The sequence below is a fragment of the Asterias amurensis genome, chromosome 4 (assembly GCF_032118995.1).
Source record: "Asterias amurensis chromosome 4, ASM3211899v1".
NCBI lineage: Eukaryota > Metazoa > Echinodermata > Asteroidea > Forcipulatida > Asteriidae > Asterias > Asterias amurensis.
The window spans coordinates 19,471,422-19,715,214 of record NC_092651.1 but is presented as its reverse complement, the minus strand read 5'-3'; the positions used below and the strand labels follow the sequence as shown (position 1 = coordinate 19,715,214).

The window sequence follows — 243,793 nt, the reverse complement described above, 5'->3', positions numbered from 1 at the left end:
CCAAGTGGCTAAGCAGTTCTCCAATCGGCTTGTCCATGACCTCGTAAGACTCCAATACCTCTTGCAGTATATCGATGTACAGATAGTCTGGAGTCTGACCACCTAAGAAACTCTTCTGATGGTCTGAGGTCATCTCGAAGAAGCTGGCCACTCTTTCTCTCAGACGATTGTCAGCCTCGAGAGGCCGGTTAAGAGATTTCTTAGTTGCAATGTCATGCAGGGCGTTTCCGATTGTTTCTGCACAGTTGCTCTCCCTGTTTCCTGAAGCGCCGACTACACAATGATATGTTGAAAAAAATAAGTAAAACAAACAAAAAAAAGTAATTACCATATACCAGCCAAAGTTTGATTACAGTACACAGATTTTGAGTATCAGTTTTATCCCTAAACACGGATTGCAAACACACAGCTCACTTTGTGTAAAATCCTTTGCTCTAAACACTCAAGGAAAATCACATTCTTCACCCAAAAAAACCCAAGGAATAGAAAACAATGGGAACCCGAAACACCAGGGTGATTGCTACACTGTATATGCACCAAAAACACTAGGGTTTATTTGTTTGTTAGTTTAGATGACCCTCCGATCAAGGGAACTCAGCAAACTCCCAAAAGAGCAAAACCATGCTGGTAACAGCCCATCTCTCTAGTACAAACATTGGTTTAATGTCTATGATTATGAATTGCACAAACCAAGAAATTGTGATCCGTAACTAGACAACTTTATTCTAGTCATTGGGTAAACCCAGACTCCTCAATGATAAGTGTCATGGGTTCTTTTACTGTATGTGCACTTCTAATCCCGACATACAGGATCTATGGCTTAAAGCCATTATACAGTTTCGGTAAACAGTATTGTCCAAGTCCCAAATCCGTAATTCTCGCTATCGAGAATTGATATTGTTTTAATGTTTTCTAATTGATCCTTTAGGTTCAATATGGCGCCTTTGGCACCAAGATTTTAGATCTATATTGTGATTAAATATGCAGAAAAAACAAAATGTAGCACGGGTCCTAAATGTAATGGTTGCAGAGACCTATTTTAGATTTTCATTTCACCCCATTGACCGATTTCAAAACGCAATTATCTTGTCTGCCATTTTAGGAATCAGCCCAAACTCCAGATTGGAGTCAAATTGGTCGCAAAGATATTGACTCACAAAATGGCGAAAATGGTCGGCAAGCATTGTGCATACATGTAGGTGTGTGTTTCCCGTCGTGCAATGTGGCTTATTCTCATTGCTGATGGACTGAGAAATGGTCTCAAATATTGTAGAACATTGTTCATTTTTCTTGATAATACCGAAATCTCCATCTTGAAAATCAGGGGTGGATTTCAAAAAAAAAGTTAAGAATAGTCTAAGACTAGTATTATCTCCTAACTTAGGACTAGTCTTAATTTTTAACATCTCCCAGGACTAGTCCTAAGTTAGGAGTTCAACAACGCTTTGTGAAATCGACCCCTGGTCAAAGTTTAGGAATTTGCCAGACCCAGTCACAGTGCAATACACACTTAGTCCAGAAAACCTAGTCCAACTAAAATTGAAACAGATTTAAACTTGTACAAGTCCTCCCCCGTTAATTCAAGGCAACAAATCTGTGCAACATTTGATGTTGCACAAATAACAAGGCCTTAATCTTACCTACATGTAGTACAGGTCTGTACTGTTTAAACAATATCTCTTGCAACTCCATTGCATGCCGTATGAGTGGACACCGTCGTCCCACCATGAGTCTGGTGCCAAACCTGGGCACAACTTTGGCACGTCGAATGAAACTCGGCCAGTATCTCAACAAAGTCTTCAGTTTTGCCGCCGCTCTCTTTTCCCAAGTGGCTAAGCAGTTCTCCAATCGGCTTGTCCATGACCTCGTAAGACTCCAATACCTCTTGCAGTATATCGATGTACAGATAGTCTGGAGTCTGACCACCTAAGAAACTCTTCTGATGGTCTGAGGTCATCTCGAAGAAGCTGGCCACTCTTTCTCTCAGACGATTGTCAGCCTCGAGAGGCCGGTTAAGAGATTTCTTAGTTGCAATGTCATGCAGGGCGTTTCCGATTGTTTCTGCACAGTTGCTCTCCCTGTTTCCTGAAGCGCCGACTACACAATGATATGTTGAAAAAAATAAGTAAAACAAACAAAAAAAAGTAATTACCATATACCAGCCAAAGTTTGATTACAGTACACAGATTTTGAGTATCAGTTTTATCCCTAAACACGGATTGCAAACACACAGCTCACTTTGTGTAAAATCCTTTGCTCTAAACACTCAAGGAAAATCACATTCTTCACCCAAAAAAACCCAAGGAATAGAAAACAATGGGAACCCGAAACACCAGGGTGATTGCTACACTGTATATGCACCAAAAACACTAGGGTTTATTTGTTTGTTAGTTTAGATGACCCTCCGATCAAGGGAACTCAGCAAACTCCCAAAAGAGCAAAACCATGCTGGTAACAGCCCATCTCTCTAGTACAAACATTGGTTTAATGTCTATGATTATGAATTGCACAAACCAAGAAATTGTGATCCGTAACTAGACAACTTTATTCTAGTCATTGGGTAAACCCAGACTCCTCAATGATAAGTGTCATGGGTTCTTTTACTGTATGTGCACTTCTAATCCCGACATACAGGATCTATGGCTTAAAGCCATTATACAGTTTCGGTAAACAGTATTGTCCAAGTCCCAAATCCGTAATTCTCGCTATCGAGAATTGATATTGTTTTAATGTTTTCTCAAAAAGTAAAGCATTTCATGGAATAATATTTCAAGAGAAGTCTTTCACCATTTCCTTCTGTAAACCCTGTAAGTTATTTGTAAATCTGTGAACTTTTTTTCTTCTTTTTTGTACCGAAAGTGTATACATGTAATGGCTTTAATGTCCCATCTACAAGACAAATATGGCAAAGTATTTTCTCGAAGACCCAAGTGCCATGACCGGGACTCAAGCCCACACTCCGATGTGATCTGTAGCACCAGAGCCCAAGTCCTGTGCTCTTATTCTGCTCAGCCACGACAAGATTTTAGCCAACTCACTTCCGAAGATTGCCAACGTTTTTCCCAAAGTGATTTGTTTCATCACAAACCTGGAATGATACGCAGACCACCCAGAGGCCATGCCCTCCGTTGCCCCTGGTCTTAAATTGGACTTGGTGCCCCTTCAAAATGTTCCCATTGATTTCATTGCAAAATGAAAATGGCATTGCCCTTTCAAAGATGAAATTCCAGGGCTAACATCAAATAATAATATTTAATAATATTTATTCGGGCAATCACATTTACAAGCACATATACATACATTAAACATATTTAAGAAAACAAAGTAAAACAACAGTGGGGTGCCCAGGAGAGCATAAAAGTTAAAAAAATAACTGTCGCCAAAAGGCGTATGTCTCCTATAAATACAAATGACAGAAACTTACGTTCAACAGAGACTTCGCACTCGGCCACGGTACATTCACTGTCTGCGACATCCGATGACGTTCCCCTGTACTTGTAGATCTCAAAGTTGTACTTGAATCCTTCTCGTAGATTAGGAACTTTCACCTCCATCTCATCGTCCTCAGAGATTCTTGACGGAGCTTTCAGCAGGCACTTACAAGTCTTCAGGTAGCAAGGCTTCCACGATGGCTTGATTAATAGAAAGACTGTTTTACCCACCAGACGATAGCCTATTGCATCAGCTACATACAGAAAAGACAAACGAAATAAAACTATTGTTATAGCAATATTGGGACAATATTCATCCAAGATACATGTAGGCCTACTGATGTTTTACAAATTCTAACTGAGAGTGTACATAGACTAATTGTACAATGGCTTGATTGTCAAAGACTGTTGTACCCTATAGCAAAAGCATATAGACCTTTATCACGCTGTCACCATGCTGGTCATGTTCCCTGTTTACAATTACAGTAACGATTGCTAACATGCATTGCGCATGGCACCGGACTAGTATTTCGTCCTCATTTTGGTTGCAATGAGTTGGAATGGAGTAAAATCAACATGACCACACCTTAAAAAAGGCCTATTGCATCAGCTATATACAGAAAAGACGAACAAAATAAAACTATTGCTAAAGCAATATTGTGACAATATTCATCCTACATAGATACATGTACATGTAGGCCTACTGAGGTTTTAAACATTCTAACCGAGAGTGTACGTAGACTACTATGGCTTGATTATCAGAAAGACTATAGTATCCTCTGGATGGATAGTCTATTGCATCAGCTATATACAGAAAAGACAAATGAAACAAAACTAGCAATATTGGGACAATATTCATCATAGGTACATGTAGGCCTACTGATGTTTACAAATTCTAACTGAGAGTGTACATAGACTAATTGTACAATGGCTTGATTGTCAAAGACTGTTGTACCCTATAGCAAAAGCATATAGACCTTTATCACGCTGTCACCATGCTGGTCATGTTCCCTGTTTACAATTACAGTAACGATTGCTAACATGCATTGCGCATGGCACCGGACTAGTATTTCGTCCTCAGTTTGGTTGCAACGAGTTGGAATGGAGTAAAATCAACATGACCACACCTTGATAAAGGCCTATTGCATCAGCTATATACAGAAAAGACAAACAAAATAAAACTATTGCTAAAGCAATATTGTGACAATATTCATCCTACACGTAGATACATGTACATGTACATGTAGGCCTACTGAGGTTTTAAACATTCTAACCGAGAGTGTACAGAGACTACTATGGCTTAATTATCAGAAAGACTATAGTATCCTCTGGATGGATAGTCTATTGCATCAGCTATATACAGAAAAGACAAATGAAACAAAACTAGCAATATTGGGACAATATTCATCATAGGTACATGTAGGCCTGCTAAGGTTTCAAACATTCTAACTGAGAGTGTGTAAACTATTCTTCGTGACAATGAATACATGAATAAATTGAGAGCTAGAAATAGAAGAAGTAGTCATAATGGTACACAAAGCTAAACAAAACTTACCCCAACACTTTATGTTATACAAATTAAGGGAATAAACAATGGCATTTCATGTTATAATGTGAGGTAAGATACTTTGGATTGTAATATTTTTTTCCTTCTCATGAGGTCTCTTTCACTACATTTACTGTGTATTTACTAAACTGAATGTCAACTTAAAACACATTAAGTTAAAAACGAGTATTAAAGCTATGGTCTAAATAGAGATACAAATTTATGCATAGCTGGTAATTAGGAACACTGAATAAGATTTTAAAATTATATGTTTAAAATCTAATGGGTTGCTCCTTTTAGATTATGTATTCAAGAATACAGTACTATAAATTGTCAACAGAAGCACTTCATCTGATATAATGGAATGCATTTTTAAAGTTAAAAAGTATTATGGACATAAAGTTATGAATGTACAAATTCAAGATAAGCTTAAACAGTTATCTCTGTGTTAAAAAAAAACATGATTTGGAAAATTGATGAACTTTAAGCAGAATTTGAGCAGATTAGTTGAACAATCAGTTTTGCCAGTGTGCTCAGAGAGGAGTCAAAGTTTCGAAGTTGGACAAAGCATACTGTCAGAAACCTTGAGTCCTCCAGTTCGTCTCAGAACCACCATCACTCGCAAAAGAGATTAATCTACATTATAGTTTCACAGCAAAAACATTTCTCACAAGTAGTGGCTTGGCTGAATCTGTCAGTCACAATTAGTTCACAGAGAGATGCATTCAGTGTTAGCTCAATGAACAATGTAAGATTTGATATGAGAACATCCGGTGACTACATTAGCGGCTATGGCTTAACAATGAGAGTGCAACATTTGATAGGGCAGTCTTCGGATAGGGGCTTAATTGCATGATGACATGCATTTAAGCACAGCAGCCTTCTAACAACATCCAAAGCCGCACTTAAACTTGATTTGATTGGCAAAATTCTTTTTTTTAGTGTAGTTGCCGAAACTTAGACTTGCATAGTCTCTCCAGAGCCGTTTATTGCGAGAGTAACGCCAATTTGCGATTAGAAGCCAATTTGTTCCCCGAGAAACGCATGGGCGAACATGGGTGTCGTTGGGTTCTGCTGCATTTGGAGACAAAATTGCGTCCAGAAAGCATGTGACGAAAGAAAACTGGTCCCTCCATGTCCCAACACTCTATTAATACACAGCTCTGAGTCTCTCTGAGCTGTTGCGCCCTCTACAGGCGAATGAAACAAAAATAGCATCACCAATCAAGATTACACTGTACAGCGGCAGCTGCCAATTTCAACTAGTAAGAATTCAACACAAAAAATATCCATGGCTGTTTATAGTACATTAGAAATATCTCTTAAAGGTCATCGTGGAAAAACTGGTCACCTTCCACATTGATAACCTCATCAAACTGAGTGAAATTTGTAAAGCAATGACCTGCAATGTTGTGATTTTCTAATAGGGTTATCGAAACCTGCTAAGACTAATATAACAAACATGTACAACTTATTAAAATTAGTGTTACATGTACATGTACATTAGAAAAATGGAAGTTAAAGCAAACAAAACATCCAACAATTTGCAATGCAATGAAAACAACTTGAACATAATACAGTAGGAGTGTACGTACATGTACACCCATGTTGGTAAATTAAGGACATCTCTTTCTTCTCCTATTGCTTGGACTAAGGGCCTCATCGCGCGAGGCAATTTTTGCAGGCAACGTGGAGGCAACCAACTGCAGTGCAACTGATAGTATTCATAAGTAATTTCTCAATCAATGCCTTACAGTTACATTACAATCCCCAAGAAAAATATGAGAATGCCTTATCTCTTCGCGGATTGCCTGGAATTGGTTGCTTGTAATTGCCTCGTGTGACACGACCCTTAGTGTTTCTACCAAGTCCCACATTGGTTTTGCACATGAAAATGAAGCAATTAAATACTCGCTCTGTATGGAATGTCCTACAGCCGATTTCACAAAACGTTTCAGGATTAATCCTATCTCGGGTTAGGACGAGTAACTCATCCTAACTTAGGATTAATCTTAGGGTTTGCATGTTAGATTTATGTTAAGTTAGAAGGAGTTTGGTGAAATCGACGGCAGGCCTTTTAACCTTCCAGTATAATAGACCTTTATCACGGATGCGGCCATCATGAATTTCTCCCATTGATATCAATGTTACCAAACCAAGGCTGGAATAAAAAAATAGTCTGGTTCCAAATTGCAAAATGATTATTAACATTCATTATTGTTATTCGATACGAGGTACATGACCAAGATGGAGGCAGAGTGATGAAGGTCTATTGGTGTACCTGAAGCAGGTTTAACCCACCTCTAGTCGCTAGTCACTCCAGACTGTAAGGGGTCAATTAAGATCAATGACAGCAATGACAAATGCAAGAATGATGACAGTTAATAGGAAGTTTACAGTCACACTGTCGAATATAGGCGTACATGATCACACTCACTGTGCGTATCCTACAAGCATGTTAGTGAGCTCAATGGATTCTATGTGTATGTATGGGATCTCAAGACTCGTGTTCACAAATAATGTCTCTTTTTTTTAAACATTGAAAGAAACATGACTTTTCGTTTTGCTCGTGTAAAAAAGTAAAGCAAGGCAAGTTTACAATGTGATACACAGGGTGTATAAACTGAACTGTCTGAAAAAGAAGCAAGTAAACTAGCATTATCAGAAGAAACAATCAGATCTGCGCATTTAACTTTTGTCAGTGCTCCAACACCATATATCTCTATATTGAAAGTTCAAAACAGACCAATGGATCTATTTTAACAGTGCATGGTTACGCAAAACAATTATGACCACAACAAAGCACATGATCATGTATGATGTAGGTATGTACAGTTATTCACTCATCTACCTCTCTCGTGCTGCTGAGCGAGGGCGCTCTTCTAAAAACCACAACATGTGGGGTTGTCTTCAGGAAATCACATGTGCATACTGTTTAACATCATTTGCATACAAAGTCTGGCATCATTTGCATAATATCAAGCTTGACATCATTTGCAAAACCCGAGGTCTGACATCATTAGTTCTACATGAGGAACACAAATTAAACAAATATATTTGGGCATGCAAAATTAACGAGAACAATATCAACAAAAATCAAATCAAAGAGAAATAAAATGTATCCAGTACATACCTGTATGCAACTTTCTAAAAAAATCTGCGTAGTTTACAAATAAAACACAGTTTTGATTTTACAAACAGGCAAAACGAGCGTGGAGTGAGTGGAGGGTTGAGGGGAGGACTTGGGGTGGGGGGGGGGGGGATAAATCAATTGAACCAAATTGACAAAACTGACCACACATAAAGGGTATCTGTCAGGGCTTGGGCATTTTCCCGTTTGTAAAATCCCCCCCGACACCAAACTTCTTCGCATTCCATTTTGGGTTAGTTTTCGGGTCAGACAGCTACAAGTAAAAGGAACTTTAAAAAAAACTGCACTTTAAAATCATGATGCAAGACACGAGAGGAGTAGGGAGTGCAAGTATGAGAGGGCTGGGTATTCAACAAAAATTGTCACAAAACTCACAACTCAAGAATACAACCCAAATTTGTTCTCATGCTTACAGTAAGCCAAATTTCCATGCTTACAGTAAGCCACATCTCCATGCTTACAGTAAACCAAATCTCCATGCTTACAGTAAGCCAAATCTCCATGCTTTGGAATCAAAATAATATCTTCTGAGCTTTACTGCAGACGTGAGCAATGTGTTGTGTTACTTAGCTTCCAAAAACAGAAGTCTTGCATGAATCCAGGGCTCAAATAATTTTTAACAAATGCCCTTCAGCTTCGGCTTAGGCCAAAGCTGCCAACTTTTGCATTTTGCAGTCAGGGAGATTTTGTACAACAATCAGGGAAATAATTGGAATTACTTTCAACATAATAGGGAACAATTTTCCATGATCAGGGAGATTGTCAAATTTGTTGATCAGAACATGGAAAGATTCAGGCTTATTTTCAGGGAATTTTCTGAAGAATCAAGGAGAGTTTGCAGCTCTGTTACGTAGCTTTTTCCTGGCTGAGCGGTTATTAAAGGCAGTGGACACTATGGGTAATTACTCAAAATAATAATTAACATAAAACCTTTCTTGGTGACGAGTAATGGGGAGAGGTTGATGGTATAAAACATTGTGAGAAACGGCTCCCTCTGAAGTGCCATAGTTTTCGAGAAAGAATTAGGCTATGTCTTTGACAATTACCAATAGTGTTCACTGCCTTTAAGAGCAATGAATTCAAACTCTGGTGTTTTTGATCAGCAGAGTATGGGTTCGATTCCCCACCTGTGACACTTGTGTCCATAAGCAAGACACTTAACCATTCCTTTGTCCTTCAGATGGGACGTAAAGACGTTGGTCCGCATGTAAAAGAACCCAGTGCATGCACTTATTGAAAAAAGAAGGGTTTTTTTTCGCCCTGGTGTTCCTGGCTGTGGCTGCTGTATGCGCCCTAGCACCTTGTTAACCATTACATGGTATGCTAAGGAAAAGGTCTCACAATTTCCAAAATCTTTTTCCCACTCACCTTGCAGTAAAAATAATTGGTGCTTTGTATCCTTTGGAAAAGGCGTGTTATAAATACATTTATCATTATTATAATTATTATTATTAATGTTATTATTATTATTCAGATTAAGGGGGGTTAAGGGCAAACCCTGTGGATATATATATACATATATTCTTGTCAGTGTTTATGAAGTTTGCACTTACTTATAAGTGGTATTCCCGAATTACTGCTGCTACCGGGAATTCCTTCTGACTTGCTATAGATCCTCCATTTTTTGCAGAGGTAGACGGCGCTGATTAAAGTGAGAATCAGTATGATGAGACTCAGTATGGCAACAATTGTATAACTAAAAGAAAGGTTGTTTCCAGTCGATCCTGTAATGACAAGAGGCAATACATGTATTTAATTATTCAAGGTTTATCCTTAAAGACCTGCTTGAACGAAAATGTCAAGTTGTGAACTTTGCTGAATTCCACTTAAAATGTTTTCGATGAATAAGGAAATCGAGTCATATGATTATAAATAGGTTTCAATTGTGTATGCCCTTGTCCAGAGCTTTTCTGCGAGATTTGCGAAAAGCCCCGTTACGTAATCACTCTAAAAACGTCAAAGTAGATAAAGCCGCTTTGTTGCAGCGTGGATGTATAACAAAGCAAACTCCCACAAATGACGTCAGCGGCATTGTCCTTTGACGCCCGCTCTCAACGGCAGAAGTGTTTTTAGTTTTTCAAAAAACCTTTAGGTAGGGGCCTGATTTTTTAATCGATAATTACGAAAAGTTCAGAAGTGTACACATATCAAAATTACATTAAAATGGTGAACAAGTGCATTATAAACAAGTAAAAATACCATTTCTGTTGAAAACATTCCGCTCAGGTAGCTGTTTAAAGGAACACGTTGCCTTGGATCGGACGAGTTGGTCTTTGAAAAGCATTTGTAACTGTTTTTTATAAAATGCACATGGGTAGAAAGATGTTGTAAAAGTAGAACACAATGATCCACACAAACATGCCTCGAAATTGCACGGTTTTCCTTTTACCTCGTCGACTAACACGGGCGGCCATTTATGGGAGTCAAATTTTTGACCCCCATAAATGGCCGACCGTGTAAGTTCGCGCTGTAAAAGGAAAACCACGCAATTTCGAGACAAGCTTGTGTGGATAATTGTATTCTACTTTTAAAACATCTATCCAACCATATGCATTTTATAAAAAACGATTACAAACGCTCAGTTATCGACCAACTCGTCCGATTCAAGGCAACGTGTTCCTTTAAAGAAAGGGTAGAGCTTTGGTAATTACTAAAAAAATTGATCACCATAAAAAAAATTCCTAGGTAAGAAGTACTTCAGCTGTTGTAGTGTAACACATTTTGAGAAGCAATTCCCTTCAAGGGAATTGGATTTAAGAGAAAATGATTCAAAAACAGTTGAATCTGTGCTGCCTTTTTAAGCAAAGAGTGCCTTGTAATAACGTGGAGAACCCCCGTGCACAAGCATAAAATTCCAGAAAACCCAGGAATAAAAATGCTTGGAGTAAGTGCGGAATTCCCTGCTTCTGTAAGCGCCAATTCTTTGCCGACAGTAAGCAAAGCCATTGGGCCCTGGGCTAAAGATCATAAAGCCTGTAAGCATTAAAAAAGAATATTGCTTAACAGAAACTGATTACCAGCAAAAAATATCAACTAAGTTTGCATTGTTGAAACTGGTGCCCCATTCATATTTTGAAAAAAATTTGCTAAGCAGTGTTTTCTGTTAAACATCTTCATGAAAATAGGCCCTGTTCAAACCTCATTAACTTTTTGAGCCCATCAACCCCACCCCGCTATAAAACTTACTTGAAGTCCGTTGTGTACAATCAGGTCCTGCATATCCATCCTGACAATGGCACTCGAAGATCCCGACAGACTCTGACTCAATGCATGTACCATTAATGGAGCAGACTCTCTCACAGCGGTGAAGACTCGTTTCTATTAAGACAGGAAAACATGGGACAGAAACTTATCATGTAATGCTTGAAAAATAAATTCAAACTGCATTCACTATTGTTGTTTGTATTTAACACACCTGTTTTTATATTTTGAACAACTATGTAGATGAATACAAAGCAAGAACTCTCAAAAGAACACTATCTACATGTACCTGGCAAGTAGACAGAAAAACAGCCTGCCAAGACTTAAAAATTTTCACCCAGCACTCTGAGCAGAATACACTGTTCTGCCCAGCACATATTTTCCCCAGACTGCTCTTCAGCACTGTTGGGCTCAATCTAAAAAATAAGGGATCCGTTCGTGCGCGTATAGTCTTGGTGCAAGACGTTATCGTTTTCCTTTCACACACAGCGCGCCTAACTCACCGACAGCCGCTACGCCCCTAAGAAACGTGTTGCACCAAGACTAGTCTCCAAAAAAAATCGGTTATAAACAGAGCTCCAGCTGGTCATTATCAACCGTTTAAACACCCCCACGTGACGTGCTCTCCACCAATAGGAATAGCGAAACTGTCTGAGGTATTTATAAATGAAAAATTTGGTTGAACCGCTCGTCCTTTGTGGACTAAAATGGATTAAGAGCCCACCACTAAAATTGGTTTAGCTATATAACACTGACGTAGATCATCATCGATTATATCTTTTAACATGTTTAACAATAAAAATGAAAAAGACACACAGACTAGTCCAACACAAACACTCGAAAACTCGTTTATAAAACCTTCTAAACAATATGTGGATGACTCCTTATAGACAGTAACCTTGTCTGGTGCCCCATGTTCATTGGATACAAATGGGTACAAACAATTATTTTTAAAACAACTCTGTGAAGTTTCGAAACAAAATGTCCCAAGCATCCTATATTTCTAAATATAGGACTCTAATAATGAGTGTCACATGCATAGCTGCAGTAATCACATGTATGCACAGGCTAGGCCTGGAATTTCATCTTCGGAAGGGCAAGGCTGTTTTCATTTTGAAAAGGGCACTTCCAGTGGAAAATCTTTAAGTCAATGGGAAACTTTTGAAGGGGCACCAAGGCCAAGACCAGGGGCAACAGACGCCATGGCCTACGTGGCCTGCGTGTTATTCCAAGCATGTCTGAACAATGTATGATACGTGGTTCATTAATAAAACAACAAGGATCTTAGTGTCCGGTATTATTTATTGACTGACCATTTTCACAGATTGCTCCCGTGAATCCCTCTGAGCATATGCATGTATATCCTCCATTCCCGTCATTCTCACACCGTCCATCATTCAGGCAAGGCTGATTCAGATTACAATAGCTCACATCTGTCGACAGAAAAAAAGAGAAATTGCCAAATTTGGTCCATTTTTCATGCAAATGGTAAAAGCAGGGAGAGTTTTCTTTTGCTAAGTGGATTAAGGGGGACTTCTCGATATTAACATCACAGCCGCAGAGTGAGTTCTTAATTGGTCTCAGCATTTTGACTAGCCAGGGCCCAATTTCATGGCGCTGCTTAGTGCTGAACACTGCGCTTACTATCACCATTTCTGCACTAGCTGTGTAAAAAGCATACTAGTAATGTGGGGTACATCTTATGCGCTAAATCAAAAATTCACTTCACAGATTCTTTGCTTCTGGTAAGCAGAGCCATAAAACATGGTCTTGATCTAGTCATCACCAGGGCCCAATTTCATAAAGCCTGTAGGCAAAAGAGTAGTGCTAAGCACAGAATAGTATTGCTTAGCACGATCAGGACAGCAGCCAAAATCACTTCAACCATTTCAACTTTGCATTGTTGTGAATGGAATTCTCGCTCCAATTTTCGAGCAGTATTTTCTGCTTAACAGCTTTATGAAATTGGGCCCGCAGAAGACTAAAGAGTGGTTGCGATGCTGGTTCAGGGATATTACCTTGGTCGCAGTTATCGCCATCCCAGTCCTGATTACATATACACCTTTCTGTTTCATTGCATTGACCATGTTGGCAATCTAGATCCGGGATGCATTCATCACACAGCGCCCCTAACCAACCATCGTCACAACTGAAATTCACAAAAAGGTTAGCAAAAATAATTATAGTTTTGAAACCATGAATACTTAAAAAGCATTTGAAGTCATCCCAAGCCTGCATCTGAATTATATCACTAAGAAATTACACAATGTTTTTACAGTAGACAATAGCAGAATGTTTTGTGGATAGTTTCTGTGCCAATACTCACTTGCATCCACCATTCTCAACACAGCCGCCATGTTTACATCCAACCTTGCATGTCGGGGGCTCTGTAATAACAGATACATACAAAGACAAAAGTAAAGAACAGAGACACTATACTTGAGCTGCTTAAAGACACTGGGCACACACTATTGGTAATCACTCAAAATTATTGTCAGCAAAACTTACTTGGTAATGATTTATGGAGGAGAGCTGTTGATAGTATAAAACATTGTGTAGAAACGGCTCCCTCTGAAAGAACGCAGTGTCTGAGAAAAAAGTAATTCCTACTCAAATATTTGAATTGAATTTGAGACCTCAGCTGAGGTCTCAAATTCAAGCATCTGAAAGCACACAACTTGCTCGACAAGGGTGTTTTTGCTTCCATTACAATCTCTCCCAATTTGACAACCAATTCAAATTTCCACATGTTCAAATTTTCACATGTTTGTATTGTTAAATGCATGTTAAGATAAACTAAGTGAGAAGACTGGTCTTTGACTATTACCAAAGGTGTCCATCAGCGCCTAAAGCAGCAAATATTAAAAATTCAGCCGCAACAAACAATTTGAGTCAGTTGACTCGTACTCAACTCCTTTGAAACATTCACTGCGAAAATAGCCCAGCCCTGTGATGTCAAAATTTGTATCACATTAACATGAAGCATGAACCAAGCTTAAAGCCATTGAACTCTTTCGGTAAACAGTATTGTCCAAGGCCCACACTTCGTATATCACAACTTCTACATGTATATCAAATAACAAACCTGCGAAAATTTAGGCTCAATCGGTCATCGTAGTCGGGAGAAAATAAAGGGAAAACCCACCCTTGTATCCGCGCGTTTCGCCGTGTCATGACATGTGTTTAAAATAAATCCATAATTCTCGCTATCGAGAATTGATATTGTTTTACTGTTTTCTCGAAAAGTAAAGCATTTCATGGAATAATATTTCAAGAGAAGTCTTTCACCACTACCTTCTGTAAACCCTGTAAGTTATTTGTAAATCTGTGAACTTTTTTTTTTTTTTCTGTACCGAAAAGGTCTAATGGCTTTAAGGAGCTATGGACTTTATGCATTATGGCAAGTCATGTGGGAGTGGTTCAGTGCTCCAGTTCTGGTGGTTAAGTCATCAGGGTGGGGGTTCAAATCTCGTTCATGACACTTGTGTCCTCCAGCAAGATGCTTTACAATAACTGCGTCTCTTTACCCAGGGGTACAAATAAGTACCTGTGAGGGTAGCGGTTGATATTGCGGTTTAAAAAATATTCAAGAGAGCACCATTTTATTTTTATTTTATTTTTTTACCCATACACCGATGTGTGTTCTAAACACTGTATACTCGGTACTTTCCCCCGAGTCTTGTGAAAAAAAAGAATCTTTTGCTGGAACAAAAAGTTCTACAGCAGAAGGTTGGAAAAAAATTACATTGTTCTGCCTGGAACCCAATGAGGTTTTCTCTCTGATTCTCGCTACTTTTTGAGGCGAACCTCTAGTGCATACGTAGTGTTTTCTGTGCCTTGAACACCAAGCAGGGTGGATATGTTCACATAGCAAGTCTATTATTATTGTATTAGGAAGGTTTACATGTAGCTGCACGTTACCCGAGCACAAACGTGAACGTTCACGTAAGAAAATTGTGTTATTTCTAGGTGACTTCACCACTTTGGGCTCACGTATGATGTCTGCACGTACTTTCACGTACGCTTAAAACTTAATAATTTCACAACAAGTGACGTTCATGCTCACGTTTTTGCTCGTGTAGCATGCAGCCAAACCTCCCTATTATTATTATTATTACACATACCTGTGGGTGGAGGTGGTGTTGGGTCAACACACTCGTCCTGGCACATTGTTGCATTTCCCTTCGGCCAGGAAGGGTTGGCAATACAAGAGTTCGGACAGGATCCTTTGTCTATGCACTCCGCGACAATGAACAATTCAGTCTCCCCCTGCTCGGCCAGTGTGTAAGGGTCTGGACACGCTGAGCAGGTATTACAACGACCATTGTGACAATAACTCCTGGAGGACATGATAATAAATAGTTAACTGAAGGAGGATCTCTGTTTGCTTTTACAAAAATAATAGTAATAACAATTTAATAGCATAGAAAAAAGGCTTCTATAAGTGTAGCGCTCAAATAAGCCACTTAGTGATACTCATGGCGCTTCAGTAGATGGATGTCTCAAAATGCTCAGTGTTTTTCCTGCAAGTTGTGCGGAGCTATCCTTTTTGAGTCACAGACCCTTTTCTTTTTTTAAAGCACCATCTTACGGTTTAAAGACACTCAACACTATTGGTACGTGTCAAAGACCAGTCTTCTCACTTGGTATATCTCAACATATGCATAAAATACCAAACATGTGAACATTTGAGCTTGATTGGTTGTCGGAGTTGCGAGATAAAAAGAAAGAAAAAAATCCTTGTCACACGAAGTTGTGTGCTATCAGATGCTTGATTTCGAGACCTCAAATTCTAAATCTGAGGTCTCAAAATCAAATTCGTTGAAAATTACTTCCTTCTCGAAAACTTCATAATTTCAGAGGGAGCCGTTTCTCACAATGTTTTATACTATCAACCTTCCCCCATTTCTCATTACCAAGTAAGGTTTATGCTAATAATTATTTTGAGTAATTACCAATAGTGTCCACTGCCTTTAAGTGCTGCGATGCAATATGAAGAAAATCAAACTACATTAGGAATACGATAAGTGGTTCATTTTACTGCTTTTCAGTACACTTACATGTATCATAAAGAGAAGGGGTTTTCCCCGGTGTTTATGGAAGTGGGTGCTGAGAGCGCAGCAGCACATGGTTAACCGTTTAAAGGTACTACATGAAGTGGTCTTATATAAAAACCTCTTTGAGAAAGAGGTAATTTCTCACTAAAATGTTAAAAGACTTCTAGCTTCTGTTAAAAGTCTTTATTTCATATCTGAAAGCACACAAATTCATTCAAAAATGAGTGTTTTTTCTTTCATCATTTTCTCGCAACTTCGACGACCAATTGAGCCCAAATTTTCACAGGCTTGTTATTTTATGTTTATATTGAGATATACCAAAGGAGAAGACTGGTCTTTGACAATTACCAAACGTGTTCAGTGCCTTTAAGTCACCACAGCCCAAAATCTTGTCTCTGGCAGTCTGGCCCTAGGCTTCGTTTTATGCTGGAAACACCATGCAAAATGTACACTGCTCAAAAGTTTATGACAATGACCAAGCCGGATAAAAACAAAGGGACCAGTCTGAGTGTGAGCGTTTACTTACCCCGCTGGACATTCCGGGTAACAATCATAAGCCCCCGTTGGTGTCATTGTTCGTATAGGAATAGGAGGGCATTGAGCAAGTATTGCGTCCATCAGACATGCTGCCAACAGAACCAGCTTCAACAGGCACTCCTGGAGAGAAAAAAAAACAGAAAAAAAAGGTGAAACCAGACACTATTTACATGGCCACGTTAGTGAACGAAACATACACAGGTGTATCTGCTTCCATTTTGTACGAGGCCAAGTCCAACCTTTATAATAGTACTAGTAATTGGCACAGCAGTTTTTCCTTAAAACAGAATGTTTTATCGGATGGAGCTGAAATTTGAAATTTGAGTTTGTTGAGCCATGATTACCCCATACACCAAATTTGAGCAAATTTGAAGAGGGTAGGTTTAACCAATTGGGTGATTTGACACGGAATGACCCGTAAATGAAAATGTCTACTGGAACATTTTTAAGCAGTGACATGTGGCATTGTTTGGACAGTTGCTTCTGTTGCCAATGTGTTCAAAGTATTAGGCTAAGTTTGCTAATAATATGGGTACCACCTTCAATTTTAGGAATAAAATATTTAGGCCTCGCACTGGACTATGGTCTAGGCCTGGCACTGGATTAAACTTTTGTTATGAGTCAGGATAAATATTGAGAGAATGATCAGAGTTTTCCCCATGCACAGGCTCGTGTATCGGGCCAGTGTGCACAACTTGCAAGCCGATACACATTTCGGCTGATACGCAATCATTTTTAAAGTTTATTATTCACATCTGAAAATGGAGAAGTATGAGCATTACATGTAGGTTGGACAGTTTTTATTAGCCCACAGGTCAAGTTGAGTACATGTACCAGGTGTCTCAAAAAAACCTATACACTTTTGAAATGGCTGCCGAATAAGAAATAAGCGATTCTGGGGAAAAAGGTTTTTGTTTATGGATAGCTTATGGTCTCAACTTTCACATGACACCATAAAGTCTGAAAATAATTCATGGCTGGGTGAGCACTGCTCACTTTTGTGAAGTGTTTAAAATAAGGCTGCGCAGGAGTTAGCCTTCCAACTTGAGAGCTTACAAAATTGAGGGTGATGTAATAAATTAATGCTCAAATCGATCAGTTTTGGTTTGCTGAGTGAAGTTTATGGTTTATTAAAACATTTTTTTTATACATTCATAAGTGAACAGGAAATGCATTTTTGTTCTTGTAGCATTGTAACATTCCCTGGTAGACTCAGTGGTGTCTTCATGTGAGTCGCGATGGGGTGATGGTACATGTAGCAATTTCCATGTTACAAACTGTGTTTGTTATTTAACATCTGTGACTTTGAATAAAAACCTTCATCCCGCATTTCAGTTATTGTAAGATGAGTTGAACATTTCATTGGTTTTTCTTAATAATCAGATGGGGATTATGTACAAAGATTGTTCAATAATACGTTTTTTTGAAAACAGGAATGTCAAAGATGTTGGCTACTTATTCTTCAGGTTACCCATTGACCTGAAGTAGCCGAAATCTTGGATTGAATTGTGTAAGCTACAAAGGACTTACCTCTCACAAAGGGAAGGCTAATTCCTGCGCAGCCTTATTTTCAACCCTTCACAAAAGTGAGCATTGCTCACACAATCATGAATTATTTTCAGACTTTATGGTGTCATGTGAAAGTTGAGACCATAAGCTATCCATAAACAAAAACCTTCTTCCCCAGAATCGTTTATTTTTTATTCGGCAGCCATTTCAAAAGTGTATAATTTTTTTTGAGACACCCGGTAGTGTCCTTTACTAACACACAGCAGTTTTTACTAGACAATCTGACAATGTACGCCAAGCTAGTGCTAAGGCATTGTAAGGGTAAGCCCCAATATAGCACAGCAGTAAAACAAAGGGAGAGCACAGGCTTATAACATGATATGATAACACACAGGAAGTGGACTTAAAACAAAGACAACTATTACATTCTCACATCCTGGTTTAAAAAGCACTTGAATGAATGTATTTTTAACAGCAAAAACAAAGCCCATTGATGTATTATGCAAACAAATTGGTAAACAAGTTTAAAAACTATCTTAGTGGTTTTCCATGTTTCCAGGTACAATTCATGTTACATGTATGTAGTGGACTTTTGTAGTGAGGAGAGCAGCTCCACCTTTGGCCTCATTCACAAATTCGTCAATTTTCCTAAACGTGTTTCTCATTAAAAAATACATACACTAAGTGCAAAAACCAGGCACTTCTACCCAACTCAAAACAGAGTTTATAGCCAATGCTCAACAAACAGATGCAAAAGTAGCCTTCAAATGTCACTAGTTCAGTTTCACCATTTAAAACTGTAATTCATGCCAACAACTAAAGGTTCTTGATCGAGGTACATGTAAGGACACACTGGGTGTAAATATATCGGACATCTGGGAAAGTCTGTGATACACCCATCTTCTCTTTATAAGAGAGATGTACGCAACTGATCGAAATAAAAAATAGTGTAGCTACATTGTAACTCACTGCAACATTGTCAATTGACCCCTTGCACACGCGTCGACTGAGCCATGCTCACCATGTTGGTGGGCATTTAGGTTTACATGTATGTGTAAACGCCGCGTCGCCTAAAATGCGCACTTCACTGAATAACGCACAGCATAGAGTTATACATAAGAACGCACAGTGAAATTGCCCACCAGTATGGCGTATTCAAGATTTTTCTGATGATGACGTCAGGTGAATTGGGTCAACAAGGCAAATTTTAAAAAACAATTATGACTAAGGCCTGTTTGTACCTTTTTATCCTTCTGGTTTTTCTGAGACTGAACACTTCAACACACAAAATAGTTTGATGATGTTTCACTCTAGTTTTTCAGAAGAAGATCTGAAATCCTATTATCAACCCCCCCCCCCTCCCACCCCGAAATTTGGTACATATGTACATTCTTACAGGCAGATACTCTAAAGGCACTGGACACTATTGGTAATTACTCAAAACAATTGTTAGCATAAAACTTACTTGGTAACAAGCAATGGAGAGCTATTGATAAACATTGTGAGAAACGGCTCCCTCTGAAATAATAAGTTTTCGAGAAAGAAGTAATTTTCCACTAAAATATTCTAATTTGATTTTGAGACCTCAGAATTGGATTTTGAGGTCCCGACATCAAGCATCTCAAAGCTCACAACTTCAAGTGACAAGGGTGTCTTTTCTTCCAATTATTTCGCAACTTGACGACCATTTGAGTTCAAACTTTTGTATGTTGAGATGCAACCAAGTGAGAAGACTGATCTTTGAAAATGACTAAAGGTGTTCAATGTCTTTAAGACAATATCACATCACACCAATATCATAGTTTTGAGCAAGGACAGGTCACGCGTCACAATGTATTGCCTGTTTTACATGGGAACAGATTTTTAAAGGTAAACAACTTTCTGATGAAAGTTTTGGAGGAAGAAAACAATTGAAATGGGGAAAATGAATGGGTCATAGGAAGTACAACAGTGTACATGTAGTACAGTGTTCCTGGTGTCAAGTGCAAAACAAACTTCCTTTCTGTCATGTCTGTATTCAATGAAAACATGAAAGTGAAAGTAACTTACCTTCCAGCATGCATCGTGTGAAAAGTTCATTTTGCTGAAAAAGTTGACCCGCCAATACTTGAGGAACCAAGGGTGAATACAGAAAAATATTTTGAATAACACACATGAAACTCCAACAGCGCCAGATCTGGACAAAAACAATGACAAATTTTAACGTGAATGCTGTTGTTGTGTGCAGTTTGTTGCTGGAGTGGAATTTCACAATTTACAAGTATTTCATGAACTAACCCAAATTAACTTTAGGTCTCCAACCCATCAGGGCCCAATTTCATGGCTCTGCTTACCGTAAGCACAGAATCGGCGCTTACGGAAGCAGGGAATTCTGTGCTTACGGCAAAGAAAAAGGACAAAAACTTACCAGATCCCGGAGCGAATTCCCAGATTTATATTTTGAACTTGTCGCATCGCTTTGCAAACGCTTAATTTTGTTGTTGGGCTAAACCATTCTGTGAAAGGGGTGTTACAATGAGGCCACAATAGCATGTGCCAATTTTATGGTAAAAAAGTGGCCTTATCTGTCCTGGGGAAAAAAATTCGCTTCCAACACATGGAGTCTTGGCACAAGCATCAATGCTCAGTATACACTGTTCTACGCTTTGTGTTAAGCGGAAAAGTTTCCGTATGACGCCACCACTTTTTCATTCGATATGAAATAATATAGTATCTAATTTACCTCAGTGAGATATCCCTTTTGGTAAAAATGAGTGAAAAAGTGGTGGCGCCATACGGAAAGTTATCCTGATAGTGATAGATTAAGGACAGAGAACATGTTATGTATGAAAGTTGAAATATGAAAATCGTGAACGTCGTTTCTTACTTACTGCTTACTTCACCACTCCCTCATCAGAGCAGCCCATTCACTGCCGACCATCTACCTCATGGTCAGACAGTATAGTGACAGATGTTACGTCTGGCTGCTCTTTTGGTCCGCTTAACAATGTTTACAAAACAACAATTATAACACGCCTTAAAAATGTTATCAACCAACGCACACACTCTTCGCAGTGTGCTAGTGACGTGTGTGTAGTGTGGTGCATGCATAGTGTGTACTGTAGGGAGCATGCATCACGAGTACCATGTACACGAACACACCTTCAAGAGCACACGCATGCAGCGCAGATCAGCCTTGTTCCCAGTGGTGTGCGCCCTTGACGCACCACTACTTGCTTCACCCATAAGGCCGTGCTCGATCCCCTGGAAGTGAAAACTCGATCCCAAAGGTATGGTGGCCCCGAAGGGACATTGCATAACGCAAACGTGTGCGCACACGTATGCAATGTCGTGAAACAAATCGCGAATATATGCGCACACGTATACAATATCGTGAAACAATTCGCGAATATGTGCGCACACGTATGCAATGTCGTGAAACAATTCGCGAATATGTGCGCACACGTATGCAATGACGTGAAACAAATCGCGAATATGTGCGCACACGTATGCAATGTCGTGAACCAAATCGTGAATATGTGCGCACACGAGTGCGATTTGTTTTGCAATGTCGTGAATTTTATTGCATACCATGTTGCATACCATTAGGATGATGTCATAGTTGTGGATAATTTGTTACCGATCTAGGGAGTACTGTGGCGCTACAGCAGACTCCCTCTGTAAAGCATGTGTATACCCAGGAACTTGGCACAACCCCCCAGATCATTAGACATTTTATTCAAAGGTATGCAACATGGTATGCAATAAAATTCACGACATCGCAATCAATATTCGCAGACGTGTGCGCACATATTCGCGAATTGTTTCACGACATTGCATACGTGTGCGCACATATTCGCGAATTGTTTCACGACATTGCATACGTGTGCGCACATATTTGCGAATTGTTTCACGACATTGCATACGTGTGCGCACATATTCGCGAATTGTTTCACGACATTGCATTCGTGTGGGCACATATTTGCGAATTGTTTCACGACATTGCATACGTATGCGCACACGTTTGCGATATGCGATGTCCCTTCAGGGCCACCATACAAAGGTGTGTACGTTCAGGCCGCCATTACTTTTTCTGTTTCTACCACTACAAGACTCCCTTGCTCGAAAACAAATTCAAGTAGAAATTTGTTATTTTGGGGTTTTAGTAAAAAAAGATTCACTGTCTGACTCCCAAAATGCTCTAAAATAATTAATAATAATTACACAGCATTTGTTAAGGCGCTCTAAAATCATTCAGTTAGCCTTGTTATGCGCTTGCGTACATTTTATGGATGGGCGCAATATAAATGAATAAATTATTATTATTATTATTCAAGCATCTGCATATGTCCAGTAGGTTTTGTGCAGAGTTCGTGACAACGTTGTTTTTATATAAAAAAATTATAGGCTGCGTTTTTGGTTTCGTTGACTCCTGCCCGAAATTGAAACAAACATTCTCTGGCCGGAAATCGGCCACAGAAAGGCAAAGTAGGCATATTCATTTTTTTTTTACCTTTATTGTTTCAATCTTTGTAGGAATATACACCTAAAACTGTAGACATTTACAATATTCATTTTTTTTTACCTTTATTGTTTCAATCTTTGTAGGAATATACACCTAAAACTGTAGACATTTACAATACAAAAAAACAAAATCTTGATTTTTTTCGTTTTGAGATATCGCCAAATGTCTCCGCCGCTGTCTACTCAGTATCTTGGACAACCTGAGAAATGGAATTCTCAGATTAAAGGAACACGTTGCTTTGGATCGGTCGAGTTGGTCTTTGAAAAGCGTTTGTAACCGTTTGTTGTAAAATGCATATGATTGGAAAGATATTTTAAAAGTAGAATATAATGATCCACACAAGTATCACTCGAAATTGCGTGGTTTTCCTTTTACCTCGTCGACAAACACGCTCGGCCATTTGGGAGTCAAACTTTTTACTCCCATAAATGGCCGACCGCGTTAGTTCGCAAAGTAAAAGGAACACCACGCAATTCGAGGCAAATGTGTGTGGATCATTGTATTCTTACTACTTTTAAAACATCTTTCTAATCATATGCATTTTATAACAAACGGTTACAAACGCTTTTCAAAGACTAACTCGACCGATCCAAGGCAACGTGTTCCTTTAAAGTCACCTGGAAATAGAATTCTTTTTCTTTCAAACATAAGAGTATATGCTTACGAACAATAAAACAATTTTTTTAGTAATTGTTTGTCACGATTTATATGTTTAAAAAATATATAAAGTTGTTTTGGGGCTGACTCCGCCTACCCCTTTTGTGACGTCAATCGAGGCAGACTTTGCCTGCAATGCGTATAGTAAATACACGTGCAAAGTACATGTATGTCCAAGTCGTGAGTTGGTACATTTCAAAAAGTGTTTTTCTGCATTCAGCAGCAATACACCTGGTCAGCATTGCCGGAAAAAAACAAAAAACAATTTTTTTTTAAACGTACAAACTCACGACTTGGTCCGTACATGTACTTTGCAATTGTGTTTACTCTACGCATTACAGGCAAAGTCTGCCTCGATTGACGTCACGAACAGCGCCCTCTCGGGTCGGGGTATACTCTTAAATTAGTAAATAACATAATAACTGATTTTTTAAAACCTTAGTTATTTGTTTATTCACATTCCACTCATCAAAACACATATATTATTGACAAAAGCTTTATTTTGAAAAAATACCACTTCCAGGTGACTTTAAGATGATCTTGAATTTCTCTCTACAATCCATACTCCTTGGAAGGGAAATGTTTCTCAATGTGGATATATAATCAAAAGCTGCAGTTCTATAAATAGCCATTATAGTACTTTTGAGTAGGTGGCCTAACTCCTTTTGAACCGGAACTAAAAGCAAAATACTTCGATGTAAAATGTTTCTCAAAATGCTTTAAATATAATTTTTAAATGACTGCATAAAAACGATTTAGTTTTTAATCTCCATATCGTTTTAATGCAAACTAATAGGACGGATCTCCCACCATGACTATACATACACATGGTGGCGCGTGCCACACTTTCTTCTTTAAAATTGTTGTTCTTTTCTATATTAGCAGTTAGATAGGTAAAAAGGGTAATTATCCAAACGTTTTATAGTGTACCACTTTTCAATCATTGTTTCGGATATAATTTCAAAATCATTTTATTTTACAATAGGAGCCTGGAAACTGTAGACGTTATGAACATAATATGTGGACATACTGATGTTTAAACTAAAAAGGCTTTGTGGAGAACATTCATTATTATTAAAGCCCTTTTAATATCGATTCAGCTCGGGTCCCGGTCGGCCACAGACTCCTGTGTGGCAGGAGATCCCACGGAGATTCCCCCGGAGATTCCCCTCCCCCCCCCCCCCACCCAATATGGGGAAACTGTGTACAAACTTCTTCTGATAGCGCTCTCTTTTGAATCCTCCTCATATCCTAAGCCCATGTTAACCCATCGGAGAACCGAATCTCCGGCGGACAGAATTCCATGGTACTCCGGCTTACAGGCTCGGGGAGGGGGGGGGGGCACCCTCGATTTGCAAATACGAGTTTTATGGATAGTCGATGTTCCTCGTGGTCCTGTGGCGTTTCTTATTCACGATGGTTTATATTAGTTAAAGAGGACCAGTACCGAGCTTGGCCGCTACGTTAAGTGCCGCCACTAGCCCCCATCGAGGAGGTCTTGTCTGCATTGATACCATAGCTGGAACCTGTGGGAGAGGACATTAAAATGTCAGTTTCATCAAATTAATAAATACACAAAATAATGACGGAACAATGGAGATGCAGAAACGAGCACTCCCTGTCGACATCTCTGCAAGGACGCTCTTCTTACATACCGTCTTTTTATCAACTATAGTGCCGATTTGAAAATGTTGCAACTCTAACAGAACGGAAATTACGAGAAATAAATAAATATCGTTACTTTTGCGCAATCCAGCCTTTGTAGCCTTAAGCCGCGTTCGCATTGGACTTTTGGGTCTTGTAACTTTCCTCGGGCCTGCGGCGGTAAGTTAACCTTTTTAAGTGCAATGAAAACACGGCTTTAGCCGCCAATTTGGAAACGTTCAGTTTTTCTACACTAACCTCTGACGCTTTGCCAACCAAACACCCAGCATTGAGCAATCCCTGTTCCATAGCTCTTGTCTTCTCATGGCACACGCAACGCGTGGCGTCCTCGACTACCATAGTCCGGTACCCGAGACTTTGGGCATCCATCGCCGTGCTGCCTGCGCAGAGATCGTAAGCTAGACCACAGACGTAAACGTCAGTGATCGCTCTCTGCCTTAATTCGGCAACCAGTTCCTTATTGACTTGTTTTGTGTTATCCATAAGGACAGAGTAGCTTTCAATCTCGGGGTCCGTTCCCTTTGGAGCTATGATGTGGTTGTCGACAATCTGAAATGACAGTTTTTGAAAAAAAAATGAAAATACCTTGCAAACTATCCCGCTCCCGATCGTCAGGAGATTTCGGTAATGGCTATGGCGCTAAACGACAACGTTGAAAGATGATCTTTTAGTGTTATGGCAACCGATTGTATTCTTGTACATATGTATATTTTTTTTTTTTGCTAATTTTTACTTATTTATTTTTTTTTTGTATTCTTTTTACAAGAAATAAACTCCTTACTTTTAGATCTGGATGAAACTCCGCTCCGTAAGTGCCCTCTATGCAATGCACGGGCCACAAAGTCTGATCGACTAACGGCATTCTGTCAAACACGACGGTGTCCAACATGCGGGCGTCTTCAGCTTTTACCTTCGAATTGAAGAGACAGTTTTGAATAAATACGGGCAGACGCAATATTACAAAATAAATAAATACACACAATAAATTAAAAGAAAACTGATGTTGGAAAAATTACCCATCTAAAATGTTGTGATAAGCACATGCACACCCAACTTGCATGGTGCCGACATTGTCTTGTCGGTGCGGCCTGTCCGCTTCCAGGAGGACGATGGTATTCATCAATCCGTGTTGGTACGTCCATAACGAAGGACCGCAAGTCCATCATGCAAATGAACAATAATTAACAGGTGAGGTTTTCAGAAGCACCATGGCAGCTTCTACCGCAAACCCCAACTGATTATACTCAAACCACGCAAAGTTTCAAATCATTTTCCTCGTTATAAATTCAGGTATGTGCATAATATTATCATTACGTCATTTCAGCCGTCATTGCTATTGGTCATACCTTGCTGGATGGGTGGAGTCTCCTGAGATGCAGATTATCATAGAAGGACATGTGATTTGGAGGGTGGAGATCTTTCGTGTATACCACCACGTCAAACTGAACAAAATCCAGCAGCCTATGTTATTAAAATAATAACACTGAGATTATTATTAAATACAAGGTATCCAAAAGGGGGAACTAAAGGTACGGGTAACCTACCAGAAATCCATTGTGTTCTGCAATGTGCGTATGCTTATTAGAACTAAAGGGAAATTTACCTGGTAAGTCTGCTGCCACCTAGCGTTCCAAAGTATCCCATTGTTGCCTCTCTGGCCATTATGTCATGACTGTATAACGATGTCTCTCCACAGTTTTTTGGTAGTTTTGCCTAACAATATTGTTTATGTAAATACCTCGTCAGTTCAGTTTTAGCTAAGCTGCAAACATACTCGAAATCTCCATTGAACAAAATCAGGGTTCAATGTGCGAGACCCATTCCCAGTCAGTATGGTCCATTTTTCTTGCTAAAAATACCCAAGATCCTAATCGGGTTCAGTCTTCTTAAAGCTAAAAATTCGTGTCATTTTGATCCTCAGACGAGTCACGCAGTACCCAAAGTTGACCTGAACTCTATGTAAACCAGATCAAAGGTCAACTCTAACCGGGGTTATAATAGTTTATTAACTGGTTAATGATCGGTATAACTCATTGATATCTATTCAGACAACTCTATACGCCACTCGTAATATTTATGTACATGTATGAGGTAGGTCACAATGCTAACTCAAAACGAGGCGATGGGCGCAGCCACTGCAAGTGACGGGGGACGTGCGCCCATAGCCTCATTTTGGGTACGAATTATGACGTCATGCATAAGTATTAAGAGAGGCGTATGGAGACGTCCAGATCAAAGGTCAATTCTAACTAGGGTTGTTATAGTTTAACTGGTTAATGATCAGTACATCTCATTGATCTCTAGTATAGAGATCAGACAACTCATGGAAACCAGAAGGTCAATTCTAACTGGGGTTATAATAGTTTATTAACTGGTTAATGACCGGTACAACGTCGGCTCCCTCTTGACTGGCTGGGCAGTTCCGAAGTGCAAGTGTACCATCAATGAAGTCATTTTGGACGTCTACAACAATCAATGCGGCCTTCGGGGTCAAAATCTGAAAGGAAAATACAATCCCACAATGATAATCTTCTGTACAAAATTGTATTATGAAGAATCGGCTGGATTGACCGTCATTTTCCGTCGGGAATTCCTCGAAGGCTCTCATACACATTGAAATGTGTAAACACCTGCATTCATTGCACCTCTTCTGTTTGTTAAAGGCAGTGGATACTATTTGTAATTACTCAAAATATTTATCATCATAAAATCTTTCTTAAATACAAGTAATGGTGAGAGATAGATGGTATAAAACATTGTGAGAAACAGCTCCCTCTGAAGTGACGTAGTTTTCAAGAAAGAAGTAATTTTCCACGAATTTGATTTCGAGACCTCAAGTTTAGAATTTGAGGTCTCGAAATCAAGCATCAGAAAGCACACAACTTCGTGTGACAAGGCTGTTTTTTCTTTCATTATTATCTCGCAAATTCGACGACCGATTGAGCTCAAATTTCCACAGGTTTGTTTATGCATATGTTGAGATACACCAACTGTGAAGAATAGTCTTTGACAATTACCAATAGTGTCCACTGTCTTTAACAGCTCTTATTGGTTCCACAAGCTCACACCAATTGTGTTGCATAGTTCTTTGACACTTTAAACAAAAATGCTGAGAAATATTTTGAAGTGAATACGAATTTCTCCTGAAGACGAGCAGAGTATACTGCTCGAAACGTCAAGACCAAACCGGCTCTTCTCAGAGCCGACATTCACACAAAAGAGTTTGACACATGGTTGTACCCGCATATGTACGTCTATTTATTTATAGTTTCTTCGTATTTTAAAGTAACAAACACTATTTGTAATGACAATACAATGTACCTGATTAAACCAGAACCTCCAGCAATGGTCGAATCCTTCCCGGGTGATATGCCCATTAAACTGAAGTACAAATTAATAATAATATGCTTTAAAAGGACAAAATGCAAGATTAACGCCAGTAATAATAATTGGGATGTAGCGAGTCTTTTTATTTGTGCTGAAATGTCAATACCTACTTTTACTCATACTATTTCGTTCAATTTATTATAAAAGCCTTTTAAGACCAACACAAACAAAACTTACCTCTTTCCCGCCCAAAACTTTCATCATAGCCAATGATTCCGACTTAGACACCACGTGACCAGTCCCATCGATCGTGAAGAGATCGCAACAGAGGCTGTGAAATTCATCCTCGTTGAGGGAGCCATCCCTGGATTGAATTTTAATAAATGGAAGAAAATTATAATCCAAGGAATTTTGAGTTAAAAAAATCATAGAGGCGGAGATGTTTTCACTTGCGTATCTTGAGAGAAAGTTTGATTTTTTTGTTTTGAAAGTTTGATATCCGGTCACTTTATTAGGTCATTATGGGAAGGGTAAACTCTGCATTGGGATGGCAAAGCATTTTAACATTGTCATTCTGCCAACAATATTATAAACAGTAATTCCATGTTTTTGTCCTGAGCCCTTTTGATTGCATACGATCTCAGACAGGGACAACTATGAGTACGTTGTGTGCCTGGAAGGCTCAAGTCTGTGAAGGAAAAAAAATCGCGCGAAGACACGCGAGACTTGACCAGAGAGTCAGCATTAATTATAGACCTTTATCACGCTGTCACCATCTTGATCATGTTCCCTGTTTCCATAACAGTAATGAATGCTAACATTCATTGCGCAAACATGGCACCAGACTTTTATTTCGTCCAGCCTCAGTTTGGTTACAATGAGTTGGAATGGAGTAAATTCAAGATGGCCACCCACACCGTGATAAAGGTTCGAAGATAATGCAATGCCGACCATACCAAGGCACGGCAAGAGGAGATAGCAAACTCAAGTGGTGGTTCATTTTTAAAATATCAATAATATTACAATGATATTGTCCTTTGGACTTTGAGTGTACGTAACATTGACAAAAGCCCGCAATGCACACATAGGTGGGCCTTAGTGTGTGTTGTTTGTTGCAATCAAGATGAACAGCAGTTGGTTGTTTAAAAGCTGCAAACTCAAAAAAGTTTCATCTTGTTGTGGGGGAAATTGCAAAGGGCTTGGCGCTTTTGGCAATGAAAAAAGCCGGTTTTTACGTTATATATATAGTGAGTATGGCTGGAAACAAATATTGTAACGGTATATAAAATGTAATGATTCCCATAAACATTCATTGCAATTGTGTATTTTTTTAATAATAATTATTTCATGACACAAGATGTAAACGCCTTTTTTTTAGAAAAAATGTGTTTGACTCTACAAAATGGATGTTCGTGATATCACACCCTTCATTTGAACTTCCTCAACCTTGTTTCTATAAAACAGAGATGTTTTTGGACTTGCGAGGAAGTTGTTTGCCCCTCTGTCAATATTAATGGTACCCCGCTATATAATAATCATGGGTTTGCAACCGAGTGTTGTCAAACGCAATAATTAATACTTTACCTGTCCCCGTCGAAATGGTTGAAACACGCTTCTTTCAGTTCTGTATTTTGAGGGCTGTACCCTGCTACTGAACCAAAGCCTTTCCACGGTGCCATGTATGTTATTGGAGTCCAACAACTTGACGGAGTTTGCACCAAGATCAGCCCCTTTTAAAGTGGGTTTTAAGTTTCTGTCCCGTGCAAAGAGTACCGACACAATGGAGCAAGTTGGCTTTAATAGGGTTTAATGCGTAACGCAGTAAACCGATTTAACACCAGGAAATATGCATAATTATAGTCAGGTTGCACAGTCGGGGCTATAAGCGATTGGGATTGTCAGGTGGTAACCATAGTCTATCATAGACCCACTGCACGTTAATGACGATTTTGTGGTTTGTAAACATTGGCTTACCAACCGGTCGGGACGGGGGTAAAAGGTTAGAACACTAACCAGCAGGTAATTTTGTATTATCTCCGAATCCGGTATGGAGATTTTTTTTTTTTGCGAAATAAATTTAACATTTATTATGTTCCGTTTGGTAAGTGAGCAGGATACCAGTTACATGTGACTTGGTATTTTGGCTGGCAATCTTAATTTGGTAAGCATAAGTACTTGGTGATGTTGTTGTTGTTAGTTGCTGTTGTTGTGGTTGTTGTTGTTGTTGTTGTTGTGGTTGTTGTTGTTGTTGTTGTTGTTGTTGTTGTTGTTCTCAGCTGCTTTTTGTGCCCAAACGTAACGATCCGATTCGAAAATAAACGGCGTAGTTTCGAAAAGTGATTTATTTTATTAACACTAATGTTGTTCTCTCTTTGGCCAAACACGTACTTGTCACACCTAGTACTCTCTGGGCCTTTTGTGTTTTGTCTGGGGGTTTCTGGGACCCTCGACTCAACATCAACGCCATTGGTCGATGGAGCGAATCTAATGGCATGAAAATCAACATTGTCAAGTCAAAGGTCATGCACATGACACGCTCCAAAAAAACACTGACTCTACCTTACTACACACTGCATGGTTCAGAGCTTGCAGTCACATCAACCTACAAATATCTTGGAGCGATCATCAACAACACCCTCACCTGGACCGACCACGTTGATGCTGTTGTCAAAAAAGCAAACAAAACTCTTGGTTTTATATGGCATGTCGCAGGGGGATCATCCACAGAGGCACTACTATCACTTTACCGTTCCTTAGTTCTTCCAGTGCTAGAATATGGTCTGCCTGCCTGGTCCCCTTACACAGCAACTATGTCGTCCCAATTGGAAAGAGTGCAAAGGAGAGCTACCAGGATGTGTCTCAAGCAACAAAGAGGTGTCATGTCATATGATAATAGACTCAAATCACTGAACCTGCTAAGCTTAGATGCCCGGAGAAACAGACTAACTGTTCTATTTACCATGAAATGTTTATTTGGACAAGTCAAATGCTCCGCAGTTACTTCCCTCACCCAAATCAATACCCGTCACTTGGACACTCTGACCTTCAACCATCACTTTGCCAGAACTCATTGCCTGAAGAATTCTCTAATTCATTCTTTCCCTCGTATCTGGAGTAGCTTGCCAACCGCCGTTAAGAACTCGGTCATTCTTGACTCTTGGAGGGGTTTTAACAACCAACTGTCTAGTTATTTCAATAATGATGTTTAATGCTAATGGATTGTATTTGATTTGATCTGTTTTGACTTGATTTGATCTGTATTGATTTTTTTCCCAACTTAATGGTTATTTATTTATCTATTTTTGAAATTATCTTTTGTTTGTTTGATTGATTAATTTATTATTTTTTATTTTTTATTTATTTATCTGTTTGTTCATTTCGCTACTTATTAATTAATTTATTTATTCATTCGTTCGTTCGTTCTTTTGTTTATTATTCATCATTTATTTGTTTATTTATTTATTTATTTAATTATTCCTTTATTTATTTATTTATTGATTTACTCAATTACTTTTTCATTTATTTATTTATTTATTTATTTATTTACTTATTTCTTTCTTTCTTTAACTAATTCTTTCTTTCTCTCCCCCTCTCCCTCCCTCCCTCCTTCCTCCCTTCCTTTATTTCTTTCTTTATCTACCTATCTATCTATCTATTCATTCATTCATGTATTAATGTAAGATTTATTATTTATCTATTCTGTTTTTCTTTTTAAATAACTTGTTTAAATAGCTTCAATTGGTGTCGAGTTTGTTAGCACCTCTTAATCTATCAAATATCTATCTAGTGCTTCACATTTTTTAATAGTTTTACTCAAAGTATCTATTTATATTTGTTTATTTATAGTATCTAAGTGTTTATCATAGTGATTTTTGTATTTATACTCTATTCGAGGATTGGATAAGCAGGCTTTTGAGTCATAGTGTAGTAGTACGCTTTTGTTTATCCTGGCCGTCTTAGAATGGATTGTTGTCCCTTCCTCTTCCTTCCTCCACATCCCGTACCTGTCCTGTACCCTTTTGTTTAATCCCGCTCCTCTAGTTACCCTGTATTTAAGTTACCTTTTTTGATGTCTTATTATCCTTGTTTTACTTGTATGTATTTGTTTTTGACACTGGCCGAATAAATAATAATAATAATAATAATAATAATAATAATAATAATAATAATAATAATAATAATAATAATAATAATAATAATAATAATAATAATAATAATAATAATAATAATAATAATAATAATAATAATAATAATAATAATAATAATAATAATAATAATAATAATAATAATAATAATAATAATAATAATAATAATAATAATAATAATAATAATGATAATGATAATGATAATGATAATGATAATGATAATAATAATAATAATAATAATAATAATAATAATAATAATAATAATAATAATAATAATAATAATAATAATAATAATAATAATAATAATAATAATAATAATAATAATAATAATAATAATAATAATAATAATAATAATAATAATAATAATAATAATAATAATAATAATAATAATAATAATAATAATAATAATAATAATGTTGGGCGCAGATTTATACCAACATTTCGAAAAATGGTGTGAGTGCAGTGCCCCAGTAACTGTGTCTTAATGTTACGGTGTCCCCGTAAAATTCCCTAACTTATCAATACAAGAAGACCAAGTGTCACAGCGGACAAGACTGAGTTTCGTCCTCGATTGACACCCCCTTCTTCGAGGGGCGTAAAAAAAAACCATACAAAACAGGTGGCCAGTCTATAATTATAGGGGTTATCCGAAAATCAACAACAGAGGGCGGTTTACTCGGCTGTCGCAACAACAAGGAAACGGTCGTGGGAATTTCCCTTGAGCGTAAAACGTTGATTTTTCCGTAATTCCTGACTCAAAAAGTGTGGTTATTTTTCTTTTCCTTTTACATATCTCATCATGTGAACTGTTCTGGCCTTTCCTGATGTCCGCTGGCCCTTCATGGTCTCATATGTGGTAAGAAGAAAAAACACTGAAGTGAATATCATCTAGCCCACCTTGTGACCTTGCTCCGCTTTTCATGCTTTTATAAAACATCGGTCTCATCAGTGATGAGATGACATCACTGTAGTGGCGACAGTGATGAGACCGATAGTAAAAGCGGAGCCATTAACAGCTCAACAAGGTGGGCTAAATATCATCATAGTTTATCATTCCATTTCCATTTATGATTTAGGATGATTAGAGATAGACTTGGACTTTTTTAACGATCATTCACAATCACAGGACACAGTCGTCATTGCCTCACCGCATGCATGCACGCTTTATTCTTGGGCTAAAACTAAACCCAGCCAGTGTTCTGCCTCCACACCATGGTATCAGTAAGGTATCAGCATGGAGGTAGTAAATCAACTGGCCAGGGGTCGCTTTTCTTCAAGTTCAAGTTCTATATTAGACCCAGTAATTGGGGCGCTGTATTCCTTTTTCGAAATGTTGACATTTTCTGTCAGGTACGACCGATAATGTCAAAATTTAAAAAAATGAGTACAGTGCCCCAGTTACTGGGCAGCTGGGTCTAGTTCTATATGTAGTTGTGCACATGGCAATGTATGTTGAAATCTGCTGCCATACGATATCACATGTCAATTCCTTTTTATAAAAAAAAAGAGATTATCACCCCATAGAATGGGGCCTTCTTAAATCTTATTTTCGTAGTTTTCAGAAACCTTTTTGTTGACATTGTACGGTGTGTGTGTGGAGGTTGAGGAAGTTGACACTTTCATAATTGGGTTGGATATAAACAAATGCAGAACAGGAAATGGATGTCCAGTGTTCACTTTCTTTACCAGGACCCAGTTTCTTCGACCATCAAATACTGCTTTCGTGTGGAGACGATAGCAGAACGAACTGTATAGTTCTAGGAGTATCTGAGTTGAGTCAACCAACTATGCACAAGAAGTTAAAACTAAGCATTATGAAATCTGCATTGTTTAGCCTAACATACATGCCATGTTTATGTTTTAGGCTCATCCCAAAAAAATTATACTTTCGTTTTTTTTGTTTTTGTTGTCTTGACCTTATTTTAAAACCTGGTATTTGTTTGCCTTTTATTTTTGCAGCTTTCATTGTGTATTGCGCTCTCTTCCAAGTTCTAGTCATCAATCCAAGTGAAGCAGTTTGAAATCATGGATTTGCAGCTGCACACAAAGGTAATAATGTATTTTGCTACGAGATTTAGACATTGGAAAATGTAAATCACTGCATGTTTTCTAAGTTTTATGTAAATCTGTGAAAGGGAAGGTATTCGGTTGGTAATCACTCTAAACAATGACAAGAAAACTTACTTGAATAGAAAAACAGAAGCTTTCGATAGTAGGCCTGTTATGCAAGTTGAGAAACATTTCACTTCAAAGTAATAGGCCCTATATTTATGTAGAAAGATATTATGAGGTTTTATGCCGCCAAATTTTAATCTGAGAAACATTGCTGTCAACCACTTTTCTCAGCTTGTTATTTTTTATCCAATTACTGATTATTCACAAAAAACAGCTCTAGATTTATTTTAGATATATCTAAAAAAATTTACACCTTTTCAAACTGAACTTAGGGGGAGGGGGTTTGGGTTTATTGTGTTTAAAAAAATGTGTTTGATTCAGAATTTGATGGGACAGACATTGTAAAAGTATGCGTTCCTGGAAGAGAAGGTCCATGTTGAACAGCCTCGATGTTTTTCCACTAAGCACCCAACATATAGTGTTACATGTAGCCAGAGAGGGTGTCTTTTGGACACCTTTTTTTAAATGTGGACACCCTGTTTCATCCGTTTTCTCTTTGTAAATGAAATGTAAGTGATCAGTTTTAAACTAATTTGGACACCATGAGTTGAAATTGCCAGCAAATTTTGACGCCCTTTAACCAAACCCTGGCTTAAGCCTTGGCACCCAATCATGAGTAAGTGTGGAATTTCTGTTTTACTTTCACAGCTAATCGTGGTCCAAGGCTTCATATTGATAATGTTGGCTTCAGTGACTGAACAAAGAATACCAACTATAGTTGAAAGGGACCCCGAAGAGTGGAAATGTGATCCGCCGTGTGACAACAATTCAGGGTAAGTTCTGAATCTACTCTGGAGGAATGGAATCAATAGATCCACCAAGAAAATTACCATAAAGACATGTATTTGTGTGAAATCACAGTTAGCCTTTTACTTGTGCAATTTATAATCATAGATGTATGTTTGCTTGAGAGAGAATTTGCCGATCATCGGCTGTTTAAGTTCCCTTGCGGGGGAGTTTGCCGAGTTTCCTTTATGGGAAGATTATCTATACAAACACATATTTTAAACAGTTTTTGTATGCTTATTTTTTTTAACACAATGTAAATTTAAACAGTGTAAAACATTCATCTAAAAAAAGTGCATTGTTGATTAGTGTCGTGGCCGAGCGGTTAAGAGCACCGAATTCAAACTCTGATGTTTCTGATCAGCAGAGTGTGGGTTCGAATCCCCAGCTGTAAAACGCATGTCCTTAAGCAAGACAATTAACCATTGCTTCGTCCTTCGGATGGGACGCAAAGACGTTGGTCCCATGTGTTGTGTAAAAGAACCCATAGACTTATCGAAAAAGAGAAGGGGTTCGCCCTGGTGTTCCTGGCTGGATTGGCAGCATATTGCGCCACAGCATCTTGTAAACCATAACATGGTGCTAAGGATTAGGTCTCATAATTCAAACTTCGCCCCACTCCTTGCAGTCAAAATACCTGCCACTTTGTATCTTTTGGCAAAAGGCGCGTTATAAATACGGTTATTATTATTATTATTATTATTATTATTATCATTATTTTTATTATTATTATTAGTAGTATTATAGTGTATTTCTTTACACTTGTATTTTGTTTTTTCTTTGTCTCACCAGAAAATTTTGTCTACATGGTGATTGCATTCACTGTGCATTTTGCCCAGAAGATCCATTTGATCTTGACCAACATGGACACCTCAACATTTACAAACCATGCATTCAAAATGGGTTCTGCCCTAAAGTCTGCAGCTCGTACCTGAATTTAGGAAGTTATCCTCTAGCTAACGAAACATTTTGTGAAGAGATCAATGCGCCAAAAGGTATGCGTTTCATGGATATTGAAGGTGAAGTAAATGTAAAACACCGTCAATTTACTTGCGTAAAAGTACTGATAAGATGACCATCCGCTCTTCCAATGGTGAATCACAGCGATGGTCAAAACGTGCACGAATGTAGCGCACGTACTCCAAAGATTAAGAGTCAAACCGCACGAATTGCAACTTAGAATTGTTACGCTTTTCCACAGAAAAAGGTGCTGGAATCCCTCACAATACTTGGAGCGAAGATATGTAGTATACAGTGTTAGCAATGGCCAAATAGGGTTTTCCTGAATACCCTTTGAATGAAACTTAACTGAAGTTATAAAACCGAAGGTGGAGCAATAAAATGATGCATGTTCATCTGTTGACTTCATAAAACAAGATGGCGTTGCCCATGCAAAAAGCTGAAGCACATGGAAAAAGTCAACTGCTGTTGCATGTAGCAAATATATACAATGTACATGTTTTCTGTACCAAAATAAACGGCTGTTGCCTGACAAATACAAATAGCAATATAAGTCACTACATTAGCCCCCCTCCTAGATCGATGATGGTATCAGAGGTCGATGATGCTAAACAAAGAATATAAGGTGAAGTTCAGCCAAAATCTAAAAACTGGACATAGCGTGACGGCCAGTAAACATGTCTCCCAGAGCGAGTTGTGCGGGGCTGTGGTCGTTCATCCACTGTTGGTAGTGTTGCTGTAGGTTCAGGTGGTTGTAATGGTGTAGGTCGCGGAGGTGGGGCAATAAAATGATGCATGTTTATCTGTTGACTTCATAAAACAAGATGGCGTTGCCCATGCAAAAAGCTGAAGCACATGGAAAAAGTCAACTGCTGTTGCATGTAGCAAATATATACAATGTATATGTTTTCTGTACCAAAATAAACGGTTGTTGCCTGACAAATACAAATAGCAATATAAGTCACTACAAAGGGAATAAAATCTTTGGATTATTAAGAACAACAAACACCACCCTTTTTTAAGTTAAAGGGTTTCGATACCTTTTATAGGTCCAGGTTTTTGGCCATGACATGGATCCCCACTTACTGTAGAAGTTTCAGCTTCAATAGCCGTCAAGTTATTGAGAGAAAAAAAGTGAAAATCACAGAGCAAAGTTCACATCAGGAGAGTCAAGTAAATCTATTGTAAATGCTTAAAATAATTTTTGTTCTCACTGGGCCGACAGCATTTCTGTAATCTTTCTCGGCTCCCTGGGTAGTGGCACTTTGAATACTTTCTCAAACACAATATCAACCTCTACCCTCGCAATTGTAGTAAAAAAAAGCATCTTGCTGAAGGACACACGTGTCTTGACCAGGATTAGAAACCCACTGCCTAATGACTCAACAACTAGAACTTGAAACTGACGTTCTAAACCACTCTGCCATGATCAGGCCTGATACTTCACAAAGGCACTGAGGCGATTGCCTCCATGCCCCCGGTCATTGCCTGGCCCTTGAAATGCTCCAGCGGAAGTTTACAATTTCCTTATAGGGTGCCCTTTAACCAAGGAGAAAATGCCTTGGTGTCCTTGCCCTTTCAAAAACGAAGCAAACAGGCTTGCATGACAACCCTACAATAAATATTCTTAGCTGAGTATCATTTGGCCAGTAATGTAGTAAACTACCCCAAGCCATGTGTCCATTTAACTTGCACACATTTGAACCATAGTGCAATATTTGTAGTGGGGCTTGATGTTGATTTAAATGTAATATTTTGGATCTGTTATATTTCACAGTAACAACACCTCAACCCACGGCAGAGGAAGTTGTTATAACTACCACTGCAAAATCTACCACCGGTAAGTGATACTCTTCAATGGCTTTGCAAATTTGTTGAAATAGCCTTTTAAACTCGGGAGGGGTGTAGGCAAGAATAATTCTTGAGATATGGAATTTTATGTTTTTATATCATGATGAACAATGATACATGAATGAATGAATGAATGAATGAATGAATGAATGAATGAATGAATAAGATTCAAAGGTATCCAACCAGTAGAGGAAACAGAGAGAGAGTACAAAGTGTATGGGATTGGAAGGGTGCTAACATACTGAAAGAGAAGTTTGCAAACATTTTGAAGAACTGAAATAGGATTTGCAAACATTCAGAAGAACTGAAATAGGATTTGCAAACATTCAGAAGAACTGAAATAGGATTTGCAAACATTCTGAAGAACTGAAATAGGATTTGCTAACATTCAGAAGAACTGAAATAGGATTTGCAAACATTCATAAGAACTGAAATAGGATTTGCAAACATTCTGAAAAACTGAAATAGGATTTTCAAAAACTTAGAAAAACTGAAACTGGATTTTCAAAATCTTAGAAAAACTTAGAGGATGTGCAGAATATCTTTCCCAACCAAGAATGTGCCAAGAGGGAGTACAACAAGTCTCATGAATGTGAACTATTTTCTTTATTTATTTTTTGTCAGGTGTGACATCAACGAAACCTGAAGCAGGAGATACCATCGCGAAGAATCCAGTAGACATTAAAAACATTGACAAAAATGGTAATGAAAATTTTTTTTACTACTTTAACAGCAAAGGTTTTGGCCGGTAAGGGTAACTCGCAAAACTCCGCTTTGGAGCTTCAATCACTGGCTGCTCCCTGCTGGGCGTTTGGGTAGCCCGGTAGCCAGGGCTGTTTGGCCCGTCGGGGTCACTCGCAAAACTCTGTGGTGTAGCTTCCATCACTAGCTGCCCCCTGCTGGGCAATTGTGTAGCCTTGTAGCCAGGGCTGTTTGGCCCGTCGGGGTCACTCGCAAAACTCTGTGGTGTAGCTTCCATCACTAGCTGCCCCCTGCTGGGCAATTGGGTAGCCTTGTAGCCAGGGCTGTTTGGCCGGTCGGGGGCACTCGCAAAACTCTGTGGTGTAGCTTCCATCACTAGCTGCCCCCTGCTGGGCGATTGGGTAGCCTTGTAGCCAGGGCTGTTTGGCCGGTCGGGGGCACTCGCAAAACTCTGTGGTGTAGCTTCCATCACTAGCTGCCCCCTGCTGGGCGATTGGGTTGTCCGGTAGCCAGGGATGCCTCTCCTAGTAAGCTCGATGAATGTAAGAGTTGTTTTGTGTCAATTAAAAGCTCTCTTCATCAGACGCTCAGAAAACACAAATAATACATTGTAACAATCCTTGTCTCCTTGAAAAATGTACGAACCAGAAAAGCCAAGTCTACGCTACATTTACTACATGTGTGTCACCTTGTCTTAAGAGGTTTTCAGATTTTACGGTGAAAATCTTTTTAAAAACTTGCAATAATCTAGTTTTAGTGAGTTTTTATTTTATACATCTGTAACGTACTGCCAGGGTCCTTGTTTGCTCTGTAGCCAAACGCAGACAGAAAAACAAACAAACTCAAATTCCATTCGATATGAAACACACTGATTTATTTAACATTTGGTCTGTCTGCACAACTTAATCACACAATACATTGCAAGAAAGGGCGCCAAAACAACGCATCCGGTCAGCACACAATTATTATTTTGTTATACATTGTTATACATTATCAATAATTCGTCCAATCACGAAACAGTTCACCAAGATTTCAAGCCGTGGGAGCGTTGTCCTCAAAGATCCGGCAGGGCCACTCCAACGCACCGGCACGGCGCACAGTTTCAGTTCTTTACACATCTATATATTTTGTATTAGTTTTTTGCCAATGATCATACCACTCCCTTAACAAAACTGGAGATCTTTAATTTGGTTTGCTCACATTATCTTTATCTATCAGATTCTACAATGGCTACCTTCCTTGTTCTCGCCATTGTTTCTTTTGTATTGGTTATTGGTGTATTGGGATGTTTCTTAAAACCATGGAAATGCAAGCAATTTAAGAAGAAACCTCGCTCCTCGGGATGCTCCCCCACAGACACAGAGGATACTACTGATACTGATCAACTCGTATCTAGCTGTAAGTGTTTCAGACCTTTAAATTCATCTTTGAGAGTACATTGCCATCCGCCGCCATTTCTAATCTGCAATGGATATTTCCACTGACAAATCCCTAAGTCTATCCAGGCAAAAATTCTACCGTGGTTTGCTGAAATCTCGGATGCTCAGACTTACAATTTTTACCTCCATGGACTTCATAATAATAATAATAAAAAGATATTTATAAAGCGCCAAATTGCCAAATAAGACCTCAAAGCGCTAGATAAAAAGGTAAAAAACAATTTCCAAAATACAACATTACAATGCCTCCCATGAAGCCGAATTCGGTGACAAACAATTGTGGCAGCCTGTCTTTTCATGTAAGCCAAATGTGCAAATTACAGTACAAAGTTCTGGGAACAGGATTTTACGAGGCTTTGCGTTGGTTCTGCAATGAACCGACGATGTGTTTATCATCGTTTGAATCAGGAGGGTTATAGAGGTACATGTACCTGACACAATTAACCAAAGTATGTTTGTCTTTTCTAATAGATGAACCATTGGAGATTCAGTTAAGTGAGCAAAACAGAACAGCCACTGTGAAAGGTTTGCATAGGCTCAACTGCAATGCTCTGCAACTGTGTGCATGTCTTCACAACCCGGACCGTCCTAACCGAAACTGGATGCTCACTCAAGGAGTGGATGAGATTCAATTACCAGGCTTGATGATTCCACACCAGGTCTATACAGTGAAGGCTGGTAGAGTTACTGGAGAGGAGTTTGAATGCATTGCAAAGGGAGATTTCAACACTCAAGGTAAGGCATTATAGACAAAGAACAAGATTTGTGATTTTCAATCGCTCGTAAAATCAGTAGCAAATTGTGCCACAGCGTTACATGGTGCTATCAGAATTAGGTCTCATAATTTCAAACACAGTCCCTTATCTGTCAGGAAATACTGTATGTTACAGCACCAGGAGCGTCACTGGGTGACGGACATGTGCGCTATATAAGAAGCCACAATTATTATTATTATTAAAAAGTTTCATTGTGAGAGCTCAACAATAATAATAAATTCCATGGCTTGTCATGGCCTAGCGACTTAGAGCACCGGATTCAGCAGAGTGTGGGTTCAAGTCCTGTTCATGACACTAACAGTTGGGGATGTACTGCTCTACCAGCCAGGCTTCTGATGGGCGATTCCCAAGCCTACATCCATATTGACTGTACTCCTGTTTCAGCCCCTGGAGTAGGTGGCAACGGCCCATGGAAAAATAGTTGATTTGTAGCCCAAACCTTAAAGTGGCCTTCAGGCCATGTATGTCTGGTGACTTGCATTAAAAAAGGTGTATAAAAAAGCAACATTACTTAGGCAAATAAATTTGACTTCTGATTCCACATTTATAATTTTAGGTTTGCATGTAGAGCCTAACAAATAAACCAATAGTTAATTATTTCTCAAATGTTTTTCTTTTCTTTTCTCCTAGATTTCTCCAATGTTACCCTGTATGAGGAGTGTTCAACCACAGTTGGTGACATTTTCACAAATGTTGCACTAAGAAGGTCCCTTCAAGCTGAGCTATATCATCAAGACATGATTGATCTTATTGTTGCTGTATTTGAATTGCACGGAGATAGTTATTTAGACTTCGTCTATAATAAAGATCTTGAAAGACTCTACAGTGAAACACTGATAACACATGACGTTGTGGAAAGTAGTGTACATCTCCTGCTGGAGAAGCTTGCCAAGCATAGTGAGGCCAAAGACTTTGTCAGGAAGATTGCAAAGGCACAGAGAGACTCTGAGACACAGAGAGACTCTGGCTGGTACTGTAAGAAGTGTCTACAAATCCTGCATAGAATGTGCTTTAGGAATCCTGACGAAACATTTGTTGTTAACATTCCTCCCGAGTGTTGACAATTTGAAACCATCAAAATATTCATCACACTTTGCCTGTAGCTTTGTACGTAAGACAAACTATTAAGGTTAACCAATGAATGAAATTGAATAGGCTGCACAAAATAAATGCTTTAATTAACACCCTAACCTATGCTTCAACTTCAATGCATGCTTACAATGAATTTTGGAAGATCTTAAAATATAAATACGTCTAATAAAATTCTCTCCTAACCTCTCCTGTTAAAATGTAAGGCTTGAAGAAACCAAAAAAACATTACATAAACCTCTCGCTCTTACTCACAGCTGAATAATTCTCAAACTTTGCTGCTGGCCACAAATATAAACAAAATTCCCCTTGTTGGTAATTTTTTAATGTTTTAGTTAGTTTTGGTTTTCAATCATCTCAAAAAATGCTTTCAAAAAAAGATGTAATACACAAATTGTCCACCAAAAAGGCTTTTGCTTGGAGATATTTGCCTTCAGAAAGTATTTTCATAGAGTCCAAGACCATAATAATCTTTGCTATTTGGGTTTGGAAGTGTGAGTATTGCACACTTAATAGGCCCTACTCAATACACAAAAACTTTTACTCAACCTTGCACGGTCTATTAATCAGAAATTAGCAAGAATTTACAGAAAATTAAACATAGGGCAAACATTGAGTACTTTGAGTAGTAAAGGGGCAGACTTTTCCTTGACGAAGGACACTGCACGAGGAAATGTTTACTTTGTACTTGAACATTCCAAGAGGCATCAAGGCAATAACCAGGGACATGGAAGCTATTTGCTTGTGGTGCCTCCGTGAGGTATCAGGCCTGATTTTGTGTGCAGTGTAGATGGAATATACACAAATGCAGAATTTGAATGTGCTATGACCTAATTTTTCTGCGTGACTGAGGGGCCTTGATACTCGCATACGTGTAGTTTGGTATTTAAAGCATGTCATAGCCGAGCCCTGGCAGCTTCACACTTCCGTAGTATACTACAGTGACAGAGAAAGAGTCCTATATAGGGCTAGTTATAGCCGAGCTATCTAGTGCACTTGATTCAAGTTCGGTTTGTTAAGTCATCCGGGTATGGGTTCAAACCCTGGTCATGACGTTTGTGTCCTTTAAAAGCGTTGTAAGGAGTTGATCTACTAATGACTTAATTGACAGCATATTAATTTGTTAAAAGTTATTCTACCATTAATCATGCCTTAAGTTATTGCGTTTGTTTGTGTATGATTCAATCAATTAAAGAGACTATGGTGTAAACATATCAATAATTATTTCTTTTTATATTTGGGAGTTAGTACGCTGTTCTAGACACCAGAGCTAGAGGCAGAGAATAATAGTTCGTCTCAAATGAGTTTTAAAAAACATGCTTAATCATTTAAAAAATACACAGTACAACCACTATTTTTATGTGCAACAAACATGTAATCTTGGAGGTGGTAGGCAGGTATAGAGTTTCAATTTTGCTTTGTTTTGAAGTAATTTTTGCTGTTCAGTAGTGTAACGAATAATATTTGCAATTGGAGCCAAATTTGATTTATTAACATGTCTGTGAAACAGAAACATGTTTACAATTAAATTTTTAAGATTCTAAGGTTATGGCAATTATAACTAGAAATTAAATTGCACTGTTTTCAGGAGTTGGAAACGAGTAAATTCATGTACAAATGTATATAGCTTTAAAATTTTAATTTGCTTTTATTGATTGTTATTTATTGTTTAGTTTTTTTCATAGTCAGCTGTACTCATTGACTGTGCCAAGGGCTTGGAATTCACACTGGACCGCAGGCTGCAGAAGGCCAGCGCCAGGCCAGTAAACTCACAACTGGAAAAGCCAGTCAGTGTTTTTTTTAGGTTTTTTTTTAGGTTTTTTTTTACGGATTTGGGTACATTTTGTAACACAAAACACAATGTACACAGATTTACTTAAAACTTACACCATTTGAAGATGATGATTGTAGAAAGCGAGCATTAAAATATTAGTTGCTGAGGTGCTGCAGTTTTTGAGAAATTAGTAAAACAATGTCATGAAAATACGTTTTTACATGCTTAAATAATTTTTGGTCTCATGATTACGGAGACGAACATTATTTTCATGACATTGTTTTACTCATTTCTCAAAAACAACAGCACCTCAGCAAGTAATATTTTCAGGGTAGCTTTCTACTATAATTATTTTCAAACTGTGTAAGTTTAGTGTAAATCTGTGGACATTGTTTTTTTTTCCTACAAAAAGTACCTAGACACTTTAAAACTGAAATTAAAACAAACCTTCTCTTAGTATCTAAATTTCAAGCCCTTCTATATACGCCTAGGTTACAAGTGTTTATGTAATGTTTATATTATTAATTTTAATTTTATATTATATTATTGTTACCTGTTCATTTTTCAAAGAACATTTTTTTTGAATACTGAAATTTGTTTGTTCCCCCCTGCTGTAAAAACCGCTTAGCAGTAATATAAAATGTATAGCCAGGAACATTTTCATAGAGTTGTTGAACACAAACTAAATATTGCATTACACAGACAGGTTACCAGGTCAACAACACCATGTTATCAGTGTGTTGTTCTAGCCTGGGCCTCTACAAACTTTGCTAAGGAGATCTGAATGTTAACCCTTGCTAGCCCAATTTGTTCTAGGATTAAGAAAGATTGGGGTTTTAATGACACTCTAGTGGAGAAGGGTTTAGAATGGGCATAGTGGGTTTCTCTGTGGGTGGATTTGAAAGGAATCAGGGTCCAATTTCATAGAGCTGCTAAGCAAAAGAATTTGCTAAGCATGAAATTTCTTCCTTGATTAAAACAGGATTACCAACCAAATTTCCATTTTTTGCATAATGCTTGTTACTGGTATTCAGCTGTTGTTTGCAAATCCTGAAAATCACGTGAAAATTTTGTAATCCTGTTTTTATCAAGGCAAAAGTTTCATGCCGAGCAAATTGTTGTGCTTAGCAGCGCTATGAAATTGGGCCTAGGCCACTATTAAGGGAAAGCTCCATTAAAGAAAGAGAGGCTAGAATAAAACATCATTTGCATCCGACAGCTAACACCTGTTATCTCTATGTAATTCCTCTTCTAAACAGTGTACTCAATATTGGATCTAGAAAGCACAATTCAGTAGGGCTGCTGACTGAAGAATGTTTCAGCAACAGTCAGTTTACAGAGCAATATTTTGTTTTCTCGAATATAAGGCATAATGATAACCCAGTTACCCAGTTACCCAGATATGACATGCATGCATAATTTTGGCTAAGAATGTGATTTGTGAATCACCAGTTCATTGCAGTGATGTCGCTCATCATTTGCTGACAAAAAGGGTCTGAAAATAGTCGGATCACAATTTCAGTGGGTAGGGATTTGTCAACTCCATTTATGTGATACTACCTCTAGGGTTAACGACCTCAATGGTCTTCTTGGATCTCAAGAACTATAGAAGTTATCAAAATAATTACTTTACATCAAAAGAATATACACCTTTTTTTTACAATGTAGATACATAGTTTTTGTTTTTATTTAGACAAAAGTCTGAAGTTTGTCATCCCTGAAGTTAAATATTTAAAGCAATCTTATATTTGCTTCTGTTACATCTCAGTATCACATCACACAAGTTTCATGTCATATTTTGTTTTGGGGTTCATAAGATATTTAAATAAATGCATTTTTCGGGATGTTTACATTGGTGCACATTGTGTTCACTTTGTTTTAAAATTCTATCTTGTTCCTTTTTACATGTAGCTTTACCAGTACAGAGGAAACCTAGGCCCAATTTTATAGAGCTGCTAAGCACAAACATTTGCTTAGCATGAAATGTCTTCCTTGATAAAAACAGGGATTGCCAACCGAATTGCCATTTGTTGCATTTACTGGTATTCAGCTGTTTGCTTATCCCGAAAATCACGTGGAAATTTGATTGATAATCCTGATTTAATCAAGGAAAAAAATGTTATGCTTAGCGCATTTTTGTGCTTAGCAGCTCTATGAAATTGGGCCCCTTTGGTTATAATTTCTACATTTTTATATATTTATTATTGTAACACAAATTTAACAAAATCATTGGTAATCACTGGTCATTTTGGTGATTCCCATGCCAGTGACAGGCCTTGAAGCCAGGGGGTCACGGCCTCTGTTGCCCCTGGTCGTGGCATTGGTGCCACTTCAAAAACTCCCTCTATAGCCTTTCCAACGGAAGTACCTCACAAATATGACACTACAGCCCTGCTGTGTGATGAATTATTTGATGGGATGTGCAAGTATCATCTTGAACCAGATAGCCATTGAACCAAATTGAAAAAGAAAAGGTTCCTAAACAATGCCTTAAGGGTAGTGGACACTATTGGTAATTACTCAAAATAATTATCATCATAAAACCTTTCTTGATTACGAGTAATGGGGAGAGGTTGATAGTAAAAAACATTTTGAGAAACAGCTCCCTCTGAAGTGACGTAGTTTTTGAGAAATAACTAAGTTTCCATGAATTTGATTTCGAGACCTCAGATTTAGAATTTGAGGTCTCGAAATCTGAAAGAACACAACTTCGGATGACGAGGGTGTTTTTCTTTCTGTATTATCTCGCAACTTCGACGACCGATTGAGCTCAAATTTTCACAGGTTTGTTATTGTATGTATATGTTGAGATACACCAAGTGACAAGACTGGTGTTTGACAATTACCAATAGTGTCTATTGTCTTTAATATGGGCTTTGGATATGGGCTGTCTTTACTGTCTTTAATATGGGCTAAAAAAGGTCGCCGGATGCGGAAAATTTCACTTGTTGCATTACTTGTTTTTCTCTACGAGTTATATATTTGAGCAGCGAGTTATTTTCATTTTAAAGCGGAGAGTCCAAAAGGGCCCTCTGTTGCTATATTCGTATTGTACCATTTTCGCAGTGCCACAACAATTTTGACCCTCTGGTGTCAATTGTATACAAAATATAAATAATAAAAATTCAATGAATAGCAGCCTATAGAGCCGGTGTCGCATGCAATTATGTCCTCTATGCAATACTATCCGGAGGACATTATTGCATATGCAATAATGTTGGCCGGACGGTTTTGCATATGCAATCGTGTCCGCCCGGACGCTGCTGCATAATGCAATTGTGTCCGCCCGGACTCATTTGCATATGCAGTTGTGCCCGCCCCCGTGCAAAACCGTCGTTGCAGTAAATTAAACGCCCTTGGTCGGCGGAACATGTTCGCCATTTTTTTTACAAGCTATACATGTAAGTGCATGTCATGAATGACGTGGGAAATGTTCGGCTGTTGGGTATTCGCTGCAATCTTAAAAATACGTGAATATTCATGCTGCATATACGTAGGTTCAGTGCACGCGTGCATGCATGTGCAGTCATGTACATGTCCCATACGGTTCTTGCATAGCCCCGGACACGATTACATATATGCAAAAGTGTCCAGAGCGGACAGTATTGCATGGCGGACATAATTGCATCTGACACCGGCCCGGTGAGTTACTGGTTCTTGGCCAGCCATTTATTATGATTTATTTATGTTCACTCACCAACCGTTTTGTTGCGGATTGCCCGGCGGAGTCTTTTCCCATTCCACAATTTTGCACAGATACTGCTAGTCGGGTCTGACTTGAAGTTCTGTGCACCAGTTCAACTCAGTCATGACCTTCTGGTCATTTTCACAGCAGGGCATGTTCCTTTCTGATGTGTCTGTATACACTCCAGGTTCCAGAATGGTCTATTCAACAACTTCATTTGTCTATTAAATTCACCGTCTCCCAGCTGCCAATTGCTGAGTATTTTCCAGTTGTAAATAGTGGGTTTGTTCCGGTAAACATACCCTTCCGAATGTTACTTTCGTCAATTGTAGCATTCAAGATTCTCCACCACTTTTAATTCTGCCTTTTGAGCCTCATTTGAAAAGAGCGCTTGTTGATCTTTAGTTGGCGGGGACCACATGGTGAATGGCCTTCGGATAACTCTTGATGGCGCTATAACTCTTGATGGCGCTATAACTACTTTACAACTAGGCCGTGTCCGAAACGACGACTTCGGCTACAGCTACGTCTAGATCAGCGCGTCTACCAGTGTTGAAGAATAGGCAGACGCGCGCGATCTAGCCGTAGCTGTAGCCGAAGTCGCCATTTCGGACACGGCCCTACTTTGATGAATTTATACAACTGGGCCCAATTTCATATAGCTGTTTAGAAAAAGTTAGTGCTTGAAAAATTTTTTTGCTAAGCAAAATTTGAGTGAGACACCAATCACAACAATGTGAACTTGGCCGGTTACATGTTTGTGTTAAGCATTACTTTTCTGTGCTAATTACAGTCTTGATGAAATACAAAGCCAAGTGCATTTTTTGCTAAGCAAAATTTGAGTGAGACACCATTCACAACAATGTGAACTTGGCCGGTTACATGTTTGTGTTAATCATTACTTTTCTGTGCTAATTACAGTCTTGATGAAATACAAAGCCAAGTGCATTAGTCTGAATCTCACATGGCATAATAACGATCATCCGTCATTGGGTCTCGCTTAAATATTTCCACTATGGAATCGACTTTAGTATAGTATTTTTTCAAAGTAAAATGCTAGGGGCTATAAGACTTCCGTAAAAACAATTAGTAAGTATAATTGTTCACAAGTCGTTGTTTTAAGGGTGAAGATGTGACTTTGTGCTAAATTCCAGAAAGTGGCATATTGAAGAAGAAAATGCACCAAGAAAGTTTATCATTGTGACCAGGGCACAATTTAAAGAGCTGCTAAGCACAAAATTTGCTTAGCATGACATTTTTGATAAAAACAGGATTACCAACCTCTTCCACGTGATTTTCAGGATAAGCAAACAACAGCTGAATACCAGTAACAACCAATATGCAACACCTGGAAGTTTGGTTGGTAATCCTGTTTCAATTTATCAAGGAACAAATTTTATGCCAAGGAAATTTTTGTGCTAAGCAGCTCTTCGAATGGGCCCTTATGCACACAGGTCGGATCCAAGTAATCCGCTCTATGGGCATGTTGTTATATCCATGCGCTAAGCAAAACACATCAAATATTTTGTTATCCCAGGGATATAGAAAAGTATTACAGAAGAGTTTAAAACTGCTCGAATAATCCGTTTTATTTCAATATTTGTACTTAGTTTTTTAGACTACTTTTTTTCTTCTACATGTTAGAACGGAGCATCCAGCATGTGGTGCTTCAATAAATTGCAACTGATCATCAGTCATTTTCAGCAGATTAAATTTATTCCATTTTTTACACAAAATGATACACCAATCGGCCAGTTGTTATCAAATTATATTAAATATATTTTTACATCATAGCTTATGTACCTTTTTGGGTGTCTTATGAGCTTTATTTTATACCGACCATTCATTTGAAAGCCTAAAACTCTATGGTATTTTCGTTAAAAAAATACAATAAATTAAGCCCCACCCACTTCCCTCCATGCTTATACGCCACGCACGTGAGACTAGTGATCTTTTGTAATCGTGACTGTGATAGTGTAAACCTCTCTAGAACTATAAGGTCATTTAGTTCAGCGCAATCACCAGTTTTAATATGTACAAAAATAAAATGATTGTTGTTTATCAACAAAGAAAAACTCAAGGTTACTGAATATAAAATGTTTGTTTGTTTGTTTATGATTAATATTATTTTGTTTTCCTGCATTATCTCGTAAACTCACACGTAGCTGAGCAGACGACAACATGGATAGATATAGTACTGCTTTCTGACAATAAAGTGTTTTTTCCCCAAGAGAACATAGTTTTCACAGGAACTATAATGCCCGGAATGTAACAAAACTTGTCCTATCACATGATATTTTTACGGTTAAACAACTAAGAAGGTTGTGAACAAAAAACTCTTTATGCATATAAATTATTATGTAAAAACAAGTTGTAACCCCATAGCCTACACACCTATACTTTTGTGTCTAATCACACAAAAAAATGTTAAGAGCTGTGGCTCGAGAAGCCTAGGCACCAATAATTGAAGAGAAATATATATTAATAAAAACGCGCAGCTTTAAATGTTGATAACGTCTTAGCAAGGATTGTTTTAAGTATGTATAAAAAATAATAAAAAACAAAAAGTAAAAAAAGGAATATACACTTTCAGTCCATGTGAACTGTTAGTACATTCCTTTACAAGGAAGTGGACACTATTGGTAATTACTCAGAATAAATACTACATGTTGATAGTATAAAACATTCTGAGAAACGGCTCCCTCTGAAGTAACGCAGTTTTCGAGAATGAAGTAATTTTCCACGAATTTGATTCCGAAACCTCAAAATTAGTTTTTGAGGTCTCGAAATCAAGCATCTGAAAGCACACAACTTAGTGTGACAAGGGTGTTTTTTCTTTCATTATTATCTCGCAACTTCGATGACCAATAATTGAGCTCAAAATTTTAACACGGTTTGTTATTTTATGCATATGTTGAGACACACTAAGTGAGAAGACTGGTCTTTTGACAATTACCAAAGGTGTCCAGTGTCTTTAAGTACTGTGCCAAATCATAGATCAAATGCTTTTCATTTTGCTGTTAAGCGCTTTGAGGAATGCCAATTCATATTGCGCTATATAAATACTGTTTTTTTGTTGTTATTATTATTATTATTATCAAAGCAATATAAAAAAACGCGCTGCTTTAAGGGAGGTATTACGCAAGGTTTGTTTTAAAGAATGTGGGTACTTTTTAAAAATGTCCATAGATTTTCGTTAAACTTACAGGGTTTGAAGATAATGCTAGTGGAAAGCTTCCCTTCAAATATTACTTACTGAGAGGTGCTGTAGTTTTTGAGAAATGAGTAAAAAAATGTCATGAAAATACGTTTGTAAATGATTAAAATAATTTTCGTCTCATGAGACGAAAATTATTTTCATGACATTGTTTTACTCATTTCCCAAAAACTACAGCACCTCAGCACGTAATATTTTTAGGGAAGCTTTGTACTATCATTATCTTCAAGCTGTGTAAGTTTAGTGTAAATCTGTGGACATTGTGTTTTGTGTCCCACAAAAGTTACATAGATCCTTTAAATCTAAAACAGAAAAGAAACGTTAATTCCAGTTTTGGGGTTTTAATACATTGCTTTAGTACTTTGGCAATTAGAACACATTAAACTGAGCAGGTCCTACAGCTCAATGCTATCCTGCTCGAATCCAATGTCATCATAACAGAGCGATGTGCCGTTTTGGTTCCGATCCCTACATGGTATCTCCTTCTTCAACTTGACGGTATCGGGTTGCCCCTTTGTTAGCGTCCGTGCTTTGGCCACGCTACGCGCCGCTACCATACCCCATCGAGGGTGCCTCGTCCGCTTGGACAGCATGGCTGCGACCTGTTGGTGAAAATGAACAGACAGACTCAAACAAAAATCGAGCATAAACTGCGTCTTTCATTTCTCCTCAGATTTGCGATTTCACATAAAGGGGTCAATTATTTTGGTAGAATTACACTGGTTGAAGTTTTTTTTATACTTCTAATACTACAATAATGTATATTGATTTGTATTGTGCCCACTCCACTATGACAATGACTAGAATTGTAAAACGGCAAAAATCACAAAATAAACACCTTTGTTTAAAAGTTAGGAAATACCACAAGTATACCTCAAAGAAAAGTAGTATATAAAGCGAAATTTTACTGTTTAAAAAGGCACATAAAATTCCCTTATGTTATTTGTGCCGTATGGTTGATGGGATTAACTTTCTAGAAATTATAAATCATAAGTCAAATTTGTTCATACCTCTGATGTATCGCCAACTACACACCCAGCATCGAGCAATCCCTGTTTTGTATCTCCCATCTTCTTATGGCACACGCCCCTAGTGGCGTCCTCAATCACCATCGTCCGGTACCCGAAATTTTGGGCGTCCATTGCCGTAAGGCCCACGCAGAAGTCGTAAGCCAGACCACATATGTAAATGTCAGTGATCGCTCTTTGCCTCAGTTCGGCAATCAATGCCGTGTTGACTTTCTTTGCATTGTCCATGAATACGGAGTAACTTTCTCGGTCGGAATCTGTGCCTTTCGTGACGACAATGTGGTTTTCTGCTATCTGTGTAAGTTCAACACCAGTACAGGTTTTTTTAGCTGAAAGGTTTTGTGAAACCAGCAGCCGATTTCACGAAACGCTTATTCCTATCTCGAGTTAGGACAAGTAACTCATCTTAATTTAGGATGTGCTCAACGCGTCCTAACGTCTATGGATACGGAACTTAACTCGTCCTAAGTCCTAAGATTAATCCTAAGTTATGAAGAGTTTGGTGAAATCGACGGCTGACCACAGTAATATTATTGTTGTGTCAAACCAAACACAAGCTGGTTTAGGAGAGTTATGTAAGTCGAGCCAGAGTTTAAATTAAACCACGACGAGCCATTTACATACAATGTAACAAGTCACGTTTTGCTAAGGCTCTGGCTGTTAGCTACAACGACAACGTTGACAATTGACTTGTTTGAGCTCCAGCCACATCCACTGACGTATCCATTACTATGCGAACGTATTATTTGTTTTTAGGAACCGTTCACGATTGTTTTCATCCCATTGCAATGTAGTGGTACACATTACAAATTTACCACGGTAACGCTTCTTTGGCCTATACATGTTTATTCAAAATTTGGGTAATCAAAAGTGATATCTTTTGTCCATAGTTCTTCGAATGTTTTTCAAAATACATTATCCAAAGCTACTGTAGGCCTATTTCTTGCAAAGCAAGTTTTGACTGCCATTAATTTTCAGAGTCATATACAAACGTATACAGACCATTTCTTCTTCATTATTTGTTGTATACACTGCAAAAACTGGGGTGTTCAATTGATTCTTCCTGGTATCTATAAATTATGTGACAACACCAACATGGTGTTATTTATCCCTATTACTATATCGTTGTTGAAATAAACACCATGTCGGTGTTGTCACATATAGATTCCAAGCGAATCAATTTAACACCCAAGTTTTTGAAGTGTAAGCCATTCTTACTATTCAATGAAATGTTTACAAACTTATTCTAATCAACACACGCAATATTCCCTTACCTTTAGATCTGGATGAAGCTCTTCGCCGCGGGTACCCTGTACACAGTGAACCGGCCACAGAATCTGATCCACTAACGGTTTGCTGTCGAACACCACTGTGTCGAGCAACTTGGCATCTTTTGCTTTCACCTTGATTAAGACAGAAAATAGCGAATTAAAATAGTCCCTTCGTGGTTTGTTTGTGTCCTGTCTCTTTGAAATGGGACGTGGTGTGTGATAGAGGCTCCATTTCAACTAAATTCAATTCATTTCAATTCAAGCCAACACATAACACTCTTCTCAAGATATAAGGTATACAGAATATTACATAGATAGATAAGCAAAATAAAATATAAGCATAGAGGATGGAGGAAAATAGTTAATCTATGTAAACCAAAGTAAAGAGAGCAAAAGAGCTTCCCTTTGCCAACTTCTAGTTTGATCCGCATGACTGCAACTTTCTTTTTCTAGAAAAATTGACATGTTTTGTTTCGACAATTATTTTTACTTTTCAGGAAATAATATGTTCGTCTGAACTTTCATTAAGCTATAGTCAACTTTTGCATCATAGCCAAGGGCAACAAGTGTAGCAAACACATGCAATGAAATCATTAGACATTGCATGAAACATTCCTTTTATGAAACAACGTTCCAAATGTAAACGACTGTAGATTTTGTGAAGCGTCAAGTATAAAAGTTGTTCACATCCCTTTCTCTAGGAAACAGTAGTTGGTAAATTAAACCGCCGTTATTATTTATCGCTATCATACTTTGCTCGATGAATGGAGTTTTCTCAAATGTAAATTGTCATAAAATGACAGATGATCAGGCGGATGGAAGTCTTTGGTGTACACAACCAGATCAAATGTTAGATCCTCCAGGAGCCTGCGAAAGTAAGATGGAAATGATAAAACAAGACGACAGTTACATCTTTAATGAAAGTGACATCAAAGCAAAAACAGCTGCGGACCAAGTCATTATCACAAACATCTAAACACAAGTTTTAAGAGCAGATTGTACAAAATGTAGTCTGTACACTGTAAAAAATATATTCGTAAAAACAACGTAACTAGCCTTACAATACATCACTTTGATTGACTACAAGTCAAAATGATGTCATACAACCAACTTAAGTCTTTTGACTGATGTATTTCTACAGAGTAATAAACCAAGTGAGGTTTGTGACACTATGTGGGCCTATAGACGATGTGACCAATGTTTACATTCAAACCGCCCTCTGTTGACAAAACACTCTATACGTCATGTTTCGCCGGACACTGAGTTGCGCAGTCACAGTAAGATTGCGTACACTTTCTAGCTGGCTGCCAAAACACAAAGGTTTTGCCCGGCGGTATGCGCGCGAATCATGATATGGTTTTCGTGTGACGTCAGAGGTCACATCGTCTATACTTAAACCTCCTTTTGACTTGTGAGGTAAGAGGTGATTAGTGAGTTAGGTCTTTGAAATTCACAACACCAACCCCCTTGTTTTGAGTCACAACCATGGAAAATGGTTAAAACAAACGTTTTCATGTATTGTTTTCTTAGGTCTTTAGATTCATTTTAAATGTTTTCTTGTTCTTTTGCTCAAATTAAATTATCACGAGAGGGAACATGGCAGAAAACCGGAGACATTAGAGTGGTCACCTTTATCAAAGAAAAGTGTGATTAACTTACTTATTTATAACTGGTACGACGTCTGCACCGTCATGTTGGGCAGCGCAGTTCCTCAGAGATAAGGAGCCGTCTATGAAGTCATGCTGAACGTCCACAACAAAAAGAGCGGCTCTCGGAGTCAAAATCTATAGCGTGGAAAACCATTTAACAATCTTCTTCTCTATTTACAAATTGCCAAACTTATACATATATATATATATCATAATGTATTCATTTCATATTTAATTCGTTTCTTCATTTCATATTTTTTTGAGTAGAAGAGTTTTCCTTTTGTTTTTTTGACCAAATATTGCTCATGTAGGCCCTGCTTTGAATTTGTTTTTAAACTTAGGCGGTTGTTGGTTTCGACAGCGAATTTCTCCTAGTGTGATATTAATTGTTTAAATACTGGAACAGCCGACAGAACAGTGGCGTAACAACATAAGAGTGAAATTTGAACAAATCTGTTAGATGCTCGTACCTGTTTAAACCAATAACTCCAACAGTAATCAAAGTCTGCCTTATTGATACCAGCTTCCTGTAAGCAAACAAAACAGCAACAACATATTTTACGACCAAGTTCGAAATGTAAAGGATTTCATCTTGTCCAACACGCGACTTTTCGAACTTTTGATACAGATATTATTATCGTTATTTTGTGACGCAGTTCAAAATTAAATGAAACTCAATGGATAAACTTAGTATCATACATGTTATGGAGTTCCTGTATTGAAACGGCAGCTACAGCTCTGCTTCTAAGGCCAACATTAATTCACAGGATGAAATATAAAATAAACAGCCATTTGTTGGTGAGACGGATCCAACGCCCTTTTTCAAAGGGCAGTTTTTCAGGGCCTAAAACACCCAAAACACCACAAAACGGAGAGATAATATAGCAACTCCAAGATAATGGATGTCATTTAAATAAATATTAAAGACCCTCTAAACTCATATTAACGAGGCCCTTGACGTTAATTCAGTCAGTATTTACCGGGGCATGCAACCCTATAGATCACCTACCTCTTGCCCTTCCAAGAGTGACATCATGGCCGCTGAATCCGTCTTGGATACGACACGATCGTTCCCATCGATGGTGAAGAGATCGCAACAGAGGTTGTGAAACTCATCTTTGTTGAGGACGCCGTCACTAAAATAAAAATAAAATAAAAAAGGAAGAAGGAGGTAAACAAAATATTGGGCAGCTGTGTATATTTATATGGATATAGTCTGACAATTATATCAAGAGATTCTCCCCCTGCTTCGGATCAGTGCAGTGATTATTTTTAACATTGTACAAAATATTAACCCAAAACAATTATAATGTAATCCTTCTTGTGTTTTTCATTAAAAAAAATTCCCACATTGTAGCTCTCGTATCGTATAGAGAGACAGACAGACATACCAAAAGCGTGTTGTTCTTCTTCAAACAGTCGAATCATAGAACAACAATTTTGGAGTTGACAATTTCTAAACGCATTAAAGAAAGGTATTTTTCAGATATTATATCAAGTTTATTTAACAATTAAACACACAATGTTTCTGTATGCAGGGACGCCTATAAAATGTCAATGACACGCAATCATGCAGCGCAACAAACCGGTGATAGCATTTGAGTCTAACCGTACCGTATTTGATTGTGTTAAAAAATATCCTTTGATAAGATATAAACAAGGGATAAACATGCAAATTTTCACGGCCTTTTTTTTTATAGATGTCGTGGATCGGTTGTGATATGACCAGCTTTCCTGTTTGCATGGCACGCCTCAGTGGTCAGGAAGTGTGGCCGACCATGCATGTTGTTTTTATGAAGTTGTTTACCGTTCCCAGTTCAAGCTTTCATCAAAATATTGGGTCAACATAAATACGTTTGAATTTGAGAGAATTTTGGTAAATGAACCCCTCTTGGGTTCGTAAACCTTTCGTTTGGTAATAACTCAAAATAACTATTAGCATAAAACCTTACTTGGTAACAAGCATTGGAGAGCTGTTGATGGTTTAAAACATTGTGGGAAACGACTTCCTCTTAAGTAACGTAGTTTTTGAGAAAGAGGTAATTTCTCACCAAAATAATAAAAGACTTCTAGCTAGAAGTATTTTATTCTTTATCTAAAAGCACACAATTCCGTCCAACAAGGGTGTTTTTTCTTTCATCATTTTTTTGCAACTTCGATGACCAATTGAGCCCAAATTTTGACAGGCTTGTTATTTTATGGTTATGATGGGATACACCAAGTGAGAAGACTGGTCTTTGACAACAACCAAACGTGTACCTTCCCTTGAAACCTTATAAAAGGCAATCCAGAATCCTCCGAGCGATTGCAACGGTCCATCTTTCGACTTTTAGCGCGTCCAGTCGCCCCTAACCATTCCAGACGTCGAACTTTTCATGTACTTTAAGTCAGATATTGGTTCGGCGCGACTCTGGAGCGCCTGTCTGAAACAGGCGTAAAGACCCGGGGCCAATTTCATAGAGCTGCTTAAGCAAAAAGTTTGCTTAAGCACGAAAATACCTGGCTTATTTTACACATGTTACTGCCCAAAATTTCATGTCATGTACATTGCTTGTGACTTGTATTTAGCTGTTGTTTACTTAGCATAACAACTGAGTGGGGTCTTGGCCGATTATCTGGTTTTACTGAGCAAAGAAATTTTTGCTTAAGCAGTTTTTTTGTGCTTAAAGCCATTATACACTTTCGGTGAACAGTATTGTCCAAGTCCTACACTTCGTATATCACAACTTATATATGAAACAACAAACCTGTGAAAATTAAGGCTCAATCGGTCATCGGAGTCGGGAGAAAATAACGGGAAAACCCACTCTTGTTTCTGCGTGTTTCGCCGTGTCATGACGTGTGTTTAAAATAAATCTGTAATTCTCGCTAACGAGAATTTATATTGTTTTACTGTTTTCTCAAAAAGTAAAGCATTTCATGGACTAATATTTCAATAGAAGTCTTTCACCATAACCTTCTGTAAACCCTGTAAATTATTTGTAAATCTGTGAACTTTTATTTTTTTTCTGTACCGAAAGGGTCCAATGGCTTTAAGCAGCTCTATGAAATTGGGGCCCAGTCACACAGGCCCCGATAACGAGAACGAAAACGATAACGATAAAAATGCACGCCATCGATTGGTTGAATGAGCGTGGGCGTATTCTGCGTGGAGCAATTCAACCAATCGCGAGCGTGCATTTTTATCGTTCTCGTTTTCGTTCTCGTTTTCGTTCTCGTTATCGGGGCCTGTGTGACCGGGCCTTAAGAGGGATACGCCCCATTGATGTCTACACCCCCTTTAGTTTCAGTGGCTTTAAACTAAGCCAAGAGGGACACGTCCCACTGATGTCCTTATACCGCCCCCCAACATTACTGCCAGCAGATTATAGCCAAACAAAGTTTAACTGTGTGAAATTCTTGCGCCCAATGATACCATTATTTTAAGGGGTATATAATGTTCTTGCATGCACAAATTTTGCAGATAACTGAAAAGGAAGTATTCTCATGATAAATCTAGAGTTGATGTCCTCATAGCTATATCAAAACCATATTAATGGAAACATTAAACTATATGCAGTTATTCATACACTGTCAGGTCATGTCTTACCCATCTTCGTCAAAGTGTGAGAAACATACGCTTTTCAGTTCTGTATTTCCAGGATCGTAGTCGTCCCCGAAACCGGACCATCTTGCCGCCATCTCTCTGCAATCCGATAGAACACTTCAACAAACTATCAGCTGTATCTTGTGCTTTGCTGAATAAAATATTACAGATAACAAATTAGTTAGCATTGTTCACTATATACTCAACAACTCCTGCATTGATAATGGATGGAAATAGGGAAGTTTATTGGTTTCACACGGGATCTGTATTGTTAGAAGAAACATACATCGAGCAACCGAAACAATCTCAATGCGAGATCACGTCAAAATGTCATAAAGATTATTCACGGATATTGACATAAATCATTTACCATTAAGTTAACAATAGAAGTACAGAACATACATCATGACCGTGTGTGCCCACGTGTTGTTCGGGCGTTTGAATAACATGACGTCATAACGCAACAGTGTGTAAATATTATTGTATACGTATATAGGTTTATAAGAAGGTGGGCCTATATATAAGTGGCACCAAGATTGCATAAATATGTTGCTTTCTGATCTAGCTGTGTCAATTTGTAAATACATTCATTTGATATACGGCATAGCCTGCCGGCCGCCTTTGCCATAACTCAATTATATTAAATCAATACAATGATTTGCATTGTTGCTTCTTGCCATGAATAAATTATCTATAAAATGCACAACGTAATAACGAGTATAAATCACCATGGTGTAGATGCATCACAACACATAGCATGGTGAATATTTGAAGTCCTTGGTGGCCTCCATCTTGTTTATTCTAGTGCCTACTACAGATCGTTTCCTAGCTACTACAAACGCAGAATACATACCCACTGTTTTGAGCTAACATTAATAACTCTCCTTCGCCAGCAGGATCTGCATTTCATGCATTTAATAACTTCAGCTGATGTCAATTGCAACACACACACACACACGCACACTGCACATCGTGCGATGACAGTGGATTGTTTTGTTTACAGTCTGATTCCGGATTCATCTCGCTATTATTATTACCCTAGACTTGTCCAAGTATGCCGACAGTTCACCTGAAATCTCAATAACTTAAATTCGTCTTCTCGCGGTAGACGTGATCGAAAATTGTCTATTATAGATACACAAAATCGTTATTGAGTATTTCATGTTGATAACGTGACACAATTAATTTTAAAACGCAGCCACATCTGCAAAATATTATTGCGTCTAAAATCACGTTCAACTGATGCAAATTTAACTGAACAAGGTCACGGTTGTTTCCCTGCATTGTATCGTACCAACTGGTGGTGGTAGTACGACAAACTGAACTTTGTTTTATCTCTCTGACCACACTGTGTAGGCCTGTGTATGAATGGTAAACAATGGTGTTGCTACGCATCCATGCTCTGTGGTGACTAGCACTATACGCCTCTCTTAATACTTATGCATGACGTTATAATTCTTACCCAAAATGAGGCTATGGGTGCACGTCCCCGATCACTTGCAGTGGCTGCGCATGGCGCCTCGTTTTGAGTTAGCATTGTGACGTACCTCAAGCATAAATATTAAGAGAGGCGTATAGTTTCTGGGCAACACGTTTTTCCACGTTTACGTCATAATGCACGTCGAACAAAAAAATCAGTGCTCGCGCGAACAACGCGCGTCACGCGTCACGTGGGCACTAAAAGTTTACAATGAATGACACATGTTTACAAAAATTGCACACGCTCGTTTCTATTGTAGAGAACAAAACTTTCCAACATTATTTTAGACCTTGGTATAAGGTCAATATTCGTCTGTGAGTATTTGTGTCAATCGAGCGGATGATGTCACATGTTTTGGTGATCCAAAAGTCGAACCAAACTAAGCAATGACCAAACTTCTAAGTAGCTTGCTTAATACCGGGAAAAGGTACTGGATTAGCCAAAATACCATGTCACGCATACTATCTGTAATGGTATCCTGCCCTTTTTCGCTTAGATTTTAAACATTGTCAACGGTTTTTGTCCAAACAAAGTGGCCAAAAAGTATTATATAACTGACATACAGATCCTTGTCATTTGATTGGTGGAACTTACTTCACGTGGCATTCACTATTACTCCAATCCGCACCGGCGAGCAAAAAGACCTATTCGCCCATGGGGAATAGCATTTCCCATTCAACAGTTAGGATCATCCTTGTTCCTAATGTTTTTGAGCAGTACAGCGCCACCGCGCCGCTGCTAAAACAAAGGAGTACCTGTGCAAAAAGTTGTGATCCGATTTGTGCATTGTTGCCGCTGCGCGGCGCTATATGATTTTTGGTTGTCAGTAATTTGCGTGATTTTTCACGATGTTATACTTTTAAAATACATCGAATGACAAGGATCTATAATATGTCAGTTTGAGTGGCATTAATTCGTGGAATGGAAGGAATATTATCGCTCGGTAAAGTTTGAACTGTTCCATTTCACGAGGCGAAGCCGAGCCAGCTCAGCTCTGCAATGCTCGTTTTTTCTCGTCATTACCAAACAACTTCCCGTTAATGGCACCTACCAATAAGGTACTCAAACTTGAACAAGAATGGTTTATTACAGGCTTTTCGAAACTTGTCAATATTAAGCGACAGATATGTCTCACTAAAAAAGTACAATGTTCTGTGGCGAATTCAACAGCTGGTGTCAGAAGGGCAGTCATCTTCGTTTAGCGATAAATATCTTTGTAACTGTTTTTTTTTTTTACGTGCACTTGCACAACAAATGGGACACATAGCTTAATACGTCCCAAAAGGCAAGGCAAAAGTGGCTTGCTTATTATATAAGGACACAAGTGTCAAGATCGAGACTCGAACCCACCCCCTCTGCTGATCAGAAATATCAGAGAGCTTCCGTTTGCACTCCACTCGGTCACCACAACCTGGGACAACGAATGTTGAGACGAAATGTATGGAGTCATCTATGTTAAGTGTTTCGGTTAACTGCGACAAACTGACATATATTATCAAGGACCAACAATGACTTCAAAAACTTTGGAATAAACACATTGAGATTGCGTGACAAAACCTGCGAAAGGTTGCTTGCAAACCACTGGGAATATTTGGCATTGCAATTCATTTTACAGAGTACATGCAAGTCAGGACAAAACACGTCATGTTAACTCAACAGCCCGGTGATATGATTGTCAAACGGTTTATACCGAGTCCCTAGAACTTGAACGAACCATGAGCCAGCAAAGCCATGCGAACAATAGCAAACTACGTGTGGGACCTGCAGCAACGAATGCTCATGTTTATACTTTTCATATTTTGATCAAGTAACGTCAAGATGGCAGTAGCCGAACTGATAACTGAGAACACTGGCACCGTGTTACTCTTCGTGGTTACCCTGGTGGTGCTCTTACTGGTTCAGAACGCGAGGAGACCGGCTGGCTTCCCACCAGGGCCGCCTGCTCTTCCCATCATCGGAAACGTCTTGCGTAAGTACGGATAAAGGCCGGTTCATACTTGCTGCGTTTTCGGTGCGCACGCATGCAGCGCGCGGACCCGTTCTTTAAAGTCTGCAGTGCGTAAAAGGAAGCGCTGCGCAGTGCGTAATCGTTTTTCGCAAATGCGTATATGAATTTTTCAAAATGAAATTTAGGTCGTACACACTAATCGGATGCGTAGTCGGACGTATTGAAACATTCTAACATTTTGTCAGATGCGTAGACGCAATTTCAGTGAATAAAGTGGCAAGAACCTGATACGAAAAGATAAAAACTGTGCTTCTTTTTCCAAATCTGTGTAACACAAGCTTGAAAGAATACCGAAATGTAAAAAGGACTGTGATTTTAAGGAAGGAAATTGGGAAAATTCGCGATAAAGATTAGGACGGAAGGCATTTTATTTAATGGTGTCGCTTGCCGGACCGGAAACGGGGTGTGCGTTCCTTCACCTATACGACTTGCACCCGTACTTTATGAAGGTAAGCCTAGCCTGTATGCTAACAAGTAAAGGATGGTGATACGGTTTGACATGCAGGGAGACTCTGATTCATTTTGTCTCCCCAGGCAAATTGTTATCTTCTGATAGCGCCCTCTTTCGAATCAAACTTTTCCATTTCTAGCCCATGTTAATTTCACAATTGGGGACAGAATATCCAGAGATTGATTTCCCTAAGACACCGGTACCGAGCGTAATAAAATAGTATATTATTTATTTAATTCACTGATTTGTTATTTTTGTTTTTACAGAGTTCCGGTCGAGGGAGCGAATTCACCAAACTTTTCTGCGATTATCGCAAAAGTACGGCCGCTTATTTTCACTCAAGCTCGGTAGCTTCTGGGTGATCGTTCTGAACGACGCGGAAGACATCCGGCAGGCTGTAGTTAAACAACCGGTAGAGTTTGCTGGACGACCCAAATTCCACTCTGGTAAGGTTCTTCAGGTCTCGCTTATTGTTGATTCCCAGCTTTGTCGTACCCCTCCCCCCCGACTATCGCAGAAGTATGGCCGTATATTTTCACTCAAGCTCGGTAGCTTATGGGTGATCGTTCTGAACGACGCAGAAGACATCCGACAGGCTGTAGTTAAAGTCACCTGGAAGTGGTATTTTTTTTTAAATAAAGCTTTTGTCACTAAAATATGTGTTTTTATGAGAGGAATGTGAATAAAAAGTTAACTAAGGTTTAAAAATATTAGTTTTGATTGTATTTACAAATTTACGAGTAGGCCCCGACCCGAGAGGGCGCTGTTCGTGACGTACTTCAAGGCGCGATATTTGAAGAGAAAATTTGTAGTCAGGCCTCCGTACATTACGTATGGGAACATGGCACATCAAAACAAATTTAGACACGATTTTACACACATACGTACATTGAAACTTGAACATGTTGAACGCCTAGTGGTTTTTACAAAAGCTAATGCTGCTATTTCGTTTAACTATGCGACTTTTTAGTGACCAAAATGGGTTGTAAAATGTGGGTCTGCCTACGTATTATTATAGAAATACGGCCACGGAGCAGACTGCACGCACGCACAATGGCTGCTGTATAATGTGCGGACGGTCACTTAGGACCTGCACGCACGGTGAATCGCATGCGGTACCAACACAAAATCGTGTCACTTGGCAAAAGCTAAAAACATACCCTCAAAGTTCAAACTTACCCGAATTTTTTCACGTTTAGCAAATGCTCCTCTGGGTTCGTCACGTCTTTCAAATACCTTCTTCGACTTCCCACTAGCTAAACAAATTGTTGGGACGGCGTCGTGTTTAAGAATGGCTCTTCTCGTCATGTCAAATGAGTGGCGTATCCCGGATTCGAAGCACGACGGCTCGAAGTGTTCGCTGCATAGCGCTGAAAAAGACGTCGGACCGGACCACTTTGCTCTAGTTAATCTGACTTTCGCAGCCCACAACCGCCTATACTTGGGATCTGCAGAAAACAGATAAAGACTGACCCCATCTTTAGTTGTTTTGCTGCATCCAGCAGCAATACACCTGGTCGGCATTGCCAGAAAAAGGCCAGAAAAAAAACCTTTTTCGCAGCGTACAAACTCACGTCTTAGAATTACATGTACTTTTGCACGTGTGTTTATCTACGCATCGAGGGGGGGGGGGGGGGTCTATGTTTGATCGAGGCAAAGTCTTCCTTTTCCTACGTCACAAAAGGGGTAGGCGGAGTCAACCCCCAAGCACTTAATTAATTTTTTTAACATATAAATCGTGACAAACAATTACTCAACAAATTGTTTTATTGTTAATAAATATATACTCTTATGTTTAAAAGAAAAAAATCCTATTTCCAGGTGCCTTTAAACAACCGGTAGAGTTTGCAGGACGACCCAAATTCCACTCTGGTAAGGCTCTTCAGGTCCCGCTTTGATTCGTTGATTCCCAGCTTTGTCGTACGCCCCCCCCCCCCTCCCCAAAAAAGTCCGAGTTTTCTGGACGACCCGCACTCCACTCTGGTAGGCTCTTTTGGTCTCGCTTGTCGCTGATTCCCAGCTCTGTCGCCTTCCAACAACAAAACAACGCTATAACAAATTTTAAAAAACGCTATAAAATGCTATACCTAATTAGAAATGTATAATTTTCACTTGATTTCAAAGCATTAGGCCCATCTACATGTATAAATAACGATTAAAACAATCGAGTGGTTAAAAAAGCTTTGCCGTATACTTTGGAAGAATCCAGGAGGTTTTCATATCTTGTTCTTCAATTTAATTGTTCACAGTCAGCATTTTTACGGAAGGTTACAAAGACATCGCCTTCAGTGACTACAACCCTGAGTGGAGTATCCACCGTAAACTGGGACATTCTGCACTCAGGTAAAACTACGGTGTGTGGTGTCTTTACTCTTAAAGGCACTGGACACTACTGGTAATTACTCAAAATAATTGTAAGCATAAAAACTGACTCGGTAACGAGCATTGTGAGAAACGGCTCCCTCTGAAGTAACGTAGTTTTTGCGAAAGAGGTAAATTGTCACTATAAAACATATTTGAATTGAATACAAGACCTTTAGGGCCATGTCACACGAGGCAATTTACGGGCAACCAGTTCCAGGCAATCTCCAAGAAGAAAAGGCATTCCCATTTGAATGTTAAAATTTGTCTTTTGTGGATCGTTAGACGATGTTATAAAATTTACTCCTGTGCTACCAAAGTGATCGTGTAGCATGTGCTGCAGTTGGTTGCCTCGAAGTTGCCTGGAAAAGTTGCCTCGTGTGACAAGGCCCTTAGCTGAGATCTCGAATTCAAGGCATCTGAAAGCACACGACAAGTGTTTTTTTCTCTTTTTTGTAATATATTATTCTCTCGCAAATTCGACAATTGAGTCAAAACTTTCACAGGTTCGTTATTTTATGTTGAGATACACCAAGTGAGAATACCGATCTTTTACAATTACCAAAGGTGTCCAGTGTCTTAAAATTGTTTACTTTGGTCAGACGAGATATATTAAGTTCTGAGGGTGCATAAATCCTCTAATCAATTAAGAGTCAGTTCAGGTAAATAGTTGACATAGTTGCTCACGGTCAAAAAATGATTTTTTTTTATACTTTGTGGGTGGAAGGGCCTTGGGGTGCAAGTAAACAAAATTGCATTTTCAATTCTATATATAGCCCGTTGCCATGGTTACGGCTCATTTTGTTTTTTGGCCATTTTAGGCCGATTTTGGGGTCTGAAAAACTGGTTTTTAGCTCATATTTACAACTACACCCCACCAAAATGCAAAATTATTTCAAAAAACCTTTTATACCACTACAAAGTATCATCCTTGACCTTCCTTGAGAAAAAAAATTATTGCTTTAAATATCACCCTTGTGCTATTTTTGCATCATGCATTACAGTATGTTTTTGGAACTTGCAAAATCGACATTTTTACCCTATTTTTGGACCCCAAAATGTCAACTTGCCAGGGGTCTCAGAAAATTTTCCTTTCGGCTGTGATTAGGGCCAACATTGGTCTTTCCATATCTGGTGTCAAAAACTTGGGCAATTGTATCCTGTTGTGACAGTACCGCCTCAAAACTATACTTTTTTCCCCAAAATGTGAAAATGCCTTTTTAAGGGTCTTTTCACATAATATCGACATACGTGTCCATGGTAAAAAAAGGAATATTTTTCTGATACTTTGTGGATGGTAGGGACTTGGGGTCCAAATAAACAGCATTTACATTTCAAATCATAATATAACACGTTGCCATGGTAACAGTTTATTTGTGTTTAGGCCACTTTAGGCCGATTGTGGGGTCTGAAAAACTGTTTTTTTTTAGTTAATATTTACAACTCCACCCCACCAAAAAACACAAATATTTCAAAAAACCTTTTACATCACTATACAAAGTATCATCCTTGGCTTTACTTGAGACAAAAAAATATTGCTATAAATTTTACCCTTGTGCTATTTTTAGAACGTGCATTAGAATATGTGTTTTTGAACTTGCAAAATCAACATTTTTACCATATTTTTTGCCCTCAAAATTTCATTTTTTCAGGGGTCTCAGAATATTTTCCTTTCGGGTTTGATCACGGCCAAAATTTGTCTTTTTATTTCTGGTAAGAAAAACTTGGGCAAGTGTATCCTGATGTTAACAGTGCTGTCTCAAAAATAGACTTTTTTCCCCTAACAGAACAATGCATTTTGAATTGTTTTTTCTTCATATTGAATTTCTAACATTAAAAAGTAATAATTATATCAATCTTGCAGCTTTTCCTAAGCACTCTATAGGCTTAGTGGATTACCCAACATTGATCAGGAACTGTTGATGACCTTAGTTTGAGAGTTTGCCCGGCCCAGCCCCAATCATATTTCTTGACATTGCATAAAACAATGTTTTGTGAATAGCGCCTCTTTTTTTGAAAGTGTTCCCTTTCGGTTGTTATTGGTATTTTCATGTCTTCTGGGTAGAAACTCTGTGTTTATTGTATCTTGTTGTGACTGATCATGCCTTAAGTATAGTAATTTTTCCAAAAACAATGCATGCTTGTTAAAAATCTGGCACTGTTTCCATGCCCTTTGAGTAATGAATACAAAGTTTTTATTTAAACATAATGGTATCCAACCAAACCATAACCAATGCTTTGCCACTGAGAGTTCTTGATTTGGCTACTTTACCTATTGTACAGGTATGATTCCCATTGCAAGTAGAGTGCCATGAGCATTCTTTACAAGTTGTGTTTAATACAGGGCCTACTCTCCTTGGTCCCTGCCTGCTACCAAATGTAAAACTTTTCATAGAGATAGAGATCATAAACAATGTAGTTTCTGTGCTTGAGGCAGATGGTTTGGAGCATCCAATCATGTCCAACACAAATGTGGGAAATTAAAAAGCCCGCTTGAAAGTGTAGGAAAAGTTTGCCAAGATCTTATTAAAAACAATGATACTAACGATGTGCAAGATGAGCGTAAGAGATCATTTAAAGGGAACACGTTGCCTGGGATCGGTCAAGTTGGTCTTTGAAATGCGTTTGTAACCGCTTGTTATAAAATGCATGGTTAGAAAGATGTTTTTGAGTGATACTTGTGTGGATCATTATATTCTACTTTTAAAATATCTTTCTAATCATATGCATTTTGTAATAAACGTTTACAAACGCTTTTCAAAGACCAACTCGACCGATCCAAGGCAACGTGTTCCTTTAATGAAACAACATTGAAAGAAGTTGTAAATACTTGCACCTGCTCAACGTAAATAAGTAAGATGCATTTGCAGTGACAAAAGTTTATTCAGGCTAGTTTGATTATTTTTTCCATTCACTTTCTTACTAGTTCATAATTATTATATATGTCTCTGAGAACGATCAACAAAAAACATTGTCAAACATTACCTGCTGAATTGTTTATCACGTTAAATAAACCAACTCTTTTATTGTTTGCAACAGTACAATTGAAAGGAACCCCACCATGGATGGGGGAACTGTTTACAGAAGGCCAAAGCAGGTGAATAGTACTTGCTCACTTTTAGAGCCTCTTTGTTCTGATGGGGATGAAAATGTTTAGTTTGGTAGCGGGCAGGGGACCAAGAAGACTGTTATAAGGCCATGTATAGACAAGAATAGTAAAGAATGCTCATCGCACTACTTCTCTTCTTGCAATGTGAATCATACCTGTACAACTAGGTAAAGTAGTCATGACAAAACAAGAACTCTCAGTGGCAAATTCTAAGATTTAGGTCATCAACAAGTCCTGATCAATGTTTGGTAATGCACTAAGCCCACAGAGTGCTTATGAAAAGCTGCCAGATTGATGGAATTATTACTAACTTCTTAATGTTATAAATTCAAAATGAAGCAAATATTTCAAAATGCATTTCTCTATGTTTTCGGGGAAAAGGGTTTATTTTTGAGACAGTTCTGTTACATCAGGATACAATTGCCCGAGTTTTTCTTACCAGAAATAAAAAGACAAATTTTGGCCCTGATCAAACCCGAAAGGAAAATATTCTGAAATTTTGAGGGCAAAAAATATGGTAAAAATGTTGATTTTGCAAGTTCAAAAAAACATATTCTAATGCACGTTCTAAAAATAGCACAAGGGTTAAACTTATAGCAATATTTTTTTGTCTCAAGTAAAACCAAGGTTGATACTTTGTAGTGATGTAAAAGGTTTTATGAAATATTTTTGTTTTTTTGTGGGGTGGAGTTGTAAATATTAAGTAAAAAAACAGTTTTTCAGACCCCAAAATCGGCCTAAAGTGGCCTAAACACAAATGAACTGTTACCATGGCAACGTGTTATATTATGATTTGAAATGTAAATGTTGTTTATTTAGACCCCAAGTCCCTACCATCCACAAAGTATAAGAAAAATATTCCTTTTTTTTTTACCATGGACACGTATGTCGATATTATGTGAAAAGACCCTTAAAAAGGCATTTTTCACGTTTTTTGGAAAAAAGTATAGTTTTGAGGCAGTACTGTCACAACAGGATACAATTGCCCAAGTTTTTGACACCAGATATGGAAGGACCAATGGTGGCCCTAATCACAGCCGAAAGGAAAATTTTCTGAGACCCCTGGCAAATTGACATTTAGGGGTCCAAAAATAGGGTAAAAATGTCGATTTTGCAAGTTCTAAAAACATACTGTAATGCATGATGCAAAAATAGCACAAGGGTGGTATTTAAAGCAATAATTTTTTTTCTCAAGGAAGGCCAAGGATGATACTTTGTAGTGATATAAAAGGTTTTTTGAAATAATTTTGCATTTTGGTGGGGTGGAGTTGTAAATATGAGCTAAAAACCAGTTTTTCAGACCCCAAAATCGGCCTAAAATGGCCAAAAAACAAAATGAGCTGTAACCATGGCAACGGGCTATATATAGAATTGAAAATGCAATTTTGTTTACTTGCACCCCAAGGCCCTTCCACCCACAAAGTATAAAAAAAAATCATTTTTTGACCGTGAGCAACTATGTCAATTATTTACCTGAACTGACTCTTAAATGTTAATTTAACAGATTTTTTTGGACAAATCATACCTGTAACTTTTGAGGGGTTTAACTGATTCATCAAATGGTTTTCACAGTCACTCAAATCACAGAGAACGGTTCTCCAGGAGGCAAGCGACAGACCAGTTAACTCACGACTGGAAAAGTCTGTCAGTCTTTTGTTTTTTAAAACTGATTTAAAACAAACCTTTTCTTTAATAGTGCTTGTTCAAAGAAATACAAGCTTTTCTCATTGGTTCTGGTTTAGTAAAAACTAATCTGGTCTAGTAAAAGTGTTGAGTAATTGAGGTCTAAATTTTGAGCCCTGCATGCTATACGGCAGGTAAAAAATTGTTTATAAATTATAATCTGTTCATTTTAAATATGTTTGTTTAAAATGAAATTTGTTACTTTTCCCCTGCTGTAAACTGATTTTGAAATGGATTTTAATTTACCTGTACATGACACTTAGTGGCACCTACCAAGAAGTTACTCAAACTTGAACAAGAATTGTTTATAACAGGCTTTTTGACACTTGTCAAAAATTATGAGACAGATTTATGCATGACTTAAAAGTACAATTGTGCTATGGCACACTATTTAACAGCTGTTGTCAGATACACAAGAGCAATCATTTTCGTTTAGCGATAAATATTATCGTAACTGGGTTTTTTTGTACGTGCACTTGCACAACAAATGGGACATTATGGCTTTATACGTCCCAAAGGACAATGCAAAAGTGACTTGCTTAAAGACACAAAATGTCAAGACCGGGGCTCGAACCCTCACTGCTGATCCTAAATATAAGAGAGCTTGAGTTTGCGCTCCGCTCGGTCACCACAACCTGGGACAACGAATGTTGAGACGAAATGTATGGAGTCATCTATGTAAAGTGTTTCGGTTAAAGGCAGTGGACACTATTGGTAATTGTCAAAGACTAGCCTTCACAGTTGGTGTTTCTCAACATAAGCATTAATAACAAACCTGTGAAAGTTCGAGCTCAATCGGTCATCGAACTTGCGAGATAATAATGAAAGAAAAAACACCCTTGTCACACGAAGTTGTGTGCGTTTAGATGGTTGATTTCGAGACCTCAAGTTCTAAATCTGAGGTCTCGAAATCAAATTCGTGGAGAATTACGTCTTTCTCTAAAACTATGGCACTTCAGAGGGAGCCGTTTCTCACAATGTTTTATACCATCAACCTCTCCCATTACTCGTCACCAAGTAAGGTTTTATGCCAATAATGATTTTGAGTAATTACCGATAGTGTCCACTGCCTTTAACTGCGACAAACTGATGTAAATATCATCAAACCGGACCAACAATGACTTTAAAAACTTTGGAATAAACACAGTGAGATTGCGTGACAAAACTTGGGAAAGGTCGCTTGCCAAACACTGGGAATATCTGTCATTGCAAGTCACGGTACAGAGTACATGCACGTCAGGACAATACACTTTATGTAAACTCAATAGCCCAGTGTGATATGATTGTCAAACGATTACTGAGTCCCTAGAAATTGAACGAACCATGAGCCAGCAAGAGGCCGTGCGGACAATAGCAAACTATAGTTAAGTGGCCTTACGTCGTGTGGGACCTGCAGCGAACGAACATCCATGTTTATACTTGTCATATTTTGATCACGTAACGTCAAGATGGCAATAGCCGAGCTGATTTCTGAGAACACTGTTACAGTGTTACTCTTCCTGGTTACCCTGGTGGTGCTCCTGCTGGTTCAGAACGCGAGGAGACCATCTGGCTTCCCACCCGGGCCGCCTGCTCTTCCCATCATTGGAAATGTCCTGGGTAAGTACGGTCAGAAGTCGCCTTCCATGGCCATAGGTATGCACCACAAGGTAAACAAGTTTAGCAGTTGTATTTGTTACGTATAACAACACGGCTGATATACATAATCCGTCTATAACAGTTATCGATCTACCTATGGATGGTATAGTTTATAATACTTTGGAATATCAACCATTAGCCTATAGGCATTATTATTGAATAACCTTAATTAATATCTTTGAATTATACGTCTTCTCTGTATTAGAATCTGCTGGAAATCGAAAACTTAAAATTGGTATACTCGATATCGCTGAATCATCAAACGCCTTCATTGTTAAAGTCCAAACCAAACCAGGGAGCCCAATGTGCTTTATACTTGAGTGGAACTAGACTTGATTCAAGTCCCGTTCTCGTGTGAGAGGTCTCCAAGCATATCGCAACAAAACAAGCCGGACTTGAACCGTTTCGAAAATTGGCATTCACAAACAAATAATACGCACAACTGAATTTGAGAAAAGAGAGATGATTCCTATACGAAAGAGTGACCATTTTAAAAACCACTTGGCCCACCATGTAGGTCGGGTCACCTTGGAGGTTAACAAAAGAAGAAGTCACGCATCAAAACGCAGGAGGTCAACAAAAAGAAAAGTCACGCATCAAAACGCAGGACTACCGGTCGGCATTTTTCGTTTGCTAACATCATAATTTTTTTTTTTAGGATTGCAAATTCTATAGGCCTATACTACTGAGTTGAAGCAAACATTTCTACCGGTCTAGGCTTTGACCCTTATTATTTTATGCATGTTGAGATACACCAATGAGAAAACTGGTCTTTGACAATTACCAACCGTGTTCAGTGTCTTTAACAAAACATTACGATCTAGTGCATCCGAGGCTCATGTTAATTTTTTTGCAAACTGCCAGTTGTGACGTGCAGCCCTCCTGTTCTTTTTGACCCTCCACCCCTTACATCATTTATGCACCCGCGCTTGATGCCTACCTGGATGCGTAACAAGGAAAGGAGGGCTACACGGTGTGATGTGGCATGTAGGGAGATTCTTTTCCATGTTGTCTCCCCATGGCAAATACTGGGTGCGTTCGTTTAGCTTCCCTGGGTCTCCCCCGTGGTGCTCACTTGGGTGAGCCCCGGACAAGAGCTCAACGAACGACGACTCAACGCAGGGCACTGGGGGCTGACCTGGGTGAGCCCATGGAATGACGTCAAAAGCTATTCGAACGCACCGGGGCGCGCAGACTGGGGATGACGCAGGGAAGCTAAACGAACGCCCCCACTGTGTTCATTACATAGAGTTACTCTATGGTTCATTATTATCTTCTGAAAGCGCCATCTTTCGAATCGAACTCTTTCAGTTCCGCCCCATGTTGATTTCACAATGGGGGCAGAATCCCCGGAGACTGATTTCCCTATAGATAACGATCACCAGCACCGAGCGTAATAAAATAGTACACTTTATTTTATACACTGATTCGTTGTTGTTTTTTATTTACAGAGTTCCGGTCGAAGGAGCGAATTCACCAAACTTTTCTGCGATTATCGCAAAAGTACGGCCGTATATTTTCACTCAAGCTCGGTAGCTTCTGGGTGATCGTTCTGAACGACGCAGAAGACATCCGGCAGGCTGTAGTTAAACAACCGGTAGAGTTTGCTGGACGACCCCTACTCCACTCTGGTAAGGCTCTTCAGGTCTCGCTTATCGTTGATTTCCAGCTCTGTCGTACCCCCTCCCACAATAGTATACAGTACATTATTGTAAAAAAGCAACACTAAATAATTATAGACATCAGTTAAAAAAAAAACATATAACAAACATTATAACAAAACTAAACAAAACCACAAGGAGCACAACAAATACAGTGTCAAGTATTTTGAGATTGAATGCACTTCAAAGTAATGCTGTTCTGGAAAAAAAAAATACCTTTATTTCCTACATATCCGTAGCATTGAATGAGAAATGTTTAGTGTCAGTGCCAGACGTTCAGATTGTGTATTCCCACGGATTAGTCTGGACACAACTGCTCCGGTATTTCGGTGATATCTCAAAAACGCAACCACCTTATTATTAGAAATGTTAATTTCTCTTAATTTTAATGCATTAAGCCTGTCTAAATTATATATTTTATAAAAAATTGAGTGGTAAACAAAATTGTTTTGCCTCTTAGGAGAACCCAGGAGGCTTTCATATCTTTCTCTTTAATTTAATGTTCACAGCCAGCATTTTTACGGAAGGTTACAAAGACATCGCCTTCAGTGACTACAACCCTGAGTGGAGTATCCACCGTAAACTGGGACATTCTGCACTCAGGTAAAACTACGGTGTGTGGTGTCTTTACTCTTAAAGACACTGGACACTATTGGTAATTTACTCAAAATAATTGTAAGCATAAAAACTTAATCGGTAATGAGCAATTGAGAGCTGTTGATGGCATAAACCTTTGTGGAAAACGGCTCCCTCTGAAGTAACGTAGTTTTTGAGAAAGAGTGGTTGTCACTATAAAGATATTTGAATTGAATCAGAGACCTCACAGAAGACCTCAGCTGAGGTCTCGAATTCAAGGCACTTGAAAGCACGCGGCAAGGGTGATTTTTCTTCCATTATTCTCTCCCAACTTCGACGACTGTGCGGCACCAAAATGTAGCCCTAAATGTAGACCTAAATGTAGCCTTTACACTATGGTGCCGCACACAGGTTCGTTGTTTTATGTTGAGATACACCAAGTGAGAATACTGGTCTTTCACAATTACCAAGGTGTCCAGTGTCTTGAAAAAAAGGTGACTTTATAAATTAAGTTCTGAGTGTGCACACATCATACCTGGAACTTTTGAAGGGTTCAACTGATTCATCACATGTTATTCACAGTCACTCAAACCGCAGAGAACGGTTCTCTTTGCTCAAACTAAGAGTAGGCTCCATGACACCCATGTATCTTTTCTGAAATAAAATGCAGGGAACAATTTTATCCAGCAATTTTTAGTCGAAAAATATTCAGACAGAACTTATTTTGTGTGTATTAAAGGCAGTGGACACTTTTGGTAATAATCATTATTGGTAATAGGCATAAAACGAGCATTGGTAAAAATGAATGGGGGCTGTTGATGGTATAAAACACTACGAGAAAAGGCTCCCTCTGAAGTAACGTAGTTTTCGAGAAAAAAGTAATTATCAACGAATTTGATTTCGAGACCTCAGATTTAGAATTTGAGGTCTCGAAATCAAGCATCTAAACGCACACAACTTCGTGTGGCATGGGTGTTTTTTCTTTTATTATCTCACAACTTCGACGACCGATTGAGCTCAAATTTCCACAGGTTTATTATTTTATGTATATGTTGCGATACACCAAGTGAGAAGACTGGTCTTTGACAATTATCAATAGTGTCCAGTGTTTTTAACTTTCAGGCATTTTGCACAGGGTGTCAAAGTCGACAAGCTTACGCAAGGTATCCTGCCCAGTGTAGCTGAAGTACTGGATGGGTCTCTAGGCAAACCTTTCGACATTAAACCTGTCATTGATCGAAGCATCTTCATCATATTAGCGAGAATGTGCTACGGCAAAAGGTAAAAGCTTTAGCTATCAGTTGCGAAAACGCACAATAATAATAATAATAATAATAATAATAATAATAATAATAATAATAATAATAATAATAATAATAATAATAATAATAAAGAAAACTTGTATTCATCTTGACATTCGTATACACGGCACGGATGTGCTATGTTTCACTTAAAAGGAAACTAGACTAACTGAAGACGGACATGAAACTCATGTTGGGAAACCAAATTATTGTTTCAACTCACTTTAATAGAAAGGTTCTTACCTCAGTAAATCAATGAGCATACTAAATAAATACATTATGTGGTGCGATCAACGCCCTGAAGTCATCTGCGCCATTTCAATAGGCACAGGGTGTTTTATATCGGGACTAAACAATAAGGTCGTTCCCAAGCTACAGAAAGGGCTCTACATCAGATGATACAACATTGTCGACGACATACACTCTAAAAACCCTCAGGTCAGATTTGTCACGTTTCTCGCGTCGCATGTTGAAAGACCCGGGTCAGTTTGACCGGGAATCGGTCAAACTGACTCAAAATTAGTGAAACTGACGCAGAAGGAAATCAGAATATCAATGTTTTTATCAGTTTACGGCAGCTGACAAAAATTCTCAGTTGCAATATTCTTGGATCTCGAAGACGTTGTGTAGGCGCATCCTTCGCAGTTCAGCTTCCCAGTTGCGATGAATGATGGTTACCCACCAATTTATTCATTAATTCTTGAATGATAAAGAACAACCAATCAGACTTCAAACATCAGACGGAATATCATAATTATTTCAGGCTTGTATATAATATACACCCTAACTAATTCTGTTAAGAAAACTGGGTGGAATCTATCACGGCTGTTAAAAGTACAGCACTAAATATCCCTTAGCAAGACCAAAAACAAAGCTTCAGATCTACAGAAACATCCAAATGGCATTACTCCAAAGGCGACTGAGACTCAGTGGGCACTGCTGAAGGAGCAAAGCGATGGCTCAACTAGTTTTACTCAGGGAGCCTCAACATGGCAAAAGATCAAGAGGGTGTCCTGCAACAACTTTACGGACGCCCTGGAGCAGGACTCTTGCATAAACCGTCGTGACCTACCAGCAATCATGGAGCGAATAGACCAGTGGAGCGCCATTATCAGAAATGTCCGAGTTTGCTTGATATGTAATGATGAAACTGTATCATTGTGTTATTTCTCTCCACTTAGTTACAAATTCGATGACCAACAGCTGACCAAATGGTTCGACTTGAACAAGGAAATCCAAGTTGTCCTGGGCGGAGGTCTCCCTCGAGATTTCATCCACAGTCTCAAGTATCTCCCGCGTCTTCCCAAAGAGAAGGCATTCCGCAAGCTGACTGAAGAATCCTTGCGATTCACCTACGATGAGTTCGAAGGTCACCGTGAATCGTTTGATCCAGGTACAATTTCTTTCCAGTTTATGTGTTTCCACAGTAACATATCTTATACAGGCAATAATATGTAGGCCTACATGTTAAAAATAAAACAGTTTAGCCAGGTCGATATAATACACTTTTGGGATACTGCGTGGAGCTCACTGAGAACGCAGTTTAAGCCCCAAGCAGGTACACTCGTTGAGCCCTATACCAAACATCCGTTAAAATAGCACAAGTTCGGCCTCAATGGGTGTGTCCGTGTATTACATTACTACATATATTAAAGGCAGTGGACACTATTGGTAATTACTCAAAATAATTATTAGCATAAAACTTTACTTGGTAACGAGTTATGGGGAGCGGTTGATAGAATATAAAACTCTGTGAGAAACGGCTCCCTCTGAAGTAATGTAGTTTTCTAAAAAAGAAGAAGTACCGGTAATTTTCCATAAATTCGATTTTGAGACCTCGGAATTAGATTTTGAGGCCTCGAAGTCAAGCATCTGAAAGCACACAACTTTGTGTGACAATGGTGTTTTTTCTTTCACTATTATCTCGCAACTTCGACGACCAATTGAGCTCAAAATTTCACAGGTTATGTTATGCACAATGTTGAGACACACCTGGTGAGAATACTTGTCTGTGACAATTACCAATAGTGTACACTGTTTTAAACGTTAAAACAGTAGACATACGAACAAAACAGATCAAAGACGGATGAGATCAGCAGATCAAAATAAGTAAGGTCACCATCAAATCAATAAGTAACTTCACATATTTTTGTATACCCATTCTGTTTCTTACATAACAGATAACATTCGCGATCTATTCGATTCCCTGATCGCCGCCCAGAAGGAAGCGATTGCTGAGGGCGGATCGACGAAATTAACGGCTGAGTTTCTGACCGATGCGAGGATCACTCAGACGGTTGCTGACATGTTTGGAGGTATGTTGAAAAACAACTTTTGCACCTTATTCTAGAGATTTTATGGCTGTCTCTTAAAGTTATATTGCACTTGATCTCTACGATGTTTGGACAGCCAATCATTGAATCTGTCAGACTTCCCTAGTTGAGTAGCAAACTTCAAGCAAATGTCCGCTCTACGCTGTTGAAGGGTGCGAATATTTGTCACCACCAGGGCTTCTTGATACTTTGAGTATGCAGCCCCAAGTATAATTCTAAGTACGTTTCTGAACTCTTTCTAAGACATCAACCTGTTTTACAGTCAAAGAAGCGTTCCATACGTACTCTAACAAGGACCTCACATACCCCTTATAAATTGTCAAAAGGTCAGCTGTGGAGAGATTAAATTTCTTTAACATCTTTAACATGTACATTTTAGCGTTTGCTTTATTAACCAGTTCGGACACATGTTTATTCCAGTTCAGATCATGACTTACTTGAACACCTAATACTTTAATACAATCAACCATCTGCAACTGCTGTGAACATATCTTTCATTACTTTACATTTGTCTGGATTTGAGTTTCATGTTGTTGCATACAGACCAATCACTAAAATTATCCAGTGTAGATTGCAAATTGCCATCCTCATTAGCAAAGCCATTCTCAACTATTGACACATCATCTACATATTTCAAAATGGACCAACTGTGAAGACTAGTCTTTGACAATTACCAATAGTGTCCACTGCCATTAAACAACACTGTTGATGATTCTGCAGCCGATTTCACAAAACGCTAGGATTAATCCTACCTCGAGTTACGAAAGATTTCGAGTATAGCTCGTCCTAACGAGTAACTCGTTAGGATGTCGAATGCGTCCTAAGGATATGGAACTTAACTCGTCCTCAAGTTTGAAACGGTTGCGTAAATTTGCACAGGACAAATTATATTGCACCACCATTTTTAGGTCTCACGCATAATGCATCAACAAAAATTGAATTCAAGCACATTTATTTTTCTTCTCAAATTTAGCTGGTACGGGTACGACAATCCCTACTCTACTCTGGGCCGTAGCCATCATGATAGAGCATCCACACATCCTCCAACGCGTCTCCAAGGAGATAGACGAGGTCATAGGTCAAGATCGTCTTCCATGTATCTCAGACCGAGGCTCCATGCCTTACACCGAGGCTTTTCTTATCGAAGTTAATCGATTTGGTTCTGTTGGTCCGGTCGGCTTGCCCAAGTCGGTGACCAAGGATACCACTTTGTGTGAGTAAATACTGCTTTAGTTTTGTATCACATGCATTTCAAGACAAGCTCTGGCTTCCGTAAATGCCCCCATATTAGGGTTTTTCCGTATCCATTACATTAGATTATTTTCATTCATTATTTTTCTTGACCAGTTCTTGACTGTCTTTGACTCAAATAACTGCTGTATTGTTTGTTTATTGTTCTAATTTGTTCAACAATGGAAATAATAGTTGATTGAATTGAATTGAACTGAATTTAATTGAATTTAATTGAATTGAATTGAACCGAACCGAATTGATAATCTATAATAAAGGATCATAAATAACACACATCCGGCTGGTTCTGTAATCTGTTTGGCTCGGTGAAACAATGTGCACACGCTGCATTGCAGACGATCAAAAGTACAAGCTGACAAACTACATCACCTGTGACCAATCAGAACACAGATACGAAGGCTTACGTCAATGCACGTTTATCCAATGAAATCATTGTATTCAAATGAATCATTGGTCATATTTGACCAATGCCTGTCTTTATCCTTTGGGGACTAGGGGAGTGGGTACCAGTCTACCTTTCATAATTGGATTGTTGTAGTTCGACGTACTCCAATGTCGCAGCATGTTTTGACATCACACTATTATTCTGTCGTAGATATTTGACTTTTAGACAGAGAAGAATTTAATTCCCCCCATACAAGAGTACTTTTGTTCAACAATTTATTGTCCTATTCGATTGCGGGTGCTCTGAGTCTAAACAATAATAATAACCCGTATTATATAGCGCTTTTTCACACCTGGAGGGCGTCCCAAAGCGCTTCACATTAGTCTAGATACAAATCGTGTAATGTTATCTAATGAACTGTACTTATAGGAACAAACTGTTAAATGTTATTTTTCTTCGGTTGGATCATTTTGAGAATGGTGTATTTAAATTAACCCTTTATTTGTCTTCCTATTTTCGGGACTTAATTCATCAGTTGGCTACAAGCTTCCTAAAGACACCATGGTGATGCTCAATATGTGGGCGGCCCATTATGACCCCAAATACTGGGACGAACCTACCAAGTTCAACCCAGGTAAGAATACGGATAAAGACGGGTATACAAAATAAAACATAAAAAATTAAAAAAAAGAGGGCGCCCTATAGCCCCACCGCGACAGGCAGTAACAAGAATCTACAAGGCTTCAAATCTTTCAAGGGGAAGCCATTGTTCATGAAATATCACTTTGATTGTACTAAGTGGTTGTTTGTTTGTTTGTTTGTTTGTTTGTTTGTTTGTTTGTTTGTTTGTTTGTTTGTTTGTTTGTTTGTTTGTTTGTTTCTTTGTTTTGTTTGTTTTGTTTGTTTATGTATTGAGTGTGTGAATTTTTAAATTAAAAAACTTACCATTCTCTCATTTCTACATTTAGAACGCTTCTTGGATGAAAGTGGCGCCGTTCTAACTAGACTGCCAGCTGCATACATGCCTTTCGGTCTCGGACCTCGTGCCTGCATCGGGGAGAACTTCGCAAAGGGCGAGATTTTCATTCTGATCTCCTGGCTGTTCGGCCACTATTCCTTCTCCAAGGTACCTGGGAAGGAGGACGAGTCTCTCTTTGTACTGGACGAGGTGAGCGGGTTCAGCCATGAGCTTGCTCCCTATGAAATAATAGTGAATAAGCGGGAAATTTAAAGAAAAATTGCAAAATAATAAAGTTTCACGAGGTGGAACGTCAGGCGGGAGTCTGCCAAATTCGTATGGGATGTGCCATTCTTCTTGACGGTGGCCACTTGTTCGATGCTGGTATTGGTGCATGCACACGGCCACACAATGACTTCAGTTCACTCTTCCAAGTTATACATACATACATACAAACAAAAAAACGAATACTTCTTCCCAGGGGCATTGAGTATTGTGTGTGCCACAGGCCCGTAACAACATGTTTGGGAACGAGGTTAAAACTCCAAATGGGCTTAGAAAACCACCCTCTTTTTTTTAAATAGAAAATGAACAAATTAATTTTTGTCAGTACAACATTAGTCTATTTTGTTACGAACACCATATCTATGATAGAATGGCTTCAAAACTTATTCACCCCCACCCTGCAGCACTTCGACAAAATAAATTGCTTCAGCCCATGGCCGAATAGTCTCGTGCTCTGGAATGAGCGGTTGATGTAAAACGTTTATATAAAACTACCCAAAATCACATTGAATACGCATGTAAAGCTGACTCTGGTTTTGATGGGATTAGTGGGGTAGACAAGTGAAAGGGTGATACCAGAGGGTAGGTTTTGGACGTCACCTTCGTTTTGGGCACGTTGGGATACTAATGAGTTTATTAATTGAATTAAAATGTTTTAACATAATTATTCCTTATACAAATATACCTCGGTTTTTCTTTAATTTCTTGAACTAGCACGGTCTGCTATTTTGTGGATGTTCTATCTATGCAAATTTATGAACTTTATATTTTATAAAACTATTTTGTATACTGCATCATTTTATGAACTGTTTTTGCGACATGATTGTTTTTAAGTACGTCGGAATAAAAACTATAATATTAAACAAAAACCTTTTCACCGGTATATTCCTTTTGTAATTATTGTGGTTTTGTTCTTTGCATAAGCTTATCTTTTTTATTTAGCTTTTAAAAGGTAGGGTCAAATATTTGTTTGTGCCAACTTAATACTCTGAATATAAACACAATGTCAAAAACGATACCACAAAAGTCACAAAGCTCCAGCTGAATACGGTATCTGATTGCTGAGACAGCACAAACTGTCACGAGAACAGTTTTGAAGACAGTGGACACTATTGGTAACTATCAAAGACCAGTCTTCTCACTTGGTGTATCTCAGCATAATGAAAAAAAAAAAACAACCTGTGAAAATTTGAGCTCAATTGGTCGTCGAAGTTGCGAAATAATAATGGAAGAAAAAACACCCTTATCACATGAAGTTGTGTGCATTCACATGTTCGATTTCGGGACCTCAAAATCTGATTCTGAGGTCTTGTTGCCAAGTTAGTTTTTATGATAACAATTGGTTTGAGTAATTACCAACAGTGTCCCAGTGCCTTTTATTACTCTAGTTATTTGAAGTTGAATGATTTTTTGTCGTATATAGGCATTGGGTATATATTTGTTCTCGTTCTCCATAAAGGTATACATATCACATTAACAATTAACAGGAAAGTGTGTGGCTCATTATCTTTGTGTTATTACTGAACCCCCTTCAGGGGAAATGGAAGATGCAAATGAGATATAGGCCTACAGCTTAATTACATTATTATCGTGTCTCATTGTATTTCCGTCTTCCACCATGCTCACTTAAAGCAACCGCCTTGACCAACTTGTCATTGAATTGCCGTTACAGGCATCCGCCCATTACAAGCACATGTCCCTGATTTTTTGTTTTGTTTTGATTATGTTTGTATTTTGTATGTGTTTTTATGCCGAATAATAATAATAATAATAATAATAATTACAGGCTGACCACGTACACCTGATCATTAATTTGATTGATTGTCTCTAAAACTAGTGTCATGGAGAGAGAAAAAACTGCTGTGTCACACTGCATAGCCAAGTTTCTATGTGGCATGTTCAGTGGTCGTTAAAAATACAGAAAATAAGGGAGAGTGAAGACATAAGGGAGAGTGAAGACTTAGGGGAATTTCCCTCGCGTAATGTAAGCAATGGCGGGCTGACACCACAAGGTGCTGACGTACATATGCCAATAAGGCATCAGCCGATGCTCTAATATTATTATGTGGTAAATTATGAAAAATCAGCCGCCTAACCTTTGACATCGAATAGGTTTCTGCAATACGCCAACGCGCACGCACCGCCAGGTAAAATGCCAACATAACATACTTCATCAGTGGAGCCTCGGACCCATGTACATGTTTTTTTTACAGTAAGTATGTAAATGTTGTCTTTTAGAGTATAAATAGCTACAATAATTGCATTATACGACCGTTGGGAGGATGGGATGGGCGGTGGGATTACGATCGTCTCAACATAGCGAAAGGACAGTCTAAGATATCTACATTTTGTAGAGTTAAATATTGCCCTTTTTTATCATAATCTCAATGACTATTATATAAACCAGTTATAGAAAAGAAAAAGGATGATAATATTACTGCAATCAATTATAATGGAGGGAGTGGTCGGGGTTCACTTTTCACCAAAATAAATACATTTGTAAGTATTGTTTGCAGCTTTGCTGAAGACGAGCAGCGTAGAGACCCAACCGGCTCTTTTCAGAGCCAACATTCACCCTAGAGATGTACACATGGTTGTACCCGCAAGTTTACTATTTATTTATAGTTTCTTCTTGAATACATTTGTGTAGATGAAAGAAAAAAGGTGTGCTTTTTTTTAGCCCAACGAAACAATACAAAAAGGTATCCTACTTGCGCACGTTAGGTTTATTTTCTTTGCGGCAATCCAACCTAAATAATAAGTAACGGTGATTTATGACAAATTTCAGACAAACTGTTGTTCAATTGTTTTTATTGGCAACGAGCTTACATTATGGTCTTGGACAATAAACCTCAACACATAAGCCCCTTTAAAGACACCGGACACCCTTGTCTCACGAAGTTGAGTGTCTTCAGATGCTTGATTTCGAGACCAGGTGTTAGGTCTCGAAATCAATTCAAACATTATTTCACTGAGAAATTATATCTTTCCTGGTCAGTTTTAACTCCAATGTTTCAATTTTGGTTATTCTTTTAATTTGCAGTTCGAACATTGTTATCAAAGCGGAATTATAAAGCAATTCAATTAAAACAAAAAGGTCAACAACAAAGACGACAATTAATAGAAATACAGATTAGATAAACCACTAAAAGACACTCAAAAAATGCACAGGGTGTTGTGGGAACCCTCGTATACATTGAAAACCCACTATGGAATAAACCAGCTAAAAACAGGAAACCCTAGCAGTTATAGAACTGGACAGCCCCCAATTAAAAAGATGACAAAAATAGGAACACAAATTTGCTAAAACAAGATAATATATACAAACATGCACAGGATGTGGGAGACCCTCATTTCTGAAGGCATACTAGCAATGAAATTAACATTTACAGCCCAGCACACCAATAAGTAGCTCCAGACTAAGATAATTGGTTTAAAAGTTTAGTATTATAATACGTTGGGCCTAGTCACGAGTGAATGGTTTAGAAAAACACATTTTCTTTGTCATTCCCTTGACACACCCTTACTAAGAGAGCAATTGTCTTTGGGAATAGCTCATGAATAAATTGTGCAAAGAGTGTGTCACTAGTCAAGTCACTAAGTGGCCAATTATAGGAGGAAGTCCTGAAAACTGTAAACAAAATGTACATTATGCAAATAAACAGGAAGGGACAACAAGAATATTCCAACTGAATTACCTGTAAGAAAAACCAACATCAACACTTTAGTAATTCACGAAACCGCTCACAGAATAATCTGATATGAATGTGTGACATGTGCTTTCAATGTTTCGATTAACTTTCAGTACAGACGATATTTCCCCAAAAGAAACTAGCTGATATTTCCCCAAAATAATCTCGTGCTGAAATTATTATCTGGAAGAGAATCAAATCACTCGTCCATCATGACTGACAACAACTTTCCAACGCCATTTCTTTTGGCCATCTCTGTGGTGTTCATATTTCAGATAGGTAAGTTAAATACATCGCTGCCATTAGCTATAATTTGGATGGTTTCAGTTTGGCTTTATTTTGCAAGTGCTTGATGAATTTATGTTTTGTGTAAACAAAACATTTGGAAATTATTTTATTAAAATTACATATGTTAATTTCTAGCTATGATCTACGACATGCGAGTCCTGACATTTTTCATTTGTGCAAATCTGGAAGGCTACCAAGTAACTAAGGCTAGCTTCCTAATTCAATATCGAATATGTGGTAACATGTTGTTAAACCATAACACATATGCATTTCTAGCTGCATCTACAACATGCAAGTCCTAAAAGTCCCTCATTTGTGAAGACCTGGAAGGCATTTTGTTTTAAATAACGAACAAATCTGCCAAGTAACTAGCTTCCTAATTTTGTTATCAAAACATTTTTAAAACTACAGGACTTTTAAACGCTGAGAGAAATTCAACAGAAAATGATGAATGCGAAGGTAAGTATTATGGATATCGAATAAAATCACAGCTTGCTTAAAAACTTATCTTATGAGCAAATATTTGGAGGGGCACAAGTCACATGAAACTTATGTTACATAGTTCACTATGGTAACCGATTTCAGCAATAGGCTACGCATATTTTTTTTGCTTCACCAGATTTAGGGGTATTTTGCAAGATTTTTTCAAAATTTGGGCCTGGAAAGGAGAAGGGGTCTAAAATGTTCTTGTTTCGGGTAAAGGAGAGCACCAGCCAGCCACCCAACCATGGGCAGGGCTGGCTTCAATGCAGTCAGGGCAAGTCTAGAGTCAAATTAATTGTTTTCTAGTACCCGTAGTTTTAAGCCAAGTTTCATGTCTTCCAGAGCCACTTTTAGGAAACAAAGGCATTGGGCTCCGTCTCAGGCTTGGGCTCCTTCAATAATTTTGGATAAGTGTAGTAGTGTACATACATTTTGCATGTTTTCTCCAATGACGTGTCTCAAACCAAGTCCAAAGACTTCATGTACCAGTCTCCAGTACAGTCCCAATGCTCCAAGGGCCCGAGTCAAGTGATCTAGGACCATGCAGTCTCAAGCCAAGTCCAAATACTTCCAGGACCAGTCTCCAGTAAGGTCCCACCTCTTCCAGGGCCCGAGTCAAGTGATCTAGGACCATGCAGTCTCAAGCCAAGTCCAAATACTTCCAGGACCAGTCTCCAGTAAGGTCCCACCTCTTCCAGGGCCCGAGTCAAGTGATCTAGGACCATGCAGTCTCAAGCCAAGTCCAAAGACTTCTGGGACCAGTCTCCAGTACGGTCCCAACTCTTCCAGGGCCCGGGTCAAGTGATCTAGGACCATGCAGTCTCAAGTCAAGTCCAAAAAATTCTTGGACCAGTCCCTATAGTCCCAACGGGGCCTGATGAGTCAACGATCTAGGATCACTCTCTAAAAGTCCCAATTCTTCCAGTGTCCAATTCAAGTGATCTAGGACCATGCAGTCTCAAGTCAAGTCCAAAAAATTCTTGGACCAGTCCCTATAGTCCCAACGGGGCCTGATGAGTCAACGATCTAGGACCACTCTCTAAAAGTCCCAATTCTTCCAGTGTCCAGTTCAAGTGATCTAGGACCAGTCTCAAGTCATGTCCCAAGTTTTCAGGGATAGTATCAAGTTCCAAGACTTCCAGGACCAGTCTCACGCCCTAAGTCTTATAGGACCAGCAGTGTCAATTAAAGTCATGTCTTCATAGAACAAGCTTCGAGTCAAGTTCCCAATTATTCTTGGCGCACTCCAATCAACTCCAACGCAAGTCTGAATAATCTGAACAATTTTCAACAATTCCTCATAGATCCCAAATCCCACCAAATCTTCATAAGCAATCACATTTATAATTAAGGCCTAAAAAAAAACCTAAAAAAACAACAACAAAACGAACGCTCTCCTGACCCCATTGTCAAGTTCCCCAGCGGTAGTTTCAGGAGGATAACTACAAAGTACCAAGTAGGCCTACTACCAAGTAAGTCTCAGATGTCATTTCTCAGTTCTTCCACATCATCTCTCAAGTCAAGTTTGTCAAGTCCCGAGCCAAGACCCAAAATGTTGGAACTTGGCCCGAGTCAGAGTCTCTTGGGTTAAGCCCCTATCTCTGCCAAGGGCAAGCTCATTTTAGGACCCCCCCACCCCCACCATCGCAAGACAAATCCTATATTTATGACTCTTCTATTGTTCTTCTGCCTCCAGTGATTGGAGACGTATCTCTAGATGGATGGAGAGCTGGGACACGTAAAGGAGTTGTCTTCGTCTGTTTCGACAATGGCGGTACCCTCGAGTGGGGGGTTATCTGCACCAGCTACAACTGGGACGATTTTGATGCAAAGGTACTTTGGTTCTTCTTTTTTAGAACACCAATATTTTCAGACACCCTTTAGGCCAATTTCTAATACTTTATGTCCAAGACTTTATTATTTGGTAGATTTTACCAGAGTTGTGGTCTAGATATTGAGATGGCTCTTTGGCCAAAAATGACGCGACTCGTTTCTGGCACATCAAAATATGTTGAGCTTGTGTTAACTCGGCCACGACAAACTGTAAACCAGTTAACAGTAACACTGGGGTGAACCCCTACACGATAAGTATTCTGTGTTCTTGATATATGCACTACCAATCCCACAGGTACACTGGACCTACGGCTGAATGTCCCATCCGAAGGATACAAATAATGACAAAGTATCATGCGCAAGGGCACAAATCATACGACAGGGACTAATTAGAGACTGTGTCCTAAGTTAGTGCGTGCGGTATTTTCAACTGCTTGGCCACGACAATCCACATTCAAAACAGATCATTCTTGTACTTGTTTACCTGGTCCATCATGTCAATTAAGTGAAAACATTATTATCTGGTGTCTTAATTTCTTTACTTCACAATAACAGGTAGTGTGTGGTCAGCTTGGATATGGGGGTTCATCTAAAGCCGTTCAAAATGCAGAGATTGAATTCCTGTCAGTGTCGTCGGCTTATAAAGATGTCGCCATGGACAGCGTCCAGTGTATCGGTAACGAGACGAGGTTACTTGACTGTAAGCATGGCACAGTCTGCAAGAACCCATGGTTTATCAGCAACCTGGCTGGTGTCAAATGTGATGATAAAGGCAAGTGCTCTTCAAAAACTACAAAATAATTTGGAAGTTTAAAAAGTGACCATATATAACGTTATTTAAAATCTATTAAATAACAGGATATTTGCATATAATCCAAGCAATACACTGTCATTAGGGAAAAAGGTAATGCAGCAATGCAGGGCCCAATTTCATAGAGCTGCTTAAGCAAAAATGTTTGCTTAAGCAAATAAAATCTTTGCTTTGTTAAATCAGATTGCCGGCTAAGACTCCACTCAATTGTTATGCTAAGTAAACAACAGCTAATTATTAGTCACGAGCAATGTACATGGCATGACACTTTTGCCAGTAACATGTGTTAAAATAAGCGAGCTATTTTCGTGCTTAAGCAATTTTTTTGCTTAAGCAGCTCTATGAAATTTGGCCCTGGTGGTAATCAGGTATAGGGTGCACCCCACTAAATATACTCCCATAGCATACAGTGCAAAATGCTTAATAGTAAACAAATACACGAGAAATAGCCTACTTAGAAGTCTCATAGCTTTTTTAAGTAAATGACAAATTAATCATTGACTCATGAACTTTAATTCTCTGCTCAAATTAATAAGGCGAGTCCCTGGGCCTCTCCCTCCAAGCCCAAACACCCCTACACAATTTTTCCAAACGTCTTAGCGTTCCTACACTTCTCAGCAAATAGGGCCAACATTTAAAGGACCAATGTCATCCAAAATACATCAAGTTAGAAGCCAACAACCTCAAATTGGGCCCAAGTCACAATTGGGCACATTTTTTTTATACACTGAAACCGTTTTTGTGGGAGCTTTTAAATCTGTAAAATATAAATATATTTAGAGGAAACTTATACATGTAACAAATTTGCATAAGCTTTCGTAGCAACAACTACTTCATCGGATGCAATGAAGGAGGGGTGGGGCAACCAAAAAGTAGCCGGTGAATATGTATAATTTGTTTACAACTGTTTTTTTTTTATTCTCATAATTTCAATCAGGTAACGATAACGATAGCGGCGGTGGTGTCAGCACTGATTCCGACGATGGCAAATTTGATCAGCATGATGAAAACCAATTTGATCAGTATGATAACACATGGGATTCAGGAGATAATAGAATAGTCACCAGCCGCACACAAAAGAAGTCCACCGTCGTTATTTTTGTAGTCATTGGTGTGATCATCATTATAATTTCGGGGATAGTACGCTTGATGAAAAGATGCCAGCTCCAGGAAAGGCGGAATAACCACATCCCGAATACTGTGGAGAACTTCCAAATGGTGCCCCCCAACTATCAAGTAGGGCAGCATCCTCCTCCAGCAGGAAGTGCTTTCCCGAATTCACAGCAAATGTACCCTCCTAATAGCCAGACTGGACAAATGATGCCCCAGTCTCATCCTACTCCTTACCCAGCAGGGGCACCCCAGCATCCCCCTCCAGGAGGGACGTTACCCCCACCCCAGCCAAATCCTTATCCAACTGGGGGACCCCCACAGTACCCTCCTCCTGCTGGAATGATGACCCCGTCCCAACCAAACCCTTATCCAACTGGGGGACACCCGCAGTATCCCCCTCCATCCCAGCAAAATCCTTACCCGCAGCAGTACCCGTCTCCTACTGGGATGATACCCCCATCCCAACCAAATCCTTATCCCACAGGGGGACCCCCACAGTATCCGCCTTCAACTGGGATGATTCCCCCATCCCAGCCAAACCCTTACCCAAGTGGGGGCCCCCCACAGTACCCACCTCCCATCAATGAGGGTACTGACTTGCCAAACTGTCCACCACCATCTTATGATGACACCTACAAATCAGAACCAGTTAGAGAATGAACATGAACAGAGTCTTGACCCAGAGGCCGACAGAACTGGTATCTAAGTGCTGAAGACAAAGTAATTATGAACCAACTTTAAAATCCTGGTTGCTGCACGTGTCATTGGGCACACTTGTTTTTCATGGCACCCACGTCTGGTGTTTTGGCCGAGTTTTGCCACAAGAGTGGTGCCCGTACTACAAAGGAGTTGACAGGTCTGATAAGTTTGTCAAAACACGGACGAGGCACTTTTGACATCTGTATAGGTAACCAAAGAGCACCAAGGCAATGAATGACCGGGGCAAAGAGGCAATTGAATTGCCTGTAGTTGCATCGACGTATACTATTTCAATTAAATTAAATTAAATTAAATTGATCAGCACAATTCACACTTTTGGCATTTCCAAGGGTAGCACCAGACAACACGACACTGTTGACTTGAGGCTACACTTTATTCTATAAAAACTACTTATAGTATTCATGTATTGTTGTGTTTTTCTTCTTCAAAGTAGATTATCGTGAGAGCAATCTTTTGTACATAATTGAACTTTAAATTAAATACAAAAACAAATGTTCACTTTGTGTTTGTGTTTGTTAAAAAATGTGTTTGAAGTCCTTGAAATTAAGGGAGTAAAGTTGTTGTTTCAGATTTTTTAAGGAACTTTTGAGCGTTAATTTGAAGTTGCTGGGAGACCCCCCCCCCCCGTAAGTTTTTTGACAGATATTCATCAAACGGATTTCTAGTTGTGAAGCCAACACCGTAAGTTAGCCTTAAGTCAAGGCGCACGCGGCACCCCCAGATGTCACACGACACTGGTTCTTATTGGCTAACACTCATTACGCCATTGCATTATGCATTTCTCCAACCAAAATCGGTAGCTGCCGCTGCGTGCACCTTGAATAAAGGCTAACCGTAAGGTGGCTGGCGTACCTTTTCAGCGGTAGACTTCTTTTGCAATTATTGTGTTTATTTCATTATTTAAGTTGTTTGTTCTTTAGCTTAGGTAGAGTCAAATTTTGGTATGTGTCAGCGTACTAAATCAAAACAAAATATCAAAAACGATACCATAAAGGTCACAAAGTTTCAGTTCTGTTTGCTGAGACAACAGCACAAGCTGTCCAGAGAACACTCTAATTATTTTGAATTAAAGATTAAAAAAAAAATTATATAGCGGTAGGCTACACGCTGTATGAAGACCTGATGTGTTCCCATAAGTTGTTCTCAGTTTAAATAAGGCAGTTAATGTAAAATCACATTATAACAGAAAAGTGTGTGGATCGTGGTTATTGTGTTACTATGGTTACACTGTATAAAAGGGAAGATGCAGATGAGATATACATCTTAATGATTATTGTGTCTCATGTATGTCCTTCCTCAACCATGCTGCCATTTTTGTAGCCATTTTCTACATAAAACGTCTACCCAACACATATAATGAACATGTCTTGCGATAGTGATAAATACAGACTAATGGAGAGCGAAGACAGAGGGGGAATTTCCCTCGCATATACGTAAACACGGGCTGTCAACACAACGTGCTGACGTAAAACCCCTCCAAGAAAAATGTAATGATCCAATGACGCATCAGCGTGAATCATAAGCAGGGTGTTCGAATATTATAATGTGGGAAATTATGAATAAATCAGCCGCCTAACCTTTGGCATTGAATTTAGAGTTCAGCAAGACGTCAACACACGTACATGTACACACACAGCCTGTGCCATCATGATGTTGGTCTAATAATGGATGCATGGATCTTTACTAATCGATGATTGCGTGAGGTAAAAATGGCAACATAAAATACACCAACTATGGAGCCTCTTTTTGTTTGATTATACAGTAAGTATGTAAATTTTGTATTTAGATATAGGCCTATAGCAACGACCGTCGGAAGGATGATTGGATGGGATGTACGATCATACTTAGAGCTAAATGCCCCCTGTTCTTCATTTTTCCATGACCAATAAAGTGGGAAACAAAATGTATTTAAGATCAGATCAATCAATTACTGCAGGGCCGGAGTGGAGTTTTATTTGTGTGTCATTTAAGGCAAAGTATTGTTTTAATCAAATATAAATGTAGATGTACCATAATGACACTAACATCTGCAAATTGCATTTCATTTGGTCGTGTTTTTGAGATATTGCCGAAAATTTGGAGCGAATACATGTTCACGCAGGAAGAATAACCACTGAAATAAACATTAGAGAAGCAGATTTGGGGGTATAAAACATGTTATCTAGTTGCAAAACCACTTTACTTCGAAGTGAAAAGTTTCTCAAAATGCTTTATAGCCCTACCATCAAAAGCTGCTGTAGACTTCCAACTTGAAGGAACACTTTGCCTTGGATCGGACGAGTTGGTCTATTAAAAGCGTTTGAAACCGTTTGTTATGAAATGTATACGGTTAGAAAGATGTTTTAAAAGTAGAATATAATGATCCACACAAGTATCACTCGAAATTGCACGGTTTTCCTTTTACGTCGCGAACTATCACGGTCGGCCATTTATGGGAGTCAAAATTTTGACTCCCATAAATGGCCGACCGTGTTAGTCGACAGGGTTAAAAAAGAAAACCACGCAATTTCGAGGCATATTTTTGTAGATCATTGTGTTCTACTTTTACAATATCTTTCTAACCATATACATTTTATAACAAACGGTTACAGAACGCTTTTCGAAGACCAACTCGACCGATTCAAGGCAAAGTGTTCCTTTAAGGCTCTATTTGCATTCATTGAAGAGTGATACCAAAACGTATACATTAATTTCCTTAAAGACACTGGACACTATTGGTAATTGTCAAAGACCAATCTTCACACTTAGTGTATCTCAACATATGCATACAATAATAAACCTGTAAATATTTGAGCTCAATCGGTCGTCGAAGTTGCGAGATATTAATGAAAGGAAAAAAACACCCTTTTTGCACCATGGTCACACAAAGTGTACTCTCAGATGCTTGATTTTGAGACATCAAAGTCTAAATCTGAGGTCTCGAAATCAAATTTGTTGAAAATTACTTCTTTCCGGAAAACTCTGTCACTTCAGAGGGAGCCGTTTCTCAGAATGTTTTACACTATCAACCTCTCACCACTAGTAATCAAGAAAGGTTTAATGCTAATAATTATTTTGAGTAATTACCAATAGTGTCCACTTCCTTTAAAAGGAAGGCTGTATTGGTTTTGTGGTCAGTGAAAACAAAGCAAAATATGGTTTATGCTCAGTCAATACTTCAATATCTGTCTCTTTAAAGGGAAGGTGCACGTTTGGTAATTGTCAAAGACCAGTCTTCTCACTTGGTGTATCACAACATAAGCATAATCTTAAAAACCTGTCAAAATTTGAGCTCAATTGGTCGTCGAAGTTGCAAGAAAATGATGAGAGAAACAACACCCTTGTTGGACGAATTTGTGTGCTTTCAGATAGGAATAAAAGATTTCTGGCTAGAAGTCTTTTATTATTTGAGTGAGAAATTACCTTTTTCAAAATCTATGCTACTTCAGAGGGAGCCGTTTCCCACAATGTTTTATACTATCAACAGCTCTCTAATGCTCGTTACCAAGTCAGTTTTTAAGTTAATATTTGTTTTGAGTAATTACCAAACATGTACCTTCCTTTTAAGCTAACATGTTGCGATGTGATATTTTAAAATATATTGTAAGATAATGCAAAGTTTGGCACACTTCTTAGCTTTGAAGCATGTTATAAACACTGGTAAATAATCACCTATAATACAGTACGGACAGTGATGATGTCTGTATGGTTTAGTATGTATACATCCAACATGCCAAAGAGATTTATATAACTGCATGATTTTCTGAAGAAAAATCCTTCAAATCCTATAGTTGAGGATACAATTAACTTCTATATGGTTCCAACTCACAAACAAGGACAGGGTAGTTGGTATTGCGACGTCACTCTTTGCTTTAGCAAATTAAGATTGATACAAAGTTAAGATCAATCTTAGTGTTTTGTGAAACCGAAACAGCGCGAAACATTAGCGGGACCCGCTAGTAAAGATAAATACATTATTTTTGTATTAAAAAATCAACTGGCAGCACCTAGGTAGCAAAACGTTGAATTGTGTGGCATTACAAGAAAATTATGTTAAACATTGAATAAGAGAAATATAAAATGGTAAAAACTAGAAAACAGGGATCCAGAAGAAGCTAAAATTTCCATGATAGAAAAAGAGGTACGTTTTTAATTGCATTTTTTTTAGTTTGGGTTTTAAATTTACAGTCCGAACATTGCTTTCAAAGCAGGATTATAAAGCAATTCAATTTGTTCTCAAAAATTTCAAGAAGCATGCCTTAAATTTTAATAATTTGGTTTCTTTTTGTGGGACTATTAAAAGATTTCTACAGTTATTTGTGAGCACAAAAAGGAATATTTTCCTTGTTTTAGTAGTTAAATAAACACAGGCAATATGCACTCAGAAAAAAAAAGGAACAAAAATACTTATATTTTTGTCTGTAATTGAGGAACAAGTGATTAAAAATTCAATTCCTTCCTTTTTTTCTGGCTGGGATTGAGGAAAAAGGTACAAACATATATGTCCCCTTCTCTTTTGGCTGGATATGAGTAACAGTTTAAGGGGGGGGGGGGTCAGCTTTCTCAATAATGAATCATCTGAAACGGTGTGTAGGCACCCTATAGCCCCCTTAAAGGCCAACTTCTCCTTGATATTATGTTGCAATAATATTTTTGAGTATAACATGTGTAATTGTTTTGATAACAAATGGATAGCAGAAGACTGGTTACTTATTTTGTAAAAGTGCTAAGATTTCTCAATTTGTTCTTGCAGCAATATTTCATTGAGAAAATAGAACGATCTTAACATTTTGAAAACAACTTCCAGAAAAGTTGCTACATAGATTACCCGAAACCCACAAAGACGTTCTTCAACGGCTTTATCCTCTTTATACTATAAACAGAAGTGAATGGTTTAGAAAAACAATTATTTGTCATTCCCTTAATCGACACATCCTAGAAGAATTGTCGGGAATAGCTCATAAATATATTATTTAAAGACGTCACAGAAAGGATTTAGCCACGTCATCAAGTAACCTATTTTCTTATTTTTAAGTATACCATATTAAACAAAAAACAGGAAGGGACAAAAATAACTATCGAACTGAATTACTGTTTAAAAACTATAACGTAAGCAAAAAACCACATCAGCAAACCACATCAGCACTTTCACTAAACCAGAATAATCTGGTTAAAGTATGCGTGTGTTTTCAATGTTGCGCCATGAAAGTTTCAGACTAATTAATTGTCCATTCACCAATTGAAACTTTTCATTCTTTTTTTTTCTGAACAGAAACTAGCTGATATTTATCAAGTGGTGCTGGAATTATTATCGGGAAGGGACTCAACACTAGCCAGCCACTGACCTAATCTAGCGAGTCGTCATATCACTCATCATGGCTGGACAGCACTTATCGACGCCATTTCTTTTGGCAATCTCTGTGTTGCTCATATTTCAGATAAGTAAGTTAAACATTGTTAAAAAAAAAAAGAAGGGATTTGAGGCATTGCATGGTGAGGTATCAAGAAATATTTGAAAAGAAACGTTGGTTTCAACTTGAAGTAAGAAGCCAACAGTTCTTTTCAGAACCACCCCAAACTCATTTTAGAGATAGTTATTTCATGGTGTTACCGCAAGCCTTTCCATATCGAATTTCCACCATGCAAAGTTTCAAATCCTACTTAATATATTTGGTTTGCGCTAACACCATATATCTACCTGCCAGGTAGATCTTTTGAAAACATGATTCCAGTTATCATTGCTGTTTTAAGCTAATTTTGAGAGTTTTGCCAGTCTAGCCTTCTCGAGTAAGTGCTTGATGAATTCAGGTTTGGTTTGAACAAAATATGGAACCGTTTTAACATGAAATGACATCATGAGAATTTCTAGCTACGATCTACCACATGCGAGTCCTAATATTTTTCATTTGTAAAACCCTGAAGGGCACGTCAACGGGTTGTTATACCTCAAAAAAGTACATGCGCAGCTAGCTTCCTAATTAAATATCGAAACAATTGTTAACCTTGTATGAATTCCTAGCTGCATCTGCCACATGCGAGTCCTTACTTTATTTTGCAGAAACAAGGAAGGCACTTTATTTTATAACTGAAAAACTTACCAAGTTACTAGCTTCGTAATTAATTTTTTTATCGAAACATTTTTTTTTTATCTACACAGCACTTTCAAATGCTGAGAGAAATTCAACAAAAAGTGATGAATGCGACGGTAAGTATTATTGGGATTACTTATAAACTTACATTTTGGACACCTTTGGTAATATTGTCAAAGACCAGTACTCTCAATTGGTGTATCCCAATAGTGCATAAAATAACAAACCTTTCTCAAGTCAAGTGAAAAAAACTTGTGGGCCCAGTCTCTATAGTAAAGTCACAATTCTTCCAGGGTCCGAGTCAAGTGATCTAGGACCTGTCTCAAGTTAACTCCCAAGTCAGTCAGGGCCAGTGCCAAGTTCCAAGACTTATTTATACTTGGTTCTAAGTCTTCGATCTTGGCTTTTTAGTCGTCCTGACAGCCGCTACAAATAGCGCCCTCTTGTGACCAACCTTCGTCATTTAGCCTACGATCAAATCGATCTTTGAATACATGAATATACATAATACGCAGGGGGTCAAGTCTTAGATTGCGAGTTAAGGCACTTGAGAGATAGTGTGGGTCGTTTTCGTGGCTGGGATGCAGAAGAATAACCGCGATCTAAGACTTGAATTAAGTCAAAAGACTTATAGGACCACTGTCGGGTCCCAAGTCTAGGACCAGTGTCAACTCAATGGGGCACTTCTCCAGTCACCTCCCATATAAAAAGGCAAGTCTCATTAGTCATTTCTCAAGTATATTTATATAATTTCTCATGTCAAATCCCAAGGATGGTCAAGTCGTAGTCTCAAAATGTTGAAACTTGGCATCAGATGAGCCCCGACTCAGATGTCATTTCTCAAGTCTTTCACATAATCCTACTCAAGTCAAATCCCAAGGTAAGTTTGTCAAGTCCAAATCAGGTCCCAACAAAATGTTGAAACTTATCTTGAGTCAGAGTCTCGGTGCACCCTTATGCCAAGTGCATACTGATTTTAGAACCCCCCCCCCCCCCCACCACCACCAACAATTCCTATATTTATGACTTGTTTATTGTTCTGCCTCCAGTGATTGGAGATGTATCTCTGCTAGATGGCTGGAGAACTGGGACACGTCAAGGAGTTGTCTTGATCTGTTTCGACAATGACGGTACCCTCGAGTGGGGAGTTATCTGTACCAGCTACACATGGGACGATTTTAATGCAAAGGTATACTTTGATCTTTTGTTTATTTTTTATTTTTTAGAACCCCGATCTGTTCAGACATCCTGAGGCAAATTTCTAGTACTTTATGTCCCAAATCAGATATCAGTTTGTAGATTTTACCAGAGTTTGGGTCCTGATTTTGAGACGGCTCCGTATGGGAAAAAGTGACGAGACTAATTTTTGGCACATCAAGATATGCTGAGCACGTGTTTTAAAACTCGGCTACAACAAACTGTGACAAACTGGTAACGCTTTACAAATCATACAACAGGGGCTTGAGAGTGAGTCTCAAGTATGTGAGTCTGGTGTTTTCAACTGCTTGGCCATCTCAAGCCACTATCTATATACAGATCATTCTTTTACTTATGTACCCTGGTCCATCATGTCAATTAAAGACAGTTGGTAATACACCGATTCATTAGGCCAGGCCCAATTATCATTGACCAATCACAACCGCGAAATCTGATCACCATTTGAACCGTTTGGTGATCTTTGCACTAATGGTGATCGGGTTTCGCGGCTGTGATTGGTCAACTGGTAAGAAGGCGGGGCGTAATGGATCAGTCTATTGTCAAAGACCAGTCTACTCACTTGGTGTATCTCAACAGATGCATAAAATAACAAACCTGTGAAAATTTGAGCTCGATTTGTCGTCGGAGTTGCGAAATAACTATGAAAGAAAAAACACCTGTAGTCGCACAAAGTTGTGTGCTTTCAGATGCTTGATTTCGAGACCTCAAGTTCTAAATCTGAGGTCTAAAAATCAAATTCGTGGAAAATTACTTCTTTCTCGAAAACTACGTCACTTCAGAGGGAGCCGTTTCTCAGAATGTTTTATACTATCAACCTGTCCCTATTACTAGTTACCAAGTGAGGTTTTATGCTAATAATTATTTTGAGTAATTACCTTTGAGTTATAACATAATATTTGTTGTCTTCAATATTTTTACTTAACAACAACAGGTAGTGTGTGGTCAGCTTGGCTTTGGGGGTTTATCCAAAGCCGTTATAACTGCAGAGATGGAATTCCTTGCAGTATTGACAGCTTTTAAATCTGTCGCCATGGACAGCGTCGAATGTATCGGTAATGAGACGAGATTGCTTGACTGCAAGTATGACACTAAATGCCATATCAGCGACCTAGCCGGTGTCAAATGTGATGATAAAGGCAAGTGCTCTAACAACTACTAGATAATTTGAAGTTTTAAAAGTGATCAAGATAGCTTTGTTCCACAGCAATTTATTTGCAAATAATCAAAGTAATAAACCTATTACTAAAGTTATGCAAATGTGTCACACGCATCCTATAAACGCGCACTGACACATCACACGCAACCGATACAATCTGCACTAGCGAAATAGTACATCACACGCATCATAAAATGCCACTGTGAAAAATTGTGCTTAAGCAGCGCTATAAAATTGAGCACAGGAAACTGATTCCCATATTATGGGGAAACCGAAATTTTGTCATAATGATGTAGTGTCTATAGTGTGGGTCTATAATCCATCATGAATGCATTGATATCAATAAATTCTACACATGTACTTTCATTCCATGCCTCTTGATTTGAATGAACACTTCTTCAAGGATATTTCATTTATTTAAACAGCCGCGTTACTGTTAGTCTAAGGGAATCATTGTGTGGTGAAGAGGTTTTCAACTAGTGGTTTAAACCCAATGAGGCCTGGTTCTTGATCATTTTACCGAGGCGAAGTCGAGACAAATTATCAAGAACCAGGCCTCGGCGGGTTTAAACCACAAGTTGAAAACCGATTCAACACACTTTGATTCCGAAAGAATTCGATTAACAATTTCAATTTTTGAACCTATTTCACTCTTTGACCTAAAAGTGTTGATACTTTTTGATCCAAAAGGTATCTATGAATGATAGATAAAACAATGTAAGTATTTAGCGCTTTAGACCAACCATGGCTCCATGGACCAACTAACATGAGAAAACTGCATTTAAGCTTAGCTTCCGAAGCAACAAATCCTTCTCCAGATGCAATGAAGGGGACAAGCAAAAAGAACATGTATTTGTAAACTGTCGAGTAACCGATGAAGATAAAAGTTTATGTGAATTTTGTTTATAACATTTTTTTTCATTCTCATCATTCCAACCACAGGTAACGATAACAGCGGTGGTGGTGTCGGCAATGGTTTCAACGATGACCAATTAATTGATCAGGATGATAACCAATTTGATCAGTATGATAACACGTGGGATTCAGGAGACGATAGCATCCCCACCAGCCGCCCAAATAGAATGCCCACCGTCGTTATTGTTGGAGTCATTGGTATGATCGTCATTTCCATCTCAGGGATAGTACGCTGGATGAAAAGAAGCCAGCTACAGCAAAGACGGAATAACCACATCCCGAATACTGAGGAGAACTTCCAAATGGTGCCCCCTAACTATCAAGTGGGGCAGCATCCTCCTCCAGCAGGAAGTGCTTTCCCAAATTCACAGCAAATGTACCCTCCTAATAGTCAGGCTGGACAAATGATGCCCCAGTATTATCCTTCTCCTTACCAAGGGGCACCTCAGCGACCCCCTCCAGGAGGGACGTTGCCCCTATCGCAGCCAAACCCTTACCCAACTGGGGGACCCCCGCAGTACCCCCCTCCATCCCAGAAAAATCCTTACCCAACCGGGGAACCCGCGCAGTACCCGCCTCCTTCTGGGATGATACCCCCATCCCAACCAGACCCTTATCCAGGGGGACCATCACAGTACCCTCCACCGGGAGGGATGTTTCCCCTATCCCAACCAAACCCTTACCCAATTGGGGGACCCCCGCAGTACCCACCTCCCAGTAATGAGGGTACTGACTTGCCAAACTGTCCGCCGCCATCTTATGATGACACAATCAAATCAGAACAAGTAAGAGAGTGAACTGAAGTTTAGATTCTAAGTACCTGAAGACCGCGACTTCGGAATAAAGGTTGCTAGCTGCATGCACTTGTCATTGAGTTTTTCATCATCCACGTTGGCTGATTTTTGCCGCAAATGGTGCGATACCAGAGTTGTTGACAGGCCTTTTGGCGAAATAAGGACGAGGCAGTTTTTACTTAAGGACACTTCTAAGAGAGGAACTTGTACGAGAGTAACCAAAGAGCAGACAGGCAATGGACTACCGGGGCATATAGAGACAATTGCCTCTGGCTTAAAGGAACACGTTGCCTTGGATCGGACGAGTTGGTCTATAAAAAGCGTTTGAAACCGTTTGTTATGAAATGTATACGGTTAGAAAGATGTTTTAAAAGTAGAATATAATGATCCACACAAGTATCACTCAAAATTGCACGGTTTTCTTTTTACGTCGCGAACTATCACGGTCGGCCATTTATGGGAGTCAAAATTTTGACTCCCATAAATGGCCGACCGTGTTATTGGACGAGGTAAAAAAAAAACCACGCAATTGTGAGGCTTATTTGTGTAGATCATTGTATTCTACTTTTAAATCATCTTTCTAACCATATGCATTTTATAACAAACGGTCACAAAACGCTTTTCAAAGACCAACTCGACCGATCCAAGGCAACGTGTTCCTTTAATTAAATTCAATTCAATTGATAATCTCAATTCACACTCAGGGCATTTCAAAGCGTTGCACTCAGACACTTGACACTCCTGACCTCAGGCTATACATTTTCAAAATTAAAACAATTAATATTCTATGAAGGTAAAGTGTTATGTAATATTGATGTGTTTTTTCTTCTTCAAAGTGGATTATCGTGAGAGCAATCTTTTGTTGGTTGCATGCTTTAATCATTATAATTCACACTTTAAATGGAACACACACACACATAATTATTGTCAATGTGTTTTTGTTTTAAGAAATGTTAAATTTGCATCGGGGATAAAGAATATTAATTTTGATTTTTACCCAAACACCGACGTGTGTAAGCACTGTGTGTTTTTGTTTGTAAAAAGTATTTTAAATGAAGGGAATAACTTATAGTTATTTTTGGATTGTTAAAAACTTACTTGGTTAGAAGCACTGCAGCTGTTGTGTATAACATTTTGTGAAATGATTCCCTTATAAGGAATGTGGTGTTAGAGAAGGGGATTAGGGGAAGTGTTAGAGAAGGGTCTCCCATATATGGGTATTCCAATTTCGGAATATTCATCCTGGTGGTCAAAACCACTCCATATTTTATTGTTAGTTTTATTTCTATACATTTTTATAGAATTAAAACAAATAAACGGTCCCAAAACCAAAGGTATACTTTGCCTGTAACCTTTTTGAACTTGGGATTTATCACAGCAACAAACTATTCACGGCGACGACGTTCGGTAATTGTTGTGAAATTTAATTTGAAGTGTTAATCTATTATTCAACGGCGCGATTGTTGAAGGTAAACATTAAGCCAGATTTTATAGTTAGTTTATGTCTATACATTTTTTATAGAATTAAAACAATTGAACGGTCCCAAAACCAAAGGTAGGCTATACTTTGCCTGTAACCTTTTTGAACTTGAGATTCATCACAGCAACAAACTATTTACGGCGATGACGTTCGGTAACTGTTGTGAAATTTAATTTGAAGTGTTAATCTAGTTATCCAGAGGAATGTGAACTTTGCACGCCGGAGAGAAGCCCGTTCAGATAAAAAACAAAAAATAAACATACAATCAACGGCGCGATTGTTGAAGGTAAACATTAAGTTAAAAATAGGTATATTATGTCTCTTATTTTGTACGAAGTTTATATTAAAACATTGTGTCATAAATTTTTTATAGCTATTTTGTTTTTATCATTTTTACACAATATTAATAATAGAATAGCCATGTAAATCGTGTCATGTGTCCGATGGGACAAATTTAGTTAGGGTAAGAAATACTTGGTCATCTGTAAATCGAAACAGCCTATCGTAACCGATAAATTAATTACAAACGCAACTTTCCACTTCATCAATCAAAGAGACAATAAATTGGGTGTAATCATATACCACTAACCAATTAAAAAACTTAGTTTTTTCTTTTAAAAGTTTCCGGCATGCGAACAATTAACCCAATACAAACCACTAATTTTAAACCAAGGGAAAGCGTTCGATAAAACGCGGCTTTTATTCAAATAAAAAGGTTATAAATAATTTATTTCTCAGTTGATGACAAAATGTACTTAAAAATAACATTGAATGTTCTCAGTGCATCTTATATGTTGAGGTTTTGGCTAAGTGCCCCATCAGCCGAGTGGACTAAATGAAATCTAGACTTTATATACAAACTACCAAGTAAAAACTTTCCGTTTTATAAGCTTTAAAGTTATTATTTTAATTTGTTAAATAATTATGTCTTTGTTATGAATGCAATATAATATTTGGTTTATTGTAAAAACATTAGAATATATAAGCAGCCTATATATAGAGACTGAAACATATTCAAATTTGTACTGATATAATGATAATACAACTATAATTTAGTGTTTGTAGAAACAAACACTAGGTGTTCGGCTATCGTCGAAAAGAGTGTTGTTACTATAGATTGAAAAGCTGTATTGTAAGGGACATGTCATCAGAACAAAAAACTTATTGATTTCTTGTGCTGCTAAAGCACTTATGAAGCGGCCGGCGCACATTTCCAGCGATTTTCAACATACTGACTAACAAAGTGGATGCATATCAGAAAACTGTTTCCAGAAATGTTCGAGGCATTGTAAGTAAGCATGGATAAGCTATAGTGCGTGCTTATCCCAGACGCTTCCAAAAAGCTGCTATGTGGGATATGGAAAACGGTGGGCGCATTTCCGAGCCGATTCCAAAAGCTGTTTTGTATGAGAAATGATGGGTACATATCACCTCAAAACCGTTTTCATGCGTTTTAAGTGAGGAAAATGCATGCAGTGGTGCACAATTCAGGCCATTTTGAGACTCCTTGAAGTTTTGAATTCGGTCGGTGGAATTACGCTTGTCGAAATTGTCTTTGAACAAGATGTCAGAAAACGTAAGGGATAACGAAATAGCTTTGCTCTTGGCCCATATCGTAGGAACTTGTTTTTACTGAAACAGCAACTTTTGCACATCGGGGGAAGTGTCCGACCAAAAAGCTATAAGAAAGAGCAAACATTATCGACTCGATCACACTTGGTTCAGGAGATATATCTTTGGTTACATATAAGCATTGAATTCGCGTGACCTAACATCTAATGATGTCATGATGAAAAAAAATGAACGAAAATTATAATTAGGTCTCCGTTCTACAAACTGGAACTAATTCAAATTTCATCTTGCACTGCTGTTTGAAATAATATTCCATTTACTGCAAATAAACTGATTTGTACTTTTCAGATTGATATGCTTGCGAAGATAATAAGTTTTTTTAATACTTTTATATGAAAACAGATGTAAACAGTTAAATGGGGAGCTCACATTGTTGTAATGTCAAAAGTTACACTAATAGTTGCTAGCTCATATGACAATAAAAAACGTCCACACCGGCTGTTGGAACCCTTGATAATGCTCCAAACATAAAAAATTCACAAATACAAACTATGGTGAAAATTTTAGAATGTGATCATTTAGTGCACCCCAGTTAAAATCTAGGGACGAAGGCTTGAATCGTGTGGATTGATTGTTCAGACCCTACGTGAATGTTTGGGGTTTCCCTCTATAATGGTTGCCTATCACATCTAAAACTGGCATTTCTTAACCACTATACACGAGTATCTTCTAGGTATATGGCTCTTTTGAAAAAGATTTATAAAGACAAACTTTACATGTAGTGGTTGTATATTTACAAACACTTGTTCGGTGTACACATCTAATTTTTTAAATCAAAACTTAACCCCTTTAATCCTAACACAATGTGTTTTATAAAATGGGTGGTATTCGAACCTACAAGGTTTGCACTGCTGGAGCAGATCTCTTACCGCTGCTAGAGCACGGCCCAATTTCATAGAGCTGCTTCATGGTCGTTTTTGTGTTTATTCGGCACACCTAGCAAATTTTTCATTTCATAGCCTTGCTTAAGACAAGTCAACAGGTCAAGAGAAGGTCACCAACTCAACCATTTTTATGGAGTACGTAAAGTTCTTTCATATGATGTAAAGATTGACACAATAGCTTGTGGTTGAGGAAATATAAACTTATAAAATACTGACGGACAGACCGGGGTCGACCCAGGGAAGCTAATCGAACGCTTCCACGATGGCAAAAGCGCTGAAAAGGCGTATCAGAAACTATAGTTTTATTTGACCTGAAAAATGGTGCACCACTTATGGACCCCTCAAATAGTTTTGATGCATGTGTATTTGATTGTGTAAGTCTTTCATGGAATTCCAGTGCTTCGTTTATGAATATCACAAGTTCCAAGATATGTTATGCTGTAATATAATATTTTGTGTTATGTAACTTGAAACTGGTTTTAGCACTTCAAAGAGCTCCGGTAATTTCTTAGTGGAACGGTGTATGTGTTGAGTATAAATTAAAACGGGGAATGCGTTAGTACTTTTGCCATGTTTGAGCTATTTTACTGGACACTTAATAAATTAATTAATTGAACAAGTTTAGTTAGGTCTTAATTTATTGTCGGACTATTGAAATTGTGGGTAATGAAAACACTTTAATCCGAAATAGGCCTACGTCATCGGCGTGGGTGCTTTTCACTGTATTGTGACAACACTTTGAGTACAAAATGTTCCCATCCATTAAGGTGTATTTTCATGCAATATTTTTGAATGGAAGCTTGTAACATTCCCGATAAAAGTGATGTCTATTTAAAATTAAATTATAAAATTTTCGGATCAAAACAACAAAATCGGAGTTTGTCTTCAAATAAGAATATTGAGTGTTTCATGCAACCTCACCACAGTGCCACCGCCCCCCCCCCCCCAAATATGGTCGTATTGAATCACCTCAGACATCAAATATACCCCAAATAGTCATGAGTCAAGATTTTGAACACGGCTTGTTCAAAAGGATATTTGCATTTCTTATCGAAGATTAAATCCGTTTTATCTTTGGGTCGCCATATCTGGTCTATTTATACATGACCAAAATAGATCATTATGCTCTACTCAAGCTGCAGCAGGTCACTTGAATCCTTCATCAAAGTCCAATTCGAAGAATATTGGAAACTCGTTTTTCCAAACGGTGGCAGTTTTTCATTAAAAAATATAGCATATATAAAGTTAGAATATTAGTCTATTTATTATATGCTTTTTTGAAAAGAGAGGGAAGTAAGCTGTATGCTTAAAAAACAACAGCAGCGCAGGTAATCTAGGCTACATCTTTTAACCATGTCAAAAATAGTCCAATTTGGGCCTATGCCGGGGAGTTTATAGTTTCTATTTTTAAAACTGTAATTTCACTTCAAATAGATTAGCGGGGATAAACTGTAAATGATGTTTGCCTTTCTGATCAGGTTATAATCCATTTTATATTTGGGCCAGCGCATACAATTTGTTTTTTTTATACTTGACCACAAGATATAATTACACACTCACTATATGGGAATTGAAGAAATAATTGTTCATCAACTCATACAGCAAGCTCCTTGCTCTATGAATGATCAACTTATGAACTATTGACTACTCGTTATAGCATTATAGCATTGTCTATTTCATTATTTCAACGAAATAAAATTGTTAAGGGGACTGCTTTATTTTCTGGCCCTAGATTATATATGTGGCCTATCCAGCTCAGTTTGAAGGAGAAACTACTCATTTGAGAGTTTCCCCCATTGGAACTCATTTTCTCACAATTGTAAACTGATTCATTTTCTCACCAGTCAAAACCTTTCCTTTTTTTCTGTTTCAAGTTTGGATTTTCTTTGTAATCAAGCACCTATCAGTGAGTAAGATAATAAAAACCTTTAAATAGTACCTAAAATACAATTCAAAACAACATTATGTAATCGGCGTTTCATATCACTTGGATCATTACCAAAACTTGAAGCAGCTATTTTACATATTATGGGCGTTGGACGCTGGTACGCAAACGCAGTACCTTCGTAAACCACGATTAACCGCGGTTACCAGCTATTATTACGTTGGTCACATGATGAGGAGGTCACATGTACAGATATGACGTTTGTCAACAAACCGGGCGGGCATAAATACTGCGTTGTGCTGATCGACAGGTCAGACAATTTTCAGACAAATTGAGAGACAACAACAACGGACAATTTATGGTTTATAGTTTCAAGTAGATCAAGAACTGCAACGCTAGATACGTGGAACGGTGAGTGTGATGTTAGTGGATGTTACATTAATGATGTAATGGCGGTGTTTAGAAGAAAATACAATGATTAAATGAATAGTTTTGCGATGTAGTCGGAGCTCGATCGAATCCGTACGTAACGTATAGCTGATGATCAGCGTGGTCTCTCCACTGTATCTTCAGTGCATGGTGCAGCACACAGTACATTACAAAATAACAAACGTTTTAAAAATATTCTATTTTGGCGATTTGTTCGAGATTCATATGTCACGATATCGTAATCAGGCCATGTACTGTGCATCGTCTGGTGTCAGACTGACGACGGCCGCGTCGGTCTGATGGTCTGACCATCTGACTGATAACTGTGTCTCTCTGTCACCAGGGGCTATGGGCCCAACGAGGGCCCGGGGCTAGGCCTACATTTAATATTGACATTCCGTTTGATTTGTCAATACTTCAATTTACAAATTCAAATTTTTAATATGGAAAGGCACTATTGCTACTACACTACAGTACAAGGGAAACTTTCTCTTTTGGTCTTGTAAAAAAGTGCATCCCGCTAGTCTACTATATGAATTCACAACAATTGAAATTAAGTAAAACAACTCCATAACAACAAGTTTTTATAAATACCTTTTTGTATATCTATAGTATAGCCTATTTTTCATAAATTTAATGCCCAGTTGCACTCCATCCTACCGATGGTTGTAGGATGGAGGTTTACGATTAACGCAAATAGTGTGTAACATTCAACAACCATTCAAAAATGTACAAAAACACATAGGTTTTACCGAGGAATTTCTTACAGACCAAGTTAATTATTAAATGAACATGACCTCATTGGAGAAGGGGGGGAGGAGCTCATCATGCAGCATTCATCCAGAGACCGTGAGCATTTTAAAAGATGTGTCTTTCCATTTTGTCATTGCCATTCAATAGACGATGTGACCTATGTTTACATTCAAACCGCCCTCTGTTGACAAAACACTCTATACGTCATGTTTCGCCGGGCACTGAGTTGCGCAGTCACAGTAAGATTGCAACCTTCCAAGCTGGCTGCCAAAACACAAAGGTTTTGCCCGGCGGTATGCACGCAAATCATGTTATGGTTTTCGTGTGACGTCAGAGGTCACATCGTCTATATTACCCCAAAATATGCGTTTTCAAATTAAAAAACGACCAATGGCATCACTCATGAGGCCAAAAATACATTACAGGTAATGATATAAATCTGAAAATTTGTTGACATTTTAACTGATAGTAGTCACGATTTTGGAACTTCTTCTTCTTAAGATACATCATTTAAAAACAGTGCTAAAAACTGTCCAACCAAGTGCACAAATTTTCCTTCTTCAATCAAAGTCAAGAGAACCTGCGTGTTAAGTACTTAAAGCTTGCCCCCATCGGAGCAACTCAAACAATCACATGATCTGCACATGTCTGCCAATTGTGACACTTCAGTGCACATGAAACCAACCTATTGTGTTTTTCTTTTGTTATAATCCTATTAGCTCAATTGTAAGCAAACATTCATTACAATGCCCACTAGGGATCATGATTATTATTTAATTCAATACATACCTGTCCTTGGAGCTATTGCATAATCACGTGCTTGCCGTCAAATTACTGTGCGCTTGAATGTCTTGGCTAAAAGCCTAGATCTATATTTGGCGGCTGGCCAGAACATCCCTGCATAAATGACATAATTTTTAATGGATCATTATTATTAGGCCTATTCATGGGGGTAGAAATTATTTAACTGCTTGAACTGTATAGGGCCTGATGTTTCAATTAAACCCAAGTTTGAGATATGACCTTTTGAGATATATTTTTATGCAATGCTTCCGATACATGTCTGACTGTTGTCCCATGCACTTGCTGGGTGAGGATGGGGGCTTAAGGAAATTTACCCCCCCCCTCCCCCACCCCACAAAGAAAACACTTTAATGTACTTGTGTTAAATAATTTCCCTTTTCTCCCGCTAACAACAAATTTGTTCAAAATAAAGTTTGACATTAATTTAGATTGAGGCCTAATATTGATTTACATACAATAGATCATTTTTCTGTACGTGGGCTGCCAATTTGTATGCGTTTGCTTACTTTGCAGATAATACTTATTTTATTAGACATTTATTTGCCTTTTTTATTTGATGGTACCCGTACCTTACACGTACCACGTACATACTTCAGCACAGTGCTGTACAGTACACATAACGGATTTCCTTATTCACAAGTAATGGATGCAGGAAAGACTGGTAGTAAACATGATTTATTATGGCCTTGAATAAAAAACACGGGTCAATGTTTGATATTTGTCTTGTAGCTTGGCTGACAAAGAAGTTCAAACGTGAAATGAATTTACATTCAAGAAAACTATCTTACAACCTACAAAAACAGCCAAAAAAATAACCAACATTAAGGACAATGTGATTATACCATTATGAAAATTGGGGGGGGGGGGCCGGTCAAAATGTAAACAAAAATATGCTAAGGCCAAGCAGGCGAAGCCCAGTACAGAAATATCTTCAGATTATGTGTATTGACCATGGAGCAAGGGTCCTTGCTCCATGGTATGACATCAGATTCGACTACCGTACCTACAGTGAGAATGACACTTAGGAAGTGTTTGGACTGCATGGTGTCTGACTACAATCCAGGCTGATTTATGACGAGGACTTGTGACGCACTCTCTCAGAGTCAGAATGCGTGACATCACAGACTCTCATACCAGTGGGGTCAATAATTATATAACCTGTGTTTGTTTTCTTTACTCAGATGGCGGCTTGTGAAATGGAAGAGGAGAGCTGCTGTGCTGGGCCTAGCAGGGCACCAGCCAACAACAACTCGGAGTCGCAGGATAAGAAGGTACATTACACTTAAACCACCCACCCCCCCCCCCCCCCCCCTCACACACACCAATGCAACACTATTATGCACTCTTAGTACAGGCCTGGAATTTCACCTTTGAGAGGGCAAGGCCAAAATCACTTAAAAAAAAACATGCCCATTGGTAAATTTTAAAGTTTGTAGGAAAGTTCTGTAGGGGCACCAAGACCAGAGGCAACAGAGGACATGACCTCCTTGTACAACAGTGGCTTCTTATACAGCGCTCATATCCGTCACTTAGTGATCGTCAAGGCGCTTCATTGTTCAGTATTTTCCTGCAAGGTATTGTGGAGCTTAGTATAAGACCGATTCGTTTACATAGCACCTCGTCAATGGTTTAATACTAGGTGCTGTGGTGCAATATGCAACCAATCAAACCAGGAACATAAGATTTGCTTTTGATTTCTTCATCACCAGGCGCCAAGCGCAGAGTTGATGAGCCAATGGGCGGACACCATCAAGAAGGTTGTGTTTATCGTGGGAGGGGCCATCATCGTCTTTGCCGCAGCATGCAACTCCCTGACGTGGCACATGCAGTCATTCTGGGGAGCCACTGGGGATTTCTGGAATCGGCATTGGATGAAAATATACAACGCTTTTGGAGGGAACATCTTCTTGCTTAGTGTGGTTGGTAAGTGCAAATTGATATTCACTACCTTATATGGAGACTGAGACAGAAACAGAAAAGGGAACACAAAAGATCTCTGTAGGAGAATTCTAAAGACTGGGCCCAATTTCATAAAGCTAGTAAGCACCAAAACTTGCTTAGCATGAAATTTCTTCTTTGATTAAAACAGGATTACCAACCAAATTTCCAGTTGTTGCATGTTGCTTGTTACTGGTATTCACAAGGAAATTTGGTTGGTAATCCTGTTTTTATCAAGGAGACAAAGGAAAGAACTTTTGATGTCTCTACAAGTCGGGTGCAAAAAATAGAATGGTTGTTTTAAAGTGTGTTTTGTCAAATGCAAGAAGAGGTTCAGTTGGGGTTTTCGTAAGTGTTGTTTTCAAAAATGAATTTGCTAAGTTATAACTTGGTTATCACTGTAGTTGATCATGATTATTATTTATTAGTGATAAAGTGTACCGACACCTGTAGTGTGTTATTTGTTGTTAGATTGTTGTTAAGTTTGTTTTTGTGAACGTTCTTTGCAGGCAGCCAAGCTGTGACTGTGACATTTTACTGGTTGTTCAGTGGGTTCTTCTTGATCATTGACGTCACAGGCAAACCGGCCTTTGTGCTGAAGTACAAGATTCAAGACGACCAAAATATGCCGGTAAATATCAGCAGTGGTGAAGTTGTCTGGCTCGACGAAAGTCCTAACTTTCAACTGATGATCCCCTTTAAAAAACTATTGAAATTAGAAGAATTTGTTTTTCGAGAAGCAGATGAAAGATTAATCTTAGATTCTCCTCACTAACAAGAAAGAATAATTTTGTGAAAAGCTGCTTTAAAGGTAGCATAGGTCTGAAGAAATTTGTAAAGAGAAGACGAGAGAGTAATGCTAAGTTTAAGATGTGAAAGGAACACATAAGTTGGAGGGGAAAAACAGCATTTAATTAGGTGGGGACTGAAGGAGCCAATCTAGCTGTGAGGGTCTGGATTCCAAAGGGGGTGACAGGTTGTGACTACTCAGTTGTGACAGTACCACTATGCCAACCAATTGTGTGGATTGAAAGGCAGTTTAATCGTGAGGTTTTGGTCTGAGGTGTGGTATGAAATGTGGTATGCCAACCAAATGTATGGGGACAAATTAACCACTACACATGTGAGGTTCTGGTGCAAGGCTTTTGTCCAAATGTGGACTTATACCAGTATGCCAGCAGAAAGCAAATCCACTGGTGAGGTTGTGGTCTGAGGAAGTTGGTACCAGAGTACACACAGGTCACCACTATGTCACCACTATGTAGAATCATTAACCCTCCTACTGTATGACCATTTAATATTGTACGTACAGTTTTTAATGATACACCTGTACATGCACTACAGCCAGCAACATAATATCATGTGATATACACATATCATGTGGTGAATGCATCACAGAGCAAACCTGTCCAGTTGAACGATTAACGGTCAAAGACTACATAGAGTTAGAAGTATTACAAGCTGTGATTTTTCTTTCCCCCTCCAGGTGGCCTGGCCTAAGCTCAAGAATGCTATTAAGACAGTTCTCTTCAACCAGATATTTGTCAATGTGCCGTTCTCAGTGGTGTTTTATTTCGTCATGCAATGGCGTGGTGGTAGCGTCAGTGCCGATTTGCCGACCTTTAAATGGGTGCTTCTAGAGATTGCTGTGTTCCTCATCTTCGAAGAGATAGGATTCTATTACAATCACAGGTAAAAATTGTTCTATGTGCAGGAATTGTTTTCTTCCTCCAATTAAAAGGAGTGTTACCAAACATAGGCTGGACAAGAACAATCAGGGGCCAATTTCATAGAGCTGCTTAAGCAAAAGATTTGCTTAAGCACGAAATAGCTCACTTATTTTACACATGGTACTGGCCAAAATTTCATGGCATATACATTGCTTGTGACTGGTATTTAGCTGCTGTCTACTTAGCATAACAATTGAGTGGAGTCTTGGCCGATAAACTGATTTTATTAGGCCAGGATTTTTTTGCTTAAGCAAACTTTTGTGCTTAATAAGCAGCTCTATGAAATTGGGCCCAGGGCACAATATCTTGGCTCTGATTACTGCTGAATTCTGTGCTTACCATCACAATAGGCCTACACGTGCAAACACTGAATGTCAGCGCTTGATATGTATTATGAAGAGAACTTCTGGAAACGTGGAGTAAGCGTGTGCAAACATTCCTTGCTAACCTGTTATGTGAAAATATAAGCTGACATAAGGCAGAAAAGAATAAAACCAGCGGCTTAATCACAATCAATCCTTAATTACAAACAAACACATCTTTGATTAACTTTTCTGCTCTTGTACCCAGACTTCTTCATCACCCACGCTTCTACAAACACTTCCACAAGAAGCACCATGAGTGGACTGCACCCATCGGGGTGACGGCCATCTACGCCCATCCAGTGGAGCACATCTTGGCCAATATGCTACCGTCAGTCATCGGGCCACTCATCATGGGCTCCCACTTAGCAATCATCTGGATGTGGTTTATTATCGTGGAGGGATCCGCTATTGTTGCTCACTGTGGTTACCATTTCCCATTGCTGCCGTCACCAGAGGCACATGACTTCCACCATCTGAAGTAAGTTTTGTTTGTGTTATTTGTTATTGATGTATGTTCATCGGACTCGAGTTCTGGGGGCCAAGTCACCATGTGGTTGGTTTGAATCCGAGTCATGAAACATATTTTCTTGAGCAAGACCTATAAAACTAGAGTTGCCTCTCTTCACCAGTGGTAAATAGGTACATGTGACCCAGGGATGGTTCTTGTGATTGATTTTGGTGATTTACATACACGCACTTGGCAGCATCTATAGGCTGTATGCTCACAAGGGAACTGAGATAGTTTAAGGAATGAAATAAATGGCTGAGTGATCATGGGTAACAATGTTTGAGCGTCATAAGCATCACTGAGTGAGGAATTGATGGTTAATATACATATACGTGTAGAAGCCACTTTTATTATTATGTTTGGCATTGAACTAAGTGGCTTGGGAAATTGCGTCTTGCCTTTGATGTAGGCCTGAATAGAATAAGCCTCTTCAAAAAGACAAATGAAGGACCCTGTCAGGCTATAGACAAAAATCTTGTTCAACACCTGGTCTGATGCTTCCTTCTTGAAAGGGCAAGGGCATCAAGGCATTTGCTTCTTTGTAAAAGGCACCTGCACGAGGAAATTGTCTTTGAAAGACAACTTTTTCACATAAAAGAGTTTTTAAAAGCTATTGATGGTAAAAATGTTGCATCAACCATTGTTGTTCTATTTGGTTTAATTATTTGCTTTTGAGTGTTGATTGTTATGATTATTTTTAAAATTTAGATTCACCAACTGTTTCGGCACCTTGGGCATTCTGGACCGTCTGCACGGCACGGACAACCTCTTCCGTGGGAGCAAGAAGTACTCGCGTCACACCTTGCTACTCGGCGTTACACCCCTCTCCCAGACCTTCCCTGATGATCCAAAGGAGAAGCAGAAGCAGAAGCTGGAGACGAAGACAGACTAAAATAAAATGGTAAACTCCTCCATGGTGCTAGACACAGATCTCAACATCTCTAACTATGACATCAGTATTTTGCATTGTATTATACATTAACCTTCCCGAAGCCTGGTTCATACTTCCTGTGAATGCCAATGCGAAGCAGATTTTGACGTCACAGCCCGGTGTTTCGCTGTAAATATTTTGCAAGAGTTGAACACATTTAAACTGTTGCAAATTATTCGTTGCGAGTTTGTGACGTCAAAATTCGTATCACATTATCAGGAAGTAATTCATGAACCAGGCTGCAGATGAGTCTTAACCTTTCAGAAATCTAATCTAAAATCTAAAAATAAAATTGCAAAAAAATGGCCTGTTGCACATCATTCATTTTCATGCAGTAACGGGAAGGTTAGCAAGCCTTTTTGTGTGCTTACTGATGTGCTATTAAATGGACAGTAAGCACAAATTCAGGGTTTAAGCAGCCCTGTGAAATTTGGTCCAAGTGATATACTGTTGTGTTCCTAAACTAAAGAAATACAAAGTTATGTTCATGTGGTTAAAATATTTGTTAACCACTATTTTATGAGGGAAACAACTTTTAAGTTTTTTTTATTATAAATGTCTGATGTGTCTAGTGCCATCAACAAGAGAATTATCAAACTGGACCAGTCACTGATGGGTGAAGGTGTTTAAAGAAATAATAATGTTTATAGAATGTAAGCTGCAGCACAATGCAAGGTTATAATAATAATAATATTAAAGAGGTATATATTATTGCACAAAACAAGATAGATTCTATATATTATCTTATTGTTTCGTGTCATCAGGCCGTCCGTTAAACTTTGACTCGGAAAAAGTTTAGGCTGAAAATCTAAGTGGGTTTTAAAATGGGTAATTCAGCTATACTCTGAATCTTTATGATAAAACAATAAAATAATTAGATGTAAATGTAAATAAGCGCATAATTCGTAAAAAGGAGTTGTAATGTCATTTCCTGACCTAAGTATGCTAGCTAAAATGTTGGGAAAGAAGTTACTAACCAAAGCCCTTATTCATTGAGCTGCTTAAGCAGAAAACAGATTTTCTGCTGAGCAAAATTATGCAGGATACCAGTTAGAGATTTGTACACTTGACATGTTTTTTGGGGCTGGTAACCTTTTTCTTTGTTTTTTGTGAAACTGTTCTGCAGCTCCATGAAACTGGGTTTTGTTTTTTTTTGATCGCTGGTTGGTCGGATAGACTAGTTTGTGCATTGAGACAACCCTGCATATGGTCATAGTGGAAAACTTCCATAACAGTGTTTTTGAGAAATAAGTAAAACATTTAGTTTTGATCTTGCAGGTCCAAAAGTGAAAAGCATGAAGGTTCCCCTATTTAGAAGGCTCCGTAATATTACAGCTGTGTTGGTTCACATAATGTGTGAATGTTGTATTCAGAACACCAAAATAATCATTGCGTTCTATTTTATGGGAATTTTAGTCGAATTGCTTATGATGCTTAAAACTTATGTTAATTTATTTCTGTGACTTTTATTCATTTGTAAAATATATAATTTATGTTTTAATGTTTTAAGTAATGTATATGTATACTATAATAATAAGTCACAGGATATAACAGCGACGTGACTATACTATCTCACAACGCAAAACGAGAAAAGCCAGATTTCACAGAGTGATTTTATTCTTAAACTCACTGAAGTAACCCACACCTTGATCCGCATTATTTGACATTGTTGTCAAAATAAACCAAAAAGAGACAAATAAAAAACTTGTCTACCCCACATGTTAAAAATTCTTTAGCTAAAAACCATCCAAACAGTGTGAACAACTGCATTTAGAAACCAACCTTGTACGCCATAACAAAAAAAGGCGAAACAATTTTTTTTTAAATGATTCTGCAAAGCTAAGGAATCTGCCTGTTTTAGTTTTCATAAGACCAATTTTTGAGCATTGCGACAATATGCTAAAATAAAGACAAATATGACACACTTTCCACCAATCAAATGGCAAAGATCTGTTTTTGGTGGTAGACCTATATAAATGTAGTGCCAACACACTAAACCTATTCCTAAATCCCCTGCATGAAAATGTCTTAATTAATAAGGATTGAGGACTGTAGGCCTAGGCCTAACTAACTATTGCTTATAATATATTATACCAAGGGGCATGGAAGTGTTTTAATTTGTGTTAAACATGTGTTTTACCTATTCAAAATCTTTTTCTGTACAATAAATGTATTTTTATTGAGTGGTTTATTTTAAAATACGAGAGCACTTTAAATTGTAAAGCCAAAGATATTATTCAGCGCTTATTCTGTGCACAATAACAATGCAAAATGTTAAAGCCTTTATTACAATAGGGTATATTATGGAGGTAGAAACCTCCATGGGTATAGTGAGTGACTGTGTAAACTTATGTATACATGTACTTGTACTATTGTTTTGGCTTTTAGTCGTATGTAGAACTGGGTGGTATGAATTTTTTATTATTTATCACAGCATGTGTGAAATTGCATGCTTGAAATTTTTTTATTCAGAAATGTCTATGAATGAAGGTGTCTTCACTAGTATTTTGGCTGAAGAAAGATTACATCGAGTCTTTGAGATTGTAAATAAGAGTACCCGGTAGTTACTGTTTGGGGGGATATGATTTGCACAACGATTAGTGCTCAGGACAGTTTTTAAAGGCAGTGGACACTATTGGTAATTTATTACTCAAAATAATTACGAGCGTAAAACCTTTATTGGTGACGAGTAATGGGGAGAGGTTGATGGTATAAAACATTGTGAGAAACGGCTCCCTCTGAAGTGCCATAGTTTTCGAGAAAGAAGTACTTTTCCACGAATTTGATTTCGAGACCTCAGATTTAGAACTTGAGGTCTCGAAATCAACCATCTAAACGCACACAACTTCATGTTACAAAGGTGTTTTTTCTTTCATTGATTTCTCGCAACTTCGATGACCGATTGAGCTAAAAATTTTACAGGTTAGTTATTTTATGCATATGTTGAGATACACCAACTGTGGAATTATTACATGATCTGTGCATGTGGGTCAGTTGAGAAGAGTTTTGCGAATTCTTTTTGACCCAGTCTGAAATTAGGAATTTGATTTATTTGCTGATTCAATTAACTCTGTTCTTGTCAATCAGCAGAAATAGGGGGGGGGCACTATGCCCACTCCCAAATTTGCCACCGTGATAGTAGTAAATACTAGTGTCGTTACTTTTAATTCCCTCAGCCATGGAGAAAATTTATGACAAAAATGAAAAATCCTTGACTTGATTTTTAAACTATCAAATCGGCCAAAATCTAGTGATAGATGCCGTACTTTATGCTATGCTTTATGCTTTATAATAATAATCAACAATTCTCAAGTGGAATTAAGCTGCTATTACTAAATAAATAAAAACTTGCACGTTCTCAAAGTGAACATTGCAGTTTTGTGTAGTCGTTATTTCTGTGTGTTGCTCTTCTCCCCTTCAGGTAACGTTATTTGAGACAACTTGGCGCTGAACAAAGATATTGTTAATCTCCTCTATGCAGGTCAAAGAAAATGCTATAAAGCTTTATTACAAAGGGTATAATAAGTTCTTTCCATTGTGTTGTGAAGAAAGGAACTAATTTTCGATGATCAATTTGACCTAACATTCATGCTTAATTGAAGGTGACCTGCTTTTACATTATTCTGTATTCATACCGGAGGAGAGGGCGTTTCTTCCATCGGGGGGGGGGGATTTGAAGGTATCCAACCATTAATTTGTGCACATTTTTGTTATCACCACATGCGTGGGGGGGGGGGGGGGGGGGGGCAGTGGTGCAAGCCATCCCCTCCACTGATCACGCCACTGTGTAAGGGAGGGGGGATTCAAGCCAGTGAGTGTTCTTTGCTGTGATATTTAGCAAAACATATCAAATTGAACAAGTCTTTGGTAGGCCCCTGGGAGAATAAAAGATGAAGACTCTGACAACTTTTTTCCTTAGATGAAAAGCTTACCGAGCAATATTATTAAAACAAAAGGTTATTAGGCAATAAAATAAGACTCACATAGGCCCTCGTCTCGCTATTCAATAATTCCACTTTCCTCCTGGGGACCTTGGGGCCTATAAAAAATATATTTGCATTTCGGGGGGCCTCGTTCAAGGCCAGCCGCTTTAGTTTCACCAAACTCTTCTTAAACTTAGGAGTAATCACAGGGCCGTAACCATAGACGTTTGGACACATTGAACCAATCCCAAGTTAGGACGAGTCCCTACCGAGTTACTCGTCCTTACTCGAGATAGCACTAATCCTAGCATTTTGTGATATCGGCTGGACAGATAGCTGCATCAGGCATTAGGCATTACCTTAGCCTGGTAGGACGTCAGTCATGGCTGCAACGGAGGAGTCCAACCTGGGCTAGGCCCTACCTCATTTTGTATTTGAAAAAGTTGCGGAAAAGTGTGGAATGAACTAAACCTCCATTTTGGATGACAATGAATTCAGAACATGGCGGTCGGATTTTTTGACCCCCTCTTAATGTGACAATAAATGAAATTTACTCTTGTAATATTTTTACTCTTCATTTTTTTTTATATTGCTTTTAATTTTTTTTTTTACAATAATACGTTATTTTCACGTCGTAGTTTTATTATGAGATTTAAAACAAAACAAAAATTGTTATGTGATTTCATGTTTACTTTTTAACATGTTAATTTGTTCGGGCCAAAAATAAATGGGAACCAATTATTTGTTTACTGATTCGGCTTACCCTTCCTGGGTAAATAAAGGAAATAAATAAATAAATCATTTCTGATGTAAGCTGTTGATAAAAAAAAAGAACAATAATTAATCATCGTTGAATGTTTACGTGAGGCACGGGATAACCTTCCGTATTCTGCCACCTCTTTTCACTCATTTTTTTTACAAAAAGGGATATCTCACTGAGGTAAATAAGGAAAGGTATCCGTAAATTACGTAGGCCCTACTAGTTCACATCGAATGAAAAAGTGGTGGCGTGATACGGACAGCTCAGATGCACGTGTGTTAAACACATCATGCCAGACCACACGTGTGCAAAAGAAAATGAAAAGTGCTCACCCCAAAAAAACTGCTTGTAGATACTTCTTTCCAACTGGCAGACCGTAGAGTAAGTCCGTGACATTCTGTCCAGTTACCGCCTGGAGCTGGCCCAGTTTCCGTTCCGGTCTTTCAGTGTTTTGAGAAATAGAATAACTTCCTTTTGTCCATCACACATTAACGCCGCCATTTTTCAAAATGTGCTCGCCACACCGACCGAGGTAGAACTTAGGCCCCGCCTTTTCGTGTTTAGCCTTCCAGTCAAGGCGCACGCATACGGGATGTATCCCGTTCGACGGATGTCGTCGAACGAAGAGATCACGTATACTGCTTGTACACTGCATTCTGATTCAGGTGCGCCAAGAGATAAAGGCTATCCAGCCAAACGAAAGGGCGCCACCAATGGCCCGATTTAGCGTGATGATTCGACTGATTATCTTTTTGCATACAAGCGCACAGGTGACAACCAATTTGTGTACATATACAAATGTATATCTACAGAAATCTATTATTTTCAACAATCAGCAATTAAGCTCACAAGTTCCAAGTATTTTGACTGTTAATTTCATTGAGGATTGTGTTTCAATTAAATAAAGCAGTAAACCAGATCAGTAAACATCAAAGAACATTCCAACTTGTTTAGTTTTTACCAATCATTTATTCTGGAGAGGGTTGAAACCACCCAATTTCCAAATCAGCACTGTACAAAAATAATGCATATTTAATCATTTTTGCATTAACCCTATTAGCATGGCTGCTATAAAAGCATATTATTAGCACAGTTATAGAGTAGATTAAAGTTATAACACTCAAGGTAGTTCAGCCAAGTTATATTAAAATACTTTTCATAAAGTTATACTTTAAGATAGGACAGCCTGCCTATAAAATAGTTAAGGTCGAGTTGAAAACATTTAGCAACATAAAAGAAAGAAATATATAAGCATCAAATGAATAGTATTATGTACACCATGAGATAAGTTATTGACCATATTTTTGACCGCATAAGGGCACTTTTAACAGTGAATTTGCTGGCATCACAAATTTAATTACAATGTTGTCCCTTTTTCACTGTTGTTTTTTATATGGCCAACTACATAAAAATAACAACTTTTCAGAACTGAGAAGTCTAAGATATAGACACACACATGGTGTTATCCCGAACCAAATATACAACAACCAGTTGCTTGACTTGTTTTGCATCTTATGAATTCGGTTCACATTATGCCCTCACAAGGTCAATGACGAATAAAGCAGCAGAAAATAGTTACAGCAATTTCTAATTAAAAATTAGCCACTCTAAGAAGTATAAGTTACAACAATGAAAATAAGTAAACTGCACACTAGAAGAGTATGCCTACAGTAAGAGAGTTGTTTTACAAAGAACACAAACAATCGACAACACTGTAAAACTATACATGAAGTCATCAAGAAAAACAATAAAACACACGTAAATTAGAAATAATGCAAGGCTGGAAATTAAGAAAATACAAGTGAAGTATTCTACTACAACTGGTTAAAGTAAACAGTCAACCTGGATATACAAATTTAAATTATTCATTTTTTAGAAAGCGAAGCAGACCAGCTGTGCAATGTTTGTAGAATCTGTTTCGATAAAATTATTTGAACCATGGTGCCTTGCAAATACTGCATATACCAAAGCCACCAATTTAAGCAAAGTCCTAGCCCTAAGCTGTCAGTTGAAGGGTTTAAAATGGCTGACAAAAGCCCAAGCCAGAGCCGAAACTAGTACAGAGTTTTTTTTTTAGTCAAAAGGAACCAAGCATGCATCTGGCACATGACATCTTGTCACTAATGCATAAGTCAATCAAAATCCAATATACCAATGAAGGTCTTATGTACATGTAAATTTTTTAAATAGTGTACAATACAAAGACTAAACTGGTACCCTGCAAACGGGATCTAATTTCGTTAAGATGGCAAGCAGAAAACCATGCTAAGCAGATTTGTACTTATTACCCTTATGCTTACCACCTAAATAAAAATTGTCAGACCTCTTTGTTTTTACACCCTGATTTATAAATGTCCACCTCGGGGGTGAAAATAATTTTAATGAACCGATGAAAAGTAAGTAAATAGCCCCATGTTTTTGGCCCAATACTAATGTAATATAATACTACCAGGGAAAGAAGCAACCTGTCACATTAAAGGGAAGGTACACGTTTGGTAATTACTCAAAACAAACTTTAACTTAAAAACTGACCGGGTAACGAGCATTGGAGAGCTGTTGATAGTATAAAACATTGTGAGAAACGACTCCCTCTGAAGTAACATAGTTTTTGAGAAAGAGGCTATTTCTCACTAAAATAATAAAAGACTTCTAGCCAGAAGTCTTTTATTCCTATCTGAAAGCACACAAATTCGTCCAACAAGGGTGTTTTTTCTTTCATCATTTTCTCGCCACTTTGATGACCAATTGAGCCCAAATTTGCACAGGCTTGTTATTTTATGCTTATGATGGGATACCAAGTGAGAAGACTGGTCTTTGACAATTACCAAACGTGTACCTTCCCTTTTAGGCCCGGTTCCACTGCAGCGATAACGATAGCGATAACGATAACGACGCAAAGAGAACGCATTCCATTGGTTGAATGAGCGTGTGTGTATTCTGCAAGGAGCAACTCGACAAATAGAATGCGTTTTCTTTGCATCGTGATCGTTATCGTTTTAGTTATCGCTGTAGTGGGACCAGGCCTTTAATCATGAAGTTGCAGGTTCAAGTCCTGCTCTAGTCTTTTTTTGTTATCTAAAGTTTTATCAAATTTACCCTGTCAAATTCCCATGTGGTTTATTACGTGAAAGAAACAGTCTCCCTTTCATTGTATATAACGCAGCATACATCATAGCAAAACATTACAAGCATTTATATTTAGAGAAAACTGTTTCAAGCCTTTTTCTTTTTTTTGAGGAATCGTCCAACAAGGGTGTTTTTTCTTTCATCATTTTCTCGCCACTTTGATGACCAATTGAGCCCAAATTTGCACAGGCTTGTTATTTTATGCTTATGATGGGATACCAAGTGAGAAGACTGGTCTTTGACAATTACCAAACGTGTACCTTCCCTTTTAGGCCCGGTTCCACTGCAGCGATAACGATAGCGATAACGATAACGACGCAAAGAGAACGCATTCCATTGGTTGAATGAGCGTGTGTGTATTCTGCAAGGAGCAATTCGACAAATAGAATGCGTTTTCTTTGCATCGTGATCGTTATCGTTTTAGTTATCGCTGTAGTGGGACCAGGCCTTTAATCATGAAGTTGCAGGTTCAAGTCCTGCTCTAGTCTTTTTTTGTTATCCAAAGTTTTATCAAATTTACCCTGTCAAATTCCCATGTGGTTTATTACATGAAAGAAACAGTCTCCCTTTCATTGTATATAACGCAGCATACATCATAGCAAAACATTACAAGCATTTATATTTAGAGAAAACTGTTTCAAGCGTTTTTTTTTTTGAGGAATTGGCGGGCAAGTTGACTGTAGAGATGTATCAGAGTAATAGCAGGCTATGGACCAAGAAGAAGAAGATTGATTGATTGCCTTAAGATTGGAAGTAATTTAAATAATAAACCACAGAAATAATGATTCAATGAGTGTGTTCATCAATAGAAAAATAGTGGAGGATGATAAAGTTTAAAGATGTAAAACTTTAAAGGAACAGTCACAGAGAATCTAGGGTACACTAAGGTGAAACGTTGAACTTAAAGAAGACTCTTGCGTACGAAGGAATTTATCGAGGGAACCCGAAATGATATCAGGTGAATTGGTCTGAACAAAATTGGTCTATATAGGAAGTGATTAATACTAAGGTCTTTAGCACCACAAGTTCAACAACTTTAAAAAATATTTCCCCTTTGTGTAAGTTTGTCTGGGCTATGTGAAATATCCTAGGCCTAAATAGATAATACTTTACTCAATTAAAACATCAGTCAAAATAACAATACTGGCGATTATCTAAAAAGTAAACTCTAAAAAACAAAAAGCAGTTTTTGAAATCTCTTTCAAAAATGATTGTCATGCAATTTGTGAATATCATTTTCACAATGATAAACCATGGGGGAAACAAAATTTATATATATATTAAATACCATAAAACAATATTATTATTTAAAAAACTTTTTTTAAATAGTCCAAATGCTGTTTGAATACATGAAACAAAAAGGTTGAAACTACTTTGACTCTTTTGGGTAAACTGGGATTAGAAGATCCAGCTTCTGATTAAAGAACTATTTTAAACAGTTTTTTTTATTTTTTTTTTTTAAACATTTTCCAGTCTTTGTTTGCAGACTTTAATTTCAATTTTGACATAGTTTTCATTTGATAATAATATATGAAAACATCACATCTCCTAATCTTTTGTTGTCCCTTTTCAAACAGAGAAGAACGCTGTACCATTATTACACTACATCATACTTGAGTTTATGTACAAGCTCTTTTTACATCAGTTTTTTGCCACTTCTAACAAGCAGGAGCAAATACTTAAAAAAATACTCAACAAAAGAGGGTGGCAATAAGTTACAAAACTTGCTTCCTGTCATTGCATTAATAATTAATTAATTAATGAAGAATTATACTTATTACACATTATTAATTGAATATTATTCACATACTTTGAAAATCACGATCTCCTTCTTCATGATTTCTTCCGGAAAATGTCCACTCTCTATAATACATATATACATATGTAAAAAAATTATTACAAAAAGATCTGTTTAACCTTTATTAACATTAGTTTGATAATTATGCTACATACAACTGTTACTTGTTTTAATTTAATATACTTCATTATATTATTAATATGGCACATCATATCTTATCCAGGCATAACAGGGATTTTCTTTTCAGCCAAGAATTACCAGATACTTATATAATCTTCCTCCCTTCAAAATGCCTATTTATCGTCTTGCACACAACCTATCAATCTTGGATGTCACGTAACCCAGGCCCAATTTCAGAAAGCTGTTTAGCAGAAACAGCAAATTTTACTGCTGCGCCAAATTTAGAAGGGAACCACTCACAAACAATTAAACTTTACATTGTAGTGACCTGTTTCAGTTAAGCTAGATCAACAGCTTTATAAAATTGGTTCCCGGTTTAAATTGTTTGTGTGCATGGAAGTGGTTTCAACCACTTAAACAAAACCCAATCTATTATTTCATTCAACTTCTGGGACAAACAAAAACTACAACAACAAACAGATAGCAGACAGTAAATATTGGGCATGCCTGCATTGAGTTTGTCTGGAACCTTCGCTATGCAAGTTACTCCATTAATAAGTGACTGACGACACCAAAATCCTCCAATAAATATCAAGTTCTTAAAGTAACTGAGATCTCTTCTTGAGAGCACAGACTCAGTCCATTTCTGGTTTTGCATCTTTGCTCCTTCCAAATAAGAGTTTGCATATAAAGTATATCTCATCTTGTACTTCTGGTATCATCACTCAGACTTCAGGAATCTTGGCAAACGTCAGCAAAGAAATGTAGAAGAAAAGAAGTTTGACTTCTTGGAAGCACTCTTAAAAGCATACCGGTGGCCGTTAATACAGCCCAACATCCTAAACGTTGTCACACACTATTTAGGCTGTTGGGGAACTGCTGGGAGCAGGAAGACTTTTTGGCTTCAGCTTGTTCATAAAACAGCAGTTCTTTAATCGGAAAGACATTAATGTTTCTCGTTCTTCGATTTGTTGTAGTCCGTCTGCTTCAGACTGGTGACTGTAAACTTTCAGGCACTCTGAGTAGCGTTATGGCGTTACCATCAAACGCTACCTCGGGAAAGACCTCTGGGTCTAACGCGTAGTGACCTTCGTACCCAGTGAGGAAGCCATTTTCAAAAATATTATCCCTCTCCGAGGCGGTCCAGTTTATCGTGCCTCGGCGACTGTTCACAATTTTCATCCTTTCGTTTCGCCAAGCTTGCGCTATGGCTATTTCCTTAGCCTGTGATAGCACCATGGTCCTGGCAGCGTCTAATGTTACGCCGTACATGATCTTCCAGGTGATGTGTTCTGTGAGCAGCGTAATGAAAGTGATGTTAGCTTGAGGTGAAGACCTCGCTGCAATCACCATCGTGCCATCCTCCAAGAACATGTTTAGACTCGCAACCTCCGGGATGAGATCCAAGGTATCGAGGTCCTCCTCCGCATCGTTTGGTTTCATGAAATATCTGACATCTCGACCGCTCTCAGTGTGGCGCAATCTCTGCAAGATTTCTGCTCCGCTAACAACGGCAATAAGTTTCTGTGTGTTATCTCCGATGGGTCCAAAGGCCTCAACTGCGATTTTGTCTTGCTCCAAGGTGAGCAAGACGCTTCCTCCGATGAGGGCGGGGCTACTTGTGAACTCCACCGGGGGGATGGAGGTGGATCTGGAGTCGGTGGCAAGATGGTCTACTGGGAGAGCTTTGAAGTTGGTGTACATTAAGTCCATGTGGAGACCAGCCTGACAGTCCAATGCAGTAGACGGCTGTGGAGTTAAAAAGATAAATTCTTAGTTAGTTTGAGAGGAGACTTGAGTAAGATGGGAGAGAAAGTCTGTGTTTGTAAGAGTAATAATAAAACCTGTGAACAATATTTACAGCAAATCACACAAAAAGGCATTAGACAATACTTAGATAAAAACTAACCTAGTACAACATTATCATGGACTTTTCCCAGCAGAGCAAAACACTGTACACTGACAAACAGGTTTGCAATACAATACCTAAATTCAAATAATTAGTGTTCAATCAATCACTCATTAGCTCATTCTAAGTTGCTACATAGCAGCCAAAAATGTAAACTGTGTAAGGTAATTTATTTTTGAAAAAGTCGATTTGAAGAATTAGGAAAATTAAAACTTTACAGAGCTAAGTTCCCTTGTAGTTAAATATTTGATAAATCTTAAAAGAACATGGGGAAGTTCAAAATTAATCAAATTGGATCATCAATTTTTAAAAGGAAAGAAAGTAGGAATAAACTTAAAAAGGGAAAACAAAAAAGTAAGGGAAACATCTGACAAAAGATTCGAACTCACGAAAGTACTGAAAGTACTGAGTACTTAAAGGGAAGGTGTAAGGGCAAGGGTAGAAAAAAATTATAATAAGTGTGAATAAAAATTACAGGAGAAACAGGTGATAGTATTAGACAAATCAGACTTTGAATTTCATCTTTAAAAAGGCAAGACCATTATTTCATTTTAGCATTCATAGAATCTTTTGAAACAACACCAATAAGGCCAAGACCAGGGCAACAGAGACCGTGCCTTCCCCGTTCGTCACTTCAAGGTCTCAAAAATCGTCATGCGTTGGCAAATATTATTTTATAGAATATAAAAGGAAAATAACACCAACTATTAAATAACAATGATTTTACACTATAAAAGGAAAAAAAGGAGAAAAGAAAAACTAAAACAGACCTTTGCCCACGAGGTTGCTATGGCGCTATCCTTCCATGGCGATCGGTAGGAATCAACCTTCTCTATCTGTCCGTTTCGATTCAACTGTGGGATCATATTGTTGATGTCATATCCAAGCACTGGGAACCAACTCCAAAGATCTGAGGACGCAAGAAACAAGACAAACTATTAATATTGTTTAACCCTTTTACATACTTTACACATTTTCAACCCAAAACAGTGTCCTTACCGAGCAGTCTAGCCTAGCGAGCCAGGCTAAAGCTCTGAGCTTAATTTCAAAGAGGTGCTCAAACAAGTGCTGGCAAAACAAAGACAGTCGACGAAGAAAATATTTGATTTTACTTAAGCTTGTCACAACTTAATGAGTGGACTTATTTTGGGACATTATATGACTTGTGACTTGACTTGAGCAAAGATGACTTGTGACTTGACTTGACTTAAGAAAAAATTACTTGGTTAAAACATTGGTATTATGTGGTGAGATGTTTCAGCTGGTAACCTTATTCTAGTAAGCAACAATGTCTGTTGTTTTGTCTGTATTTGTTTGTTTATTTAGATAGTCTTCCCGTCAAGGGAATTCGGTAAACTAACAAGCTGGCAACAGCCTATCTCCATCATGCATGATTTATCGTCTATAATTGTAAATTGCACAATTTGTGCTAAAGGTACTTTTTGTTCTGGGAAAACACCAGTAAACACTTCATTCTTACCTGACAGGTAATGGCTCTCTGTGTCCTTCCCAACAAAGATATTCCCGCTGAACGTGTACATATTGAAGGCTTTTGTCCGCGACGTCTGTGTGATATCCTTGAAGAACTTCAGATCCGGAGAGGTCCAGCGGCCGCTCAAAGGATCATAATCTCTTCGATCAAAATGTACCAGCCTGGTCATGGGGTCGTAGATGCCGCCCTGGAACCCGATGTGTAAGAGGAAGTCGGGGTTGGAATCGCTTAGGACTAGTCCAAGAGGATCCAGTTTGATCTCCTTCAAGATCTCACCATTTTCGTTGAAGATGGAGAGGGGTGAGCCGACGTGATTGGACGTGACGTACAGCTGTGTCTGACCCTGGCGAAGCGCAAACAGGAAACCCTGGAGGTCGTACTCCAACGTGGTCATCTCGCGCGCTGAATGGTCATAGATGTGTGTTACACGCGTGGGGTTTGTGATGTCACCATAGAAGAACTGTACCTGCCGGCCGGTGTGGTCTTTCCTCCAGATGCGGCGACCGATACCGTCGTATTTGTAGCGGACATCGTACATGCGAGGTTTGTAAGCATGCATAAGCAGACAGTTTGAGTTATACTCAAAGATCTCCTCTCCCCTCTGGGATAGGACGCCGTCCATGTCAAGCTGGTAGTCCACAGTCCCCACCCCGATGATACGATCCTGGTCATCGTAGTGTAGCATCTTGATGGAACCCTGGTAACTGATGGAGGCGATGTTGCCGTTCTCATCATACGTGTAACTCCACATCAAACGTTGGTCCACCCAGACTTCTTTGAGTTGACCGTTGGAATCAAATTTGTAATCCGTCTGATGAGTATCCTCAGTGTCAGTGAGTATACACCGGGCGATACGCCCCGTCGCATGATAAAGGAGCGACATACTGACGATGGTACCCACTCCGCCAAGCTGGTAACTAACATCCTGCAGCAGTGCGTATGTACCATACTGTTTCCTCAACTGCAGGTAAGAGTCGGCGATGGTGTGCGTCACAGCATCAGGGTAAGTCACAGAGAAGAACCCCATCTGTTTGACGCGTCCCGTCTCACCATCGTATATCAACTCCTTAAGATGCAGAACTGTGGTGTTGAACTCCGCCGCGATGGAAGCTGCTCGTAAGGTAGCATCGTAGACGTAATCAAACCGGGCGTGCATTAATCCTTCAAACCCTGTAGTGCGCACCAGCATCTGTTCCACCAGGGGTCCATTGTGATTGAAGCGCATCGAGTTGCGGAACTTCCCCTGCTGCAGCTCAATGGTCTTGACCTGGTCGGAGTTACCATGGTAACTGTACTCAACAGATGTCTCTCCAAAGATGACATCGGCCATGCGGTCCTTGTTGTCGTAGAGGTACGTCACGCGCCGCCCGGTACCGGGGAAGAATGTACTCAGCAGGTTACCTGATTGGCTGTGGTCTTGCATCACCCAGGGTGTATTGTCATCACTGGAGTAAATGTTTCGGGTGTAGCCCGGTGAGACGATAGTTTTAACATTATGTCTTATTCCGGACGGCATGGTAACCATCTGGAGGTTGCCAGAGTTGTCGTATTGCATAGTGTAGTGCTGCTCTTCTGGTAGAGTGACTTCAGATGGCTGAGATAAGAAAAGAACAGTGTATTTAAACAAAATTCAATCACAAAACAAAATTACAATCCATCTGTTTTAAAACACATAAGAGGAATGCAAAATTCAACAGGCGTTAACTTGGGGGTTTGCCTCAAGGTGTTTTTAAAATATTTTTTGGGGGTTATCCGCGTTTCAATGCTGTTTCATGTTGTTTAAAACTGCATTTCCTCCCAACACCAAGCACAAGCCCACCACTTTTTTGCTGTTGCTGATTTTTTTAATGAGAACTTCCTCACTTTTCTCTTCTTAAAAATCTTAACAAACGATTTCACTAAAGCACTCTCTCTCTCTCTTAGACTTAAATCATTGAAAACTTCACTGCAAAGCCTTGTTTTCCAGGGACAGAGATGCTGTTTATGTAGAATTACAACCCAAAGTATTTTAAAGAACCAAATTAGTTTACTGGAAACAATTAGTTTACATTAGTTTACACGAAAAGTCACTTCTAAAGTCTCTTCTTGAAAGAAGCAGTGGTTCTGAAAAGAACCACAGGTGAGCACAATCTCAACAATGTGAACAGTGTGCTCCCTACGCCAACGTGAGAAATAATTAGCCATTGCCAGAACCTGTGCCTTTTTTATATGTGATCTTAAGTGAAGAATCTTTACCTGTGCAGCTCGGCCGTATCCAAAACTCCACAGGCTGTTGTTTGTATGGAGACGACTAATCAATCGTCCCTCCACATCGTAGAAGAACGCTTCAAACATCAACCCCCTCTGCCAGCGGGTCATCCTGCCGTACGGGTCATAGGTCGCATTGGTCACCTCCATGGGGTAATTTGGGCGCCACTCGATGGGAAGTCCTGCTTCATTGTGGGTGATGATGAGTATCGGGATGCCGTCTGCGTTCAGTAGGGTCTCTTTCTTGGTGTAGCGATTGTACTCCAGAGTGAAGACCTGCTCCCCGTTGATCTGAGGAAAGCATTCATTGTATCCCATTAGTGACAAAATACTTCATTTGTAACAGTTTCAAAAGTCAGTCATTTGCCCACCATGCAAAGTCAATAGTTGTGTTTGGAATTGTGCAAAAAGGAGCTGGGCTCAAATTCACAAAGGGATAGATGAGTTGTCAGTATCCCATCTTCGTAAGTGCAGTTTGTTTGGATATCACAAAATTGTTTTTTATATTATGTTAAAGCTCCTGCCAAATGCAGTTTGGCAAAAAGAAACATCAAATTTTTCAGAAAAACATTCACCTGTTTTTTTTTATTATATATTTTTCAAACTTGTAAGCGCATTTAACGACCTTTTGGCTTTTACGAGTATGGAATTGCAAATAGTAACCTTAGCACTAAGTTGAAGAGTTGTTTATATCACATAATAATCTAAAGTGATTTTTCGTTTCATTACTATTTTTTTTTATTTTTATTTTTTATGATAGAAAATAAAACAAGCTGTTGCAAACTGCTTCCCAACCAAAAGGAACAATAAAGCCAAAAAGAGTGACGGCCTGACATATTTCCACCCTAGCAGAGTCTTTTATCTATATATATATCAAAACGAGGATAAAGAGAAAAAAACAAAACAGACACACTATAAGCTCATATTCTGACTATTTCTATTTTTTTAGTTATTATCTACTCTAATCCTGCCAATGATCAGTATCTTCTTCCTATCCAACCTCCCCGGCGGCCATAGAATCGCCAATCCAGCCGGTTGACCAGGTCCTCTGGTAGGATGATCTTACGTTTTGTCATGACAGCATACGGGTCGTCTTCGTACACAGGATGAGAGTCTCTCTCCAGCAGGACGCTGACACCGTTAGGGTAGCTCAGGGAGAACTGGCCGTCGTGACGGGACTGGATGATCGTCGCCATCAGGTCAGCTGTTTTAAATTTAGAAGAAGGAAAAAAACAGATATTGAATATTTTTTTCACTTGCACTTTTTATGTTACCGGTATGAAAAGAATTCTTCCTAGAAACATTTCAGATCAAAGTTGCCTTACTGTTTCACCCTCCTGTTCTTCCCTCGACGTTTCACCCCTTAAAGGGTCTTGGTACTTGTTGTAGGACACAAAACACAATGTCCACAGATTTACATTAAACTCACACAGTTTGAAGATGGTGATAGTTGAAGGCTACCTTAACATTTTACTTGCTGAGGTGCTGTAGTTTTTGACAAAAGAGTAAAACAAGTCAAGAAAATAATTTTCGTTCTAGGATACAAAAATAATTTCAGCAAGTGAAATGTATTTTCGTGACATTGTTTTACTCATTTCTCAAACACTATGGCACTTCAGCAAGTAACATTTAAGGAAGAGCCTTCTAATATCTTCATTGTGTTTTGTCCAACAAAAAGCACCCAAATCCTTAAAGTTATTCTCCTTTTTACAAATTGATGGTTTTTTGTTGTCGTGACAAGTTACTCACCTTGTAGAAGTGTCTGCTCAGTAAGCCAAGCATGTTGCAACGTAGAGCTGATGAAGTTAGCACTTCCTGGCTCAGTCATTTCGACGATGGAGTGGGAATCGTTGGTGCGAGATCTCAGTTTGGTGACCTGACCTGTGGGCCATGTCACTTTTTCCAAAAGTCCCTGGTCATTATAACTATAATAAAATAATTTAAAAAAAAACGCAGATTAGTTTGTTTTATATGTTCAACCTAAATTTATTAAAATTGACCCATTCAGTTTCCCTTGCCGTTTATTACTTAAGAATTTGAAATAAAAAGTCACATCATCTTAATATAATCCCTCTCCTGCCACTCCTGCCACAGGTTGAAAACTTGAGTGCCATTTCTAGCTGTAATAAGGCATTCATAGGTTATATGGAGACCACCAAAATAGGGCTAGATCAAGATTATATTGTAGTGAATTCCACTCAGCTGGAGGACACCATTAGGATATAAAGTAAGATCTCTTAGTTAAATATAAATAGTAGTTTAGTAAAAGTATTTGTGAGAGCCAATATTTGACTGAAGTCACTGACCAGCGCCGCCAAATGAGACTTAATTTCTGGCCAGACTCAGAAATAGGGTAAGTGTAAATAATTGTAAGCATTTACCCTATAATATCTTGTGCATCAAGTCAAAGTTGCCACTTATGTGTGATGGAAAATATGCAAGAATTTGTATGGAATACTCACTCGTAGACATGTTGCAGCACATTCCCACTGTACTTGGACATCAATAGGCCTGCTCCATCCTCATGATACCCCAGTCTGGTAACTTGACTACCATCACCATTGGCAATCCTCGTCAACATACCATTCTCATTGAGTGTCAACTCCACGCTATCCCCACTGGACGGGACCAGTTTCAACAGTGCACCGGATTGGTCACGAGCTATCGACAACTCCGTGCCGGGTCCGTCAGAGATGGACTTAAGCTTCATGTTACTGTCGTAGGTGAAGTTAAGCGACACCAGCTCAGTCAGGGTATCACGGGAGGTCAGGTGGAAGCCACGTTGGTTGAAGCGGTAGATCTCGCGCCGATCTGGTGAGGGCAGCTCATAGACTTTCTCTTCCATCAATTCAGGTATATCCAGGGTGACTTTTCGGATGCGAAGATTGCCCTGATCAGCAATGAGGAGGTCATCGTTGGAGTTGACAGCCAGTGCAATCGGGATGTTGAGGTTCGCGTCAACGGCAAAGAGCTGATCCTGGTTGAAGCAGACGCATTCAGAGTCCCGACAATCACATTCGGAGTCCCGACCAGCGTACCAAGAGATGATGCCATCGGTGGTGATGCGACGGACGCGGTGGAATTGAAGATAGTCTGTCTCGGCGACGAAGAGATCCCCGGTGCTGGAGAAGGTAATGGCGCGTGGGTCCATGAGTTCTTCCTGAGTGGCAAGCTTTGGTCCCGACTGGATCCCACTAATGATGTGATCCTCGTTGGAAGGACCCAACTGCGGGGAGCCGTTGAAGGGGCAGTTGTGGGGCACACCTGCGATGACTGTGGCCAGACCGTCTGTACTGATACGCAGGATGACACTTTCGTCAATCACATAGACGGAATCGTCAAGGGGGTTGACTGCGATATCCGTAGGCCACTGTAACTTAACCTGTGAAAGTAACAAACAATAATGAAGCATTACCAACAAGTCTTGCTTAAGAACGCAAATGTCAAGACCGGGACTTGAACCCACTCCCTGTCGATCAGAAACACCAGAGGACAAGTCCAGCATGCCTGACTGCTCAGCCACAACATGTCAGAAACAAATGTTCATTCCACTCTGTTTTGGTACAGTTTTGAGGCAAGACGAACAATAAGTTTGGGGACACTTAGTTTGGGAACACGTCGGGTACCATTTATTCTGGTTTTATTATTTTTTTTATTTAAAAACCTGAACTTTCTACATATACTGAATGTTGAACACTGTGATTTAGATGACGTTAAATGCCAAAATGAAGGAGAATCTTGAGGTTCTGTTTTTTACCTGATCAAAGGACATGGAGCTGGTACATTTAGGAAGTCTGGTAGGACCAACCACGGAGTGTGACCCAATCAAAGTGCTGATGATGCCCTCTTGGATCTTTCTAACCACAGTCCCATCAACGAAGTAGATTGTGCCATCTCTGCCCACAGCAATGCCTACAAAGAAAATATCAAAGAAAATACATTTACTAATGGTCATGCACTGCGCTGGCTTTGATTTTTACTTTTTCAGAAGTATTCTGAAATTTAAGAAGGAAACCATGTCAATACACGTTTTATTAAAGAAACAAGTAATTTTTACAAACTATTTCATAACCAAACATTTTAACATGGTTTAGTTTCTGATTTTGAAAAAAAGGAACAATTTGATACCTATGTTTCATTTATGAGGGGTCAAAACTGCATGGGGTGCATAAGCCCCCCAAAAATTTGAAAGTTGATGGAAAGTTGCCAATGCATTATACATCAAAACTAAAACTGCATAATTTCTTTTGAGCATTGATCAGCAAACTGCATAAACTTTAAATACAGTCAGCTCTCGTTATAAAGAGCACAGTTAAGGAGAGGTTCTGCTTTAGTAAAGAGTATATTCTGAAGTTCCGAATCTCATTTCTATCTTGTTTCTTTGTTTTGCTGTGCTCTTACTAGAAACATTCCTGTTATTAAGGGGAAATTTGGCCAGTCCAAGTGACCTTGTTAAAATGAGAATCGACTGTAGTTAGGGAATTAGAAAAAGATTTGAGTCAAGACGTCATGATGTTGACAGGCAGTCAGTTCACAGAAGATGGGTTACGCACCTTTAGGGTCCAATAGCTTTGCCTCGGTGGCCGGTCTGTTATCGCCACATCCATCTGGATCAGCTGGCAGACAGGGAGACCCGGTACCAGCGATCAGGGCTAGGTTACTGGAGATGTTTGGAATGTTCTCCAGATTCCTGACCTTATAAATCTGACGAGTCTGTCCATCGGAGAGATAGAGGGCGCCTGTCAAAGGGCTGACTGCGAGGTAGAACTTGTATGAAGGATTGTAACTGAAAAAAGAAACAAATACATTTTTTGAAAAAAGGGTAACTTTTCCCCCCACAATCAGCATTGAACATATTACTTAAAAACCTTACACTTTTGATCTGTGGCTGTGCTTCGTAACCATAAATGGGTCGATGTGGCAGGCTGCCAAAAGTCACCTTTATATTTCAGTGGCTCAATCACACTGTAGCTGCATTCTTCATTTCAGATTCTCAGCTGGGAGTGTGGATGATTAGCCTGCCACAATCTACTAGTGACCGATGCCAAAGCCAAATTTCAAAAGTAAATTGTAAAAGTAAAATGGTAAAATGCTCAGCGTGGTCCAGTGGTTAGAATGCAGGACTTGCAACCACAAGGTTGTTGGTTTGTAACCTACCAAACTAACTCCTGATTTCACAACGACTAGAATATAAGTACTGTTGTTTAGTTTACTGAATCACAAGTTCTTAACTTGTGTAGACAGTAATCATAGACTTTCAACAACTTTCTGTATAAGAGAGATTGGTTGTTGCCAGCTTTGTGTTTATATCCCCTTGTGGGAGTTTGCCATGTTCCCTTGGCGGGAAAACAGTCTCAACAAACAATCAAATAAACCAACAAACAAACAGTATCCGGAGTCATTCTGCCAATGCTCACCTCAACTGAAGTATATTTGTCGCATTGCCGTACTGATCAATTCTCCTGATGAAGTTGTAATCACCGACGTAAACGTCTCCCTGGGGGCTGGTTGCCAAGGCCATGGGGGCCAGCATGCGATTATTCTTGGCCCGGCCAGTGCATGATGAGCAGTCCTCGCTACGCTGTCGTCCATTACCCATGATGGAGCGGATAAATGCAGGCTGGGCATGGTAGTATACTCGCTGACCGTTGCCAAGACTCAGAATACCTGAGTGATAATTGAAGCAAATTTGAACTTAAAATTAAAAACAGTTTCATCTAGTTTAAATGCAAGAACTTCAAGAAAATATCAAGCATGTTAGCAAAAATGAAGAGAGTACCAGCTTAAAACTTTACATCTTTGATTATCAGATTTTTTAAGAAGAGTTACAAGTAATAAAAATAGTGGCTTCTTATATAATGCGAAAATCCGTCACCCAGTGATGCTCAAGGCACTTTAAACATACAGTATTTCCCTGTAAAAATACGTTTTAAAGTGATTTGAAAATGTTTGAGTTGAGATATTTAAAAAAAAAAAAATTGATTTGAAATAAAAGTTGGTACTAAGTGCAATATTCTAAATGAAAAAAGGTGAAGGCTTGTGAACACTTCAAGAAGGTATCCAATGGAAATTAAGAACATGATAATCTTACCTTTTTCAGGGTTATAATTGTGATGTACAGGCAGCTGCCATCCCCCTAGGTCCATGGAGCCCCAATCTGCAACATCTATTGGCATCCTCTGCTTCCTCCAGATGATATGATGACAACCTTGATACTCATAACCAACAGATACTGGGGGAGATGGAAAGAAAAAGAAGATTGTTCATCCGTGTTTTACAAATTAGTATTATCTAAGGTTTTGATACCTTTTGTAGATCCAGTATTTTACCATAACATGAACCCCTACTCACTGTGATTAAAGATGTATGATATATAATTTACCTTTGGTTTTAGCTTCATTAGTCATCAAGTTTTTGAGGGGGAAAAAAAAGTGAAAATCACATAGCAAACCAGGAGAGTTGCGTAAACAATTTTCGTCTCCCATGAGACATTGTGACATTGTTTTACTCATTTCTCAAAAAACTATACAGCTCCTCAGCAAGTAAAATTATAAGGTAAGCTTTTTACCATCATTATCTTCAAACTGTGTAAGTTTAAAGTAAATTTGTGGACATTGTGTTTTAAAAACTTTAAAATGTAAACCATTTCGTATGTCAAAGTTTGGATTCAATAACTACAACTGTGAACTCGTTTTTGTTCAAGACGCAGAATAAATCCCTTACCCATTGCAACAGCCCTTCCATACACCATCTGTCCATAAACATTCCTGCCGTCCCAACTCAGAGTGTACTCCATCCCTTCCTCTGGTAGCAGAGTCTCCTTGAAGACTCTACCCTCTAGGCTGATGCTGACGTGTACCATCTCAAGACCCATCGGCAGGGTGGGTGGGGTAAGCTTGACTGTGAGTCTAGAGGTCTGGCCCGGGCCGTGGTGGCTGAAGTAGTCAAGGGTCAGTGTGGTGCCGGAGATGGGGACTTGTTCATGAATTGCCTGCAAGACAAAATAGAGGTATTCTTGGATGATTTTTTGCAATTTTGCTCAACTCAAAAGAGATGTTTCCAAGGAGAGGCGTTCCTCAAGTCAGGTGGGTTGCAAGATGTAATAAACACTTAGAAAAGTTGTGCACCTATGTTGAAACGAAACTTATGTCTTCAACCTAAGCCATTAAACATTTTTTTAAACATTCCAATCCAAACTAAGAGACAATCTGCACAAGATGCATAACTGACATTTTGACAAATTTACGTTTTACAAGCTGAAATAACTTTTGTCTCCCGAGACGAAAATTATTGTCTCAAAAAATACAGCACCTCAGCAAGTAATATTTTAGGGGAAGCTTTCTACCACAATTATCTTCAAACTGTGTGAGTTTGATGTAAATCTGTGGACATTTCGTTTGTATTACAAAAAGTACCCAAGTCCTTTAACTAGAACCTACCCTCTGATCTACTGAGAATCCTTCCTCACGACACATCCCCTCATCGCTTCCGACAGTCATGACTTTCTTGAAGACCGGCAGCGGGAAATCCTCCCCAGCGCACACCTCTCCGTCCCGCCCGAGAAAGATGTTCGCATCGGCACCGACATTGGTGGTCGTCGACAGCGTGATGTCATCAACATGGATGAACTGCTGTACGGGGACGTAGATGGATTTGACGGCTTGGTGGTAGGGCTGGCGGTCAAGGACTAGACGGATTGACCCTCCGCCTCGGACCATGAGGTCAAACCTGGTGGTTGAAACAATTGAAGAACATAAAATGTGGACGATAAAGCTTGCAGGGCACTTTTATAAACTTTCCTAGATAGAACTAGTTTGTGTTTCGGTGTGTCAGTAGATCTTCAATTCTTGATGTGCTTTTAGTATGGGTTACCATAAAAAATGAGAAATGTTACGGGGGGGGGGGGGGGGCGGGGGTTGCAATAAAATGTATAGAAAATGAACTGTAACTTACATTCCGTCTTGTCTGGTATAGGTGTAGCCTAATGTTGTCTGGTCCTCTACGTGGACTTGGGCACCGGCTATGGGTCCACCATTCTCACCCACTAGTCTGCCATGAATAACAGCAACGTGGCTAGAAAACACAGAAAAAGAAACAAGCAAAATTACCATCCACCATTCAATTAAAACAAAAAAAACAACAACAACAAAAACAAATAAAAAGTTGTTGCATGATAGAAAAACAATCGCTTTGCAATCTCACATATTGGTTGGATATTTTGATTAAAAGTACAAGGGATTCATGTATGATTACAAAGGTATTCAGTATTTTCACACTCGTAACTCTTACAGCTTTATTGTTTAGCAAACTGCATTTGATACAAGTCCAGAAAAACAAAAACTTTATGTTTCATAACCAGGGATGAGAGTAATTGCTGACATAAAAGTCTGAATTAGATTAAAGGCAGTGGACACTATTGGTAATTACTCAAAATATTTATCATCATAAAACCTTTCTTGATTACGAGTAATGGGGAGAGATGGATGGTATAAAACATTGTGAGTTGACAGCTCCCTCTGAAGTGACGTAGTTTTTGAGAAAGAAGTAATTTTCCACGAATTTGATTTCGAGACCTTAAGTTTAGGATTTGAGGTCTTGAAAATCAAGCATCAGAAAGCACACAACTTCGTGTGACAAGGGCTGTTTTTTCTTTTCATTATTATCTCGCAAATTGGACGAGCCGATTGAGCTCAAATTTTCACAGGTTTGTTATTTTATGCATATGTCGCGAAAGACCTACTGTGAAGACTAGTCTTTGACAATTACCAATAGTGTCCACTGTCTTTAAGTTAGGAGGTATATTGAAAATCTTTTGCTAACCCCTTGAGTTATATATTCCAAGGATCTACCACAGTTTCCTCAACACTAGGAAAGAAGTTGATCAAAGAGCAGGATTTCATTCAGTATCTTGAGAAAATAAAAGCAGAATTTTTGTCACCAGGCAGACAAAACCAAGTATGAGTTCAGATAAAGTCTGAAACTTCTCATCCCTGCATATCTTTCATATAATTGCAGGATTCTTTTTAAAGCTTCATCAGCCACTAACCTCGGATCCACATTGTCCAGCATAGCTCCTGTTTGTACGCTGTCTCCCTCTACCAGAAACCTGTACCGATCATAGAAGGATAGCGGCGGGGTGATGAGGGACGTCAAGTCGCGACTGAGGATAGTGCTAGGATCGGGAGACACTGTACAGAGTGTGCTGGTTGCACAGAAGTCACTCTGACAAACAGTCAGGGTCAAAACAGTCTCTCAGGGTATCTGGTTGGGATTGCAAGGAAGAAAATCAGATGGTGTTATAAAGGGCTGATTTCAACATTTGAAAGTTGTTTACCCAGGACAAAAAACAAAGAGGGGGCCAACATGATCGAGGAAAATCTTTTTTTTAATTAAAACCAAAAGGCATTATGTGTTATTGTGGTATCTCTTTTCTTTTGAAAGAGTTTTTATGAATAATAGCACCACTGCATAATGGACAAAATGTTCATTTCTTTGATCTAAAAAAACAACAATCTAAAAAAGTACATCCTTTAAATACTGACAACTTTGGACAGTTCCTTTTATAAAGAATTTCATCTTTTTAATGAGTAAAACAGAAAATACAGACAACAAGACAAGAGGAGTGAAGTTCGTAGGGCATTGCTATCAATATGCTCAAACCCAAATCATCAAAAAGTAACTTGTTATCTCAGCTGTGATATTTTACCTCCGTCATTGTCTTGTCCATCGGAGCATGCTGTCTCCATTGTGATCTCACAAGCCTTGCCTCTGTGTGGTCCTGTACAGACACATTGCCACATGGTGTCTACATACTGACACTCACCATGTCCATTGCAGCCATCTGGACAACCCTCTGTGGAACAAAAAGACAAATTATTCAAACAGGAATTTTGCAAAGTTGGAATAAATATTTCGAACATTCATTTTAAATTTGTGATGTCTCTTAAAACTAAGTTTAATGGCGGACATTATTTCCAGTATAAACATCAACAGTGAAACAATCTTACAAAATATTTTATACCATGCCCTATTTATGGCAAATGGTTTCGCCCTTTAAGAAGTACACTCTAAAGTCCTCTAAAGAATTCTTGAGATTCCAAGAACACAATGAAGGACAAAATAGGGGAGGGGGTACACCATGCCACATATCAAACACCAAATAATACATTTTGACAAAAATCTGAGCCCTCGACATCTATTATAATTTTGTTTATCTTCCACAAAAATATCTCTTAATATCAACATGCTGTTTTGAGGTAATTTCTCTAAACAACTGCCCAAAAAATGTCCTTACCGAGTCCACAAAGTCTGCCATTCCAGCCAAGCTCACACACACATGCGTTGTCAACACAACGCCCTCGGGGGGAGCACGGTAAGAGACAACTGGCTTCCTGCGAGCAGCGCTCTCCTGTCCAGCCTTTCTCGCAACGGCACATGCCCACATCACAGTGTCCATGGACCCCGCAGTCCGTGTTGTTGCTGCACTCATGGGCTTCTGTAAATGAGTGGCAAGATCGTGAGATGTTAGATTATGTTTATCAGACATGGAAAGGTTTCTAAGGGAGGGAAAGGGTTAAGTACAAGAAATGAAAACAGAGACATGGAGGCAAACTCCATAAAAAAAAACATGTAATCTCAAACAGCAGCAGTCACTATAACTGAACAAATAGAATTTAAGTAAAATTTGTGTCTACCCTTGTGACAAAACTTGAAGGGAATGTTGTTGGCACATTCTTCAAAAGAAGATTAAGCCCTCATGTTCTCACAGAAGCAGTTTGCCCTCTTTACAAATTTAAACAAACCAGTTAAAACTGAAAAAATGTTCAACAATCAGGAAAGTAAATATTTTGTAAATATTGATTTTATAGGTCAGAAGCAAGAGTCAGTCTCCTATTGAAGACAAGATCACAAGACAAAATGTTGGGAACATTGAGAGGGAAAAAAAATTATCCCGCTCGTTTCCAGGGATGCAACTGCAGATTGTTAAAAAATGAGGAAAGTTCCAGTCACAGCAAGACTTTGTACTTTGTTTTTCCATTTCAATGGCACAGCCAAAAATAATGAGGAAACCAGCTGAAATGCTGCATGCCTGGTTTTCAAAGCAACCACTCCTTCCCAGATAAGATGAATACATGGTGTACCCAAAAGAATGACAGTAAATAAGAGTAACCTTACCCTCTTCACAAGCTTGTCCGACATATCCCCTTGAGCAGACGCACTCGCCCAAGACACACTGTCCATGACTGCTGCAGTCTGGCACAAAACACTGGTCACTACGTACGCTACACTCTGGCCCCTTCCAGTTGTTAAAGCATTCACAGACACCACGCACGTACTGTCCATGCCCACTGCAAACTACCGGGCAAATTCCTAGGAAATGGAGAAGATAACAAATTTAAACACCGGTTTGGCTGATGACGAAAAAGACGAAACCTCTAAGAAGTTCCTACACACGATTACGAATGAAACAAGGTATCACAAATATTAACATCAGGTGGGGGGATACGACAGGAATTTTCTTTTGTCTATTCTTACAGTTTCATCTTTTATTTCATTTAAAATGTTTTGCTTGCTTTTGATAAACTCTATCACTGTATAGGCTGAGCACATCAGTTTTTATAGATTGATAAAATTCTCTTCCAGTGGTCTGGCTGGATAGTTCAGTGTTGAAAAGCATTTGATTTAAGATAAAACACTGGATTAGTGTTAATAAACAAGTGGACTAAGTAAGTGACAGGCTGGCTGGTCCTGCTGGCTAGTCAAGAAAAAGTTTTCATGTATGTATCACACTGCTAAGGAGGAACATTTTAGGCCAACAAAGTGGGCTGCCTCCATCTTGGTCATGTTCCTTGTATCGAATAACAATAATGAACTCTAATAATGATTTTGCAAATAGGAACCAGACTATTTTGTTCTTCCAGCCTCGGTTTGGTTACATTGGTATCAATGGGGGAAATTCAAGATGGCTGCACCCTAATCATAAAGGTCTATTCAGGAGTACCTTGTGAGCAGTCTTCTCCAACGTATGCCGGCTGGCAGACACACTGGCCGAGAACACACTCTCCATGGTTGCTGCAACCCCGAGGACAACGCTGCCCATCATCCCATGTATCTGTCAAAGAGAGAGGATGGATAAACAAATATAAGATGTGATGATTGTTTGGAATGGATTGATAGACTATAAACCACTGATGGATTATTCATAAAACACAGAAAAGTTGCAATCAAGAGGGTTATTGGTTGTAAATAAAACTTAAAATATAGCTTTTAGGGGCCACTCTGAATAATCAAAGTTTCTAAATGTAATTATTTTTTTCACAGATATTTTGACCATGCTTGTCTTCTTCTTTTTTTCTTTACCATCGCTGATAATATTGCCATAAGAGCCAACATTGTTTTTGACTCGGAGTCCATAAAAAATTTAAAAACAAAAATAATAGTAAAGTAGGACACAAGCTCATAGGACACAAGTGCTGGGACCGAGATTCGAACCCACTCTGTGGAGACTCAGCCACCACAACTTAAATTGGGTGTACTAAACCACTTGGCCACAACACACTACTAGCACAGAGAAAGGTCAATTCATGTATGTTGTTTTCTTTACCTCTGTCAGATATTTCCAACACAACCTCCTCCTGTGCTTCTCCATCATTGTACACTCCGATAAACCACAATCCTGGTACCATCTCCTCAATGAAAGACAGCGTCGTATCCGGTAAGACATTTGATCTCTTCGTCCTCTCGACCCTGATATCTTCCTCTTGTTTCCTGACAGCGTCTTCCAGCTTCGTCCAGCTTCTCTTCCCGTCTCTCTCAGGGCTGAGATCTCTCTTGCCGCGGACCGTGTCGTGCCACCTGCTCCCGGCATGAACCCGCACAAAGTCATACTCCGTGTGAGTCGGCGCCGCACGGCGCTGCCCGAAAATGGCAAAGTTTGACCGGAGCGGTATGGTCAAGTTCAATTGCACGTACTGCTGGGTGTTGACCGGGAGAGCAGCCACCCAGAAGTCGCCCGCTGGGATGAGGACTCTAGTAGGCGTGTTGAGGGCAACGCCGGATGGTTGAGTGGGTAAGGGGGGAGTCTGGACTGCAGTGGTAGGGCCTGGATGGGGGTATCACACAATAATCAAGTTATTAAAATTTGCTTATCTTTTTAATGATAACTTTGGCCTCTAGAGTCTAAGTTGCCAAGCAGTTGGATACTCACTTGCTACAGACTAAACATTTACAGGGTAGGGTATCACTCATGACAGTGCACCATTTTTTTAAATGCAAGTTTGCCCAAAACAAGGCTAAAGACCACTCTTGGTAAGGGGCTACAAGAAGAAAAATTATTAAAATGTGCAAAGTAACTGAGAGGAGCTGAAGTTAGGAATTGATATTCCTATCAAAACAGTCTAGATTGTAGGATGGAGGGAAACATGCACCAGGCAAGGGGAAGTTCCAAAGAAACGCAGTATGTGGAAAAGACACATTGGTCGAGTAAACCATTTCTTGGCCTAATGAGCCAATATCAGTGCTTTATAACTTGATGATAGTGGACCCTTGAGGGCAAGTATTTCTCTGAATAGTGATTGTGCTTACGTGTAGTTGTTTCAATGACTCTGTGGGTACTGGTTGACACTGCTGTTGACCTGCAGTCATCTAGAATACTTTCTACTGTCTCTACTTGGCACTGGTTCAATGAGATGCTTACTACTGAGGAAGAATCAAAGAAAACACACACATGTTTGAAAAAAAAACGTTTAAACATTTCTTCGAATTATTTCTCCAATTAACGATTTATCTTTTGAGCAGAAAGGATTTTACAGCTAAGATGTTGCACTTAACATTATGATCAAGGTTAAAATAAAGTAAATTACACATGAATGGAATTGCCTAATCAAATAAAATTAGCTTCACAAAACATTTGTTTGCATATAAAAAAAAGTTCATCAACCAAGCTATGGGCCGCCGTTTGAGACCAGTTTCCTGCTTTTTTTTTCCTAAGCCATGAGATATTTCAGAGCTTCGAAAAATACCCTGCTCAGGTAAAAATGTGATGCCGATACCACCTTTTGCATTTATTTATACCACAGGTCACTTTGAATGGTGAGCAGTTTGCAATTGCAAACCTGTTGTTACATTTTCCTTATTAGCTGAAATTTGTTTGGCATCCTTTTCTTCTTACAGCATCTCTTTGACATTGAGGCAAGTCACACTTCCTGTGCACAATGGGTTGTATTTTCTACTAACTATTAGTCATTGAGATACAAGGCAATTTGAATAGGCAACTTGGAGGCAAACAAGCTACATGGCATACAAAAAACACTTTGTTATCATGAAAGTCAACTTGCAATAGCTTCTAACTTTTAAATAGAAAATCATGTAGAAGTTTAAATGGGAATGTTTCTCTTCTTTGAGCAAACATGAAACCTTATGATGGGCCAATGAGTACACAGCTTCCATTGCTCTTGTCTTGGTGCCCCTTCAAAAGTTTCTCATAGATTTAAAAATTATCCAATGGAAGTGCCCTTGCAAAATGACAGTGGCTTTGCCCTCTAAAAGATAAATACAAGGCCTGCTGAATGCCTGAACAGTTTTGTCAAGCCTGATCCTTCCTTTTTGTAAGGGCAAGGGCACCAAGGCATGTTTTCCTTGGTATTCTGTCTATTACTATTCTGTCCTGGTCAGGTTTTGTGCTTACAGGTTTTATGAAATTAGGCTTATCACAAAAAAAACACAAAAAAAACCAAAAAAATATGCTTACTGACCTGCTAAATAAATAACTGTCGCTAACAGCGCAGAGGCAATAACTGCTAAGACAAGCGCAAAGCACTTCCATGAGAAGCGATCCTTGACGCTGTTCTTGGCATGAGTGACTCGTCTGTATTTGAGCGGGGGCGCACCGTTGGGTATCTTGTCGTTGTAGACTGCGGTAAACCTCGGGACCGGCGGTAGGGTTGCGGTGTGGGGAAACTCATAGAAACCCCTGGTGTAGGAGAACAAAATTAGAATTAAAGGGGAGGTATATGTTTGGTAACCACTATTAAAATTAATGGCAATAAATACTTTTGGTAAGAGGCCTACAGCAGCTTAGGATAGTGTAACTCTTTTTGAGAAACATTTCACGAAACATTTCACTTCAAAAAAAATGTGATTATGTAAAAAGATATCAGTTTCTATGCTCCAAAATTTGAGTTTGGGAGTATTCCTAGGAATAATGGGACATTATTTGCTCCAGATTTTTGGCGATATCCACAATATGAGACCAGGATTAAAACAATCAAAGGAATCCAAAACCGAAAGCCAAAATTAGACATGATTTTTACATAGCATGTCATTAAAGTCGGGCACTGGTGCCTGGAGGTCTAAATGAGGTTGTTCATTGGCCGGTGAAATACAGTTACTTAGGGAGACCAATGAATGAAGGGAGGAAGAAAAAAGACATTAATTTTGTACTTTTGGCACTCTTATACACACCTTGTGGCTGTATTTTGCCTTGAGGAGTTGATAGTACTGTATGGATGAGGAGACATAATCGTCTCCTCTCGTCTATGAGTTGACGGCTGAAAGTTGTTCATTCTCGATCCTTGCTCACAGTTGTTGGTATTCGGACTTGTTGGGATCGCTGGTATTGCTGGCAGAAGGGAAAGGAAAAAAAGTACACTTTTAAAAGTTTGCCCTAGTCAGAGAAGTGCTTGCGTGATTACTCTTCCATTTGATTACTCTTCAATTTGAGTTCTAGGAGGAGGATTTGAGATTATCACAGGACTGCAGGCCGGAGGCCAGCCAGTGATTTTAGTATTGGGCCAGAAAACTTATGTACAACTGGACAAGTCTGGCTGTCTTGTTGTTTTAAATTTAATATCAATACCACACTGTGTACGATATCATAAATAAATGAACAATTAATGTTTAAAATGTTCACTTTTAGTGTGTTTTGTATACATTGTGCTTTGAGTACTATGATACAACTGATAACAAGCTTCTTTTAGTATTTGTTCAAACAAAAGCGTTTGTGGTTTTCTGGATTTATTTTACACACAACCCATTCCTGCCAGCGACGGTAAAACATGACAAACAGAGCTGGTGTGCAATCTAGAATCCAGGCCTTGAATCACATGTAGGCCACGGCCTCCGTTGCTCATGGTCTTGGCCTTGGTGCCCCTTCAAAAGTTTCTCCTAGACTTAAAGGTTTTCCAATGAAAGTGCCCTTTTCAAAAATTTCAGGCCCGATAATCTCATTGTGCACAGTTTGTTTGTAAAAGATATTTCTTATACCAGTCCATTAAAGGTTTTGAGCTACATGTACAAGCCTCATTGATTTTTCAAAAATGTGCTTCAGTCTTCATTTTTGTTAAGTTGGTGCAGAAACCGGAAGAAGAAACTTTTGACCCACCTCTCATCGGCATGGTTGCACTTATCATTGGTGTACTCAGCATAGGGTTAGTGATGACATTGGTAGCAGGCATAGAGTTCGTCCCGTGAAACGTGGTCTCTGCCTCCCCTTCGCTGCGCTCCAGCGTGTGGTAATACGGCGGAATCCCCATCCCGTTGCCGTGGTGGGGCGTCAAGGTGTAATGGGCATTGACCGCTGGGTGTAGGGTGGAAGAATGGGCGGAGACGGCCGCTGGGTACTGGGCTGTAATGTTCAGTGTGGGCTCGGAGGTTGTTTGGTGGGGTTTGGGCGGGACTTGTTGCATGGGAATGGATTGCTCACTTGGTGCTGGTTGTTTGGGCTGCTTTGATGTCTTGTGAGCTGTGGCGGAGAGAGAAGAATTTAAACACAAATTAAATTTGGGAGTTCTTTCTTTCTATTTGCTAAGCAAAATAAAAAACACAACAACTGATAAACAAGTTGAATTGTGCTTACCAGAATCAGGTTAATAGCCAATATACATGTATCATATCAAACGCACCATTTATGACTGGTATCCCACTTGTTTTCACTTAGCAGAAAACTGTAAAGCAATATTTCCTGCAGCTCAGTGAAAATGGGCCGTGGTTACATGTAGCAATGGATGCAGGGCACAAAGGAGCACTCTATTCACAACACTGGATCTCAAAGCAATGCATAAGTCTAGAGCCTGTTTAAGGTTGATTGATTATACTCAAGCGATTTTGTATTATCAGGAGGAAACAGAGTCTGCCATAACCACACCCACCCTCAGCGCCCCCCCCCCCCCCCCACCCCCTCCCCAATCACCCCCATCACCTCCTTTCCTTCCACAAAACCCACATTAGTAATACTGGCTCCGTTAATGAAAGAATGCTGTTGATTAAGCTACTCTTGATCATCTGTCTGATCATCACAAAATGAAGGACTGAGTTTGGCCTGGGCCCAATTTTATATAGCTGCTTAAGCATAGAAAGTAGCTCAGCACAACAAGATCACGCTTACATGAATAAGGTTACCCGCCAAACTGCTATGTCACATGTACAACTTGTGACTGGTAATCTGCTCATTTCTGCTTAGCGAAAAATTGTCAAGCAGTATTTTCAGCTCTGTGAGTTTGGAACCTGGTTGTGGGAAACACTAATTCATTGGTGGATTAGAACATGTATCGCATCCGTAATTGTTCAAGGTGCATGCTTCCTGAAGATCTTGTCATTATGAATACCTGTTTATCTCTCCAGTATCAACATTGTGAAGGGGAGAAGCAAGGCCAGTTGCTGTGAGCAGGGCCAAATTTCATAAAACTTGCAAGCACAAAAAAATAATGTGATAAGAACAGACACATCTTGCTTAGAAGAAACTGGATACATGTACCAACCAAATTTACATTTGTTGCAACTGGTGCCCCATTCAACTTTTGCTTAGCAGAGAAATTTTCTGAGCAGTATTTTCGGCTTTACAGCTATATGATAGCCCTGAAATATTGTCTTTGAGAGGGTATGACCACTTTGTAGTAAAACAATGTGGGTGTTTCCATTGGATAATTGAATAGTGTGTCATTTTGAAAAGGTTCAGACCAATGTAATGGCTTCTGCGAAATTCCACATCTGATGACAACATCTGAAGTCATCTTAAATTAGCGATACACCTAAAGGGCCTGCCCAAATCTATTGATGATGTGTTACAGCACATTTCACCACCGAATAATAACAATAGATAGTGTTGACTGTGATTACACAGAAAACACAATCACAAGTAACCGTTTCCTGTGTTTGTTTTCGGCTCCACGCCAGAGGGCTGTTGACTTGCACAACTAAACATGCAACAGCGGTCTAATGAAAAACGTGCAGGTAGACTATATATACTGACCACTGACTAACTCTGATAATATGTTTATCTCTTTGCTAATCCCTATGTTGACTTTCACTTAAGCCTTAACTCAACAAACTACCTGTTTAGGAGGAAAAATAGTTTCTTGATTTTGTCATGGGGATTAACTCTGTGGAATTTTGAATCTGTGGTACTGATTTCAGATGTGCAGATGTTCTAATGAGTTAATCCCCCCATTGGCTAGTGGTAGTGCAACAGTCTGTTTCCTGGAAGGAAGTGCACTGGTGTGTGATTGGTTGAGAGTGTAGTGTGCTTCATGAATAACCAACAGATGGGCTGTGGAATTCTGCCCAAAGGGAGGTATGGGATATAATTGAAAAATAAATACAGATAGGTGTAAAACTGTAAACGTGGTGTATGTAAATGTTCACAAAAATACACACTAAACTGTAATCTACTGATCTATGATCAATACTGACTATGATCATTCACACAGAATGTGTTATTCCACAAGTTTTTGGTTCTTCTGGGAAACATTTATACAGAAAAGAACAGTTTCGTTAATCGACATTGATCTCTTCAAAAAACACAAATTAAACATGGTAATTTGTATGCCTAACACCCAGATGAATTGCCACATCTTTTTAAGTAAAGAACTATCCTTTTCCCCCAATTCCCTTTTAGTCAAAACACAAACACAACATCCTGATCCAACACCAATATGGCACCTCAACAACACTCTATGGTAGTAAACCTTATCCGAAGTACAAATATACCATGCAATGGTAAACCTTATCCGAAGTACAAATATTTCATGCAAAGAATAACCAGTTTACAAGCACAATCCCACAGTCCAACGGATCCAAACAAAATATGCAGCTGGGTTCTGATGGGTTTGGGATAGTTATGGTGTCAATGTACAAACCTATACAGATAGGGTTTTTTCTTCTTTAGGAACATTACAAAATTGTTTGTTTTTGCAAACAAAACAGTTGCTGGCTGTGTAAGCACTCTATGTAATCAACCATATACATAGAGTGACAAACCTGTATGAGTTTAAGATCTATCGGCCATTCCGGTCAAGAGAAAATCATGACAATCGATTACATGTACACGTTTTTGCATGACATCGAATGAAAAAAAAATGAATAGAGCGCTCACTGAGAGAAAAACTCCAAACGGGAACTTTTGTTTTATTTATTTCCCATCAAATATGACATTTCAGACAGAGATATTTCAAGGGATGTTTTCTACTATGTACCATCATCATTAAACCGTGTAAGTTGATTGTAAATCTGTGATCTTTTCTTTTAGACAAGTTTTTTTCTCACAAGTTCTGTAACAGTGCTTTAAACTCAGTGTCAAATCTTATTTAAGTGATATGTTCCTTCCATAACACAACCCCATAATTTTTCTCCTTGTCATCACTTCAGAGCATTTCACTCTCCTGCCCTCTAAAAAATCCCGAAACCCCGCTCGGACTGTTTACAGAATGTTTCTACCCGGTTATATTTCCAGAGTGGAGGAGCAGACTCCTTACATAAATAAACCAAAATGCTTTTATATCGGCAGCCAGAGATTTCAGATTGATAGATGCATTTGTTATGACATCCAGGGATGGATTCCAGAAATAAATCATGAATTTTTATCAGAGCGTCATCACACAGTCAAGGGTATACTTGAAAGATAAGGCGGTTGTACTATGTATGAGACTGGTTGAGTTGGCAACACTGGCTCTTAATCTCATTTGACTTTTCAAAATTAAAATATGCACTTATGGAAAGAAAAACAAAAAAGTTGATCATCCCTTTTTGAAGCCTCATCTCAGTTTTTTTTCTTTACGCAAAATACTTAGTTTGTAATGTAGTTTCAATTCATCTTGGAAATATTCTTTCAGTAATTTATTTACTTTACCCATCATTTCTAAGACTTTTTTTACCCATCATTTCTAAGTACTACAAAGCCAGCAAATATCTAGCTTTTTTCTCCGCTAATAGTTTAAAAACCAATTATAACAAAAGGGTCCTCATCCTCCTCTTTTGGAAAGAAACCTGGATGATCAACTGAAATATTATCTTACTTGGCCAAATGTGACATATTGTAGATGGTTTAGTGAAAGGAATTTTTAATTTTGAAACTGAACCTTGACAAACGTTGATTTCTTTTACATATTCGAAACATTTTATTCAAAGGCCTGAACAGATGACAAATAATTTCTTGGGGGAAGTATCAATGTAGAATGCTTTCGCTTGTATTTGAAATAAATGTCTTCTAACCAATGAAGCTCAACCTAAATCTACTGTATAATGGGTTCTTGGTAATTTTACAAGACAAATTCAGGCATGAAATTTGAAGACCTCTGATGAGCTTGGCCAAACTTCTAAAGGATACCAATAAAAAGGTGTTTAACAAAATAAATTTCTTACTAAAGGCAATTGGTCAGTCACAAATTTTGAAGCCCAAATTTTATTTTACTGGTTGTGTATCTCCAAGAATTATTTGGCTTGCAAACTTGAATGTTGTCAGTATGAAAACAATTATCTAAAGGAATTTGATAATTTGTTTTCCTGATTTGCCGCAGACAAATATGGATTTGCAAAAATAAGGACCTTGAATGGCAATGAGCGATCGATATAGCAATTTGACTGGTTGTCTAATTTTGTTATGCAACAAATTTCTGTGCTAAGCAACAAACAAGGGTGCTTAATGATCTCTTGGTGCACCTTTCAGAAGTCCCAAAATGTCTTGAATATAAAAAAAATACCCTTTTTGAAAAAGTGGGGAAAAGTTGTACAAAAGTCCTTGCCTTCTGTTTGTGTTAATAAAGCAAACCTCCTAAAAACATATCATGGTGTGCCTGCATGTAAGGGATTATAACAGCACAGACAGTGCATCCATCTAAACAACCAACAGTCCTAACAGGCCTGCATACATGTAAATCACCACCTATGGGACTTGAACCCACTGACCTAGATGTTGCGAGGTCAAGCAAGTACTGCCTCAAGAAAAAGAACAAACCTTGCCACCCATGAAGTTGTTTGAATTGGGGCCCCTTTGCCATCATTATGGAGTCATAAGAATCACAGCTCTAACCGACCATGTGCAGGAGACTTGACATTATAATTCAAAAACAAAACTTTGACAGCATTTTTTTCCAGCAACAATGGAAGAAGAAGAGGTAAGTTCATGCCTATTGAAAACCCATAGCCATGTTGGGCCAAGTCAAAATTTTGTTCCTTACCAAAACATATTGCAATTTAATATCCAATATCAATAATTGAAATTGTAATTTTAACAGTAAGACAACAAAAACTTGAATGCCAAAACTTGATTCTCAACACAAGTGATTAAAAGTGAAGGAACAATTTGTAAAGTACACAAAAACTTGCTTCACTATAATAAGCCAAATAGATAAAGTCGGTTAGCGAATAAGAATAAAAACTTACCTTTGGCCTTGTGTTTTCCCCTGACCCCTCTCTTCCTGGCTGGAGTGTGCCTGGGGCTGTCCTGCTCGAGTTCTGTCTCAGTCAGCGTTAAACTTGACCCGTTGCTCTCCGTTCCAGCGGAGCACCCATCACCCGACTGAACCAACAAAACCCCAGATCAAAAAACAGAGAGAGTGAGAAAGTGAGAAAGTGGAACAAGGCCGCGAAGCCTTTTCTCTTTCTGTAGATATGTAGATCATGCACTTGTATGATTCGTCACTTTGGTTTGGGAGATTTCCCCGGAGGGAATTGGTTTTTCGGAGGAGGGTATGATACAGCTTTTCCGTTTCAGAAGTCTGCTGTTTCGGCGTGAGGAAAGACTTGTGAGGGATGGGAACGGCTCACCTCCCTTGAAATAATGTTTCCTTCTTCGCATTTTGGTGTCTGCACGTGGTCCTTACAATTAGGAAACTCACAGAAATTAACGCGTACAGAAAATGAATGGCTTCCTGTGATAATCGAATCAACATTTTCTAAGAAGATTTCAAGACAGAAGCAAGGGCTGGTCCTATCTTGAAATTTTGCTCTACAATCAAGGAGCTAGACTTTGAGTCTTTTTTTCTCACCTATAGTTAATAAGAAAGTTTGTTTTAGTGCAGGGGAATGGTTAGGGTTCAAAAGTTCAGTGGCAGCCGCAGAAGCAAGTTTTGAGGCCCAAAAAGTTACCCTTTGCCTAGGGGATTCCTTTTCTGGTATAGTGATTGGGTTCACTTTTGGGGAATCCCCTCAGGCTTTTGTCTCTACCTCTGATTTAGATTTGTTATGGGTAGATTATTACGGACTGAATACAAGATAAATGTTGACAAAATCCATAATATACACTTTTTTGCACAGGCCTAATGTTGTTGTTTTTGTTATTGGTTTTTTTTTTATAGGAGGATAACTTTCTTTTTGAAATGTGTCATTGTTGAGTGTTAATAAAGCATCAATGATTGATACCCCAAACTTCACAAATAAAATGTTGGAGAAGATCCTTCTGCAATTGAAATTGCACCCGTTCAATGTTCCAGGAATGCATCTGAGCCTATCACATCAAATCTCACAGTTTTAACAAATTTAGAGGATATAAAAAAATTTAAAAAATTTACTTCAGAATAAACTTTAAGCAATTGGAGATGTCAACCACCAGTTCTTTTCAGAACCACCACTATCCAAAGAGATGTTCACATGGTGTTACCTCAAACCTCTCTTAGTTATAATTCCACCATGCAAAGTTTAAAATCTGACAAACTTTAGGCGATTATGCCCGACAGGAAATATCCCTAAACTGTATAAAAACCTGGACATAAAGATATGATAAACCCCAAAACCTCATCTTGATAAACACATATTTACATTTAGGTGGCCTGACAGAGGAATCACAGGATGTTTAATTTACCAGGGAGACACTAATTGACTGCTGTCATTCAGTATGTTGGTCACCCCCCCCCCACACTCAATATATGCTCTGCTGGATCCCCACCACATCAAAATCAGCGCAAAATCACTCCAGGGTCAACGACCCTTTGAGTCAGTGAGCCGACCCCCTCTCACCCCATCTTGAAGTTCCTCTTATGAGAATCAACCTCCCCCCCCCCCCCAAAAAAAAAGCTGTTCATCCTGGAAAAGATATTTCTTAGTTAGGATCTACGGCCAGATGTGACACCCTGCGTCAAGATCAGACACTTCTCGGGAATATTGAAGTGATTGAAATGGCATTATAAAAGTGAAGGCGACCTTAGATCAGCCTTGATATCAATGTGATGGGATGTCTTCAAAAGCACTATTTATGTAGAGAAATACTAAATCCTTAATTAGGTGTTGCTCAATACTTAAATGATTATACTGTCATCTGTTTGATGAGTAGCTAAGCTCAGTTTGGGGTTTGGGGGCAGGAAGTGGCTGTTTTGTGGGCTTATGGTTTTACACTGCTGCAGTTGCTTCTTCGTATACAGCCTAAGGCCAAGGGGTAATGAAGGACAGTTTGACCTCATGAACTCAATCCAAAACTCCAATTTAAATCCATTAAGCATTTCTTATTCATATGACGATTGTAAGTTCAGAATTAGATTTACAACTTTGATTGTACTGCACAGAAAAACAGGCCAGTTTTTACAGGATTCTGTGTGTGATTGCGTTTATATGGTATGGGTTATTTACTGCAGATTTACAGGGTCAATTTTGTAAACTCAAAATTTAGAACAATAAGAATAAAGGTCAGTGGTGAAGGGTGATATTTCTTTCATCTAAAGTTGTTTGACTCCAAGATGCCTTATTGATCAAGGACTTAATATGGACCTTTATTTCCTGTCCCACTACCAGGAATAGATGCTCTATAATCACATATTCCACCCTTGTTACTGAATTTATTCACCCATAACTTTCTTGTAAAATATAGGCCATGTACTTGGCTTATCCTCTTCATTCCATCTCATGAAGTGGTTGTTGCTACTAAAGCTTTTAAGTAGTTTTTTATGGAAACGAGTTAGTCTTTTAGTGACACTACAAGTATAACCTTCTTTGTTCCAAGATACCTGGTAAAAAAAAATTGCCTCGTTTGAAAGCCCGGTTCATACCTCCTGCGAATGCAAACGAACGCAATACAAATTTTGACGACACATGGCTGTTTTCACAGCGAATGTTTCTCAGGAGTTGAGGACAAGTCAACTGGCGCAAATTATACATTGCGATTTTGTGACGTCAACATTCGTATCGCATTCGCAAGATGTATGAACCTGGCTTGAGTTGAGGCCCCAATTTTTTTTTTTTTTTTAGTAAAATATTTTAAAAATAAAAGATCAAAAACTTTCATAAATCCAACAAACCTGAAGAATATCGTCAGCCTCCCTGATGAGTCGATCAGCGCAGGTTTCAGCCGCACTCTCAGTATCTGCCTCTCTATCTGATCCAAAGCTAGTAGGTCTGACATAGGGGACTTTCAGCTCATCAGTATCTCCTTGGCTGGTCAGGGAGTGATAGCTGGCAGTGTCTGTGGGAGAATGGTGGAGGAAGAGAAAAAGAGGTTGAAAGAATTGAACAACAGCTTTTTACCTAAATTTTTTCTTTTCTTTTTTTCAAAATGTTTGGATGGACGATCAATAAAGTATACAAGCAAAGGCGGAAACTGTTAACAAAATAGAGACTTCCCAGGTTATTGTGCTGATTTCTGTCTTAGGTTTTAAGGGTTAGTAGGGCCCCTAGCATGTTCTCTTAATTAAACTGAACCAAAAGTTACAAATACAACTGGACTTGGAGGTCAATATTGATCACACCATAAAAAAACATACAGGTGTTAAAAAGACTGAGTCACCTGCTGCAGAGAGTGTAGATAGACTTTAATTAATGACCCAAAACACAGGAACGCAAAAATTACTAACCTAACTTATCAACTAATGATTAAATGGTTAAGACAGGTCTGATCACAATACCCGATGCCAGAGTGTTTAGAATATTACCTTTAAAAGTCAATCAATGCTATGGAACAGGAACTCTGAGTTTGACATTGCACACAGACGAAGTCACCGATGTGATGGCAATCAAAAACAAACTCCAAACCAATAACAGATTTAATATTTCCAGCATGCAATCCGTCAGGCATACAATCCGTCAGCTCTGAGAAAAACGACAAGGTCTTCTTGTGAAACCAACTGATGGAATCAATGAGTTCAAGAAGTTTTGGAAAGTCGACTTAACCCTCAAGTCCAGTGGCGCTTTAGCTTCCAAATGATGAGTCAAGAAGTGCCAAGTTGTGTTTGATCCCAACTTTACACCACACAGTTTACATGTGGGCCTATGCTCCTTTTGTGCCAAGCAAAAACTGAACAATCCTCTTCCACTGACTACAGAGCAAGGCACTGACAATGACTTCATGAACCCACTAATTGGTGGCCAATAAACTTGCAATAAATCCTCCAAGGCAAACAAAAGAAGTTCACCCAACCAACCTAAGGGGTATCTACTCCTCAAGATCATAGACTTGTGAAGCTATTGTCCAATGCCCAGTACCTGGATAAGAAGAAGTACAGACTGGTCACACTCCAGTGATTTAAGAGCCACAGCCAATAAACCTCCCAAATAAACTACCAGGGGTGATTATGTGGTAATGCAACAATAGAGGTGTCAACCACCCAGTCACAAGCTTCTTTATCCATACCATGGGACCAATCAAAAGCCTGATGTAAGACAGTCCACCAATGGGGGATCCCCTCTGCCTATAACTCACAACTTGACTTTAGGGTGTCTAGGTCTAGACAGCCCCCTTGTAGTACACTGCTGTTCAAGTAGATCAAAGACCTTTGGGTTAACCAGAAGTTGCATGCTTGTGATAAGCCTTGATCTTCATGTTAGAGGCACTGAACACTAAAATAATTTTTAGAATAGAAACTTACTTTGTAACGAGCGATGGAGAGCTGTTGATAGTATAACACATTGTGAGAAACGGCTCCCTCTGAAGCAATCTTTATGAGAAAGAGGTAATTTCTCGCTCAAATAATAAAAGACTTCAGCTGAAGCCTTATATTATGCATCTGAAAGAACACAAAGTTGTGCAACAAGGGTGTTCTTTTCTTTCATTATTTTCTTGCAACTTCGATGACCAATCATGGAGTCAATTTTTTCCTCCATGGACCAATTGAGTCCAAATTTTCACACATTTGTTATTTTATGCATATTATGTTGGGATACACCTACTGAGAAAATTGGGTCTTTGACAATTACCAAATGTGTCCAGTGCCTTTAACCAAAGAAAGTTTACAAGGTTCCTATCCAAGAAGCACAAGCATGAGGCAGGGTTTCTCTTAATAATGCCTGTCAAAATCCCATACACACGTAAGCCCCTTTCACACGAGAGCAATTTAGCAAGGGTCCCTTGCTAAATTGTAGCATGGCTGTAAAATTTTAAAAAAATGTACCTCATGTGAAAGGACATCAATTCCAGGGTCCCTTGTAAAATCTTGTCCAACATTGCTACATTTTAATTAAAATTGTGATACATGCACAGGAATCAAACTATGAAAGTTTCGTGACAGTTGCAGCACATTTTATTTCTACTTCAGACTTGAGCAGTTAAATAATACTCAATGAAACTGCACATTTGCATGGTGGTTTGGTTGGAAGCCAAAAACAATCTTGAATTTGGGTTATCTAATAAAAGCAGAAACCCAGGTCCGCAAAGCTTTGAAAATAACCTTGTCCAAGGAATTTATTTTTTAATCATTCTTGCAGGGCATCCAGCTTCTCACATAAAGCTGCAACTGGAAGTTTGCACAGGCTACCAAAAATGTAATTCCAAGGGACCAAACATTTTTTAAGTTTGCAGGATCTGCCTTTGTGTATTCATGGAGGTAGAAATATAAAAAGTTACAGCTCCTCGAAAAGGAAAGGCAGCATATAAGAATAAATTACTTGTGCAAGGAAATTACTTTGAAACATTCATGTAGTACATCAGACCCTTGCTCTATGATCAGATTTCAAGTTCTTCACATAACTATGATTGAAAGTTAGCACTTCCAAAAATTGAAAAATTTATCAATCATTTTGAAGTTTGCAGGATCAGTCTTTTGAGCAAATAATGTTAACAGTGGGGGAAAAACACATCAGAGGGATTTCTTAAATTGAGAGGCGGTTATAAAAGCATTTATTCTGCCTGGCAGCCATTACTTTATCCCAAATAAACAAATATTATGAGGAACTTCTCTTTTGTGCGAGTCAAACAAACACAACGTATAAACAAGCCAGATGCAGCTGCAGCCAAAATCAACAGGTTTTAAAGTTGACATACCAAAGTGCTATAGATTAATCATGCTCTGTTGTCTAATTAATCCTTTGTAAAAATACAAGGACAAAAACCATCAGTTCTAAGCTATCTACTTCTTTTTGTTAAAAATTAATTCCCTGCAAACTGTAGCTTGTAAACTTGGAGGTTGTCCAAGTTTTTCGACATTTACATGGTAATGCAAAGAGTAGGACAGTCAACAGATGAATAGACTGATCCATTCAGGTGAGATGGGTTCGCAGTGTCGATGCTCGGTCAGTTTTATTCCAATTTTTATTTTCAAGACCAACCTCAACTGATGTATACTTGCTTGGGTCAAAAGAAAAATATGAAATTAAAAATATGTGGAAGACAAAATACCCAGCTGGCCAAGCTGGCAAGCTTGTCAGTATTCCTGACTACAAAGTTGTTTGTTTCAGCCAGGAAAAGCCATTGGAAACAACTGATGTTGGAGACCTCTGATCTCAAATATCCTAATCAATTTTGTTCATTGACAATTCTGAATGGGAAAAGAGACAAGGAAAGACAGCCATGTTTACCAACTTAAATGAGCCAGTCGGTGTGATTTGATTCATTGACACTAACTGGTTCGATCATAGCTTCAATTCTGCACCGCACATAAAACCGAAAATCACAGCTGTTGTGTGACAAATCCCTCCCCAGCACTGACTGTAATGAGCTGTGTCTTGACCAGGTATTCAACACACCTCAAATGTGATCTTATTTGTCCAATTAGATTCATAAAAGTGTCTTGGAAATCCACCACAAATCTTAAATCACTTTGCAGCCTTGCTGGAGTTTGATGGATTTGGTAACTGAGCGATTTCATCCAGCAGTTTTTGCAGTACATTTTAGACCTAATATGTTTCGTGCACATGAAATGCTAATACTTAGTAGCAAATGATGATTTTTGAGTAGCAGACTGATACATTAAGTGTAGCATTTTGCTGTGCAATACATGGGAAAGGAAGACCATGACTAAATAGGGACAGATTATTGCATGTGCAAAGGATAGTATGAGCATGGAGAAAGGAAGTATGAGATCATTTTAAGCGCATACAAAACAATGCACCAACACCTCTTTGAATACCACATAAGTTCTTTTCTTGTCAAACCTCGAAGCCAACTCCCAGCAGACAAAATCCTAAGTAAATCGTAGGAAATTGTAACCACTATTGCTTATGTCCATTTCACACCTTGTGCAGTTTTTCTGGGAAAAATTCACAGCCAGTAATGCTATCTCACCTAACCTATCAAATAATCACAGCAACAGATGAAATATCTACGTGCATGAGGGACAAGGAGAACTAGGGACGCTTCTCACATGACATTGTTGTGACACTAGAAGAAGACGCAAGGGTAGCAGTTATTTTCCAGGAAATGACTGTTATTGAGAGTTTACCAGGGTTTAGCAATTCATGTGTAAAGGTCAACCAAATTCATTCAGGAATTTCCCAGGAAAGTCTTCCAGTATGAAAATTGAAGTAGCACACCTCCATGGTATGAAGGTATGTCAAGGATTATAGAGGGTCTAGGTAATACTTCAATATTCACGAAAAGTTCGGCCACACATTAAGAACATTAATTTCTCACAATTAAAACCAAAGTTGTGTTAAAGGGAAGGTACACGTTTGGTAATTGTCAAAGACCAGTCTTCTCACTTGGTGTATCCTGCATAAAATATATGTATTAAATAACAAACCTGTTACAATTTAGGCTCAATCAGTCATTGAAGTTGCGAGAAAATGATGAAAGAAAAAACACCCTTGTTGGACGAATTTGTGTGTTTTCAGGTAGGAATAATAGACTTCTAGCTAGAAGTCTTTTATTATTTTAGTGAGAAATTACCTCTTTCTCAAAAACTACATTACTTCAGAGGGAGTCGTTTCTCACACTGTTTTATACTATCAACAGCTCCCCACTGCTCGTTACCAAGTCAGTTTTTAAGTTATTATTTGTTTCGAGTAATTACCAAACATGTACCTTCCCTATAACTTGCTGCATTGGAAAAAAAAATGAATGTTTCAACCCTACTGCCTTATGTAAGTCTTGATTCAAAACTTTAAAAATCACCCACCCCACCTGCCCCTTCCATTACCGACACAGAGTTATGCCACTGGTGCTTAACCAGAACCATGAGATGGCAACGGTCCAATATCTGTTGGATAATTTACTAAACATTCAATTATCTCAAGTCTGGACAGTAGTGCGGTTCTTCCACCAGAAGGAAACCAACAAATCCTCCCCTTGGATGATCTCATTTCCAACCCCCCAACCCCCAACCCCCCCTTCACATCCACCTCCCCTATCACTGCCATGTGTTCCGCTAATCCCCAACCGGTCAGTGGTATGCCGAAAAAAGAGGCCAGCAGGTTCCAGGCCGACTCCAGCCAATCCCTTCATGCCCTGGGTGCAAGAGGAAATGGATTGGAGGGATTAGGGTGGTTGCCCTGGGGCAATGTGACTAATGACACTGGAGTGAAAACTGAGATACTGCTGGGATTAGATGTGGTTCTGGAAGGTGATTCCCACCCGTGATAACAAATTTCTCCCTAAACAAGAAATCAGAGATGAGCCGAGACCTCTGCATCCTTGACATCTTTCCTTCTTGACAGATACAGAGTAAACAGAGGCAAGAGTGTCAAGATGCTTCATTGCGACAACTCAAGAAGAAATTGAAGTTGGTATCGTTTTTTTAAAAAGGAAAACACATCTTTGATTAAAAACGAGAAGACTGGCACCATGATGAAAATACCTCCAGTCATTTTTTCTTCTGAACCGAGACGGATAGATAAGTGAGAAATTGCAGACCTGCGTCTTACCAAGGAATTTGCGGTTCAGGAAGGGGGGGGGGGACATGGATGCTCATGGATGAAATACTTTGAGATTGTTTCAATGATTCTCATAATCCAGGTTGGTTGAATGGAAGGGGAAAAATAGCGATTGATGTTTGTCTAGCATGAGAAGGTGAGACAGAAGAGTAATGAGTCTATGACGAGCGACTAATTACAGGTCGAGCACTACACTCATCATGGCATTTGCCCATCAACTACGCAAACAACAAATGCACATACAGTGAAACTATTCCAGTTTGGATCTTGATGAATTGCAGCAAAATACCCTGAGTGACTGAAATGTTATTTTACATTCCAAAATTCCCATATTTGTTTTGGATAGCAGGATTGATGTTTTTAAAAAAGGAGAAAATTCTTTGAAAAAAGTAGAATTTCAAATGGGTAAATCAAAGACTGAATATTATTGTTTAGCGCATGGACTTTATGTCACACTTATGCTTTAAATTGGCACTATTTTTCTTAACATCCTGTGAAGCAAATTTTTGTTAAGTATCCTGTTTATACAAATACTAACAGTCCATTGTGCTGAAATTAAAGGAACACGTTGCCTTGGATCAGTCGAGTTGGTCTTTGAAAAGCGTTTGTTATATGCATATGGGTATAAAGATGCTGTAAAAGTAGAATACAATGACCCACACAAACATGCCTTGAAATTACACGGTTTTCCTTTTACCTCGTCGACTAACACGGTCGGCCATTTATGGGAGTCAAATTTTTGACTCCCATAAATGGTCGACCGTGTTAGTTCGCACAGTAAAAAGAAAACCACGCAATTTCGAGGCAAACTTGTGTAGATCATTGTATTCTACTTTTAAATTATCTTTCTAACCATATGCATTTTATAACAAACGATTACAAACGCTTTTTTATAGACCAACTTGTCCGATCCAAGGCAACGTGTTCCTTTAAATTGTCTATTAGTCCTTCCTACCTCACTTTACAATAACTTGAGTTGCAGAAAGGAACACCCATTAAAAACCAACAAAGCCCCCTTAATCACTTCTAAATGTCTGGAAATGCAATGCATCAAAAACATTGTTTAAATAAGAATAAATATTATTCTACTCAGTTCCTCCCCTCCTGAACCTCCCTGATTGAAAGAATTGAAATATATGATGCTGCTAAATTATAAGATTTGAATTGCTCTTAGCTACTGGGCAAAGCTAAGTGGTCTAGAATGGCTAAACTTATGGGTTCAAAAATCCAACCAGAGTAATATCAGGGACTGATTTCGTACAGCAATTTTGCAGAGTAAAATATGTAGACTGGAGAGTTTTGTGCACATGAATGCTAATACGTGAGTAGCAAACGAGGATTTTTGAGTAGCGATTGAGACATTGTGTGGAGCACTTTGCTCTGGTATAGAAGGGAAATCGTTCCCTGAATACACCTGTGATTTTTAATGATTTTTGAGAAGTAGGCCTATACAGTCCTTAAATTATATCACTATCAGTGGGTAAAAAACCACAAGTAATAAATTGTATGTTACTTTAACTCAACAAAATGATTTAATAAACTAACTGGAGGAGAAAAGAGTGAATATATAATATTCAATAACAATCCTGAACGAGAAGGGGGTTTGGAGCGACATTGAACGACATTGAACGTGGCTAGACTCCCCAGCATTGTAGGCTTTCTGACTACACAACCTATGATTTACAGTTCGTTTTTCCTCCCCAACAAATTGCACTCATTACATTGTCAGTGTGGCCCAGGCAAGTCTCGGGCTGGTGCCGTTTGATTTATAGTGGCAGCCACATGCTATAGCAATGGAATTATCTCATGATCAAATCCTATACGGTCTGATTACGGACCTTCTGATCATCTCCTTCCACAAACATTATACACAATAGATCAGAGAGCGAGCCAGAGAAAGAGAGTCAGATGATGCAATATGACTCAAGCCTGTTGATGGATTGGTGGGGATTGGTTGGTAGTAGTAAGGGGGGGGGGGAGTAGGGGTAAGAGGGGGGGGGGGTAGGGGAGCCACAGAGATGAGTAGCCTATAGGCCTTTATTCTGTGGTCCCAAGGAAAGAATGGAGTGATGCACAATAGGTAGAGTTAAAGAGATGTGGTATGATTCAAGCCCGATGACAGACTAGTGGTGGTGGTTTGATGGGGGGGGGGGGGGGGTAGAGGATATGGCGGGGGGGGGGGGCATTCGGTCTGTGATACTGAACAGAGAATTGGGTTTAAAGAAAAAAACTAGAACACAATAGAGTAAGGGATACAGGTCTGCTGACAGACAGTGAGAATGGGTTCATTTGGTAGACTTGGGGGTGGGGGTCAGTATGGGGGGGGGTAGGCAAGGGGTATACAGTCTGTGATGCTGAAGGTTAAAAGAACAGAACAAGTACACAATAGAGATAGTGATGCAGTTTCACTGACAGATCCGCGGAGGTGCATTGATTTGATTGAATGGGGGGTGGTGGGGGGGGAGGGGGGTAAGTCGGGGGGGGGGGTTCCTAGAAGGAAGATGACTTGATGATGCATACATTGTGAGGTAGACTACTACCAAGACGAGTGGGTTGGAGTTTATGAATGGACTGTCTCTGTCCTATGTAATCAGAGCTACCCACAATTATCTCTGATTCACAGTGCATCCTTGGTTTCTAAGGCCAATGCACTGTAGTGTAAGTACATGTAACCACGACCTGGACTTGTTTTTAATATGATATTATTTCCTGACGAGTTTACCATGAATGAATAATGCATCTTGCATTAACAATGTCACGCAATGTTTCATATCTAAAATGGATTGTGGGTTTTCTGGAGAGTGAAGTTAAAAAATTGCAATCATTTCAGGTTTTATTTTTATCCAATCATAAATAATTTTAAAGAACTCTTTAAGAAATGTTTCAGCCCATATTTGTGATGAGGCAAGTTGTTAGTAAATACACAATGCACTCATCCCCATTCCTGATAGTTATCGTACACTCACACTTTTAGGCGAAGAGCATGAATTATGGTAAAGTGACCAATAGAAAGCTTTTCTACAGCCAAACTACACACTTCAAGAGGAGCCTTGACTATTCCATATCCCAAACAAGTGACAATCACTAGGTGAGTTATAAAATCTAACTCGGATTCTGACTGAGCTTTCCCAGATCTCTTGTGTAAATTAAAAGTTATGAAAAGTAAATTTGTAATTCTTCTAGATCCGGTTCTGATTGTATTGTCTGTCCATATTCACAGTCCTACTAATCTGGCTCCCCCCCCTTCCTACCAAAATCAGTTTCCCCAAATCTCCAGAGCAATTTGTAAGTTAAGAAGGAATTGCCTTAACAAACTTCTGAATCTTTTAAGTTGTTCACAGTCCAGTGAACTGTTCAAAACAATAATCATTTAGCAACTATGGTCTCTCTGGAGATGCTTCGGTGACAATTCAAAGTTATGACAAATTAATATACTGAGTATCATCTCAAGTAATGCAACCTTCCTACTATTAAGAAAGAGGCCGACCGCATTATCCCAATTGCTTGGTGACTCACTCCTAACACACATCTTCAGTAGATTCTTACTGTAATGGTAAACGCTCTGCTAAACTTGAGACGTTCATCGTAGACAATAAATGTGTATTCCATTAGAATCAATGAGGCAGCCCACCCAGCCTTCCCTCCCCTCCCCCGAAACCAGAAGACTTATTTATGATTCATTTCTTTTCAACCAAATTTGGCGATAATCGTTTCATATCATAATGCATTCCGTGATAGAAAGCCACAAGTGACTGTCAATGTAACTGGCAGGCACGCAGGGTTGATGGGTTGTGTGTGTCAAAGACTCTGTAGGCCGGATACAAACTGTGAACAGATTTTATTTCTGAAAACACTTTGTTGATTGCTACTGTTTGATACAGTTCAAATGTTCACAAGTGTGTTTTGTTGTAGCAGCTTTTACTTCTGCTTCTACAGTTAAAAGGAACTTATTAAAGACATTGGACACTATTGGTAATTGTCTAAGACCAGTCTTCTCACTTGGTGTATCTCAACATATGCATAAAATAACAAACCTGTGAAAATTTGAGCTCTACCGGTTGTCGAAGTTGGGAGATAATAATGAAAGAAAAAACACCCTTGTCACACGAAGTTGTGTGCTTTCAGATGCTTGATTTCGAAACCTCAAATTCTAAATCTGAAGTCTTGAAATCAAATTCGTGGAAAATTACTTCTTTCTCAAAAACTATGTTACTTCAGAGGGAGCCGTTTCTCACAATGTTTTGTACTATCAACAGCTCCCCATTACTTGTTACCAGTTAAGGTTTTATTGCTAATAATTATTTTGAGTATATTACCAACAGTGTCCACTGCCTTTAAAGATAGGGTCAGTCACAGATTGGTTTTTGTCAACATTATGCTTATTTTATAGGCAAAACTTATATTGATAGAAACAATAAAAGTCGCATGTGAAAGTTTCAACTGAATAAAGTTGTGCACAGGATTAGCCAATGAACAACCTCCTTTTTGCGTAAGGGCGAGGGTGCCCTACTGAAATGACATCATGTACATGAGGTCTATACCCGGCCCATGCATAACAATGAAAATGTCACCTACTAGACACCAAACATGAAACAGTAATTAGCTTCTTGATCACAGTGACCATTGTCTTCCTATTACAAATACCCGTTCTTCTTTCATTTCTCCAAACTGCAGCACCTTCTTTTTATTTCTTCAGCCCATTACAAAATATTCCCATAACCACAGCCCCACACTGTGACCATGTTCTGACACAACAATCCAAGGAAAACCCAGCAGGACCTCAGGCCTTATAAACAGGGGGATTATAGAGTTAGATAAAGTGAAATCTCCAATCCAAGAAGACTGATTAGACTTTACTTCTTCAGAAAAAAAAAGACAAAATACAAAACAACCAACAACAAAAAGGGAGTGGGGGTAAATTCCAAAGACATGTGACAATGATCGAACACATGATGATGATCAAAAGGCCTTCTTCACGGGTTGCAACTTTCTGGCAAGGTTGGAACACCAAAGGGTTTCAACATGTTCACCGAAGGTAACCCGCCTTCATTGCCAGACAAACAACTTGGCAAAAGTTTGATAAGGACAGCAACAATACAAACAAACAAGCCAAAACAATTGACAATACCAAAAAATGTAAACCATAGAAAACTGAGAATTGTCCAGTAAAGTCCACTGATGTAGGTAGGTCATCTTAACGTTGAGTTATTCCGGTTGTCTCAAGCTTTTTTTACAAATGGTATTGGCTTTAAAAAGACTTTATATGCCGTTTAATTGTAATTTTTCTGAATTTTCCAAGGGCAATCCAATCAGAAATCAGACTAAAGAAGGCAGAATATCATGCCTGCACTAAGTAGCACAACAAATTTGGTCCACAAAATTAAAGTTGTTTTGATTAATTTTCCAGGTATCTGATAGCTTTAACAAAAACAGCCAAACAAATAAACATACAAAGAAACAAAAAAGTGGGGATGTGAACAGTACCCAGACTCTACCCGACCATTCTCCCTATACCAACCTGCCTCATCCAAGGTACCACTGTTCATCCTCTCCAGTCCTCTCTTGATCTCACGCTCGTAAATTCTCAACGCCTCGTTCGATCCGTAGCCCCTGTCACGCGAGTCTTCCTCAGTGGAGGACGTGCTGCATGTTGTGGTTGGTCGCTGTTCACGAGGGCAGCATGCTGCTGTCGGATAGTCGGCAGGGGTGCTGGTGTTGTCGGCGGTTGTTGCCATACAAAATTCGGGGCGAGAAGACAGTTTGGAAATGGTGCAGTTAAACTAAGGGTTCTGTTGAGAGAAAAGAAATTTAAGTTTTTTGTTCAGTCAAAATTAATTTGTTCACAATTCAACTTCACAATTAAAGCCATTATATAGTTTGGTTGACGATCAAGGGGAAAACTTCTGACAATCTTAGATTACTATCTAGGTCTTGAGAAATAATTAAATAAAAAATATGGTCATGTTCAAGACATTGTTCATGGATTCCCAATTCTTGCTTTGTTTAGTTTGATTAACCCAAGTACAACTAAATATGCTTAATTTTACCGACAAAAACAACAAATGAAACTTTGGAAAAACAGACATGTACTGGTTTCCCTTTTTTCAGTCAAGCTAAGTTCTTCCTGAATACAGGATTGGAATTTCATCTTTGAGAGGGCAAGGACAATTTCATTTTGCGAAGGGCACTCCCATTTGAAAATCTTCAAGTCTATGTGAATTTTGAGTAGGTGCGCCAAGGCCAAGACCAGAGCAACCGAGGCCATGGCTTCCAGGTAACCCCATGCTAATTAATAGGCAACTCATTTCCATCATTCAAGTTAAAGTCTAGCGTCTTGAAACCAGGTAATTTCCCTTCCCAACCTGCATATCAGTTGCCTGGAAGGATAAGATGAGAGACTTCTAAGACACCTAATAGTTGTAATTGATGATGGCGTCACCTATCCACACTAATCAAACGGTCCACCATGCACGAATTGCAATCAGGAAACACACATCAAATGTTAATCTACTCTAACAAAGTCAGCGCTTAAGACTTCAATTTCAATCACTTGGATTGCATATATCCAAAGCCCTTTCCCAACCTCAACCCCTCCTCCCAATTAAATAAATAAATAAAATAAGTAAATAAAATGGTTCATCCTCAAGACTAGACAGGTGTAAATTGTCTGGTAAAAACTGCTACACACTAGTTTTCAACTCACCCCGTAGGCTAATAAAAACTGTACAACCTACTTGTTCAAAAGTCCACATTTCTTCCTGAATATTTTACAATTTTGAAATGTGTTTTGGGGGTATTTGAAGTTAACTCTATTGACTGGTAGTGATTGCCACCATTTAGTAAATCAAAAAGATATGTTTATGACAATACATGTTTAAATCTCGGCTAATAAAATTGCCTGGAGCAAGTAAAACGCACAGTTTACTAGCTCGATGGTTACTTTACAAAACTTTTAAAAAGAAAATAAACATTTAGACCATTAATAAATTATTAGAAAGCAAATCATTCGATTCTCTATGAGAATAAGGACAAAACTGCACTTAGGTTGCATAAAATGCAAAAATGGTTTCCTTTACCCCACAAATAGACCTAATATCCCAAACATTTCTAGGGCAACACCAAATACAAAAAAACTAAAGTGAATTGTTGATGACATTTCTAGATCATGAATAACTACAAATCACTTACTGTCAGTTCTTTAAAAAAAATGTTCTGGTTGCAACCAGTTTGAGTAATTTATTAATGTTTATACCAGCAGGTTTGGATTTTTGTGAACACAAATAGGAGCCTTGGCATTGATCTCGAAGCCCCCTCAAAATCTGTGCATGGGGTTTAACCAACATTAAACAAATGACCCAAAGAACTTTCCTGGAAATTTTTTCTTTCCTGGAGTTTATACAGAAAGAACAATATTTTGTTGAGGGATTACAAATTAGCTGCGGGGAAACTTTTCCGCAAGTTATCCGGGAAAAGTTAAAGGAACACGTTGCCTTGGATCGGTCGAGTTGGTCTATTAAAAGCGTTTGAAACCGTTTGTTATGAAATGCATATGGTTAGAAAGATTTTTTTAAAGTAGAATATAATGATCCACACAAGTATCACTCAAAATTGCACGGTTTTCATTTTACGTCGCGAACAAACACGGTCGGCCATTTATGGGAGTCAAAGTTTTGACTCCCATAAATGGCCGACCGTGTTTGTCGACGAGGTAAAACGAAAACCACGCAATTTCGATGCATATTTGTGTAGATCGTTGTATTCTACTTTTACAACATCTTTCTAACCATAACGATTTTATAACAAACGGTTTTAAAAGACCAACTCGACCGATCCAAGGCAACGGCACTTCCGGCCATACTATGGATCTTGTTCATTAACAAGGTTTGTTTGGATTTCTTCCCGTGAAGGGAACTCGGCAAACTCCCAGAAAGGTTTTAAAATGGTTTAAGGTCTGTGATCATCAATTGCACACATGAAATCAGCGGTTAGCTTGGTAGGATTCAAACCCACAACCTTGTGATTGCAAGTCCTGCTGTCTAACCACTGGACCAGAGTGTGTTTATCTTTAGTTTCTATAAAAAGAGCAATTTCTTCTCAAGAAAATGGCCTTGCCCTGTAAGAAAGAAATTCCCAGACTAATGACAAACTCATCTTTGCAGAGTATGAACACCCCAGCAGTCTACCAAGAGGCAAAACCAATGTTTAATTCCCTACAATCAAACAGACGTTTGAATGAACATCGCTGCAATGCCAGTTGGCAACATTATAAGGTATCCCTGAGAATTAATTGAAATATAACGTGAGCGAGCTTTGAGCGAGTGCTGTGTGGGGGTCCAGCCCAGATGGAAGCCCAGATGGGCCAGGATTATCAACATGATCCCATCACTCCGTTATTACAGTATCTGCCATCTTCATTAACAAGCTGTTTCCAATAATAAAACTCAAATACGCTACTACATTTTTTCTTTTTTGCTTAACGGTTGGGGGAATCCCAGACCTGAAGGCAACAGTGGAATATATTTGAATAGAAATTTGAGAACTTTAATATGTTTATGTCATTCTCGAGTGACATTGAATGAAATGATATGTACATTTAAGCAAAAGTGATGAATTAACAAGAACAATATCTCTCACCAGAAAGAAAAAGAATATTTTTAATCCCAAGTTGTGGAGGTATCACGAATATTAAATACATTTGTTTTTAAAAGACCTCAAGCCAAATTGATGAAACAAGAAATTCACTTTCAGATGGGTTTTCGACTCATGTCACTGCAAACAGGCATGTTTTGTGCACATACATGTACAGGTATACCATTCAGCAAGAAAAGTTCCACCCATGTTGGTTATCTTTAAAAGGAAAAACAAAGTTTTTTGAAGATTCAGGGGAACGAGTCTGTTTTATTTCAGTGATTTGGGGGGGGGGGGCTGAGGTTGGCACCTGGATTAGAAGCATGGTTTCTCATGGCTGGGATTAGGAGGTTTTCACTTTCATAATACCAAACAGAAAAAGAGGAACAATGATGGTCGAAACATGATCACTTCTGACTACTGGTCGACCTATCAGTCTGTAATACATCACAAGGGATTTAGAGATTTGGAACTTGACAATGCCTTCCCTCTAAAAAGATGGAGTGGATGAATTAATCAGTTCAAAGATATTTGTTTGGGTTTTTCTTTTTTAACATTCCTGGAGCCAAACATTCCACAATGTTGACTTGTTTCAAAAAAGCTCTAGACTTGAGAAAAACCAGAGTCCACATTTTGTTTTTATCTTTTCAATAACCTGCACATTGGAAACAATAGAGAATTAGGGGTGGTACCATTGTTTATTGACCTCATTTATTGTGATTTGGGGCAAATGTTCAAACAAATACAGTGTCTATTGCTGAGAAAACAACAAAACACTGTCACAGTATTTAAAAAAGAATTTTGAATCCCTCCACGTTTAGCGAGGTGATAGTCGGGTACCAACTGCCTCTCTGGTCGCATCATTCGCAAACGGACTAAACAACCCTCAGATTCATGCTTGAATTGTCTCTCAATTTCAAATAATTTGTTTTTTAATTGTCCAAACCATATTACTCAAATCTCAAAATTTATCTTCTACCAACAGCAACAGTGCTTCTCATAATTATAAGTTGTTGAGGTAATTCATTTTTGGAGTATTAAAAATCTATGACCCTACCTTTAAGTGTTCTCTAATGAATACAACTCACTGTGGAATAGCATACTTTGTTTGATCAGACATGTAAACAATGCTTTAAGAAGCGGCGCCCTCACAGTACGACTCTTGAGAACAGGGTTCACAATATCAATCCAGGGTTATCTGAACTGGGTTTTGGAGGATTGGGAATACGATCCTCAAATCTTAAGGTACAAGTGCCAGTCTAGATCAAGACATCTGGTTAAGGAAAACTATGCAGTCTTGGAAATGCAGAGTGTGGTTGAGACAAAGGGAACCATTTCAGAAACTCCCTCGTCACCAATATGACCTTTAAGCTGCGGCTTGTTGTGTTTTCTGACTGTTTTAAGTTTTCTTTAACAAACTCCAGGTATGGCTTTTGTTTCACAGTAATGGAAAAATTGTTTATGATCAGAGATTACTATAGATCAGCTAAATCTAGGGATTTAGGAGAAGCGCCTCTAATTGGTATCAGTGTGCCATGCTGGATTTTACGAAGGTCAGATATTACTATGAATATGCTCTTACTTAGCATTTCAGAAATTGTCAGTGGTTGGCTTCTTGTGTTTTGAGTGATTTAGTTTGTCAGGAAAATTATGTAAAAGGAAGCATATGCTGCAATTTTTATCACTTTGGGAACTGGCTCCATACTTTCTGTTTGTATATAATGCACCCTTGTTTTGAGACAACACCACTCAAGAAAATCTGAAGGCCCAAGAAGGTTTTGAGAAAAACAAAATCCTGTGAAATCAAGTGCCTGCAGTGTGAGCTTTCTTGTTTCAGAAAACAATAGCTCAGGTGAAAAGAGGTGGAAATTTGCGTTGGTCCAACAATAACTCATACATTTGTAAATGTAGGAGTAGTACCACTAAACTTTCAACAGGGATATGAAAAACCTAGCTCTATGGAAACACCTTTGTTCTTAACATTTCCACCTTGAAAATTAATCACTCCTTTCTTTGTCAGCTAAAGCAAAGGTCAAAATGTGAATTTGGGAGTTAACCCCCACATGGGGTACTTTTAATGGGGTGTGAAGAGTTAAATGTGTGCATCTAAAGTTCATGTAGTACATCACATCAAACATGCAGATTGATTCATAGCGCTAGGCAAAGGTCAGTGTTAGACAAATTTATCAGCTACGAAGAGAGACAGTATAGGCCTTGGGCATGAAGGGGTTTATGGATAACATGATTGAACATTGTAATGCGCCCACTCCTTACTACCTACTTTTTTTCTTGGTAACATACACAGAAAGGGCAGGGTCGTGTAACTATATTTGGTATTTTTTAGAAGATTAATTTTCCAACTTTTACTTGAAGTTTGTATATAATATCTAAAAGTCCTCAAACCTCATCTACATGTACTATGTTTGCCCTTTCCAGAAAAGCTTGCAGCTGAACAATGGACTTCCTTTTAAAAGTCAACAGTTTTTAAGTTGATGTCTTAGTGAATTCAATTTCACCCAAAATTTGTGTAAAATGTTCCCTATGGTGAACAAAAGTAAAACTCATATAAACAGAGGGGGTCGGGGAGGAGTAGGTTTTGAAAATGGTTTAATAACTGCTCTCTCTCTAAAATGTTTAGATTATCACAACTCATAAATCAGACAACAACTTTGGACCAGTTTGTTTAAGGCATTGTGATGTCACTACACTAAATTTTACTGGGAGTAATTTATGGCTTCGTTATTGATATTAAAATATGTTGATTTAACGTTTTCTTCCATTTAATTGCAACAAAACTCACTGTGTTGAATATCTCTCAGTTGATTCATCATGTGCGAAACAAAGAGCTCCATTTTGTAACAATTTAAACTTGGTTTCAGAGTCGTATAGTTTGCGCTTCATTTTTTTATTATTTACGACCAATTAGTGAAGTTTCTAACAAGTGACTTTTTTCCTGACGTTTAAGTTTGATTCCATGAATCAAGCAAAAACATTGTTTCAATTTTGCGGGCATTGACAGATTTATTATTGGGTGGTCAGTAAAGGTGACGGTTCAAAACAGTTCAAAAAGACTCGAGAAATCATGAACAGCAATTATCAGTTCCACTTGAGTTTCATTCTGAGGAGGTGTCAGTATTTATGGTACTGATATCTTAATCTAATAATGATGGTATGTTAAGTGTGGGCGACCAGGACAGACATGGACAGACCAAGACTGAGAGTGAGATATCAGGGCTCGCCCTTAACACTAAGCCTGGCGCACATTGTCGTAGTAAAAATGGCTCTAGCCTAAATGAACAACACTTCTGAACTTGCTCTGGGCAACCTATGTGTTTCCTCAGGCTTGGGAGCTACAGTGATTAAGTTCACTTATGAGATATCCTTGGTTTCGTTACCAGAAATATGTAATAATATAATAATAGTATAATAACTCTTGCGAAACTCTCAACTATGCGTATGTAGAGTTGTTTCAAAATTCACATTGATTGGCATTTGCATTCAGTATGACCAGGCTTTTATAGTCTGGAGATAAAAAGTTGGGTGGGAAAGTAACAGCACTCAAGGAAATGTAGAAATAGCTAACAGTGTGCATCAAAAAACATTTGCAGCACATCTGGAAAAAATAAATGTGTTTACAGAAATGTCGAAATAGCCAAATACTGAGTGTATTATAGACATTTGCAGCACATTTATATTGGGCCTTGGAAGTACAATTTTTTGTACTCCTTTCCAGCGATTGAATAAATGCCAGTTAATAAAAACTTACAGATCAAAACAAACAAGAAAAGAACACATTGGCAAAATCAAAGAGCCAGATGTTTCCAATGACACACTGTCACAAATCATCCCTCTGTTGGGAATGATTAGTTATAAATCTGCCCCGGATAACACAATCCAGGACAGTATCTTGTCTCTAAGAACGGGTCCCAGGAAAGCTGAGCGAGATAACTCCGAAAGTAAAACATGGAAACTACGGCAGTGTACGTGCCCTAATACCTTGACACTGTGACCTAATACTACCCACACAGCATGCTGACACAAACAATGATCTGGAAGACTTTTCAGTTATTTTGTTTTTCTTCCCACAAGAGAGGCGATTTTTCCCCTGATGAAAGCTTTGTTCAGTCACAGTAGTAACAGGTTTAAAAGTAAGGTCGTTCTTAACTTACCACAAATTTGTAAATTATGACCGTAATAGAGTTGGCAGTTCTTGGAAAAGGGCTGATTTATATTACAGGACTTCAGTATGGGTGCAGGTGACAGAGTGAAAAGGAGGGGTCACTAATGTAGTACATGTACACATTATTTAGTTGCTATGGAAGATGAATCTAACCCCTTCATTATCAGAAGAGATTGAAAAGTTTCCTAAAAACTTGATCATAAAAGCAACTAAAACAGATCACTAGGGGGCAGACTTGGAATAACCGCAGACCACAGCCTCCATTGCCCCTGGTCTTGGCCTTGGTGCCCCTTCAAAAGTTTCCCATTGACTTAAAGATTTTCCAATGGAAAATGATAAAATGGCCTTGCCCTTTCAAAGATGATATTCTAGGCTTGAGGGGATGCTCAATATAAAACAGAGTCTGTGGATCTACCCACAAGCGCCCTGCGTGTTTACATCCACTTAGAGAAGATTATTATGCAGTTAGAGACCAGTCACCAAAACCAGAACTTATAAAAAAAAATACCATGAACATAAGCCACTTTGTTCAAGTGCTCCATTACCTCATGAAACCTTCCACTGTACATATTTTCCCCAGCTCAGTAGGTGAGCTCTCAGCACCCAAGAATGTTTTACCAAGTCTAAACACACACCACAAGTCAATTTATTATTTTTGGGACATTTTCTGCATGCTGGTGATGGCTCCCATATGCTCAAAGACTGACTCTCTCTGTCTCTCATCCTACTGGCGGGCGGTTTGGCAGGGATTGCACAGTGGCAGGCATGGCTGGGAGTTCAAGGAAGGGGGGCCTTGAGGTCCGGTAGGAGTAATTCATCAAGGGTGACAGGACCAGTGAGGGAGTTGGTTTAGAAGTGAACTTGACACTTAATGATGGAAGGTGTCAATGCGTTCAAATTAAAGATTACACCTGAAGGCCAACCCATAAACGTGACAGGGGGTTTCTAACAAATATGATATTTAAATGATAGTGCATCTTAGGGAATTTGTGCCCGTTTCATTTCCACTTATCTGTGCAACCAGTGTGCATGTTACATAAATATAAATTAAAAATATAAATTATTAATTTTTTTTATATAAATACAATTATCTAGGCTACGCACAGAACCAATAGATGTGCTACAAGCATTCTGACGGTGTAAGCAACCATTCCACAAATCATTCACAGAATGTTTCCTTCAAACTAAATCTATTAAAAAAGAATGAAAATATGTGGCAGGCCTGATACTGCAATTGTTGAGAAGTTGGTAAATGTTATTTATTTGGTTTGCGGTAACACCATCTGTGTATCTACTTGCCAGGGTGGATGGTATAGAAATAGGCTTGGACTACTACTTTAGCTTGTAGGATCGTAATTAAATGTACTACAGCAAAGTCAGTTCTTGAATTGTCTCAATGTTTTGACTAGCTTGCTCTAGTCAGCGTCAGGAGCAAGACATTTCTCTAAGAACAAACTCTATCTGGCAAGTAGATACACACATGATGTTCCGCAAACAAATTAAATATTGATACCTCACCATACAATGCCTCAAATCCTATATTGATAAATGTTTGAATTGATATTAATAATGTACAATCCTCTGACAAAACCATCCATGACTAGACCAATGAACATAAAGACAATGACCTGCAATGATGAGAATGCCTGGATATTGAGCCTGAAAATCAGAACGCACACAGTAATATTTCAAATTGATTACTCTGGTAAGGATGACGATCATTGAATCCAAGCGCAGGCCTGTGTGACATTTATTGTTCCAAAACGAACATAATTGAAAAGAGTAATTTGTGGCCATGTGCACAGATTTCCTGCCATTGGATTGTAAAATTGCTGTTATACCGGAGACCTCAATAACTTCAACCACCTAACAAAACCAAAAACGAGGTGCTGGGCAAACAGTTAATTTTTGACATTTGTCATAACACACAAATTATCACACTGTTTCTTTGACCGCTTCAGTTTGGTCATGGATTTTCGTTGAAGAAGAAAACAACTCCATACACAAATACACTTCCTAAAGGTGTGCAGCCCAAGTCAAAATTTCTAATTCTAACCTAAAGTACAGAGCACCTACAACACTTTTCCAGAAGTGCAGGTTCAAATCCCATTCTAGTCCATCCATCTAAAATTCGTCACCCCAAACTGTTAGATAATCGTTCACATGTGTGCCACTAGCCACTAGGGAACAGTTTGAAGAGACAAAGTTACTTACTTGTTGAAATTGTGATCATTATAAATGAAATGTCAAACCTGGTCTCACTGTTCACAAGATGCAGCAAATTGTTCTCTATCTATCTAGTAGAAGATGAGTTTATAGATCCTCTAACCTCTTCCATACTCCAATCATTCAAAATACTAAATACAACTTTTACAGATGGTATCTTCAATCAAGACACAAACCGACTTATGGATTTTATGATTGATCAGTTTAAGGTTAGACTACGCCATCAAAATCCCATCAACGAAAATCACAATTCTGTTTCGGTTCATCAGGTTTTTTTTCTTTCTTTTTTTCTTTCCACATCTTCTGGTAATGAACAAGAGTTTCTCTCTTTCCAGACTGAAGGCTTGAGGGATTTCAAGGAGGGCAACACCAGGGGAGTTTAATTAGGAGACCATGACGTCATGAGGACAGCCTTGCAAAAATGTCTGGTACATTCTGAAAATTGTCCACGCAGAGCGACTACCAACATCTGCAATGGAGACTAGGGACTCTTTATGCATGATTTGACATTAGCCGCTACTAGCCTGTAGCATGCTTGAAAAAAAGGAAGGGTATTTAAACCAAAAAAAAGTGAGTCTGTCCTGTATAAATGTGGATCATGCCCGGTGAATCATGTGGATAATGCACTTACTACAAGTTGTCTTTAAACTTGTTTGAAACTTTTAATTAACTTCAACAGAGGGCTCACTCAAGCCCAAAGGATGAATCATTTATCTCTTGCTGCACATATTTAAAAGGGAAGCTATCAAACCAAGGAGGAGTCGACAAAAGTAGCTTTTAAACCATTTCAAGATGATGCTTTGTATAAAAAATAAAATTTAAAAAAGGCCTACAGTGGCATTCCGTACAAGGGGGCAGGCGGCCCACAAATTTATATGATTTTAGTCTTTGGTTTGATTAAAACAAAGACAATAAAACATGGTACAGATGCGGCCCAATGAAACCTGTTCTTTATTAACTTGCCCTCAACATAAAGTTGGTAACAATGCAAGCACAAAAATTGGAGTTGGATTTAACTTTGGGTTTTAACTTCACTATCAATTAAGGACACATGGAAAAAAGTGTCACTGACCGACTTTGTTCAGAGCAAAGAGTATAATAAATTAATCGTGTGAGGCTTTTTAACTGCAGTTAATTCAGGCTTTTCTTGCCACAAATTCATCTCAATTAATTGAATATAAATCACTCATCCAGTCTTGTGTTTGAGGGAAATCTCTTGATTATAATGGAGCGAAATAGCATTAATTATTTCCTGAAGGATGAAATGAACTTGTCTATCAATACAGTTCTTGAACACTTCCGCATTATTATTAAACTCAACATGTGATGTCAATTAAAATTTCATCAAGTATTTCCCCTTAGGAATAAAGACATAGATTCAAGCGTCCTGGACCGTATCTTGATAAAGAAGAGAAGAAATCATACAATAGACCTTATGCACATGGCTGGTTTGGCATCATTATAGAAAGAAGCCGCGATCGGGTAGAGATCAAAAGAAGGTAGCTCATTGGCCAATCATGTGCGCAAGATGTTTATACATATATGTGGATGAATTTTTCATTCACTATAGTTTTGACCCCAAGACTTAAGTTAGATGATGTCAATGCAACTTTGCATTAATGATGTCACTGTTGCTCAAGCTACCCGGATCTCAGACAAACTTTCCACCACTCACGCAATCACATCAAGGGCGCAGTAAATTAAGCGCGAGTAAAAACACTGACAACTTCGGTCGTGCCAAATCATCAACTTTGGTAAAAGCTATGGCTGTGGCTGGTAGCAATGTTGAAGAATATGCCTTTTCAGCAATCCACTGCCGGAGCCATCCATGCTGGAACATTTCAAGGAGTATTGAGGCAATTGCCTCCGTTGCTCTCCATGAAGTATCAGGTCAGAGACACATACATAGGTGGAAGGTGTTGTTGAACTGGGTGTGCCCCCTCTCCCATTCTCGTCACCAATTCAGGTATCCAGAATTAGCTTGTGTTCCTTGAGGCAAGACCATAATAGCAAGGCTGGAGACTGCACCCAGTTCACGCCCAACTGGGTGTCAATTAGTGGGGGAAATCCCCCTGAGTATCCTCATTTCCCTCTGCTCATTTTAATTTTAAATATTTGCGATCACACATGCCTTGATGTAAATGTTTTCCAAAAGAAAAACCAGCAGTCATCAAAAACTCAAAGATCTGCCATTTTTTCCTGCAGTTATATTAGCTTCCGAGCCTTGATAATACATGTATGTGGAGGTGACTTGTGAGGGGGGAGGGGGGTATAGGAAGAGGGGTGTGCTGCAGAGGAAGAGGGAGATACCTTGCCTTCCCCCAAGCTACATAATTACTCATTGTTCCTGTAAAGCTCTGATAGCAGGTTGTTTCAATCAGTCAATGTTTCAGGGTCTTGCTAACTGCCTTCTCCCTGCCCCAGCAATAATTACACCCAGAGGTCATACGCCGTTTTTAATCACACATTATTAGAGTGTATCCAATCGTAAACTTAGGGTATCGCTAGAGGGTGAGAACACACCATGGTTGAGTGGTCAGCCGTCCACACTTCATAGGTGCTTCTTACATACAGGAAGTCTTGGGCGGGTTCTAACACCACTCATGCTGCCCTCTGGGTTTCTCAAAATCATAAGAGAAGTTCAAGTTTTTAACCCCAAATCCCTCCCATCACATCTTCGCAAAATTGACAGCCTGCAATTTTTTTTAGTACTTTATGGTACACGGTCAGGCACATCCTACAAACATACATTTTTACATGTACAAAAACATTGTTTGGGTTAAAGTGTATTGAGCCAAAAATGCATAAAACTGTCTACGCTAACATGAAACTTGATAATTTCACATTTGACTTTGGAAAACTATACCATTTTTAAAGAACTGGCTTTGTCAGTATTTTTTAATAGTCTGAGAATTTGTTGAATGAAATCCAGATCAGTATGGACTCTGTATCCAAACCAGGGCCCAACTTCATAGAGCTGCTTAAGCAGAAAAATCCCTGCTTAGCAATAATGAGCCCAGTATTCATATTGGTGCTAAAGCAACACATTTTGCTGAACAACTTTCTGCTAAGCAAATAAAAGCAGAAAAACCAGTCACAGATAGTGACATGGTGTTTTGGCTGGTTACCTTTGTAGTAAGCAAACTACTCTTAGCCATACCTACTTTTTGTGCTTCAGCAGCTGTTTGAGATAGGGTCCCCGTCCCTGAAACGCCCAAACCATTTCATTCTCATCGCAAATCTATTCGTTAAACACAAGTATTCACAACAACTTCCATGATTAGAATAAGTTGATTCCATCAAAAAACAGGTCATGGGTGTCATAAAACATTCAACTGCCGAGATAATTGGCAACCACAAGCGAACATCTCAGGGGTGCATTAAAAACACGCACTGCACCGTCTGCCTTGATTTGTGCTGAGAATCTTACGAATGCATGTGCATATTATGTACACTGCGTACCCGTTATAAACACAAGAGGGTTCTTCCCATAAATAAGGTTGGCGTATATCGGGCTACTTTTAAAAGACCTGACCGATCAAGCAGGTGCACAATTATTTAGGGCGAATCGCAGAAAAGCCAAAGGATGTTTTTTTTGTTTACTTTGAAGACTACATCAAACATCAAACTTTGTATGTTTGAATGGTAGAAACAGAGCTTCTCAAACCATGCCTTCACCCCAAGCTCATACCAAACATTAAGACCTACACACTCGCCCTGTTGCAAGGCTAATACAGCTCCGAGAGATGAGTGATTCTGATGTCAAAGAAGATGGTAAAGAAGTCTCTACTGAGACCCGAGTCAAGTTATCTACACAGAAGAGCTTTCTTTGGAGTTAAATTTGGCGTCCAAATCATACATTGTATGTTCACACAGGCACACAAGGATGCCATGGATAGATGTCGTGCCAATGTGTCTCATGCACTGGATGAACAGCGTCTTTATTTTTTATGTCTTTAAGGTCAAATATAAAAAATTTATGTAACAAAAACTAGTTAAAATGCTCAATATTGTGCGGTAGAGCTTTCAAAACCAATCATAAATATCAAGTAAAATCATTCTGGGGACCTTTTTTCAAATTGAAGGGGCAGCTGATGTTGGGGCCAGAATGACCCCCAGTTTTGAAAAATTCTACGGTCGTGCAACTCTGCAATGTCACGTATCCTCCACACATTGGTGGTCACGTTCCCAAGAACTCTGAAATGCTTCTGTCATTAACGTATTGATAACATGAATGTTGGACAATAAGGAGCTATTGATGTCAGAAATTGGCAATAACGCTAATGAAAGACGGGCAAGCCATCCTCCAAATCCCATCCCCATCAAAAGGGGGCATTAAACAGAGTAATTACTGTCAAGGAAATGGGTTTTATCTTGCAGGATCCTAGGTATTCGTAAACCATAGCATCAGTCATTAGCGATGGTGGTGGTGGGGGATTTCTCCTTCATGAAAAACAGGGTTGAGAGTCATGGCCAAATAGAACCTCTGAATTTAGGGTCTAAAATAATTAGGATAAACTCTTACATCAGAGCCTAAAAAACACAATATTGTAAAGGTGGAATGTTCTGATCCAAATACTTGAAGGCAAGTTTAAATGATGGCATTTCCACTTTGATAACCCCTGGAGTTATAGATTGCAATGAGGTTCTGGGAACAGTGTCCTGAGTTCTACAAGTTGAGCACAGTCTTGCGAATCGTTCATTGCGAATTTGTGACGCCAAATTGGCTTTGCATTTTGCATTCACAGAAAGGTGGAATGTTCTGATCCAAATACTTGAAGGCAAGTTTAAATGATGGCATTTCCACTTTGATAGCCCCTGGAGTTATAGATTGCAATGAGGTTCTGGGAACAGTGTCCTGAGTTCTACAAGTTGAGCACAGTCTTGCGAATCGTTCATTGCGAATTTGTGACGCCAAATTGGCTTTGCATTTTGCATTCACAGAAAGTATCACCCATGTTTCGGACGGCAGATTTGAAAGGCTCATAAAAAAAGTTCTACGGCCACAATATTACTCCTTTGGTTTTTTTTTTGTCAACACCAACCTTTAGAGAAATAGAAGCACTGGTTCCAATTTACCAACATTTGGGAAAGTGTTGCTTCATCAAATATTACAACTTTCTTTAAACATTTTACTTCAGCTTCATTTGAAGTTTACTGCGAACACGTAATATGTATATTATTCAACATCTTTCAAATGTGTTTATTTTATCAAAATGTCTCAATTACATATAGCGTGGCTCCACGCCAGGGAGGTAATGCGACCCAATCAAGCAAACTTTCCCCGAGGAGGGTTGGACCAGGGCGGTTCACCAAAGGGGGTGTTGAGCTTTTGCTACCTGCCTATGAAGAGTGGGCTTGACCCCCGTCAAATCAGTCGAATCGGCAAGCATCACGTGGAGCAAATAATCACATAACAGCGTACGTGTGGGTATCTGGAAAAATAATACTTGCATTTATGAGGGGAGATGTTTTTAACATCTGTATATTTTTTGGAGTTTTCATGGTGAAATTTAAGGGGTCTGTGAAACATTCAATAGTTTCATTTTGAAAAAACCTGCAAGACCTTAGTGCCAAAACATGTCTCAGCCCACCAAGCAAGAAGTCACAGGAAGCCTGAATATTCCAGTTACTCTACTCACATTCACTGGGTCAAAATGCACAATGCAAACGAAGTTGCTCTGCCTCAGTGAAAAGATTTCATCTAAAACAAACAAAAACTCCCGGTTTCCTTTGGCTGAAACATAGGAAAACATGATATCCGAGTTGCTTTTAATATTCCATTGTCAAATCTGGGGGGGGGGTAGCATTATCTCCAACCAGAGTCTACCCATGGGTTGATCTAATTCACCAGATTTTAAGACCATGTCCCAATGGTATCTACATGTACTAAACACATCATGCACACGTACATTGGCGCAGAAACGCTTAGTTTCTTTATTGGGGTGAGGTGACCCAAAACTTCTGAACAAGTAAAACCATATGTGCTAGACCAATTGCCTAAAAGACCAAACCCCTGTTCTACTATTGTTATGGATTTTAGGTTCAGATTTCATGTCAAAATACACGTTTTAAGAAAGACTATTTGTTATACTTGCACAACAATAGGGGGGGGGGACACACGACAGACACGCGGTAAACACAACAATGCAAACTAATCAGTATGTATGGCTATGAGTTTTTAGGGTTACAAAATGATTAATTCACACAACTGAACTATCATACTTGTGCAACACATAATCAAGCACAGTAAGTTGGAAACTGTGCTCCAACTTTACCATGTTGTTGAGGAATTCTACTAGTTACACAAATTGCTCAGTCTAGGCATGGTCTGGGTTGTTTCTCATGGAACAAATATTGACACTACAGCATGTACCCACTTATGTCCACCATCTTGCTCAACAAGAGAGTAAAAGACAGAACACATCAGGGAATTTTTGCTTAAACATCGGACAATCTCCATCTTGAGACCAGAGCAACATGGCAACGTCCCCTTGAGCCTACAGCTTAATCTATATCATTTGTCAATGTTATCCTTTTCTGCCAGAGGTTCAAGTTGGTAAAGGTTTGGCTGTGGTTTGGAGTTCAGGGAAAGATATATTTTTCAGCAGGGAGGGTAGTAGGAGAAATCATTAACGAAAACCCGAGAGCAATATAGGGCAGTTTTAAAGGCAGTGGACACTATTGGTAATTACTCAAAATAATTATTGCCATAAAACTTTTCTTGGTATCGAGTAATGGGGAGAAGTTGATAGTATAAAACATTGTGAGAAACGGCACCCTCTGAAAAAATGCAGTTTTCGAGAAAGTAATGCCCATGCAGAAACTAGTAATTCATAGAAAAAGGCTTCTAAAGTTCATTTTTTCAAACACCACTTTTTACTACCAACACAACAGTTCCACTCCAGACAATTTTTACATTCATAATAATAGGAATGATGTAAGCCTGATGCTTTGTTCTTGTAAGCCAATAATTTGTTTCTTTAGAAAAGGACACCTCTATGAGGAGTATTTCTATTGGACTGTTTAAGTACATTGTTTGTATTAATAGGTATCTACATGTAGAAATGTTGTTTTCTTTTCTATATCAAAAGCGATACCTTTAAAGAAAAATATAATCAATACTTGTAAAAAGTCTATTCTTGGAGTCCAGACATATCTTTACCAAGTTCTTTCATTTTCATTGAAATTATTATCTAAAGAGTAAACTTTCTACAGACATTAAATCGGCTGAGCCTTCACTTTCACAAGTGTGTTTCAATAAAAAAAAATCAAATTTTTCTTCTTCAGAGACACCTAAAATATTTTTTTTAAACTTTCAAACCACCAATCTCAAGACTATTTGGGCTTACCTGCTCTGAATATAGCAAAGTCTGTTTAGTATCACCCAAGAAAACCTCTTGTTGCAAAAGTAAAATTACAGCATCTTACAAAGCTTCATCCTGGTTTGTTTCTCAGTCCATGTGAAAGCATGTGTAAACTGTCATGCCACAAAACATAATCTAAAGAAGCACTGCAAGTGCAATCTACTTATGAACAACATTACTAACTGCCTCAAGCCGAAAACTAGGACTTGACAATTGGTACATGTATGTATAAACTCTAAGAACTGAGTTCCCCTTCTGTCTTCTATCAGCAATTTGTTGACTTGGTCTATCAAAAGATAAATATTGAGTCAAACCAAGGCCGAGGGGAGTACAAATCACCCACTCTGTAAACCTTTATCTACCCCACACTCCACTGTGTCAAACTTTTCAATTGCTTGTGAAAGTCACATCACTTCACCCAAGGTTTTAGCCTGCCCGCGTCCCACTAACCTTCCCCTCTTTTCTTCCTGAACCTGTATCTTGAACTCCTTAATCAAATACGGTTTGCATATTTCACCTTCAGGAAACAGACAGTGAAAGTCCACTTGGGGTATCAAACAACAAGTCATGGTTGATTTGCCATTTGCTGTTTACTTTTAGTAGGGCAGGAGACAGTTAGGATACCATGATGAGACATTTGACTTAAATGTTTGCTTAACCTTAAAAATGTTATCAGTTTGATGTTAAGTTATTTAGAGACCTCTGTGTGTGGATGTGTGGAAGGACACAGTTTCAAGGAGAAGGTATTAAGGTTGTTATTCGCTTCTTCAAGAAAAATACACTTCTTTTTCTTCATTTTATTTCTTCAAGTTTAAATCTGTCTAGTATGACATCAAGGGATCCCACATGAGTAACTGGCACTGTAGCCGATTGGAGGAGAGGGCAGATGGGCAGACGATTGATTTTCGCGAACGTTTACACAGGAAAAACCATTTTAAAAGTACCATTTTATATTACAGAGTAAAAACATTTTTCTTTTCTTTTGGCTTTCCATCCCTTTGTTAAATGAAGCGGGAATGGAAGGCAACCATTGATCATTTCTTTCATTTATGTTCATCTTTAGATCAATTTTGGGGTGAAAAAAGGACAAATTTACTACAAAGGAAGTCGAACCTACAACCTCCGTTATATTTTTATCATACAAAAGAATGCCGAGATTCATAGGATCTTTACTGGAAATCGCACTCCTTTTGTAACTTAAATAGCAAGTTGAGAGAAAAAAAATAATACAATTCTGAAAAAAACTAACGTACACTTTCACTTCAAGAAATGTTAAATTTAAAAGATACAAAAAATACTTTTTTTTTTTATTTTGGGGATACCTTCAGAGTTAAGCTACCTAAAATAATTTGTCTGACATTGATCATGAAATTCTACCCCAACCCTTATCAAGCGAATTGAAGCACCATCATTCCTGACTTCACTCACTCCCTGACAAAAACATTGATAAACCATCAACGACCGAAAAGAAAATACCCACAGCGTGACTCATTGGGGAATGGATATGACAGACAAGCTATAGGGATGACATGACGTGCTAAAATGCATTATGGCGTTTATGATACTACAAGGGAAGACATCTTTGTTAGGATCCCCGACTGCATAATTGAACTCTAACTGATTATTAGTAAAACAACAATGGGGACCAGTCTTTTTTTGGCCTTATTTCATAGAGCTGCTGAAGCACAAAAAGTAGTTATAAATGAAATGTTGCTTACTAGAAAGGGGTTACCAGCCGAACACATACCCTTTACTTACATGTACCACTCGGACTGGTATTCCCCTTTTTTGCTTTTTTTAGCAGAAATTTTTTAAAGTAGTATTTTTTGCTTAAGAGGAGCTGTATGAAATTGGACCCTTGCCTCAAGTTTCAAACAAATGTTTTTTTGCTGAAGAACATTTAGGCCTACATGATTGGTTACTTTGCTCACATGTAGGACCCAAGTTTTGCTCTTTGTACTTTATAACACGATGGGGAAGTCTTTAAATTGGGGGAGATTCTTTTGTAGATGACAAACTTTCTCAGCCATTTGGGCCAAACAGCTCCTTGCAAATACAAATCATCCACAGGGAGGAAGGGTGTATACTAAAGTCATTCATGAAAGATTATTTTGTGAGTACAAATTTGTTTTGTGGTAAACCCATAACTCTCCTATATTCCAAATATTGAAAGGGTTTGTTATTAAGTTGTTCTCAATATTTTACAGAATATTCCTTGAATATTGTACAACAGTAAGGCAAATCTCTTTGTGCATTTTCAGCCGAGAAAAACCCCAAACAGATGTGAAATCATTCATGCACAATATATAGATTAATAAAGTCGAAGCATATCTCGCCCATATAAATGCACTTTTATCAGAGTCATGCTAATTGTTCCAACACAAGTATATTAAGTTATGAGGTATGACGAGGCAAAGAGAATGAGCAAAACAGATTTGATTTCTGGAAATCCACCAGGGAAACAACTCATTGGTTTTAAAAAATTGGCGACATCGGCACAACTCTTAAAAAGAAGAGACGTTCCGGTTGATTGTTAACCTAATGCCACTGCAAAGTGAGCAGAAGATAAATGTTATCGCAGCTATCGATAATTAAGACTGGCATTCATGTTGCTTTGTCTGCTACAGTTCTGGGCCCAATTGAATGGCTCTGCTTACCGTAAGCAAATAATCAACGCTTACGGAAGCAGGGAATTCCGCTTATTACATATTTCACAGGTTAGCGGGGAATTTTTGCTTGTGCACATGCATACACATTACTAGGCATTATTTGCTTACACAGCTAGCACAAAAATGTTGGCACTTGCACAGTAAGCAGAGAATGGTAAGTAAGCGCATAATTCAGCGGTAAGCAGCGAGCCATGAAATTGGGCCCTGAACTCACTGTAAACCCATAATAGAAATTGAAAAATTCATTGAGAGCCTGTCCAAATACAACGAGGTAGAAGAAGAAATAGGACCGACTTTTAAGAAGTCCGAGAAGGAAATTGCCTGCAGACTGAAGACGCAAGCAATGATCCCTGATCTCTATTTCGGATCCTGTAAAAATGCAGTAGGATTAGTTTTATCTGATTCTGCGATCACGGAAACATCCACACGTAATTCCCACAAATTAGAGTTCATTACGAAACAGGATATGAGAAGGCATAAATATGAAGTTCCTTGACAACTTTGTACAAATTCTGTTTATCGACTGATCTACTCTGTTTTCATCATCAAATTTTACTAGTTTTTTTCAAACAAATAAATAAAATAAGTTTGATATCTCCAGGGGTTTGCACAAAAATAGGTGGTTTTGAAGACTTTAGAAGAGCTTAGCTTCTTCTTTCCTTTTTTTAAAGAAGATCCTCGCTGCCCCTCGTCTCTCTTCTAATCATAGTCTTAGCCTGAGGGGTGACTTGGTGTTCTTTTGGACACCCTGTTTTAAATTTGGACACCCTGTTTTATCTGTCATTTACAAGTAATTGTGTTGTACAACTGGACAACTTGGACATCCAGTTTTAAAATTTACTGCCAATTTGGACACTTTTTTACCACTTTCAGGCCTGGTTATGGAGGCAACAAAGGGATTGCCTCCATGCCCCCTGGTGCATTGCCTTGGTGTCATTGAAATGCTCCACTAGAAATTTACAATTTCCTCATAGGGTGCCCATAGGGTGCCCTTTACCGAGGAGGAGAAAAATGTGTTGGTGCCCTCGCCCTTTCAAAAAGAAGCATACAGGCCTGAACCTCGCTCCAAAACCCTATCCAAGTATCCTACCCAAATATATTTTTTTAACCGATCTAGACACTGATTTCTGACCCTTCCTACGCATCTATTTTGGTGTACTTTTAAAGCCAGAGTGTAATCCTGCAGGGATATGACAGAAATGAAGTTGTCATTTCTTTAAAAGTTCATCAAGCAACATATTACACTGCTTGAAGGTCACAGGCATTAATGTGTTAATCCAGACTGCGGCAATTTGCCAACTCATAAGCCGCACTTGATTTTCAATAATTGATGGAGTTATGTCTCAACATGCTTTTTAAACTTTGGGCATCAAAAAGATTTTAAAGCTAATCAATCTATTCAAAGTTTATTGAGTTTTTCTTGATTGTCCAGTTGTTGTTTTTTTCTCCCCATTTAAAATCATCTGTCATAAGGGAACAACACTTTGAGTCACTCAATCCTTTGCATGAGGATCCTAAACAATCAATACTTTTTATCAAAACTAAAACTTCTTAATGGATAAATACATGTACCATAACCAAACCAAAGGCGTACAATGTAACAACTTGATTCTTGTAAACAGATAAAGGATACAACAACGCAATTTGCGTGCTTGAACCTTGAAAACTTTATGACAGACAAACTTGCTTGCCTGTAAACAGCTTGATGAAATTGTGCACAGCCCTCCTTGATAAGTAGAACGTACTGGTTTCAACAATCCACATTAGCACAATTCAACATACAAGGGTATATTTGTCTATGATGAACAAGTTTATGGTAAAAATTGAGATACAATACACCTTGAAGCTCTTTACCCACGACGGGAGACATGATTTTGATAGACATCTGAGGCTAACATTTTGAGTAAATGTAATTAGGAAACCTGAGGTTTTTTGGTCACACATCTTGTTCAAAATTTGGGAAGTTCAATTATTTACACAGACTGCAAGGAAGCCTATTGCCAGACAGCATTATAAAAGCAGTTTAAAGACATTCATTATGATTGTTGAAAATACAAAGACTTTATTGCAAACTTTTTAATTTAACTTCCTGTAACTACTTTAAAAAATATAAATACATACTTATAGCAAAAATTTCATTTCCGAGAAAGAAATGTTCAGTCTGGCAACAGTTCTTTACAACAAGCTCAGTTCAAGTCTTGCTTCTATTCACGCAGAGCGATAAAATTACAAGTCTAATTCATATACATGTGTACATATTGATGCTCATTTTCGCTTATAAGTTCATGATTACTTTGGAACAATATGCCAAATGATCTTTAGAGAAAACAAAAATTTCAATGACTTAAATATTCTTTTAAAAAACAACACTGCTACCATCCTTCAAGTTGGTTTATTTACAGCAATATATACCTCTTTGTTTATACTTAGAGCACAGCGCACAATGAGTAATGAGTAATGACCAGATGGGACACACCTGTAGTCATTTTGTCCGATTATCATAAGCTCACTAAAGGGATACAAACAAATATAAACACAACAATACATCACACGAAAACTACTGACTAGTCATTTACATTGTAAAGTGACAATTGGAAGTGTCAGGGGATGACCATTTCAGACAGGAATAGGCAATTGTTTGAGAGAAGGGAAATCATCATTAACACAATGATGCTCCTGACACTTCATTAAAGGTTATTGAGGAGAGACCTGAATTGAGGTCAGATCAATCAAACCTGACACACTCATTATCAAGACCATCAGAGTGACACTACGAAAACAAACACTTCTTGTCCTCACACCTCCATGGACTCACCCTCCACCCATCCATCTCAACAATTCTTAACTTACGACAATGATCACAAGTGTAGCTAATTTTGCTGCTTTGTATCAATGACGATGTCTTTAACAACTTCACGGCTAAATTGACTTCTAACCACGAGACATGATTTTGTGATATTATTTTTTTTTAAAGAAGTGAAAATGTTACAGACAGTAACACTCCCTCAGATACAAGTTTGAGGGGCATACAAACTGACATCTTCTTACATCATCACCATATTACTTCCAAGTAAATTCCTTTTTTGTTTTATTATACTTTAATCACTATTGAAAGCTGCTATAGGCTTCTCACCAATTGACGTTTTTATTGCTATTAATTTAAAAAGTGATTACCAAAAGTATACCTTCTCTTTTATATACTTTAAAGGCTACTAATTAAAACAAAATAAGCTTCTTCCGAGGACAAAACAATGGGACAACACCTGGGCTTAATTCCATAGAGCTGCTAAGCACAAAAATTTGCTTAACATGAACTTTCTTTCTTGATAAAAACAGGATTACCAACCAAATTTACACCTGATTTTCAGGATAAGCAAACAACAGCTGAATACCAGTAACAAGCAATATGCAACATATGGTATATTGCTTGGTAATCTTGTTTTTATCAAGGAAAAATTTCATGCTTAATAGCAAATTTTTGTGCTAAGCAGCTCTTTGAAATTGGGCCCAGATTAGGAAGAATAGAATGCCTAACTTTGCTGCCAAGTCCAAAAGTCAGCCGCATAACTTTCAATGACTTACATGTAGCCTACTCCACTTATAAGCTTCAAACCCTGAGCATGTCTCCTTGACACATTGTTTGCCTTGGCCAACTTGGAATTTCTCGCCATATCTTATCCTCAAATTTACAATTAATCCTTGGAATTTTCCTTTCTAACGGGTGTCGAGAGAAATATTGGGTACATTTGTTTACCGGTGGAGGTTAAGGTACCACATAAGTCTGATTGTTTATTGTTCAGTGACCAGTTTCAGACCAATTAATTTTATATGGGAGGACAAACGCAGCTTTGGATAAATAAATACAAAGATGAGATAAAACAAATACATAGGAGATGATTAATTTCTTTGTTTAAAATGCACTGTTTAAGAAGGACATTATTTTTGAAACGCACTGTTTAAGAAACACATTTTCGAAAGGGATTTCCGAAGCAGAAATGATGAATGAGTACGGTTTTTCCCACTCTACCAATATCAGAAGAAAGTCAAATGAAATGTTGGGTCTTTTTTTCCAAAGGGTGCAAATAATTTTTTCAACTTTCAGAAGATACAACACGAGTTCCTGAAATCATAAATCTTCTACTGTCTTCTTTTGAGAAAAAAAATACTTCGGTATTGGTTTCAACTATAACACAATAAGGAATCGCATGATTTTCAAGATGACAAAACTAATTTCCGCCAAAATTGCTTTAAATTCATGACTTTCCTAATAACAGGGAAATTGATTCCCATTCGTTATAAAAACAGACTGTGATTGTATTCATTGTTGTCATTGTTGAAGATGAATTTTTATCAAAGCTGTGTCCGCTCAGTATTTTCTGATGCATTACTTCCTTTGCTCAAGCTACATGTAGTGATAAGATTACACACAAGTGACGTGAGCATGTTCATTTTGCCCAAAAAAAGAAAAAGGGAGAAAAGACATAAAAAAAAGACAGAGCATTATACACATCTAGATTGCCTGACTTGGCAGACAATTAATGTTGTCACGCAATTTTGCATGGTTGATAAAATTCAATTGCTTAAATTGTATATCCTGTGCACGGGTTTGTTTACAGTTGCCCTACTGTTTTAAAACATCATTTAATTTAAACATGAAAAGTGCACCTGATGACAGTGTAGAGCCTGTGGATAATATGATATGCATGGTGTTGTTATATTGATTACACAGACAAATTAACCAAGGTTCCTATCTAGAATCAAGTGTTTCTTACCTGTGATATTTTTTTCACAGGACTCGGGAAAGTACTGAGTATACAGTGCTAAACACAAATTGGTGTATGGGTAAAAACCAAAATTAATATTAATTATCCTCGATGCAAATTTAACATCTTATACAAGTGTTTCTTGTCAAGCACTACATATAGTTCCTTTTCCAAGTCAGGTAACCCTTCTGTATTATGCCAAGTCTTTTTTTAGTGTTTTTCTGCACTTGTTGGTTTTACAGGGGAGTTGTAAACACAAAATGCTGTGATAAGCAGCACATTTGGGCTCTGATCCCAATCACAGGCTCAAAACGTGATAATAAATAATAATAAAATAAAAAAATCATTTCAAAATTTTTAGGTTTTTTTTCTCTGCTTAAAAAACATTATTTTGGGTGAAACAAGGACAATTTACTGGATGGGGACTTGGGTGTGATCCCTTTCCGACATCAGGGCGAGATACATGTAGCTCAGTTGGTTGAGTGCAGGCCTGTTAATCCAGAGGTTGCAGAGTTGAAGTCCTGCTTCAGTAAACCATTTTTTGCTCAACTTTTCAAATTATTTTGTAATTTACCCAGTTAGTTTCCCTTGTGCGTGGTTTATTACTTCATTTTTTTAAACACAATTTAAACACAATCTGGGAAAAAGCCGTCAGTGATGATGGGCCACTTGTTTGAATACCACCTTTTGGTTGATGTGCAGTATTCAAAAGCGAATTCTTTCTTGAAAAAAAACATCTTTAAGTAGAAAAAGTGGTTATGTTTTGTTTTAATTCCATTTAAAAATAGAGAGGGTAAAATGTACCAACAGGAAGTCATTCTAGGGTGGAAAACAACAAAATTCAGAAGAAAAGTAGCTACATTCAAAACAAACATCTTGTGATGACTTACCTTTTAGTCTTCCAGTGTTTAAATGTCCACTTATTTGAAAAGCTTTCCGAAGAGCAACGAACAATAACCTTCTCTCAGCTCTAGTCTCTCAGTACAATCACTTCCTACAGCAAGAAGACAAAGTAGAAAACTCACGCTCAATAAAGAGTACAAAATAAACCTTGAATTTTTAGTAGACTCTCTTGGAGAACATCACATTCCGGGTGAAAAAATTTCAACAAAAAGTTCTCACAAACAATGCTGCAGATAAAGTAATGTCCTCGAACGGTTGATGTTATTATCTGTCTAACTTCAAGTTGGTTCCAACCTTTTAACACCAGTGATGACTCTACAGTTCTACACACGGGACACTTAAAACAAAAGATCCTTTGGTGATGGAAGTTCCTTGAAGCCTAACTTAGAAGAAACCTGTTCATCCTGTGGTATTATCACCTACAAAATATACCGCTGTACTCACTCCGACTGCCCATATGGAATACTCCTAAATACTGCTGTCCTAAACAACTTTCAACTGTTTGCACTTTCACAATGGTAGTCGGCAGAGAGCAATAGAACAAGCAGTTGACTGTTACATCTACACTGTGTACATTTCATCTAAGATGTTCAAACAATCAACACTATAGCCTTCAGAAAACCCAAGCTTTAATTATTATTTTTTTGGGGGCAACGATAGCGGCGGCGCTACTAATTTGAAAGTAACAACATATTTGTGTAGCAAATGTACAACAAGCAAAACTACACTGCACAGCTATTTTGTGATTGCAAACATATTACACTGGTAATAGCGCCAGTGCATGGTAATTTCTACCTTACACAATTGGAAATCAGGCAACCCTCATGATACCACATATCATGCATATCACAACTTACCAGAGCTAGTTTCATGTCTCTTCTTCATCAAATCATCTCCAAACCCAAAATGGTATCATCTAAAAGTCTGTCCAAACGGAACGCTCCACTACCTTTCAAGGGGTTTTTAATATTTCAGAACCTGATAGTGGATGATAGCTCAATTTCGTTCTCTCAATGAAGACACTGAGTTTGCGTTTTTCAACTTAGATGTGCATAACTGAACAACACCCGTAAAGTAAAATGGAGCGGCTGATTACTTATGATTACTTATGATCGGAGCGGGCCATTGTCACGCCAAGGGGTGTTCAGACCAGTGTAGCTCCAAGCGCCCCCTCTGTTAACCCCAGGGTCACTCCACAACCAGCACCCAGTAGGTGACGACAGAAATATTGCAATGACTCATGGGATTGTATGACCAGATTCAGCTAAATCGCACATAACCCCCCAAAAATTAGACCTGGAATAAACCCAACCACCGGCCATCCATTTTATCCATAAACAAGAGAATAAAATGCCATGGGTAATATTTGGGGGACATTTTCTGTCCTCAGTAGATAAATCAGGTGGATGTGCTTTCTCTTTTTTGTAAATTTATAAACCGGGGTTGATCGGGCCAGGGGCGGCGACAGATTTGCGAAAGGGGGGCAACATTCTTAAACGAGGGTGTCATCAGAGGAGGCGGGAAGTGGCGAGCAGGTTGTTATTAATGCGGTTAAAGTAGGAGGAAAAATTGGGATGTAAAACTTTTAATTTATGACTATTTTGATTTATTTTTAATGGAAAATATTTTAATTGCCCTAGTTAAAATCATTCAAAAACTTTTCTGACATATTTTGTTGGGTACTGACCGCTCGGTTATAGACCTGCCAAAAACACTTTTCTTTCTGAGTATTACTCAACCCAAGTACGTGGTCTTTTTCCATTGTGTGTTTTAATGGTATACTATCTAGCTTTACATTATCTCAAAACAGGGGGGAAACCCCCCCCCCAAAAAAAAAAAAACCCAATTAAATAAATCTGGGCTCAATTTCATCAAGCTGTTTAGCAAAATAAATTGCTCACCAGGCAGGCCTTATGTTTGTAGGCAACTGGTACCATGCTAACTTTTGTTCAACAGAAAATTTTCCGATGCGCAATTTCTGATTCAAAGCACAGCTTAACAGATTTTTAAAATGACTACCATTTCGGACACGACCGAACACTCACATGCACCAACCATCAACCACCAGCACAACTTTTACAGGACCATTTGAAAATCCATTGATACCAACTTGAAGCATTTGAAGTATTAGATACAGGATCCAGTGTAGAGAGTGACCATAAATCAAGACCACTCAGTAGTGTCTCTACTTAATGTAGCAAGTCAACTTGAGCTTTAAATGGTTCTGTTGGTTCAAACATGGTGCTCCATGGCTCCAAAAACCCCTTTATTCATGTTTCATGCACAGTGTCATGACAGACCTCCAAACAAGATGACAAAATGAAACTACATTTTCCCACTAAACAAATTCCCCAATGAATTAACCACAGGAATAACCAGCTCAACACCTCATTCCCACAACAGCCAAGACAAGAATGCTAACTTGATATCCGCCCAATTACAATTTAACGCATTTATAGGACCCTTTGGCAGACAGATTTCTCCATCTGAAAAAATACCAAGATTATTATTGCATTGTTCCAATCTTTCTCTGATGCCACTGGGATGGCTGGGGATACCATATACCTGTCATCTGGACATAAAAGGGGGCTGTGCCTGAAACAGGAGGTGACCAGCCTTCTGCTTCATTACCTGAGAGTTATTCAAGACTTAATTGTCTTGGAAGCGACCTGATTGGGTTACAGCCGTGACCTCTGAGGTCACTGGCTGGTGATGTCAGGTGATGATTGACAGTTATGCAAATGAGGAGACAGAGTGACGTTTGATTTTAAAATATGCTGGGGTTGTAATAAAAACCACATGATGCATTAAGTTTGACACTAAAGACATAATTGATGGGCGGAAGGTGTAACTAAAAATGCACCTTTTTTCTTTAAGAACAGGCATAAACATTTTGAACGAGTTTAAATCTTTGAAAGCACCCTCAGTTTGGCTTATGCATTTTTTAATCAACAAATCCTATTATATCCCAATGCAAATTCAACATCTATTACATATTATAACAATAATATACTATGACACATGTACATAAGACACTTGTAGAAAAAAAACTTTCTTGATCTTAAAGTATTTTTCTGCACTGGGTTTGGCTTCCTCCAAGTTGCCCTTAAAAAATTGCCTTGTGGGTGAGTCATAACCATAAGACTTAAAAAACATTTACTGAACATGAATGTTCAAAATTTAACTTGATGAAGGCTTGGGGGCAACAATTTTGCTTTGTAATACTAATAGAAACCATTTGGCTCGAACAAAAGAAAAATGGACAAGAGCGGAAATTTAAATTACAACCTCCGGAAAACGTGCAGGCCCACTGTTTTCATGAAAATTGTGTGGAAATTGAGAAGTGAATATTTTTCTGCCTGGAACTAATTGCCTGTAAATTAACTCTTGTGTAAGAATGAAGCGCGCAAAATATGTTAAATTGAAACAAGCTTTTTGGAAGAAATACAGACACACTTGGTCAAAGATTGTAAAAGTGTTGTAACAACAACTAAAAAAGATTTGTTCACCACAAGTTAACAAACATTTTGTTTTATCACTGCCCAAACTTTGGCATTATAACGAAGTTATTGCTATCACATGAGTACCTTTAAAAAAAAACATCTCCACCAAATTTATCAATAAATTTATAAATAAATGAACTTGAACTTGCACAAGTTTTCATATGGGGTCTTTATCAACAGGCGTCCCGAAGTACACAATGTAGCTATTTAGCCTGCAGAATTGTCAAGCCACTTACTAAATTTTTACATATACCATAGGTACACAATGTACTTTTGGTTGGTAAGCAGTTAGCAAAAGATAAATGTAATTCTATTTTCAAATTATCTATTTCTAGACAGATTTTTGAAGTGTATGACCAACCTGTTCTCTACCTTTCACTTTAAAAACCTGATTTTTCTGGAGTTTTCACCTCACAAAACGTTAAACTCATCAACATCTGAATGTGGTATCAGGTCTGATACTTCACGGAGGCAACGAAGGCAATTGCCTCCATGCCCCCTGGTCATTGCCTTGGTGCCCTTTAAATGCTCCAGTAGAAATTTACAATTTCCTCATAGGGTGCCCTTTACCAAGAGGAAAATGCCTTGGTGCCCTTGCCCTTTCAAAAACGAAGCATACAGGTATGTGATAACATAGAGGTGATATCTAAGTTTGTATTAATAACCACAAAGTGGTATTAAGCAGATGTGACCAGCTGCTCCTTGTACCAACATGAAAAGTTGACCGCTTCCTTTCACAAGATCTAGATCTGCCAATCAGAGAGGGCCGTAGATTATTACACTGGTAACCTTGATCATCTAATCACAGCAGGAATGCTTCACCAAGGACACAACAAAGTCTGTCAGTTTCACTGGCACCCTGCAGGCCAAGTGCTGAAATGGAATATTTCTCTTTCTGGAATTGGAATGTCATTCTAAACAATGAATCATAATCAAATGATTATTCAGAAGGGGGAAAGGTGTCTCTTCAAGTCAATCAAATTTTAAACTTTTTATCAAATTGTTTTTTATTGCACTGATGTAAATGGAACAGGGATCACATCACTGCGATTGACTTTGTGAAATATCTGGCCTGAATCTTACAAATTCCGAAAAGAAATGTTTACAACTTTTGATTCTTTACCAATTCATTTAGCATTATTCTCATCTTGCTTAGATAGTAATTCAGCATACAATCTCCACCAAAAAAGGCTCCCGTTAATGAAGAAAAAAAAGTTAAATAATGGCATAATAATATGACCAAAATACTCATCAACATACCAAACAAGTCAAAAGACAACATTTGTGGCTACACTTTTGACTTAAGACACATATTGAACAACAAGTACAGCTATTTAATGTATGTACACGTATGTAAGTACATCCATGCATCTAAAATAGGCATGTACAATGTAGGGCCTACATGGTAGGCCTACATGTATACATTGTACAAAATTTATATATTGTGAAAATCAAATAATTCCCAAAGATTAGTGTCATTGGCAGACCAAGCATTGGCTGCAGACTAAAATAAAGACTGTGTGGATTGGAAGCCAAAATTTTGTATTAAAAGCTAATCACAAACTTTCTGAATTAGACGTCAAACGAACGATACTTTAATTCCCCGAATAGGGTTCAATAGCCTATTACTGGCAGACCAAGCTTTGAAGCCAAACAGCAAGAAAGACAGTATGAAAGCCACAATTTCTCGCAAAACCTCATCGCAAACCTTCTGAAAGGTTACGTCAAACAAACGATACTTTAATTCCCCGAATAGGGTTCAATAGCCTTGATCCACCCCCTTCTATTGTCAATGAATTACCAATAATCAGCACAAACTAAACATTTACCAACTACTCCGAAATAATATCATATCAAAAGCCGCAAAACTACGCTAGCACTTGTTTGGAAACCGAGTCAAGGTCCAAAGTACAGAAACCGCAAACCTACATGTACGTTAGCACAGTGCAAATTTAGTCACAGGCTAAAGTACAGAAACACAGAAAATCCGCAGTTTAAACACTGTGCGTCCATTATGCAAATAGGTTATTATTTTCACTATGGTATTTCTGATGTGAAATCGGAATGTATAAACTCTATGTAAATCTGTCAGCGCTGTGATTAATTTTGGGGAATGCAGGGCCTCAGCCATTGGCTTTCCCAGTAATTTATGGTGAGTCACCACAGGTAAGCACACACACAGGGAAAGCCAAAGAATGCTTGAAACAAGTGCATGGAGAGAGAGAGGGAGAGAGTTTGGGGAATTGAGTTCTTTGTTTGTGACCTTGTTACCAGGATGTGATATCTAATGGAGGTGGTTCTTAGGGCGTTTGTGATGGTGTACGGTTCTCCTCCCCCACCGCCTTCCCCATGAAATCAGCAAAACATAACTTTCCCGACCTAAAAACATTCAAAGAGGTGACACAACATTGGGACACAACATTGGGACGGTCTTGTTTATGATGAGCAGCAAATGTGTCAGCAAAATCAATTTTTGTTAGCCATGACCAATGCTTACATATTACAGGCCTGGAACTTCATCTAAGAGGGCAAGGCTATTGTTTATTTTGCACTAGGGCATTTTTATCAGAAGGATGGGAAAATTTGAAGGTACCTGCTGGCTCAGGCCAAGACCAGAGCAATATGGCCTCCATGACCTCAGCGTAACTTCAGGCCTGGTATTAAAAACAGTTGTAAAAGTTGTTAAAAACATGGTACTTGAAAACTAGCACTAATATGTTAATGTTTACGACCTTTTGCCATGAACATAAAAGTGGGCTAAGTAAACACATGGTCCACAAAGGTGTCAAATCTTGTTAATTCTAGGTGTTGTTTGTCTGCTCCTTGTTTGGGGTGTGGGGTGGGTTGGGGAGGGGGGGGGTTTGTCTTCAGAAGACAGGTGGAGATAATTGACATTATGGTTCATCACTCAACACCACTTTAACATTCCACCAATGACAGCGCTGGTCTGAGTCACCTGACACATGACCAGCTGCTGTCTCGTGCCTGGTAGTTCCTCAAAATTCTCATCATACCAGACCGGCTGATCTGCAAAATATCCTGTATTTTAAACTTTTTGCTTTGGCCGTTTGTTCAAAACAACTCCCAATTACATTTTATCGGCCAGGTTTAGAAGAGCCGATACAACCACCCCTAACTCTTAGTTTAAGATTACATTCATGAACTAGGGGTTGTTGTGCAAGAAAGCAGTATAACATCATCATGTACTTGTTAATAAAGAATTTCCAAGGTGGCTTATGTCTCAAGCTCTGCTTTTGGTAAAGTTTCCCCAATACAAATAATAACCTAGAATTGCGATTTTGTTGAAAGTTGTTCAGAGAACTTTACTAACACTTATAAATGGCCTGCAGAAACACAGTGATATTTTAATGCTACCAGGTTGTTACTAATGAAACCAAACCAGTAGTTTTGTCACATGTACCAAATCTTCATCATGAGCTTCGCTATAGAAGGGGCACAGCAGTTTCACTCTTCAAAGGAGCACTTCTACAATTTATGAGGAAAAATGCGCATTTGAACTTTGCAAAGGAAACCACAGCAAAAGCACACAGCACCACGGCAGTTGCTGTGGGTGCTCTGGGTTATTTCAAGGCCTGTAGATGATTTCTTACTGCGTCAGTCTCTGTCCTTACTCTCTGGTCAGTAGAACCATTGCACACTGCAAAACTTACTTGAGAACAGTGCATTATTGATCACGTGTGAAAATACCACAAAGATCATCAAGGAAAGTCAACCTTCTAGCAATGACTTCATGCCCCATTCAAAAAGACACCTGTTGTATCCAGACCAGAGGTGTTGATTGGTGCGTTCTAGGGGCTTGGGTTCGGTAAAAAATAATAACTAGAATTGATCAGAGAACGTGGCCTCTGTTTGCTTGCTGCCAGTGACTAAAATACACACAGCACGATTTCCGACAGTGAACTTGATGATAAGAACACATGGAATTGGTTCAGAATGTGAGCTGTATTCATTTTGTCAAGTCAAAGACCAAGACCAATTTTCATCAAAGCTGTTCAGTACAACTATCTGCAAAGTACAGAAAAAATCTTGCTCGGCAACTATGGGTTACCGACCTAAACGTACAATGTAATGAAGTCTACATGGCTCCTGCCTCCTGACTGGTTCCTTGTAAGCAAATTCAAGCAGTATTTTTAAGCTACAACCTTTATGAAATATGGCCATGTTGCTTTAAAAAGAGGAATGTCGTCATGATCTTAGCAGGCTTGTTTGGTGGATATCATGGAATTACAGTATGAACTCCAACCCATAGACTGCTTGATACACATACACGCTGGCCATCACACTGCAAAGGACCGCCAATAATGTACACTGCCGTGTACATGTACTGTGATGTGTGTGACTAAGCTTAGATGTGATGGGCAGTGTGCATGCACATGCAGTACCGGTAACCGGTTTGGAGTTCATAATCGCATGTTCCTATACTACCCACTATGATCATGATGACCGTCCCCTTTTATCATACATAAAAGGTGGAGAGATTCCCTCGTTTCCCAAATGAATTACTTTCTATCTATCCTTCTGGAAGTGAAATAAAAGAATTTAAAGAACATTTTCGTGGCGAACGTCCTTTTAAGGATGTTCTCCACGAAAATGTGGAGCAAACAGTTAAAACTGCATACACAGAGTTCAGCATTCTCCAGTTGACATAACATTGAGTAAAAAAACAGGCTCTTCTCAGAACCACCACAGAACAAAAACAAAAACTGTTAACACGGTGTCACTGTCAAAGTGTTTATCTTTGTCATCCTTCAAACCATGATATGTTTATCCTATGAGAGAATGCTCATTCTATTTCTTGTCATCTTTCAGAAATTTACTGAATTTAAACTGTGAAAATGTTGAACTAAGGTTAAGCTACTGTGGAAACAAAAAATATTTTTAATGAACTGACAAACATTTAGGGATGTAAAGGTTACAGTATTTAGACCCCCCCCCCTCCCCTCTTCCTTTATTGAACCATCTCAAATGAAAATTGGTCCAATTTTCTATAATTAACAGGGTTCACTTCTCTCAACAAAATTCTGAAAGCGCTTTATTGTCTTAAATATTCTCTCGAAAGCCAACACCCCCGATAAAACCGGAGCATCACTCAATTTCCACCACGATTTGGCATCGCATTCTCCAGCGTGCTCCACACCAAACAAAGAAACAATATCTCATCACGTCACAGCACAACAAACACTGCAGTCACAGATGCCACGACCAGCGAGCCGTGGCACACAAACTATGGCGATTCATCTGAAAATCATCACACAGGGAGAATTTTTAAATTGTCCGACGACGACTGATTCTGAGGACAAGCAATTGGCTAATTCAGCTGACCAGGAAACTGGGCGACTGAGCCGGTGGAAAACCTTGACAGGTTTTCCTCTCACAGTTTACGAAGCACCATTTGGGGCACGGCTTGACTGATTGTACAATATGGGGGGCCTGGGTCTCTTGATGTATACAAAACCATTTTTGTTTCTTGGAACTTTTATTTGTTTAACTTAAAAGATTTCTTCTTTTTGTTAAAGATGGTTTACAAGAATCACATGATTGAAATGTGGCAAATGACAAACAGTTTCTTAATGTATACAAAACTGTTTAGATATTTTCATACTTTTTTTAATTTTTAGTTTTCACTATCTTTTCAAAAGGACTTTGTGTGAGGTCACTTTCGCTTACAAGGTTCATGTGATTGAGATGTAATTACTAATGGCATTTGGTTTTGATTCAAGAAATTAGTACAGACAGTATTTAAAGATGACCAGTAAAGAATTTCATAATGTATGTAGCAACGTACATTAATGATGACTTTTTTTTACTTTAGAGGCAAGACCTCAAGTAAAGATCTAGTAAAGATGACACTTTCGAACCTCCAATACATAAATTTGGTTGTACAGTTGTTATTGCTGTAGTAAAGTTTTAAGGCTCCTACCCCACCCCAAAAAGTTTAATTTACGAAACAATTTTTGAGGTGTATGAGAAGATTTCCAATAATGAAATAAACTACATTTTAGGCAAAAAGTTTCAAAGTGAACTTTTGCACCTTTCCCGTAGTTATTTTAAGACTTACGCTATAGGCCTATAAACAATATTTCTTATTATAACATTAAGACTGCAGACTTTCTAATCAAACACCAGTCTTAAAATAACTTCAATGCTGCCTGGTGCTGCACGCCTGAACCCGATATTCTTCTGGAGGCTGTTTTTGTATAAACTTGTGTTTTAACAGTACTTTTATGTATACATCTTGTAAAAGCCCTCTCGGAAATAAGAAGTATAGCAAGCCGCAAAACCCTTGACCTCAACTTGAGGAGCATGTGTCCTGCCCCAGGCATGGGGGGAGACTTGGTTTCTTGGTTCATTCTTGGTCAAAAATGTAATTGTGAAGATTGTCTGGTACTAGTGGTAGACAGATAAAGGAGAAATTAAAGCTAATGGAAACCTAACAATGCGAGATGCTGGGACACTGGTGATGTTATGTTGAACAGCTGGTGAAATTGGGACACCCTTAATTGACAAAGTATTGTTCATGATAACAATACTTACAAATTATTCATTTGATAGTCCATTCGCAAAAGTCCATAAGGACATGTTTGAATGTGCTATGCAAGGTGAAATACTACAAATATATTTTATTCCATCCTCTGGATAGATTATTTTAAAAGATATTTATCTCATTATCTGTATCAGTAGGAAAACGTTGTTTTCTTGAAGGGGTACAGGAACATTCCTCTGCTAAGGGGGACTTCTATGATGGCAATTTTAAACTTGTATTGGAACTTTGCAAAGGGCACCGCAACAAAAGCAGAAGGCACAACACTAATTGCTGTGGGTGCCCTAGGTTAGTTCAAGGCCTGCAATTTAGCTACAAAAATAATATAGTTCCTCTAAATCTTCCTCTTTTTAAGTAAACAGTTATTCCTTTCCAGTGTTGTACATGTAGGCCAATACACTTCAGTTTGAAACTATACAAGGAGTCTTCATGACACTGGACACTATTGGTAATTGTATAAGACCAGTTTTCTCACTTGGTGTATCTCAACATATGCATAAAACAATAAGCCTGTGAAAATTTGAGCTCAATCGGTCTTCGAAGTTGCGAGATAATAATGAAAGAAAAAACACCCTTGTCACACGAAGTTGTGCGCGTTTAGATAGTTGATTTCGAGACCTCAAATTCTAAATCTGAGGTCTCGAAATCAAATTCATGGATAATTACTTCTTTCTCGAAAACGATGGCACTTCAGAGGGAGCGTTTCTTACAATGTTTTCTACCGTCAACCTCTTCCTATTACTCGTCACCAAATAAGGTTTTATGCTAATAATTATTTTGAGTAATTACCAATAGTGTCCCCTGCCTTTAAGGACACCTGGGATGCATAGGGGAAAGTTTATACAATAGAGCAGCAGGTTTGACTGAAGCTGCCTTGGGGGTTTCAGTGTATAGGCACGTATTCCTGATTTGGGGTTCCTCATGACTACCAACGAGGACACCTGGGAAAATATGAAGCAAAAAGCGTGGGTTTCGAGACTGGTCTGGATGAAATTCATCTTGGTTTTTGATGAATAACGTTAGTTTCACATTTTGTATTTTGTTATTATTTATTTCATCTATATATTTTTCAATGAGATTTTATTTTGGTCTGACAGTGACACAACTATGATTGACAGCTTTTTATAAGAATATTATGTCCAAAGATTTAAAATAAAATAAATAAATAAATAATTATGAACCAACTAACAACTTCGAGAAATAGATTAAAATGTAAAAACTTGTTTCTAATTACCTTTATTATTCAGCAGGAATACATGCGAGCAGACTGTGTGATTGATGGGCTCCAGAAATATTCAGACCTGCAACAATTAATAAAATAGAAAATATGGTTTACATTTATTTAACCCATTTTAACATGAAAGGATAAGTTAAACGGGTTCTTTAATGAACAACCATATTTTGTTCAAACTTGGTTTCAAAGTTATTTGGCTCATTATAACAAATTATTTCAAAAACAGTGTCTACTAAAAACTTGGCTTTCAAAAAAATAAAATGACTGCTAAAAACTCTTTTCATTTAAAATAATAACCTAAACTTTTGGGTCAAATCATACCTAGCATCTTGAAATCAATGGTTCTTGCCAAACCATTGACACAATTACTAAATATCAGAGACACCTTTCATTGGAATCAAATCCATTCACCATCTGAACAAACAGTTTTATCATCCAAGTTTCTAAATTATTAAAGAAGCCAAAGACAGCTCTGGGTATTTCTTCAACTGCTCCAGAAAGCTGGCCTTGATGACAGGTTGGACTTGTGATGATAAATGGTGGCTATCCCAACAAACAGCAACAGCATGGAGGGGCATATCTTGTGAGCGAAGAGAGTATGGAATATAACTTGGCTTGTGATGCCATTTAAAAGGGTCTAGGTACCTTTTTTACAACACCCCAAAAAGTCCACAGATTTACATTAAATGTACACCGTTTAAAGATAATGATGGTAGAAAGCTTCCCTTAAAATATTACTTGCTGAGGTGCTATAGGTTTTGAGAAATGAGTAAAACAATGTCATGAAAATAATTTTAGTCTCAGTGACACTTTTCCGGGAAATATGTTTAGTGTGAAAGAGGCATGATAATTATTCAAATGAAGTAGATAGTGTCATGGCAGTGCATAGATGGTGGATGACTATTCTGCAAAAATGTTGTATCTCACAAGAAAATGCTCTGATCAAAAGCTTTGCTATTGTGGCGGTGTATTTGTCAAGCATTATTTTTCTGCTTGACAGCTTTATCAAATTGGGCCCAGGATTTTGTAGTCAGAAATCAATCTGTTAAATTATCATTGGTTCCTTGAGACTGTTTTTAAGAACGCATGAGCAAAGTAATCAAAACTAATCCATCTTAATTTATCAACTTCAAAATTCTGGGAAGTAAGGCTTCATTCAACAGTAGTACGTACATCCTAAGACATGACTTTACAAATAACTTACTATTTGAAACCTACCAGTCATCCTGAGAAGCGGTCCTGAATCACCGACATTTGAAAAGAGAAGGTGACATCTTTTAAAAACCAATACAAAGACAGCACTCTACTTCAAACTTCCTCTTTTTCCCTAGTCTCCTAACATATAGGCCTACTTTTCTGAGAGTTTTTAATTACAAGTCTGGAATGACTAATTCCAGACACACAAGGAGGCTAAAACAAAGGTCATGGCCCCCCTGTTACCCTGGTTTTGACCTCAGTAGTACCCCTTCAAAAGTTCTGATGCACTTTAAGATTTCTAATGGAAGGGTCTTATGCAAAATGAAAATGGTCTTGCTCTCTCTATCTCCATGCTGTCTCCTAGTTGTAGTTGTGATAACGTAAGAGGGCAAGTCCTTACTCTATGCTCTCGCAACGATGAAATTCCAGAACTCCTGAAAAACAACTTTCCTCATATACATGTAGACATCAAGGACGAATGGTCTACTCTTTTTAATTTTACTCTTATGTATTTCAAGGTCTGCATAAACTAATTGAAACAAGTAAAAAGGTTCTAAAAATCATTTTCAATTATGAAAGACTTTGATTTGCTGCAACCTACATTCAATGATCGCTCCTGGTCCAACTAGACTCCTTCTTCGGTATTTACTTCCAAGCAGTGTTCTGTGTTACTGTAAGATTCCACAGCACAAGATCCACAACATCATTTCTTCCAAATCACACGTAACTCCACACGAACAGTGATTGTTCAACTTTAAGTCAAAACCACTCCCCCTGCATCAGATGAGATTTGTATGTTTATCTGTGCCCAGAGAACAGGATGAAAGTAAAAATCCATGCAGTTTGAGACCATATGATGGCGAGACTCTGCAATAGTGCAAACCAAACTACTTGGTTGTGGTTGTAGTTCTCACAACTGCCTCAGTGGTAATGCAAGACTTGGTATGAAAACATCCAACCAGTGCAGTAGCCACACTTACAGAATGTCACTGCAGAGTGGCCATAAAACAGGTGATAAAGCTCACAAATTATCCCAGACGGTTTCTCCACATAAAACCTTGTTGTCCAAAGCAAAAACAAAGCACTGGACAATCCCCTACCACTCATTCACATGTACTCAACATCATGAGTCAAGCTGTCCATCACAAATCTCTGATCTCACTATCAGCCAATCAGAGCCCTACTTACTATGTTAATGACTTGTGTCCACTAGGAATGGGTTGTGTGGGCGGGGCTTAAAACCACAAGTCCCATTCATTGACTAATCCTTCACATAGGCCCAACTTCCTGTTATATTTTTAAGGACTGGGCCCTTCACTTTGCACTTTGAAGTTTAACCCTTTTGCAGTTGGGTGTGTGTGTTTTTTTTACACAGCCTACCAACAGAGCATAGTTTGCCCTTGTTGGATCAGCAAAGGGATGTATTGGGTTGATCTTGACGGAAATGCAACATATGTTTTGTATTAGAAAATTAAAAACTGAGAAAACACTGTGTCTATTTTTACTGTGTTTCTGTTGGAGCATGGAGTGATGACAAACTAGAAGTATTCTCCTTTACGTATCATCATTCAAGTTACTTGAACCATGGACAAAGGAAGTTGCTTGACAAATTGGTTTTAACGTAAACTCTACAGAAAGAATTCTATTTTCATTTTCATGACTTCTTGCTAATTTTGTTAATAACAAAATAAGACTGTACAGAATAAAGAGAAACTGAAATAGGCCTAAAAAAACAATTCAAAAGACCCATTTTCAAATTTCAGGGCTGGCTCTGAAAACACGATCAGAATGGGTGAATAAAATATAACTGCACCAATCAGAAAGATAATCAGAAATTAAAAAACAAAACTTTTCTGAATTTTTGGAGGGCAAACAAATCAGTTAACCAAGTAGGACAAATGGCATGCCTGCTGAAGACACATTCAGAAAATTAATAAAACAAGACTTATTTAAAAGACACAAATTCAAGCGTTTGATGTATTCGCTCCAGAGGGCTTTCTCTGAAAAAGTGCTTTTCTACATGCTGAAAGCTCCATGCTGAAAGTGAAAATCACACTCTCCACGCTTGGAGCAAATACACAACAGTATTACACAAAACTTTCAAAACATTGCACATCAAAACTGCAGTAATTTCAAGTGCTAACAACCTCTTTTTTTGTTAAGCGAAAACACTGTTTCTGACCATGGAGCTATAGACTGAAGTACATGTAGATCCCTGTATTCAAGTATTAATTAGAGGACAACACTACCAAACCAAAGGGCTCCTTACAGCACATCAGTCAACAACAGTGATGTAACACCTAAGCTAACCACACATTTTTATCACCACCTATAGGGGGCTAAGCAATGAGTAACTGTGTACACTACCAGGAAGGATTAACACTGTGTTTACCCAGCACTGTTTGGCTATACCAGTCTTGTTTACCAACAGAGACAGGGGGAGGCATATGGGTTGGGGGTTTACCAAACACTGCAGAGGAAATTAACAAATGTGGGAGACAATGATGGAAGAGACAATGGATAGAGTCTGGCTGGCATAGCAGTGTGAGGAATTCCTCGCCCGTTGCGACGATGCTGTGTGTTTTGCGGAGACGACAGTGGGGAGACTGCCTCTAAATTAAGACAATAATTACAAAGTATCTAAATGACTAATGACGGCCTTGGATATTGATTACGGTATCAATGTTTGCTTTTCGTTTGTTGCTGTTTTGAATCATTAGATTAGAATGTGATACATGTAAGTCTAGGATTCGTTTCTAAAAATATCACTATGAAAAACAAACAAAGAAAATGGCGACTGAGTTCTCAATCTTTTGGTTTAATCACTTTGTAAAAAAAAAATGTACCAGACTGCACAGAGCAAGAAAAACTTCAACGGTCATCACAAAAACAGTACAACTAAAAACAAACATTGAAGGACTATAGGCCTGTGATATAATCTTTTCCAATTGAAACCATGTTGAAACAAAAAAGAGAAACGAAACATTTCACAAGATAGATTTTAGTTTTACCAAGAGCAAGGACAAAGGGTAGCCTTTTCGTAAGCTTAAAAAACAAAACCAAACAAATAACATTCCAGAATTGTGTTTGCTGTCATTTAGCCTTTGAAACAGACTCTGCAGGGGTCAAAACGTCAAGCGGTTAACAGTTTTGGCATTTATACAACAGGTCATTTTGGTTGATAAGCACTTCACAACAGCTTATTAAATTGTTTTCAGTCCTGAAAACTACATGTATCCAAAGTAACATGCAAATATTTATACAGGAAAAATGGCAATAAATATTAACCACTTATTGGATTCATGACAAAATGTCTCCATAATCTAACAGACTACATAATTTCCCCTTCATTTTGTTCATTTTTTTTTTTCTTTTTTCACTACCATTCGCACATTTAAGAAAAAATGCATGAAGCTACGAAATGCTTTGATGCCCAAGCAACGTCAACCCCCGTCAACCTCAACCTATTACCGAAAAATAAACTTCTTAATCAAAATCAACCAGGAATGACCATAAATTTGTCCAGGAATTTGTTAAACCAGTGGAGTATTTCATTGCTGTACAGGTCAGGGGAGTAGCATCAAGGTTTTTTCTCAGGCAATCTAACCCACAAATGTCACAGCCGTTTGTTGAGTCGAGATCGCAGGGTGTTGGACTTCATTGGCCGTGGTGGTTTTAAATGATTGATAGTAGAATATACTTTCCTTGAAGTGTTTGTTGGTACAACCATAGAGAAAGGACCACTTATGGTAAAACCATGGAGGTAGTTTCTCTACGATTTCCTTCCTCCATCCATGTACAAGTTACAGCCATGGAGGAAGGAAACACACAACTCTTCACTTGACTTGAAGTTTGTGAACAATTTTGAAGATTTGGTTTTGATGATCAGATCATGGAGCAAGGAAGCCTTGCTCTATGATCAGATGTTGTGATCATTTAAGTTTAAACTAAATGATTGTTTAATCTTCTTGGGGTAGGGAGGTCGGTGGAGAATTTTACCAAAGGTTTTTTTTGTGGATGAAAATGACAATGAAATGGAAGACATAATGATCAAATATTGATGATGAATTAATGAGTCAGCTTGTCACATTTCCCAAAATTCGTCAACTATCTGCCTTTGGAGATTTTAAACTTTGTAATTAATTTTAAAGTTTAGTTTTGATGATCAATTTAATGTTGATAAAAAGGTTTGAACTAAAAGATTCCTTCTCTCTAGTTTTTGTTTGTTTTGACAAATATATTGTTTTGGTTTCCTTCATGACAAATTATCCTCCCCAAAAAATTATACTAAATTCAAGCTCTTCCAACAAATTATCATGCTTTAAAAAAGAAGAAAAAAAGTAATGATTTTTGAAGTGTTGTTCTAAAGGCCTGTTAAAACTACAAATGATTTTAACATACAACAAAAAACGGGGGCGAAAAAAAAAAGATTTTTCAATCAATGTTGCCATCAGTGCCAGCTCGTTCTTCACACCACTAATATTTTGTGACTGTTCATGACTTGTCAACCCTAAACCTGTTCAGATATTTCCTCTTCAAGTCCAAACGGAACCAATGGGGGCTTAACCCATGCCAACTCCACCATGTGGTTTGTATAAAAGATTCAAGTGAAAACCTGGCCACTGTCCCCAAATGTGGTGTGTATGAAAACCCAAGCAGAAAACCTGGCTGCTGTCCCCAAATGTGGTGTGTATGAAAACCCAAGCAGAACACACAAGGGTGAGAGTCATTACTAGCGAAACAGTCTGAAACTAAAATACAAATTCAAAGAGCTATTAGAGCTGTTGAAATGATGCCATTTCTAATGTTTGGTAACCCCTGGGGTTATGGATTCCATTGAGCATTTGGAAACAGTATCCAAAGCACTAGAGAAGTAGACCAATGAGCAGATTTTCTTTATTTGTGAAAAAAAAAAAATATTGTCTGATTTTCTACACCAGGCCGACATAAAAAGTCTGAACTCAGCCGAAAGTCTGAACAATCTCATCCCTAAGAACACTGTTCCCAAATGTATTTGTAACATTTTGTGGTAGTGTTTGTTTGGTTTGTAGGTCATTCTTTAAAATCAAGTCACTTTTTTTTGTAAATGAAAAACACATCATGGGAAAAGTAGATTTGATTACTACAGTACGTTTTTCAACAAACAAAAAACCTTTTATATGAGGACGTGCAATGTTCATACACTCGCTTATTTTGGTGATTGCAATCGCAACAAGCAACAATGTTTTTTTTCAATTAGCATTTATTGACAATAGGCCTATAGCCTATATAATCAAATAATAATTTCAAGAAATAACATTTTTGGCAATGAACATCTAGGGGTTCATTTTCATGAAACATTATAGTACGATCGTCTATAAATTAAAAAGCAACTAGCTTCAAAAGGAAACTCTAATTTCCCACATTATTAAATACAGAGTTAGATGTTTAATTTTTCAAAGGTCCCAGAGCCACTCAATTTCTTGCACAATTATTTCTTTTTTATTTCTTTAAATTTGTAAACGGTGGCAGATTCAGGGGTGGGCGCAGAATTTTAGTTAATTTGGGATCGAACAAAGACAAAGTTGCTTGAGTGGCATTTGAACCTGCAACCTCAATATTAATGTACTGGCACTCTACCAACTGAGCATTCTAGGCTTCATGTTGGCAGTTTCCCTATTTTGTAAATATCTTTGACAAAGAAAAAATTACTAGGGTTGGATTTGAGCCTGCAACAACCTCAGGATTATGAACCTCCGAATGAAAGAGATTGACAAAATCGGGAGGCCGCCAACGCAACATTAGGCTAGGTTTCTCAGTTGGTAGAGTGCCGCCATGCTAATCCATAGGTTGCAGGTTCAAATCCTGCTTGAGAAAAACTGTCTTCATTCAACTCAAAGTAGAAAAATACCCAGCACAAGGTTTGCACAGCAAATCTGGTAGAGTAGCAAAAGTAAATGTCACTTAATAGGCATCCTCTGTTTCTGCCAAGTAAATTTGTTTGTTCAGAGCAAACTTGTTTCCCAAGCCCATCTATGAAATTGATATCCAACATTTCTGACAGAAAAGAATGTCCTTATCATCCGTCACCACTACCCCATGCCCTAACACCAAGGATCCTGGTCCAAAACAGCCAGAAGCATCGGTACATACCACACTCAGTCTGCCGACCTTTTATTACTTTTACAGATGAAGCCACAAATGATATGATTCAATAAAAATCCGACCAGACACCAGGGATTTACACTGGTACCTTTCCCTGTCCGCTACCGGCACACATCCCCGAGAAGGATACCCGGTACTGGCACTCCGGTGCCCATGGGGAAGTTTCTCATGAAATTTTCCTATAAGTCAAGATAAACACTTGTCATGTCTACACATGCCTCATTCCGATGATTGAAATGGAAGGATTCATGCCAGTCTAAAGAGCTTTCAGTTGAACTTGGCTGTTTTCCCTCACCACTTTCTATTTACATAACCAGATTTCAGACATGTTGATGCACAAGAAAACAAAAACAGTTTTAAAAGGTTTTCCCACTTTAAGAATAAACATCGAGCAGACAAAAACAAGAGGAAGTTGATAGTTGAGTAATACAGTAGGAAGTTTCTCTTTCTAAGCTAAAATAAGAAACCTTAAGTCAGAACATGAGCAAGGACCAGACATTTGAGATCAATAGTTAGAAATAGACATCTAATATTTACGCAAAGGTTGATAGGAAGTTGCATTAAAAAAAATCTTTGAACTAGACTTTAGATATTTAAAAGTAAAAAACATACATTTAGTAATTGCCATCATTTTGTCAGTGAAATAGGTTACCGTGCCTATACCTGAGTAAACAGCAAAAACATTTAAGGTATTTTCATAAAAAATGTTGATTCCATCCATGTTTAGAAAGGTTCAACACGCACGTACCAACCCATTGATGACCAGCCACATCCCTAACCATATTGAGGGCAGCATTCAAACGGACACCACAGAGAGTTCCAAAAGTCGACCCGGAAGGCGGTCTATTGTGATTCAAATCTTTCAACTTACTGTTATTGACTTCTAATCAGGACAGTTCAGACTTCAGACAAAATAACTTCACTGGATGCTTTACTACCATTACCATCTAAAAAAAGTTTGGCTTTCAATTAATTACAAAACTTATTTAGTGGTTCATTTACTGCATATGGCCCTATACCTGTAATTTAGCAAATGCCAGGAATTTTTTACTGGGGAAAACAAAACTCAAGGCAGACATAAGATCAACAGTCAAAATAGACAATTACTACTAGCAGAACAAATCAAACTCAAAAGCCTCTTCACAATATTACCACCCCTTACAAAGAACATACAAGAACAGGTGGCAATAAAAACAACTGGTGAGTTTTGCTGATTCAATTGGCACAGTTGCATTCCCACCCCAACCTATAACTCAAGATGCTCTTTTATAAAAGTCTTAAAGGCACTAGACACGTTTGATAATTGTCGAAGACCAAGGGTGGATTTCACAAAGAGTTAGGACTAGTCTTATCTCGAGTTAGGACGAGTTACTAGTCCTAACTTAGGACTAGCTGTACATTTTGATATCTCTCAGGACTAGTCCTAACTCTTTGTGAAATTGACCCCAGTGTCACAATTGGTGTGTCCCAACATAATATGCATCCATAAAATAACAAAACCTGTGAAAATTTTGGTTCAATTGGTTATCAAAGTTGCGAGAGAATAATGGAAAATAAAAACACCCTTGTTGCGCAATTACTTTGCGCGCTTTCAGATGCATAATAAAAGGCTTCAGTTGAAGCCTTTTGTTATTTGATTTGAGTGAGAAATAACCTCTTTCTCATTAAACTAGGTTACTTCAGAGTGAGCGATTTCTCACAATGTGTTATAATGTTAACAGCTCTCCATTGCTCGTTACCATGTAAGTTTTTATGCTAACAAATATTTTGAGTAATTACCAATAGTGTCCAGTGCCTTTAAAGCCATGGAGCTCTACATGGAATGGCCTTCTTGGCTCTAGACACAGGTAGCTTTGATTTATTATCACTCACCCTAATACCCTTCCAGGATTTTTTCACTCTCCTTGTAGCAGGTATATTTTTTAATAATTTATGGGTAGCAAGTTTCACAATATTATGTTCCTGTAATTGATTACATCTGTTCTACATCAGACGTTATGCAATAAATTTTGCACAGCAGACAAAAAAACTTATGTATTATTAGCAAATTGGAATATCCCGATAATTCTTCGCTATGTTTAAACTTAACTTACTTGAACCATGGAGAAAGTGTGAACTGTTGAGTAGAGGTAAGAAAGCTGGGTGCGTCACACCATGGGTAGCCTCAGCGACCCACAGTGATTTATGTCCTGGAGGTTTTATCAATTGATAAAGGTAACACCCCTATAATCACTACCAAGAGACAAGGGGACCTTCTGTAGTCTGCTTAGGGTTCAAATAACAAATATTATGGGCTTAGGAATATCAATGTACTAATATCGGAAGCTTTAAAAATGGTAAACTGAACTCCCTCACACAACCATCGCTACCCCGCCCCACACACCCATCGCTACCCCGCCCCACACACCCATCCCTACCCCGCCCCACACACCCATCCCTACCCCGCCCCACACACCCATCCCTACCCCGCCCCACACACCCATCCCTACCCCGCCCCACACACCCATCCCTACCCCGCCCCACACACCCATCCCTACCCCGCCCCACACACCCATCCCTACCCCGCCCCACACACCCATCCCTACCCCGCCCCACACACCCATCCCTACCCCGCCCCACACACCCATCCCTACCCCGCCCCACACACCCATCCCTACCCCGCCCCACACACCCATCCCTACCCCGCCCCACACACCCATCCCTACCCCGCCCCACACACCCATCCCTACCCCGCCCCACACACCCATCCCTACCCCGCCCCACACACCCATCCCTACCCCGCCCCACACACCCATCCCTACCCCGCCCCACACACCCATCCCTACCCCGCCCCACACACCCATCCCTACCCCGCCTCACACACCCATCCCTACCCCACCCCAACCCCGCCAGCCCATAATGGCTTCTGACTGGTAGTTGATTTTTTTAGGTAAATCCAAATCATTCAAAATTTACCCAGGCAATTTCCCTTGTGCTTTAATAATTTAAAGAAAAAGAAAGGCAATATTAAAGGAACACGTTGCCTTAGATCGGTCGAGTTGGTCTTTGAAAAGCGTTTGTAACCGTTTGTTATAAAATGCATATGGGTAGGAAGATGTTGTAAAAGTAGAATACAATGATCCACACAAACATGCCTCGAAAATGCACTGATTTCCTTTTACCTCGTCGACTAACACGGTCAGTCATTTATGGGAGTCCGGTCAGCCATTATATGGGAGTCAAATTTTTTACTCCCATAAATGGCCGACCGTGTTACTTCGCAAAGTAAAAGGAAAACCATGCAATTTCGAGGCAAATTTGTGTGTATTATTATATGTTACTTTTTAAACATCTTTCTAACCATATGCATTTTATAACAAACGGTTACAAACGCTTTTTAGAGACCAACTCAACCGATCCAAGGCAACGTGTCCCTTTAATCATCTCCTACCCAAACTTTCTGCTTCATAAAATGAAATGGACAAAAAAAGAAAAGACTTTAAAGCAATTCACTTGGCAAGATAACTTTTAGTTAACTTTTAATGGAAGTTCCATGAAGTATTTTTTTTAAACAAATTCAACCGGCTTAAACTTTGGTCATAGGGCACACATAACTCACCAAATGATAAAGATTTGATTCTCCATAAACCTTGGCATTTGGCCATTACAGGAAACACTAGGCTTCTTTGTTTATAAAATGCGGGTGCCAAAAATAATAGACACTGAAGTTATTACTTTATATTAGAGCTGGAGGAGATGGTAGCATGGATGCATACTGCATGTTTTCTTTGCGAGTTTCCCCATGCAGTAGCAATAAATGAAAAATGATTCAATGGGGCATTCAGAGTATTCCAAATCATGATTTTTTTTCTCAAATTGATTTGAAAATTAAGTTCAAATTCAGGTTAAAAGTTATTTTGATTAAAGGAACACGTTGCCATGGATTGGACGAGTTGGTCACTCAAAAGCGTTTGAAACCGTTTTGTTATGAAATATATATGGTTAGAAAGATGTTTTAAAAGTAGAATATAATGATCCACACAAGTATCACTCAAAATTGCACGGTTTTCTTTTTACGTCGCGAACTATCTTGGTCGGCCATTTATGGGAGTCAAAATGTTGACTCCCATAAATGGCCGACCGTGTTATTGGACGAGGTAAAAAGAAAACCACGCAATTTCGAGGCATATTTGTGTAGATCATTGTATTCTACTTTTACATCATCTTTCTAACCATATGCATTTTATAACAAACGGTCACAAAACGCTTTTCAAAGACCAACTCGACCGATCCAAGGCAACGTGTTCCTTTAATGTCAAAGTTTTTGGGGTTTTTTTTTCTTTCTTTTTTTCAAATCATGAAATTTACACCAGATGTGGAAATTAATTACTTCAATAGTTTCTGTTTGGGCTTTCAATTTAAACAGTAATGCATTTGTTAAGTAGAAAAGAAGCAAAACATTTCCAGTAAAAAACATTTGGTTCATTATTGCAACAAGAAAGACAATTTATACACTAAAGATTTATTTCTGATAAAAGTGAGCGGCTATTTTTAATGATTCGACATGTAGATTTCTGCTAAGTTCATGAAACTAAAGCATTGGCAATCAATCATTATTCTCTCTGTATATTGTACGCCAATGACAAACCACTCCTCTAGTTTATTGCTCCATGATGTGACAAGCTGGGACCATGTTGGCTATCTGCCCGACCCCCAGGTCTGACCTTATACTCATCAACAGCCCCCCATCTTCCATTCCCGGAGTGTCATAGGTCAACATGTGAATCAGGGATATCTCTCCAGGGGTCGATTTCACAAAGGTAGTCTTAACTTAGGACTAGTCCTAAGCAATGCTAAGAGATAGGACTGGTCCTAAGTTAGGACCTGTAACTCATCCTAACTTAGGACTGGTCCTATCTCTTAGCATTGCCTAGGACTAGTCCTAAGTTAGGACTACCTTTGTGAAATCCACCCCCAGGATAAAATGGGTTAAAACCAGTACACTGTGAAGTTTGATTTCAAAGGCAAGGAGATGGATGGTGAGTTAAGGGACAGGTTACTGAATGAAATGCAAAAGATGTAACTGTGTGTCTCCGTGTTGAAAGAGCTCAAATTCAGCTCATTGGGAGGCGGATGGACTTGGAGCAATCAGTATACGGTAATACAGGGATGTGAGTGTAACTTCAAAAATATCATGGGTTTTTTTAAAAGAAGAAAATTAAAACCTCATTTGCCATTCAAGGCTGAATTTGAATGGGAGGTGTGTGATGCGCATGATTGTCATGCAGTTGGGCAACATTATTCATTGTTTACAAATAGCCCTTATCGGAAAAGGATGTCAAGTCTTAGTTTCAGGTTTTCTTTGTTAATTTGTTAAATTAATTTCACTTTCATACTTTTCATGGCATTTTTTATTTCCCAAAATTTGTGTAAAGTTTTAGATTATTTAAAGAAAAACTTGCTTCAATTCAGCATTCTCAGGCCAAACTGCAAAAGTTTGGGTAAAGAATGCCTCTCATGGGTTTTTGAAAAGTACTGGGGGGATTCCTGGTTGATAATAAATAAAGTTATATCTCCTCATACAACAATCACCATGCTAAACTCAGACATACACATCCATAATTTCTATCTCAGTTTTCAATCCCACACAGTGACAAATGATATCTTTCACTTTCTGTAACTTCAAAACTTAACAAAATATCAAAGCTTTACTCGATAGAAACTAAATACTACATTTTTATATATATTTGCACTAGTTCTTGGATGAGTAAACTAAATTGCATTCTTTAGTTTTCAAAGTGAAAAATGTCGTCAATTTAAGACTGCTTTGTTGGTTTAAAAAAAGATTTGATCCTGCAACCTCCAGATTAACGTGCCGGTGCTTTAACAACTGAGCTATCTGGCCCAAATGTTGGCGGACACCCTTCTTTGTCAGTATCGTTTTCCAGGAGTGCAATCAGAAGCCATTCAGTAGTTCCTATATAGCCAGGGATCATGACCAAATTAATGAGATCACTTCAAGGGGATGTGACTTCTTATTTCAAACATCAAACAACATACTTTTAGTGAAAACAAAGTTTTATCAGGGGCTTTGTACACATGTTCAGTACTTTCTGCTGCATTCAAATATATGAAAAATGGGGGGGGGGGGGGGGGTGTCTTCAAGTGTTTTGTCTCACCTGTGACAGAATCGTTTCTCTTGGGATTTACCCCTTGTATCTTATCAGTAAGCTTCAAGATTGAAGCTAATCTTGTTTTATGTCCCGATGAGTACAAATCCATACTTTTCTTTTGAAAAAAGCCTTCAGTACAAGATTAGAAATCCATAAATCCAGCTCTATTTGATCAATTACACCCAGGGCAAGATGATACACCTGTACAATTAGTACAAAAGCTCCCGACATTGTCACGGTTTTATTTCTGACCTTTTTAAAAAATCTTCACCTGTCACCAGTAGCTTAAATTAAGGCAATGGTATCCAAGCTCTGTTTGATTAAAAGTTAAACGAAATCAAGGAAAATTGCGTTTGTCACTTTCAACAATCATCCCAACTGCTCTCGTTACGTCATCAATGGCAGCCGTGTATCTTCATCAGTGCATCTTCATCGGATTGAGACTTGTAAAACTGAAGCAATATTTATTTTCTCAGGCTTGGGGAATAATAATCCACGCTTGGGCCAAGCGCTTGCTGCTCTGCACACGTTAGAGCAATTAAGCCCATGTCAGTGGTAAGATGTTGATGAATCGTGTAGCTCAGAATACCATCCCGTCATCAGGGTTTGGGCATGGGGGGGGGGGGTTTCGGGGAGAGAAACATGTATGGATTCTTGCCGATCATCATGGGGGCACCCGTTGAACTCAGATGCCAACTTGGCGAAAGATGACAAGCAGGGGTTCTAGAGCAATTAAGCCCAGGATCTCCCTGAACGGCTGGAGAGATCCTGTTTTATCAAGTTCAGACAAATTGGCGAAGGAGAAAGGAAGAGGGAGGGGGGGGGGTCAATGGAGAAGATGTGGGGTGGGGACCATACAGGAATGCTTGGAGCAAGGAGAGAGGACCATGGAGCTTGGAGCTAGAGGGAAGACAGGAGTGACTTCTCCTTGATAATTTGGCAATTTGAAGAGGGGTCAAAGAAAGGCAATTGAACACTGGATTTGGGAAAAAGGTTTCAAACATGAGTTTCTGATAAGAAATATGTAGAAATTTAAATGCAATGAATATCATGCTTCATGTATAAGGAGTTCAATTAAGTTTATTCATCTAAATACTAGATTTATTCATATATTTTTGATCAAATTAAAAGACAGTGATTTTCTTAGAAGTTTAAAAGTTTACAAGTAATAGTAATAGTAACACTTACATTCCTGAGCTATCAATATTACTTCATGATAAAAAAAAATCAATGTATGGTAAAGCAGTTAATTATTGTCTATAATTATGCCTTTGTAAGAAAAGATTGGAGCCAATCACATACACATGTCACAACGGCTAGACCCCTGTACAGAGCTTATTTAGTTGTGCGCCGTTACAGCGCCCTCTTGCATGCGCTAATGTGAACCCCCGCCCCCCCTTGACTGTCAACACGCTCTAGTGGAGAATTGGGCTTTAATTTTGAGCCGTGTCCCAATCTTACAAGGAGATTTGCCAAGGCAAATATCAAGCCAGCAGTTGCGGACAGACTAGAAACGGACGACTGATTAGCGCGGGCGTTTCGTACAAATTATCTTCTTGTTTTCCAATTGATGAAAGGGAAAAGTTTGACGAGGAGAATGAGTGACCGATTCCCAACAGTAATTAGGAAGTTGGATTCTAAACAGATATATTTTCATCTGGATTTCAATCTATTTTTTTTTTTTTTTTTTTCTATATTGGGAGACAGCATGGCACTGGGGAGAGATGAAAGCAATGACTGAGATCATGTGAGATTCCAGACCCGCCAGAGAAAAAAAAAAAGTAGAACAAAAGTTTTGACTACTTACATCATAGAGGTAGAACCTCAATGTTTTAACCATGGAGGAAGGAACTAGGCTCCATGCTTTAACCATATGTACAGGTAAACACCTGTTTAGCTTCATACATATTGGGAAGGGGGGGTTAAAGCCATTGGACCCTTTCGGTACAGAAAAAAAAAGTTCACAGATTTACAAATAACTTACACGGTTTACAGAAAGTAATGGTGAAAGACTTCTCTTGAAATATTAGTCCATGAAATGCTTTACTTTTTGAGAAAACGGTAAAACAATAGAAATTCTCGTTAGCGAGAATTACGCATTTGTTATAAACACATGTCATGACACCTTGAAACGCGCAAAAACAGGAGTGGGTTTTCTCGTTATTTTCTCCCGACTCCGATGTCCTATTGAGCCTAAATTTGCACAGGTTTGTTATTTTATATGTAAGTTGTGATACACGAAGTGTGGGACTTTGACAATACTGTTTACCGAAAGTGTATAATGGTTTTAACCATGGGGGAAGGAACTAGGCTCCATGCTTTAACCATATGTACAGGTAAACACCTGTTAAACTTCATACATATTGGGAAGGGGGGTTAAATGGGGGGTCTAGTTAGGCCTCCTGGCTGTCGTGAAGGGGCAAGAACGAGAAGGGATATTGAATCAGACAAGGGGGAAATGGGACCAATAGGCTGTAGCCAAGCGGGGTACTACACCAAGGCCCATAACAAAGAAGTGTTGAAAGAGACAAAACGTGTACCTTGGTCTTCCCTTTCCCCCCCCCCTTTCCCCCCTAGAGTCACCCGCCACTCAATTTCATTTCATTTAGTCATTCTGGTTTTGTAGTGAAGCCAAGAACTCTCAGAAAAGTGAATTATATACATAGCCAAGAACCCCATGAAGGACAAAGAAGGAATATTCAGTTTTAGATGTGGGAGGAAAACCCCAGAGAATTATCCCCGGGGAAATCCCAAGCAGTCAGATACGTGTAGGGACTGAAAACCCAATCCACATATACATAGTTCCCCCGGATGGGATTTGAACCAGGATTCTAGAGGTTGAAGCTGAGAAAATAATACCAAGACTGCCCTCAAACCTCACAATTGGATTTTGGAAACACACTATTGAAATCTCTGACACTTTCATCCCTACAGTGGAATTTAAAGTTCAGTTTGTCTCTAAAAATCTGTCATAAACTTTTTGATATTTCAATGCAAGTCAAATAATCTACAGTTTCCTCACTCAATCATGTACAAAATTATCCTGTGAATTTGTTACACAACTAATTATATTTGTTCAGTGGTACACAGACGTGGTCAATAAAAGGTGCAGTAACTACATTGAACAACGACAAAAATTGCTGCTTACTAACAATGACTACATGTTGGTACAGTGACTGGAGGCAATTTTTTTTCTGTACTATACACGCTGGTCATCGCATACACGCATTTAAGGTATGGGCGCTTTCCCGGATCCCTTCACTGTTGACCCCGTGGCCAGTGTGTGGTAAGAGGAAAAACAATTGCTGACTGGAGCATCTTGGCCCAAAACAATTTTTTACTCGGCAGAATCAAGAATACCAGTAACAAATAGTACATGTGACATGGTACTTTGGCTGGTAACCTTACATTCTGATAATCAGCATTTGCTGTGCTTAGCTGGTTTTTAAAATTGAGCCCTGTTCTCAAAGGCCAGACAGAAACAACACTGTCAGCACAATAATATTAATATCATTCAAAAGTCTGGTAAACGTCATTCCACAATTTCCTTCTTTTTTTTTTCATTTTATAATGAGGGCAAAAAAGCAATTTTTTTAAAGGCTAATTATGGGGTAGAAAAGTCAGGTACAACATGATGTTTTATGAGCCATGCGGTGTCAATAAAGACGTTCTTTTTTACATGTGGCTCCCCCAAGTCCCATTTTTCATCACCGCTACGACAGATTTATGCACGCTCTAATTTAGATCATGAAATCTCAAACTATGGCCACGACAAATCAAAACCTAGTTTAACCAAAGAGAAAGGATGCAACACTAAAAAAACTACAAAGTTTCTGGTAGCAGAGTTTTGGACACAGACCTTGCTGCATGCCTGGAATCACATCTTTGAGAGGGCAGGGCCATTTTCATTTTTCAAAGGGCACTTCCATTGGAAAATCTAAAAGTTTATGGGAAACTTTTGAGAGGGCATCAATGCCAAGACCAGGGCCCACTTCCATAGAATTGCTTCAGCAGCAAGTTATTGCTCAACTATTTTCTAAATGCGAAAATGAGCAGGATACCCGCCACGGACGGAATTTGTTTTATTTACTGGTTAACATAATTTTAGTGTTCTCAGCCACTTTTTGTGCTTATGCAGCTCTATGAAACTGGGCAAAGGGCAACAGAGGCCATAACCTCCATGACCTCTATGACCTCCTTGCAATTCCAGACCTGTTTATATTTTTTTAGCTAGCAGATTTCAGGAAAGAATGGCACAAACATGCTGGGCAATCCCTTCATCAAAGAATTATGTTACTTGAATAAATAATGTTATGAAATCAATGGAAAAGGGCACGACGGCCAAGTGGCCGTAAGGTACGTGATTTTTAAAAGGGCTTCACGGCAATTCGCTGGGGCATCGCGGCAATGGCCGCTGGTGGCCGCTGTAGAGGTCGAGGCCTGACTTGTGTTTTATAAAATGCAAGGCGGTTTTCTTCATTAGTAATATGGTAAAATTATGCTGGAACATTTTAAGGGGCACAAAGGTCAGGGCTAAGGGGCATGAAGGCAATTGCCTCTGCAGAATCATGCCTCTCATCAGGGTAACAGGCATGTTGTAAAATTATAATTAAGGACCACGGCACAAAATCAAGCCCCTCAAACAACTTTTTTTCTTTTTTATCTAGACTACACAAAAGAGAAAGAAAAAAAAGAATACACTATAGATGATGTCTCCGTCTATGACTTTCTGGCGTAATTGGATTCTAACCCCCCCCCCCCTTCTCTCAGATTGACGAGTATATTGGCGACGGTTTGGTTTTATGTCACTGACTCTGAAAATGTCCTGCTTGTATTGGGTGACAGGGCAGCTCCAATATTAAAAAAGAGAAATTGATTTATGATTGTTTGGTATTGGAAGTCTTTTCCGTGATCAGTTGTTTATGCATACAGCTAAAATAATGTAAACTTTGTAAGCAGAAAAGCCTTTCCATTCTATTAATACAACTGAGTTAAGTAGTATGCTTGAATTAAAATCGATCCAATTATCTTTGGCGAATTTGTTGCTGTAACCTTTCTTTTTTTCAAGGAGACATTTGCAAAATTAAACTACATCAAAGGGGAGATTGTGCTATAAAATCTATGGAATGCAAATATATTTACGTTGTAAAACGGACTTCCTTTCAATCTGATTAATAAGTTACATTGAATGTGAATTTGACAGTTTGCATTTGCTTTTATCCATCATTGATTTATTCTCATTCAACTTGGAAAAAAAGGACTTCATAACTTTGATAAATTAATCTGGTGAAGTTTGCGGAAGCACCACGTGTAGTCTCTATTTGGTAGTGTCGGTTATAAATTCAAAATTTTAAATCCTAGTTAATAAATAAATTGCTTATTTAATTATATATTTATCATTTATTTAAATGGCCGACCGTGTTTGTGCGCACAGTAAAAGGCAAACCTCGCAATTTCGAGGTAAACTTGTTTGGATCATTGTATTCTACTTTTAAAACATCTTTCTAACCATATGCATTTTATAAAAAATGGTTACAAACGCTTTTTATAGACCAACTCGTCCGATCCAAGGCAATGTGTTCCTTTAATCCCTTAAGGGTTCCGACAGGAATATGAAATAAGTTTGGTGTTAACATGTTTATCCCCTTGTGGGAGTTTGCCGAGTTCTATATTATAATATGTTAAGACAGACAGACAAATAGACACAGACATCTTGAAAATATAATGTTATACAGTATCAAAGACAAAAGAAAATGAAATTGTGATACATCTTTTTTAAAACAAACTTACGGCCCGAATTCACATGATTAAAGATGACCAAAAGACATTGCTCAAAAAGTTATAAACTAATTACTTTCCAGTTATGTGCCATGGATGGCAAGAAGAGCTGGTATATCATATAATCACTGTGTGAATGTCTTCAGCTGGTCTTCAGTTACATCAATGTTATATTGTTATATGGTCATACTATACCACACTCAAATTATAGTTGCCAGGGTTTTTTAAAAGCATGTGAAATCTTATCCATGAAAGCTTTTATCAAATGTAAACACAATGCAGTAAAAGCTTACAGGGTACAATGTGCCCACACAAAGTGTGTCTGAAACGGTGGCTATGGATGCGACTATGGCTTGATTGGGGCATCATCATAGGTTGAAGTTAAGAATGTCATTGGCAACAGTCAGAGCCGTCATAACCCCCAATTCGGATACAGCCTAACTGTCATTGGTATATTATTTTATGTTGGGTGAAATTAATACAGAGCCTCCAACATTTGCATCTTGCAATCAGGGCGATTTTGTAGAACAAACAGGGAGATATTTAGTAGAATTACATTCAACGTAGTAAAGGGGAAAGTTTCTATAAAATCGAGGATTTGCAAATTTGTTCATTCAGAACATGGACAGAATGGTTTATTTTAGAGAAATTTCTGCCAAATCAGGGAAAGTGTGCAGCTATGTTAAACTGAGTACAGATATCGTTCTTTGATAATCACCAATGTCATTGTCTAGCTGTGTGCTATAAACGACAACAACAACAACATACAAACAAAAACATAAATATATTAAAACAATGAATAAATGGATATAAAAAAAAATTATAATATTTAAATCCTTTTGATTATGTTTGATCATCTAAAAATAACAACTGCACTAAAAACGGCGTCAATTGCTGACCACAAACAAGCATAATAATGAGGCAAATGACTTCCCACTGAAAACCAATATCCCTGCCGCAAGTTCCCCGGTTACCCGCCGAGTGGTGCCCAGCGTGTTGCCTGTACCACTGCCATAATACTCGGCGCTGAATTGTAAGGAAACCGTCAGGAATGATTAAGGTCGAAGCTCGTTGGACAAGAAACATGGTCCAGTTATTGTGCAAGAAACTTGTTTTTCGGCCTCTTTTTGTGAAAAGGTTTTTTGTATGGGGAGAAAAAAAACTGGGTGTTCGGACAAGGTTAGATTATAAAGTGTTACTGGGGTTCATTGACTTGTGTTGTTAATTAGATAAACTCCTGTAATGCACTAATTTGATTCACCTTTGACTGCTGCTGAGCTTTGTTAACAATGTGGTTTGTCTTAAAATATTTTGTAAAAACCTTTGTTTGAACGCATTGTTTAATTGTATCAAAGAGAAAGATTGTGTGTAATAGAAACTATTTCATTTGAAAAGTGTCTACTTGGAAGCACTAAATCAATCTTGCGCTATTTAACACACATGATCATCTTTTTAGTAAAAATAGTAAAGACCAATATCCGCACTTTCGCACTTTATGTGATGTTATAAAAACATGAAATAAGAAAGAACATACACTCAGTCAGTCATCAGAATCACACAAATTAGGTACAAACCGGATCAATTATTTCATCAAATTTCAGACTCTTGAGATCAGAACTACAGCACTGAAGACACAATATTTAACAAATTAAGAGTGGATCAGAAAATTGATTTCTTGTTCAATCTTACCAATTTTATAAACATGCTTGATGTTCCACATTTGCAATTAAAAGCAGCAAACAGTCATCCATATATAAAAATTTATATTGATTTGATAGCACTTTTTTCAGTTTTCCAAGACGCCAATTAAAGTTGGAAAAATAGCCACATCACCCAAGAAGATGTAGGTATGACTTCTACCATGTATCCAGGTATCAAGTCAGTGTAAGACAAAAATATGAACAACTGAAGTGTAAGTTATGCCACTAAATTTTGGCTTGACTACTTAAAAAGTGATATAACTTCGAGGCACATTTTATGCATAACAGTGCACAAAGTTGACTCACTTCACCAGTGCCCAAAACATCTCACATCTTCTCCAAAAGCAATACACGAAAGCCTCCATTTTCAATTTACAGTCTCTACCTTTTACATTTAGAGAGTCCCTTTTACATTTTACGAGTCTCTGGAATGTAAAAACACCACTCTTTACATTTCAAGTTGTCCCTCAAACGGCTCTTTAAAGCCATTATACCCTTTCGGTACAGGAACAACAAAAAAAGTTCACAGATTTACAAATAATTTACAGGGTTTACAGAAGGTAATGGTGAAAGACTTCTCTTAAAATATTGTTCCATGAAATGCTTTACTTTTTGAGAAAACATTAAAACAATATAAATTCTCGTTAGCGAGAATTACGGATTTATTTTAAACACATGTCATGACACGGCAAAACGCGCGGAAACAAGAATTGGTTTTCCCGTTATTTTCTCCCGACTCCGATGACCGATTGAACCTAAATTCTCACAGGTTTGTTATTTTATATATTAGTTGTAATACACGAAGTGTCAGACTTGGACAATACTGTTTACCGAAAGTGTATAATGGCTTTAAAAAGAGTGGTGGTTATTTCACTCTTTTAGAGGAGTTTCACTCCAGGACAGAGTGAACAATTATTCAAAAAGTTGCGAACTTTTATCTAAAAGAGTGGAGGAACCACTAAAAAGCAAAAGGTGTCCCTCATATGTGACTCTTCAAGGATGGCTTTTTCACTCTTTTGCATTTAGAGGGTAGGCCTATATATGTTTTGCATTGATGTTTAAGGGAAACCAAATAATATTATACACAATACAGTATACTTAAAACAAAAATTCGTTCACCTTGTTCTGGAGGCTAATAATGGAGTGGCTCTCATGAGTGTATAACAAATTTGTTGGTCTATAAAATAAGCCAACCTATACAGGATGACCAAGGAGCACCAAAACAAAACTATGCTAAATGAAAGTCCATTACCTATTACCATCAACATCATTACTGGGGGATTTTTCCTTGGAGAGTGGAAAGGAAAGATACCAACCCCTGGAAGAAGTCCTTAGGGTCCGAAACTCTGACCGAGAGGAAAATTTATGAGCTTGATGACCGTGATCAGAACAATTCAGGGTTTAACCACAAGTTCATGCAAGAGATAAATGTGTTTTTTCTCCGTAAGGGTCAAAGTGTCCATCAAAACTGACCATAAAGATGGAAGTATGGAAAAAAAAATACACTGTCTTTTTAAATTAAAGTGAAGGTATAGGCCTACATTTTGCAGGCCTGTATGCTTCGTTTTTGAAAGGGCAAGGGCACCAAGCCATGTTCTCCTTGGTAAAGGGCACCCTACAAGGAAATTGTATATTTCCACTGTAGCATTACAAGGGCACCAAGGCAATGACCAGGGGCATGGGGGTTTTAAAGAAAGGGATTAAAAATATCTTCAACCTAAGAAACATTTGATGCAGAATTGTTTCTCAGATTGTGTATTCCAAACGTGGATTATTCTTCCTGAGTGGACAAAGCCGCTCCAGACTTTCGGTGATCTCAAAAAAACTACGAACTTTTGCAGTGAAATGTTCGCGTGTTAGTTTTATTGAATCTAAATACGTTTATTAACAGATTAAAACAATCAAACAGTTCCAAGAACCAAATGTACTTTGCCCTTAATACCATCCCACCAAAGTGGTAGATTTACTATTTACGCCATTCATTGAAATATCAAGATTAAAACTGATATTTGACCACACGATAGCTGATTATGTGAATGCATAGCATAGCTATGCAATACAGATCCCAATTACATTGAAGTCAATTATATGGAAGCAGCATATGATGCACAAGGCCATCAGTGTGTGGAATTTATTAAATGGTAATCAAGCTTGCCAACTTCCCTCTTGAAAAGACCGGATGAGTCAAAATGAGCAATGCAAATAATGGGCCAGAACTTTCTTCCTAGTGGTACTGTACCTTTTTTCTTTCCTGAGAAGACTGAATAGATGTGGAGGACTGCTATAAGAAAAGTCCACACTCCAGAAAGAATAAGTCCACTGCCTTTAAGAGGTACTTCAAAAGAGTGAAATATGTTGGGTTTACAAACACACTTGAGTTGTTTCCAACAAGGTCCGAGTCATGGCCATTGAGTATACCACACACACAGCACATGCGGATGTTCTGTCCAACACGGCTGTTGTTGTTACCATCAAGTTGGGTCATTACACAGAGCTAGTAGTGGGAGTGTTTCTTGCCAACTGGCAAGGACGCTGGTGAAGTGACAGCGGCCAATGAGAGGCAAGGGGGGTTTTGACATCTGGAGCCCACTCTCTCATAAGACTGCGGCCGGTCGGTCGGCTGATCTTTTTTAGGAGCAAAGTTTGTGGGTGGCTGCCTGCCGAGATCATGTCTCTCAGTCTAGACTCAGCTGCCTTGTGGGGCAGGAACAGCCAAAAAGCCAGGGCAAACGCTTCACTGATATTGATAAGAAACTTCTCAGAAGTTTTTTACCAATAATAGTGCCCCACTTTGGGTAAATACCAAAAACAATGCCAACAATGTATGTGAATATACAATTGTACACTACTAACATTCCTTAGTCATTTACTTAATTGCCTTTGTCAGAGATCATCAATGCTATATGGTACGGTAACAAACTTATTTAGAAACATTATTATATTACACAACCAACAGCACCATTAAACAATTTAACCAAAAAAGCAGGATAAATAGGACACATGAAGAAATGTCCAGTATTAGATGTGGGAGCACATGCGGATATGGGGAAAACCCTGTGTAATCAGGTAATAGGCCCTATGAAAACCCAACCCGCATGCAAAGCTCTGGTCAGAGGTGGGATTTGAACTGATGTCCACAGAGGTGAAAGAAACAATGAGCCACCCTAATCCCCAAAGTTATCTTGTGTGCACTCAAAACTTAATTTTCAGTACATAATATGGAAATATTGACTGCTATGAGGGGCATAGTTAAAATTATAGGCCCAAGGTGATGTCAAAACCATGACTTCAGCTTCGCTTCGGGCATAGCAATGGTTTTGACATAACCGGTCCGAGGGCCTATAATTTTAACTGTTCCCTGATTACTAAGCAGTCAATATTTTGTTTTTATACTGAATAAAGATTCTTCTAATCAACAGCAGTCTGACTATACGGTTAAAGGTCGTCTGCGAAGAAAGGTCGCGCCGTGACACGGAACGCTAGCTGTTGCGTTATTTTCAGAGCGGGCATAGTCAATGCACCGTCTCATACACCGTCTCACCTCCCTGTTTAATTCAATCACCCAAGCCAACCCTTCCATCGACATTTTCCACCAATCCATCTCTGCCTTCAAAGTCCAGAGTCAAGCAAGTGCTCCAGCCCTCCCCCACACCCCGTCTTGCCTCCCTAGTGTTTAGTCAAGTAATTGTCCTATTGGGTCTTTCATGTTTTCTGTCTGTTCTTTTTTTATGGGTTTTCCCCTCTTGCCATGTGTGTATGTGTTTTGTATGTTTTGTTTACTTCCTATTTATTGTTAAAGGCAGTGGACACTATTGGTAACTGTCAAAGACTAGCCTTCACAGTTGGTGTATCTGGTGTATATGCATAAAATAATAAACCTGTGAAAATTTGAGCTCAATCGTTCATCGAACTTGCGAGATAATAATGAAAGAAAAAAACACCCTTGTCACATGAAGTTGTGTGCGTTTAGATGGTTGATTTCGAGACGTCAAGTTCTAAATCTGAGGTCACGAAACCAAATTCGTGGAAAATTACTTCTTTCTCGAAAACTATGGCACTTCAGAGGGAGCTGTTTCTCACAATGTTTTACACCATCAACCTCTCCCCATTACTTGTCACCAAGGAAGGTTTTATGCTAATAATTATTTTGAGTAATCACCAATAGTGTCCACTGCCTTTAAATTTTACTGTTTTTATACTGTTTCATATTAATATTTTTTATCCGTCCTGTAATTGGCACTTGCCCTGTTGGATGTTGTTTAAAATTAAAATTGAAAAAAAGTTTAAATATCCTGATTTTGCGCACATCCTTAGTTAAAACTTTTGTAGCAGAGAAATCTTAGCATTGTTTGAGAAGATTTCACTCTGCAACTTGGACACCCCATACATTGTTGTCCTTTCCCATAAAGTACAATTTGTAACATTTGACAACCATGCTAAAATAAAGCAAGGGAACCCTGCTAAAATACTCTCATGTGAAAAGGGTTTAACTTTAGGAAGGATATATCTACTGACAGATATTGCTATACTGTTTGATTAGAATGACCTCATCGTGTGTTTTCAGGTTCAGATAGAAACAGTACAGCCCACCCCGCAATCTTTAGAGTCAACAGAGGGCCAGCCTGCAATGCATCCACGTCACGAAGGCCGCATTCACAAGAACTGACGTAGTGTTGGTTCAGGACTGTGTGCTTGAAATTCCACTGCGCCAGGTGTCTGTTTGAACGATGTATTTGACTCCTACTCCTGATAAAAAAATGTTTTTCTTTATATGTACACAGATAAGGGGGGTGTAGGTCAATTGTAGGCAAGCAGGAAACAATGATTGGAAGAAGTAGTCATAGTCAATATTATGCTCATTAAAGAAACTGATTTTGAGGGATTGAGGTTGAACAAAGAAAGTTCACTCGCGGGGGACTTGAACCTGCGACCTCCAAATGTGTCGGTGCTCTACTAACTAAAATGTCTAGCCCTTCTATTGGCCACGCAGAATCTATTTAATCTACAACTACCGTACAGCCAGGGATCAAACCCCAAGTCTACAAAGATACAACCTGGGAAGCGGTAGCAGAGGGATCACCTCAAATTTTCCTTATGTGGTTTATTTCTTGATAATTAAAAAGTTGTGACGAGTGCACAGGCGAACAACAATCAGCATTTACAATATATAGTTCACTATCAACTGTAAAAAGGGGCAGCTATAGCCTCAAACTGTTTTTATTTTTAAACAGTCAATTTGTTTGCAATCTACTGGGACAATCAGTGCAAAGAAAATATATTACATTGCATGCCTAGCGCTTCAGCTTTTTTTTTAAAGTTGCAAATGGTCAAATTACCCACTCATGAGTAAAAGACCCATGAATATTATTTTACACTATTAAATAGGAATGAAATACAATCGCACATTTTTTTTAGGCCAAAGCAGTTTTTACAAAAAAATGTGTGCCAGCCAGGCCAGTGTTAAGGATGAGCTCTGCATTCTGAGAAATTGATTCAGGGTAAAACCTAGGAGCTTTCGTCGCCATCACCCCACACTATTTATTTCAGTTTTCTGTTTACCCTAACCCAATTCTAATTGCCCATCAGTTGAGCATGGATGAGGTTTTCTTATTCTGTGATTGTGATTACTGAGTGAGGTTACTGACACCAAGGGGGGTTAAAGTCAAATCTCTGCACCCATTCACTGCACTCTGCCATTATCAAGGTCAGATATTAGGCTAATCAAACACTACAATCAAATGGACTGTGAAGTAGTTAATGTACTTAGCACCTATAGTGATATGGTGCACTACACAATAGACTAGACCTATTTTATGTCAACAGATTTGTAGTCTGTCTGGTGTTGGAATGCCTTTGGGGCATAATTGGTAATTGACTCATTGACATCAGTGTACTTGGGAGAAAGGTTGTACTTGGAATTAGTGTTTTGATTTAGGGGGTTGGTGTTTTTGTTGTGTGAAGCTGTTCCCATTTGAGGTCAGTTATCTCTCATTGGGTCGATGAGTTATTGAAATAGCCCATGATGGCTGTGGAGATTTAGAAATGAGAATGGGAACTGGAATTCCGTGCTTGGTATTTGACTTTGCACTTCGACAGCGTCTGGTCCTTGCTCTATGGTTCTTCCTTAACAGTAGCCCGCTGGCCAGAAGCCAGTTTAAACACATGAGGGCAAGCTAAAATTCCATCCAAGAGGTCCGGCTGGCTAGTTCAGTGCTGAAAAGCATGATCCCTTTTCCATTAAAAAAAATAACGAATTGAAGAAAAGAAGGCCGATCAGACCTGATTAAACTTTTTAAGAACACAACCGGGGAAGTGTGGCAGAAATCCTTTTCTGCAGAAGACTAGCAAGGATTAATTGTCTGTATTCAGCCATTTTGTTTCTGTAAAGTATGGGTCCATGCAACAAGAGTTGTCAGCTTGTTTTTGGTTTTTTATATAGTTTACCTTTCCTGTAAAAAATATTCCCCCCAGGCCATCATTATTTGGAGGACGATGCTTCCATGTTTCTCTCAACATCAAGAGTTGTTTAACCATTCCAAGGGACCACAATCACTGTCAAAATGAGACAAGGCCAGGCTATGACACACTATTGTTTCAATCCATCTGTCATCGGGGTGCTCTATACCCAGATTGCTCCAGGGTGGGTGAAAACTCCAAGGAACTCTCTTGTACCTCTTTTAGATATTGACTGCACTTGTCTTGGCAAATTTGCCTTTGAACAGTATTCCCTGAAATTTCATTACGCACAAATAGAAGGGAAGAGGGGATAAGAGGAGGATGAGGAACTCGGCGCTTTGGCAATAGGAAAAACAATTGTCTCACGAAAGCACCGAAAGCTCTAAAAACTCAACTAAACTGCTCACCAACCATTAATAGTAGTTATGGTAGGCTAGTTATGACCTGATGTTTAGACCCTAGCAGAGTCTTTCTCATAGGCTAGAAAGACTCTGCTAGGTTGGAAATGTCTTGTCATTTACTAGTTTTTGCTATTAAATAAATAATTGACCATTGCAACCGGACTCATTATTCAAAAAGATAGCTTATTTTGCATTGCACATTGCCCCATCCCATTCCTAAATGAAATTCAGACCAGTGCCCGCAAACACTTTAGCATACAGAATATGGTTCACAGCCAAAGCACCATACCACATGTACCATCTCTTAGATTGCTTTCCTACTCATTTTTGCTTAGCGGAATATAGAAAGTAAAATTGTCTGCCTAAGCAGCTTGCTCTATGAAAGTGCACCGAAAAAAATATGGCGATTATGGAGGTATGTTGCCTCTGGTTCGAGTTGCTATGAAAACAGACTTGTCCTCAAAGAAGAAATTCCAAGAAAATCCCAACATTTTAACTCTGCATACATAGCAATACAAACAGCACATGTTGCAGTCTGGCCATCAGTCACTTCCAACATGTGTAATATTTCACCGTTATTTTCTGGAGGGAATTTCACACCTTGGTGTGTGCTGTAATGATGAACAGTGTCTACAAATCATGAACAAATCAAAACTTGTGAAGAGAAAGGTGATAAGTGTACCCAGGAGGTTGAAGAACCAAGGAAGGTCCAGGTTTAAAGATGTACTATGGTTGAACACTCAGCAGGAAGAGTCAAGAAAATGTAAGCTAAACTTTGGTTAAATACCTCAAGCGCTGGATAAGGGCATTCAAAATGATTGTTTTTTTACACAATTGAAATCTTTTTATAGACATATGACTCGATTTCCCTATTCTTTGAAACAAGTGAAGTGAATTTCAGCAAAGTTAACGACTTGACATTTTCGTTCAAGCAGGTCTTAAAAAAATAAGTAGTGATCTGCAAAAGCCTTGGATGTCTTCCTGGTACGATAAAGAGTGACAGTTTCAGAGGTGTGGTAAATCTCATATCAGCACATGAACAGCCCACTTAACTAATATTGTATACAATCACACAAAATGATATATGTTGGTTCATGAAAGTTCACCAGTAATGTTAATAAAGTAAGACAAAAGAAATTATTCAATTACTCATCATTCGGATGTCACTGTTTCAAAATAACAACTGTTTGTTTTGGGAATACTTTATGCTACAATGACGGCTCCAAAAAGTTGTAAATTCATACACATACTTTATGTAAATGATATGGCCTACTTCTAGTTCAGTAGTACATGTATATTGAACCGCAAAGAAATAGTCCAGTTCACCCCGTGTTCAAACTAAACTTATCAAGATTACCAGTCTGCCCCCTCTACACACACCCCCACAATTTCATCCCACAAAAGAATGTTAACAACTTGTTTGCACCAATTTTTCCTTGTTCCCAGCCCATTTTTTCAAGGATTTATGGGGGGGCCACATAACACAACCAAACATCTCAAAGTTTGTTTCTTTTAGAGCCTACACAGGTAAAAATGTGGGCTCGGCCAGCCTGAATGTGCACATGTTAAGGCCCCCTTGGCAGGGAGTTTTATGAAGTGTAGACAGACGAACTACAGAGGGAGCTGACACCAGCAAAAAAAAAAATATCTTATTTTGTTAGTTTAACCTGAAATACAGTAAATGCTGGCTAGACTTGATTATATCATGGGTGAGGAATGTACTTATTTAGGGATGTGTTTTCCATTGTGTGGTGGTGTGGCAGTGGGTTGCACAGTCCTTGATGAGTTTTGTCTGCTGACTCTAGCGTCTGGCTTGATCATATTTTTTTTTCAGGGATAAGTCATTTGACATTTCACCCTCTTTTGGAGGCTTTTTTATATTTGCAGAGTGTCTGGGTTATGGATCAGTGAGATTTGTGTAAATGGTAGGAAATATTCAATTGGGATGAAGAACTGACTGCTAATGTTCGTTTCCTACTCTAATTTACACATTGAAAGGAGCATTTTCTGAATCACAAAAGTGAATCAAAAACTGCTGGAAGTACGTAGAATTCGTAGGTTGATACACGGAGGTAAAAATCTATTTCTTGTTCCATGGTTGATACAAATGCCCTCATCCCCCAACCAAGTACATGTAGGCTACACCATCGTTTTTCTTTCTTGTTTCAAATACTGTTTTTTGCCTACTATTAATATTTCTAAAATTTCAAGTTGAAAGTCTGACTTGGTCTCTGGACTGTAAATATTTCCCTTGTATAGAAGAGCAAAATGCAATGGAACTTACCAGTTTCTAATCAAAAATCATCATTTGCTACTCATATAGTCTTCAGTGTGAACAAAATCGTTGAAATGACGAAATAATTACAAAACTTCAAACTATTACTTAGGTTTAAAGAGGGGGAGAATTCTATCACTATCGCAGCCCACCTTCTCTCTTCCCATCGCCCCCAATACATCTGTCCATAATGCCTCCATTCACATCTTGCAATCACAACACACCACACATAACCACATCATCCTCTTCCCGGCCACATCTCAATCTACCCACCCTCTTCTTGACATTTTCCCCGAAGAGAAAACTAACATTATAATCCAACAAGCAAAGATCCTCCAAAGTATTTGTGGACGGAATACTGATTGTAATATAACAACTATAGATTTTCCAATTACGCAGTCTTTCAGAGTCCTCTCTCGCACCCTTTTTGCAGTCTTGTCGTTGAGAGATGCTGGTTTAGTTTTCTTTACTTCGATTTCTGCTTTTTCTTTAATTTGTCTGTCCACGCAGGATGGCCCCCCTTGGATTAAATGATTTGCATCACTTTGTGATTGTTAAATTGTCATTTGCCAATTAGTGTTCCCCAGGAGTTTTTTCTCCTTATTTTTTACTCAAGAGCAGAATTGTTTGTTTTATTTGTTTTATTTGTTTTTTTCTGATGCCTACCTATGTTAGGACTTAGAAACAAAAAGGACCTATAGGCTGTTTTCTTGAGTGGTGAAGTATGTTAGGACTTTGAACCAAAAGGAATAATGAATCGCTGAGTGGTGTCGTACCTGAAGTTGTATTTTAAAAAAAACTGTTATTCAGGCCTGATCACGAAGGCAAAGAAGGCAATGGCCTCCGTGCCCCCTGGTCATTGCCTTGGTGCCTTTGAAATACTCCAGTAGAAATTTACAATTTCTTCATAGGGTTCTCTTTACCAAGAAGGAAATGCTCTGGTGCCCTTGCCCTTTCAAAAATGAAGCATACAGGCCTGGTTATTTATTTCAAAAAAAATCTGTAACTTCTCTAAAACCAACAATATGGAAACAAAAATGTAAGGTCTTTGATAACATTTCCTCCAAACTTGTGTATTAATGTGAAGAAAAAAAATACAAACAATTTAGGGTCGAAAAAAGAAAGATTTACAAGTGCAGTTTTAAGCCTAGGACCTCTGGCTCTAACAACTGAGCTATCTATACATAATGTTGCCAAAATCAATTCCTTTATTCAACCCAAAATTATTAAAAGTTTACCCCAGTCAGTTTCGCTTGTGGTTTATTATTTGATATAGAAAAAACTTTACACCCCAACCAAAACAACCTTTTGCATAAACTACACGTCAAGAATTTCATCATCATACATGTACAGCTGAGGGGGACAAAAGCCTAACTGCTCTAGGCCTGGAATTTCCTTCTTGGGCAAGACCACTTATCCTGAGAGAAAGGCCCTTCCGACATTAATATTCAGGGCTTGCCCTTTAACACTTAATAAGACTTCCTGGGGGCAAGTAAAATGCACAGGACTTGCCAAGTAAGAAACTTTTTTGAAAGCTTAGGCAAAAGACCTAATATGGTATCAGAACATCTAAGAACATGTCACTTATGCCAATATTCTGAAGGGGCACCAAGGTCCTAAAACAGGTGCCAGATTCATGGGTCTACATTTATTTTTGGCAATTACAGAAGCAGAAATTCCACTTTTATATCTCAAAATATTTCAGAGGGAGCTTTGCCTGTGCTTACGTATACTCCTTGGCTACTAAGCGTTCTTTGCTTTACAGTTAGCAGAGAAATTTGGCAGTGACTTTGAAAGTGAAAACTTGTGAACATAGCGCAAAATTCTGCAAATGCAAAGCCATGACATTTGGGCCCAGGAGACCAGAGGTAACTGAAGTTCCAAGCACAGAGGCATCTTCTTTTTTTTCGGCTTTATGCCAACAAAATCTAAGGTATCATCCGTGAAAGAAAACCCACCTAACAATTTCTATTGGCATTAAAAATGTCTGGTAAATTTCACGAATGCCCACATTTGAAATCTAATCTAGATTGGCGCCAACTGATCAGCGAATCCAGCCCCCCCCCCAAAAAAAAAGGCGAATCAAAAAGAGGTGGGGGTATCAGCACTGACTGACAAAAGTCCCCATGGTCTTTCCAAGTTTAATTGTTTTCTTATGAAAACTCAAACGTCAAGTCGACGAGGCCGTTATGGATTGCAACTGATGACAATTTTCACTTCTGGCTTTGCCGTCAATTGCCTGGCTATTTTTATAACCCTAAAGCCAAGATGGTGAAATGTTGACGGGGCTTAAAAGAACATTGTCGCTTGCATACCATAGAGGGCCCTAGCATTCCGAGAGAAAGGCAATTTTCCTTAAAGGAGTGATGGTTAGAATCAACCATGAATTTTTCAAAATATGAAAGTTTTGCCATTAATAGAATTTTTGTGATTGTTTTTGATGTCTGCTCTGTTTAAATTTGTTCAGTTGGAACACAGAGCAAGGATGGTTGGAATGGCCAACTTACTTCACAACTTTGTACATGTTTAAACAACTACTAAAACTTACTTAATGAAAAATGAGCAACAGTCTAACTGAACCGATAACTTTCTAGAGTGGGTGTACATTGTTACCAGAAAAGAGAAGAAAAGTCCTTTCAATTAGTTCTGGACATTAAGGATGAAGGTTGAAGCCTTTTATCGTGCTGTTTAACTTTAAGGTCAACAATTGAAAAAGTGTTTACCTGCTCATGTACGTTGGAAAGCTGAAAAAGGGCATTTGTAAAAAGTTCCACATGTAGAGTACATGTGCTTGTAACAGGCATAGAGGGCGCTGTTCACCTGCTGCAGACCATTATGAGTATCATTACTAATCCATTCAAATTAATTATCTATTTAATTTGCTGACTAGTTCGTACAGGTACAACTAATTACTGAATATCCTGTTACTACATTTCCTTTAAAGGAAGCATACAACATTGAGTTCAGCTTTCAAGAAATTCATGGTTTGCAAACTTAATTGGTTTTATTGCAAAAATTGTCAAGAAAACATTGTTTTAAAAGCATCAAGTTATCATTTGTATCGAGGGCAAACTGACAAGTTCAAGGGCACTTCTTTGATTATATTTTCTTACAAGAGCACACATTCCTATGTTTTTATCCCTGTCCTGTTGACTTTGATTTTTTTATATCCTTTGTCCCTATTTACTTTAAAGACACTGGACACTATTGGTAATTATCAAAGACCAGTCCTCTCACTTGGTGTATCTCTCAACATATGCATACAATAACAAACCTGTGAAAATTTGAGCTCAATTGGTCGTCAAAGTTGCGAGATAATAATGAAAGAAAAAAACAGCCTTGTCACACGAAGTTGTGTGCTTTTAGATGCTTGATTTTGAGACCTAAAATTCTAAATCTGAGGTCTCAAAATCAAATTCGTGGAAAATTGCTTCTTTCTCAAAAACTATTTCACTTCAGAGGGAGCCGTTTCTCACAATGTTTTATACCATCAACCTCTCCCCAGTACTCGTCACCAAGTATAAAGGTTTTATGTCAATAATTATTTGGAGTAATTACCAATAGTGTCCACTGCCTTTAATAAACATCATTTTGTAGACTTTTTACACAAAATCCTTGTTTCCCCTTAAAGGGACCTATTGTTCTTATTGTCTTGAGTCTCCATAGGTAGCAAACAAAGAAAAAGTCAACATTTTACCTTTTTTGTTATGTAAAAGCCAAACAAACATAATAGGCATATAAGGTTACTTTATCTTGAATTCTCAATTCTGATTGGTCAACCCATAGCATCCATGGGGAAATTGAAGCATCCATTCAAAGTCTCCCATGATTGCACCAAAACACATATAGTGAGCAAGTGAACTTATTTTTCGTTAGCTTTTGGATCCACTTGCCAAATTTCTCAGGTCAAACTTGCCATGAATGTTTTTGTATTTTATGTTGTGCCCGAGTAATCAACACCAACTAATGAATAATTGAAATATCCATTATGCATTTATCAAGCCTGTATGTCTCTTTTTTTTAAAGGGCAAGCAAGGCATTTTCTTTTTGCTAAAGGGCGCCCTATGAGGAAGTTGTAAATTTCTACTGTAGCATTTGAAGGGCACCAAGGCAATGATCAAGGGGCGTGGAGGTAATCGCTTTTGTTTGACTCCTTGAAGTATCAGGCCTGATTTATATACTGTCACCATACAATGTGGAAAGGTCCCTTTAATACTTGCGCTCAACAACTGTGGCAGAAAGGAGTCAACGTGTGTCACTGTTACGGATTTAACGGCCGAGAGCCCGTATCGGTGTTTGGCAACCCGTCGGGTCCTTTGTGGCCGATTTGCCAAGAGCAATAGCGGGGATCCAGCATCGTTGATGAGGCTTTATAAGACACGATAAGACTCTCCCATAAGGAATACTCATTACCGAGACATAGGGATACCAGATGGATCAAGATGGTGGAAAAATCTGAGACGGGGATCAGAGACTGTGAGAAATTCTCAAGAATTAACTTTTCTTACTGCGGTTTCCCTTTGAAAAGTTATTGGATGTGACGTGGTTGGGACAGAATTGTGACCAGATGGACACCAGGAGCTGCCAGTCACACCCATATGGTCACACTGCTAAGAAACTTGAAAATTCTTTCTGTCAATCTCCACAATGAAGTTCAAGAATGATTCAAGTTTTTAGTTATGACAATTGTAGACTTTTAATTTAAAAATTATGGGGTTGTGCCCCCTATGGAGCTGTCTTAAATTTTAAAAATGTTCAAAAGGCTGTTTCTACAATGTATGTGAATTCAACAAACTTGCAATAAATCTATATACTCTACATGAACCTGCATGGCATCCTGCAAAATCCATTGAAGTGTGCTTGACAATAATATTATTACTTGTTGTTCATGTCCAGGTAAAACACTCATTTGTTCTATCTACAAAAGTCACCATTTACAAGACCCTACAAGGGTAAGAGCTAGCTACACCACAATGGGACTGAGAAAAGGGATCAAAAGTAGAAGAAAAGAGGAGAAGAAAAAAATGGTGATGGATATTTAATACAATTATGGATTTAATACAGGGATCGTTTTCAAGGTGGTGATTGGTTTTGAACCAAAATGTAACCAACATATTTTTTAAAAGCTTCATCTATCAATCTTCTTTTCTTTCTGATTGGTGGCGTGCTGACAGGGATATTATACCTTCAAGGGAAAAACATGGAAAATCCATCAATATTTCTCTCATTTACATTCCTTACTAAAAATATTCCCAAGGTGACAGGGAATGACTGTAGGGTGCCATCGGAAGTGATTGGTTAAAGGTCTGGGACTTTATCATACAATGGAGCAGCTTTTATTTACACAAGAAAACGTTTATAAATGCATCTGTTAGGCTCATTTTTATTCAGTGTTACCCAGACCTGAAACTTTGTTCTTGTAAACGAGCAACTTGCCATTTTGTGTATCACAGGAAACCCTACTTCAGGTAAATCTAAAATGGCTACGAGAATATTGCAAAGAGCAATGAGCCGGGCCAAATTTCATGGAGATGCTTAAGTAAAAAATATTGCTTAACAATACCAGTCCAAATTGTTCATGTGGTACTGTAGTTTGGCTGGTAACCTTAATCTAAGTTTTAAAAAACGTGTGCTTAGTTCACTTTTGTGGTTAAAGGCACTGTACACGTTTGGTATTTAGTCAAAACATCCAATATAAGCATAAAACCTTACTTGGTAACGAGCAACAGAGAGCTGTTGATAGTACAAATCATTGTGAGAAACGACTCCCTCTGAAGTAAAAGAGTTTTTGAGGCAGAGGTAATTTCTCACAAAAATAATAAAAGACTTCTGACTAGAAGCCTTTTATTCCTATCTGAAAGCACACTAATTGTACAACAAGGGTGTTTTTTCTTTCATCATTTTCTTGCAACTTCAATGACCAAATGAGTTCAAATTTCCACAGGCTTGTCAGTGCCTTTAGTAAGCAGCTGTATACAATTTGCCACAGTGTTGTCTAATTTTATAGAGCTGCTTTAAAGCAGAAAATTATATTTTTAATGTTTCCGCTATAAGGAACAATGTGAATATTGAATGCAGCCAAAGAGTCTGTTTTCATGCAATGCCGTTAGAATTGCTTAGAACTACTATAAGCAATTGCATCATGTGCTCTTAACTCAATAAAACGTCTCAAAACGAAACTATTGTATAGTTTTTTAGGCACTGTGTGGTGAGGTATCAACTTCAAACTGAAATACAAAATTACTGATAGTTTTCCAACAGTTTCCTAAAATAACCAGAAGACCGTAAACAAACTCTCACCTTCATGTTTTCCAATTCAAAGTTAACAAATCCATCCATAATCAACTCCCAAAACCATCCTCCTAATCGTCAAATTGAACCAACATATCTCCACAATTCGATCCCGTAGTTTGGCCCTGATCAGCAAGCCCACCTCAGGCAAGATACCAATGTTAAGCAATAATAATACACAGTGACAACAACCCCCAATCCCACCAACAATAAACCGTGATTGGTGTAATGTAACCTCCTAATCCCCTATCACAAAAGCACACAGGGTGGCTTAATAGCGCCACTTAACCAATCTTTTCAGGGTGGTTGGGGTCCATACAAACCTCCCCAATTGAGCAACAAAAAGCTTTAGCCTTTTGGTGGTATGTAAAGATTCTTTGAACAACCGGAGGTTTTATAGGGGCATATACTGTACATGTACAAACAAGGGTAAGAGACACTGTGACTGCATCATAAAGATTACAGACAGTTTGTTGAGGACTGCAGGCCGATCGATCCATCGAGGCCTACGATTTTTCAGCAAATGGCCAGTAAACTTACGACCTACCAGACAAGTTTTTGAATAATAAGCGTAACCTTATCTTTTCATTTGTACACGTTAAAAATTATGTTCAAATGTTGAGTCTGATAAATACCTTAGTCAATATTATTGAGAAAGTATTACCAATAAAAGAGCAAATAAAAACAGTTTAATTGTGACACTGAGAAAAACAAAATTTCTCATAAAATGATTTTGGTCTTTTCCCCCTATGTTGTAACTAATTTTCTAATCCATACAATACAGTACAAAGTTTGAGCTACTGTACATGCCCTGTGGTCTTGTGGATTTTCCCACCAAATTCGAACCCTGGTGATGGTGACATGAGCTTTGATGATATTAAGTTACCAAGTCCAATACAACCGACTGAAACACTCACTATTCCACTGCCATGTACTCAAGTGGGCTTGGAACCCGGGACCCTGCATTCTAAAGCGACTATGGCCCTTTTTGAAACGGCTGCTTCGGGTTTGGATTCAGCTCAGGCTAGCTTGGACCAACCGGTTGTTTTGACAATTTGCGCCTGGTTTGTGTATCATAGGCGCTTGGGGCTTCAGGCCAGAGAACAGAGCCTCAAGTCAAATCCAAAGACGAAGCTGTGGTTTTGAAAAAAGGCATAGGTCTTAGCCAACTAGAACTTTGTTTTAGCAAGACTGCCTCGCACAAAATTACAATGTTTTCACCTTTGCTATTTAACAAGAAGGGGATGTGACTGACGGATGAGGGCATTGCCTCCATGCCGCTGGCCATTGCCTTGGTGGCCGGGAAATGTTCCAGTCCAAATATTAATAAGTTTCCCCATAGAGGAACGAATTACCGTAGTCTTGCTATTAGAAAAGCACAGGTCATAACTTGTCTCCGATCTAACTTAAGAAACAGTCAGGGGAATTAATAAGCTGATGGGATAATGGGAAAGGAATCAACTGATGAGGTAAAAATCAACACAGGAAAGGAATCATTTGGCTTCAGGACTTGCAAAATAAAGAAGTGACTTTCAGACCTTTTGCTAATTGTCTGTATCGCCCCACAGAGAATTAGTTAAGGTTAACTTCCGCCCCCTAACTCCTTCTTAACTAAAATGGACTGGAGTACCTTATCCATCAAAACCAGGGTGCATTTCAAAGTGCTGCTCTGAGGGAAATAACATTGCTTGACAAACTTCTTCTAAGAAAAAAACAAGCAGATAACTAGTTGCTATGACATAGTGTTTCTCTTGTGTAAACACAGTCGTTAAGTGCTGATAGATTATGCTCTAAACAGCTCTATGAAATTGAGAACATTTTTCATGGCTAGGCTATAAAATAACAGAACTGGCCTAAACCTAATAGAAAGTTCAGCGCAGAGAATTTGCTTAACTCATCAAAAGTCTTGCTTAGCAGAAACAGGTTAGCCAAATACCATGAAGTTGGGCCCAGGTTCAAGTCCTGCTCAAGTCAGTTTTTCTTTGTTCAACCCAATATTAATCAATCTTTATTTCTAAGCCAAGTGTTGTCACAATGCAATCAATAAAATGTCTAAGCAAGGTGTTGTCACTCACAATGCAAATCAAAATGGCTATCTTAAATAAAAAAGAATCTTAGTGCTTTGTGAAACCGAGCCAAGTGTTCACAAATTTTTTTTAAAGTCCCTTTAAATTGCTGTAAAACTGGCACACATTTGTAATATGAATAAGCGGTAAATAAAAGGACAGGCCCCAGGTAAAGGAAACAATATTAGTCACTAGACAGCTCCATGGTTTTGGATCATCCTGAGAATTCAGAGGAAGATCAAGTAGAACGACTGAGTCCCTGATGACATTTCTAAACATTCGTCACACAAAGACAACACCCCTCACTGACTCCACTGACTGGGAGTGGTTTGTTTATCATCATGTCCATGAAACAACACTGCAACAAAGACAAACTTGACTTAAAGGCAAAGTTATGTACCTACTTTTTGGATATGTTGTTTCCTATATTTGTGGAGATACAGAAACTGACCTTTGAAAATTTGATTTCAAAAGATGGTGGCATTTTGATACCACACATTGTATAATTTAAACAAATGTGTTAAAAACTTAAATAGTAAGTACAAAAAAGTAGCAATCCAACAATAGCTGATTGGCAGAAGATTGGCAAGATTTCATAAATAAATAATAATTATAAATGATAATAATAATTAATTTTTAATATAGCATCTTTCATAAAGTAAATCTCTCAAAATGCTGTACAGTATTTTTACATATTATAAACACTAAGCTAAAAAGAGATATAAGCAAAATACAGCAAAATTAAACTGAAAGATTTTGGCATTGGCTCAAATACTGCGAATAACACAGGCTGACTGAGTTATTCCATACCAGTAAGAGGTGGAATCAAAAATACCCTTGCAATAATTTATCTATCAAGTAAAATGTACCCAAAAGTGTGTCCTTCAACAAAACATGACTTCAGCTTCCACATAAAGTGGATCATGAGAAACATTCCGATCTTGAGAAGAAAAGAAAAAAAGAAGAAAAAAAAGAGAGAGAGACCTGTCTCAGTGGTGTCTCTCTGAAGGTGATAATTTGTGAACAAACTGTTGATATCTGGGAGTTTTCTCTTTTGGGACGGGGCGGGTAACGTTTTTGTGGTTGAAGACGGTGGCTTCAGAAAAATAAAGAGAATTTTGAATGCATTGTGTCCAGCAGACTAGGGATACGTTTGTGGTTTGGGAACTACAAACATTGGGTCGCCGGTGTCATAGAGAGTGGATGACACAAAGGAAGACCGGATATATGAACAGGTAAATTGTGCACGAATAAAGGATTGGTAGCTGTCCCCTTCAGACATCAAAAAGAAAAATCCAAGTGAAATAGCAAATATTAGCAGCCTTTTTGGACAACTGTACAAGTTTGTAAATTGAACTGCAACTCTTCCTAGAAACTGGCCACTGGCATAACTAAATGGGAGGGGGGGTTGGGGTTGATGATGCTGCCTGTGCTCTGCCCCCACACCCTCAAATCTAAAATCAAATCTAACAACACAAAATAAACTAAGCATTGGTAAACAGATATGTCATGAAGATTACTCTTAAAAGTAACAACAGAAGAAGTCAGAATTTTAACTGAAAGACTGTATTAACATTAAGTGCTATGTTTATAGGACTCTACGTACAACATTTTGGTACTGACGCGACAAATGTTTTAAAAACACTTGCTTTAAGAATATTACTTGGTTTTACCCTAACTTGCTTTTAGTGTAACACATATTGCCTATAATATTAAATGTGTTACATTTTCTTCCACAAGTAAATGACCATCCTTTTAAGTAAGACATTGAATCACACTCACTCGAAGTAACTCAAGAGATCCAGAGAATCCACCAGGGAAATAAAGAAACCACTCAAATGATAAAAGCTGTCCGTAGTGATCACAGCAGAACACAATTTACTCCCCTGTCCCAGAGAGCAAGTGAGTTTCTTAAGTAGCAATCATCAGAAGAATAACAAGCAATCCTTCACTTCATCGGTTCTACCATGGAAAAAGAGTCCTTTGTCTATGGTTTTATATAACCTGAATCTTGCCATTTCAGTGATTCCATTATCACATCGATATATTGTTACTTAGATGTCAAAAATTCCCAGCAGATTGTTTCCCCTTTAAGCCAAAGATTAACGACTAAATGAAATGAATGCTTACTTGCATCCTTGCATTAAAACACCTTAATTTATGGATGGATCCCTCTCAACCAGCAGTTTAATTCTCAACAGTTACCGGTAGTTATCTTGTTCTTAACCTTCTATGTGAACTTATAGATCATTAAAAATTACGGCGCATTCAGTTACTAATAAATTAATTGCATCCCCTTACGATGGTCCCTCTCCTGCCCCTTCCCAGGTTGTATCATAAACTTGGGTGTGATTCCTGGCTATCCTACAACAGTTACTGAGATCATGGAGTAAATATTGAATGGCTATTTCTGATTGGCACCCAGAACAAAGGTTTTTATTTAAAAAAAAAGGTGGACATTCACAATATGGTTTAGTTGGTAGAGTGCCAGCATGTTAGTTCGGAGGACACAGGTTCAAATCCTGCTTTAGTTAATTTATCCACATCGTTTTGATCATATAATGCACGTTTATCTGAAGGTCAAAGGTTCAAATCCTGCTCTAGTTAATTCATCTACAGCATTGTACCGAAAAAATCGCACAATTATCATAACTAGTATTCCCTATTAATATTTAAAACTATTGGGCTATGAGAACTAGTAGCTGGAGACCCAAGACAACAAACAGGAGTGGTTTTATTTCTTCAGTATCTCTTCTCAAAAATGTATTGCATGTAACCTTAATGAGTGAGACAGGGCAACCTCGTTCCCAGTGGTATATGATCTCACCGAGCCATCCCAAAATGCCTCGACGAGAGGTATTGATATAGCGCACACCTGTGGTAACGATGCTGGAGACAGGGTATGTCTATGGTTTATTAAACAACAAAGGTAAAGAATTCCACGGTGTAAACTAATTAATTGCGATTTCATACGTTCATCAGTCATCACTGATCCACAACTATTGCATGAAGTGAAAAAAACCTAAAGAATAAATATTATGAATATGTGCAGGCAAGGTTGACGACTGGGTCATCCCTGGGTCACATAACACATTCTACAATCAAAAACGGTGAGAACAAATCCAGCCTTTCTTGTATCACGCTTGTATACAATCCATGAAAACTCACACACAGTAACAACATAAGTCTCTAAAACTTGTTCCCCATGGCTTCATTTCCTGGTGTGTTCACTGTTCCACTTAGCTGCAATTTCATGCTTGGTGTACTACCAATGAGCCCTGCCAGGGACCCCCCTGTGCTCTCCCTGGCCTTGTGCTAGCCACCAACAACAGTGACACCATCACAATATTTGGGTGCCAGTTACTGTTTTGGATGCCCTCACCTGAACTATACTGTTTCTCAGGTATTTCAGTGGCATTCACAGCCACATTATCAAAACAACTAGGGCATCAGTAGACCATAGAGCGGAATATGGGCAATTCAGAATTTACAATGTAGATGTTAACTTGTTCAGGCCATGTTCAGACAAACATTTTGGATACAGTCACTGTCTTCAAACCTAAAGAAAACTCTTGGTATTATGGCACGACAGATTTCAAAGTCAAAATTTTGCACATAAATAAAAGGCTTTTCATAGAAATTATGATTACTGAGACTTGTTTAATTCACTCTATTAGGATGGAAGACATCGTATTGTAGTTTGACATTACATTCATAAATACCTAAGACAGTTTATCCATTCTGGTCGAGAGGGCATCACGTGGGGGGTTTGAACGGATGATATAACACCGGTAAAAAGTGTTGAAACATGGGCATGACCCGCGAGCTTGCACCTGTGCTTATAATACAGTTTCTTCATTCCTATTGGCCGAGAGCAACGGCTGGAACAGTTGTGCCACATCACACGATACGCGCGACGCGCACAGCAATCTCCTTATAAGGAGTTGTTTACACGAGGGCCTTACCATTTCATAGCTGGAGGGGTGTTTTGTTGAAAGAAATCATTGAACAATTATAATTTTTGCATTTAATTTACTTTTTGACCAAAAAGTGTGGATGTTTTTTGACCGAAAAGGTATTTATGAATGGGAATCAAAGTGTGTTGAATCCGTTTTCAACTAGTGGTTTAAACCCGCCGAGGCCTGGTTCTTCATAATTTACCTCGACTTCGTCTCGGTAATTATCAAGAACCAGGCCTTGGCGGGTTTAAACCACTAGTTGAAAACCTCTTCACCACACATTGATTCCCTTAATAATGGTAATAAAAAGGACAATCATAAGCCGATTGAGAAATATACACTTTTCGGAATCAATTGTTGAGCAGCGAAGTACCGTTTGATGTGGTCATTGCTTTTTGCAGTAAACATGAAAGAATCCAATAAGCCAATTAGTTTAAATAAGTCTAACACTTCATGAACAGTTATTTTGACGCTTAAAATGCTTTGTCAATTTGGAAGAAAACCAGCAATAGTCTACAGCGTATGTCTGTGCCAATTTTTGTAAAGATAAAACAAAAGGCTTACTCACAAATATGGTTTAGTTCAAGTAATTCAAAGTGCCTATTAGCTCATGTGTCATATTTTGTACACACGCCTGCAGGGCCACGACAAAATGGTTTTGCCACTGGTCTCATCATTACTGATCCTTACTACACACTGCCTCAAGATGCAGTCTTCCCGCATCCCCCATAGGAGCCACCAATGTCAAATGGCGTCATTAGAGAACTGCATCATTGAAGACCTCTTACAATAACACAATTATCTTCTGCCCACTCCGTTTTGGAACTGCGTTCGTCGGAAAGAGGTCTTGGGAATTGGTTGCCGCAGTTTTTATGGAGATATCACCAAGAAAGAATTTGTGTAATATTTTTTGTTATCGTTTTATTTCCTGTTTCCCACTCTTTTGATCTTGTTTTTTATTAATAAAGAAAACTCAGCTTGAACACTTGGACTTCATACGAGCATTTAAATAACTCCAGGGTTTGAAGAGACGTTCTTTCAAAGCCTTAAAAAATGAACG

General features: G+C 38.5%; 11 protein-coding genes across 16 annotated transcripts; 7 read left to right on the top strand and 4 right to left on the bottom strand.

Moving 5' to 3' along the window:
• Positions 1–924: 924 nt before the first annotated feature.
• On the bottom strand, positions 925–21,478 carry LOC139935804 (uncharacterized). 2 transcript variants are annotated; one of them, XM_071930396.1, is made up of 12 exons: positions 21,303–21,478; positions 20,482–20,608; positions 16,913–17,043; positions 15,454–15,668; positions 13,656–13,716; positions 13,348–13,478; positions 12,643–12,762; positions 11,315–11,446; positions 9,682–9,852; positions 8,111–8,134; positions 3,425–3,685; positions 925–2,097 (listed from the first exon to the last, which is right to left on the bottom strand). In XM_071930396.1, exons 2-12 carry the CDS (start codon positions 20,509–20,511, stop codon positions 1,667–1,669), a joined length of 1,707 nt encoding a protein of 568 aa, XP_071786497.1. In that variant the 5' UTR covers positions 20,512–20,608; positions 21,303–21,478; the 3' UTR covers positions 925–1,666. The 2 variants fall into 2 exon arrangements, with proteins under 2 accessions (XP_071786497.1, XP_071786498.1); XM_071930397.1 differs by lacking the exon at positions 8,111–8,134.
• Positions 21,479–24,813: 3,335 nt separating this feature from the next.
• LOC139936171 (nicotinamidase-like) lies at positions 24,814–48,069 on the bottom strand. Of its 3 annotated transcripts, none has more exons than XM_071930933.1 (8): positions 47,980–48,069; positions 28,823–28,949; positions 28,580–28,639; positions 27,631–27,755; positions 26,605–26,719; positions 26,040–26,168; positions 25,496–25,807; positions 24,814–25,119 (listed from the first exon to the last, which is right to left on the bottom strand). In XM_071930933.1, exons 2-8 carry the CDS (start codon positions 28,847–28,849, stop codon positions 25,024–25,026), a joined length of 864 nt encoding a protein of 287 aa, XP_071787034.1. In that variant the 5' UTR covers positions 28,850–28,949; positions 47,980–48,069; the 3' UTR covers positions 24,814–25,023. The 3 variants fall into 3 exon arrangements, with proteins under 3 accessions (XP_071787034.1, XP_071787032.1, XP_071787033.1); XM_071930931.1 differs by lacking the exon at positions 47,980–48,069 and adding an exon at positions 30,170–30,440; XM_071930932.1 differs by lacking the exons at positions 28,580–28,639; positions 47,980–48,069 and adding an exon at positions 30,170–30,443.
• LOC139936448 (uncharacterized) lies at positions 31,078–31,794 on the top strand. The gene has a single exon (XM_071931265.1). It carries the CDS (start codon positions 31,078–31,080, stop codon positions 31,792–31,794), a length of 717 nt encoding a protein of 238 aa, XP_071787366.1.
• Positions 33,420–46,117, top strand: LOC139936366 (uncharacterized). 2 transcript variants are annotated; one of them, XM_071931176.1, is made up of 9 exons: positions 33,420–33,586; positions 34,690–34,779; positions 35,554–35,678; positions 36,484–36,686; positions 38,429–38,491; positions 39,127–39,204; positions 40,423–40,602; positions 41,115–41,378; positions 42,050–46,117. In XM_071931176.1, exons 2-9 carry the CDS (start codon positions 34,756–34,758, stop codon positions 42,478–42,480), a joined length of 1,368 nt encoding a protein of 455 aa, XP_071787277.1. In that variant the 5' UTR covers positions 33,420–33,586; positions 34,690–34,755; the 3' UTR covers positions 42,481–46,117. The 2 variants fall into 2 exon arrangements, with proteins under 2 accessions (XP_071787277.1, XP_071787278.1); XM_071931177.1 differs by lacking the exon at positions 33,420–33,586 and adding an exon at positions 33,685–33,755.
• Positions 48,070–49,614: 1,545 nt separating the features above from the next.
• Positions 49,615–60,081, bottom strand: LOC139936495 (triuret hydrolase TrtA-like). Of its 2 annotated transcripts, none has more exons than XM_071931327.1 (9): positions 59,447–59,561; positions 58,722–58,869; positions 56,142–56,268; positions 55,603–55,659; positions 55,143–55,267; positions 54,236–54,350; positions 53,487–53,615; positions 52,195–52,506; positions 49,615–51,786 (listed from the first exon to the last, which is right to left on the bottom strand). In XM_071931327.1, exons 2-9 carry the CDS (start codon positions 58,811–58,813, stop codon positions 51,580–51,582), a joined length of 1,164 nt encoding a protein of 387 aa, XP_071787428.1. In that variant the 5' UTR covers positions 58,814–58,869; positions 59,447–59,561; the 3' UTR covers positions 49,615–51,579. The 2 variants fall into 2 exon arrangements, with proteins under 2 accessions (XP_071787428.1, XP_071787427.1); XM_071931326.1 differs by lacking the exon at positions 59,447–59,561 and adding an exon at positions 59,572–60,081 and having other exon boundaries at positions 49,616–51,786.
• Positions 60,082–62,016: 1,935 nt separating this feature from the next.
• Positions 62,017–65,004, top strand: LOC139936447 (steroid 17-alpha-hydroxylase/17,20 lyase-like). The gene is made up of 4 exons (XM_071931264.1): positions 62,017–62,167; positions 62,924–63,103; positions 64,479–64,529; positions 64,907–65,004. Exons 1-4 carry the CDS (start codon positions 62,017–62,019, stop codon positions 65,002–65,004), a joined length of 480 nt encoding a protein of 159 aa, XP_071787365.1.
• A 6,068-nt stretch (positions 65,005–71,072) lies between these two features.
• Positions 71,073–81,892, top strand: LOC139935752 (cytochrome P450 1A5-like). Its single transcript, XM_071930314.1, has 9 exons — positions 71,073–71,409; positions 72,900–73,079; positions 73,619–73,712; positions 74,808–74,966; positions 76,168–76,379; positions 77,167–77,301; positions 78,293–78,532; positions 79,491–79,589; positions 79,924–81,892. The coding sequence occupies exons 1-9, from the start codon at positions 71,259–71,261 to the stop codon at positions 80,184–80,186; spliced, it is 1,533 nt and encodes a 510-aa protein (XP_071786415.1). The 5' UTR covers positions 71,073–71,258; the 3' UTR covers positions 80,187–81,892.
• Positions 81,893–82,335: 443 nt separating this feature from the next.
• Positions 82,336–89,619, top strand: LOC139936331 (uncharacterized). Its single transcript, XM_071931128.1, has 6 exons — positions 82,336–82,410; positions 84,004–84,169; positions 84,590–84,637; positions 86,358–86,494; positions 87,050–87,266; positions 88,243–89,619. The coding sequence occupies exons 2-6, from the start codon at positions 84,103–84,105 to the stop codon at positions 89,076–89,078; spliced, it is 1,305 nt and encodes a 434-aa protein (XP_071787229.1). The 5' UTR covers positions 82,336–82,410; positions 84,004–84,102; the 3' UTR covers positions 89,079–89,619.
• A 1,132-nt stretch (positions 89,620–90,751) lies between these two features.
• LOC139936258 (uncharacterized) lies at positions 90,752–99,652 on the top strand. Its single transcript, XM_071931049.1, has 6 exons — positions 90,752–90,899; positions 94,390–94,559; positions 95,275–95,322; positions 96,256–96,395; positions 97,356–97,560; positions 98,523–99,652. The coding sequence occupies exons 2-6, from the start codon at positions 94,493–94,495 to the stop codon at positions 99,290–99,292; spliced, it is 1,230 nt and encodes a 409-aa protein (XP_071787150.1). The 5' UTR covers positions 90,752–90,899; positions 94,390–94,492; the 3' UTR covers positions 99,293–99,652.
• Positions 99,653–105,443: 5,791 nt separating this feature from the next.
• LOC139935753 (fatty acid hydroxylase domain-containing protein 2-like) lies at positions 105,444–115,996 on the top strand. The gene is made up of 7 exons (XM_071930315.1): positions 105,444–105,581; positions 108,338–108,427; positions 108,866–109,079; positions 109,604–109,725; positions 110,581–110,786; positions 111,395–111,667; positions 112,406–115,996. The coding sequence occupies exons 2-7, from the start codon at positions 108,338–108,340 to the stop codon at positions 112,587–112,589; spliced, it is 1,089 nt and encodes a 362-aa protein (XP_071786416.1). The 5' UTR covers positions 105,444–105,581; the 3' UTR covers positions 112,590–115,996.
• A 2,261-nt stretch (positions 115,997–118,257) lies between these two features.
• Positions 118,258–202,520, bottom strand: LOC139935756 (teneurin-3-like). The gene is given in 32 exon segments (XM_071930321.1): positions 118,258–124,104; positions 125,035–125,174; positions 125,745–127,350; positions 127,992–128,294; positions 128,964–129,001; positions 129,004–129,207; positions 129,753–129,928; positions 130,466–131,385; positions 131,761–131,915; positions 132,557–132,789; positions 133,421–133,670; positions 134,095–134,235; positions 134,727–134,994; positions 135,443–135,731; positions 135,957–136,076; positions 137,050–137,231; positions 137,233–137,264; positions 137,710–137,856; positions 138,298–138,498; positions 139,179–139,373; positions 140,005–140,115; positions 140,608–141,105; positions 141,588–141,701; positions 142,757–142,974; positions 143,466–143,622; positions 144,385–144,744; positions 149,658–149,793; positions 152,501–152,664; positions 163,798–164,068; positions 189,003–189,106; positions 200,315–200,381; positions 202,113–202,520. Coding segments are annotated over 29 exon segments (8,337 nt in total). The 5' UTR covers positions 164,015–164,068; positions 189,003–189,106; positions 200,315–200,381; positions 202,113–202,520; the 3' UTR covers positions 118,258–123,342.
• Positions 202,521–243,793: the final 41,273 nt, after the last annotated feature.

Coding starts and splice junctions, on each gene's coding strand:
- LOC139935804 (XM_071930396.1), bottom strand. CDS start 20,511: ATGAACTTTTCACACGATGCATGCTGGAAG. Junction 13,717..15,453: donor AACACCACCTCCACCCACAG/GTATGTGTAATA, acceptor CTGTTATTACAG/AGCCCCCGACATGCAAGGTT. Junction 3,686..8,110: donor TTTTAGAAAGTTGCATACAG/GTATGTACTGGA, acceptor TTCTGTATGTAG/CTGATGCAATAGGCTATCGT.
- LOC139936171 (XM_071930931.1), bottom strand. CDS start 30,264: ATGGCACCGTGGAAAGGCTTTGGTTCAGTAGCAGGGTACAGCCCTCAA. Junction 26,169..26,604: donor GACTCCACCCATCCAGCAAG/GTATGACCAATA, acceptor TTCAATTCGAAG/GTAAAAGCTGAAGACGCCCG. Junction 25,808..26,039: donor AGTTTCATCCAGATCTAAAA/GTAAGGAGTTTA, acceptor CTGTCATTTCAG/ATTGTCGACAACCACATCAT.
- LOC139936448 (XM_071931265.1), top strand. CDS start 31,078: ATGAAAATCAACATTGTCAAGTCAAAGGTCATGCACATGACACGCTCC.
- LOC139936366 (XM_071931176.1), top strand. CDS start 34,756: ATGGATTTGCAGCTGCACACAAAG. Junction 35,679..36,483: donor CCGTGTGACAACAATTCAGG/GTAAGTTCTGAA, acceptor TTGTCTCACCAG/AAAATTTTGTCTACATGGTG. Junction 36,687..38,428: donor AGAGATCAATGCGCCAAAAG/GTATGCGTTTCA, acceptor TATATTTCACAG/TAACAACACCTCAACCCACG.
- LOC139936495 (XM_071931326.1), bottom strand. CDS start 58,813: ATGGCGGCAAGATGGTCCGGTTTCGGGGACGACTACGATCCTGGAAAT. Junction 55,268..55,602: donor GGAGTTATTGGTTTAAACAG/GTACGAGCATCT, acceptor TCCACGCTATAG/ATTTTGACTCCGAGAGCCGC. Junction 53,616..54,235: donor AACTCCATTCATCGAGCAAA/GTATGATAGCGA, acceptor GTCTTAATCAAG/GTGAAAGCAAAAGATGCCAA.
- LOC139936447 (XM_071931264.1), top strand. CDS start 62,017: ATGGCAGTAGCCGAACTGATAACTGAGAACACTGGCACCGTGTTACTC. Junction 63,104..64,478: donor ACGACCCAAATTCCACTCTG/GTAAGGTTCTTC, acceptor TCCTATTTCCAG/GTGCCTTTAAACAACCGGTA. Junction 64,530..64,906: donor ACGACCCAAATTCCACTCTG/GTAAGGCTCTTC, acceptor AATTGTTCACAG/TCAGCATTTTTACGGAAGGT.
- LOC139935752 (XM_071930314.1), top strand. CDS start 71,259: ATGGCAATAGCCGAGCTGATTTCTGAGAACACTGTTACAGTGTTACTC. Junction 71,410..72,899: donor CATCATTGGAAATGTCCTGG/GTAAGTACGGTC, acceptor TTTTATTTACAG/AGTTCCGGTCGAAGGAGCGA. Junction 79,590..79,923: donor ACCTACCAAGTTCAACCCAG/GTAAGAATACGG, acceptor TTCTACATTTAG/AACGCTTCTTGGATGAAAGT.
- LOC139936331 (XM_071931128.1), top strand. CDS start 84,103: ATGACTGACAACAACTTTCCAACGCCATTTCTTTTGGCCATCTCTGTG. Junction 84,170..84,589: donor GGTGTTCATATTTCAGATAG/GTAAGTTAAATA, acceptor TTAAAACTACAG/GACTTTTAAACGCTGAGAGA. Junction 86,495..87,049: donor GGGACGATTTTGATGCAAAG/GTACTTTGGTTC, acceptor TCACAATAACAG/GTAGTGTGTGGTCAGCTTGG.
- LOC139936258 (XM_071931049.1), top strand. CDS start 94,493: ATGGCTGGACAGCACTTATCGACGCCATTTCTTTTGGCAATCTCTGTG. Junction 96,396..97,355: donor GGGACGATTTTAATGCAAAG/GTATACTTTGAT, acceptor TAACAACAACAG/GTAGTGTGTGGTCAGCTTGG. Junction 97,561..98,522: donor TGTCAAATGTGATGATAAAG/GCAAGTGCTCTA, acceptor TTCCAACCACAG/GTAACGATAACAGCGGTGGT.
- LOC139935753 (XM_071930315.1), top strand. CDS start 108,338: ATGGCGGCTTGTGAAATGGAAGAGGAGAGCTGCTGTGCTGGGCCTAGC. Junction 109,726..110,580: donor AAGACGACCAAAATATGCCG/GTAAATATCAGC, acceptor TTCCCCCTCCAG/GTGGCCTGGCCTAAGCTCAA. Junction 110,787..111,394: donor GGATTCTATTACAATCACAG/GTAAAAATTGTT, acceptor TCTTGTACCCAG/ACTTCTTCATCACCCACGCT.